General features: G+C 36.8%; 4 protein-coding genes and 1 long non-coding RNA gene across 7 annotated transcripts; 2 read left to right on the top strand and 3 right to left on the bottom strand.

The window, feature by feature from the left end:
• Positions 1-2392: 2392 nt before the first annotated feature.
• On the bottom strand, positions 2393-101715 carry LOC116634036. Its single transcript, XR_004299834.1, has 3 exons — positions 101628-101715; positions 99370-99458; positions 2393-2443 (listed from the first exon to the last, which is right to left on the bottom strand). It is a non-coding gene; the product is annotated as an uncharacterized LOC116634036 (long non-coding RNA).
• Positions 101716-101766: 51 nt separating this feature from the next.
• Positions 101767-112320, top strand: TTC14 (tetratricopeptide repeat domain 14). 3 transcript variants are annotated; one of them, XM_032407132.1, is made up of 12 exons: positions 101767-102079; positions 102535-102659; positions 102767-102966; positions 103894-103978; positions 104143-104272; positions 104551-104706; positions 105342-105413; positions 105823-105942; positions 106046-106168; positions 108795-108912; positions 109852-109961; positions 110776-112319. In XM_032407132.1, the coding sequence occupies exons 1-12, from the start codon at positions 101919-101921 to the stop codon at positions 111683-111685; spliced, it is 2310 nt and encodes a 769-aa protein (XP_032263023.1). In that variant the 5' UTR covers positions 101767-101918; the 3' UTR covers positions 111686-112319. The 3 variants fall into 3 exon arrangements, with proteins under 3 accessions (XP_032263023.1, XP_032263024.1, XP_032263026.1); XM_032407135.1 differs by having other exon boundaries at positions 101989-102079; positions 102371-102659; positions 110776-112320; XM_032407133.1 differs by lacking the exon at positions 104551-104706 and having other exon boundaries at positions 110776-112320.
• An 11-nt stretch (positions 112321-112331) lies between these two features.
• On the bottom strand, positions 112332-164344 carry CCDC39 (coiled-coil domain containing 39). Its single transcript, XM_032407131.1, has 21 exons — positions 164239-164344; positions 163885-164005; positions 157913-158032; positions 156158-156304; positions 154537-154695; positions 153689-153781; positions 153464-153592; positions 150058-150249; positions 147146-147249; positions 146476-146608; positions 142824-143018; positions 141716-141880; positions 131793-131930; positions 129180-129388; positions 126264-126387; positions 118994-119153; positions 118238-118344; positions 117386-117526; positions 117060-117239; positions 116839-116924; positions 112332-115463 (listed from the first exon to the last, which is right to left on the bottom strand). Exons 1-21 carry the CDS (start codon positions 164262-164264, stop codon positions 115307-115309), a joined length of 2886 nt encoding a protein of 961 aa, XP_032263022.1. The 5' UTR covers positions 164265-164344; the 3' UTR covers positions 112332-115306.
• Positions 123263-124897, bottom strand: LOC116633615 (E3 ubiquitin-protein ligase makorin-1-like). The gene is given in 3 exon segments (XM_032406217.1): positions 123263-124215; positions 124218-124596; positions 124862-124897. Coding segments are annotated over 3 exon segments (1368 nt in total).
• A 29759-nt stretch (positions 164345-194103) lies between the features above and the next one.
• LOC116633707 (pericentriolar material 1 protein-like) lies at positions 194104-205317 on the top strand. Its single transcript, XM_032406272.1, has 2 exons — positions 194104-194143; positions 204622-205317. Exons 1-2 carry the CDS (start codon positions 194104-194106, stop codon positions 205206-205208), a joined length of 627 nt encoding a protein of 208 aa, XP_032262163.1. The 3' UTR covers positions 205209-205317.
• Positions 205318-243971: the final 38654 nt, after the last annotated feature.

The raw sequence follows: 243971 nt of genomic DNA, 5'->3' as shown, positions 1-243971 counted from the left end.
ATTGAATGTGTAGATCGCTCTAGGTAGCATTGACATCTTCACAATATTTGTTCTTCCAATCCATGAGCATGGAACGTTTTTCCATTTCTTTGTGTCTTCCTCAATTTCTTTCATGAGTATTCTATAGTTTTCTGAGTACAGATCCTTTGCCTCTTTGGTTAGATTTATTCCTAGGTATCTTATGGTTTTGGGTGCAATTGTAAATGGGATCAACTCCTTGATTTCTCTTTCTTCTGTCTTGTTGTTGGTGTATAGGAATGCCACTGATTTCTGTGCCTTGATTTTATATCCTGCCACTTTACTGAATTCCTTATGAGTTCTAGCAGTTTTGGGGTGGAGTCTTTTGGGTTTTCCACATAAAGTATCATTTCATCTGCAAACAGTGAGAGTTTGACTTCTTTGCCAATTCGAATGCCTTTTATTTCTTTTTGTTGTCTGATTGCTGTGGCTAGGACTTCTAATACTATGTTGAATAGCACTGGTGATAGTGGACATCCCTGCTGTGTTCCTGACCTTAGGGGAAAAGGTCTCAGTTTTTCCCCATTGAGAATGATATTCGCTGTGGGTTTTTCATAGATGGCTTTCATGATATTGAGGTATGTACCCTCTATCCCTATACTCTGAAGAGTTTTGATCAAGAAAGGATGCTGTACTTTGTCAAATGCTTTTTCTGCATCTATTGAGAGGATCATATGGTTCTTGTTCTTTCTTTTATTAATGTATTGTATCACATTGATTGATTTACGGATGTTTAACCAAACTTGCAGCCCAGGGATAAATCCCACTTAGTCGTGGTGAATAATCCTTTTAATGTACTGTTGGATCCTATTGGCTAGTATTTTGGTGAGAATTTTTGCATCCGTGTTCATCAGGGATATTGGTCTGTAATTCTCCTTTTTGATGGGGTCTTTGTCTGGTTTTGGGATCAAGGTAATGGTGGCCTCATAAAACAAGTTTGGAAGTTTTCCTTCCATTTCTATTTTTCGAAACAGTTTCAGAAGAATAGGTATTAATTCTTCTTTAAATCGTCTTTAAATGGTTTTTAAATGGTCCGGGCTAAGTAATCTGCTCAGGTTTGCTTTAGGGAGTTTTTGTTCCCTACAAGCTTTCCGTACAGCTTTGGAGGATGAGAGTGAAAATGGCAGCCTCCCAATCTCCGCCCCAGAGGAGCTGAGAACTCGGGGGCCCCACTCCTCAGTGAGCCCCCAGAGAAAAGCAGTCAGTCACTCCCATCTCCCCAGTCTCCGGCCGCACTCCGCAATCACCCGGCCAGTGATCGAGCGTTTCTATCTCTGGCACACTGCCCCGTGTGGGGTCTCCAAACCCAGCAGATTCCTGCTATACGCTCCCGCGCCACTCCTCCCAGGGGAGGAAGGGGAATCTCCCCGGATCTCCCTCTTGTTGGGTCCCTGCTGGAGGAGCAGGGGCCCAACTGTGCCACGGATCATGGTTTATGGCAACCCCGAGCTGAGAGCCCGCTTCTCAGCTCCGTCTCTGAAGCTGGCTTCCCCGATCCGATACCTGGGAGCTCTGCCGCACTCAGGCACCCCCGGTCTTTCTGTGACCCCGAGGGTCCTGAGACCACACTGTCCCAGCGAGGGTTCCACCCCCAGCTTAGCCACTGGAGCGACGTCCCTCGGCGGAGCCAACTTCTAAAAGTTCTGATTTTACGCTCTGAGGCTCTATCACTTGCCAGAAGCAGCCGATGGAGGCCCCTTCCCCCGCCGTCTATCTTCCCGAATATCGCCTCAGATTCACTTCTCCGCACATCCTACCTTCCAGAAAGTGGTCGCTTTTCTGTTCAGAGAGTTCTTGCTATTCTTTTCTTTGATCTCCTGTTGAGTTTGTAGGTATTCGGAATGGTTTGATCCCTATCCAGCTGACTTCCTGGGACCAGGTCTCCTACTCCTCCGCCATCTTGCGCCTCCCCCTCCTTCTTCATTATTTATGTTCTGCATTGGTATGGAGATATTTAAGGTCACAAGTGTTTCTAATGACCCTCTTCCTTATTTTCTCCAGTGAAAATGAATCTTTTCTACTACTGATCAGTCAGTGTTAGACCTGTTATTCTATATTATTTGGATTTAAAATTTTTTTAATAAACATTATCTCTATCTCTAAACTCCTTTTAAATTTGACTGTCAGAAAATTCTGCAGGTTTCTTTCTAGGTTTTGCAAAATATATTCCAACTTTTCCCAGGTGCCCAATTAGTCTGGAAAGCCTATTTCTATCTCCTGATACTATATATTAAGTTAGGTATTCACTAGTAATATCTCCCTTTTTTTCACCATTTGAGTTTCAAGGATTCTAAAGTCATTTATCAAACATTCTATTTTTTTTTATTTCCCTTATCACCAAAAATGAATAATGGTCAGTAGTTTCAATGTCTTTCAGGTTTTCTGTCTTCTTAGTAAATCTTCATGCAGCTACAGGCGTATTCATCTTTAATAAAGAGTAAACAAACATCCACCATTAAAACCTTTTCCTAAGTCATCAGGGGCTTTCTTTTTTTTTCCCTCCTTTATCTTTTTTTTTCCTTTTTTTTTATTATGTTATGTTAATCACCATACATTACACCATTAGTTTTTGATGTAGTGTTCCATGATTCATTGTTCATCAGGGGCTTTCTTAAACATATTAACTCTTCTGAATTTCTAATGCTAATTTTTAAATATGAAAACAATTTTAGTGAGGCTTCCAGTCACAGAATTATGGAACCATAATTAGAAGCCTTTGTTCTTTCTGCTATACCACACTATCACAGAACTTAAATAACTTCAGGCCTCAAACTCTTAAAAATCTAGTTAGAGACCAAAAGTAATACACATGGAGTAAATAATGAAGAATAAAAGACTATAAATTATATTACACTAAGTTGTAAAAACCATTATAAACTAAATAAGGTCAGTGCAAAAACATGGATACAATAGTGTAGGACAAAGATTTGTACAGACAGAAGAGATTAGGAATGATGTCATTAAGAAGGTGGAATTTTAACTGTGACTTCAAGAATGGTCATCATTCAGTAGGCAATAGCTTAGAGGAAGGTTTTCCCGGAAAGTTAAGACATATACTAGAAATATTGATGACACATTCCTAAGAGGACACAGCCTAACAAGATCAGAGGGCATGTATTGTTACCAATGGTATTTTCTAAGTACAAATGACTCACAATATGGTGGACCTTGAGGGTCATACATTGGAATGAGCATGGCACAGCACAGTGTTTCCCTAACTGAAACTCTACAAGCATAGCCTCAGTAGTCTACAAGTTTTCCACACAAATTTTTAAATGTTATGTTTTTCACTTATTTGATTATCTAAGCAAAATTTATAGTTGGTGTAGATTTATCCATATGACCACCTCAATACCAAGTATTGAGAAGAGATTTCAGCACCCACATCTGTGTATGTATGTGATTATATTGGTGCAAATTACTTTAATTATTGAGGGTTCCTGAGAACAAAATAGAAGTTGACTCAATACATAAGTGATGTATTCACACCAAACAAGGTCTAAAAGGTTCATAGAGTAATGTATGAATAAAGGTTCTGAAGCAATTCAAATGGAAAAAAAATGATATCACACAGTGACACAGGCATAACAATACAAAAGAGCTATCTCTAAAATCAATACTATATTCACATGTTAAGCAGAGATTTGGTTTCAGCAAAACATATGTCTCATTAAATTTATGCTAATTGAAATTTTACTAAATTTTCAGTTTTGTTTATATTAAATTTATAAAATTTGTTTTTATTCTTATATAAGAACTATAAACATAAATGGATTATATATAGCTTTCTGTATATTTATTTTAATTTAATAAAAATAAGTGAAATCAGCACTGACTGGCCATCTAATGAAAAATGTTCTTGTCTTTAAAAACTAGTCTACTTCAGGAACTGGAAATGTATAGCTTGATTTGAGTGGTAGTTAACTGGATGAACATATATTAACAAATTCACTGAACTGAACACTTAATATCTGAATACTTTACTGTAGCTATATCACACACCTCAATGAAAAAGTGAAAAAAAAGCCCAAACAAACAAAAGTAGTCTGTATATTTCCTCTGTTTGAGGAAATATTGGTACAGCAGCAATAGACAGGTTTAGCTCCTACTTGCAATTCTATCACTTAGTAGCTAGGTAACCTTGGACAGACTTCTTAACCCGTATAAGCCCCATTTTGTCCAGCTGTAAAATGAGGATAAAATAGATTCTTGTAAAGTGTTGTAAGGGTTATAGGGAAATTTTGTAGATAAAATACCAAAACAGACGTAATAAATGGTGCTCATTAAATAATAGTGATAAAAGAAAAGAAGGAAGGGGGCATGGGAGGGAGAGAGAGGGAAAGAGAGAGAAGTAGGAAAGAAGAGGGGGGAAACAAGCAAGGTTTGGTTTAACATGATACATGCATGCATGCATATGCACACATACAACCACATGCACATGCATGATTCTGAAGGTTTTAAGCAAAGGAGGAAGGTGATGAAAGCAGTCCTTTAGAAACTGCAATGTGACAGTGTTATTGAGGAAGGGTTAGAGTAGAAACCGAAATACAGGAAATCTACTAAAAATTCATCATAACTTGCAACAACCAAATTGTATAAATCAGTAAATTACATGTCCTGCAGTAAGCTTTAAGAGAGCTTCAAAAACTATTTAGTCTATCTGGATTTTTCTCCAAAGTTAAAAAACAAAAACAAAAACATTTATTTAGTCCTATTTGCTATAGAACTAATAAAAAGCATCATGATTCTGTCTTTTCAGGAACATATGAGCTACATGGATAGATATGTCAAACAAATCATTAAGGTTTAAAAATTACATATTCATTTTAGATTCAAGTAAAGAAATAATGGCTTTGGATCTAAAAAACCCAGGATATCCATAGTCAGCCCTGTTCAGATGCCAGAAGAAGGGGAGGGCTGTTTCAAATAAGGTGGTCAGCGAAGGTCTCTATGAGAAGATTTCATCCAAGTAGTAGAAGAAGAAGCTAGCCAAATGGATGCTTGGAGGAAGAACATTCCTATAGAAAGGAGCGAGCCTGGTGTGTTCAAGGAAAAGCAAAGAGCAGAATGAGCTAAAGAAAAGGAATAGCAGAAAATGAGATCAGAAAAATTGTGAGAGATAAGAATTTTTAATTTGACTCTGAATGAGTTGAGAAACCATTGGAGAATTCTTAGCAAAGGAGTGACCTAATCTAACTTGAGTTCTTCAAAGGATTACTCTGGCTACTATTTTGAGACAAAACTGTAGGGGGCAGAAGACAGAGGGAGACAGACAGAGGGAGGGAGAACATTTGGTAAGGGGATTCATAAAAGTAGAAAGCTCACTGGCTTTCTTCTCTTCTCCCAGTAAAAGAGCCACTAAAGAACCACTCTTAAAGACTGAAAGAACCTTGGGGCGCCTGGGTGGCTCAGTCGTTAAGCGTCTGCCTTCAGCTCAAGTCATGATCCCAGGGTCCTGGGATCGAGCCCCACTTCGGGCTCCCTGCTCTGTGGGAAGCCTGCTTCTCCCTCTCCCACTCCCCCTGCTTGTATTCCCTCTCTCGCTGTCTCTCCCTCTGTCAAAAAATTAAAAAAAAAAAAAAAGACTGAAAGAAACTTAAGAAAGGGGAGACAAATATCTTACTTCTGGGGGAGGGGTTTGGCTGAACCATAAAACCCAGAGGACCATCTTGGTATGACCACCAAGGTTGGAACTCTGAGAAGGTTGATATGTGACCCCTAGTATGTGGGAATATTTGAGAACAGGAAGATGGATACTTCCCTCCCACATAAAAATATGAAGTGACTGGAGCTTCCAATGATGGCGGCAAAGAGAGAAGGAGGCAAGAGGGAACAGCCCACTTGTTTCCCATTGTTAAGGGAAAATACTGAATTCCTGTGAGCAAATGGGAAACCACAGAAGGTAACCAGGCTCAAGCTACCCTCGTAACCTAATTTAATGCCAGGAACAAAGAAACCCAGGATAAAGAGGGAGAGAGTATATCTCTAGGGGCAGAGGCTGAGGTTGGTTCATAAGAGCTCAGCCTGGGGGGCACCTGAGTGGCTCAGTCGTTAAGCGTCTGCCTTCGGCTCAGGTCATGATCTCAGCGTCCTGAGATCGAGCCCCGCATCGGGCTCCCTGCTCGGCAGAAGCCTGCTTCTCCCTCTCCCACTCCCCCTGCTTGTGTTCCCTCTCTCGCTGTGCCTCTCTCTCTCTGTCAAATAAATAAATAAAATCTTTAAAAAAAAAAAAAAAAAAAAGAGCTCAGCCTGGATACATGGTGCACAGTGCCTTCTTTATTGGGAGGCTTTTACAGCCAGGTTATGTACGATTTTTCACTTTTCCTATACTTTTCCTTCTCTCACCATCTACCCAAGAAAAAAACAAACAAAAGTAGAAAAGGGGGTAAAAAATAAAGAGATCTAATGAAAGAACAGGTTCTACCCCACCCTTCTTTATTTCATGAATGCTAACCCTTGCTATGCTCCATAAGCATACTGGAAAAAAATCATACCCAGAGGACTGCTTATCTTCAGAGCCAGCGCTACTCATTTCTCATTATAACCCAACTTGTAAGGACTCAAGGTAGTTTGCATAATATTTAGAGACACCATAGCCAATTATAGAAATGATTTTTTTTTCTAAATAGAACATAAAGAAGGTCATTCCTGTCTTCAATCTAAATGTTGCTGTCTTTGTTTGATCTTGACAGAAATTCATCTGCAACTGCTTGCATAAAGTATAACAATACTTTGTACCTGTGGGGAGCCAAAAAATGAGGCTTTAGAATTTCAGCTACTTAATACCCGTGCACAGAGAATCATATAAATAAATGACAGATAAATAAATGATATGTATATACATATATAGAATAAATGATAGAGGAGATCAATGATTATAGTGTATATTAATATACATGAATGAATATGGATACATTCATTCAACAAGTACATATTGAGTATTTACTATGTGGTGGGCACTAAGTATTAAGTATTATCTATAATCCAGTGGGAGAGGTAGATATTTTAAAAGTAAACACACAAATCATTATATAATTCTAAATTCAGATGAATACTATGAAGCCAAGGACAAGACACAGAGTAGTGACAGAGAACTCTTTACATTTGGGGGACAGGGGAAACTTCTCTGAGAAGTGACATTTAAGCTGATTACTGAAGGACAAAAAGGAACAGCAGATGAAAAGTTGGAGCAAAAGCCCTGCTATGGAAAAGAGCTTGGTGTTCATCAGAAATTTAAAGAGAGCCAGTACAACAGTATAAAATAAAGTTACATGGAAGGCCTAGCCTGTGCCTTATAGATGCTCAGGGCCTTTTAGATTTTCCAAAGCATTTGTTTGGATTTTATTCCACCTGTAATGAGAAAACTTTGATGGTTTTAAACTTTGAAGACCCATATTTTAAAAGATCACCTGGGCTGCAGGCTGTAAGAGAAAATGTACTGAAATAAAAGCCAAAATAGAGAACAGGGAGGAGATTATTGCAAAAGATTCAAGATACTGGAATCTTGGATTAGACAGTAGCAGTGAAGATGAGAAAAACTAAGCCCTTCCTTCCTTCTGATTCTACATGCTTGTGAGGGACAAGCTCATGACCGTTTCAACCACCACTTCTATGCTGATGACTCCTGAACCTTTCTCTCCAGATGTAATTTTTTCCCTAAAATCCCAACACTTCCTGCACCCTTCCTACATCCAATTGCTGAATGGACATTTCCTTTCAGATAGCACAAATCCAAATGGAATTCTTCATCTTTCCCTCAAAACTTGTTGCCTTTGTGACTTCTCATCATTCTACCCATCACTTGGAATCAAAACTTTGGCATCAACTCTGATGCCTCCCTTTCTACCCAACTCCCACATCCAGGACAGTGAAGCATTAACATTATGTGCTCTGGAGTCAGAATATTTAGGCCAATGGATTGGAACGGTGCCACTGATATTTACCTGGTATATGGTCGGCATTGCTTTGCTCTATATTACACATTATATCTCAGGAATTCTTTATAATTTCAACTTCTGCATGCCCTGCAATGTGCAGGAATCCTAACTGCTCTTGCCAGCAGTTTCAGGTACAATCTGTCCAAACTTAATAAACATAACAGCATGGAGTCAGAAAATGGATATCTGATCCCCCTCAGTTACGTTGAGAGGAAAAATATTGTTTTCTAATTTGACTACAGTTTTCTCGATGAATAATATGCAGACTACCACAGTCCTTACACTGCAAAAGAGGCATATATATAGTGGGCTCTAGTGGCCCTAGAGGAAGAGGAACCTATTTTATGGTTTTGGTTTCTCAAGAAAATAAAAAACCAACCTAGCTAGAGATAGAGCTGAAGTTTTAGAAAAGACCGACAGAATCTTGGTAGTTATATGAGAGTGAAAAATGGGGGCGCCTGGGTGGCACAATCGGTTAAGTGTCCAACTCTTGATTTTGGCTCAGGTCATGATCTCAGCGTCGTGGGATCAAGCTCCACATGTAGCCCTGCATAGGGCTCCATGCTCAGTGCGGAGTCTGCTTAAGATTCTCTCTCCTTCTTCTTATGCCCCTCCCTCCTTCTAAAATAAATAAATCTTTAAAAAAAGAGAAAGCGAAAAACAGTGATATCACCAAGGAAGAGCATGAATAAGAAGATCCAATGATTAAAGAGAGTACCTGCATATAGTGGGAAGGAGGAAGAAACAGAACCTATGAAGAATTGAGAAAAGCAGAGGTCAGACAGAATGTTAATGATCTTCCCTTTGCCCCTTTCAGATCTACTCTCTACCTGCTCTGTGATGAGGGCACATATTTGAATCTGCATGGATAACAACTTTAAGTTGTCTTGTCTTACTGCTTTCAGTTGGGTAAAGTCAATGGGATGTGCACTAGCAGAGATAAGAGATAAGAGAGTTTGGCTATTTATTCCCTTCTGCAAGGTTTCCGTGAGTAGACTGTGACTCTCAACTAAAGGTCATAGCTCTTGCTAGCAATAGGCCACTGTTGGTACCCCAGATTTCCATACTGTCCCTTGTATTTTCCCTAATCCTATCCCTACACCATTATAAATTTTCACCTTACTAAACTCTACTCAAATTATCCAATTTGCATGTTATATTTATTTCTTGCCAGGATCCTTATTGAGGAGAGGTAAAGAAACAGAATTAGAAGCCATGAGAGTAATTACTAAGAAAAAAAATAAAAAGGAAGATTACTGAGTTACAGGCTTAAAAAGCCAGCTGTTCTTCTGTTGAGTGTAGAATGTAATTCTCCAGTGGACACCCTCACCCCCATCCCGGCTTCTTTTCAGGAACTGATTAAACAGTGTGTATACCTAATTGAGCTGACTCCTAGGAAACAAGCAAATGCCTGATGACAGGTTTCATTTAACCTAGATCATCTCAGGAAAGAGCCCTGCTGATGTCTAAAGTAATTGGGGGATAAAGAGTGGAGTAAAAGAGTGGCAAAAAAAAACACCAAGGGAGCCAACCTTCTTTTATTGTTTTGAGAGACAGGAAATTTTCAAGCTCAGCAAGCTTCCCATTCTGCAGTGAACCTAATTAAAGTAAACAGAATTTTAAAATGGACCAAACCCAATTAGGCAATAGGAGCTAACATTTCTCTTCAATTATTATGTAAGGTCACATCTCATAGTTGTATGCTAGACACCTTCCCCTTTATTCAACTTGTCTTCTCATCTACCGCCCTTCCCAGAGTGCCCAAGAACAAAGACCTTAGACCCCAAAGATCCCATCAAATGGCCTGAGCCAACCCAACCTCCTTGCCTCATCCTTCTTGTCCTGTGCACAAACAGATGTTATACCAAATGAGCAACTCACAACACGGAGGTGGAGAACAGTGAAGGTGGCAGTTGAAGACAGAGACACACAAATAAAGTCATGCATTCTTTTAATGCTAATTTTGTAGCCAAAGCTGATACTCTTTTATAGCTTATAATTTATGATATGACCACCAAGACAACTCTACCATCTGAAAATTGAGAACTGCCACTATTTTCATAATGAAAGAAAGAGTCCCTGCCAATAATGTTATGTCTATCCTAAAGAAAGTTGGGGGCTTGAGGGTGGGGGGTAAAGAAGATTAGATTGTCTCATCCATGCAAATGAAATATGCTGTATTTATTATATAAATGCCATTAAAGGAAATATCTGGTAAAATTATAGTACAATTCAAACAGAGATATCATAATGCATGTCAGTCTAAAAGTAGGGTAGAAATTTTTAAGAAAAGAAGTTTTTAAAAATGTAATTGATATTATATTCACAGGACTTATTTGAATTGGAAGTCTATATATCATTTGTTAGATAATTAATATATAATTATAATTTATATACAATATTAACACACCTCTTTCAGAATTGGACAGATTTTATAATAAATATAACAACATAAAAGAATTGAATATAGGGACGCCTGGGTGACTCAGTCGGTTAAGCATCTGCCCTGGGCTCAGGTCATGATCTCAGAGTCCTGGGATCGAGTCCCGCATCGGGCTCCCTGCTCAGCAGGGAGCCTGCTTCTCCCTCTCCCTCTGCCTGCCACTCCCCCTGCTTGTGCTCTCTCTCTCTCTGACTAAATAAATAAATAAAATTTTTAAAAAAAGAATATAAAAGAAAACTAAATTTCATAAATGTATACAAAACTTTTTCTCTCTCAAATACCTCTTCTTTACGTCCATTGAGAAAATGTATCATGTACAAGTTACTTAAAGCAGAGTTATATTTGTCACTTAATAAAAATGGAAATAATTAAAAGGTGACCAGAAAAAAAGTTAACTACTTGGAAATTAAGATTCATGCTTCTAAATAACCTTATAATCAAAGAAGAAATTAAAAACTGAAAGTTTCTAGAAAGCATGGAAAGATGAATCCTTCATACCTGCAAGAGCAAAGAAAGCACTTTGCCTGGAATGTAAGGATGTGAAGACAAATGTGACAGTCCTTCTCCAAGGTGAGGCAATCATAGACTACAGTGGAATCCAGAAGAAAGAATTATGAATTCCAAATGATCAGAATACAAAAGAAAAAAAGTTGTATTTGAACAAATCAACTCTTGGGGAATGTGTTGGCTTTTGTTAGATGGGGAAAATAAAGGAAAGGGAACATTCCATGCTGCAGGAAGGCACAAAGTTACAGAGGCATGAATGTGAAATGGGTGAAACAGAAGTAAAACTGAACCTGTTAGAAGCTGAGCCTGTAATGGCAAGATTAAAAATTAAAATAAGGTGTGGATGGCCTTAGATGCTCAAGCTTTAATGTACAAAGCTCATGGAGATCTTATTAAAAAGAAGATTCTGATTTAGTAGGTTAAGGATAGGGCCTGAGATTCTGCATTTGTAATAAAGACCCAGGTCAAGAGTAATGCTGGTGTGGCTAATACTCTGAACAGCAAGGGGATAAAGGATGCAAGTGTGGGGATCATGGGCATTTCATAAATCGAACTTTGCTATAATTAACTCCACTTATAGATGACAAAACTAAAGCTTTGAGAGGTTAGATACCTTGGCTGAGATTACACAACTTGGAATTACAGGAGCAGAATTTAAACCAGCAGTCTAATGCTGGATCCCACATGCTTAGCCCCTCTCTTCCTGCTTCCCTAGAATCAACTGATGATCTTTGAGAGAGATGGACAAGACCCACATCAGTTGTAAACGAAGTAGTAAGGATTTAATTCCTGGTCCTCCAACTACAGAACCCACCCACTTAGACACTATCTATCCTAGCTTCCAGCACCGTGTCTCCAGGTTACTGCATGTTTAAACAATCAATAGAATAATCTGTCTCTAGCTTTGTCTCACTTTGTTAACCAAACCAGAAACAAATAATTCAGTCCTTAATAGCAACTGTATAACTAGGATACTCAATGATTCTTCCAAAATCCTTCCTTTCCTCAGAAGTTTTAGTTTAGGGAGTTCATTAATCCTCCCACCCCAAAAATTGGGTCAGCCAAGCTGTACCGCATCTTGTAAGAATTAGATCAGTCAATCCTGTCAACATTAACAAATCAATAGCTGTAGAATCTTAAATTTAAAAAGAAAAACCTTTGAATTTTCTTTAACCTTCAAAACATTGTAGACTATATGGTGCAATTACTGAAAATTCTCAATTGAAATGTGGCAAGTGGGAAAACTAAATGCATGGCCCCTGATTTGACAACTCTCCTCCCAGATTCATCATGATTGCTTATAACAAAATGAATTTTGGACGATAAATTCCCCCATCCTCAAAGCTTCAAAACCTTTTACCGTAAATCTTGACAACTTAACTTTGGTAGGTAAGGATGAGTAGACCACCGGCATTTTGGTTAATGCCAGAAATATTTCTGAATATCCTATAACCTATAAGAATTTTTATTTTTGATGTTGATGCAGTTGTGTGATAAGACACACCCAGCATTTCTTAACATATGTGTTCTCCCTTTCAAAATCTTAATTCTATAGTCGTTTTTTATTTACATGATTAATGAACCCTTTGGAAGCTCAAAAATCTCAGTAAGCAAAGGCCAGATCTGGAAAGATTCTGCAAATCTCATTCGTATCAGAATTAGGAAGATTGTTGCCCAATATCTCTCCCCAATTACCTTTTAATTATAGTTTAATACTATTAAATAACAAAAAAAATAAGAAAGTTTAAAGCATACAGCATTCTCAAACTCCTTCAGGAGACAGGGATATAGATGTACATGGGGCAGAGTAAGTATAAAAACTTAGGAAGTGGTGCTGCCTATGGTGAGCTACAGTGTATAGGACTAGCCTAAAAAAGCATTCAAGTTTAAGGTTTAAAAAACACTCTCCAGGGCACCTGGGTGGCTCATTTGGTTGAGACACTGCCTTTGGCTCAGGTCACGATCCTGGAGTCCCAGGATTGAGTCCCGCGTCAGGCTCCCTGCTCATTGGGGAATCTGCTTCTTCCTCTGACCCTCCCCCTTCTCATGCCCTCTCTCTCTCACTCTCTCTCTCTCAAATAAATAAATAAAATCTTAAAAAAAAATAAAAATAAAAACACTGTCCAGCGAAATGCATACATCTACAGGCTAAATTTGGCCCTAGGACCACTAGTTTGTGATGGCTAGTCATATTTCTAATAAGAATCCAGCATTGGTATTGGGGTGCCTGGGCGGCTCAGTCAATTAAGCATCTGCTTTCGGCTCAGGTCATGATCCCAGAGTCCTGGGATCGAGCCCCACATCAGGCTCCCTGCTCAGCGGGGAGCCTGCTTCCTCTCCCTCTGCCCGCCGCTCTGCCCACTTGTGATCTCTCTCTCTCTCAAAAATAAATAAATAAAATCTTAAATTAAAAAAAAAAAAAGAATCCAGCATTGGGTTTGATTTCTAATCAAGAATCCAGCATTATTGATTATTTAGTAATTAAAACTTTCTTCATTGCCAGTAACTGTTTTGTTACAGAGCTCACAGTTGAAAGTTAATGTTTCCCTTTCCATATGCTCTGCTACCCCAAGTCTAACTGTTCAAATAGCTGGATCGAGTACTAAAGATGCTAAAAGGGAATAGAGAACTTTTTCTCTCACTGCCTTCTGTGAGGACTTTCTATAAATTGTACAGACTAAAATGTGCTCTGCCTGACCTATAAAACCTCAGGATTTGAAGCCTGTAGTGGATTTGATAAAGATTGCTTGGAAGCAAAAAAAAAAGCCTATGAGACTATTATCACATGCATTACTCAGAGGAAGCTAAACATAAATGCTTCATGTTTTGGACCAATTGTAAAGAACTCATTTCTTTAAAAATGTGGACTACTACAAGTTTTGTTAGGAGGCTCTGCACAATAAATGTAGGTAAGATTCAGTATTGCAGGATTTTGGCAAACAAAGTAGAGGTAAGACATGTTTCCACAGACAACAACGTGGCTTCTCTTGATTTTATAATCTTATGATATTCGCCTTATGATTTTTAACTCCAGAATTAGTAGCGAAACCTAGATGACCTAGCCAATGTGTTTTATATTGGTGTCGATGAGAGTTAAAAGTTTTAATATTATTGATTGTGGTTATGACTATGACTAGGCTAAAATTTAAAATTAGTATGACATCATTATCAATCAAAGAAAAATGTTCTTGAAACAAAATTCATCATTGGGCAAGACTTTAAAAATCTGGCTGCAATGTTAAGATACTAGTATACGTTTTTCTGTAAGTTTATTAGTAATTTGTATTTGTTTTATAACATGTCTATTCATATCTTTGCAAGAATATCTTGGATTTTTTTAAAAGATTTTATTTATTCATTTGAGAGAGAGAGAGAGCACAAGTGGGGCGAGGGGGTGGAGGGGAGAGGCAGAGGGAGAGGGAGAAGCAGACTCCCCACTGAGCAGGGAGCCTGACACAGGGTTCCATCCCAGGACCTGGGGATCATGACCTAAGCCGATGGCAGACCTTTAACTATCTGAGCCACCCAGGCGCCCCAAGAGTCTCTTGATTTTAATCAATTAGTTTTAAAACAGTAATGGTAACACTGCTCATGACTTTTTTTTCTTTAAGTAAGCCAAACGGAAAGATATAACATTAAAAAGTAAGCCTCCTCTCCTTTCCCTAACCTCTCCTTCACTCCACAAATCTCTTTTCATAAATTTCCTAGGCAAACATGAAATATTATATATATGTACAATATAAGCAAATTTAAAACTTAAGTAAATGTAAACAAACATGAGTTCTTGTTCTTTATTATTTATCAATATACATTGAGAGCCTTTTTCCAAATGAGCACCCTAGAATTTATAGTAAACTATTAATGAACATTTACCTTGTTTCCATGTTTTTGCTATTACAATCTATGGCACATATGATTTGCTTTAGTACCAAGTCTCAAGTAGAGCAGGTGAAATTTCACAGATGTTACATTTATCTCTGTTCTGTTACCTGTGCATTATCAAATTATTCTAACAGCCACGCTATATTCTAAACCCTAATGGTAGGTGTGCCCAAGTTATATTATAATGAAGGAATACAAACATGACCATAAAAATAATATCACAGTAGATCAATGTACTTGTTAAATTTATTCTCTGAATATACTACTACACACCATTAGAAGAGGGTTTAGCATGTCTTGGTACAAAAAAATGTGTATAGATTTTACCAGTATGACAGGCATAGTTAAACTCCCACGAAAACTCTTGCCTATCTTTTAAACAAAAGGATTCAAAATCTTTTGTTAACAGGAATGAAAACAAATGTTTCAGCAATTAAAAGTAATTTGGTATTTGGCAGCTTTTTATTGTGTTTTTTGGGTGGTGGGCAGTGGGGAGAGGGAGAGAGAGAATCTTAAGCAGGCTCCATGCCCAGCACATAGCCGGATGCATGGTTCTATGCAGGGCTCGATCTCACCCTGAGATCATGACCTAAGCTGAAATCAAGAGTTGGATGCTTAACTAAGCCACCCAGGTGCCCCTGGTACTTGGCAGCTTTTTAAAGGACACAAATCTTCATTAGAATCATGATTTGATATATAATGGACAATGTTATTGTCTTTATAATTAAGTGATAATTGATTTTTAATAGTATTTTCTATATCAAAAAACACCACCAACCAAAAATTTCAACAAGATGCAATAATAGTTCTAATATTTTTCTTTGTCTATTTAGCCCTGTCAATATTCCAATGTAATAGCTCTCACTCTTTAGCAGTTTGTGAATAAATTATAATTCAATATTTTCATCATGTAATTAATTTTATATAATAACTATCCAGATACTCCATGAGACTTCATGGACTAAAAATAATTTATTGACATTTTTTAATTAAATCCAATTATTTTAAGTGAAAACATCATTGTGAAAAATGTACAAAAAGCACAAAGGAAATTTTCAAGAGACCTATTAGTAAGTATCATTACTAGTATAATCACTACTTTGAGTAAAGTCACCAAAAAGCAAAATTGAAAAATATTTGAAACTATCTACAAATTTGGGGGATATTTTTAAGATATTAAGTAATAAATGCAAGTTTTCCTAAAGTATGTTTTTTACTAATTTTTTGACACTTCCTGTCACCGTATAAATGTATTTATATGCATGGGGGGGGGGGCATATGGCAGAATGTTCTCTCCAAATCAAAACTAATAAAAAACAATTTCAGGAACAAGATGAAACAAAACAAAAGAGGAAGCACAACTCAGCATCACTCAAATGGCCAAAATAGAACTATAGAAAAATCAATAATTTTGCTAATGTCTAATCATGATGAAAATGGTTCTAAGTTTGCCTAATATTTTTAAGTTATTTATATTGACAGGAAATTGTCTATTTAATCATATTCTCATAATTAAATTTCAAAGTTTATGGAGAAAATTTTATCAGAAAGGATGCTATATGGTTATAAATGAAGGTAGTACCTATGAATAGCACAATGAACTATTTTGATAATACAAGGAAGAAGAGGCACATTACATTCTGCATTGAGGTTTTTGTTTTTGTTTTGGTGGTTGGGATGATTCAGTTTTTTGGTTTTTTTGTTTCGTTTTACTTCTTAGTAGAGGCACTGTACAGAAAGAAGGCTTCCTAGCTAGAATATAGTATTACTTCTCATTATGATACAACTGATTAACCACTTTAAGTAGGGAAAATCTTTTATTTCTAATAAATTTAAACCCTGTTCTGGTTGATGATGAATCTCAAACTTCAAAAAACTGTTACTCTAATTACTCATTGAATATATTTCCCTTTAGACAGATGCATATATAGTCTATTTTATTTATTAAAATAGTGGTCCTGTATCTTAGTTATATTATAGATCCATCAGTATCCTGGATATCCCCCAGAACCTTACCCTAACTTTCTCTTCTGCAAGTTGTAGGTCTAGGTCTTTTCAATCTAATCTACAGTATCAGTAAAGAGACCTTGAGTCCCCGTTCGCTTAGGACAATTCTGTTTTATACCAATTGCTGCATAATTGATAGGGCTTCCCTCCTTTTCACTTCAGAATAGTCCCAGTTTGGAAAATAAATTATATGGTCACTCAATGTAATAAAGAACCCAGGAACTTCAGGTATAGTCACTCTAATCTTTGCCATTGTCATGCTTTTTTTTCCTAATTAAGAAATGTATTAAGAACTATTTATGGCTTTTTAATGAACCCATATCAGTTTTTAGTTACTTAGCAGAAACCATCTATTTAACACTACTTAAATTTCATTCCTATTGATACAGATCTCAGATCTTTAATGTTTCCTCAATGCCTTTAAAAAAAAAAAATAGCCTTGCAAACAATAGCCTCTTGATAAGAATTAAAAAGAAAAAAAAAAAAACTTGCCTTTTGAATTTATACCTAAATAATGTGATACATTTTTTGACAAACTAGTGAAGTCTTTTCTTCAGTAGCATGTAGGAACATCAACAACCTCATCCATGTGTTTTTCACTTAACAAATATTGAGGGTTAATACGTGGCAGTTACTCTGCTGGGCACTTCTTTTGGGTTGGTGGTATGGAAGAATTGTTAAGAGAGAAGAAATTTAAAATGAAATGTAGAAACTTCCAGTTAAATGTAATATAAATTCCCTTAAAATGACATTAGAGGAGACCAAGTACACAAGGATTGTCAGCAAATTTCTGGAAGGGAAAGCCAACAGAGGAACAGTATCTCACAAAATAGCTACAGGTTGACATCTCAGTGCTGGCAGGTGTGGATAACAAGAAACAAGCCAATTCCTCCCCCAGAATCCAAGTATGGAGGCAAAAGGAAGGTATTAGACCACATGTTTCAGTAAAATGAGGATTCACATAAAGAAAGATGAAGAAATGGGAACACAGAAAACAAGAAACCTGAAACAAGAAAGCAACAAAGGAAAATTTCAGGATGACAGCTTGCACCAGGCCAAAGAATAGTCTTTCAGGTTGCTGCAGACCTTCAGGAGGGAGTTCGGCAGTGCTGAAGAGAAAAAGAACTGACAGACTGGAATTGTGTTTGAACATTTGAAAAACTTATTAATAGACTTAGAAGATCTGATGAAGCATTAAAAAAATAGTAAATGTCACATTGAAAATAATTGTTATTAAAATGACTATAGAGTTGTGGCCGAGGAACAACCAAAATAAATTAAAACTATTATAAAGCTAAAAAACAAAACAAAACAAAACCTTGGAAGGAAAGACCTTGAATTAAAAAATAATGCAAACTCAGGCACCTGGGTGGCTCAGATGGTTAAGTGTCTGCCTTGGGCTCAGGTCATGGTCCCGGGGTCCTGGGATTGAGTCCCACATCGGGCTCCCTGCTCCTTGGGGAGCCTGCTTCTCCCTCTGCCTCTCTCTCTCTGTCTATCTTTCATGAGTAAATAAATATAATCTTAGAAAAAATGTTTAAAAAAATAAAAAATAATGCAAACTCTAAAAAGAGTGTAAAAATATAAGTTGAACCCAATCATGTAATGAAGAAGATAAAACATGAAAAAGACTACTAAGGTACCAGGGAAGGAGTTGCAAAACTAAACCCTAGATGACAGCGTAGACTTCCAGGTCCCCATGTACTGTGACGATAAGAATGATTCCAGAGTGCCCATTTAAAATTTGGGTAAAGCCACACTGCAAGTTTACAGTCCTTAGGTCCAACCTAGAATGTCTGACTTCCAAGCAAACATATTGAAATATCAAGTTTTTTATTCTAGTAAAATGTGTTCCTTTTAACTTGGCTAAGTGACTTACAACTTCTAGGAACCTGCAGAATTAACTATAGAAGTCAGAGTATGACAAATCTTAGTATTCATATTTTTTGCATTTGCTCTAAGATAATGTTTGTTATTTAAAATGTTTATATTGGGCACCTGGGTGGCTCAGTCGTTAAGCGTCTGCCTTCGGCTCAGGTCATGATCCCAGGGTCCTGGGATCGAGTCCCACATCGGGCTCCCTGCTCGGCAGGAGGCCTGCTTCTCCCTCTCCCACTCCCCCTGCTTGTGTTCCTGCTCTCGCTATCTCTCTCTCTGTCAAATAAATAAAATCTTTAAAAAAAATAAAAAAACAAAATGTTTATATTATCTAAGAAAATCTGACATATTAGGCTGTGATTTAAGGTTTCAGGTGTAGGAGAATTTTGCAAGTTTGTAAAAAATATTGGAATGCTTAAGATAATGTTTCTAAGTTTAATTAAGTTTAAAAGAATTTGCTAAAGTTCTCAGGAAGTTTTGTTCACTTGGGCTATATATAAATCTGTCCTTTTGGATATTTGAAAGGCTAAAGCATTGAATATGTTAAACTTATTAATGAAATTTTAATGTTTAAGGCAATTTAAAAGTTTATTAATAGAACCAATTGTTTAGAGGAATTTAATCTGTCCCAACTGAATTGAATTTTAATCCAAAAACAATGAAAAGAAATGTTACTTTTATTTTTTAAAAATGTTTGACTTTAAATTATAATAGTAAAGTGTAAGTTGAACTTAAAGGCTTAATGAAAACCAGATTTTGTAATATTAATCAATCAAATATTGGTTTTAAACCACAAAACTGTAAGATATTTTTCCATGTCCTCCATAAATATGTGTATGCGTTTCATAATTATGATTTTTAAGAAAAATTGTCTTATTACTTTATCATTAGACTTCTTTGGCCTCAACTTCTTTGTCTTTGTGACTAATACTATCCCCTAATAGAATTATGGGGAAAAATTAGAGGTATTTATAGGAAAGGTTTTTCTATTCAAAACTAAAAAGGCTATACAAGTATAGATGTTAATCCTATTTTATAACTGTGGTATCTATATAATATGAGGATCCTACAGAGCACCAGCACATTTAGTAAGGGATTTTAAAAATGAGAACTGAAAAAAAATGTTAGGGATTACTATTATTTCTACCTGAAAAACAAAAAATAATGAAGTAGTAGTTTAAGGTGCATATCAGATGAAGGATTTGTATGCATAATGTATTGAAACAAGAGTTTTTCGTGTCAATTGATGTGCCTCTCCTCTCCTCCACTTCCCCGTATGTGACCCTGTCCCCATTCATTCAGAGACACACATTATCACAAGAATGATTTACAATTAGGAATTTCCACGGTTCAGGTTGTTACCTCCAAAAAGCGCACAAGAGCTAAAAGCCTTGAAAGTCAAGGTTTTGGGGCGCCTGGGTGGCTCAGTTGGTTAAACAACTGCCTTCGGCTCAGGTCATGATCCTGGAGTCCCGGGATCGAGTCCCGCATCGGGCTCCCTGCTCAGCAGGGAGTCTGCTTCTCCCTGTCCCGCTCCCCCGTCTTGTGCTCTCTCTCTCTCTCACTCTCTCTCAAATAAATAAATAAAAAATCTTAATAAAATAAAAAAAAAAAAAAGAAAGTCAAGGTTTTGTTTCAAGAGGTGGGCTCTTAGGAGAAAGAAAAGTGGTTTTTGAGCCCAAAAAGACTAAAAGCTTGGTGGTTTCAGCACATAGCATGCACACCATAAACCATATAATGTGGAATAATGAATGATAATATAGGAAGTCTAGTTTTCCTACACACGTGAAAAAATATTAAAAAAAAAAACAAAACCTTTGGACTAAAAAGAAAGGAAGCTGCAAAGAGAGAGAGGAAAAAAAAGAGAACCTGAACTCGGTTATGACACCTTCCGTACCCTAAGCTGAACTCAGAGTCCCTCCTGGAAGAAGGAAAGAGGAAGGGAAAGGACAAAACCCTTAACTGATGGTGTATTTGTTAAAAAAAAAAAAAAAGTGAGACAAAATTCCCAAGTGTCTATGTTGACCTCTCAATGAGTAGTTAAATTCTCTACCAACAGCAGGTATGGAGGTCCAAGAATTAAGTATAAAGAAATAAATTTCCATTTTTGTATATCCAACTTTGTAGCTATGAAATTTCTACCCACTACAATGGCACAACGATCTTACCCTCTATTTGCACTAAGACAGAACAAGAGGGAAAAAAATGTAAGCTAAATTTCTAATTATTTCACATTTTTAGTTATCTATGCTCCTCTAATATAAAAAGTCATGAGGGTGGGAGGATGGGTTAGCCTGGTGATGGGTATTAAAGAGGGTACGTACTGAATGGAGCACTGGGTGTTATATGCAAACAATGAATCATGGAACATTACATCAAAAACTAATGATGTAATGTATGGTGATTAACATAACATAATAAAAAAAAGTCATGAGTTGATTGTACTAAAAATTCCTTTGCTATTTTATTCTATGAAAAATATTCATATAGAGTCATAAGGTATCACAGATATTTCTAGGCAGAACTTCCCTAAGAATATGAAATATGTACTACTGGAGATAGGCAAAACAGTTTTAGATGGTACTTAAGCATACATTTTTTATCTTAATATATATTGAGAAAACATTACTTGTGCAACAAATTATTTCATGGACATTATTGCTTGAGACAAGACACAGATAAAGTATTTAAGTTTAGTGATTGAACTCAACCTAAAGAATAGTAAGGAAATAATAATGTACATAAACACTGCAAAAATAGAAAAAGTGCTGCACACAGACTGAAGTCTGTAAAACAGTGTACTAAGGTAATGGATTGATCATATGATTAAAAAAAAGAAGAAGAAGGCATGGTTCAGTGGAAGAGAACTAAACTAGAATTTAGGAAGCCTGGATTGTTGTGCTAGCTTCACAACTGTGTGGTTGCAACATCTTATACAGGTCAGTCTTTCTGGTTCTTACTTTATTCATCTATAAACGAAGGCAACTGAATTAGGTGACACTTACGCTTCTAATCCTAAGATTCTATTATTTGGATAACAGTCTTCAAAGCACATTTATAGGTATCAATTTTATTTCAATATTACTACATTAACAAGTATTTATTCAACATCTATGTGCCAAATAATGTTCTGGGTGCTTGGGATGCATCAGTGAACAAAACAGATGAAGGTTCTTGCTTTCTCAAAGGGCTTACATTTTAGGTCCCATCCTGTGAGGTAAATATTATTTCAATTTTTTAAAATTTAAATTCAATTAATTAATTAACATATAGTGTCTTATTAGTTTCAGAAGTAGAGTTTAGTGATTCATGAGTTGCAAATAACACCCAGTACTCATTACATTAAGTGCCCTCCTTAATACCCATCACCCAATTACCCCATCCCCCCACTCAATATTATTTCCATTTTACATGGGAAGAAGCTTAAGGTCAGATGTAGGCAACTACCCTAGACAAGTTAGTAGGAAACCGAGTTAGGATTCAGACTCCAGACTTCTGATTCATAGATTGTGCTCTTTCTATACTACACATGGTAAAGAACATAATTCAATAGGAAAACAACTTTGAGAAAAATAAAAGCTGCTAACTGAGATGGCTATTAGATAATGTTATCATATGCTCTAATCTGGGGGTCTTTGACGATGTTAATCGTTTTTTTTTTAAAGAAATGAAAACCCTGATGGTACTAGGAATAGGTCTTATGAAACAGATGGCTTAGCAGATGGTAGATTGCTCCTTTTCTTCTTGACACCTCCTGCTGAAAAAATGTGATATGCAGGATGGTTAGGTATGTTTGACTTCTTGGGTCTTAACTAGTAGATATTTCTGGAACAGACGCTGCTTCGTTATCCTGAGCTCAACAAATTCACAAGTACAATCTGTAGCATTTCCTTTTCTGCCACTCTTCTCATATTGTGTCCAGTTTTATCAACTCTAATTAAAATATTTTACATTAAAGTATGGTCTAAAATGAGTAAAGAGTTTCAGGATGAGTATTCAAAAGTTATTAGAAGTCCCCAGTTTCTCCCAATAAGATGTATAGCAATTGCTACCTTTGGGCATGTCAATATTGCATTAAATACACCTTCCAAGCAACAGAATTTATTAGGCAACAACAATGTGCAGGCCACTGGGATAGGTACTATGGGAGATATAGGGATGACGAGATGTGATCTTGGTCTTCAAGGATTTTGTGGCATAGGACAAATCACTATAATGCAAGGCAGACAGTGATAACTGCTATAAGGCTAGCTCAAAGAAAGAATTTGGGAATTCAGAGGAAGGAGAACTCACTTCCAGTTGGCTGGACTGGGATGAGCCATAGTACAGTTGAGTAAAAGCACTTGCTAAGGTCAGACTTTGTAGGGTGAGGAGGATTTCTGCAACTAGAAATAACAGGGAGGACTTTCCAAATAGCACATCCTTAAGTGTAGAGGTGGGAATGCTTACAGAGAAGTTATCAAGTTTGACTAAAGCCTATAAAATATATGAAGGAACTGGATTGTGATTGATTTGCCTAGCAAATCAAGGCAAGCTATCTGAGCTTAGATCAGATTGTAGTACAAAATTATTGAGGGATTTTGTGCAAGAAGATGGCATGATCCATGCTTTGTTTTAGCAAGATTAGTCCTCAGGAGGTAGGTTGGATGACAGAGAAAAGAAACAGAAGGCAGTGAGACCATTTAGGAGGTTCTTGTTATAGACCAAAGAAGAAATAATGAGGGTCTGAATTAGATCTGGCACTTGTTAGAGAAAGAAGAGGAAGAAGAATAGGAGAGATATTGAGAAGATATTCACTATTATTTCCCCCATTAAGAGGGGAAAAGTCTGTACCTTTTGTAACGATTTAAAACCAAGACTTGATCAAGGTTGCTAGGGACATTAAGTAACTAAATCACTAAGATAGGAGCCTTAGGGTTGATTAGACTTCTTTCCCCTAATTTTATAAATTGCTAGAGAATGTTTATATTTAATATATATATCCAAATGATTTAAAGGTCTGCTGAGCATTGAATTATTATGTAAGCACAACCTAAATGGTAAAAACCTAAAGCAGAATTCAAAATTAACTTTAAGATATTTCATATTATGTAATGTAAGGTGCCCTCTAATTCTTCACTGTGATTATTTATGAGCATGCAGTATCATAAAAAGCAGGCATTATTAAATATTAATAGATTTGCCTCTAACCAATCTTCTATCCAACAACATTAATACAAATATGTTAAAACTAAATTGAATTTCTTACAGTATGTGTCATCCAAGGGTTTTTTTAATTTTAAAGCAAATCTCTATCTTTTAGAACTAAACGTATCTGAGTTGTGCCTGAGTCTGCCACAACACCATGAAATGAATCCAGGCTAAGACAAAAAGAGAAGAGTAGTCTGCTATTGCCTAAAGCCTACAGAAAAGTTAAACCAGGCTCAAAGCTACTAAATCATGCTCCAGTCAATCCCAAATATTTTAATCTACCACAGAGAAGAGACCATTTTTTCAACCCTGAACTTCAACCACATGAAATAATGTTACATAATACTCTAGGTTCTAGCCAAACACAATTATTCACTCCTCTTGGGACACCCTCCTGAATTCCCCATAAATCCTTCTCACATCTTCACTGACAAGTAATCTTTCCTAACTCTAAGCCCCTATGGCCCTCTATCTGAGCTACGTTTTCAGGTTTGCCATTTTCTAAATTTTAAATATTATTTTAAGTATAGGTCATCTCCCCTATAAAACTGTTAAGTTTCCTGAGGGCAGAGTCAAAATCTTGTTTTCACAGCTTTATGGTATCTAGCACTGGACTCTTTCCACACAAATCACTCAAGGGAAGCTGGTGAAGAAATGCCTAGGCCTCCATTCTGCAACGAGCACTCCATTATTCAAGGAAGGGAGGGAGGGAGGGAAAGAGGGAAGGAGAGAGAGAGGAAGGAAGAAAGGAAGGAAGGAAGGAAGGAAGGAAGGAAGGAAGGAAGGAAGGAAGGAAGGAAGGAAGGAAGGAAGGAAGGAGGGGGAAGGGAGGGAAGGGAAGGGAAGGGAAGGGAAGGGAAAGAAAAAGGAAAAGAAGACAAAAAGAAGGTTCTTTAAAACTTACCAACCTTGTTATGGAAAATTGGATGACATCTCCTGGGTCTCAGTATCAATTACTATCACTCAGATCTATCTCAAGCTGGACCAACATTTCTCCAGTGGGATCAGGACTGTGGTTTTCATGTTATTCTTCCTTCCTTCCTCATCATTTTTACCCCTTCCCCTAGGCACCCATTACAGTTTTTAGAAGGATATACAATATAGTCTAAGTATTTTCTCTTTCACAAATTGAAGTTTTCTTTTTAGATGATCTTGTTTTGCCTTTTTTAGCTTGTCTTTTCCTGCCTTTATCACAATAATCTTTCCCTTATACAAAGATCTTTGCCCTCCTGGGAAGGAATCATTATGTTTTGAACTATAAATGGAAAATAATGTTATTATATCACATGGTGGAGCTACTGTTCAAATTGCTATTTCTTGGAAATTAAACATACACTGGGATTCCCTGTCTCTTCACAGTGGCTGTTGTGTTAATCCTGGAAAAGTGCTATGGGTTTCCATCTCACCCATTTTAAATCTGTTTGTATAACACTTTATATTTAGTGTCTTGAGCCTAGTGTAATTGCACTGAAATTGTCAGAAGGTGGGGTGATAGATGGACTGCCACCATTTAGTTTCCTATACACACTGATCCAAGGCCTTTAATTTACTTGCCAGTTCCTCTCTCACTCTTGCCTTTGGACACACTGGGGATTAATAACAAAGAGGAACATCCTAAGCCTTCTTTACATGATGAATTTAGTGTGCACAGATGACATGTTAAAACAACAATATATGCAGATGCTACAAAAAAAAAATTTAAGTCTGGCTGAAGCTGAGGGGTTACCCAATCCAGCATCTGATTTCCTTCACAGCTCATTATATCACTAAGAGAATATTCAGGGTATAGGAAATGTCCTTCAAAGCTTGACTTAGAGTACTTTCCATCTTTCAACTCAAAAGAGTTGACAAGGCATTATCCAGTTCCACTGGACCATTAGCTTAAAAATTGAAATTATCTGTAGTATTCATACATGACATTGCAATTTTTAATCATATTATTTGTTTTTGGAGTAGTTTGGGGGGGGGTGAGTTGTATATAAATTATTTATATATTTTGGATGTTAGTCCTTTTTCGGATATGTCATTTGCAAATATCTTCTCCCACTCGGTAGGTTGTCTTTTACCTTTGTTGGCTGTTTCCTTCACTGTGCAGAAGCTTTTTATTTTGATGTAGTCCCAACAGTTTATTTTTGCTTGTTTCCCTTGCTGCGGGAGACATATCTAGAAAGAATTTGCTATGGCCAATGTCACAGAAATTACTGCCAGTATTCTCTTCTATGATTTTTATGGTTCCACATTAGGTCTTTATTGTTCCACATTAGGTCTTTACTCCATTTTTAATTTATTTTTGTGTATAGTATGAGAAAGTGGTCCAGTTTCATTCTTTTGCATAGAGCTGTTCAGTTTTCACAACACCATTTGTTGAAGAGACTGTCTTTTCCCATTGCATATTTTTGCCTCCTTTATCAAAGAATAATTGACCATATAATCATGTGTTTATTTCTAGGCTCTCTGTTCTGTTCCACTGATCTATGTGTCTATCTATGCGATCTATATGTTCCATTGACTTTGTGTCAGTACCATACTGTTTTGATTACTACAGCTTTGTAGACTATCTTGATATCTAGAACTGAGATACCTCCAGATTTCCAAGATTGCCTTGGCTATTTGGGGTCTTTTGTGGTTTCATACAAATTCTAAGATTATTTGTTTTAATTCTGTGAAAAATGCTGTTGATATTTTGATAGGGATTGTATTAAATCTGTAGATTGCTTTAGATAGTATAGACATTTTAACAATATTTGTTCTTTCAAACCATGAGCAAGGAATGTCTTTCCATTTCTTTGTGTCCTCTTTAATTTCTTTTATTAATGTTTTATAGTTTTCATGCTGCAGGGTTTTCATCTCTTAGTTGTTTATTCCTAGGTATTTTATTGTTTTGGTGCAATGGTAATTAGGATTGCTTTCTTAATTTCTCTTTCTGCTGATTCATTATTAGCATATAGAAATGCACCAGATTTCTGTACACTGATTTTGTATCCTGTGACCTTATTGGATTCATTTATCAGCTCTAGTAGTTTTTTGGTGGAGTCTTTAGGGTTTTCTATATATAGTATCATATCATCTGCAAACACTTGAAAGTTTTACTTCTTCCTTACCAATTTGGATGCCTTTTCTTTCTTTTTGTTTGAATGCTGTGGCTAGGACTTCCAGTACTATGTTGAATAAAAGTGGCAAGAGCGGACATCCTTTTCTTTTTCCTGATCTTAATGGAAAAGCTCTCAGTTTTTCACCATTGAGTATGAAGTTCACTGTGAGTTCTTCATATAAGGCCTTTATTTTTCATATAAGAGATATGTTCCCTCTAGACCTACTTTGTTGAGGCTTTTATCATGAATGGATGTTGTACTTTATCAAATGCTTTTTCTGCATCTACTGAAATGATCATATGGTTTTTATCCTTTCTCTTGTTGCTGTGATATGTCACATTGATTGATTTGTGACTATTGAACCACCCTTGCATCCTAGGAATAAATACCACTTGAACATGGGGAATTATTTTTTTAATGTATTGTTGGATTCAGTTTACCAATATTTTGTTGAGGATTTTTGCACCTATGTTCATCAAAAGTATGTTCTCTCTCTCTTTTTTTTTTTTTTTTTGTAGTGTCTTTATCTAGTTTTGATATCAAAGTAATGCTGGCTCCACAGAATGAATTTGGAAGTTTTACTTCCTTTTCTATTTGGAGTAGTTTGAGAAGAATAGGTATTAACTCTTCTTTAAATATTTGGTAGAATTTGCCTTTGAAGCCATCTGGTCCTGGACTTTTGTTTGTTGGAAGTTCTTTGATTATTGATTCAATTTCTTTGCTGACTATCAGTCTGTTCAATTTTTTTATTTCTTCTGTTTCAGTTTTGGGAATTTATATGGTTCTTGGAATGTATTCACTTCATCTAGGTTGTTCAATTTGTTGGCATATAATTTTTCATAATATTCTCTTACAACCCTTGTTTCTGTGGTGTTGACTATTGCTCCGCCTACATTTCTGACTTTGAGTCCTTTCTCTCTCTTTTTAGAGAGAGAGAGAAAGAGATTGGGCAGCAGGGGAAGGGGCAGAAGGAGACGGAGAGAGAGAATCTTAAGTAGTCTCCATGCTTAGTGCAGAGCCCAGCACGAGGCTTGATCTCACAACCCTGAGATCATGACTTGAGGCAAAATTAAGAGTTGGATGATTAACCAACTAAGCCACCCAGGCACCCCAGAGTCCTCTCTCTCTTTTTTTGATGAGGTATGGCTAGAAGTTAATCATTTCTATTGATCTTTTCAAAGAACCAGCTCCTGGTTTCATTTTCTGTTCTATTAGGGTTGTTTTGTCTGTTTGTTGTTTAGTTTCTATTTTGTTTATTCTGCTCTAATCTTTATTATTTCCTTCCTTCTACTGGTTTTGGGTTTTGATTGTTCTTCTTTTTCTAGTTCCTTTAGGTATAAGGTTAGGCTGTTTATTTGAGATCTTCCTTGCTTCTTGAGGTAGGCCTGGATTGCTATATAATTATCCCTCTTAAAACAGCTTTTGCTCTATCCCAAAGATTTTTGAACCATTGTGTTTTCATTTTCATTGGTCTCCATGTATTTTTTTTATTTCCTCTTTGATTTCTTGGTTGACCCATTCATTGTTTAGTTGCATGTCATTTAACTTCTGGGTATTTGCATTCTTTCCAGATTTGTTCTTATAGTTGACTTCTAGTTCATAGCATTGTGGGTCAGAAAAGATGCATGGTATGACTTCGAATTTTCTTAATTTGTTGAGATTTATTTTGTGGCCTAATATGTGATCTAGTCTGGAGAATGTTCCATGTGCACTTGAAAATAATGTATATTCTGCTGTTTTAGAATGGAATGTTCTGAATGTATCTGTTAGCTCCACCCGGTCCTATGTATCATTCAAAGCCACTGTTGATTTTGTATCCCTCAATGTAAGTGGGTTGTTAAAGTCCCCTACTGTTATTGTAGTACTATCAATTACTTCCTTTATGTTTGTTATTAGCTGCTTTATGTATCTAAGTGCTCCCATGTTGAATGCATAAATATTTACAGTTATTATATCTTCTGGTTGGATTTTTCCCTTTATGACTATATGGTGTCCTTCTTTGTCTCTTGTTACAGTCTTTGTTTTAAAGTCTATTTTATCTGATATAACTATTGCTACCCTGGCTTTCTTTCCACTTCCATTTGCATGGTAAATGCTTTTCCATCCCTTCACTTTCAATCTGCATTTGTCTTTAGGTCTGAAATGAGTCTTTTGTAGGCAGCATACAGATGGGTCTTGTTTTTTTATCTATTCCATCACCCCATGTCTTTTCATTGGAGCGTTTAGTCCATTTACATGCAAAGTAATTATTTGTAGGTATGTACTTATTGCCATTTTGTTACTTGTTTTATGGTTGTTTTTGTAGCTCTGCTCTGTTCCTTTCTTCTCTTGGTCTCTTCTCTCATGATTTGCTGGCTTTCTTTAGTGACATATTTGGATTCCTTTCTCTTTATTTTTTGACATCTATTACTGGTTTTTGATTTATAGTTACCATTAGGTTTATATATAACATCTTATGCATAGAGCAGTCTATATTAAGTTGACGGTTGCTTAAATTTGAATCCATTCTTCACTCCCCCTGCCCATGTTTTAGGTATACGGTGTCATACCTTACATCCTTTTATTTTGTGAATCTCTTGACTGATTTTTATAGATATACTTAATTTTACTGCTTTTATGCTTCCTACTTCTCTTATTCCTGCTTATATTCTTTCCTTTCCACTCAGAGTCCCCTTTAACATTTCTTGTAGGGCTGGTTTAATGTTCATGAATTCCTTTAACTTTTGTTTGTCTGGGAAACTCTCTCTCTCTCTCTAATCTGAATGAAAGCCTTACTGGGTAGAGCATTCTTGGTTGTAGGTTTTTTTCTTTCAGTACTAAAAATATATCATGCCACTCTCTTTTGGCCTGCAAAGTTTCGGCTGAAAAATCAGCTGATAGCCTTATATAATTTCCCTTGTATGTAATTATTTTATTTTCTCTTGCTGCTTTTAAAATTCTCTCTTTAGGGGCTCCTGGGTGGCTCAGTCGGTTAAGCATCTGCTTTTGGCTCAGGTCATGATCTCAGGGTCCTAGGATTGAGCCCCACATGGGGCTCTCTGCTTGGCAGGGAGTCTGCTTTTCCCTCTCACTCTCCCTCTGTGCTCTCTATCTCTCTCAAAAACTAAATAAAAATCTAAAAAAATATATTAAAAAAAATCTCTCTTTATCACTGCTTTTTGACATTTTTATTACTATGTGTCTTGGTATGGACTTCCTTGGGTTGATTTTGTTGAGAGTTCTCTGTGCCTCCTGGATCTGGATTTGTTTCCTTCCCCATATTCAGGAAGTTTTCAGCTATTATTTCTTCAAATAAATTTTCTGCTCCCTTTTCTTGTTCTTCTCCTTCTGGAATCCCTATAATGCAAAAGCTATTACACTTGATGGTGTCAATGAGTTCCCTAAGACTATTCTCATTTTGTATAACTTTTTTCTCTCTCACCTGCTCAGCTTAATTACTTTCCATTAATCTATCCTCCAGGTTGTGGATTCATTCTTCTGCTTCATATAGTCTACTATTTATTCCATCTAGAGTATTTTTTATTTCATTTATTGTATTCTTCATCTCTGATTGGTTCTTTTTTATCTCATTGTTAAGGGTCTCACTGATATCCACTTTTTTCTCAAGTCCAGTGAATATGATAATTACTTTAAATTCTCTACCAGATTATCTCCATTTTCCTTAGGTCTCTTCTGTGATTTTGACCTGCTCTTTTGTTTGGGACATATTGCTCGGTCTCCTCATTTTGTCTAAATTTCTGTGTCTGTTTCTGTGTTTGGAAAGTCAGCTATGTCTCCTGCTCTTGAAAGTAGTGGTCTTATGAAGAAGAGGTCCTGTAGTGCCCTGCAGTGCAATGTCCCCTGTTCACTATAACCTGATGCTTCAGAGGTGCCTACTATGTGTGTTGCATGTGCCCTATTATTGTGGCTGAGCCACATTTGCTTTTAGTCCAGTTGTCTGAATGGCTCTCTTTGCTTGTTGTGGGCAGGGTTTGGTCCCTGTGTTGTTAGTGGTCCAGTCTGGGGTCACCCTGGGCTTGAGTTGAGTTAGACAAGGCATTTGCCAGAGAGAGTAGCACCAAACTGTCGGGTGTTTTCCCTGTGTTGTCCCCTGAGTTTTCACTGATGTGTGGGACCTGAAGTTATACCCAATGTCTGCCCCCAGCCCACTCCTGGGGCCATAGTTGGAACGATGTGTGTGGTTATTTTCCCCTCTCCCTGGGGAAGGAGTCACTTTGGAGTGGTGCTGGCCTATCAGGGTTGCTTACACACTGCCAGGCTTGTGGCACCACTTTGGATGGGCCCTGGCCAAGGGTGTACTGGAGGGGGCAGGTCCACAGGAGAACATGGGGGCAGGGTATGTGATGCCAGCAAGGTCTGGCACTGATCTGTTGTGGGAGGGGGCCTGCAACCACCTGGAAGAACTCCTGCCCAGTCCATAATAGAGGGTGTGTTTCTCCCGGAGTGGATCATGCTATTAGCATTCAAGGTGGAGAGTATTTGTACTATCCTGGTTCCTGCAAGTGTCCATGTATCTAGGCTTGGGGGCAGGGGAGGGAAATGGCACCTACCAGCTCCTTTGTTCCTGGAGAAGTCCCCAAAGATCCCTGCCCCTCCAGCACATGCTCTGAGATTAGTGATAAATCTTCCTGCATACCCCAGGAATTTTTCTTTTTACTTAAAACCTTAAGATGGTTTCACTTTCCTTTGTGGCTTAGGCCTTTTTCAGACTATGCTGAAAAGTACAGAAAGGCAGAATATGTGTAGTTATTAAGAACATGGCCTCTGGAACTAGACTACCTTGGTTTAAATTCTAGCCCTGCTATTTACTGGCTCTGGAGTGTTAAGCCACTGACTTATGTTTCCATGCCTCAGTTTGCCTTCTGTCAAATTAGGATAACAACCTACCTACTTGTAAGTTTGTTGTGAAGAGTTAATATATATAAGGTCCATATATAATGTATGTGAAGTCCTTAAAGAGTGCCTGACATGCAGTATGCTTCTTTGTTTCTAATAGAGCTAGCTTTTTCATGAGGCTACTTACTTAAATCTCACAGGTTATATGATTTTGTATCTTTCTGGCCACAACTCAATTTTTGGCCAGTTGTCAGAAAATTGAATTTCTTGTCACTGAGGAGGTGAAGAGGACTTAGAGCTTTGATAATTTCAGCCATTCCTATGTAACCCAGGTATCATCTGAATTCACACTGCCTTTAAGTTTAAATAAAATTAGAAGGACTATCCATTAGCCCAAGTGCTATGTGAAATCCAATGACTTCTGCTAATTCTCACTGACAGTTCCAAATCTCTGATTTTTATGCCTCAGTTTCTATAGCTTTTCTCTTCTTCCTACTCTATACCAAACCAAATGTGGGACTCAGCCTAATTTCCTTGATTACTCCTTCTCCAAACTACGTACTCAAGGTACGTTTCTGTAGCAGCCTTGAATGAAGGTTTGGACTCATAGTGGTGGGTACAATATATTATTGTATTCAGTGAACCATGTCTCCTAGAGTTGTATAGTAAGGGGGTTTACATAAAGCAACACAAACAATTTCAACTAGAATATTAGGCATATGTATTCTTGGGCATTATTAACCACCCCAAAGCTGGAATTTCCCACTTCCTTTAGAGCCTGAGGCTTTCTGCCATGTGGTTTGGCAGCTTCTCCTTCCAACATAGTCACCTTCATCTACTTTCTCCCTTGTTCTCTGTTTTTGCTCACCTACAGCCAGAAATCCCTATTTATTTCTTATTCATGCTTTCCCTGGAGGCATCACCTTTCCACCTGACAAAGCAGTTTATGAAGGTATTTTTCTAAATAAGGAAGTTCCCTTCCCAACAGAAATTCTGATGTCAGTTAATAAAATATTATTTTCTCTGTTATATTTACATAATATGTTTTTATCACCAAAATAATATGGATTCAAATATACTTAATTTAATCTATTTCACAAATATTTATTGAGCTCTGGTAGGGGTTTCGGGGAGACCCAAAGTTACTCAATCATGGATCCTGCCCTGGAGAGATGTAGCTATTTCTAGCCATAACAAATACACGGTCAAAGTGATAAAGGATGTAAGAGAAGTCCTGAGGAAGTGGTACGAGGGTTTAGATTTAGATGAATTCTACTTAAAAGGGCTCAGAGAAATATTTTCAAGAATTACTAATTCCATGTTCAACTTTAAAATGGTTGGTTATAAGTCAGTGAAACCAGAAAGACTATCTAGCAATACAAGAGAGAGTAAGGGTTATGTCTCTCTCAGGGACTATAAAAATTGTTACAATTTTCAGCTTTACACTCAGAGTAGTATCAGATAGTTTATAAAGAACTGAAGGTTCGCTGTCTATAAATTCCATGTAATTCCTATGCCATTCTAAGCATGTAACTAAGGCAAAATAATGATGACCATTTAGGCAAAATGTGTATATTAAGAAAAAAGACAAATATACATGCAAGGAAGTTGTTAACTTATAAAATGATAAAATTGTAAAATACAAAAATGTATGATTAAGTTTTATATTTGATTACATAATTTGATTTTTCATTATTTTGGCAGAAGAATGATCAAAATGAAATGATTCTGCTAAATTAAAAGGACACCAAGAGGGGGAAAACAACTCTCTCTATAATCAACTTTAAGTAGAGAACAAAATAATGGCCTGTGATTACAGGGAAGAAAAGATGGAGCCACGTGAAGCACGGCTAAAGCAAATTAGGTCATTAATCTTCTGACTAGTAAAACAAACAATATAGCTAAGTGAGTTATCTATCTAGCTTGGTATCACTAATGGTAACAGTTCTATATAGATGTCATAAAAGAAGACTGAAATACTGAATTCATTTTTCTCCTGTTATAGGTTATTGACTTTTAGGATCTCCATTTAGATGGAGAAGATTTCAGAGATACAAGGGATTTCTGAGGTAAATTTTTCACTAAGAACAGGTATCTCTGTTACTATAACAACTCTGATAATAAATTAGCATAAATTCTTTCAACATTAAATGTTTATTTAGTGCTGGATTTTAGGGAACCAGATGATCACCACCCTCCTAGAGCTCATTGTTTAGGAAAGGGGAACCTACTTTAAGACTATGCAGCCCCATTTCTTTTTTGAATGACTTTAAATATTGGAATTTTTTTTCTTTTATTGAACTAAAATCTGTCTCCTTAAAACCTTTATCCAAGTTATGCCTTCTGGAATCATGAAAAATAAATTGAATCTGTCTTAAACCTTATCCTACAGGCAGAAGAGGCCTTTGAAAAATTACTTCATCAAAGTCACTAAAAAAATGTTAATAGGACAAGGCCAAATATATGATCCTGCAGCCTACCGTTAGTAAATTCCTTCTTAGTTGACATCATTTTCCACATACTAATCAAATTTTTTACAGAAACATGTTCATTGGTGATTAAAAAAAAAAAACTGAAATATATAACAAAGAAAAGTTAAGAAAATGGCAATTTAATGCATTAAACAAATATCTGATTTTTTTTTTAAAGATTTTATTTATTTATTTATTTATTTGACAGAGAGAGACACAGCAAGAGAGAGAGGGAACACAAGCAGGGGGAGTAGAAGAGGGAGAAGCAGGCTCCCCACGGAGCAAGGAGCCCAATGTGGGACTCGATCCCAGGACCCTGGGATCATGACCTGAGCCGAAGGCAGTCGCTTAACCGACTGAGCCACCCAGGTGCCCCAAATATCTGATTTTTATTTAACTAATGTTTATATAAGAGTATGTAATAATATAGGGACTTTCACAGAATATTAAGTGGAAGAAAAACTTTGAGATACCAACTAGTAGCATACTGAACACATGAGTTTATCTTTAATTCCCTCACAAAATCCCACTACAATGCCAGTAATTTTTTATAGTCATAAAATCAAAAGGACAAAACATATGGAAAAGAAGATAGCCAACAAGAGGTGATTAAAATAAAATTTTGAATTTGAAAAGTAACCAACATAGCAGAACAAAAAAAATATGGCTGACAGAGCCAAAACATTAGCTGATTTATACCATACAATCCCAGAAAGATTCTATTACTGGAGATAGGACTAAAGTACAGGTAAGGCTAAAACACAAGAATTAACTGGACTCTATATATACATGTATACATACTTACTTTTATTTGCCTTTATTTAAAAAGAGGATACGATAAACCAAAAAAGAGAAAAGTAGAGAAATACCTTCAAAATTCTAAAGGAGAAATATTCCCTACCTAGACATCTATGCCTGGAAACTATCAATCAAGAGTAAAGGCAAAACAAGGACATTTTCAGACATGTAAGTCTCAAAAAGTATACTTTGATGAATTACTTCTCAGGAAGCCATGAAAGCATGTGTTCCACCAAAACAAGGGAATAAACCTACAAATAGGGAAATATGAAATCCAGAGAAAAGGGGAACCAAGTCAGGAGAAAGGTAAAGGTAATCCTTAGGATGACTGTGAAGGGAAGAAAAGCCCAGGAAGCCAGCTGAGCAGCGGGCTCAGAGAGTAACTTATCCACACTGGAGCGTAAGATCAGATGGCTCCAGAATTACCACCAAGATATGTCACCCAAATCTGTCACCAAGAAAACAATGAAACCGAGGGATTGGTTTATGCGTTTGAATGATTAATAAGCAATTTATTTAATGACAAGTACATTAAAAACAAAACAAAAACATTATTCACTAAAACAAAAAGTTTTAGAAGAAAGAAAATAAAACTATAGTATACTCAAGAGCTGGATTAGAAATGTTTATACAATCATCATAATGACATAGACACTAAATATTTATTTATTAAAAAACTATGTGGGGTGCCTGGATGGCACAGTCGGTTAAGTGTCCAGCTCTTGGTTTCAGCTCAGGTTGTGATCTCAGGGTCATAAGATTGAGCCCCGTGTCAGGTTCTGCCCTGAGCACAGAGTCTGCTTAAGACTCTCTCTCAAAAAAAAAAACCTCTCTCTCCCTTTGGGTGTTGAGTTTGAACAGACATTTTTCCAAAGAAGACATCAAATGGCCAAGAAACACATGAAAAAGTGCTCAACATTGCTCGGCATCAGGGAAATCCAAATCAAAACCTCAATGAGACCACCTCACACCAGTAAGAATGGCTAAAATTAACAAGTCAGGAAATGACAGATGTTGGCGAGGATGCGGAGAAAGGGGAACCCTCCTACACTGTTGGTGGGAATGCAAGCTGAGGCAGCCACTCTGGAAAACAGTATGGAAGTTCCTCAAAAAGTTGAAAATAGAGCTACTGTATGACCCAGCAATTGCACTATTGGGTATTTACCCCAAAGATACAAATGTAGGGATCCGAAGGGGTACGTGCACCCCAGTGTTTATAACAGCAACGTCCACAATAGCCAAACTATGGAAAGAGCCAAGATCCATCAACAGATGAATGGATAAAGAAGATGTGGTATATACATACAATGGAATATTATGCAGACATCAAAAAAACTGAAATCTTGCCATTTGCAACGACATGGATGGAACTAGAGGGTATTATGTTAAGTGAAATAAGTCAGAGAAAGACATGTATCATATGATCTCACTGATATGAGGAGTTCTTAATCTCAGGAAACAAACTGAGTGTTGCTGGAGTGGTGGGGGGGTGGGAGGGATGGGGTGGCTGGGTGATAGACATTGGGGAGGGTATGTGCTCTGGTGAGCGCTGTGAATTGTGTAAGACTGATGAATCAGACCTGTACCTCTGAAACAAATAATACATTCTATGTTAAAAAAAAAAAAGAGAGAGAGAGAGAGAAGATAGTAGGAAGGGAAAAAGGAAGTGGGGGAAATCGGAGGGGGAGACAAACCATGAGACTATGGACTCTGAGAAACAAACTGAGGGTTCTAGAGGGGAGAGAGGGTGGAGGGATGGGTTAGCCTGGTGATGGGTATTAAAGAGGGCAAGTATTGAATGGAGCACCAGGTATTATATGCAAACACTGAATCACAGAACACTACATCAAAAACTAATGATGTAGGGGCACCTGGGTGGCTCAGTCATTAAGCGTCTGCCTTCGGCTCAGGTCATGATCCCAGGGTCCTAGGATCAAGCTCCGCATCGGGCTCCCTGCTCCGCAGGAAGCCTGCTTCTCCCTTTCCCACTCCCCCTGCTTGTGTTCCCTCTCTCGCTGTCTCTCTCTCTGTCAAATAAATAAATAAAATCTTAAAAAAAAAAAAACAACTAATGATGTAATGTACGGTGATTAACATAACATAATAAAATAAAATTAAAAAAAAAAGATTCTCTCTCCCTCTGCCCCTCCCCTCTGAGCTCTCTCTCTCTAAAATAGATAAATAAATCTTGGAAAAAAAACTGTGGCATAATAACATGGTAGAAAACAAGGTGGATGTGGGTCTATGTATAAATGGAGGGTGGGATAAGGGGTAGTGTTGGAACAAGACAGCAAATTCTCATCTTGAGTAAGGAACAGGTGAGGCTAGGTAGGGAAAAACATGGAGAGGACTATGTGACTAGGCTCACACAGGGGGCTACATAACCAGGCTCACAGAAATCCCAGATGTGGAGAAATGTTATAGCAAGATATTAACCAGAGTGAAGGGAACATAACAAACCCACCTTGTTTGTTCTAAATATAGATAAGATATTTTCACAATATTTATAAATTCACCTTATTTATCTTAAATGTTATAGACAAGATATTTACCAAGTTCCCCGGTCAGTTTTCTATAAGAGACCAACCATAAAAACTCTCAGTGGCAACCCATTCTGGACCCCTCTCACTCTAGAGAGTTTTTTCTATTCTGTTCTCACCTTCACTTAATAAACGTTCACTTCACTTCACCCTTTTGTGTCTGCAAGATTCATTCTTTGTGAGACAAGAACCCTGCAACCCTGCGACAATCTCTCACAATAAAAAGTCAATAAATCTTAAAAGTCACATCATCACAGTAAAAGTCTGTTATTTATAAATAACATTTATAAATAATTTATAATTTATAATTATAATTTATAATACAATTTATAAATACAAATTTATAAATACAATAATTTATTATTGTATTGTAATTTATAAATACAAAAGTAAGTTCACTCCCCCAAAAAGAAACAGTTCAAAAGTAGTTGCTTCTAGGATTGAAAAGAATAGGTCAAGAGACTGTTAACTTCCATTATGAGCCTTGAAGAACTATTTGATAAAATGTTTTAAAACAAATGATATTTGTATGTTTTTTTGATTTAATAAAAATTAAATCTAAAAATGACCTCTAGGGGCACCTGGGTGGCTCACTTGGTTAAATTCTGCCTTAGGCTCAGGTCATAATCCCGGGGTCCTGGGATTGATTCCAGTGACAAAGCTCCCTGCTCAGCGGGGAGTCTGCTTCTCCCTCTCTCTCTCTCTCAAGTAAATAATCTTTAAAAGTAAAATAATTAATTAAATAAATGTGACCTCTAAATATAGTATGCAAAAGTACCAAAAGTAAGGGCAAGAAATATACACAAATGTCAATGAAGTTTATATGTAGATTATTTGTTTTGTTACACTTTTCTGGGTGATTCAAACTTTCTTTAATGAACATACACTACTAATACAATGAAAAAATTTAAATAAAAAGGAACAAAGTTGAGTGTAACTTGTTCTTTGAACACTGATGTTTCATAATATTTAACACATTATTTCTATGTACATAAAAATCTACTCTTCAGTTTCTCTTCCAGAATTCTTTTAGAAATTGCTGTTAAATTCATTATTCTATTCCTAAAAACGCAGTTCCCCTACCCATGTCTAACACACACACATATACATACCCTTTCCACAATTGAAACAGCTGCTATCTATCTCTGCATCCTGTCCATCCCCATTCTGCAGGGCCCTTCAAAATCACAAATTGGCCTGTGACCATAATCACAAGTTCTTTCATACCCTGAGATTCAGTTTAATTAAGACTAAATATTTGAATTTAAAACAACTTAGCACTTTCTTATTTATCTTTTCATAGTAGTCTGGAGTTTAGACTATATTTTCCACTCTGAAGAGTCCTTTTTATGGGAAGAGGTAAAAAATCAGTGCATACTTATGTATTTTTACTGTGATTATTTAAACTTCTGTGAGGTTTGAATTTTTTTCTTTAAATTCCGTATAGATTATTAGCAAAAGTCTGTTTATGAAAAGGGAAAATTTCATTTTAAAAAAGTTCATCTTATGTAAGGCCTTAAAATATCAAATACTTCTATACTGTCGTTCATATGTACTCCTTTATTCCTCCTCCCATCACCATTGTCTGAGCTCAGACTCTCATCAGCGTTCCTCTGGATTACTTCAAGTAACCTTAAAACTATTTCCTGGATGCTAAGATTTCCAAACTATTATCTGTGCTTGGAACCCTGCTTTGTGCTTTCCTGCTTTCTGTACCTTCCTTATGCTGCTCAAAGTGTCCTAATGCTTGAAATCCTCTTCCCTATTCCCATATCTGTGACTCAAAGTACTAGATTATTTCTCATGGTCCAGCTCAAATTCCAACTCCATGAACCATACCCAACTTTTGTTGCTTGGAATTAGTCTTGCTCTTTAGCTATTTTCCCTCTAAAAATTTTTTGTAGCTCTATTATTATTCCTATCTCAATCTATTTCAAATTACATATCATCTTTGAGTCAGCCAAAACATCTAGCATAGGACTTTATTCATAGCAGAGGCACAGTCAATGTTGGGTTAAATTTTAGCTCAAATGGACAAAGGTGGATCAAGTAAAAAATATCTGATAATACCAAAAATGAGACCTAGAAGAAGGCTGCTTACTTTGCAACCATTGTAACTCTAATCTTTTCATTAAAATTTCTTTATTTTGCGGGAAGAGGGTGCCTGGGTGGCTCAGTCAGTTAAGTGTCTGCCTTCAGCTCAGGTCATGATCTCAGGGTCCTGGGATTGAGCCCCGAGTGGGGCTCCCTGCTCAGTGGGTAGCCTAGTTCCTCTCCTTGCCGCTGCCCCCTGCTTGTGCTCGCTCTCTCTCAAATAAATAAAATCTTGAAAAAAAATTCTTTATTTTTCAATTTACTTATAGGTATTTGGCAATTGTTTAAATTTCAAGATCTACTTATTAGAGAGATGTTAGTTCACACGCACACATTTATCTTTTCTTTGGCTCATTTTTGCTTCATATGGGAAATCTATTTTTCTGTTATCTAGATGAAAGAAAATTAGTCTGTCCACTGAGGTGAATAATGCCTTAGATAAAGGACAAGTCAATGCGTGGATAGCTGTAAAATTCCACCGTTGCACTCCATTTCCTCATAGAGCATTGTAGGGAAATGAATGGAAATTAGCTCAAAGGGCTCCAACGCTTTATCATATTTTTGGCATTTAATAAAAACAGATAAAAAGGAGAGCAAGCCACATTTTGAACTTCAGGTTATTTTTTCACAACTGACCGGAACTCTGTCACCAAAAGTATCAATAAATAAAAAAGTTTAGAACCAAGCATATCAATAATGATCCCATAATTCAAATTTTTAAAGTTGGGTTTCCTACAGTAATCTCTTTGACATCAGCCTCAGCAACTACTTTCTAGATGTGTCTCTACAGGCAAGGAAAGAAAAGCAAAAATAGACTATTGGGACTACATCAAAAATAAAATTTGCATAATAAAGGACATAATCAACAAAACAAAAAGGCAAAGTACTGAATGGGAAAAGATATCTGGAAATGATATAGCTGACAAGAGGGTAATATCCAAAATACATAAAGAATTTATATAACTCAACATCAAAAAAAATGAATAATCCAATTTTAAAAATGAGCAGATGACCTGGATAGAAATTTTTCCAAAGAAGATATACAGATGGCCAACAGACACATGAAAAGATGCTCAACATAACTCATCATCAGGGAAATGCGAATCAAAACCACAATGAGAGATCATCTCACACTAGTCATAACGGCTAGTATCAAAAAAACAAGAAATACCAAGTGCTGGTGAGGATGTAGAGAAAAAGGAACCCTCCCTCACTGCTGGTGGGAATGTACAGTAAACACTACTGGGTGTTCACCCCCAAAAAATGAGAACACCAATTCAAAAAGATATATGCACCCCTATGTTTACTGCAGCATTATTTACAATAGCCAAGATACAGAAGCAACCTAAGTGTCAATCAACTGATGAATGGATAAAGAAAATGTGGTATATTTATACTATACGATGAAATATTATTTAGCTATAAAAAAGAACGAGAGCTTGCCATTTGCAACAACATGGATGGATTTAGATGGTATTATGCTAAGTGAAATAAGTCAGAAAAAGACAGGGGTACCTGGGTGGCTCAGTCAGTTAAGTGTCTGCCTTTGGCTCAGCTCATGATCCCAGTGTCCTGAGATTGAGTCCCGTGTTGGTCTCCCTGCTCAGTGGGGAGTCTGCTTCTCCCTCTCCCTCTGCTCCTCCCCCTGCTCATGCTCTCTCTCTCTCAAATAAATAAAATCTTTAAAAAAAAAAAAGTTCGAAAAAGACAAATACCTTATGATTTCACTTATACATGGAAACTAAAAAACAAAACAAATGAACAAACAAAAGCAAAAACAGACCCATAAATACAGAGAACAAACTGATGGTTGCCAGAGGGGTAGGGATGGAGGGATGGGCAATGCATGAAGGGGGGTGGGAGAGGTACAAGATTCCAGCTATGGAATGAGTAAGTCACAGGGATAAATGTACAGCATAACAGAATATAGTCAATAGTAATGTAATAGTGTTATATGGTGACAAATTGTAGCTATACTTGTGGTGAGCACAGCATAACATATAGAGTTGTCAAATCACTGTTGTTCACCTAAAACTAATGTAACATTGTATGCCAACTATACGTCAATTAAAAAAAAAAAAAAAATTAAAATTAAAAAAAATTAAGTTGATCTTCCTAAACCTCCAGTGTAAAGGCCCTGTTTTCACTTGATGAATTGCTATAAAGATGCAATATTTGTGTCACAGACTTTAGTCCACTAAAAATTTTACATATAGAGTTAACAAAATTTAAGAAGTTTCCTGTAAGAGTCTAATTCAACTTAGATGTAGGTAAATTGTATTCTTTCATTTCCTTATTTGTAGTATTTCTCCAAATGCTTGGGATAAAATAGGTGCAGAACATCCTCAGTTCATTAATACATTCTGTATCAGCCAGGGTTCTCTAAAGAAACAGATAAGATAATATAGATATAAATACAGATATATAGAGTAAGATTTATTTTAACCCCCATATGATTGTGGGAACTAGCAAGGCTGAAATCTGTAGGGCAGGGGGTCAGCTGGAGACTCAGACAAGAGTTAAAGTTACAGGGGAGCCTGGGTGGCTCATTCAGTTAGGCAGCTACCTTCGGCTTGGGTCGTGATCCCAGGGTCCTGGGATCAAGTCCCACATTGGGCTCCTTGCTCGGTGGGGAGCCTGCTTCTCCCTCTCCCTCTGCCTGCTGCTCCCCCTGCTTGTGCTCGGGTGCGCTCTCTCTCTCAAATAAATAAATAAAATCTTAAAAAAAAAAAAAAGAGTTAAAGTTACAGTGTTGAGTCTAAAATTTGTAGGGCAGGCCAGCAGACTAGAAATTCAAGCAGGATTTCTGTTATAGTCTTTAGGTACAATACCTTCTTCTCCAGAAAACTTCTAATTTTGCTCTTAAGACCTTTAGTTGATTGGATTAGGCCCATGGACATTATGGAAGGGAATCCACTTTATTGAAAATCAGCTGATTATAAATGTTAGTCACATTACTAAATACCTTCACAGCAACATCTAGACTAGTATTTGACCAAGCCACTGGGGACTTCAGCCTAGCGAAACTGGCACATTAAGTTAACCATCACACATTCGGTCATTAAATATTTACTGAGCATCTCCTAAGGGCCTAACACTACTCCAGACACAGACAGACCATACCCTCAAGGCCATTGCATTATCATATGGGAGACAAGCAAGCAAATCAACAATTATGTATCAGTGTGAAGTACTATGCTGAGGAGGCTAGATTAAGAGCATCAAATTCAGCCACAGTGATTTTGAGAACCATTAGAAGAAAAGTAATGATTGAACCAAATTTTGAAGGAAGAATAAGAGTTACTGAGCTAGTCAGGAGAAAGAGGAAAGACAAAGTCATATACAAAAGTGATCTGCATGAAAAAAAAGATGCAGATGCATTTGATTTGTCTAGAGCAAAGGATGCAGATGCCACTAAGGCAGAAAATTGAGCTGAGTAAGTGGTCAGATGCCACAACACAAAGGGCTTTATGTGCCAAGCTATGGCATCTGAACCATATCCTAAAGTCTATGAGAATTCATCCAAAAAGAGTTATACAATCAAATCAGCAGATCAGAAATATAACCTTGACTGAGATGGGGCTGGGGCCAGAGTTGGGAGAGTGAGGTGGAACTGAAAGCAGAAACCAGTTTGGAGAATGATAATACATAGCTGAGAAACTGTGAAGACCTGTAGCAGTGGAGTGAAAAGGAGTAAGGAGATTAAAAGATTTTAGGAGGTAGAATAAATAGGATTTAGTGAATGATTGATGAGGGCTGAGAGAGATGGAGACATGTGAGATAATTTCAGATTTTGGAGTTAGATAAATAGGAGTATGAGGGTGCCATATCATAAATCTTGGTTAAAGAGGTCAAGCATGATGAGAAAGGTAGAATAAGGTAAAAGGAAAAAATAAAGTGAAAAATACTCAAGCAACAACTATTACATCTTTCTGCATTAAGAGCAGATGGTGAAAATGATTTCATAGATTTCTTCCTAATCCTCTAAATTTCCTTATACATGGACAAACTATGCTTTGTGCAGAACAAAATAGGTTTCTTAAGTAACTCTTTAGGGTACATTTGGTACTTAAGAATTTACTTGCGGGTGCCTCGGTGGCTCAGTTGGTTAAGCATCTGCTTTCAGCTCAGCTCATGATCCCAGGGTCCTGGGATCAAGCCCCACATCAGGCTCTGTGCTCAGCATGGAGTCTGCTTCTCCCTCTCCCTCTGCCCCACCCCCATCCCGCTTATTCTCGCACACACTCTCTCTCTAATAAATAAAATCTTAAAAAAGAAAAAAAAAAGAATGTACTTGCCAAAGAAATTACTCCACTAAAATTATTTTTGCCTCCTTAGAAAAATGTACAAAACTAAAATTCTGAATGGATTAGGTGATAAATAGGACAACTGTTAGCTTCCTGCCCAGAAATTTCTGTCTGATAAACAACAACAACAACAACAAAAACACATAGTGAAATATATCACAAATATACAGAATCTTAAAGAAACAGATTGTTAGCTGTATTAAAAAAACATAAACAAGTGTCCACTTAGAATTGGAGCAGAAATAAGTTAATACTGTAGAGGTAAACACAGGTAGAAGTAAAACAAGCATTTCTCAAGGGAAGGATAAACATCTGGTCTTCCTGGCATGTGTATTCCTACTGCTGAGATGCATGAATAAAGCTATTAAATCTGATGCAATTAACAATTTAAATTCAAACTCCTTTTCCTTTCATTACAGATGCCTTACCAGGTCACATACTTAAAATTTGGCTTCTGAAGTAAATATCTATTTTTAGTCTGTCCCATACCCATCTCTTCTTCAGCATAGAACACTCCACATTCCTGAAATCCTTTCTCTTCTTCAGGGAACTGTTCCTTCTCTTTTCCCAGCAATATAACACAGCACCTGCCATGCTCTTAAAAACTCAGCCCTTAGTTACAGTAGAAAACAATGGAAAACTGAGCCAATGAATGTAGAAAAAGAGTCCTGATGACATCATTTGAGCCTTAAGGTCAAACTGTATTTGAAAGCCAGCCATACTTCCTAGACCTTTTAGTCATATTAAGTATTAAATTTTGTATTTTGCTTATGCCACTTTGAGTTTCATTTTTTGGAACTTGCAACCTAGAGTCCTTATACTATACACCATTATATTATCAATAGGGGATATACCCTATCTCTAAGCTACCCGTGAACTTGAAGCTCTATACATGATGAGTTTCTGGACTTATCAAAAATTAACTGAAACACCAAAACCACAATACCAATATAAGACTCCGGTTAATAAAGCAATCAAGTCTGACCTTCAAGTCCATAAAAATCTATAAATAGCCAACTGAAAAGAACACACTCTTCTCAAATTATGGTCTTTTTTTTTTTTAATTGCAAGGTGGAAGAAGTAGAGAAAATTTTTATCTATATCATTTTCCAAGTTAGAAAAAATGGAAGTGATTATTTTATCTTAATTCATATAATGATTACTGGAGTTTAGCTTCCATAGAAAATCAAGAACATTGCAGCTCCCTCCCCCAAGAGAGATTCCCCCCCACTTTTTTTAATTTAAGAAAATTACTCCAATGTCTCATTATTGCATTACTAAAGCATTCATAAATTCAAGTCAGAGACAGGGTAGATGATCTCCAAAAGTAGAATAAAATAAACTAAATAAAATTTAGCTTAATTATGAATTAAAATGTGCTTATGAAGGCACAGCTCAAAAACAAAATGAATTATGTATGAAATTGAGTTATGTTACTGCTTTGGTATCAAAGCCAAAATGTCTTACAGAGTCCACATGTAGGGAGTTGTTAGTAAATGCAGTAAGACAAGTTTGATTATTTTTGACAATGATTATATTTTAAAATTTATCATAATTTTTATGAAAAGTTTTATCCAATGGCAAATATTTGTTTTCCCCTTTCCTATTATATTTTGACAACTAAATCAATGACTATATAAATCTGATTATTTGAGATCACATATCATAATTTCAAATCAATATTCTATAAACCTTGGGTAACAGAAAGTCTTTATACCCCTACACAATCTTACTTACACATAATAAAAAATAATAATAAATAATGATGTCCTCCTCAAATATTACACCATGTACTACACAACTTCATTACAGTAGGTGCAGAAGGCATTTGGAGAGGAGTCTCCAGTAAAAATAATGTGTCTATATAATCTTCCTTAGTCAAGGTCAGGAGACATAGCATTTGAACTGTGTTATAACATATCATCAAGCAACAATAATGGGTAAATGTGTTCTAAACAGAGGGAACACAATGGCTCTCAATATGGAGAAGGGGGTATTCCCTTAGAGGACATTAGACAATGGCTGGAGACATTTTGTTTCTCAAATTGGCCTATAGTGGGTAGAGGACAGTGGTACTGCTAAACATCCTATAATGCAGAGGATGCCCCACAAAAAGGAATTTCCTGGGCCAAAATGTCAATAGTGTCAAAGCTGACAAACTCTGAGCTAGGGAAATGAGCAAAAGAAATGAATTAATGTGTTTTAAAAATAGTACATTAATTATCTATTAATTACCTATTAGTTATCTACAAACGACCACAAATTTAGCAGCTCAAGTAACACACATTTATTATCTCTATGGATTTCTGTGGGTCAGAAATTTGGGGACAGATTTTCTAAGTCCTCTGCTTCGGGTCTCTCAGGAGGCTGCAATCAAAATGTTGGCCAGAGTTGAGGTCTCATCTGAAGGCTTGACTGGGAAGGATTTGATGCCAAGCTAACATAATAACTGGAAGAATTCAGTTTCTTGCAGATTCTCAGATTGAGCTCCTCAGTTTCTGGCTGGCTGTAAGCCAAAGGCTGCACTCAGTTCCTTGCCATATGGGCCTCTCCATGGGGCAGCTCCCAATATGGCAGCTTGTTTCATCACAGCCAGCAAGGGAGACAGTCTGTTAGCAAGACTATCTCTAACACAATGATGAAAAAAATAGGTACTCAATAATTAGTTGTTGAATTAAGATGAAATAAACATCATATATTTGAGTGACTGATTAAGCATCTTATTTTTCTGAGAAATTACTAAATACTCTGAAGTCTCCATTGATATAGATATAGATGATATAGATATAGGTATAGGTACATGGCATAGAGATATGGCTGAAGGCTCTTGACAAAATAAACTACAGTTAATAAAATATTAAATATATAATCATCAATGAACTTTAGAAAAACACACATTAAAACCAAATCAAAAGGACAATGAGAAAAGAGATCCAATATCCATTCAAGGACTTCTGTGTACTAAGTAATTTTCAGACATTATTTTTAGCAAATGCTCATAAGACTTAAAGAACTCTTATAACTCAACAATAAGACAAATAACCCAATTTTTTAAATGAATAAAGGATTTAAATAAACTTTTCTCCACAGTAAATATACAAATAGTCAATAAACACATGAAAATATACTGAACATCATTAGTCATTAGAGAAATATAAATTAAGGCCACAATGTGATACCATTTTATACTCAGTAGCTATACTAATAAAAAAATAAAATGGAAAATAACAAGTTTTGACAAGTACTAGAGAAATTAGAACTCTCATACATTGCTGATGTGAAGGTAAAATTAGGACTCTCATATATTGTTGGTGCAGCCACTGGGGAAAACAGTTTGGTACTACCTCTAAAATTTAAATATTAAGTTACCATTTGAGCCAACAACTCCACTCCTAGACCTAAGAGTATTGAAAACATATGTTCACACCAAAACTTGTACACATATGTTCATAGCAACATTATTCATAATAGTTAAAAAGTGAAACAACCCACATGCCCATTGAGTGGTAAATAAATAAAATGTGACATAGCCATAAATGGAATATTATTCAGCAATTAAATAAAATGAAGCTCTGATATATGCTATAAGAATGAATCTTGAAATATTATGCTAAGTACAAGAAGCCATTTATATGAAATGACCAGAATAGGCAAATCTATGGAAAAGACAGATTAATGGTTGTCTAGTGTTGAGGGGTTGGAAAAAATGCGGAATAACAGCTGATGGGTACAGGGTTTCATTTTTTTTAAAGATGTATTTATTTATTTGAGAGAGAGCACGTGCACGCTCACAAGCAAGTGCATGGGGGGTGAGGCGGGTAGAGAGGGGGCGGGAGGGACAGAGGAAGAGGGAGAAACCCCAGCAGATGCCACACTGAGTGCAGAGCCCAACTCAATGCTGGGCTGGATTCTACCATCCTGAGATCGTGACGTGAGCCAAAACCAAGAGTCGTAAGCTCAACCCACCACATCACCCAGGCGCCCCTAGATACAGGGTTTCTTTCACCAGGGATAACAAAATGTTCTAAAAGTAGATTATTGTTATGATGGAATAACCCTGTAAATCTGCTTAAAAAAAAAAAAAAACCCTTGGTGAACTGTATGTAATGTTAAATGAAAATGAACTTTTGGGACTTCATCAAGATAAAAAGCTTCTGCACAGCAAAGGAAACAGTCAACAAAACAAAGAGGCAACCCACGGAATGGGAGAAGATATTTGCAAATGACACTACAGATAAAGGGCTGGTATCCAAGATCTATAAAGAACTTCTCAAACTCAACACCCAAAAAAACAAATAATCAAGTCAAAAAATGGGCAGAAGACATGAACAGACACTTCTCCAAAGAAGGCATACAAATGGCTAACAGACACATGAAAAAATGTTCAACATCATTAGCCATCAGGGAAATTCAAATCAAAACCACACTGAGATACCACCTTACACCAGTTAGAATGGCAAAAATTGACAAGGCAAGAAACAACAAATGTTGGAGAGGTTGTAGAGAAAGGGGAACCTTCTTACACTGTTAGTGGGAATGCAAGTTGGTACAGCCACCTTGGAAAACAGTATGGAGGTTCCTCAGAAAGTTAAAAATAGAGCTACCCTATGACCCAGTAATTGCACTACTGGGTATTTACCCCAAAGATACAGATGTAGTGAAAATAAGGGGCACGTGCACCCCAATGTTCATAGCAGCAATGTCCATAATAGCCAAACTGTGGAAGGAGCTGAGATGCCTTTCAACAGATGAATGGATAAAGAAGATGTGGTCCAATGGAATATTACCCAGCCATCAGAAAGGATGAATACCCACCATTTGCATCCACATGGATGAACTGGAGGGGGTTATGCTAAGTGAAATAAGTCAAGCAAAGAAAGATAATTATCATATGGTTTCACGTATATGCAGAACATAAGGAATAGCATGGAGGACATTAGGAGAAGGAAGGGAAAAATGAAGGGAGCGGATATCAGAGAGGGAGACAAACCATGAGAGACTATGGACTATGGGAAACAAACTGAGGGTTTCAGAGGTGGGGCAATGGGTTAGCCCGGTGATGGGTATTAAGGAGGGCACATATTGCATGGAGCACTGGGTGTTATATGCAAACAATGAATCATGGAACACTATATCAAAAATTAATGATGTACTGTATGGTGACTAACATAATAAAAATAAAATTATAACTCAATAAAGGTGATTTTTCAAAATAGATGCAAAGCCCCCAAAGTTTGGCTCCAAATCTCTTGCTACTACACCATTTTGTAATCCACACAGGATATTAAAGTATAGTTATATTAAAGAAAAAAATACCTCCTTAAGTAAATTCTATTCCTGAAAAATGCAAAAGGTAAATAGCTAAACAGAAAAGGATAAATTATCAACATAATTTTCTATAAGCATTTTTTCATTTAAATTTTTAAATTGTATCCTTAGAGGAAAAAGATCAAGTCTGGTGTTTATATATCCTTTATAGTTTTCACTTAATTATAAAAAGCTATAGTCTAGGGGCGCCTGGGTGGCTCAGTCGTTAAGCGTCTGCCTTCGGCTCAGGTCATGATCCCAGGGTCCTGGGATCGAGCCCCACATCGGGCTCTCTGCTCCGCGGGAAGCCTGCTTCTCTCTCTCCCACTCCCCCTGCTTGTGTTCCCTCTCTGACTGTGTCTCTCTCTGTCAAATAAATAAAATCTTTAAAAAAAAAAAAAAAAAAAAAGCTATAGTCTAATAAGCCCTAAGATGTTCATTTCTTTATGCTCCCTATTCTAGTCCATACTTTGAACTGTTCAGAACCAATATAAATTTTTCTTATTCATTAGACCAAAATGTAAGCATGACTTTTATATTAGCATTAACCCAAAGTTAAATCCCATGAAAATAAGCTTTTTGTGGAAAAAATCAATAGCAAATTAGTAATTAAATTATCATTAGTCAGACATAATCCTTAAAATCTAGATGATGATGATAAGGAAGGACAAAAAGTGATTTAGCCAAAAAGCATGAGTCTCAAAGGACTCACAAAATTTCTAGTCACCCTCAAACTGCTGTGCGGAAGCAGCCTTGAGCTCTGAGCCTTTTTCCTCTGGGCTAGCATCTGGTTGTTTCCCTCCAGAAAGACTGGAATCCATTTCCATCAGCCCCATCCTCAAAATAGGCTGAGATATTTAACTTCAATTTTTTCAACTTAAATCCTACCTCTCAAAAATAAGGTATGGCACAGCACCTTAATTACTACCCAAGTTTGTCGGTGTATATACTGGGCTGACATTGTCAACTCTCCTTGAGATCCCAGGGACAAACAGAATAAGCCCTTGACATCTACAAGGAATAGGTCTTGGTATCTTGGACAATCCCCAATTTGGAATAATATGCCAGAAAATTATTCTCCCTATAACTTGCATTAATGTATAATTTCATAAAATTTATTATAAGGACAGCAATAAGTAGAAAACATAAACGCCTCAAAGAAATAATTAATAATATCAGCTACCATTGATTAAACATTTTCTCTATGCGAGATACACTTTATCTGTATTAATTTTTTAATCCTTACAAATACTGAATGGTAGTCTAAGCTCACATACCAGATCAGTGTCCCTCTTCTCCATAGCAACCATTGACTGTGCAATTAAAATTTGTGTCTTGGAAAAACAACTATACATTATGATATTGACCTTTCAGGAGGCTCACAAATAACTGAAACCATGAATGAATACCAAAGTTTGATCATACTGATAACCTCCCTCATCTTATACCCCCACTTCCATCTCAAATGACACCAGTATTCCAATAGCTCATCATTTCTTTATGACTGGCCTTAGTTCTCTTTCAGTGTCATGAGGAAAGGAACGAAAAAAGTGATAATTCTCTAATTAGAGTGTCCTCTCTCTCTCTTATACACATACATACATATACGTATATACGTATATTTCAGAGGTATATTCAACAATAACCAGTGTCAAAATAAGAGATTAATATGCTATATTATTGGGGAAACTTGACCAATGGCCATTCAAGATAGCTCCCTCTTGAGGCAGAAATTCCTCTTTTATTTTACAATTTCACTTTTCTTCACTGGCCTTATAAATTAAAATGCTTTTGCCTCAAGGACAGTCGGAAGGATATTAAGTTTTTATTCATCATTATTTGGAACCCTTCTTTCCAAATGATCTTCATGTTGAGACCTTATTGATAGGGTATTGGAAGGAGCAGAACCCCAACCACCTGACCTCCCCGTTAAGGAAACTTCAGAGAACTATTAGAAATCATGGGTGGAGAGACACTAAATTGGGAGAGCAAAAGCCTGGATCAGAGACTGTACAAGTGCAGCCCCATGAGCCAAATCTGCTTTGTAAATGTGTTTTGTCTGACTCAGTTTTTGTTTTTCTTTGTTGTCAGCATTTTAAAATTGAAATATTTTACATAAAGTATCTGGACTCCCAGCTTTTATTTAAAAATCAGATGATCTGGGGGCACCTGGGTAGCTCAGTCGGTTAAGCATACAACTCAATTTTAGCTCATGAGATCGAGCTCCACGTCAGGCTCTGCACTGAGCATGGAACCTGCTTGGGATTCTCTCTCCCTCACTCTCTCTGCCCCTCCCTATCCCCACCCCTGTTCGAAGGTACTCTCTTAAAAAAAAAAAAATCAGATGATCTGGCTATACTGAGTCCCTGTTTTCACATGTAAATAATCAGCTAGATCTGTGTGTCAGTGACTCTTTCATGTAAGCTGCTTGCCACATTCCCTAACACCCTCTTTTATGTTATAATCCATAACCCTAAATTGTTTCTTACCTGGCCCTGGTAGCAGTTGACTTTGTGATCACCGACCAAACTTCTAATAAAATTATGCTACCAATAAGCTAACTGACTTTCAGCAAGTCATTAAATCTCTTTGGGATTCAATGTGTGCACTTGACACTGGGAAGGGGAGCTTAGGGCACATGACATCCTTATCTTTAAGAGTACTTCTAACTCTAATATGTATTCTAAAATTTAGAATACTCGCGATAGAAATGGACTTTCTGCTGTAACTTCTACTATCAGTGAAATCTTGTCTTGACTATCATTAAACTAAATTTAAAATAGTCAGTTGTATTAGTGTATTTAATCACAAGAAAATAATTCACTAATTTAGGAGCACTGAAAAGAAATATACTTCAATATTAAAGCCTTTAGAAGGACTTATCCCAAGAAGGGCTGATTTGGAAAATTGTGACTGAATGAGCAGCCTCTCTGAACACCTGGGCACTGCTGACTTCAATTAGATTACAGCTGGTATTGTTCATTGTCTATTTAAAGCCTAACAAAGAAAAGAGAAAGGGGTATAGTCATTCTCTTCAATTAAATCTTCCACATAACTGATTTAGAAAGTGATTTTACCCATGATTTACCCAAACTTTCTTTGCCATAATTACTCTACATTATCTAATTTGGATTTGTTTTCAATCTATTATTTCAAAAAATTAAGTCACTTAAACAGCACTAATTTTCTTGCTAGTACCCGCCACTTTAGATCACATTCTCAAAAGTGTATTTGCTGGATCAGACTACACCAAGTGTATACAAAACCACTATCTTCAGGGATCATCAAAAAACCAATGTAAGATTCTCTAGGAAATAAAATAATAAGCAAACTGATAAGCTGATAAGTGTATTAATTGCTCTATCCTCACTTGTCATTAGAGAAGGTCATTTTTATTTCTCCAAGTGAGAAGAGTTTAAGGCCTTGCCACTCAAAGTGTAGTTTGCAAATAAGCAGCATCGGCATGTCCTGGGAGCCTGCTGGAAAAGCAAAATCTCAGGCTCCACCCCAGACCTGCTGCATTAGAACCCACAGTTTAGCACAATCCTCAGATGACTGATGTGCAGATTAGTTTGGAAAGTACTGGTCTGGACACAGAGGAAGAGTACTCTTGTTAGAACGGGGAGCCCTGAGTTCTAATCCTGATACTGCCTCTTATTAGCCGCACTTAGTTTCACCTCAGTTTTGTCATCTGTAAAATAAGACCAAATATTAATTACCTGATTTTATCTACTTATTATATCTGACAACCATGACACACAGTAAGTCTACAATAAACACTTGCCAAGTCTAGCTACCAAAAAAAAAAAAAGTTAGAATCATATGGTAACCCCTATAAAAATTCTGACTCTACTTTGAAGTTAAAACTCAAATGTATTTTTACATTTTACATGATTAAGATATGGAATTATTTTCTTTGCTGATTCGTCTTAAAGCCTTAAATGAAGATTAAAAGAGAAATGGTTTCCTTCCTCTTCCCTCCCACTTCCCCACCAACTCATCCTTCCTCCAAATACAAATGAAGGGGAGAGGTCTAAAGAGAAAAAACTGATTGAGCACTGCAGTGATTTTTTAGGATGTCCAAATGGATGTAATTAAATTAAACTCCTTCAAAGCCCCACATCTAGCCACAAAGGATCATGCTTATAATAATAACTATTATTAAATAGTTAAATGATAAGATAGCAACACAAAGCAAACTTATCCACAGCACAGATGCAATGTTGGGGTATAAGTCTTGATCTGTTTGGAGAGAAGGCAGCAAGATAATGATAACAGAGGTTTGCTAAACTAAATGAGGAAAATCAAAACAGACAACAGTACTAAATGTAACCAAAACACCATAACGGATATCTCTGAGTGACATGTATAACATATGGGATATAGGGGATGAACAGTCCCAGGCAGCACCTGATGAGAACCCTTTGACTAACCTGGGACCCCAACTTTTGAACTATGGGCCAAACCTACAAACTGTAATATGCTATCATATTTGTAATACCAAAGAAATCGCTCTTCCAATTTTGGTTAATAATGGGTTTTCTATACAAATAATGATCTTAACTTAGATTTCAAAAATTTATTTTATAAAATTCATTTTAACTCAAATGACTCCCTAGTTACCATTTGCTTATGGAGCTTATACATGACCACTTGAATGTTTTTTCCCAATGCCACTAGAGTAATAGTCCCCACTTGCCAAATAGCAGCCTTTCCATCCTCTGGTATCTCTTGGATATTCCAAAGTGGTTGGGAATATCTCACATTGAATTTACACAGCTTCCTATTTCTACTGCCCTTATACTCTGGCTCTTAATGTTCCTCTTGGTTAATATAACTTCTCTTGTTATGCTTGGCAAGGAACCTGCATGGTGGTAATAACCTTTGACATCCTCTGAGGTGTCTATTTTCTCAACTTCTGGTGCCTGGACCACCATCCTGCCTGCCTCCACGTTCCTGGCATAAACATCACCTGCAGCCCTATTCGGGTCATCAGTACACTGATGTTAACCCACTCTTGACCTCCAGTCCTCACCTGGAGAGAAAGATTTTCACATTTTCATCTCTGCATATGAGGCAAAAGGAATCGACAGCAGAAATGCTTGGGCTTATAGTGATAAAGTGCTTTCAACTTTACCACCCAACCATCTCTTTTCCAGGGTCATAAGCATCTCACATACTAATTCCCCCTTCCCATTGTGACAGACATCTTCATTTGTTGTGAGATCCTTCAAAAATGTCACAAATGTCAGTAAGAGCCTCACCCTGGATCTCAGGCAAATCAAGAGATAAAGTTAGAAATAAGGGTAGGGCGGAGAGGAAAGCATTTCATGCCTCCACATACTCAGTACTGATCATGTTAGCCCCTACCAGCATGAGAGTTCTAACTGCTCCATAAATTTCCCAGCATTTGGTATGGTCAGAGTTTTTTATTTTTGTTATTGTTTTTTGTATAATCTTAACTGCTCTAAGGATATGCCATCCCAGTTATTATATTAATTCCTTGGACTTCCTTGACATAACTTACGCTATTCTACAAATTGGGGAAAAAGAATGACACATATAATTATGTGATATGTGACTGAACAACAAGGATAAAGGTATCTTTTTCATAAGTTATTTCTACCACAACGGCAAATACCTTAATATCTGTACTTATCAATAATTAAAAACTGGCTTAAGACATATACTACTTAAACAGTTCTTAAAGTATATTTTTAAGTTTAGTTTTCGTTAACCTTTTAAACTTCTCTTTTCCTAGAAAGAGTACAGAAAATAAATGACTGAAAACACAAGTGCCCAAATTACAACAGCAGATAATATAAGAACATAAAATCAGTCAAAATAAAAAGCTATTTATCACATATCAAATTGACAAAGGTTTTTGAAATATGTCTAGGGTTGGCAAGGGTGGGTAAGGTAAAATAGGCATTCTCATATATTACTCACGGAACAGACTTTTTAGAAACCCATTTGGCCATTTATGGTGAGAGCCTTGACACTGCTCATATCATTTGACTCAATAATACCATTCCTAGAAATGTTTAATTCTAAATAAATAATCAAAGATCAGGACAAATATTTATCTTCAAGGATTTCAGCATTGTTTATAAAGCTAGAAAATTGGAAATAACCTAATTAACCAAAAGTAGAAGAATGACTAAATCAATTATGTCTCATGCATGTGATATTATGCTGCCAATAAAAATCAAAGAATATTTACCACATAAATAAGTGCTACCCATATAACATTCAAAGAATGAGACATAGGGGCGCCTGGGTGGCTCAGTTGTTAAGCGTCTGCCTTCAGCTCAGGTCATGGTCCCAGGGTCCAGGGATCAAGCCCCACATCGGGCTCCCTGCTTAGCGGGGAGCCTGCTTCTCCCTCTCCTACTCCCCCTACTTGTGCTCGCTCTCTCTCTCGCTGTATCTCTCTCTGCCAAATAAATAAATAAAATTAAAAAAAAAAAAAAGAATGAGACATAAAGATTACCACAATTTTATACAGGAAAACAATGTACCTTAAAATGCAAAAGGAAAATACTGAAAGTTTAACAGTGGAACATGTCCTTGAAGAGTTTACACTTGAGTTGGTAGATATATTGAGTTGGTAGATGTGTTACTTATATCTACTTAGCAATATGCAAGTAATATACAATAAACAAGTAATATATCAAAGCACAGAGGCTTGACCAACTAATTATTATCAGTGTACAGGGAATATCCTTTTAACTGAATCTGGAACAATGAGTAGTTTCCCAGATGGAGAACTAGTAGAAAGGCATTCTTACAGGAAGAAATAATGTATGCAAAGCCACTGAGTTGTCTATCCCTGATATCTAGGTCAAGGGCCAAATGCTCAATTAATGTTTGTTGAATACACTAATGAATGAGTTAAAAAGAAACAATTTCATTCTCTCTGACTGTTCTTTGTCTCCTATATTTCAGATCACTAAAAGCTTACTATAACAACGTAAGGATATATTACCTATATCCAAATTAACTAATTTTATATCAGTTACATCTTAGAATGTTACTTCTGAAAATCATCTTGCAATTTCTTAATTTCATCAGTAATTGATCAGTAATTTATTGACTAGTTAATGTAAGGGGAATACCCCTCAGAAATTACTTAAGGGTGTTAACTCTTTACCTTATATCTTAAGGAACAGGTGACATTTAGACCAAGAGCCCTTTGTCTACTCACCAACTATAAATCAAAAGAAAGAATGTAATTGAGTTTGGACACTTTTTCTTAAAAAAAAAAAAACTACTACAAGGAAATATTTGATACAATTTAGGCTTCTTTTAAAAAGATTTGTTTGTTATTGTTTATTCTTCCTAAAATAATAAAGTGATATGTTGGCAATGTTGCCCGCAAAATTGATATTAAAATCCCTGTACAGTTACTTAATTCCTGAGTCATTACTTAACTTTTTCACATCCATAAAGACTGAAGTCCATCATCCTTTGTCAGCAATTAGGAGATGGAAGGTTTGGATGGAAACTTGGTAATGTTTTTCTAATCTAATGATAGTTGACAGAAAAAAATGTCTACTGAAAGGAAAAGCAGAGGGATACAATCTCAACCAAGACAAGATTCAATTCATAGATGGAACTTAAATTCAATGAGATATTTATTATTAAAATAATAGCAACTAAAAACCCTTTTCTAGCCATTTTACTTACTAAATACTCTATATTAAAACCAGCAAAATGTTACAGATAAGGCATAGGGCTCCCCACAAGGTGTGAAATCTAACAGAAGATCCCCACATAGAAATGTCTAGGTGACTCAGATGGTTAATTGTCTGGCTCTTGATTTCAGCTCAGGTCATGATCTCAGGATTGTGAGGTCAATCCCTAAGTCCATGCTCAATATGGAGTCTGCTTGGGATTCTCTCCCTCTGCCCCTCCCCCACCCTCTCTCTCAAATAAATAAATAAATAAAATCTTTAAAAAAAAAAAGAGGATGGCTGGGTGATGGATAGTGGGAAGGGTATGTGCTATGGTGAGCGCTGTGAATTGTGTAAGACTGATGAATCACAGACCTATACCCCTGAAATAAATAATACATAATATATTAATAAAAAAAAAAAAATATATATATATATATATCCCAAAATTGGTTAAGGCAAAAGAGGAATGGTTACATGACCTTTTACTATCATGCCAATAAGCCCACCTTAGGATCATCTAGGGATATGTAACTTTATTGCATAATTGATTAGCATTATAGATATTAATTATTATATAGATATCTATAATTATTATAGATATAGATATTAACTCTAAACTATGTTGACCAGGATATGGTTTTATTGCCCTTTACTATGTTAACCAGTTTTGTATCTAACTTAGCATTATCTCAGCATTCTTTTTTACCAGCTCATTATGATAAAAAAACCCAGGTTTATAATATTTTATTTCAAACCCACTTTGTCATCATGTTAAATAAAACTTTGACATGCTCACTTGTGAAAAAGAAAAGATCCCCACATATCACCAAAGAGCTACCTTCTGAACCTCAATAAGGGTGAATAGAAACAAAGAGCTCTGGCACCAAAGAGTACCTTTTAATTGTGAAATGTACTTTTAATTGTGAAATGTCAAACTTCTATCCAAAAGAGCAGAGTTGGTCACATCCACACCAAGGGAAAACCAAATGGATCACTCTTTGCTGTACAAATGGAGGTTTTGCAGTAGAGATGAATGTTGAAAAAACTGAGTGATCACATGCATATGGAGAGTTACTCATGCAGACTCATAAGACTCTTCACTGTTGAAATCAGCACCATATCAATAATGTAATCCATGATTTAGAGGGGGAAAAAACTGTCATATTAAATCAATGTGGTTCATTTAAGTTAGTTTTGTACTTTTGTTTGTATTCGATTTGCAGTTTTTTGTTTCATTGTTACATAAGTCTTGGACATTAAAAGGGTTTATACCTAGTTTTATGTTTGTACATATTTTAAGGGTATTTTTTTAACAATCTTTTTTTCCTTCAAAAGAGATATAGAGGGGCACCTGGTGGCTCAGTCAGTTAAGCATCTACCTTCGGCTCAGGTCATGATGCTGGAGTACCAGGATTGAGCCCCACGCTGGGCTCCCTGCTCAGCAGGAAGTCTGCTTCTCCCTCTCCCTCTGCCCCTCCTCCCACTTGTTTTCTCTCTCTCGCTCGCTCGCTCACTCTCTCTCTCAAATAAATGAATAAAATCTTTTAAAAAAAGAGAGAGAGAGATACACATCCTTTGATGGAATATAGGGTGTAGCTTTGCTAGGAACTGGCTTATCATTTGACTTCCTGTGCATATCCACCTATAGGGTAGAACTGTCACTCTGGCCAGAGTGTGCCAGTAGCTGTTTCCCATGGCAGTTATGATGGCTATTGCAAGTTGTGAAAGTAGTAGTCTACCCTATATATCAATCTCTATGAACCCGGTTGAAATAGTTCTACCCTGAGGCAGGAATCCAACTCAGATGAATTAGGTTGAACTATGTGAAACTGACAGTTTTGTAAGTCAAAAGTCAAATATCAGCGTTTTCTTATCATGCAACCTAATATATGCTCAAGCTTCTTTTCTTTCACGGACAGCCTGACCTAAAACAGTATGAATGCATCAAAATAGAGACCTCTTAACAGGCAACTAACCTTCTCTGATGCCATCCTGATATTCACCAGTGCCATTCATTCAAAGTAGAATTAAAAAATAAAGGCTTTGGGGTGCCTGGGTGGCTCAGTCGGTTAAGCATCTGTCTTCAGCTCAGGTCATGATCTCGAGGTCCTGGGATCGAGCCCCGCATTGAGCTCCACATAGGGTTCTGTGTTTAGCGGGGAGTTTCCTTCTCTCTCTGCCTCTGCTCATGCTCTCTCTGCCTCTGCTCATGCTCTCTCTCTCAAATAAATAAATAAAATCTTTTTAAAAAAACAAAAACAAAAGTAAAGGCTTTTTTGTCTCTTCCTCAGTGACACCTGTGGAGGTGGTAGCCATCTTCTATTCGGCATCATGGCCACCCTCAGACCTCTCATGAAGCCCAAGATCATTAAAAAGAGGACCAAGAAATTCATCTGGCACCAGTCAGACCAATATGTCAAAATTAAGCACAACTATGGAAACCCAGAGACACTAACAATAGGCTGCACAGAAGATTCAAGGGCCAGATCTTGATGCCCAACACTGGTTACAAGAGCAACAAGAAAACAAAGCACAAGCTGCCCAGTGGCTTCTGGAAGTTCCTAGTTTCTAGTCCACAACATCAAGGAGCTTAAAGTGCTCCTGATGTGCAACAAATCTTACCATGCAGAGATTGCTCACAATGTCTCCTCTAAGAACCACAAAACCTATGTGGAAGGAGCAGCCCAGCTGGCCATCAGAGTCACAAATCCCAATGCCAGGCTGCACAGTGAAGAAAATGAATAGACAGATAGCTTATATGCACAATGTATTTGTGTTAATAAAACTATAAAAAAGGCTTTTTTATATATAAAAATAATGAAAAAACAGCTATTAAATATACTTCAATATAAAAAAGAAAGAAATCCAGAAGAAATATAAAATTAGACAATAAAAATGGGACACTGGAGTTTTGAGAAGATGGTGAAGTAAGAGGATCCTGAGCTCACCTGGTTTCACAGACACACCAAGATTAACAGCTACATCTATGCAACTAACTCTGAAAACAACTGGATGACTGGCAGAACAGACCTGCCACAGTTACCCATAGAGAGAAGACCACATGGAAAAGGGTAGGAGGGGCAGAGACACAGTTGGTAATCAAACTACCACCCACCACCATGTGACCAACCACAAATGGAAGGGACATCACAAGCATGGAGAAGTGAAAGGATAAGGCACCCCTGACACTGGGGACCCCTACTGGGAAGACAATCCCCATAACACCTGGTTTGAAAACCAGTGGGACTTAACTCCTGGACAGCCAGAGGGCAATAGGAAACTGAGTCCCCATCCTTAAAGAGCCAGTATACTAAATAACTTGGCCCAGACACAGCACAGACCCAGCAGTTTGAAAAGTGCCCGGGGTATAGGTGAAGGAGATTTCTGAATAAACATAGAACATATGCAGAAGGGGAAGGGATCTGCAAGAGTTTCTCTGGGAACAAAAGTGCTCACAGGCACCATTTCTCTTCTCCTTCCCACCGCACTCCTCAACCTAAATGGCTGGAAACTTGTGGGAATGAGTGCTAATGCTCTCCATCTTCCTTGCTAGCACCTCATGCCCCATCCTGGCAGTCCCCTGAAGACCCACCCTCTCAAACTTACCTGCTTTGACAGGCATCTCTCTCCAAAGGGGCTCCTGCACTGCTACACCAAGCAGGCAGCCCCAGCCAGAACCAGTGCCCCCCAATGGTAAAAAACTGAAAGCTTTTTAAATCTAAGATCAGCAAAAGAGAAACAGATGTCCACTCTCACCACTTTAATTCAACATAGTACTGGAAGTCCTAGCTGCAATGATCAGAGAAGAGAAAAAAGCATCCAAACTGGTAAGAAAGAAATAAAACTATTTGCAGATGACATGATACTATATACAGAAAACCCAAATGATTCAGCCAGAAAATTTTAGAACTGATAAACGAATTCAGTAAAGTTGCAGAATACAAAATTAATACACAGAAATCTGTGGCATTTCTATACACTAATAATGAAGTAGCAGAAAGAAAAATTGAGAAAACAAACCCATTTACAATTGCCACCAAAAAGAATAAAATATCTAGGAATAAATTTTATCAAGGGAGTGAAAAACCTATACTCTGAAAACTATAAGACATTGATGAAAGAAACCAAAATGAAACAAACAAATGAAAAGATTACCATGCTCGTGGACTGGAAGAACAAATATCATTAAAATGACCATACACCTAAAGCAAGATTCAATGAAAACCCTATCAAAATACCAACAGCATTTTTCACAGAACTAGAACAAACAATCCTAAAATTTATATGGAACAAAAGACTCTGAATAGCCAAAGCAATCCTGAGAAAGAATAACAAAGCTGGAGGTATCACAATCCCAGATTTTAAGATGTACTACAAAGCTATACTAATCAAAACAGTATGGTACTGGCACAAAAAAATAGACACATAGCTCAACAGAACAGAATAGAGAGCCCAGAAATAAACCCACACTTATATGTCAATTAATCTACACAAGGGAGGCAAGAATATACAATGGGGAAAAGACAGTATCTTCAATAAATGGTGCTGGGAAAACTGGACAGCTACATGCAAAAGAATGAAACTGGACCACTTTTTTACACCATACACAAAAATAAACTGAAAATGGATTAAAGACTTAAATGTGAGACCTGAAACCATAAAACTCCAAAAAGAACATAGGCAATAATCCCCTTGACACTGGCCTTAGCAACATATTATAGATATGTCTCCTCAGGCAAGAGAAACAAAAGCAAAAATAAACTGTTGGGACTACACCAAAATAAAAAGTTGCACAGTGAAGGAACCCATCAACAAAGCCAAGAGGCAACCTGCTGAGTGGGAGAAGATATTTGAAAATGAAATATATGAACGAAGGGGTTAATATCCAAAATATATAAAAAAATTATACAACTCAACACACACAAAAATAATCTGATTAAAAAATGGGCAAATGACCTGAATAGATGTTTTTCTAAAAATGATATAAAGATGGAAAACAGACACAAGAAAAGATGCTCAGCATCACCAATCATTAGGGAAATGAAAGTCAAAACTACAATGAAGTATCACCTCATACCAGTCAGAATGGCTAGTATCAAAAAGATAAGAAATAACAACTGTTGGTAAAGATGTGGAGAAAAGAGAACACTTGTACACTTTTGGTAGGAATGTAAATTGGCACAGCCACTGTGGAAAACAGTACGGAGGTTCTTCAAAAAATTAAAAATAGAAATACCATATAATCAAGTAATTCTACTACTCCACTACTAGGTATTTCCCAAAGAAAATGAGAATACTAAAGAGAAAAGATATATGCACCCCTATGTTTACTGCAGCATTATTTACAATAGCCAAGATATGGAAGCAACACAAGTGTCCATCAATAGATGTGTGGATAAAGAAGATGTGGTGTGTGTGCATGTGTGCATATATATATATATACACATGCATACATAGACATACACAATAGAATATTAGCCATAAAAAAGAAAGAGATCTTGTCACTTGTGACAATATGGATTGACCTAGCAGGTATTATGCTAAGTGAAATAAGTCAAACGACAAAGACAAACATCATATGACTTCATTTACATGTGGAATCTAAAAAAAAAAAACAAACAAACTCTTTTTTCTTTCAAAGATTTATTTATTTTAAGAAAAAGAGTGTGTGCAAGCCTGGGGAGGGGCAGAGGGAGAGGGAGAGAAAGAATCTCAAGCAGACTCCCCGCTGAGTATGATGCCCAACATGGGCTTGATCTCATGACCCTGAGATCATGACCCAAGCCAAAACCAAGAGTTGGACACTCAACTGACTGAGCCACCCAGGCACCCCAAACAAACTCTTAAATACAGAGAACAAACTGGTGGTTGCCAGAGGGGAGGAGAGTGAAGGGGTGGGGTGAAGTAGATAAAGGTAATTCCAGTTTAAAATAAATAAGTCACAGAGATGAAAAGTACAGCATAGAGAATACAGTCAATAATATTTTATGTACGGTGACCGCCCCATTGTGGCGAGCACTGAGCAATGTACAGAATTGTCTAATCAATATACTATACATCTGAAACAAATACACCATTATGTTAGTTATACTTCAATAATTTTAAAGTAATAAATAAATAAAAGTGGGACACTATCTTGAGGAACTTCTTGGCCACTGATTAGGGAGCCCTCCTCTTTAGGTCAGAAATTAGTCAATCATTTTTTGTATAAAGCAGTGCAGGAAAATTTCAAAACTCCCAGAAACAGACATCAGTCAGAATGGTTTTTCAAAAAAATTTTTTATTTTCTATTCAAAACAATATGAAGAAGGTATTAAATATCACCCACAGTGTTTGCTCAGCCCTTTTTTGTGAGGCATCTTTCCTTTCATTGTTTCAAATTTCCCAACAGTGATGAATTCCTACCCCCATCTAACTGTAGGAGAAGAGGACAAACAAAGGTTTGTCCAGTTATCACTTCACTGGAGCTGAGGTGATCTGCTTCCCTGTTTCATATCAAACATGATTATTAGTGACAATACCCAAATGCAACTTTTCTGGTCTCATCTGGGACACTGAAATGCATATTCCACTTTCTCCCAACAAATATTTCAAAATAGCAAGCATGACAAAATCCTATGATATAGAGCAAGAGATGAAGAAATCTGAAGAACACCTCAAGTTCTTGTTACCTCTCCTGTTTAATGTTCATAACCTATCTCTTGGGAAGGAAATACCCCAAATCTTGTGTATAGTAGCTCCATATCCACTTGGTCCCCAAATAAAGAAAGGAGTATCCCCTTGACAAATGGCCAATAAAGCTGGTCTCAGAAACATGATATTCTGACTTCTCTGTCATGACACCAAAGGGCTGAGGTTAAGAAAGAGGATATATATTTACAGAAGAAAAAATGTGATATGTTAGATCTATGAAAAAGAGCTGAGTAAAATTATAAAAAATGATAAAATATTCCTGAAGTTCTGTGATAGTAAAGTTATTCACTTGTTCATTCATTCAACAAATGTTTACAAGAATCTATTATACATAAGATATCGTATTAATACAAATAATTAACATTTATTGAGCACTTAACTGTTCCAGGTACTACAGTAGATATTTTATGTACATTATCTCAAAATTGTTACAAATTAGGTATTATCATCCCAATTTTACAGAAGAAAAATTAAAAGTTAGAAAGGTTAAATAACTTGCTCAAGTTTGTAGGTGGCAGTGTTGGGATTTGAATTTATATCTATTTTGTTTTTAACATTAGAACCACTTAAAAACATTTGAAGATTGAAGGAATATAAATATTCAGTGTACCTAACAATGCACAAATCAATACTATGTTTAAGTAAATATGAATCATTTTTATTTTAGCCACCTAAATTTCATTTGGTGTCAAAAGCATAAATATTGAAGTACTTTTTCGTTGACAGTAATGTTTCCCAATCTCATCTGTAGCACTTGCCAACAGCCAACATTGACATGAATTTTACAGGGGTACCTGAAAAATTATCATTGTGTAGGCCAGTGTGGAAATTTCCCGCTGGTTCCCCTGTGGCAGTGGAGTTGCCCTTTAAATCTAAAAAGCCTGTAGTCTGCGGAATGCCCAAGACTGGGTTCTTCCCTATGTATTTGCCAAACAATAACCAGGAGTGGCAGCTACTCAGTTCTATTTTGACTTACATGGTAGTGGACTAGACCATGATTATTTCATAAAAACATGTGATTATTATTTTACATATACAATAAACTCTTACTGAGTATCTATTAATGCAATCTATATGACAGGGATTTGTGTTCATTTCTTTTAAAATAGTCCCATATAACCAAAGAAAATATAACCAATAATAATTTGCATATCTACTTTGAGCAAATATAGCATATTTAGGACCATTTCTATTACTCAATTTGCATACATGCTCTAAGGAAGACATGTTGAAAAGAATCTAACTACTTCCCAGTCCTCTAAATACCTCAGATCTTATCAGGAAGGATATGTGCCTTTTTCACTATTTTTATCCCAAGCCCCATGTATATGCCTTGCATAGCTATTTTATATTAAAATAGTAAGTTTGTTGAATAAATGAGCTCTATATCCTTTCAAATCCTCTGGCAGCATCCTTTGAAACAATAATAGTAGCCTGTGGGTCAGAGGCTCTGGCTCTAGTCCTGACAATATGCTGGACCACCATCTGACTTTTTAAACAAGCCATAGTAACAGACTGCTTCCATGAGAGTCAGTGGAACGAAATGGGTGGCTAGAGTATTAAGGAATGGTACCAGATGCTCCTTGGTTATAGCACTAATGGCTTTTAGCTCATTTCTGAAAGAATGAGCCTCGTAGATGAGGCCTTCCATCAGAGAGCACATGATGAACAAACAGCCTTTTGGAGGTGACTGTGGGAAATACTAGTGAGTGGCCCAAACCCTGCAGACCTAGAAACTATGGGGAAGATGATGAATTTGGACCCAGCTGTCAGAACAGGCTCCGGAGTTCTAGCAAGAATGGCATAGTCCAAGGACTAGATGGCCCACGTAGTGGGTCAACTCTAAGAGACAAAACTGACTCTGGGCGATGGAAGGAAATATAATCACCAGGTAACAGGTATCCTGGAAAGCCAAATAGGTGGGCCTGGTGGCATCTTCCAGAAGAAGTAACCAGTTTGGGCCCCCCCCTTACAGATAAAGCATGCTTAGAGAGAGTCTGACAGCAACACACTTCGTAGAAGTGGGCAAGCAAGTCAAGTCTGCAGGTGGGGTTTGGGAGAAGAACTGTAGAGGCAGTAACTATGAATGGCACATAAGGTCAGGGCAGGACACAGCAAGGCTGGGACTAACGTTGTCTGACAGTCACAAAATTTCCCAGGGAGAGCTCTTAAAATCATCCTACTACTCACTCCTTATATCAGTACTCAGAGTCTATGAAACTGACGACTGCTTTATGCAGGGAAAATCTATTTATTTAATTCTATTTTTAACTTTTCCGTCAACTGCTGAGCTATCTACAGCCAATATTTTTCAAATGGTTCTATGGATGACTCTTTTGACCGAGACTCAATGAAGACAATTAAAAATGGTTACAAGATCACTTAGATCTTCCATTATTAGTGGTCCAGTGATCAGCACAGATCCCAAGATCACTGGCTCCCCTCTTCTTACTGTACATGCAAAGAACTACAGTACAAGAAGGCTGAGTGAATTTTTTGACATAGGACAAATAGTTAGAGGTAGCATTTGGCGTAGAATCCGTATCATGAATATGAACATGCCTAGGTCAGTGCTTTTGTCACTGCACAATACTGGTTCTATTATAATGAACACATTTAGCTTTTCGATTTACTGTTTCCCGTCTTGCACAAGACTTCATGAAGTAATATTCTCATTAGAGTGTATTTCCCAAATAGTTTGCTTACTAAATCTCTCTTACTGAAGTAAATGTTGTATTTGTTGGACTTCTGAGTCTTGCCTTTCACTGCTTGAAACCAAACAAAACAAAAAGTACAGTGTCCAATGGGTTTATACTTCCCTGACCATATATGAATCAAAAACTGTCAAATACAATTTATGTATGGTAACCACTGTTAATAATCAATGACATTACAAAAATCTTTAAGTGGCTTTATTGATGAGATATTAAATCTTATAGGACAGGAGAAACAAAGAAATTCATATTAAAGTAAAGGGAGAGATCCAAAAATGCAGTGAAAATTACCTAAGTAGGCATCCCAGCTCTGCCACTAATTAATTCTGTGACTTCAGTGAACTCACTTATTGTCAGGTTAAAAATCAAATAATTCTTGATTTTTGCCTTTCACTCCAAAACCTATCAGCAAGTCCTCTTTGGTCTGCCATTAAAACAAAGCCAGAATCCAACCATTTCCTACTGCTCTGCTGCTTATCACTTGGTGCATCTTTATCCACATCCTCACCTAAAATACTGCAATTATCTCCTAATTGGCCTCCCTTGCTTTTACATTTACCCTTCTATAGTCTAAACTCCACATATGAGTAATCATTTTTAAAACATGAACAGATCACATCAGCCCCCTACTCAAAACCTTCCTATGGCTTCCCGTCATATTTAGAATGAAATCTAAACTTACTAAGGCCTAACTCTACATGATCTGGCCCCAACTACCTCTCCCATCTCTTCTTTGCCCACCCTCCCTAACTTATTTCACTAACTTTCTAGCTGTGTCTCAAATACGCAAACTCATTCCCACCTTAGACCCTGTTCACTGGTACTTCCCTTTGCCTGGAATGCTCTTCCCAGAGATATTTATATGGCTGGCACCTTCACGTCATTCAAATCCCTGACTAACTGTATCTTTCACAAAGAGCAATTCCTGACCACCCTATCTAAAACAACTCAACCCTTCATTTACCATCCCCTTACCCTGCTCTTCGTTTCTCCTCATAGCATTTGCCATTACCCAAAATCAAATTTATAATTTAACTGATTATAACCTTTTTGAGGGCAGAGACCTAGGGTGTCTTGTTAACTGATTTATCTTCAGTGCCTAGACAGCACCAGCTATATAGTAAGTGCTCAATAAATATTAAACAAAATGAACTATCTTCCAAGCTCCATCATTTTATGACACTGTGATACTCACAGGACCAGTGGAGTAGACTGACGTGTTGACTCTATCAGATTCTGAATAGACTGGTAACTTCACCACCCATCTATCTTTGGGCACATTGTTTGGACTGCTGCCCATAAAGGCACTTTTCTTTCCAAATGCAGGTAGATGCTCCTATATGCCTTCTATTGGTGCTGCTCTTGTCCTATATTCTCCTTTTCCCAATGATGGTCAGAGAAGGTTTTCACTGCTTTCTTTTTCTTTGAGATGGGCATACTCCCTCAGGGATTTGTTATACATTTTGCTATCTCAATAAAACTTCCTGAAGTCTTTGAATTTCTATGATGATGTCCTGCATTTTTTCCTACCAAAATATAACTGTTATATATTTGCTGGATGAGAGTTAACTCATTAGCATTAAATGCTAAAATATTTACTGCATTAAAATTCCATGCCATGTGAAGATGTAGAAATGAAAGCTGTATCCTGCTTCTTCTGCTCTTGACAATCTCTGGAAATTTTCTAGACTGTCCTGAGAATTCTTTTTTTTTTTTTTTTTTTTTATGTGACTTGCTCAACAGTCTTCTATGCTCCAAATATTGTTTATTCATCATTACAAATGATAAGTTTCTGGATAAGACTGATGTTTGTCAGCTCAGATGGAAACACTGGAATAATTAATAATATCGCTTATTTTTAAAACCTGTAGTTAGGTGGCATACGCATGTATTAAAAGGAAAAGCTGCCGCTTCCTGGAACCTGATTTCCTTATCATGAGAGATCAAATAGGTCAAAGATAGCTAATGCACAAAAGCTGAAAAAGAAGCCCTTGTTTCTAGTCATAGTTCAAGAAAGTGCCCTAGACGATCCCATTCACATATTCCAAAAGCTTTAATTCCTCACTTAAACATCTATGGAAGTAACAACTACCCAGTGATTTAAAAGACCATAGAACAGATACAGCCCATTTTCTTTTCATTAAATACCCCATTGCAAATTCTACAATTTCACTTCCATATGTTCAGGAAACAATAAAACTAAAAATGTCTAAACTGGCTGATTTCTCAGCTCAACCACAGAAGCTGAAACAAGTTAATTCTCAATATCCAAAATGGTATTAAGAGCAACAGTCTTCTATGTGCTAACTGGAACTGTGCATTTAATTCTCTAGAAAAAGATTTGAAGTTGTGCCCTCTGCAAACCTTCTACTGAGATTAGATCTACAAATTTTAAACTCTATTTGGACAATAAATTACAGTTCCTGCGACTCTGTCATTAAAATAAACAAACACAAAGTAAACTGTAATCACAATGAACCAAGGAATTAAGGTGAGCTACTTAGTAATTCATATAAAGGACAAGTTAGATTCCCTGCTGTCAGCTTCAAAGGTTATAGGTAATAAACTAAAAACTATAAGCAAATTGAGACAAAGAAAGAGAACATACTCTTAAAACTGACTTAGGTCATTTTATCACTTTATCATATCTCTCCCAGATGATAAAATAGAGACCTGAAATATTGATATCCTAACCAGACCTAACATTAAAAATATTTTACAACCAATATGATACCAGTATTGACCTAGTAAAATAGACTCGAACTTGCCAAAGAGGAAGTAGGACCCTTTTGGTCTTTGAGGACCCTTTTGTGGCAGGCATCAACCATTTAGCAGCTGATTTCGGGGAAGTCTGGTGGGTTCTGTGGGAGGGTCTAGGGCCAAAGCAGTGGGGATGAGGGTAGGGCCACTCAAAATGTTTGGAGTAGAAGCTCTTTACCAACGAGTAAAAAAAGTATATCAGTACTTTTAACACCTGGAAGACCCATCCAATGCATGCCAAATGAACATTACCCTTCACACTGTCATGAGCTTTGAGTGACTGAGGAAAGGAGAAAGGAAGGGAATGAAGGAGCAATGAACATAGCAGTCCCTCTAAAATATTTTTTTACTTTGCTATTTCTCCTCCCTTAGTGAGATCCTATTCATCCATCAGAATGCAAATGTCACTTATAAAGTCAAATTCCTCACTCCCAACACAAGTTCTCCACCCCCCTCATTCTCATTCTCCCCTCACTGTAATTTTATGTGTTTGATATTTGTTCAATGGGTATTTGTTCAATGTCTCCTTCTCTCTTTAGACTCTAGGTCCCAAGAGATCTTAAGTCTTGTACTTTGACTCACCATTTTCTAACAACCAGAAAAAAAGACTTGATGCACATTAAATATTTTTTGAATAAATAACTTAATGGCGATGTTTAAAATGCTACATACCATGTAAGGTAAAATGAAACAGCAATTATCCATAGTTGCCTCACAGTGAAGGAGAAAATCACGCATGTTAAAAAAATAATAATAACAATATCTAACATTTATTGAGTTCTTACTACAAAATATTCAGTGTGCTAAGTGTCTCAAATACTACCTTATTTAATTTTCACAAAACCCTATGAGGTAAGCACTATTTTCAGTGTCCCCATTTTGTAGATGAGGAAACTAAGGCTTAGAGGAATAAGTTGCTAAAATTCCAGAGACAGTAAGTGATAGAAAAAAGATCTGAAGCCAGGCCTGTCGAACACCAGAAGCTGAATTCAATCTCCACACATTCTGCTTCTTCATGTTTAATCCATTTCACATATGCCCCCGTCCTTTGGGGCGGATGAGCTGGCAGATATTTTGTGCTTCTATACAGGATTGGATTAAGTATGCACAAGAACCAAAGCAATATATTATAAGAGGAAAGATGACAAGAAAAAACTGCTGCAGGCATATTCTGGTATCTATTCACTGAGCAGATGGTGTACTTCTGAGAAATATCAGGATATATGAAAGAAAACAGTTAGGCAACTGATGTTTATGTGGGTGTAGGTTTCTGGCTACAGCAGATGCCTGTTGCTTCCTGACATCTGCCATATTCCACTCTAAGTACCAAAAAAACATACAGCTGACAAAGTTGCATAGATTGTAGCTCTGCATGTTGGTAAGTTGTACTTATTGGTCCTATAAGGCATCATCCAACCAAGAAGTCAGAAGCTAAAATTGATCTCTCACATACTGTGGCACATTAGAAAAAACATAGAGTCAAACAAGCCTGATTTTAACTCAATGCCAAAACAAACAAAGAAACAAAATAAGCAAAAAACAAATAATTAAAAACGGGCAGGGGACCTGAATAGATATTTTTCCAAAGAAGACATACAGATGGCCAACAGACACATGAAAAGATGCTCAACATCACTAATCATCAGGGAAATACAAATCTGCCTGTCAGAATGTCTAGAATCAAAAAGACAAGAAATAACAAGTGTTGGTGAGGACATGGAGAAAAAGGAACCTCTTGTACCGTTGGTGGAAATGTACATTGGAGCAGTCACTGTGCAAAACAGTATGTTCTTCAAAAAATTAAAAAATAAAAATATCACATGATCTAGCAACCCCCCTCCACTGGGTATTTACCCAAAGAAAATGACAACACCAATTTGAAAGGATATATGCACCCCTATGTTTATTGCAGCATTAATCACAATAGTCAAGATAAGTGTCCATTGATAGATGAATGGATAAAGAAGATGTAGTATAGATATACAATGGAATATTACTCAAACATAAAAAAGAACAAGATCTTGCCATTTGCAGCAACATAGATGGATCTTTTTTTTTTTTTTAAGATTTTATTTATTTGACAGAGAGAGAGATAGTGAGAGCAGGAGCACAAGCAGGGGGAATGGGAGAGGGAGAAGCAGGCTTCCCGCTGAGCAGGGAGCCTGACGCAGGGCTCAATCCCAGGACCCTGGGATCATGACCTGAGCCGAAGGCAGACGCTTAACGACTGAGTCACCCAGGTGCCCAACATAGATGGATCTAGAGGGTATTATGCTAAGTGAAATAAGTCAGACAGAGAAAGACAAATACCATATGATTCCACTTATATGTGGACTCTACAAAACAAATGAACAAACAAAAGCAGAAACAGACCCATAAACACGAAGAACAAACTGGTAGTTGGCAAAGGGGAGGGGATGGAGGGATGGGCAAAACTGGTGAAGGGGAGTAAGAGGTACAGGCTTCCAGTTATGAATAAGTCATGGGAATAAAAGGTACAGCATAAGGAATATGGTCAATGATATTGTAATAGTGTTGTATGATGACAGACGGTAGCTATACTTGTTTTGAGCGTAGCATAATTTACAGAGTTGTCCAATCGCTATATTGTACACCTGAAACTAATGTAACATTGTGTGTCAACTATATACTTCAATTTAAAAAAATGTTTAATTAGAAAAAAAAGCCTGAGTTTATAATCTTGGGCCTGACATTTACATTCTGTGTAATCTTGAACAATGTTTTTAACCTCACAGGGCTTAAGTTTCTTTTTCAGTAAAATGGTGCAGTATTGCCTAACCTGCTGGTTGCTATAGGATTCAAAGAGAAATAAAGTGCCTTACAAACAGTAGGCACTTAATAAATTCTAGCTAAATATCCCAACCAAACCAAAGTTTGGCATAGTTGATATGATGGTTACTTTAATGTGTCAATTTAGAAGGTGTTTTTGGATGAGATTAACATTTAAACGGGTACTGACCCATTTAAATAGAGTAAACAGATTACTTTATGAGGGTGGGTCTCATGTAATCTGTTGAAGGGCTAAGCAGAATAAAAAGAGCAACCACCTTGAGCAAGAGGGAATTCTCTAACACTGCCTTCAGACTTCATCTATACCACTGACTCTCCTGGGTTTCCAGCCTGCTAGCCCACGCTGCAAAAGCCAATTCCTTATTCTCTTTCTTTCTGTGTATGTGTATATATATACACACACACATTTATGTATATATACACACATCCTATTACATATACATCCTGTCCCCCCATTTATACATGTATGTGTATAAACACACACACACACCCCTATTAGTTCTATTTCTCTGGAGAATCCTGACTAAATGTTCTTCAATTGTCTGATAGAACAATAAATTTTAGATCTAAATAAATTTTAGATCTGGAGAGATGGAGGACAGGATTAGGCCCATAGATAAAGCAGGTCTTGAAACTGAAAGAGAAATACCAAGTCGGCCTAAAATATCCATTGGCCTAAAGATAATCTCAGTTTGGGGCAATCACTTAGAAAAAGGCTCAGAGAAAGTGGATAAAAAGTATGGGGAGTGGGGCTGCCAAGAGAGAAGCTAAAAAGTAAATTCCAGGAACAGGCTATGGGATAAATCTGATGATTGCTCCTTTTGTAGTATAAGAGTTTCAAATATCAATTTGTGTTTAATTAAGGGTCAAAGAAGAAAGGGGATGGCTGAAACAATGGCCCATGGGTGGTAAAACCAAAGGGTTAATCTAGGACAGGGCTCTCTAATTAGCAAAATTTGGAGGTTTCCTTACAGGTCAACTCTCAGAGAAAGTATAGGAGCTCAGAGAGATCCCCACCATGCAGGCTTACCTAGCCAGGGACCATAGGCCTGAGTATGTTTATGAGAAAGCAATAGGTCCCAAGTCTCCTAAATAAACAAAATCTGAGAGTAGGCTTCCTGATGTCTTGAGTAAAGTCCCAGAGAAAATCTCTAATAAAATTCAGATCACTGAGATGATGCCTCTGCCAAAATCTTTGCTTAGTTCAGAACCATACATTTTTGCTGAAACTGACTAATCCAACAATCCATGCAGTCAAATTTGTTTCATTCATGAATCAGCATATCAAATTTTTTTAAGTCACTCTTACTTTGGCCCAACACCAAAGTACTGGCCTTACTATATACATCAACCCATTATTAGGCAGTTGTAAACAAGAATGTATAGTCAAGGTTTCCAGAAAAACAGAACCAACTGTGTCTGTGTGTGGGGGGGGGGGGGGGGGGGGGGGGGTGTACGCATGCGCACAAGCGCAGAGACAAAGATGGTGGGAGGAACGGAGGGAGGACATGCTAATGTGATTATGGAGGCTGAGAAGTCCCATGATCTACCATCTGCAAGCTGGAGATCTGGGATAGCTAGAGGTTTAATTCAGTCTAAGACCAAAGGCCTAAGAACCAAGGGAGCCAGTGGTCTAAGTCTTAGTCCAAGGGCATAAAAGATCAATGTCCCAGCTCAAGTAATCAGCAGAATGGGTAAATTCTCCCTTCCTCTGCCTTTTTGTTGATTCAGGCACTCAATAGATTGGGGCATCTGGGTGGCTCAGCTGGTTGGCTAAGCATCTGATTCTTGATTTCAGCTCAGGTCATGACCTCAGGGTTGTGAGATTGAGTCCTGTGGCAGGCTCTGCACTGGGTGTAGATTTTCTCTCTCTCCCTTTCCGTCTGCCCCTGTCCCCCCCCTCCCCCCCCCCCCCCACACATGCACACACTCTCTCTCTCTCTCTAAAAAAAAAAATAGATTGGAGGATGCCATCCACACTGGGGAGGGCAAACTGATTCACTCAGTGAGCAACTCAAATGTTAATCTCATCCAGAAACATCCCCACAGACACACCCAGAAATAATGTTTAGTCAAATGCCCAGGCACCCCATGATCCAATCAGGTTGACACATAAAATAAACCATCACGAAGAGTTTGGGTCATTATTCTGGGGATCTTATTTCTAAGTCTTTTTGAGAAAAGTTGTAAAGTTGAGGACTGGTGATATTGCTAATTAATAGCGGGTCAAATTGTTACAGTCTAGGCCAGGGGCTGGCAAACTTCTTCTGTAAAGGGCCAGATGGTAACATTTTAGGCTTTGTACATCATAAGGTCTCAACTACTAAACTCTGCCTTTCTAGCACAAAAGCAGCCATGGACAATACATAAATGAAAGAGTGTGGCTGTGTCCCAATTAACTTTTATTATGGACTCTGGGCATTGAATATTATATAACTTTCACATATCACAAAAGATTATTTTTCTGTATATTTATTTTTCAACCATTCAGTAATATAAAAACCATCCTTAGCTCACAGGCCATACAAAAACAGGTTACAATTTGCCAACTCTCAGTCTAGGCTGATAGTTCTTAAACTGTGGCCTTTGGTACCTTGTGGGGTTCCTTCCTCCTAATGGTATCTGATTCAAAATTTTGAGTTCCTGGGCGCCTGAGTGGCTCAGTCAGTTGAGCATCTGCCTTGGCTTGGGTCATGGTCCCAGGGTCCTGGGATCGAGTCCCACATCGGGCTCCTTGCTCTGTGGGGAGCCTGCTTCTCCTTCTCCTCCCCACTTGTGCTCTCTCTCACTATCTCTGTCTCTCTCTCTCAAATGGATAAATAAAATCTAAAAAAAAATTTTTTTATATTTTTGAGTTCCTTCTTTGGTTGTTACGGACCAGAGAAATGACATGAAATGCCCTAAACATATTGCTATGCACATGTAAGACTACTTACTAGTAATCTACTAAATGATTAATTAGGCATTACTTAAATTTAATTATTAAAAACTAAAACTGATCCAATACTAGAATTTTTCCCACCTCTTAGCCTTTTTAGCTTTCACAAAAATTACATGTTATATCCTCCAAATTACCTCACAGACACTATACGCCATCATAACCATAACTTTTATTCCTTACCACTTACCATAATTGTAATTAATTTGTTTAAAATCTGTCATTCCCACTAGACTATAAGCTCTGTAAGATCAGTGGTCAAGTGTGTTTTTTTCACTGCTGTGTACCATAGCTTATCTGGAATACTGCAGGTGGCTGAGAATGAATTATGAATTGCTTCTTGTCATTAATTGCTTCAATTCTTGTTTTTTAATTATAAAGAACTTTTCACTTAGCTTCAGAATTATCAATCCAGGGGCGCCTGGGTGGCGCAGTTGGTTAAGCATCTGCCTCTGACTCAGGTCATGATCTTAGGGTCCTGGGATGGAGCCCCGTGTCAGGTTCCCTGCTCAGCGGGGAGTCTGCTCCTCCCTGTCCCTCTGCCTCTGCCTCTGCCCCTCCACGCCGCTCGTGCGTGTGCTCTCTCTCAGATACATAAATAAAATCTTTTAAAAAAATTATCAATCCAGTTTTTTGATGGTTGTTTACACTACTGTTTATGATGATTTCAGATATTTTAGGCTATAATTTTGCACTGACAGGTCTTTAAGACAGCATGAAATGTGGTTCTAATATGAGTCATTCACACTTCTATTATTAAAAGTTATATGAAATTCACTCCTGGGGTGAGGGGGTGGAGGATTGAGGGGGAGGTTAATGCTTTATTTTTACCTCCAAATTCTTCATTGGAAAGTGGTCAAGAGGTTTAAGATCCATTGTATTTGCAAGACATATGATCTGTGAATCCTAGAGACATTATCTTTTCATTGACAGCCTTTGGTTCAGGAGTCATGAACACTTAATTCATGCTTCTTCTCTACCATAAGACTAGACTTTCAGAACATCCTGCTAAGCCTCACCTCAGTTCCACTTGGGGTGATGCAACTTGTACTAGCTGTTTCTAAGGCAAGATAGGAGAAAGAAGGAATCCTCCCAGCTCAAGATAATGCTTCCAAGTCATTAGCTCTCTGTGTGTTTTGTTTTTACAAACATGCAGGTACAAAATGGAGCTCCAGGGATAATGGTGCAAACCTCCATGTCTCAAAAGCAGGCTAATGTGAGAATGAGCAAGACTTCCTTTAAAAATGTCAGGACCACTGATCTGTACTCAACAGCGTCAGATACAGTTTTGGTCTAATTAACCTCAGTATTTCTAGCACTTAATCAAGAAAGATCCAATTCCAGTGGCTCTTATTTTAAACTATTTCACTAAAGGCAACATTAAGGTAATTTAGGTAAAAACAAAATTTAAACAAAACAAGGAAATGGAATGTTAATTACTTTAGGGAAATGTGTAAACTCCCTCTTCATTGAATGCTCAATGGTTATTTGTTCTAATTGCTCTTTAGTGAGTATTTATTGTGCACATTCACAAGCTGCTCATTAGAATTGCTGATTTGATGATAAGAGGAAATCTGCAAAACTACCATTAAGTTCACCAGATAGAATCTTGTGATCCTTTATGTCCTTAACTCATTTGGCAACCTCTGCACAAAGTTTTCAAAGACTCTAAAGACACAGTTCTGCCAAACCTCACCCTGATACTCTGATACGTATTCAGAATTTAACCTGCAAGTTTTACAAAAATTGACCCAATTTGCAAAATTGAAAGAGGTGGCTAAATTGTTCCTGACACTGTAACAAGTCCTTGAAAAGAGATAATCTTGTCAAGCTGTGATGTCTAGTTATCTTAAAAACACTTAAGGAAAGGAAGCTGTTTTTATAAGTGTGGAAGTGTTTGTAAAGGAGAGAGCTGCTTGGATTTATCAGCACCACGCTCTAACCAACTGAGCTAACCGGCCAACCCGAGAGCTGCTTGGATTTAAACTGTCGCTCGCTCTTTCTTTTTTTTCTTTTGAGAAAGAATATTATAGTACTAACAAAAGAAAAACTATTGTTTTGCCTTCCATCTTTGGCCTAGCTGATACAAGTGAACATCTCTCAGAGGGGCCTTCCTCTTGTCACCATCTATCCAGATCCTACCTGTTCTTTGATTCCAGCTGAAGCCCTCCCCCATCCTACTTCTGCCTGAGTCAGCTTCCAAATGCATCAGCCCTTATCGATTCCCTTTCCCTCTAAAGCAGCATTGTCTCTGATGCTCATTATATCTCTTATTTCTTGGTTCTTTTGCCTTTATTTAACTGTTCCTCTTCTCCATAATCAAGAGGTCTAGAACAGTGCTTTATTTCCTTTCAAACCAGGAGAGGGGTGGTATGAGGAGCTACGCTTAGGGTACTACCGGGAATGGCCAGCAATCCCTGTACCAATGGATGGAAGATTACTCCAAACTTTGCCGTGAAAGAGAAAAGAACGCTCAGAGACGAAGACCCTTTGCTCTTCTTTGCTCCTGCTCTCCTTATCACTTTTTCTCAAGCACGATGATGTGTGACCAGGGGTCTTACAGAAACTGAGAGGATTTATGGGAAAGATAAGATATGCTAATCTGCATGGTCTACTAAACATAGCCTAAGGGACAATACACACATCTCTTAGATCACAGGGCGGCTATTTGGACTAAGAGAGCTTCCCGGAAGGTAACTCCCCACTGCATTCCAACAGGCAGAGTGGTCATGCAGGCCTCAGCATTCCAAAGGCCTATGCCCTTCTCCAAAACCCTCCCTTGCCTCCAGAGGCCTCTGTGTTACACTTTAGCAAGCCAGGTATTATGGCTGATTTCACGCTCTGCATTAACCCCAAAAGGGTACTGTGAGAACACCAACAGAGATGGGGGGAGTTAGGAAAGACTGCCCAGAGAAGATACCCCAAAGCAACATTCTGTCATTTGTAGGCCACTGCTTAACCCAATGATCCAGCAAAGGCTCTCCTTCTCTTCATTTGCTTTCTGCCTATCCTTACAACTTTCTTTTTGAAAGTACATCCACTTTATACTCAATATTCTTTTGGTTCTTCTTCATTGATAAGACTTCCTTGCTTTCTTCCTTGTAGTGGCAGAAAGCTGAGCTAGAAACAAGTCTGCTACAGGTTTAATGGGTACTCTGACGTATTTTTATTTTTCTCGCACACCTCTGTATTATGTATGCCGTGGTGCTACTGCATACGGATGGGTTCCAGGTCACTGGCTGGCAAACCTGTACTCCAGTTGTGGAGTGATATTTCACTTGCAGACTTCACCGTCCATTGAGCAAGTATGTTATTTGTGTCAGAACAGAAGATAAATAAATAACAATGCAGTAGACATTCCACCCAGGGGTTTTTGTGTTCCGTAAGCAAGTGTAATAGTATACCCACTTTACGAGTAGTGTTTGAGGATGGAGAAACTTTGCATATTTAAAAAGCATAGAAATGAACTTTCAGAAATGAACAATTTTATCTCACAAGGGAAACCCGGATTTTAAAAAGGCACTGCTCTTATATAGTCACAGTCAGAAGCAGCATTCTTTATTTGGAGGTAAAAAATTAAACATAGACATACAGGCAAAAAAGACACAATGAAAGCACAGTATAGACATTAAAAGAGTTGAAAAGAAGAGACATGAGCCTTATCACTCAAACCACATTGACTATGAAATATATTGCTGTCAGAATGTTCTGAAATGCTCTTTATAGGATACATATTGCAGGTGTGAAAAAGGCTGTGTGAACATTAAGGCTTTTGCATCACTGACAATATTTTTAACTATTTAATATTTTGTTACTTTGTGGGCGCCTGGGTGGCTCAGTTGGTTAAGTGTCTGCCTTCGGCTCAGGTTGTGGTCTCAGGGTTCTGGGTTCGAGTCCCATGTGGGGCTCCCTGCTCAGCAGGGAGTCTGCTTCTCCCTCTCCCACTGCCCCTTCCCCCTCTGCTTATGTGCTCGCTCTCTCTCAAATAAGTAAATAAATAAAGTCTTTTTAAAAATGTTTTTAATACTTTGGCGTTACTTTGGATTTTAAGTCCTCCTTCCTCCCTTCCTTTCTTTTCTTTTGGATAGAAAAGTAGTTCCTAGAGAGAAAAGAATACTTTATGCATTAATTGTTTTGAACCTTCTATAAGACATTTTTTGACCACAAAAAGACATTCCACAATTCTCAAAGATGTGAGACAGAAAACTGCAGGGAAGTAAAGCATAAAGATCTTTGGGTGGCTCTGGATACAAGTTACTTTGGTAATTCAAATAAAATTTGAATATATATATATAGAGAGAGAGAGACAGAGACAGAGAGGGGGAAGGAGAATATAATACAAAGTCATATCTGAGTTTGGGCAGGCTGGTCAAAGAGGAAAATGCCCTGTTCCTGTTCCTGCTGCTGACACGTGACACACTATGCTTTTCCTTCAAGTTCTGCAAAACACCTTATAAAGACATACTGTTCCCTTTGGTGCATCTCCCCATGAATGTTTTTGCTCTTTTGTTTTGTTATTTAAACTGGTGACATAATTCCGATATTGTCTGCCTTAAAGGACCAGTAACTACAGGGGTAGACTTGGCAAAGACATATTATAATTTAGATTTCCGTGTACCTAGTCTCATGTTTCTGTCCTGTGAACAGATTCCCATCTGATCACCTTTTCCTGCTTTTCTAAGGAGAGATACTCCTCATACTGATATCATTTATGTTTTTGTTTATTGGTTCTCAAACTTTAGTGTCCATAAATAAAACTCGGAGGAGCTAATTTGAAATGCAGGTTACACCAGTCCCAAAGATGCTAATTCAGTGGGCCTAGGATAAGAATTTTAGTAGGATCTCCAGTTATTGTGATGCAGAATGTTTCTAAGACCATACTGTGAACAGGGGCACCTGGGTGGCTTAGTCGTTAGGCATCTGCCTTCGGCTCGGGTCATGATCCCAGGGTGCTGGGATCGAGCCCCACGTCAGGCTCCCTGCTCAGTGGGAAGCCTGCTTCTCCCTCTCCCACTCCCCCTGCTTATGTTCCCTCTCTCGCTGTCTCTCTGTCAAATAAATAAATAAAAATCTTTAAAAAAAAAAGATCATACGGTGAACAAAACTGGCTTAGTGAATTTAAGAAAATGCATTCCCTTTCCTAAATTATGTGTGCATATTAATCCCTATTTTCTACTGTGGAATACAGTTTTTATGTCCCTATACATGGAATTTCAGATATCATAGGTGTGGGAAATATTTAGGAGCAGAGTAAATAAAAATCTACCTGGCAAATGAAGGTTATAGTGATTGAAAGGAAAGTTTTTAAATGGTGTTAAAATATGTATTTCTTCTAGAAAGCATTTTTTAACACCTTAAATAGAAAACAATCGGGGGTCAATCTTATCTGCCTCTGACTGTGACTATATAAGAACAATGCCTTTTTTTATCTTAGTTTCCTTTGTGAAATAAAATGATAGCTGTTAGCAACTAAAAAAAAAAAAATACTGTGAATAAATCACTTTGGAACAGTTATCTAGGAAATGGCCATCATCACTCTCCACTCCATCCCTTGGTGTTTCATACCCATGCCATATACCCAGGTACTCTGGGTTCAGAAAGCAACAGCTGTGTGAGCAACATCCACCTGTGTGGCACCAAAGAGAAAAAAATGGATATGAGGGACACTACAAAGGAAGAACTGATTATGAAGGATGAGCCTTCAGTTCTTCCTGACTTCAAGGATAGAAGAGGCTTAGGAGAGATTTAAAAGTCCTACTTAAATCAGAGGTTTCAAGCTGGGTGATAAAGAGAATCATGATGCCACCAACAGACATAGAAAACAGAGGAGCTGATTTTGAAAGCAAAATGATGTGTTTCAAGAGATAATGAAATTTTCAAACTGATGACAGGATGAGATGCCCAAATAGAAATGTCTAGCAGACAACCACAGATATGATACTGCTGCTAAAAAGAGGGGACAGCCCTAGAGATGGTGATTTGATTATTTTCATTTATGCAATGATTATGGCAATATAATGGATGAAACATCTGAAGGGAAAGAGTGAAGAAAGACAATCAGAACATATGGCTCTAGACCTTTAAGGTAAAAAGAAGAGAAGCCAATGAAAGGAACAGGAGAACAGTAATTAGAGAAACTGGATAAGAACTGTAGTAGTTCTGAGTAGAGGTCAAGGGATGAAGAGAATCCAAAAAAGGAGAATTTCAACTGCATGAAGAACAAGACCAAAGACCAATGAAAATGGAGACCAAGAAAAAAATTAGGTTTATAAATTTGGAAACTATTAATATTTTTCAGTAGAGCCAGATTTTAGGATAGTGAGGAAGTCAGAAAGAGTAGTGATACCAGCACTGGCCAATAGAAATATAATGTGGACATATATGTAATTTAAAATTTTCTGGTAGCTACATTAAAAACTAAAAAGATGAAATTAATTTTAATATTTTGTTTAACCCAAAATTTCAATTTGCAGTTAATAAAAAAATTATTGAGAATTTTACATTCTTTTTATCTTTTGTCATCTTCAAGATTTAATGTATATTTTACATCTGCAGCACATCTGAATTTGGTTGCTGTATTTCAAGTGTTTAAGAGCCACACATGAGGGCGCCTGGGTGGCTCAGTCGTTAAGCGTCTGCCTTCGGCTCAGGTCATGATCCTGGGGTCCCAGGATCGAGTCCCACATCGGGCTCCCTGCTTGGTGGGAAGCCTGCTTCTCCCTCTCCCACTCCCCCTGCTTGTGTTCCTGCTCTCGCTGTCTCTCTCTGTCAAATAAATAAAATCTTAAAAAAAAAAAAAAAAAAAAAAGAGCCACACATGAATAGTGGCTTCCTCACTGACCAACTCAGAGAACAGAAAGTAAATATGTCCCATGCAACATGGTAAAGACAGGAATGGGTCTTGGAAGCCAGTAACCAATGTTAGAAGTGGGGATAAAGTAGACTAAACGGATTATCTGAACCTTGGATGAGAAATGGGAGGACAGTGGCAGATATAGGCCTTAGAAATGACATTAGGGAGCAACGACCAGACCTCTGTTGGCAGTTCAATACACGACAAGGAGAATGATAAATGAGGATAAGGCCACTGTAAATGGGTTAAGGGGAAGGTAGTCCTATCAGAGAGAGTCATATTTGAGTTACGATGAAGGAAATATTTCATTACGAGTAACAGCAGTGTGGAAATAAATGAAGACCAACCAAATTAACTAGTAAAGGCTATTTATTTAGAGCTTGCTATAGCAAAGAAGTTAGCCACTATTACTTGCATTTTGGCAGACACTCAAACACAGGCAGGGGAGCAGGAAAGTTTTATAGTGGAAAAAAGGAAAGGCTTCACATATGCCTTGAACGGAGGCTGTTGGCATGGGGAAGCCATATGCTTTCTAACTACAATTGGGACATCCTATGTGATTTGTTAGGGGTACATATTTAGCTTTCTCTGGTTGGTCCTAAATTGGAAACAGTGAAAAATTAGGAAATTAGTTATTTGTTATTAATCAAGTCCTGGCCATTTGGGGCAGATTGTAACAGAGGTTATTTCTGGTTTCCTTGATTGTTACCAGAGACAGCAATCTGACTTCCTCTCTGATTTATAGAAAGCTGGCTTCCTGGGGTGCTTATTTTAGATAATGGGTTAGTTTCCTGCACAGGTTGCTGCAAATTATGGATCAGAACTCTATTCATATATATGGTCTGGCCATTGTCCATTTGTATATTCAGTTTCTCAGTAGCTTTGCTTCTATTATTCATTGGAACACTGTCCTTTCGAATTTCGTATAGCTCAGGAAGGTCATACGTTGGAAGTCAAAAGACCTGGGTCATAATCTCTATTCTTTCATTAATTAGTAATATTCCCAAACTCATCATAAAACTTCCCTGTACCTCAAATATCCTCATCCAAAAATGAAAAGAAATCAAAGTTTTCAGAAATTACAAAAGGAAGGCAGAAAGACAGAAAAAAAAAGATGTCAACCACAAAACAGAAAATTAGGAATGCTTTACCATAAGTTAAATGTAATTAAACAAGAAATTATAGATATAAAAAATTTTAAAACTCAGTGTAGAAATGAACAAGCAACAGAAATATGTGAAATAGTTAACTAAAGAATGGGAGAAATTTTCTAAAAAAGACAGACAGAGGGGTGCCTGGGTGGTGTGATCAGTTAAGGGTCCAACTCTTGATTTCAGCTTAGGTCATGATCTCATGCTCAGTGAGGAGTCTGCTTGAGATTCTCTCTTCCTCTCCTCGCCCCTCCCACTTGTGCTCTCTTTCTCAAATAAATAAATCTTTAAAAAAAAAAAAAGAAAAGAAAGACAAAATTACATCAAAAAGTAAGACAAAATTATAAGATATCCATGTACCAACATAGGCAATAGATGAAAATCAAAGGATATCATCTGAAACTCATGAGCTAAACAGAAGCCTAAGAAAGGAACAGTGGTAATAAGGGCATTATATTAAAAAAAAATTATTACAATTAGTGTAAAGGTAACCACAAGAACAAAGAATATAAACCTTCCTAAATACCAAAAACAATATAAAAAAGGACAAAGAAAACACGACAAATGTGGATGACAGAGTCCAAAACTACCAATGATATTAACAAATTCAAATGGACTTAACTAACATATTAAAAGAAAAACTTACTTCAACTTACAGAGCAAACCCCAACTCTATGCTGTATATAAGAGAAACCCCTCAAACAAAATAATCCAAAACTTTAAATATAAACAAATGGGCAAAAGTATGCCAAAAAAATGCAAACAAACAGAAAAGGAAGGAGTTGTGATCTTAATATCTCACCAGCTAGAACTCAGTACCTTAAGCATTAAAGAAGACAATAAAAGACAAGTCATTATGCAAAAGACCATGTATATATAACAGCTTTGAATATTCATGTACCAAATTTCACAGCAATCACTTTATAAAGCAAATACTATAAGGAATGCAAGGAGAAATAACCAGAAACAAACATTAATATACAAGGTTAATATACATTCTCAGTCCAAGACAGGTCAAGTGGACAAAAAATAAGTAAATAAATAAAGATACAGAAGCCCTGAACAACATAACCAATAAAGTAAATTATATGAATATATATCAGATTTTGTATCCCCCCCCAAAAAAATATATCTTCTTTTCAATATACCTCCTTTTTAAGAGCAGATAAGCTTTCATGAAGACAAACCATATATTATGGTCCAAAGAAAATCTCAATGAGCTTCATAAAGTAGAAATGATACAAAGATAATTCTCTGATATTAAAAGCATAGATATTATAACAAAATCAAAACATAAATAGGCCTTTCTATCCCAAGTTAACTATTAGACAACTTGAATCAAAGGAGAACTGAAATTTCAGAATTATTTATAAAAATAATGGAAATGAAGACACTACATATCAGACTCAAAGTTAAAGCAGTTAAAGCAAAGACCAGAGAGAAGAATCATAGCCTTATATGGTTATACCCACACAAAATGAAAGAATTAAAATAAATATCTACTTGAATTAATAGACATTCATTCCTTGCTCTTAAATAGTATTTATTTAATATCACAACAATGTCAATTCTTCAAGAGTAATATAAAATTTAACTCTAGAGCAGTTAAAAAGAAACAGAACAAAGAAAGAAGGAAATATATAAAATAACGGCAAAAAATGAGTTATAAACAAAAAAAACAGAATAAATACATAAAAATGCTGGTTTTTTGGAAAGAATCAACAAAATACAGAACCCACTAGCTAATTAATCAAGCAAAACAGAAGCACAAATATACAAAATAAGAAATAAGTAAATAACTGTAAAAAAAAGAAAATTTTTAAATATCATAAGACATTGTATGGCACAACTCTGTGCACATAAACTGTAAAACCTAGATGAAATATACATTCCAACAACCAACTCTCGTAGATATAGAATGTAAAACAAACTAATTTCCATGGGACAAATAGAAATAGTTTATCAAGACCCTAGCCTACAAAAAGCACAAGGCCAAAGTTTCACAAGGGAATCCTAAGCGAACTTCCAAAGATTAGATTATCCCAATGCTCCTATGTTCCAAAACAAAGAGTCGGGGGGGAATCTGCCTATTCTCCTAAATACCTCTTTAACCTGACCCTATGATCTATTCCACTACCATTGCCTGAGCACAGATTCTCATAATCTTTTGCCTGGACTCTCCATTCCTTCTCCCTCCAATTTTTCCTACAAGCTGATGCTGGGCTATTACTTTTTTGAAAAAGAAAATATGACCACATATTTTTTTAACTTTCTCAATCTAAATGTACTGCTAATTAAGTTACAGGTGTGAAAACTACAATTGGAAAAACTCTGCTATCATCTTAAACACATTCTAAGTCAGATTTTGTACATGTTGGGGCTTAGGGGACTTTTGATACATCCAGGAAGTTTCTTTGGGAGACATTATAGAATTGAAAAGATGGCTAAGGATGGAATTCTAGAAAACATATCAGAGGAAAATAAAGGAGGAAAAAAAGAGAATTTAGTGGGGGAAAGTTGAGGGTATGCGACAGATCTTCCCAATGATTTTGTGGGGCAAATAACTAACCATCTTTATTTTGAGACCCTTCTCTCAGAACTTTTAGCCGAGGTCACTCACCTAGCATGTGATGTAGGCAGGACTACAGCCCAGATTATAGATAACTATGCCGGCATTCCACATACACTGCCTCTTTCTTCATCTAACAGTCCTTAGTAATCCTGTCCTCTGAAATGCCATGGCTTCCAATACTGCCTCCTGTTGATAGCCCACTTCTCTTAGATTACATTATGTTCTCCTTAAGAGCAGGAACCATACTTTACTGTACTTTTTAATCAACAAAGTTACCTAGCACAGCGAAGCACTAATTTCTATTACAGAACATTTGTGTAACATTATTATTATAATATATATTTTCTTAAATCTAATTGATTTCTCTGAAGATTGGCACATATTTTTTATGCTATTTTGCTATTGAAAGAGATTGAGAGGAAGTGTGCTACACACATAACATGATACACATAGCAACCTTCTAGCTTACATATTTTTTTCTTAGGTCAAGGGCAATTTCAAATATTTTGTTGCATTATCACCATCAATAGATGATACGGTTAAAAAAATGGCAACCATATTCTTATTATTAGTTTGAATTGTTGTCCAAATGTGAAAATCATGCTTTAAGAGCCAAGAAAACCAGATGAGGTGAGAAAGTACCTTGATTAATTTAGTAAAGTGTTCTCAACTTGAAGCATAAATAATATTGTGCTTCATCTTGACTACTCAGTATACTCTATACCTTCAGGCTAATATTGAATAACCACCTATTGTTAATCTTTTATATATGTTTAGTATAGTTCATTTTTTAAAATACTGTATCACTAAAAAAGTTCATCAGTGCTCATCATTCAGATTAATTAAAGAGAAGGCTAACCATGGTAAAAATTTGAATGATGAATAGTGTTAAAGTAATCTTACTAAATATACAGCCTAATTGCACGATACCTAGTTGAGTTCTTCAGAAATTGCTTCAATGAATAAATTTGAAATTAGCATATTTGTAGTTGTGTCCTTCCAAGGTACATGGAAAGTTTTTTAACACATATCTCCAATTTTGTTAATACTGCCAATTTTCTTAGGAAAATTTTTTTTGTAGATGGCACAAGAGAAATTTTTTATGTAGATGGTACAAGAGAAATTTTTATAGATGTTACAAGAGAAATTTTGACCAACTAATCACAGGATGTAAATTCACTGAGCGTACATGAAGTTTTACTTGCATATAAATTGCTGGGACATTTAATTTGGTGTGCATTTCTAGGTTATTTCTTCATTTATTTATTCACAGAAATTCAAGTAGTCCTCTTTCTAGAACCTGGAGAGGTGAAAATGTACATTTGTGAGAGCACTGTGATGTTTACACACAGCTACCATGGATAAGGAAAAAGGATTGCACCATGGTTGCATTAAAAGGTAGTTTCTGGAAGTAAGACTGGAAAAGAATCCAAAATCTAAAAATAAGTCCTAGCTAATAATATAAATACCCACAACCATAAATTCTCTTCGCCAAAGACTTACTAAAATTCCATGTATTGAAAAAATTTGAACCCTTGATACTCAATTGAGCATTCACTATGAAGAAATAAATATTCAAATGACACATCTGATTATGTCTTTTAAAACTACTGCATTTTCCATTTATTTTGAAAGCCAAGATAAATATCCCTCAGGTCCTACCAGGAAGAGATAGCTCACTCAAACTGGATAATTGAGGAAAACTTAGTAGACTACAAAAGCATGGGAAGTGTTATGGGAAATCAATTAGGAATAATGCTTTACCACAGGGCTAGCAATTGTGAGGAGGTATTACTACCCTATATCTGATGGTGTGAAGGGAGAGAATGGCTGCTCAAACCTGGAAAGAGAGGGGCACTAGAGAGGATCCATAGCCTTTGTAAGAGGGACCTGACCAGCCGACTTATTATGATCTAACAGGGAGACCCTTAAAGAATAAATGCCCTGGACTTACACTGCAGGGAGATTTCCATTGGCTGAATGTAACCAGAAGCCAGAGGGCAAAAGAACTCTTTCGTGTAGTTCAGCTAGGTCAGCACCTTAGGGCACAGAGAACAAAAGAGTACATAGTGAATCTGAAGGGCAAATGGAAAATACCCAATGTAGTACTCTTTTGCTGCAGGTAACAGAAAAATCTAACTCAAGCCTGTCTAAGCAAAGAAGGTAATTTATTGACTTATGTATCTGAAAACTACAGGTGTAGCCCTATCTTCAGGCCCAGCTTCATCCAACATCTCAAAGATGCCACTGGGGCTCAGTATCTTCCCATCTCTCAGCTCTGCTCTCTTCCAGGTAGACCTTATTCAAAGTTTCCATGTGGTGGCAAGATATCTGACAGCAGTTTAAGATTGAAGTCCAGAAAAAATAGTAAAGGAATAATAATAAAGTAAAAAACTCGAAGTTCTTTCAGCAATTTAATCAGAGTTCCTGGGCTTGACTCTCAGGGGCCAAGTCACTGCCCATTCCTAAGCCAATCAAGTTTATTAGAGGAACAAAACATGATGACTGGCCTCTACTAAGTCATTTGTCTATCCTTAGACTCAATAAGACACCCAAAGCCCAAGGACAGAGAATGGAGGAAGAGTGGGTACTGCTACCAGAATTAAGAAAAATGGATGCTAGGAAGCTAAAAGACAACAAATAACCACTAAGGCCTATGTGGTAATCCAATTTGCTTCTCAGCTCTCAATTATCATGACGTTCAGGAATATATGAATCCATTAGTTTGGGCTGATAAAGTAGCATTAGAAAAATGTGGTAACAATTTCCACCTTTCTTCTAATTTCCACATATTATGCCAATGATGCCATGACACATTTATTTATATGCAGATAAATACGTGTTAGTACCTATATAAATATGCATATAAAGCTCCCCATCATGCCATAATTTGATTTGTTTTGCTACTGAACATTTATATTAACTTTCTATATCTATAAGCACAGTGCATATTCTCCTTAGGTTGCTAATTCCTGAAAAGAAGGAGCCATTTCTGTTTCAGTTGTTAGTTCGATTTTCTTCCCAAACTACTGGCATACAAGGATGAATTAATAAGTCAATTTGATGTTAACAATGATAAAATTACACTTTGGGGTATTTTTCTCTGAAGAAGTATCAGTTTTTTTCCCAACATAAATGGTTTTAAAACCCAAATTATCACACTGTCACAGAAATTTAAAGCTGGAAAGGCCCAGATTACTTAGGAACTGAGCATCAAAGTTCAAGTGACCTTGTGCTAGCCAGCATTTTAAAATAAATCTTGAAGAAATGAAAGTCTATATCCTGGAGAAATTGCAGTAGAATAAGGTAATGAGTAGAACTGTTATATTTTAACCAGAGACACTAAATAAACTTGCAGGCCATAGTGAATTTTATCATGCAAGTGGCAAGGGACTATTAAGGCTGAACCTAGATGTATATCCTCCTTACATCATTCTGTTTAGGGAAGAAAAGCTTTAGCCAGGTAGATACAGGAGTCAGTGCTCAGATCACACTGACAGAGTAAGTGGAGTTTTTTATGGCAGCTGTGTATTTGCTGATAAGACAAAGTGAAGAAAGCAAGTACTTAATCACCACATCTCTAAAATGATACAGAAGACTATTTTTACCTGTCTACTGTGCTTTTTTACCTTTCCTCTCAATAATGTACCTACATATTAGTTTTTAAATTGCTTACCTACACAAGGTTCATTAGCTTCTCATAGGCTAGTAGGCTGGCTTCATGTTTATTCCTCTATAGAATGAGCACATCTCTAAAATTATCCAGTAACGAATCTACAGCTAGATGCTCAGAAAAGCAATTGGGAAGCAGGAAATCATTTTCTTTTAGCCTGTTTAACAAGAAACAAACTGAGATGTATCAAAATGAAAACCTCAATACAGTAGTCCTCCCTCATCTGCAGGGATACATCCAAGACCCCCAGTGGATGCCTGTAACTGTAGATAATACTGAACACTATATGTACTATGTTTCTTCCTATACATATATAACTATGATTAAGTTTAATGTATAAATTAGGCACAGTAAGAGATTAACAACAATAACTGATAATAAAATAGAACTATTTAATAATACATTATAATAAAAGTTATGTTAATGTGATCTGTCTCTCTCAAAATATCTTATTGTACTGTACTTGTCCTTCTTGAGATGTTATGAGATTTAAAATGCCTACATGATGAGATGAATGATACAGATATCATGACTTAGCATTAGGCTACTATTGACCTTCTGACCATACATCAGGAGGAGGATCATCTGATTCCTGACTGCAGTTGATCATGGGTAACTGAAACTACAGAAAGTAAAACCATGGTGGGGGGGGGGGGCGCACGGGACTACTGTACTATTTAAGATTGCTTTCCCTTTGTCCTTTTTCTCCTCCCTGGTTGGTGTTGGGCTGGGGGACTTAAATAATGCCACTATGACATCCAAGTGGAAGGGTTGTCCACTTTGGATTTTAACTGGTCTCATTTTTGAAGCTGGTTTCCTTGGAGATCATGTTTCCCCACTATATTAACAATCTACTGAGATGTGACAACACCCTCTTTTGATCTCTCTCCATCTTTCTGAGGGGTCTTTCCACCCTGGCTGACTGGTAAACCTCCTGAAAGTCTGTTGAGTCCTTCATTCTCACCTTTCTCTTTTGTCGACACAGAGAACTACTCACTGTTTTTCATATACCTCTTAGACCTAGGGTTGTCAGCAGGCACTTGCTGTGCTATACCATTACTCTCCAGTTGCTATGGTGTGGTGAGCCTCAGCAAGCCTACCAGAGTCCCAAAGAGAAAGGGTAATTCACAGAGAATAAATCCATCAGAGGCAGAAGGGAAGAAGGAATTTACCACCTCTCTCTTTCTGTCCTTGCTCCAAAATTCATTCCGAGGCAGAAATGTACATAAAAAATGCTAAAGCTCTTTCCTTGCCTCTCCCTCCATTCCCACTCTAATTCTTTGTACATATTTATAATAACTGTTTCTACTGATGGATTTTTTTAACCTAGCTATGGGTCACATTTTCATGCTTTTTTGCATGTCTAGTAATTTTTGATGGATGCTGTACATAGTGAATGTTATTGTTGAGTGAGTTTTATGTGTTTCATTAAAGGGAGTTGAGTTTTATTCTGGCAGGCAATTAATTTACTTGGAAATTAACTTGGATCATGTTGAAGCTTCTTTTTCAACTTTGTTATGGTGGCTCTAAAATAGACTTTATGCCTAGTTTTAGCCCTCAGGACTAAAACTAAAAGTATAGCCTTTTTAGGATCTCTATTTAATTCTGAGTGTCAACAGGCCTGTCTACCCTAGTTGGTCAGAATTCAAACATCTCCTAATCCTGTGAAACTCGATGGTTGCCCAGCTTACAGCTTCCCTGTAGTTGTTCTCTGGCCCTGTGGGGTCTCACCCAAATACATACAGCTTAGCATTCAATCAAATACACAAAGGGACATCTATGGGAATTTCCAGAGTTCTTTCCCTGCTTAGCTCCCTCCTCTTTGGCCCTCTGCCCCATAAATTCCAACTGCTTAAGACTCCATAAACTCTGATATCTGTCTCTTCCACTCAGTGAGGCTGCCATGCTCTTTCTGGCTCCACCTCTCTCTACCAATGTCTAGTCTAGTAAATGCCTCCAGCCAGAAAACGAGGCAATTGTAGGACTTACCCCGCTTGATTCCCTTCTCTCAGACACTGTGGTCTTGCACTGACTGTTGTTATAGCCTGAAAACAGTTATTTCATATATTTTGTCCAGGGTTTTTTGTGGAGTTTTTTTCGTTGTTTATAATAAACAGGTTAGTCTGGCACCAGTCAATCAGTCATAGCTACAAGTGAAAGTCAAGGCTTTCGATTTTCTCCATTTGCAATATTACTGGCAATCCCTAAAATAATGGGTATCCTTCTATGTAGGTGTTCAACTGAGGAGAGGATCACCATTTAATCATTTGGACCAGAAAAAAATCATCAACTAATAATTCATAAATCATACTGTTATACTTTATCTCCAATTTCCATAGATTTAAAAACTATATTGTACAGTTAATATTGTTGCTATTATAATGACTATAATCCAGATATCTGATGTATAAAATAGGACTAGAAGACTCATTCACAAAACAAGACAAAAGAACTTACTAGAAGGGAGAAAGAAGATGAGAAGTAAAAGTGACTTCCTAGAGAACAAAGGAAAAGCAACTTCCTGGAGAACAAAGAAGGGACTAAGTTATCCTCCTTTCTAATAAAACTGAAGAATCTCAGACTTTAATAACATAGGAGCCTGCACTCAATGACAGATTAGGGCGCTGGTGTTTCCTTACTGCATGACTTGGGGAAAATAAAACATAATGCACTAGAAGATAGCAAATAGAGGCTCAAGTGAGGAAGATCTAAGAGGATTTTCCTGGTTCCTTCCAAGACTTGAGATATGATGTGGTAAGGCTAGCCCCAGAGAAGTGTCACATGCCCTAGGTGAACATGGGTCTAACATGAATCTTAGGAGAAACTGAAATGAACACTTACAATTGTTTTAGGAAAACTGAGAGAGGGTATTCAACCTAAATAGAAAAGCATGCCAAAAAGTCTCAGAGTTCTGAGAAGAAGTAAGGTATCAATGTTTGAAAAAGGCAAACAGGTAAATAGGTTTATAAATATAGAGATTGCCCAGAGAATTTCAGCAGCAATATGTTATCAATCCATTCAATATTTTTTGTGTAAAATATATTTTTGTTTAATCATTTTTAATACAATCATAAGAATACTTGCTCACAATTCTACTCTCTCTCTCCATGAACACTGGGAAAGGGGATTAAGCTAATTCAGAATATTCCATAAAATAAATTTGCAGTAAATGGTAAAAAATTTCACTGACTCAGTTCTTATGCCACTAATTCCAAGGGTCTTACAGAAACTCTTTTGTTATATAGTTCAGGAAATGAGTTATCCTTAATTTGGCCAGAAGTAAGAGCCAATGGCAAAGCATTTGGAAATATTTTAATTATACAGAGATAATCAATGCAATGGTATTTGTTACTGTGAAATTATACTATACTATTGTGAATTTTTTCTCCTCTAAATCTTCAAATTGTAACAAAGATACTAGTTCTTTTATACTGTGAAACTGGTAAAAGCTATAAAATAATCCACTTTTCTTCCATATCTAAGTCCACAGATACAGAATTAAGGATCAACAGCAATAGCCATTCATGCTACCTTTTTTCAATTAGGATGTTTCTATGACTTGTTCATCACTGAATTCCCAGCATCTAGAACTGCATGGAACAATAGATATTCAATAAACATTAGGTGAATGAACGAACTACCACTCTCATATTCATGCTAGACACCATGATACCAATGAAAATGAATACAATAAATTCTGGATCACCAGCTAATGAAAGGTCCAGGTATCATAGAAAAATAATAACAAAAACAAAACCAAGAAAACTTTCCTAACGTCATGGTGCTTGGTTTTGTTTATTATTATTGGGGAAAGGGTTAAAATGTAGCCACAGAAATGGGTTGAAATGATTAACAGCAAAACCCTGGGCTGCTACAGTTAGGAGTGATGTTTTATAGCCCAAAAAAGGAAGTCAACCAGAGTCAGTGACTCATGCAAAATGGTAGATAATTTTTTACTCAGTGCTAACACAGAAGTTATCTTGCAGAAATCACTGCAGTGGGTAAGAAATCTCCTTAAGTTCTAGACCTTAGAAATAGCAAAATAAAAGCACTGCAAGCTTAGAAATTCTGTTGATAAAGGCCCTTAACTGAAATTAATTTCAAACCAAAAGACACTGAAATGTTTATAATCCATATTACAATTCTGATATTAGTAAGAAGTGATGATTCAACTCAGAAAGACATTGGGTATGAACAAAAGTAGAACCTGGTGTATTGATCAATAGAGAATTTCTAAACATTCCCAGTTCTTCCAGCTATTCTTCATATAATATGGTCTCAGATGCTTCACCAACATAAGATTGTATTACTCCAAATAAACTTCACTGTCTTAAAATGAGGCATTGAAGTACAACACAATAGTGATGGTTTATTTTGTGTCAACTTGGCTGGACCATGGTGCCTGGACATGTGGTCAAACATTATTCTGGATGTTTCTGTGAGGGTATTTTAGGATAAGATTAACATTCAAATTGATGTATTTTGAGTAAAGCAGAATGCCCTCCATTATGTGGGTGGGCCTCATCCAATCAGGTGAAAGCCTGAACAGAATAATTGACTGACCTCTCTTGAGCAAAAGAGAATTCAGCCAGCAGATGGAGTTTGGCCAGCAGATAGCCTGCAGATTTGAACTGCAACAATGGCTCTTCTTTGGTCTCCCACCTGATAGCCTTCAGGCTTCAACTGCAGCATCCACCCTTCCTGGGTTTCCAGCCCGCCAACCCACCCTGCACATTTTGGACTTGCGAGCCTCCATAATCACATGAGCCAATTCCTTAAAATAAATCTCTTTCTATACATATACACACATGCTCCTGGTTCTGTTTCTCTGGAGAACGCTGACTAATACAACAAGGATGCAGATATTTGTCCTATATGCACAGAACACTTCGGAAAAACTATCTTTAGAGACATAGTGAAATTACTGATTAACAAAAGGTAAAAGACAAAAACCAAATACAAACTAGGAGAAGAAAAAAATAAAGAGACATATATGACACACTATGACATATCCTTTATCTGAGTGTGGTATCTACATATACATATTTGTACATTGTCATTGATTCAAACGTATTTATTTAGTACCTCATATATGCTGGCACTGAGCTAGTTATTGAGTACAGAGACATGAACAAGACAGATAAGGCCCTGCCTTCACGGATCTTAATGGGGAATACAGATAATAAGGAAATAAATTATGATAACTGTTATTATGGGAAAAAATGGAGTGCTGTGATAGAGAAGAGGCTATCTTTGAGCTGAGACCTGAAAATAGAAAATTTTAAAAAGTGAGGGAAGAGCATTTCAGAAAATACCAAGTACAGAAGCTCTAAAGCGGGCAGAAAAATTGGAGTATTTGGAAAATATCAGAAAATCTATGTGGTTGAAAGAAAAAAAAAAAAGAAAATCTATGTGAGTCCTAATGATTTATAGAGAGGGTTGAAAATAAGGTAGGATACACAGGCAGAGACCGTATCATAAAGGGCTTCATAGTGAATTTATTAGGGCAAAGAACAGAGCCCTCCTGAACTTGGAAATCAGATTAGCATAATACACAAGAATCCCCATCTGTAGAAGTGGCTACAAGCAAAGGAGAAAATGGTGCGTGGCTGGGAAGTTTGAGAAATACTCAGTTCCAGAGTGTTACAGTACAGACATACAGAAGAAGGCCTAGAATATGATTATAACTTAAGCTGAAACATAATCAATGATATTGAACTCCACCTGGAGAAGTAATCTGTTAACAAGTCTGAGATAGTCCTCAAAGGTATCTCTCCAGCCATCATTTAGTACATGCATGGTGGGGGTGCAGGTAGAGGGGATTAATAGGTTGAGTTCTCATTATATCTCTGTCACTGCTTCAACAAAGGTAGTTCTACAGTTATCTGTTTGTATACTGGGCTTCCATTTTAAGAAAGTTAAAAAAAATCACTGAAAACTGCTTCAGAACCAGCAGTTATATATATATATGTATATGTATATATATGTATATGTATATATATGGAGAATATATAACTGCTAATAAAGAAAGAGAAAGAGAGAGACGGAGGAAGGGAGAGTGTGGGGTGCCTACGTGAGCAGAGTATCTGATAGCCTTAATGGAAATACTCATATAGAGGAAATAAATGTATCAGATTACACAGTTTGATGGAATTAGTCATTAACATCACTCAACAGACTGCTTTTGCTCTGATTCCACGCTCACAAATAAACTGACTATAGTTGGTTTCTCATGGGAGAATATATTGGTATTCAGTATCAGTTTCTGGTCCACATAGCGTCTATATTTCACCATTAAAATATCATCAATATGGTTTCTAAATCAGTGTCTAGCTAGTTTGGTTAGTGTCTATCTGTTTGCTAAACCTGCATTGAATTTCTACTCTTGAAAAATAGGATGCTAAATGCATGGACCACATCATGGAACTATCACACTGAGACTACCCAAGACTAACCAGCCAAACTGTCTCTGTGACATCTATCTATCTATCTATCTATGAATCTATCTATTGATTTTTATTTTAATTCCCATGTAGCTAACAGGTATACAATATAGTGACTCAATATGGCTGGTCTTTTTTCTAACCGCAACCAACTGGAACTAGAGAAACTCATTCATTTACAGAGACCATCCATAGTAGGAACTCACACTTACCAGCAATGCAATGCAATAGGAAAAAAACTTCATACTGATTTCATAGAAAAAGATGTACAGTGGCTTAAAGAAAGACATGAAGTTTTAGCACTTGGATTGTTTTTATTATAAAACAGAGAATGTAAAGGGTTAAATCTTAAAGTTCATTGTGTCCAATCCCTTAGTTTTAAAGGTAGCAAAACTTGGCTTGGGAGATTAGATGATCTGCCCCCAAGGTGCAGCCCGGACTCCTGGCCTAAACTGTTTCCACTATGATAACTCCCTATCTCATGGTAATAGTTACCGACACTCTTAATCTTCTCAGAGCCATTGAACTTCATATTTTCATTCTATGCAATGATGAGTAAATTTTAAAATCATGTTTCCTAAGAAACAAGAGATATTTAGTCTCCTATAAAAGTTTTTCCCTTCTATTATAAGCAATATTTATTTAGTTAATTCCAACCTATACAGCAGCCAAAGAGATCCTTTTATAATGAAAGACTTAATGTGTCTTTTGGCTTAAAACCCTAAAGGAATGCCCACTCCACTAAGAGTAAAAGCCAAGGTCCTCCCATAGCCTATGAACCCTGCACTTTCCTGCTGTGTTCCTACCATACTGTCTTCCTTGCTATTCCTCAATACACCACATACCTTCCTGTCTTAGGACCTTTGTACTGGCTGTTCCCTCTACTTGGAACTCTTTTCTCCCAAATAAGTTAAATGACTAATTTTTCATCTCCTTCAAGTCTTTGCTCAAATGCCATCTTCTCAGTGAGACCTTCTCAGTGAGTCCTGATAACCATTCCATTTAAAACTAATACACCTATCCCTCTGCATTTCCAGTGCCCCTTTCCCAGATTTATTTCTTTTTCTATAGGATTTATCACCTTATAATATACTGCATCATTTACTTATTTATTATGTTTATTGCTCATTGTCTCCCTCTACCAGAATGTAATCTCTTGAAGGTAGGAATCTTGGTGTATTTTTTTAACTATTATATCCCTAAAATCTGAAACAGTGCCCAACCTTCAATAAATATTTGCTGAATTCATTCATTCATTCATTTATTCAATTAATTGTTTTTGGAAATCAGACCCTTTATATCTACCAAAAATCAAATGTTGTATCTAAACTGGGTAGGATCAAAGTTTAATCTCTACCCAGACATGCTTTATCTTCTAATGGATTCCATTAAGGAGATGACAATATACTACTAGAACAATAACACATTTCTAGTCTCTGAAATTCTCCTTTGCTGCTGCTATCAATAAAATAAAAAGAAGTTACTATTTAATAATTAAAAGGTGATCAATTACTCTTTTTCAAAGAAACATCCAAATTGCATTAAAAATGAGTATCAAGCCAACCCAGAATGTATTGACAAAGAACACTGTCTATTTAGCATCAAACTGCTTGGTTATAATCCTGACATGTTCCCTGCTGGCATAGTATTCTGAGAAACAGCCACAAAATGAGAATCTAAGAAATGTGTGTGTTTGTATCTTTATAAGCTGTCCTGACAAAGTACCTGAAGATAAGCACACTGACCTAATCCATGTATCATACACGTCTTTTTAACTGTTTTTTTTCCCCCAACAATCATGATGGATTTGTTCTGAAATATCCTCATCCTATTCCAAGTCTTTTTTGTAAACAAAGACAAACACGGAAAAAAATGGCTGGCTGAGAATAGCACTACAGATGGCCACAGTGTATGGTCCAGCATTACACGTCTCTAGGAGCGCCACATACATCATACATGGATTATGATGTAAATGCAACAACCCCAACACCCTCACCCCACCTTGGAGTTGTGCAGTGTTCACCCCTGGGTCTGTTCAGAGCTAACTGGCCTAAACCGTAACTAAAATTAGTGATGATCTTTCCTCTCAGAAAAATTCAAAATTACTGAGCTAATCGATCCTAGACCATGAGATATGAACTTACATTAAAATAATATCATCAAAACATTTACCAGTAACTAAAATATGGAGAAGGTGTTAGAGACACAACTATCTTAAAATGACTCTACACAGTAAATCGCAATTCCCCATCCCTGAGTCCTTGTTTAATTGGCAGTAGGTTTTCTGGTAAAGGATAGAAAACTTGATACCCACAATGATCTTACAGCACCCTCATGTGGATAAATATTTGACAATGTTTTTCTTAAAGAGATGTGTTAATCTGTGATATGAACAATAAGAAGAGAAGGTAGTATAATCCTTTCAAACAAAGACTACTGGGATGAGTGAACCCTTATCAGAAGAAGTCTGAATTATTTCTCTAATAATGAGGATGAATTTTTGGCTGATCTAGCCATACTTTCCATTTAGTATTCCTCCTTTTTCCCTGAGTTAAACCAGGGTGACTCCATATATAACTCTGAATAGAACAAAGCTACTACCTTCTATGGAACCAAAGCTGCCTCTTGCACTGTGTGCCTATGAATAAAACCAAGTGGCCCCATTATAGGGGAAAAAAAGGTTCAAGGCTATCTTTAGAAGTTCACATAATAATATGTTTTAAAATAAGTTCCATACAGGAATATTTACAAACTATATTCTTAAAGAGCATGGTTTCAGCTGACCCTCTAGATGGTATGGCATGGTAGAAAGAGTACTAGATACATAGATAATGTGGATTCTAAAGTTAGTTTTTGAACAAATTCTTAACCTTTCCATATCTCTTTTTTAATTTTTTAAATGGCAGAGTAGAAAGAGCAGAAAATACTAGTTGGTGGCTTCCCAGTATAGTCAAGATTCCTTTCGTTCCAAACCATAAATTTACTCAAGCTGGCTTAAGTAACAATAAAAAAAAAAAAAAGGATTTTTTTTAAGAAAAAAAATTGGGAAAAAAATTGCTGAAAAGTTAAAGGGAGGAATATTAACATATCCTTATGGTCTTACCTGGGTCTACTCACACTTCCCTGATACAAACATCTCATCCTTAACTCCAGGTGAGGATGAGTCTTTTTGAAATTGTTTACATCAGAATCAAGAACTAGAAAAAAACCTGTCTATAGATTTCGTATATAGTCACAGATTATCTGTGTAAGTCCTTCCCATGTGGCAATACACAAGTTTCTGAGATCCAGACAGACTTCATCTTTTGCATATCGTGTCACTAGCAGCTCTGCATGTTATTTTGGGGAAACTTGGGGGATCCAAGAAAAGCTACTTTGAGATATGCTGCTTTTGCCTTTGCTTTTTGTGGCTACCTTGCTCTGGCTAAGTTTTTGTGTTCTTTGCTAAACATTTAATGTGTGTGTGTGTGTGTGTGTGTGTGTATTCTCACACAGAGGAAACAGGGGTCTCTTCCCACCAATATATAGCCTACCTGAAATTATACACAGAACTAAAATATTCCTACTTACCTCAACTTCACACTTGCTGTCTCCAGAACGCATCTTTCTTTTTCACATTTCTACTTCTTTAATTATATTGCTCCCTCCTCCTGGAAGGCACATACTTGCCTCCTCCTCTCCTCTCTTACCCCCATCAACTCCCACTACCTCATCCCCCAGAAAAATAAGGGATCTAAGCAGACACCTAGTAGGTGTCCACGACAATAGTACTTACAATGTGCCCCATTTCTTCTTATGTCTGATCCTCTATTGGACTGTGCACCACTCAAGAATCAGTTGTTTTCATCTTTGTATCTCCAAGGCCTAGAGAGTATTTGTTAAAAGATGTTTATTGTGTTTATTTAAAAATGGAATTTGATATCACAATAAAAATAGGCCCAGGATCCAGACACCAAAGATCTGTCTTGAATGCCTTAACCGCTCTTCTTTCCCATAGTCACTTGATTATTCATACTGCTTAATCTGAAAATCTTATCAAAAAAGATTTTTAAAAGATTCTTTTAAAGGTCAAACCAGTAAACAAAAAAATTAGAGCAAGAAGTGAAAGAAAAGTGTTTTCTATGTCCACCTTGAGAAATCCTGAATATGGGACTAGTTTCTCCAAAATGAAATGCAAAACCAATCCCCCTCACTTCCTCTCCTCATTCCCTCCAATCCTGTCAACCATCCAGTACTCAGTCCCCTCCAAAGTCAAAGGATACTATCCCAGCAGAAAATTAATTCAAATCCATCTGTAACTGAAAAAGGCCTAACCATGCTGTGTGTGTGTTCTACTTCCATGCTGTGGAAGTAGAACTTGGAAAGTGAAGAATAAGGTTGCCTCTGGCACTTACCTACTGTGACTACCTCCATTTAAGGCCAGCACCAACCAAAGATAGGACCCAGACTGAGTTTTGATTATACCTTCCTGGAAGTTTTGTGGGGCTTTTTCCCCGTCATTACTATGTGTACAGCAAGTATTCGACAAATTCCACTCTTGAGGAACACTGCTTACCCTCTAAAAGCAGTTACTTTCTCCTGTTTCCATGGTCATACCACAGCAATTTTAGATATTCAAGACATGGGGTGGTTGGAGTTTACTCTGGTGTTAAAATTAGGAAAAATAATAGATCCCATAGTGATGAAGGCATGTTCTACTCAAGAATCGCTTCAACAAGTTGGCCTTCTCAGACTAAGTGCCACTGTCTGGCATCTGGTTCTCAGATACTGGGCTTCTCAGTCCCTCCAGAGATAATTAGATCTTTAATAACAGATCACCTCTAACTAAAATCACATGACTTACCGAATGTCTATATAGTTCATTTTGGTGGTTGGCTTTCAGTGACAGCACTCTCTTTCCTAATATCAGCCATTCTCTAGATCTGTAGCTTAACACAAATCAGTCTGTACCATTGAGTAAACTTTCCTTATGTGCTCATAGTGGCTTGAAATGTATTATCTTTTAAACTTGCATCCTTCTTTGTTGCATCTTCTCAAGTCTCAGTAAACTATTTGTCTGGATTTTTCAAAAACAGGGTAGAGGCATACACTGTATTCTGGACAGGGTCTTCTATCCAGGTGATGAGACAGCAAAAACACACAGCTGGAGAGGAGGCAGAATAACTGCTACCATTTATTTTTGTTCAAGAGGACTGTACTAAACCACACATATTTAAATGGCATGGATTTTAATATAGTGAAATAAAACAAAGTCATATTATCTCAAAATCAGAGGAAATTAGGCCTTCTGTATGATAAATATACTCTTTCCAGCAATTGTCTGTGAAGATCTATTAAGACCAAGGTTGGAACCCTAACTCTAAACTTTTACCAGGTGGGTGATATTGAGCAATTTATTGAGACTCTCGGGCCTGTTTCCTCAATCTCTAAAGTAAGAGTATAAAGAGTTAAAGCATTTAAGTTCTCAAGTCAATAACTAAGGGGGGAAAAAGGCCTAAATCACAATTACCTTTGTAAATCATTCGAATTACCCATACATACACTATATTGACTTTAATGTACACAACACTACACTGTAAATCTTATGGGCACTAAGTTTTTAGAAGCCACTTAAATAAGCTAAAGAAATAAAAAAGAAGGCATATATGCATATATCTAGACATTAAAGCCATTCTGGTTTTAAGCTAACTCTAAAAATCATTACAGTGAACGGAGTATGGATGGAGAACACAATTCCGGTGCTTAATGTTAGTATCCTTCCTTTCTTCTGGCCTTAGACTTCCAAGAAATCTCCCAGAGCAGTCATTTTTATGTGGTTATGTCTGAGACGTAGACAGTGACTTATCCAGCGAGTACTCTGAAGGAAGAACCTTTGTAACTCGTTTGGGGTTCTCGCCCTGGCACTGGCACTTACAAGCGCCTCAGTATATAGGTAGGTGAACTATTATTTGGCCTAGATTTGAGCACGGGCCATCTCAACGTAACAATAACATCACAGAAATTTTAAAATACAAACTTCTCACACATCACTACCTCGGAACGGTAAGCAGCCCTTAGCTCAGGAAATGCTTAGCCCAGCGCTTCCGGCTTCCGTAGTCTCGCTCCATTTCGCGAGACCGAGGCGGAGCTCCTCCGCGCAGCTCCTCCGCGCCGCCGCTTGGGGCGGTCCCGGAACACTTCCGGGAGACAACTGTGTGTCTGTGATGTGTGCTTCCGGCGGCTTTCAGGCCCGTTCCGCAGCCTCCGGGACCACCAGGATGAAGTAGTGGGTACGGAACGGGGGGCCAGCAGCCCACCTGTCGTTGGGTCCAGCAATCTCTAGCCATGGACCGGGACCTAATGCGGCAGTCACTGAACTACCATGGGCCGTCATTGCTCTCCCTGCTCCGGAGCGAACAGCAGGACAATCCGCACTTCCGGAGCCTGCTAGGGTCGGCGGCCGAGCCTGCCCGGGGCCCGCCGCCCCAGCAGCAGTTACAGGGCAGGTAATGGGACGGCGGTGCCGCTGCGAGACGGGGGAGGGGACGCAGGTCGGGGCCCCATTACCGCCGCCGGGTGGCTGAATCGGGAAGGAGCAGAGCCGCGGCAGCGAGCACGTGAGGATTGCGGCGCTGGTGGGAGGGCTGGTAGGAGGAGGGTCCGCGCTCCGGGTGTGAGCGAAAGCGGGGGATGTGGGCTGAACTTTTTCTTTGGTACTGCCTAGCCAAAATCCCTTAGGTTTCGTTATCTGGAGCTTCGGGAGTTACTTTTTAACTTTCCTCGCCCTCCACCTACAGGCTGGCGAATGAGGGAATCCCTGATTAAAACTTTTTCTCGGAGAATGTACGGCCGGGAGCTTAGGATGGACCCGATTGGGCGATGAAAACCATGAGCATAAGCTTGGACGTACTGAAAAGTTTTGCCCATAAACCAGTTTTCATAAATTTTGTTTCCTTTTAAGAAAAGAGAAGAGAGTTGACAACATTGAAATACAAAAATTCATTTCCAAAAAAGCAGATTTGCTTTTTGCACTTTCCTGGAAATCAGATGCACCTGCAACTTCTGAAGTCAATGAAGACAATGAAGGTGAGTTTTATTAAAATATTTTGATTGCGGTTTGGGGTATTTCACTGCACCTGAGATGAAGGAAAGTACAATGCTCTTGTTAGTAATTTTGCTAATTTTTTTTTTAGATGGTTATGCAATCATGCCACCTTTAGAACAGTTCATGGAGATACCTAGTATGGACCGGAGAGAGCTCTTTTTCCGAGATATTGAGCGTGGTGATATAGTGATTGGAAGAATTAGTTCCATTCGGGAATTTGGGTTTTTCATGGTGTTGATTTGTTTAGGCAGTGGCATCATAAGAGATATTTCTCACTTAGAAATCACAGTAAGTTACTTTTCAGTTATTTGATTGCTTCTATTTTTGGTAAGAGTCCTCTCAATGCAGGAATTATGTCTTTGCATCCAGTTGTGTTTGGGTGTACCCTGCTGACATAGTTTTGAGAAATAAATATTAATTGGAGAAAAAGTACGTCTTCTTTTTAAAAAATTACTAACGGTGATCTAGTTACTTAGTTTCCTCCTCTATTTCTCGTTTTTTGGGGGGTTTATTTGGTCCCTTTGGATTGCAGGGATAGAGTCCTTTAAATGCTCAGAGATACCAGTGGATTCGGTGAGATTGATTGGTATTCCAGGCTTATTTCTTCTAGCTGAACATGTTCTTACTTATTTAGTATTTGGAGTTAGATACCTGCGTGTGGATAATTTGGAAACAAATTTCTTATTTTTATATTTACAGTAGTTAAATGTAAATGATTTGTACACATTATAAGATACTTTGCCCAAGATGAATTGTCTTGAATTTGAAATAGTGTGTCAATTTAAAAGGTTTGATATTTGCTATCTGTCAAGGCAGATGATGGAGGAAGAAAAAGCAGGATAGATTGGATAACAGACAGAAACTTTGGAGAAACTTTGGAGAATTCGCATTTAGTTTTAATTGGAATTCTCATACTTTCTGGCTGTTTTTAACAAGCATAAAATATCCTCTTGTTTCATAACCCATACTTATATTTGATTCCTGAAACTAAATGCAAATAGTTTTTGAACTGAACAGAAAATTTGTTTTACTGTTTTTAGGCACAGGAGTTGCTTATAATTAAAATCCTTATTTAAATTTAGACTTTAGAGTGCTAGTTGTTTTTTTAACATTCTTGTCAACTGTTAGCTGATTATACTGAACAACTAGGATAAAAGATGATACTTCTTACCAAAGAACGGAATGTCTGACATTTTAAAATACTTCTCATTGCAGGCTCTTTGTCCGTTAAGAGATGTGCCTTCTCACAGTAATCACGGGGATCCTTTATCATATTACCAAACTGGTGACATTATTCGAGGTGATCAGTTTCATCATATTAATAAAAAAGTAACAGTTGTCAGATTTTTGTTCATATTAATTTTGAAAATCTGTCTAATGAGAGTAGTGTTTGGAAAGATTTATGTATTTTTATGTTAGTTTGCGTTTTCTTGTTAATCAGCTTAGTTTCCTTATTTTTTTAAGCTGGAATCAAAGATATTGACAGATACCATGAAAAGCTTGCAGTGTCTCTATATAGCTCATCTCTTCCACCACATCTATCTGGTATTAAATTAGGTGTAATTAGTTCTGAAGAGCTTCCTTTATACTACAGGTAATCTGTCTACATTACTTAAAGAAGTTAATTGCAAAACAGTTTCTTGATTTAAAAATAGCAAATTGTGTCTAACTTATGACAAAGTAGAAAATTCTCCTATTTCAAAGTACGCTCATTTTATTTTTATAACCCTTAAGTAAAAGAAACCAAAATAATATTACCACACCTTCATGTATAAAAATGAGTATTTCTTTAATAGAAATGGGACATGCTAATTAGGTTAGTCATTTTTTATATTTTTGTTGTGTGTGTTTTGTTGTTTTTTGTTTTTTAAGGAGAAGTGTTGAACTAAATAGCAATTCTTTGGAATCCTATGAAAATATCATGCAGAGTTCCTTGGGATTTGTTAATCCAGGAGTAGTTGAATTCCTTCTAGGAAAACTAGGAATAGATGAATCTAATCCACCATCTTTAATGAGAGGCCTACAAAGGTATAGTAAAATAGTTGTTATTAAGCGGTAAGGTAAATGGTGCTGAGCTCAAAAGCTATATAACTGAGACACAATTTGACTATTCTAAGCCTGGTGGCAGCAATATGCGAAAGAGTGAATGAACTAGGTGATCCCATTTCCTTCTGGAATGGAGTCTGTTGTGATTACGTGTGTTGAGAAAGATGCAGAAAGTTTATAAGAATTTTATGTTAAAAATACTGTTTAACAATAATAGTCATTTCTGAGAGCTTAAGAATATTATTTTGTAAGAGGGGGAAGCAAACTGTAAGGGCCTCTTAACAATTAAGAAAAACTGAGGGTTGATGGAGGGGAGGTTGGTGGGGGATGGGCTAAATGAGTGATGGGTATTAAGGAGGGCACTTGTTGTGTTGAGCACTGTGTATTATATGGAAGTTATGAAATCCCTCAATTCTACTCCTGAAACCAATATTCCACTATACGTTAACTAACTAGAATTCAAATAAAAATTCGAAAAAAAATACTCTTTTGTGGAAGGAATATAAATTTCTTGGCTAGGATTTAACTTTTTCAGTGTTGAATTTTTATCTGTCAGAATAAAATATTATTATCCAAAAAAAAAAGTATATAGTTTGATTTTTATTTTCTTTGAATAGCAAAAACTTCTCTGAAGATGATTTTGCTTCTGCATTAAGAAAGAAACAGTCTGCATCTTGGGCTTTAAAATGGTATGAAAACTTTGTGTCTTTCAGCAGTTGCATTATTTAGTCTAAAGGTTAGGATAAGGCAGGCATTTTTAAATCATTATTAAGACCAAATTTGTTTATAAATGAATTAAAATGATGCCTTTTTGACATTAGCTTTTTTATAGGTGTAAATGGTATTATGTTGTAAACTTAACAGATTTGTTTTAACCAACATTTTCCATGTTTTTCAAAAGGAATTAGTATATTGATATATCGATTTCATAAATATTTGTTATGAAATTATCCAAAGGCAGGATACTTCCTAGGTATATTGAGAGTATTGAAGACTAAATATTAAGCACATTAGATTTGTTTTAAAAATTTATCCATGTTAACATTATGTTTGGATATTCTGAGAAATATGTGTGATGCTTTGCAAATGTCTTTTTAGTGTGAAGATTGGAGTTGATTATTTTAAGGTTGGACGCCATGTAGATGCTATGAATGAATACAATAAGGCTTTGGAAATAGACAAACAAAATGTGGAAGCTTTGGTAGCTCGTGGAGCATTGTAAGTGAATCATGGCTTTTAAGGAATATTGATAAGGTAGATGTGTACAAGATTTATGAATAGCTCACAAGATAAATTCTTCTAATTTATTTCCTATCTCTAGATACGCAACAAAAGGAAGTCTGAACAAAGCAATAGAAGATTTTGAGCTTGCATTGGAAAACTGTCCAACTCATAGGAATGCAAGAAAATACCTCTGCCAGACACTTGTAGAAAGAGGAGGGCAGTAAGTATCAGATTTTGTTTAAAATTAAGTAGAGATCTAATGTTCAACCAACAACTATAAATAAAATCTTGAACTTAACATAAGGAAATAGCATCTTTAACTCACTTAATTCAAAACACCCTTAGTTTCAATTTTGAAAATGTTTTTTAAATATAGTCCTTTTTAAGTCTTTTTTTTTTTAGTTTTTTTTTTCTTTATTACTGAGGTTCTTTATGATTGGAGGTTGGAGGTATTTTAGTGTCTTAAGTTTATTGTTCTGAACATATATTAAGTATGTTTTCTTTTCCTGGACATACACAAGAAGTTTCTGCTTTAATAGGAATTTGATTTCTAATTCATTTCATCATATAATGCCAGAAATTTGAATTGAGAGTTGTACAGTTAATTGTGAATATTTTGCTGTTATGTTTGCTGTTTGCTCTGCTCTGTGCAATAAAATCCACAAATTCAGATTAAATGGAAGAGCAAATCATTAAGAACAAACCCTGCAACTTATATTACTGTCCTGATATGCTGGCATAATACCTGGCTTAGTTGTTGTATCATAAATATTTAATGACTAACAGGCTAGCCTAATTCATAAAATATTGTGAAAAAACATAATATTCCAATATAAATAATTTTAGTAACAGCCCGCTTTAATAATTAAAAAACAATTTATAACAATAGCATCCTTTTGCATCTAATTTTTTTAAATAGAATTATCATTTTTCTGTTTCATGAATTTGCCTAATTACTCTGATTTGTATGATCATTCCAGAATTCCAAATTAAGGAGTTTTGCAATATCTGTTTTTAACTCAAGAACTTCTGTTTAGGGGTGCCTAGGTGGCTCAGTCTTTAAGCGTCTGCCTTCGGCTCAGGTCATGATCCCAGGGTCCTGGGATGGAGCCGGGCTCCCTGCTCTGCGGGAAACCTGCTTCTTCTTCTCCCACTCCCCCTGCTTGTGTTCCCTCTCTCGCTGTGTCTCTGTCAAATAAATAAAATCTTTAAAAAAATGGGGCGCCTGGGTGGCTCAGTCGTTAAGCGTCTGCCTTCAGCTCAGGTCATGATCCCAGGGTCCTGGGATGGAGCCTGGCTTCGGGCTCCCTGCTCTGTGGGAAGCCTGCTTCTCCCTCTCGTACTCCCTCTGCTTGTGTTCCCTCTTTCGCTGTGTGTCTCTCTGTCAAATAAATAAAATCTTTTAAAAAAAAAAGAACTTCTGTTTAGACCCAAGTGACTGGAGCAACTTTTTACTTTCTCATTAGGTAAATAGTTAATAAAATATGGCTGTCTTATTACCCACAAATTGGTGTCTTCTAGCTGAGTGGATGGCAACATGATCTACATGTTTTCCAAGCCAGAAATGTTAATATTAATAGCCTTCAGCTGGTCCCCTTCTGCCCATATTCAGTCTGATACAAAAGTGATCCCATTGAAGCCACTGGGGTTTTGTGGGGTTGGGTTTTTTGGGGTTTTTTGGGGGGGGGGGTTAACTTTTTTTTTTTTTTTTTTTACTGTTTCGTACTTTCAAAAAACTGAAAATATTTTACAAATCCTTTTCTGCTCTGTATACAAACTTTCTAATTCTGATTTTTCATAGCATAGACATGAGTTTCATCTAATAATTCTTTGTACCAGCTAGTTGTGATATACATGTATGTGTTGGTATTTCCAACTTCCATCAGTGAATTTTCTGGGGAAATTTTTCTGCAGAAAGGAAAATTCTTCATAAACTACTAGGAAAAGCCAACCTATGTAATTCTGTGCTAAAGCTCAAGATTATAGTAAATTTATTTTTAAGAATTGTATTTGTTTGAGAGAGCACGCACTAACATGGGGGAGAGGCAGAGGGAGAGGGAGAAGCAGACTCCCCGCTGAGCAGGGAGCCCAACGTGAGACTCGATGTGGGACTCAATCCCAGGACCCCTGGGATCATGCCCTGAGCTGAAGGCAGATGCTTAACCGACTGAGCCACCCAGGTGCCCAAGATTATAATAAATTTAGAGAAAACCTTGGCTAATCATGTTTTCACGTATCGTACTAAAATCCCAATGCTGGACATCAATATGGCTTTAGTTACCAGTAATGAATTCCTACTTTTTTTTTAATTGAAATATAATTGACATATAACATTATATTAGATTCAGATGTACAACATAATGATTTGCCAGATGTATATATTGTAAAATAATTACCACATTTGGTTAACATCTATCATCACACATAGATACAATTTTTTTTTCTTGAGAGAACTTTTAAGATCTGTCTTAGCAATATTCAAATATGTAATATAGTATTACTGACTATAGTCACCATGCTGTACATTACATCCCCAGGACTTATTTATCTTTTAACGGGAAGATTGTAATTTTGACCTTCACCCATTTCGCCAGCGCCCTCCCAACCCCACACAACCACCAATCTGTTCTCTGTATCTATGAGTTTAGATTTTTTGTTTTGTTTTATGTGGTCTTTTTACCAAAGAAATAGTAGTAAAAAGCACATGATTTAGGTACTGCTCAATTTGAAAAATGTTACCAAACATGGTTTTTCTCTAATAAGTTCTCTCATATAAGCTTCTGACCTATATGCATATTTGAGAATTTTTGTTTTTATGAAAAGCTAAATCTCTGTTTCAAATTTAGGTTAGAAGAAGAAGAAAAGTTTTTAAATGCTGAAAGTTACTACAAGAAAGCTTTGGCTTTGGATGAGACTTTTAAAGATGCAGAGGATGCTTTGCAGAAGCTTCATAAATATATGCAGGTGATTCTTTATTTCCTCTTAGAAATTTAGTGATAGTTGAAATTGATGCCAAAACTTAACTTTCTTATAGGGAATACTATTCTAGATTACTTAGTCAAGGCATTATGAAAAGTGTCTTTTTAGATACAACTTTTCCAGATTGGGTTTGACATTACTTCATAGTGCCTTTTCTTTTTTGTTAGTACTCAAAAGTAAAAATAGTCCTATGAGAAAATTCCTACTGCCTACATGTGGTATGTGGTTTTGAGAACTGTCCTTACTAGTGAGCTTTCCTGATGGTTACAAATTCAGTGTTGTTGCTGTAATTGAGCTAATTATAAAAACCTCTTTGAGAAATAATTTTAAATTGCCTTTTCCTGTAATACTGATGATGATGTTTTCTCATGCATTTTCTTCTGAATTGGACCATTGCTGCTGTGTCTGTGACATCTGGTGCTGCTCATCCCCATCCTCAAACTGGAAAATGATTTCTTACGTAATCACGCGTCCAACTGGGTTGTGCTATTTTTTAAATGGTTTGTATTTGAACATGGTGATTCCTCCCCCAATTCACCTTAATGGAATTTATTTGAATTTTATTTATAAAATTTGTGTCCTGTCTAAATTTTTCAACTTTTTTAAAAATAATTTTTCATGTATTTTATTTTTTCCCTTTCTTGCACTCTGGGTCATGGGTACCAATGCAATGGCTTCCCCTTTTTTCATGGAATACCAACTGCAATATGGTCCTCAATGCTGTTCTGGCTATTCCAATGATTAATGCCAAACACTTGTATGATTAATTTTTTACATGTTAAAAATACTTAATGCTGGATATATGGTGATTTGTGTATACCCCATTTGGTTTCTGGTGGGTGGGGGGTGGTCTTTTGAAAACTGGGTTTTATATATTCTGCTGTTTTTAACGTGTGGTTTTTTCCGATATCTGGGTTCTAAAAGAAATCTTTGGAATTAAGAGAAAAACAAGCTGAAAAGGAAGAAAAGCAGAAAACAAAGAAAATAGAAACAAGTGCAGAAAAGTTGCGTAAGCTCTTAAAAGAGGAGAAAAGGTAAACTATAATATTCAGTATTTTTTAACTTAAAGCAACTACTGAGTTGAACCAAAGTGCCATATGGAGGTTAAAGTAAGTAAAAAAAAAAAAAAAAAAAAGTATTGAATCATAATCAGTGATACTTTGTAAGTATGTGTACCACACATTTTTCTGTAAAAGAAATTAAGTGGAATCTAAAGGTAGAGTTCTGCAAGAAAAAAGAAAAATCTTTATATAATAAATTGTTTTAATTATCTGTATTTTAGGGAGAAATGTTTTAGAACTAGAGCAGTGGTTCTCACCTGGGGGTGGCTTTGTCCCCCCAGGGACATTTTTGGTCATCGTAACTGGTGGGATGGTACTAACATCTAGTGGGTAGAGGTCAGGGGTGCTGCTAAACATCCTACAGTGATACCCCAACCCCCACTGTCACCCTTCCTAACCAACAAAGAATTATTCAGGTGAGAATGTCAATAGTGCTGAGGTAGAGAAACTATGTATTAGAGGTAGCCAGATACAAAACTTCATTTCTTTCCTTTATGTATTCAGATAGACTTAAATTTTTTAGACAGTATTGGAAATGTGACTGTGTCTTCAGAAATAATGGATTTGCTTTCAATGACAATTGTCTACACAGTGTTTTTTCCCCAAAAGTCATGCCTGGTAGTAAAATTGGATATTGTAGTAACTGATGTTATTATAGTAATTGCTCATCTAAAGCCACAGCTTTTATGAAACCTTTAAAGAGAACAAAGTAGGACTAGAATCTTTATGGATAATCAAGAAACATTTTTGTACTTAACATATTTGATGGGTTAACGATATTTTTTAGGCTAAAGAAGAAGAGAAGAAAATCAACTCCTTCCTCTTCAAGTGTTTCTTCTGCTGATGAATCTGATTCTTCATCATCATCCTCTTCCTCTTCCAGTCACAAAAGGCATAAGAAACATAAGAGGAACCGTTCAGAGTCTTCTCGAAGTTCCAAAAAGCATTTAGCTAAGGCCTCCTCAAGTCAGATAGATCAGAATAGGAAAGATGAGTACTTCCCAGTTCCAACCAATACTTCAGCATCTTTTCTTAACCAAAAACAAGAAGTGGAAAAACTACTGGAAAAGCAGGACAGGTTACCATATCAAAAGAAACAGGTAAAAGAGAAAGATAGATGCCCTCTCTCTTCATCTTCAGTTGAAATTCCGGATGATTTTGGAGGTAGGTCTGAAGATCCAAGAGATTTTTATACTCAGGCAAGTAGTAGCAAAACAGAAAAACCATATAAATCAGAAAAACATTTTTCCAGTAGAAGAGATTCCTCAGATTCCTCTTACAGGAATTCAGAGGACAAAGTGAAAACTTACAGTTATAGAAGATTTGAAAAAGATACTGAGGGAAGAAAAGAGCACTATAGAAGGTGGGAGCCAGGTTCCATGAGGCATTCCACTTCACCAGCAAGCTCAGACTACTCATGTAAGTCAGTTGAAAAATATAAAAAATACACTTATTCAGGATCACGTGATTTTAGTAGACATGAGCAAAGATATCCATTAAATAAAAATCAAGGAGAATATGAGATAGAGGATAATTATGAAGAGGATATTAAAACAGAGGTTCCAGAAGCAGATGGCCTGAATAGCAAAGAGCAGTCAGAAAGTGGAGTTAAAAAAAATTTACCTCAGAATTTACTCAATATATTTAATCAGATAGCTGCATTTGAGAAAGAAAAAGGAAATAAGCCAAAAAAATAATATGCCAGGGGATTCAGCACCGTTACACAAAAGGCTGTTAATGAAAGTTTTGGGTCTTCTAGTCCAGAAGAATCGCTACTCCTAAAGCTATTTTATTTGTAGAGATTGCAGAAAGCAGATCCTTTTTAGCTATTCTCAAAGTAGATTTGTTTCAGTTGTAGGTCTCCTCACAGCTTGATTTATTAGGCTTTTCATGTGTATGTTTCTGTATAGTATTTCTTACTGTGATGATTTAAACTTCACCTAAAGATAATTCTCAAAAGTATTGCTTCCTCATGGTATTATAGTGTATGAGAATTCCTTGGGTCCACCTTATCCTGCTGCTTGAGAGAAAATTAAATTTGTTCATTGAACACTTGGATTGTTTTCTTCAAAAATTATTTCATTGTCTTTCCTGTTAAATTCTGTCTTTTCCCTCAGCTTTTGAAAGAGATACACAGTATTTGATTGTTCCTTAAGTACCGTTTTATATTGATCTAAATATCACATTTTTTGTATAACTTCTAAGATTATATACAGATGATCTGTCTTGCCTAATTGACCTCTAAAGTTTGATTTAATTAAAAATGGTTTGTGTGCCAGCTTAACAAGTACCTTAGGAATAAAGCCATGAAAGTTGAAAATAGGGGCCCATTTTGCTTCTTTCTTTTTTTTTTTTTAAACCTTATTGTTAGCAGTATAGCCCTAAGAAATTTCTTAACCTTAAATATTGGCAAGACCCTTAGAGACTACATACCAGGCAAGAATAGGTCAGAATAAAAAGAATCCTTTTAGCAAAAACAGCAGTGGCAAGAGAAACACACTCTAAATCTGGTTTTCCCCTAAGGGAAAGAAAATTGGGAAACTGTCCCAGTATTGCATATGTCCAGTTGGGAAGGCACTGGGCATGTTTTAATTCGCCTAGAGCTGGCCTGCATTTCCTCTTAATACCTCTCTCCTGACACTTCCCTTAATGCCTCCTTTCTTAGGGTCTGAATAAATGACAAGGCCACCAAAGCCTGGTTTTACTCAATAAATTCCAGCAACTAGAGCTGAAGAAGTGACTTAGATCATAAAAATCCTTCCAAATTTGAAAACAGATTTGGAGATAGAGATGGTAGTCATGGTTGTTGATTTATAACGGTCTTTAGAATCTTTCCAATTTCAGATTCTAGACACTGTTAAGGGACAACAGGCCTTTAATGCTACATCTCTCTAAATCATTCTAACTGGGTATGTCCTGTTCGTGGCCTTCAGACTTTAGCATTGGGAGCCTAGTGAAAAAGCTAAAGTTTATTTTACAGTGAAACAGAGAAAGAAACTGGTCAAAAACCATGGCTAATAGCAGTAGAAAGGTCACTCAGGTCATTCATCTTTGTACCAAGAAACTCATCTTAAAAGAGTCCCTGGTTCTTTCTGTGTATTAATAGCTCCTGTATCATCCCTACGTAGTCCTACATAGTGGTTTTTGTAAAGAGTGAAAAGTATCTCGACATAGTCTTTGATCTTTAGGAATTGCCAGTACATCTTCAGTATTTTATGTACACCATTTACTAAAAAATCTCTGAGCATCACTATCAACCAGCACTATAATTTTCCAAGGTGTCTTTGTGGCTTAATGTTACATTCAGGTACAAGAAAATTAGGATAGTACCTTATATAGGCTTGCCTGAATTTATGAATTCCATCTTCCCCAGAGTTTCTTTCCTGGGACATATTAAACTTAAACAGAGTCTACAAGCCAGTTTCTAAGGATGTGTGCAGGAAACCCGTCACAGCAAAAGAATATTGGGGACTGGCTTACCAAGAATTGTTAGTAATTATCTTTAGCAGTTTTTTTCCTTATCATTATGTCTATACTTTGTACACACCCAGACTGTGTCTTGACTTCCATAAATAACTTTCTAACACAATAAGTGGATGTTTAAGATAGTTCTACAATTTGGAGATAATGGGTTTGTGATCCCTGTGTCACCATATAGCATTATTATACACGTAGTGTTGGAACTGTTTATTTAATAGAGTTAAATACAGATTTGTATCCTGGCCTAGAACCTAACCATTCCACAAATATTGTGCGAGCCTTTGGGTGGTGACTCAATAATAGGTAGAAGCTATTGTGCAGTTCCTAAGTCTCCTTTTATATATTTGATTATTTCAGTAAACTTGTGTAAGTAACTCTTATATTTATTTCAGTAAACTTGTGGTGTAAGTAACTCTTACTGTCTCAGTATTACAAATAAGGAAAAAAGCATAGAGAAGCAACTTTCCTAAGGACATAGAGCCAGTAAGACAATCCCTGCCTCTGTAGAACAATGTTTAATATTGAATTGCAAGTTCCAAGTAATTTACAAAGTAATGCAGGGAAGAGAATAAGACCTTCAGTGAACACACAAAGTGAGCATAAAATTAATCAGTTTTTAGATCTTCTAAATCTCATGCATTTAGAACCTTGTTTTACAAAAAAATTACTCACTGGACTTGGCTATACCATTTGCTGGCTATTTCTAAAAACAATAATAAAATATTTAAATAATCAGGAAAAACAGGTTTACTGCCACTACTACCTTTCAGAAGGAACTATAAATGACACTTCTAAACAATGACAACAGTTGTGACAAATTCAAGGTTTGAAGGAGAAATAAGTATATAGTTTCTAAGTATATAGCTAAGTATTTAAAAGCCAGTTTTATAACATAATCATACTCCACACTCTTACAAGAGTTGAAAATATTGGGCTCATGTTCTACAATAAGGTATTAAATGGAATAACATTCTAAATCTGGTGGTCTACTTCCACTGTGAATTTATGGGATTCCTATTGCAAATCAAATCACACCTAGCTCTTTTGTCTACTACATCAAGAAGGTCTTGGGGGAAGAAAAGTCTTGAAAGTACATTCTTATTCTTGAAAACAAAATGTTTAATGTGTTCGACTTCTTTCAAGATCAGAGTTGAGTAATTCCTAGAAAGTTCAGCTGCATTCTTATTGATATGCAGTGCTCTTTCCTATTAATTTTTTGGGGGGGGAGGGAATAAATGCTATTTTGTGGTTAAAAATTTTAGAATCATACCAAAAGAAGAAACTAATAGACTTCTCCCCCAGAAGTCCAAGAAACATGTTTCTTTGACTAAAGCAAACCTAATTTTAGGATTTTCTAGGGTAAATGAGAATTTTAGTATTATAAACTATTCAAAGGACAGTGAATCTTCGGAAATTTCCTGAATGTGTTAAATTAGAATTGAAGTAGTTTCATGGCTAGCGTGAAATACTGAAGCAAACTGTTTTCTAATTTAACAAACATCAAAATAACAGTGAAAAGCATCATTTTCTCTATACTTATAAAACATGTAGCCTTGTTAAAGAATCTGCTATTACTGATTTCCTTCTCTGTAAAGAAAACAGTATGGCAAAAGCTAAGAAAATTAAGCATTTCTTTGGCTTATCTGAACCTAAATTGCTTGACTTTTTAACTCAGTTTTCACATTTTCCACAGGGTAAACTTTCGTCTAGTTATGGCATATTTCTAACACGATTTCAGTGGGCCTCTCTCATATCACCACACAGCACCCAAAAGCATAGGGTGGAATTCACTATCTTAAAAGTAAGATTTTTGTTTTACACAAAAGAAATTAAAATGTTTATTTGCGGCCCTTTTTGTTTTTACCATTACTGGAGCTACTGGTCGCACTTGGTGGCCTAGAAATATTGCCAGTCCCTGAAGAGGAGGCTGGGAAGTTCAGCTCTAATACTTTAATTGAAGTCTGAGAGGCAGTACTTGTGGAACTTCTGGATGACCTACGAAAAGAAAAACAGCACTATTTTAAATTGAATTCAAAATCTTTATTAGTAAAGACCCCCTCGCTAATGGCAAAAGATACCATAATCCCACAAGGAATTAAAGAGATCAAAAAGTATATACTAGTAACACTACTAAATTTTAAAAGCATAACCATTCATGTCAAAAAATGCATTCAAAGAAAAATGGTAATGAACATAGAGTTTCAAACTAGTTCAACAAATATGTTTCTATATGAGAAAAATATTTTCAACTATAATCAATTTAGAAGGGGAATCATTAAACATTAAAAAGGTTTTGTTTTCATTAAACATAAAGTGCCATGGTAATTTGGGTGCTGGCAAGAGTGACTACAATAATAGGTTATGTAACCTAAGCTAAAGAAGAAAATGAGGCCTATTGACAGGATAAAGTGGTGGGGTCATTTGAAAAGCATAACTAGCTATACAATTCTGAAATGCTAAGACTTAAAATATGGAAATACGGCGATGTTGTATCAGGTGACTCCTTACCATGTTTATGTAGAAACAGTTTTCTACTTAAACACTATCTTTTAGGATGTCCCTTTTATTTTCTGAAAGCTCTCTGTGGACAAGTGAAAAATAAATGGCTATTGAACATAGGAGATTGGGAATTTTAAAATTAAGATCATTAATAATTTTTATTTTGTCAGCAAAGCACAAGACTGTTGATTAAACATCAATCTACCTGATAGAATTCCAGATAAAACTGAAGTGCAGAAGTAAAGAATAATTTCCTTTTTAGCAAAATAAAGCAGCAAAAACGAAATAAAATTCTGACTACTTAAAACTTCATAATGTGGTTTTAATCATAAATATCATATGTCTGTACATCTAAGTTGCCTTTTTATGGTTTAAAAAACTCTCCCCAGAGGCGCCTGGGTGGCTCAGTCAGTTAAGCAGCTGCCTTCCGCTCAGGTCATGATCCTGGAGTCCCGGGATTGAGCCCCGCATCGGGCTCCCTGCTCAGTGGGGAGTCTGCTTGTGCCTCTCCCTCTGCTCCTCACCCCGCTCATACTCCCTCTCTCTCTCTCTCAAATAAATAAAATCTTTAAAAAAAAAAAAAAAATCTCCCCATACTCAGGGTTAACCATGCAAGACATAACCTCCAAAATTTCACCCTGCTTTATCCTACTGAAAGCTGGAAGTCACAAAACACTCATGTCCTCGTAGAAACTGACATCAGACAGATCAGAGGGAAAGAGTCTTGCTCTGCTGGCTGTTACCTGCATACATGATACTAACATAGAAAGGTGGGTAAGGAGGATAAGGAGAGCACTGGCAGATCCAGTGGCTGTAGCGGTATTTGCATAGAATAGAGAGTTAATGAGATGATTTTTAACCTTCCACGTACCTTGTTGATAACAGTGAAGTCTGTGAAGCAGATCTAGAACTCTGGCGACTGCCTTTTGTACCAGCTGTAGGTAGTTCTAAACCATTCTGGAAGAATATTCAATAACGATCATTAGTACCACTGCATTTTAGAATATTTTGAATTAGACTTTATGATAAAGGCCATAAATTTATTTCATTAAGTGTTTAAAAAATATTTTAGCTAGAAGGTACTGTTATTACCTGTTGAAAGTATGTTTGAAGGATAATACGGATCTCAGCATTTTCTTCTGTGACATCAACTAGCATTTCATCAATGATCTTGTGGAAATGTTTCACTTCACGAAGTTTGATATCTTTTTCTTCTAGTGTTTCATCTTTTGTGTCTTTCAAAAGTCGGATTTCCTTGGTGAGTTTTGCACACTGTTGTTGGTCAATAGTAGTCAGTTATTATTTAAAACTATTTCCCAGAACTTAGTATTTTTTTATGGATGGAGGATTTGGAGTTACCATTTGGAATTCCAAAATATATAAATATGACAGGTCAGTTTTTAAAAAGACAGCAGTACCTGTTTAATTACTCTCTCTAATTTTGGCTTCTGCTCCTCAGTTTCTCTATTTAGTTGAGATGAATAAGCCTGCTTCTCTGATAATTTTTCTTTGACATTATTTGTTAAATGTTCTATAACTTCTAAAGTATTTTCCATGCTCTGCAGAAAATAAAGCGTTAACATACTGGTTAGAATCAAAAACTTAAAACTTGCCATTTTTTCAAGTATTTAATTCATTTATTTTTGTATACAACATACATTATATTGGTAGATAACAAGTATAATGGTTCCTGGATTAAGTTTTGTATATAATTCCACTGGAAAGTATTTTTATGGTACTTGGGGGAAAAATAAGTCAAACAGTGGCTATTAAAAGCATGCGATTTTCAAAGATTCAAAATTCATACCACTGGTTCCTTCAAACATTAGCAAAAAAAAAAAAAATCTAAATTTTTATATAGAGCTTGCTTACCAAGCACATTGTTTTCTCTTTCAGTGATGTGGTTTAGTAACTACTTTCTACTAGATTATTTTTATCTTTCAAATTTTAAGGAGCAAGGTGATCTTTAAAGAATTAAATGAAATAAAAGTTCATTAAATAAAAGTTAGTGGATAGATGTAATTAGCTGGCTATGATTCATCACCTAATTAACAAGTCATTATCAGCAGTCCATCCTGTGTTTAGTACTATGATTTTAACTAATTTATTTAATACTTTGGTCACTTTTTTTTTTCTCATTTTAATTAAATGAGACTTTTACTATCTACTTTAAAAAATTATCTTCTTTGTACAAGATAAGACAGTAGACATAATAATAAATGATAGTTAACTTTTACTAAGGGCTTATTGCTAAAGCCTGTAGAATTTACCTGGATATCTTCCTGTAGTTCCCTGATTTGTCTTTGTTTGTATCTGTATTTTTCATCAATAGCTCTTTTTTGTTCTTCTAGTTGGATTTTTTGTTCATACTCATCACCTAAAATTAGAGAATTCTTAGTTTAAATTTTTAACATGTTATGTAGAAAGCAAGCTTCAAGTCTTACATATATTAAACTTCTAACATTTTTTGTTACAGAAGGTTAAATTCCTTGTATCTGCTTGTTGAAAAACAGTATGAGCATGTAATGTGGTAGCCATTCTTGTTTTGTCAACATAGAGCAACCAATGTGCTGCTATTTTCTTCACATTTGAAATTAATTCCCAGAGAAGTGATATGCAATACTGCTAGAACTAATAATGGAAATAACAACTTAGTCCTTATTTTAAAGGGGGTGGGGAGATGATTTTCTGACTCAGTCAAACATGGTACATTTTTGTTTTCCATGTCTCACAATGTTCCTCTTTAAAAATAAGTAACTACAGGGGCGCCTGGGTGGCTCAGTCGGTTAAGCGTCTGCCTTCGGCTCAGGTCATGGTCCCAGGGTCCTGGGATCGAGCCCCGCATCGGGCTTCCTGCTCAGCGGGAAGCCTGCTTCTCCCTCTCCCACTCCCCCTGCTGGTGTTCCCTCTCTCGCTGTGTCTCTCTCTGTCAAATAAATAAATAAAATCTTTAAAAAAAAAAATAATAAGTAACTACAGCTTTAATTGCATATATTCATAAAAAAATTTTAATAACTCCTACATACTGGATGGAGTCACTTTTTTAAAAGATTGTTTGTAATTGTTGTTGCAACTTCTCAGCACTTGCAAGGTGTTTTCTAGAGCATAGATTTCTTTTTCAGCTTTGTTGATCTTAGCATCCAAACTGTCACCTTCCCTTTGAAGTTCTTCTTTTTCTTGAGCAGCCTATGAAATACAGAATAGAAGTGACTGCACATATGGTTAGCGCTGTGAATTATGTAAGACTGATGAATCGCAGACCTGTACCTCTGAAACAAATATTACATTATATGTTAAAAAAAAAAAAAAAAGATAGTAGGAAGGGAAAAATGAAGGGAGAAAATCGGAGGGGGAGACGAACCATGAGAGACTATAGACTCAGAAACAAACTGAGGGTTCTAGAGGGGAGGGGGGTCGGGGGATGGGTTAGCCTGGTGATCGGTATTAAAGAGGGCACATACTGCATGGAGCACTGGGTGTTATACGCAAACAATGAATCATGGAACACTACGTCAAAAACTAATGATGTAATGTATGGTGATTAACATAACATAATAAAAATTTTTTAAAAAACAAATTTAACTAATTAAAAAAAAAAAAGTGACTGCACAAAAGTATCAGGAGAAAATGTCTGTTTCCAGGGCAGGAAATAGTTTACTCACAACAATACCAATTTACCTTGGGGCCTACATGCAGCATTAAGCATTTATTTCTTGCACTTGATTTAGAATAGAAGACTAAAGCCCCAAGACCTTCAAAATATAGTACATAGGATACAAACTGATGGAAGTGTAGTAACTAACCAAAGCTTACATTAAAACTTTCCAATAAAAATTACCAGAAAGCTAAGCAGGTCTAAACTTTACTGGAAAGAGATAGGGTTAAATAGAAGGCGGCTTCAAACTAGATCTATTCCATAAGGAGAATACATGTTTCTGGCCTGAAAGAGACTTAGGAACACTTTCTCATTTTAAGTCTTAGGAATAAAGGAGGTAAGCAATGTAAACCTAGGAAAGTAAATGCATATTATTTCCAACCCAGTTATATTGTTATTAGAACTAGGATTTCAACGTTTTTGAACAGTTAAGTAATATTAAAATTAGAATACTCACTTGAGTAGCATATACTAAAATCAGAACAAATAGAAAAAACTAGTTTGGCGCCTGCACAAGAATAACATGCAAATTTGTGAAGCACTCTGTATTTTTAAAAGGAGAAACACTGCATGATTCCACTTAAATGAGATGCCTGTAATAGTCAAATTCACAGATGGAAGATAGCATGGTGGTTGCCCAGGGCTGAGGAGAGGGAAAAATGAGGACTCAGTGTTTAACAGGTAGAGAGTTTCAGTTTTGGAAGATGAAAAAGTTCTGGAGATGGATGTTGGTGTTGGTTGCACAACAGTGGGGATGTACTTAATACCACAGAACTGTACACTTAAAAATTGTTAAAATGGCCAATTTTATGTATATTTTGCCATGTTTAAAAAATTTTTTTTAATTAGAGAAAGATAAATGTGGCTGGAAAAAAATGCAGTCTATAAATTGCTGAAAACCAAAAAGTCTCAGTAGTAGGCATACTCAGTGACTTTTTCCAGCTTAACTCTGTCACTGGGCTAGGCTCTCTAGAGTTGTATCCAAAAAGTTCCAAAGAACTTCTCCAATTAAATGTTGACAGGGATAACATGAATACATATTTAAAAGTGCCAAAACCCATTTTTAATCAAAATCAAATAATTTAATTTGTTAATTTATTCAATCCCTAGGTGTGGCAGGTATTTAAACCAAAATGTGGCCATTTGAAGTTTTATTGGTAATTCTTTATCTCTTAACATTTTCACTGGTATTTATTATGCTTCAAAATATGTTAACACATATTTTTATAGTAAATAGTACATAATAAAAAAAATACAGTTAACAAAAAAAAAATTTCTTAGATAAATTATAATCTAATTCCAGTTTAGTTGAGTCTAGAATTGGCAACCTTTTCATTCAAAAAATACTATAGTGGAAGAGACCTAGAATGAATCAAAACAGCTAGATTTTAATTGTGGATTTCCTACGAATGAGGTAACATCAAATAATTCATTTTCCTTCTCCAAGTTCAGTTTATTTGTTAAACAAAGGGGCTGACTTTGTACATTTATATATATTTCTTGATCTAATTCCATATGTACCTTAAACTAAAAACTTTTATGACCCTATGGTTCTAAATCAGACATTATAGAATGTATACCTTTTATCCTAGATTAGAAAGCTTATATTAGAAACAAATTTTTATTTATACCTTTCTGTCAACATTTAAAGCATTTTCTAGTAATTTCATTTTCTAACAGTTTCACTAAATTGTGGTCAGAACTGGACTGTAACCTTATAAAGACCACGTAAGACACATTGAGTCTAGCTACAAATAAAAAGTTTCGTTTTTACACATCTGGCACATGTGAAGTGTTAAGAGTAAAACATTTAAATATGCTGCATAATGAAAAATGGAATAATGTGGCAAGCTGCGGACCCTAGAAAGGATGGAAAGTGAAGAGTGGCATTAGGAAATTGGGAAGGTAACTGATCGCCTTGATTCATCTTACATATCCCTTATGCTGACATTTATCCAGCAACTTCACTGTGAACAGAACACACACTCTTTTTCTCATAAAATTTGCCTGTTTTCCTGAGAAGTGGATACATCATCATCATCGTCATCATCATCATCACAGCAATAACAATAATGACAGCAATTTACTGAGGGCTGATTTTGTACATTTACTGAGGGCTCATTTTGTTCCAGACACTGTTTAAGGGTTTTATATACATTTCTTTTTTGGGGGGGGTATTGTTTTATTTGGGAAAAGTGCTTCTTACAAAAGGGCAGCTACAAAATACAGAGACCTCTTCAACAATTACTTGTTTTTTCTTAGAGTGAAAGAATGGGTGGGGTCCAAGGAATGAATCAAAGCAGTAGATGGACAAATGAGGAGCATCTCCAAGTTACTTTAGGAACTAGAGCAACAAAACTCAAAGCTAAAGTTTCCAATCTTCTTCTAACAACTTAACTTTAGCTCGTCTCGTGGATTACCACCCCTGCCCCCCTTTTAGTGGAAAAGCATGACTTACTCCTGCCAACCAATGACCCCACTACAAGAAACACCTTGAACTAAGTTCTGAATCACATCTGTCTACCTGCAAAGCTCAGGGATGGAATGAGGCAAATACCCACAAAAACAAACACAAAAACCTGACAACAAAACCTCAAACGAGGACAAACATTTGTCCAAAAGTGCCTGGGCTGGAGAGGCTGGGAGACCCTAAAACATTAAATACAACTGTGTATCTGAGCCCTGGTTTGTGTTAATGAATGGGACCAGCAGACAGGTGACCTCTCTGTGGCTAAGCCCATTTCTCTATGTATACAGACAGAGCTAGCACCGCTCAACCAACAGCTACCAATATCCTGCTTTGTCCTTTACAATCTATGTGCCATACGAGGCTGAAACCACTAAACCAAAGTTTTTCCACTAAGGCTAAGAACACAGCATCTATGCAGGGACGAGAAGCTTTTCACACACTCTCACACACACCAAGTCCATCAGCCTTCGGGAGTCCGCTTCCAGCTCGGCCGTTCACTTAGGCCACTGCATCTGTTGTACGTGTTCCTTCTCAACTTTCCTATCGTGCTAAACACAGTAAAAATCTCAACACATTCGCACCTGGTTCTGGTTACCCAGTAATATGACTTGTGTGCAATTCAACAAGAGACCAAAACCACAGAACAGGTGCACAGTGGGGGTTATGGGGTAGGGAACAGATTTAAAAACACAGATGTGCAGATTTCACCAGAAACCTCGGGTATCCACCTCGTAAGTCTGTGGCAGGCTACGTGCCACAGTGCAGATCCGTCACCCATCACCTCTATTCTTGTACCCCAAAGCAGGGCCAATGCTGTTCTTGAACCTGGGGTCCTCCGAGTAAGTGTGGAGAGTCCATCAACGCTACCCTAGAATGGTGTCAATCTGGTGGAAAACAGATGATGCAACAGACCTACGCTAACTGACAGTTAAATTCATGTTACAAAAAAACTAGCTTTAAGATTTATTTTTGTAACTTTTTTTTTTTTTTAAAAAACACACTCCTTGGGGAAAGGTGAGGGATTGAGACAGGCCCTGGGTAAGAAGGATCACGACAGCACCTGGAGTTGATAGGCCTGCCTAGGAGAGAAACTCGGGCACTGCCACTCCAGCACAGGGGACAGCTACTGTCTGAGGCTCAGCAGACCAGTTCACCCGCCACGTCAAGCTGCTATAGATGCAAGTCATAAAAATCTTCCAGCTTATCATGAAACAAGTCCCACTCATCTTCAAAGTCTGTCAGGTCATCGTCCCCACCTGCAGCCAAAAGCATAAGCAACATCTCGCCCAGCTCAAAGGTGACAACCTCCTCTTCTTCGTTGTCAAAGGGGTTGCTGTTCTCTCTTTCCTCAATGAGCTCCCAGAAGTGGTTCCTTCGTTGGGCCCGGTATCTGTTTGATGTTCCCACTTTCTGTCTCTGTGGCTCCTCTCTACGGCCATCAGGGTACACATGCTTGTAAAAACAGTTCCCTCCAAATGGGCAGCTCCCATGTCCTTCAGCAAAATACCTGCACGCCTTATTGCTCATTGCTTCCTTGTAATCCTGAATGAGTTTCTGCTTCTCTTCTTTCTCCTCCACCCAGTACTCACTTGGAACGACAAAGTTAGATGTGATCTGGCATTCTGGGCAGGACTTTATGATCTTGCTCTCAAATTGCTTAGCACTCCTCCACTTGCGAATACACTTGAGACAGTAAGTGTGGTTGCAGTTGGAGAGAATCCCAAAGCGGCGCTTACTGGGGTTGGCTTTTTCATAGACCACCTCCATGCAGATGCCACACACCACATCCTTACTGCGCTGGACAGCAAATGAGAGCTCCATGTCCTTCTCATGGGCCTCAATGCAAGATTTTATATGTTGCGATCTCTGGGCAGCATCCATCGGATGGAGGACCTGCAGCCCACACATGTCGCAGGAGTCTCCGTGGAGATACACACAGTTCTCCCCATACCGGCACTCTCCGACCATAACATAGGGGCAAAGCTGCTGCTTGGTTTCTGCTGCCGTTTGCTCTTTCTCCAATTCTTCCTTGGTCACTGAGCCCTGCGGGGATGCTTCAGTGCAGGAAGGGGCAGTATGGCCACAGTAGGGCTGCCCAGGAACAAACTCAATGGCATTCACCCGTCTTCTGAACCTGCTCCTACAGTTGCAAAGTTTGAGTTTCTTGACTCGGCTTCACCCGTATTCATTTCAACAACTGGTCCAACGCCTGACGGGAGACTTGAGGAAGCAGCAAGGGATGATTTTGCAGTTAGATCTGCAGCAGTCACTTCGTCCTGTTTCAAAGGCTTACTATGTTCATATCTGCAGCGGTCTCCGTAAATACAGTATCATCGCTGAAAATACTTGCACACTACACCATAAGGACTGTCAGAGAGGTCATGCGAGTAACGACAGTTATCTCCTTCTTTACAAACCCCGCGTATGAAATACCTCCAAGGTTTCCCTCCTGCTTTTGATGTTGTTTGTCGTGGTGGGGTTCGGAGCCGACGGCCAAGAAAATTCTTGAGATGTGTTCGGTGCCAAAAAAGGTGGTCTTATCAAAGCACTGGGACAAGGAAGGACTCGCAGGCAGAAAAGGTTGCTGCCACATATATTTCTTCATTTACTTCTCACAACAAAGTAATAATATCCTCATTTTGCAAGTGAGGAAACTAAGCCCCCAAAATGATTAAATAACTTATTCAAGGTCACCTACTTAGTCAGTGATAGAACCAAGATATGGACAAAGGCACTCTAACATCAGAGCTTTTAGGTAACATCACATACCTTGTTGAAAGAAAAATTTAACTGGAATTGTAACATCTACCTTCTTCCAACACTGAACAGCCTAGAGCCTACCCTTCACCCCTCAGGAACCTTTAAAACCTGAGAGGAGGAAAGTCTTGTTAGTATCAGGTCAAAGCCTGAGGTACCACAGACTGATGAAGTTACAAGAACAGTTTGAGAGCTGGGATTCATTTCTCATGTAGGTTAGGTGGAATTTCCTGAGGCGAAGTGGCAGGCATATCACACTCAGTGTATGTGTTAGGGGCATGCTCAAAGAAGGGCTACAGAAGGAAACTTGCAAGATTAAGTATAAGTCAAAGGAAAGGGAACATCTGTCCACAGGGTCATCCTCTAAAGGTGTGAATTAGATCTTCCCACTTCCTTCAGTGTATGATAGAGGAAAAATGAGTTAAAGTTAAAATTTCCACTCCTTTGTAGTGTCTTGAGTAAGTTCCCAGACCTCTGTGTAAAGGAAATCACATCTGTTCAGTTTCTACATGGCAAAAATGAGTATGGCAGTACTCAGGAAGGGAAATGCATCTAGTTCCTGATCACTTCTCCATTTCCCCTTATGGGTTACTCGGTAAAGATAACCATGAAATGGCAGACAAATCTCAAACGTTAGAACAGAGCAGATTCACCCGATCTGTCTCTCTCCCATCTAATATGAAGGCAAAGGAACAGGCCTCTTCCTCTCTGGATAGCCACCATACCAGAGCTGCACTGGTAAATTAGAGAATTAAGATTTCAAAGGTGGTGTAGCTCCAGGTGATGATCTAGGGTGTAGCCACATAAGTGGATGGCTATAGTGAAGTAAGGCCTTGAGACTGAGGTGTTGAACAGGTTATCACATGAATACTAAAGACATGCAAAGTGACAGCAGGTCTTAGGGTAAAACAGATTATGAATCTTGAATAAATGAAGGAAAATGACGTGACACAAATGATAGCAAAAAAAAAAAAAAGGTATCAAAGAACAGTCCAGACCTTTCTTTGACCTCATGGACCTGAGGTGTATAGCTTCAGGGGGTGCCTGGGTGGTTCAGTTGGTTAAGCCTCTGACTCTTGGTTTCAGCTCCCGTCATGACCTCAGAGCCCAGCGTCAGCTCCGTACTCAGTACAGTCTGCCTGAGGTTCTCTCCCTCTCCCTCTGCCCCTTCCCCCACTCGGGCAGTGTTGCACACGCCCACACTCTCTCAAATAAATAAATCTTTAAAAAATAATAATAGCTTCAGTACCTCCACCTAACAACTAGTGTTTCATGGCCCTGATCAAGTGCAGTAGGTACAAGAGCGCTATGAAATTTAAAGTTGCGGGGCAAAAAAAAAAAAAAATGCCATTTGGTTGTTAACAAAGAGCAAAGATACTTCACTTTATCACAACTATGAATCAATTAAGATTACCTTTATCACATAATAGGCCTGTGTTTTCTCCTCTTCTCCTTCAGGAGGCAGCATTACAACAGTAAGAATTTCATATCTATTCTTCAGCTTATCAATTTTACTTAGCCTCTCATGAAACTCAGCACTAATATGGAAAGAAAAAGAAAAACACTGAAAAACAAATGACATACATTTTTAAAGGACTATAGTGTTCTTATATGACATTTTTATTAATACTAAATTCAAACAGGTTAAATATATTCTCACTTTTCAATTTTCTAATTGGTGGGAAGCATCTCAGGTTTCACCCTATTTGAAAGCTAAGAAGTTAGGCTGCCATAGTTTCATGGAAGTTGGCAGAAGACACAAGATTCCTAGGTCAGAGAAAAAGGACTTTGTCATTCATGGTACACCAAGTAGCATGAGCCTCCTGCTTGCAGAGCTCTCAAAGTCCCATGCAAGTGAGGAGGAGCTCAAGTGGATATTACATACACCACAGGTTTACATCACAGCTAAGGAACCTCAAGCTTAGGTAATCCAAATATCTTATAATGGGAACTAAGCAAATACATCCAATCTTTACTCCAGCAAGAGGATACCACCTCTGGCTTCTGAGGCTATTCACTATCCAAACATCATTTAAAGGTAGTTTAATGCAAATTAAAACCACAATACCATATTACCTCACAGTCTTAGGGTAGTTACTAAAAAAGAAAGAAAGAAAGAAAAAGAAAGAAAGAAAGAAAGAAAGAAAGAAAGAAAGAAAGAAAGAAAGAAGAAAGAAAGAAAGAAAAAGAAAGAAAGAAAGGAAAAAAAAAATATATTGGCAGGGTGCCTCAGTCGCTTAGTCAGTTAAGCTGCTGGTTCTTGATTTCAGCTCAGATCATGATCTCAGGGTCCTGGGGGCTCTCAGTGGGGAGTCTGCCTGAGATTCTCTACCTCTTCCTCTGCCCCTCCCCACACTAGTGCACTCTCTTGATCTCTCTCTAAAATAAAAAAAATAAATAAATCTTTAAAAAAAAAGTACTGGCAGGGGCGCCTGGGTGGCTCACTCGGTTAAGCACCTGCCTTCGACTCGGGTGTTGATCTCAGGGTCCTGGGATCGAGCCCCGCATCGGGCTGCCTGCTCAGTGGGGAGTCTGCCTCTCCCTCTCACTCTGCTCCCCCCTGCTTGTGCTCACTCTCTCTATATCAAATAAATAAATAAAATCTTTTTAAAAAAAAGTACTGGCCCTCTCTCACTGTATCTATCTCTATCATATGAATAAAATCTTTTTTAAAAAAAGTACTGGCAATAATATGGAGAAATTGGAACCCTTGTGCACTATTGGTGGAACTGTAAAATGATGCAACCACTATGGAAAACAGTATGGCAGTTCGTCAAAAAATTACAAATAGAACTACCATATGATACAGCAATCCCACTTCCAGTTAGATAGCCAAAAAAATCAAAAGCAGGTACTTGAAGAAATCTCTGCACCCCAATGTTCAGAGCAGCATTTTATTCATAATAGCCAAGAGGTAAAGCAACCCAAACATCCATGGACAGATGAATGGATACATTAAATGTGGTATATACATGTAATGGAATATTATTCAGCCTTAAAAGGAAATTGCATCACATGCTACATAGATGAACCTGAGGACATTATGCTAAGTGGAATAAGCCAGTCACAAAAGACAAATACTGCATGATTCCGCTTACATGAAGTATCTAAAGCAGTCAAATTCATACAGACAGAAAGAATGGTAGTTACCAAGGGCTGGGAGAAGGAGGAAATGGAAGGTTATAAAGACTGAAAAGGGAGACACAAAACTGTTATTTGCAATTGATGTAAATGAAATACCTAGAAATTAGAATCTACAGATCAACTGTCAGAATTAATAAAAGTTTAAGCAAAGTTAATGGATTCTTAATATATAGAAATCAACTGTATTTCTACAATGCTAGTAACAAACCAAAAATGAAATGATTTAAAAGGAAATAACATTGACAGAAACATTTTTAAAAGTAGCAGGTAGGGCGCTGGGTGGCTCAGTTGGTTAGGTGACTGTCTTCGGCTCAGGTCATGATCCTGGAGTCCCGGGATCGAGTCCCGCATCGGGCTCCCTGCTCGGCAGGGAGTCTGCTTCTCCCTCTGACCCTCCTCCCTCTCATGCTCTCTGTCTCTCATTCTCTCTCTCTCAAATAAATAAATAAAATCTTTAAAAAAAAAAAAAAAAGTAGCAGGTAGGGGCACTTATGTGGCTCAGTCCGTTGAGCATCTGACTCTTGATTTTGGCTCAGGTCATGATCTCAGGGTCCTGGGATCGAGCTCCACATCAGGCTCCCTGCTCAGTGAGAAGCCTGCTTCTCCCTCTCCCACTCCCCCTGCTTGTGTTCCCTCTCTCGCTGTCTCTCTCTCTCTGTCAAATAAATAAATAAAATCTTTTAATAAATAAATAAATGCAGCCATGGCGAAGCATGTTATTGAACTCTCCCCACAAAACATACTCGAGGGCGCCTGGGTGGCTCAGTCATTAAGCGTCTGCCTTTGGCTCAGGTCATGGTCCCAGGGTGCTGGGATCGAGTCTCACATCGGGCTCCCTGCTCAGCAGGAAGCCTGCTTCTCCCTCTCCCACTCCCCACTGCTTGTGTCCCCTCTCTCACTGTGTCTCTCTCTGTCAAATAAATAAATAAAATCTTAAAAAAAAAAAAAACTCGAAAATCAATTCCAAGGGAATTAGTGATCTCATTGCAAAAGGGATAATCTAAAGAATTAGGAGTTAGCCAAAGGAAAGAAGGAGGAAAAACCATAGGTTTATGACTAAGATATGTCCAATATATTAAAAGCCTTTCAAATAAGTAAGAAAAAGATGATCATCCAGTCAGTTCTTCTGATATGACGCTTACATTTTCAAAAAATTTTAGCAGTATTTTAAAACTCGAATTACTACCTTATGTTCTGCCGTTCTTGCTCAACATATCTTATTTGTGATGCAAGCATTGTTTTGTGAACTTTAATTTCTTCAATTCGTTCTTCCATAGCTGTGTGTAATTGCTGTTTTCTTTTTTCCAGAGAAAGTACTTCTTCTGCCTTACTGTGAAGCATTTCTCTAGTACGTTTAACTTCAAGTTTTAAAAGATTGTCTTCTATCATCAAATCCTGTCAACATAACAAAATTGTCAGATACTGAAATAATTACTATTATACCCAATCCATAATATTTTCTTTTATTGCCACAGAAGTCAAACTTGAAAATATAACTTTTTCGGGCGCCTGGGTGGCTCAGTTGGTTAAGCGACTGCCTTCGGCTCAGGTCATGATCCTGGAGTCCCAGGATCGAGTCCCACATCAGGCTCCCTGCTCGGCAGGGAGTCTGCTTCTCCCTCTGACCCTCCCCCCTCTCATGTGCTCTCTCTCTCTCTCTCATTCTCTCTGTCTCAAATAAATAAATAAAATCTTTAAAAAAAAAAAAAAAAGAAAATATAACTTTTTCTAATTTGACCACTGACCAAGATAACTAGGATTAAATTTAGATTGCTCTGAGTGATGACTCTTGGTTTCTCTTCATTTTTTAAGAAAAGGATTTATTTCAAGTCTTATTATAATTCAATTTGAAATTTAAGTTTTACTAATAAAAAAAAAAAAAGGAAGAAGTTATTCCCAAAATTGAAACTTATAATCCAGGAAATATATATAGTCCTGTGGATGAAAATTTTTATATTCTAAACTAAATCTCACAAAACAACATGTAAATAAATTTTTATTCTAAACAATTCAGTCATGGATAGAGTACTGACACAAGAGTACACAAATAGATCAGTTTTCAGAATAGAAAGCCCAGAAACAAACACTCCAGAACATAAGGCTTTATTATTTCAAAACATAGCTTTTCAGGTGGAGAGAAGATTAGATCCCTACTTCTCAAATGTACCAAAAATAAATTCCAGATTAATGAAAAATTTAATGTAAGAGAGAAAACCAATGCAGTTACTGAAATAGTAAACATTTGTTTGATTTTTAGTATGACAAAGAAGTTTCTAAGTATAAAAATTATGCAGGGAAAAACAAATATTTGATGTTAAAAAAAGTTTTTAATGTCAAAAAACTGAATAAAAATTTAAAGATAAATGGAAAAAATATTGACAATATTTATGACAGAGTTAATAGTTTTACATATGAAGGTCTTTTGCAAAGCAATTCAAAAATACAAACCTTCTAATGGAAATATGAGCTAAGATAAAAATCTAGAAATCCAAAAAAGAAAGATTATGGAATATAACATACTAGAAAAAAATGTTTTAAACATTTTTTCGAGAGGGAGAGAGCATGCACAAGTGGCAGGAGGAGGGGACCACAGAGGGAGAGGGAGAGAAACCCAAGCAGGCTCTACGCACAGTGCGGAGCCCACACGGGGCTCAATCCACAACCCTAAGATCATGACCTGCGCAGAAAGCAAAAGTCAGACACTTAACCCACTGAGCCACCCAGGCACCCTTAAACATTTTTATTTAAACATAAATATTTTAAATTTTATGTTGAAACATGAAATGTTTTCACGTGTCACCAACTTAAAAAATATAGACTAAAACAATGAAATACAATGTTTGCCCATCAAATTCACAATTTTATAAATTATAATATCCAGCCTTACTGGTGGTGTGTAAAATAGAATGCTTACACACTGCTGGTGGGAGTATTAAATGCACCCTCTAGAAGAAGACAATTTGGCTTAAAAATAGTTTGGGGGCACCTGGATGGCTCAGTCAGTTGAGCGCCCGACTCTTGGTTTCAGCTCAGGTCATGATTTCAGGGTCATGAGAGCAAGTCCTTTGTGGAGCTCCCCGCTCAGCACGGAGTCTGCTTCAGAGTCTCCCTCTCTCCCTCTGCCACTCCCCCTGTTCATGCGTGCTCTCTCTCTCTCTCTAAAATAAAATAAAATATTTTAAAAAAAAGAAAATAGTTTCAAGATACTGAAAATATTCATTCTTTTTGGACCATAATTATACAATTATAAATTTTTCCTAACTCATTAAATAACTATACAGTGATATATATGCATGGTATATGGTAGTACTATTTTTTTTTTAAGTGGGCTCCACACCCAATGTGGGGCTCAAACTCATGACCTTGAGAACAAAAGTCGCATGCTCCACTGACTGAGCCAGCCAGACGCCCCTGATAGTACTATTTAGAATAACCAAACATTGGAAATAAACACAAAAGAAACACGAAAAACAGGAGATGGTTAAATAAATTATGGTAACTTGCATGCAATAAACTGTAGAAAGCCTTTAAAAATAATTTTTAAAGAATATTTAATGTTCAATATTTAATGCTTGCAAACATACATGGAAATAGAGACTATATTTAAATTTTTTTAAAAATAATATATATAAAGCCAATTTTCTTCAAAAGACTACAAGGAAATAATATAACTTTAACACCTTATCTTGTATACAGTGATTTATTTTCATCTTTATAAACTGGTATATTTTTAAAATTTTCTATAGTTAGCATTAAAACGTGGTTTTTAATATTTCATACACATATGATTTTACTGCACCTGTTTCAAAGCTTTGGTTTTATTAAGTTCTTTCTCTGATCTGTCACTGAAAAGGTTTAGTTCATTTATTTTGGTCATGAGGAACTGTTTTTCATCACAATTTTTACTGTTTGACTTCTTGATAAAATAAAGATCATTCTATAAAAAGGGAAAAGAGGTGAAATACATATTTTAAAATAACATTAAATACATAGTATTAAACATATCTTACATTAAATTATATGCTCCATTGAATATTTATAATAATTCGATTTTTAAATCTCATTCTTCGTGCTCTAATGTTTCTAATATAGTACATGGGGATATTCACATAGAAACATTTTCATTTTTATCACTTACTGATTTTTTGGATTTGGTTTAGGTTCAATAATTCTGGTAAATATTATGTACAGTTCGACCTGAATTATTGGGTGATTGTCATTTATGGGGAGAAATATGAGGAGGAAGCCAAGCATTGGTTCAGTACACAGCTCACCTTTTTAAGTTTATTATTTGATTCAACCCACGTCACAGAAGGCAAAAACCTTCACGGTCTAAAAAAGCATAGGGTTTTCGTTCATGGTACAAGGTCTAGAATCAGATGGCCATAATTATACATTAGTCATCTCGCCCTGGTGGGCAACCTACGCTTCCTTAGTTTCCTCATTTCTAAAATGGAGATGACAGTACCCACCTCTCTGAGCTGCTGTTACTGTCAAAGATGTTACTGTCAAAGAGTATGTACAACAGTGTTTGACACATAGAAGGGTCATGAATTCTTACTATTATTTAATTACATGTATAATCACATATTGCTAGAGAGAAAAATGCTAGAAAAGATCTAAGTCCATCAGATGCATAAATGTGTCACACATACCCAGATATCAGTTTCCTAGCTTTATAACAATCTACATCTCTCCACTCACCCAGACCTCGGAACAAGGTTTGTGCTCGTAGTCCCCTCTGGGTACCTAAAGCAAAAACTTTCTAGTTTCAAGACCTAGTTCTGTTCCTCTCTCCCCCTGTCTTTTATTCTCTCTTTCTCTCTGCCTCCCTCCTATGCCTCTCTCATTGCCTGTATTTTTCTTAGGTATCAAGACCTAAGATTATAGCAAGACAGTAAGAAGAGGAATTTTTTTTTTTGTATAAAGATGTGATTTCATAAAATTAACTTTTAGAATGAAAAAATTTTAACTTAAGGTGATTTTCAACCAGAAGGAATTAGTTTCTATTATGCAAAATAGGAAATGGAATGGCATGGGAGAGGTAATGCAGAATGACTTGACAATCTCATGGTACTATTGAGAAGAGCAGACCTTCATTAGAAGGTTTACTAGCTTTAATATCTTTGAAACTTCACTTGCATTTCTTTTAATTTATTTATCTCTCTGTTAAAACCAGAGTTGGGATAGGCAAAAGTACTAGTCAACTGTATAACGGACAGAGCCCCAGAGTAGTTAAAAGGCAGAACACTAGAACCATTTCCACACAGCAAAACAGACACAATTCACACCAGGGTCAAGAAACATGCTTGCATACAAATGTCACCCTCCTATCATTCTGTAGCATTAATATTCTCCTCATATTCTATGTAATTAAAACAAAATCATTTATTGAATACCTACTAAAAGCACTGTGTTAAGATACAAATTGTTTCTAATTCTCCCAAATGCCCTAAAATAATATCAAATATTTTCTTTCATTTAATAGATGAGTTAACTAAGGCTCAGTTAACTAGGGCTCAGAAATGTTAAAGTAGCAATACTGAGAGGGAGGAGCAAGATGGCAGAGGAGTACCCAGGAATTCAGCTGGATAGGGATCAAACCATTCTGAACACCTACAAACTCAACAGGAGATCTAAGAAAAGAAGAGCAGCAATTCTATGAACAGAAAAGCGACCACTTTGTGGAAGGTAGGACATGCGGAGAAGTGAATCCAAGGCGATATTTGGGAAGATAGACAGCCCAGGGAAGGAGCCTCCGTCAGCCACTACCGGCAAGTGATAGAGCAGCGGAGCACAAAATCAGAACTTTTAGAAGTTGGCTCTGCTGAGGGACGTCACTCCAGTGGCTAAGCAGGGCGTGGAACCCTCGCTGGGACAGTGTGGTCTCAGGACCCTCAGGGTCACAGAAAGACCGGGGATGCCTGAGTGTGGCAGAGCTCCCAGGTACCGGAGCGGGGAAGCCGGCTGCAGAGACGGAGCCGAGGCGTGGGCTCTCAGCTTGGGGTTGCCATAAACCATGATCCGTGGCACAGTCGGGCCACTGCTCCTCCAGCAGGGACCCAACAAGCAGCAGATCTGGGGAGACTCCCCTTCCTCCCCTGGGAGGAGCGGCAAGGGAGCACACCTCAGGGATCTGCTGGGTTTGGAGTCTCTAATGGGGTCGTGTGCCAGAGATGGAAACTCTCAGTCACAGGCCAGGTGAGCATGGAGTGCGGCCAGAGACCAGGGAGACAGGAGTGATTGGCTGCTTTTCTCTGGGGGTGCACTGAGGAGTGGGGCCCCGAGTTCTCCACAACTTCAGGACCAGAGACAGGGAGGCCACCATTTTCATTCTCATCCTCCAAAGCTGTACGGAAAGCTTTCAGGGAACAAAAGCTCCCAAGAGCAAACCAAGAAGATTACTTAGCCTGGCCCCTGGCAAGGGCGGGGCAATTCCACCTCGGGCAAAGACATTTGAGAACCATGGCAACAGGCCCCTCCCCCAGAAGATCAGCAAGAACATCCAGCCAAGACCAAGTTTACCAATCAATGAGAACAGCAAAACTCCAGCACTAGGGGAATACAGCACATAAAATTCGTGGCTTTTTTTCCCATTATTCTTTAGTCTTTCAAAGTTAATTTTTTAATTTTCTTTATTTTTTATTTTTCTATTTTTTTTAATTTTTCTTCTTTCCTTTTTCAACCAACATATTTTATCAATTGCTTTTTTAAAATCTTTTTTAATTTTCACTTTACAAATTCTATCCATTCATTGTATTTAACCTTATTTTTTGTGTATATATATATGTTTTTCTTTCTTTAAAATTTTGAGATACAGTTTCTTCTAACATACCAAAATATACCCTAAATCTAGTATATGGCTTTGTTCTAGTCTCCCATGTGATCACATTCTCTCCTTTTTTTTTTCTTTTTTTAAATTTTTCTTCTTTCTTTTTTCAACAAACTTATCAATTCCTTTTTTAAAATATTTTTAAATTTTCATCTTTACAGTCATATTCCATCCCTTTATCGTATTTACCCTTATTTTTGTATATATATAAGTTTTTATTTCTTTAAAATTTTGGGAGGCAGTTTCTCCTAACAGACCAAAATACACCCAAAATCTAGTGTGTGGCTCTGTTCTATTCACCAGCCTGATCAAAAAAAAATTTTTTTTTCCCTTTCTTTTCCCCCCAGTTTCAGATCTCTTCTGATTTGCTTAGTGTATATTTTTCTGGGGTCATTGTTACCCTTTTAGCATTTTGTTCTCTCATTCATCTATTCTTCTCTGGACAAAATGACAAAACGGAAAAACTCACCTCAAAAAAAAAAAAACAAAAAAAAAACAAGAGACAGTACCCACTGCCAGGGACCTAATCAACACAGACATTAGTAAGATGTCGGAACCAGAGTTCAAAATGACGATTATAAAGATACTAGCTGGGCTTGGAAAAAACATAGAAGATACTAGAGAATCCCTTTCTGGAGAAATATAAGAACTAAAATCTAACCAAGTCAAAATCAAAAAGGCTATTGGGCGCCTGGGTGGCTCAGTCGTTAAGCGTCTGCCTTCGGCTCAGGTCATGATCCCAGGGTCCTGGGATCGAGTCCCACATCGGGCTCCCTGTTCGGCGGGAAGCCTGCTTCTCCCTCTCCCACTCGCCCTGCTTGTGTTCCTGCTCTTGCTATCTCTCTGTCTGTCAAATAAATAAATAAAATCTTTAAAAAAGAAAAAAAAAAAATCAAAAAGGCTATTAATGAGGTGCAATCAAAAATGGAGGCTCTACCTGCTAGGATAAATGAGGCAGAAGAGAGAATCAGTGATATGGAAGACCAAATGATGGAGAATAAAGAAGCTGAGAAAATGAGAGATAAACAACTACTGGATCACGAGGGCAGAATTCGAGGATAAGTGATACCATAAAATGAAACAATATTAGAGTAATTGGGATGCCAGAAGAAGAAAGAGAGAGAGGGGCAGAAGGTATACTGGAGCAAATTATAGTGGAGAACTTCCCTAATTTGAGGAAGGAAACAGGCATCAAAATCTACGAGGCACAGAGAACCCCCCTCAAAATCAATAAAAATAGGTCAACACCCCGACATCTAATAGTAAAACTTACGAGTCTCAGAGACAAAGAGAAAATCCTAAAAGCAGCTCGGGACAAGAGGTCTGTAACCTACAACAGTAGAAACATTAGCTTGGCAGCAGGCCTATCCACAGAGACCTGGCAGGCCAGAAAGGACTGGCATGATATATTCAGAGCACTAAACGAGAAAAATATGCAGCCAAGAATACTATATCCAGCTAGGCTGTCATTGAAAATAGAAGGAGAGATAAAAAGCCTCCAGGACAAACAAAAACTAAAAGAATTTGCAAACACCAAACCAGTCCTACAAGAAATATTGAAAGGGGTCCTCTAAGCAAAGAGACAGCCTAAAAGTAACATAGACCAGAAAGGAACAGAGACAATATACAGTAATAGTCACCTTACAGGCAATACAATGGCACTGAATTCATATCTTTCAATAGTTACCCTGAATGTAAATGGGCTAAATGCCCCAATCAAAAGACACAGGGTATCAGATTGGATAAAAAAACAAGACCCATCGATATGCTATCTGCAAGAGACTCATTTTAGACTCAAAGACACCTCCAAATTTAAAGTGAGGGGGTGGAAAACCATTTACCATGCTAATGGACATCAAAAGAAAGCTGGGGTGGCAATCCTAATATCAGACAAATTAGATTTTAAACCAAAGACTATAATAAGAGATGAGGAAGGACACTATATCATATGTAAAGGGTCTACGCAACAAGAATCAATTAAAGATTTTAGTTATTTGACAGAGAGAGAGAGAGAGCGAGAGCAGGAACACCAGCCGGGGGAGTTGGAGAGGGAGAAGCAGGCTTCCCACCGAGCAGGGAACCCGATGCGGGACTCAATCCCAGGACCCTGGGATCATGACCTGAGCCGAAGGCAGACGCTTAACAACTGAGCCACCCAGGCACCTGAAGATCTAACAATTTTAAATATCTATGCCCCTAACATGGAAGCAGCAAATTATATAAGCCAATAACAAAATCAAAGAAATATCGACAATAATACAGTTATAGTAGGGACTTTAACACCCCCTTCACTGAAATGGACAGATCATCTAAGCAAAAGATCAACAAGGAAATAAAGGCTTTAAATGACACACTGGACCAGCGACCTCACAGATATACTCAGAACATTCCATTCCAAAGCAACAGAATACACATTCTTCTCTAGTGCATATGGAACATTCTCCAGAATAGATCACATCCTGGGTCACAAATCAGGTCAACCAGTACCAAAAGACTGGGATCATTCTCTGCATATTTTCAGACTACAATGCTTTGAAACTAGAACTCAGTCACAAGAGGAAAGTTGGAAAGAAATACATAGAGGCTAAAGAGCATCCTACTAAAGAATGAATGGGTCAACCAGGAAATTAAAGAAGAATTAAAAAAATTCATGGAAACAAATGAAAATGAAAACACAACTAACTGTTCAAAATCTTTGGGATACAGCAAAGGCGGTCCTAAGAGGAAAGTATATAGCAATACAAGCCTTTCTCAAGACACAAGAAAGGTCTCAAATACACAACCTAACCCTACACCTAAAGAAGCTGGAGGAAGAACAGCAAATAAAGCCTAAACCCGGCAGGAGAAGAGAAATAATAAAGATCAGAGCAGAAATCAATGAAATAGAAACCAAAAGAACAGTAGAACAGATCAATGAAACTAGGAGCTGGTTCTTTGAAAGAAATAAGATTGATAAACCCCTGGCCAGACTTATCAAAAAGAAAAGAGAAAGGACCCAAATGAATAAAATCATGAATGAAACAGGAGAGATGACAATCAACACCAAAGAAATACAAACAATTATAAGAACATATTATGAGCAACTATATGCCAACAAATTAGACAATCTGGATGAAATGGATGCATTCCTATAGACATATAAACTACCAAAACTGAAGAAGGAAGAAATAGAAAACCTGAACAGACCCATAACCAGTAAGGAAATTGAAGCAGTAATCAAAAATCTCCCAACAAACAAGAGCCTAGGACCAGATGGCTTCCTAGGGGAATTCTACCAAACATTTAAAGAACAATTAATACCTATTCTTCTGAAACTGTTTCGAAAAATAGAAATGGAAGGAAAACTTCCAAACTCGTTTTCTGTGGCCAGCATTACCTGGATCCCAAAACCAGACAAAGACCCCATCAAAAAGGAGAATTACAGATCAATATCCCTGATGAACATGGATGCAAAAATTCTCACCAAAATACTAGCCAATAGGATCCAACAGTACATTAAAAGGATTATTCATCACGACCAAGTGGGATTTATTCCTGGGCTGCAAGGTTGGTTCAACAACCGCAAATCAATCAATGTGATACAATACATTAATAAAAGAAAGAACAAGAACCATATGATCCTCTCAATAGATGCAGAAAAAGCATTTGACAAAGTACAGCATCCTTTCTTGATCAAAACTCTTCACAGTGTAGGGATACAGGGTACATACCTAAATATCATAAAAGCTATCTATGAAAACCCCACAGCGAATACCATTCTCAATGGGGAAAAACTGAGAGCTTTTCCCCTAAGGTCAGGAACACGGCAGGGATGTCCACTATCACCACTGCTATTCAACATAGTATTAGAAGTCCTAGCCACAGCAATCAGACAACAAAAAGAAATAAAAGGCATCCGAATCAGCAAAGAAGAAGTCAAACTCTCACTCTTTGCAGATGATAGGATACTTTATGTGGAAAACCCAACAGACTCCATCCCAAAACTGCTAGAACTCATACAGAATTCAGTAAAGTGGCAGGATATAAAATCAAGGCACAGAAGTCAGTGGCATTCCTATACACCAACAACAAGACAGAAGAAAGAGAAATTAAGGAGTCGATCCCATTTACAATTGCACCCAAAACCATAAGATACCTAGGAATAAATCTAACCAAAGAGGCAAAGGATCTGTACTCAGAAAACTATAGAATACTCATGAAAGAAATTGAGGAAGACACAAAGAAATGGAAAAACGTTCCATGCTCATGGATTGGAAGAACAAATAGTGTGAAAATGTCTATGCTACCTAGAGCAATCGACACATTTAATGCAATCCCTATCAAAATACCATCCACTTTTTTCAAAAAAATGGAACAAATAATCCTAAAATGTGTATGGAACCAGAAAAGACCCCAAATAGCCAGAGGAATGTTGAAAAAGAAAAGCAAAGCTGGTGGCATCACAATCCCGGACTTCAAGCTCTATTACAAAGCTGTCATTATCAAGACAGTATGGTACTGGCACAAAAACAGACACAGAGATCAATGGAACAGAATAGAGAGCCCAGAAATGGACCCTCAGCTCTATGGTCAATGAATCTTCAACAAAGCAGGAAAGAATGTCCAATGGAAAAAAGACAGTCTCTTCAACAAATGGTGTTGGGAAAATTGGACAGCCACATGCACAAGAATGAAACGGAACCATTTCCTTACACCACACACAAAAATAGACTCAAAATGGTTGAAAGACCTAAATGTGAGAAAGGAATCCATCAAAATCCTTGAGGAGAACACAGGCAGCAACCTCTTCGACCTCAGCCGCAGCAACTTCTTCCTAGAAACATCACCAAAGACAAGGGAAACAAGGGCAAAAATGAAATATTGGGACTTCATCAAGATAAAAAGCTTTTGCACAGTAAAGGAAACAGTCAACAACCAAAAGACAACAGACAGAATGGAAGAAGATATTTGCAAATGACATATCAGAAAAAGGGCTAGTATCCAAAATCTATAAAGAACTTATCAAACTCAACACCCAAAGAACAAATAATCCAAGAAATGGGCAGAAGACATGAACAGACATTTCTGCAAAGAAGACATCCAAATGGCCAACAGACACATGATAACGTGCTCAACGTCACTTGGCATCAGGGAAAAACAAATCAAAACCGTAAGATACCACCTCACACCAGTCAGAATGGCTAAAATTAACAAGTCAAGAAATGACAGATGTTGGCAAGGATGTGGAGAAAGGGGAACCCTCCTACACTGTTGGTGGGAATGCAAACTGGTGCAGCCACTCTGGAAAACAGTATGGAGGTTGCTCAAAAAGTTGAAAATAGAGCTACCATACGATCCAGCAATTGCACTACTGGGTATTTACCCCAAAGATATAAAGGTAGTGATCCAAAGGGGCACATGCACCCCAATGTTTATAGCAGCAATGTCCACAATAGCCAAACTATGGAAAGAGCCTAGATGTCCATCAACAGATGAATGGATAAAAAAGATGTGGTATATATATATACAATGGAATATTATGCAGCCATCGAAAAAATGAAATCTTGCCATTTGCAACAACATGGATGGAACTAGAAGGTATTATGCTAAGCGAAATAAGTCAATCAGAGAAAGACAATTATCATTATGACCTCACTGATACATGGACTTTGAGAAATAAGACAGAGGATCATAGGGCAATGGAGGGAAAAATGAAACAAGACAAAACCAGAGAGGGAAACAAACCATAAGAGACTCTTATTCTCAGGAAACAAACTGAGGGTTGCTGGAGTGGAGGGGGGTGGGAGGGATGGGGTGGTTGGTGATGGACACTGGGGAGGGTATGTGCTATGGTGAGCGCTGTGAATTGTATAAGACTGATGAATCATGGACCCGTACTCCCAAAACAAATAATACATTATATGTTAATAAAAAAAAAAAAAAAGTAGCAGTACTGATATAACCTTGATACTCAAAACCAGTTGTTTCTGATTCCAAAACATGTGTTCTTTTCCACAAATCTAAAGAAACAGTTTTTAAAAATTTCATCAGGCTACAAGCCACTCCAAACCAAAATGTTGTCATTGTAAATTTTTTTTTTAATTAATTTTAAAAAGAGCTCCTTTTCACCTTTGTCATCCTAAAGGAATTCAAGGCAATTCTTCTTATAACCACTAGAGGACACTCATCACAAGCCTTTCAAACTATAAATGACATCCTTTGGGGTTCTCATCCCATTCAGGTCTATGATCGCCTTCATTCTTACTCTCCAGTTAAACTTTAACACAGGATTTATATTTTATAGGTTCCCCTAACATAGGTATTATATGACCATAAACATTGAAATACTGGAAGATGAACATTTTCATCTTATTAACAAAATAGTCATTCAAAATATTATAGCCAAGTAAATATATGAATAACAACAACAGATGACCCATAAAGGTCATTTCAAAGATAAAGGGCAATCAAGTTATTCTGGCAAAAACATAATAGAAAAATGTAATTTATCAACGTTTTAAATCATGTACTATTTAAGAGTATTTTGAAGTCCTATGGTCCAGGGATCAAATCCTAGCTCTCCATGTACTAGCTGTGTAACCATGGACAATTTACTTAATCTGTGACACAAGTAATAATATCTCCCCCACAAGACACTGATAAAGATTAAATGAGATAAAATACTAAAGGCATGTAAATATACTTATCATATAGTAAATGCATAATCAATGGTAATGTTATATTCTCATAGTCGGTATAGAAACATGAACATCCGTTCATACATTTGTTATATATGCAGGTAGCTTGGCAATCATCCTATCCAAAGTAAAGTCTTAGGACCAAGTTGACTTAAAACAGAATGACTAATGACTAGGATATTTGAAGCATCAAAAGTATTTTGGCTAAGTTACATGAAGCTTCTTGATCTGTGTTTCCAAAAGGCCAAACGTAGATTTTTTCTCTTCCAATGTCTTTTTAAGTTCAACAATTTTTGTTTCAAGGGCTTGTTTTTCTTCTGAATTAATTTCTCCTTTTACCCGAGACATTCGGCGTTCCACTTGTTGAATGTAAAAATCCTGTTACATTTTTAAAAACAGATAGTAAGGAGAAACAAACAGTTAAAACCATTTCCATAAATGTAAAAACACAATAAACACTTTCTTAAAGTTTAGTCTTAAGTGTCATCATTTACTAAAGTCATTTTAATTCTTCAGTAATTTATAGTACAAAATCCTTTTTAACTCTAAGTAGAAAAACAGCAAACTATTCTTCAACAATCAAGGTACATGATAGTGACATAAAAGTAAGTAATCTTCTGAAAATATAAGAAATCAGCTAGGAGGGTATTTACCATACTACTAGGATGGAACCTTAGTAAATCCACTGGATTTACATGGACATGGATTTTTGAGGGCACATTTTCTAAGGGATACAAAAAAGTCACAAATTGTTAGCCATGAATGGCTCAAATATGATGAACTTCCAATGAATTATTTTTAAAATAATACTTTAACATCTGTAATTTTGAGAAACTATGACATTAGATGAGGAAATTAAGATGTAGAGAGGGATGATACTAAAGAATTAACATGAGACAGAATATATAAATGGAACAAATAAGGAAAAATGTCTAAAGTGCTTTTAAACTATTAGTCAGGGGTTGGGGTAAGGAAGCCTATGTTTGCATGACTAAGACTCAACATACGGTTTTTCCAGGTTTCAGATAGCCCACTCCTTGGTTTGTTTTACTCCAGGCCCAATTGCCCCAGGTTCCTTTAAAGCATGATTGTCCCTCACTGGAGTTGTCTATTCTCTGACCTGTTTATTTCAGATCAAGAAAAAAACAGGTTTTAAGGCTCCCTTACCCCACTGCTGACCAAACATGATATCCTATTTCAGTATCTGTCTATCCATCCAAGAGTGCTTTAAAAATCTTTGTTTTTTCAGGACGCTGTGGTATCTGGACCGTCACAACTATAACAAATCAATATGGAAGACATTCATAAGATTAACATCTACCTGACTGTACATAATTTCTTGCTGCTTCAAGGTTTCAAAATCCAGTTTATGTAACTGATGGTTGAGGTGCTTTAGAGAGGAACGAGTTCCTTCAATTTCTGATACAACAGCTTTTTCTTTCATTGTCTCAGTCTGTAATTCCTGAACTTTCTTAAATAGCACATCTTTCACTATGTTCAATTGAACTTCCACTTCCTGAGGATAAGAATAATAGTGATCAATGAAATTATAATACCTTGAAATGTTTTATTATATGAACATTATAATCTGGGGGGTCATAAATTAACCCCCCAACATTTCAGCCCTTGAGAATATAAGAATGCCCTTCCCACAATTTCAACAAATCTCCAACATCTTATAATCTACTCTATTCCAGTAACTTGATCTGTCATCTTAATTCTACACCATGTCATTCTACACCTTAGAACTTGGCTATTCCACTGGTTTCCTTAGATATAGCAGAGACGCACAACTTTTAAGTTCACAGAATTTGCTGAAGTTTTGAGGGTGTTATAGGAAAGAAATCACAGAGCTCAATCTCCCACCTTCTTTTGGGCACTATCCAGTGGTGAGCAGGTAAATGATTAACCACCAGCTTTCCAATGGATGGGAGGTTAGGGGGAAGAAGCTGATTTTCATTTTATAAATATTCCCATTATGGCCAATTTCAAGCTACTAACATGATTCTGCTAAACGCAAATTTCGAAAGAGATACGCAGTAGCAGACCATTACATAGCATTTCCACTATACAGATATAATAAATGTAAGTAATCTTAAGTAACTTTAAGAGCATAAATAGATAATAGTAAAATCTAATTTAGAAGTGATGAGTGCTTATTACTTTGTTTTAAATATTATGTATTTAATTGTAAGTCTATATAATTTAATTTTTTTTTTTTTAAAGATTTTATTTATTTGACAGAGAGAGACACAGCAAGAGAGGGAACACAAGCAGGGAGAGTGGGAGAGGGAGAAGCAGGCTTCCCGCAGAGCGGGGAGCCTGATGCGGGGCTCGATGCCAGGACCCCGGGATCATGACCTGAGCCGAAGGCAGACGCCTAACCATCTGAGCCACCCAGCCGCCCCTATATAATTTAATTTTTAATAGTAGCCATGTTTAGCAGCTGACTTGCAAAATTCCAGAAAATTTAACTATCAACTCTTACGAGCTGGTAAGGGCTGGCCCCAACACACTACTGGCACCTTCATTCACACATTTTCTCTAGTCGGCCTCCCTACATGTGCAGCCTTCTAGGAAACAGAAACCAGTCCCCCATTCCTACTGCTCATTTCTCAAGAGGCAGATCTGTCTTGACCTTAAGGCTCCATGACAAGTGTTCTAGGCTTCAAATAGATCTCCCATGCCAAGCAAGATCTGTTGAAAGTTATCATTTTAATTGTTGAAATAATTTCCCTCTGTGCTCTTATGCCCAGATAAGCATATTTCCTTTTGGCAACCAATGAACCTCAATATGAAAACAAAATCTATGATTGGCACATTTAAATTTTGACAAATTGAGAAATACAATCTTTAAAATGCCTTTTTTATATAATAGACAATTTTCATTAGTTTTAAGACCTTCTCAAAGATTGCCTGGCAGTTTTAAAGTCGGTGCTTGGTGGTGAATAACATAATACATCTCCAAAACATACAGGATTAGGATTTTTCCAAACAAAGAAAAACTAACAGCTACAAAAACCAAGATTATGAATAAACCACTGAGACAGCACAAGTAGCACACATGCTGCCAATCCCATTTTTTCTAATTAAGCTAATTTCTTAAAAAATGTCACCAGTTTTTAATGTCATCATCAAAAGGTCTATTTCATATGGATTTCAGTCTTTGCAGATTTCTAATAAGTTCGAATATTGTCCTATCTCAGTGCTACAGAAAATCAAGCTCTTAGGAGGAAAAAAAACCATTTTTTTTTAAATAATGTGATTTAGACTCCTATGCCACTCAAGTCAAGACTGCCGCACGACTTCATTATTCAGAGATTTTGAACATTCAACAGCACACTGAAAAAGCTTGATTTTATCCAAATATAAGTGAAACCATACTTGATATTTAGCAAATGAGGGATTTTGCTATGATCTTCAGCTGCCCCTCAGAAAGAGTAGAAGCCAGAAGTAGTGCCAATAGTGTCAGGTCACAGAAGTCACTTGGAAGTTTTCAAAGAGGAAATGATGAACCAGCCTTTCCCAGTTTCTCAAAAATTGGCCTAAATGCTACCAAGATGCCAAAGACATCCCAGTAGAGTTAGTAAAGTAGAACACTTAAGAGTCCATTTACTTATAAATGGTGCCAGACTGTCAGAGATAATAAATGATAAAGAAATACAGGGAAGGAATGTAGACCATTGGGGGGCATTGGATCACAAACAAAAAAACAAATGATAACCAACTGTAAGGGTAGAAATCAATTTTAAAACATGGGCATTTTTCAAGGTATGTCTGCAATATAAGAACATATATATGAATGACAAGCAGAGACACACCAGGCATTGGGAAGGCACGAGATCTCAAGTGGAGGGCTACCTTTGAAAGAAGACAGCCAAGGCAAATGCCAAAAGTGAAGCAAAAGGAGAAGTAGAAGCTTTAAGAGAGAAGGCCAGAAACATCTTCGGAAGCCACATACAAAAAGGGGGTCCAACAACTCAAAATTCTGATTACAAATGTGGTCACACCAGAAAGCAGAGCCTCTTAAAAGACCTCCTACTCCCTAATTACAAGAGTCTAATTCACTATTGCTAGATTCTCTGTGACTGTTTTTTTGTTGTTTTTTTTTTTTGTAGTTTCTAATTTTATTATATTATGTTAGTCACCATACAATACATCATTAGTTTTTGATGTAGTGATCCATGATCCATTGTTTTCGTATAACACCCAGTGCTCCATGCAGTACGTGCCCTCCTTAATACCCATCACCGGGCTAACCAATCCCCCCTCCCCCCTCCCCTCTAGAACCCTGTTTGTTTCTCAGGTCCCTAGTCTCTCATGGTTCATCTCTCCCTCCAATTCCCCCCACCATTTTTCCCTTCCTTCTCCTAATGTCCTCCATGTTATTCCTTATGTTCCACAAATAAGTGAAACCACATGATAATTGACTTTCTCTGCTTGACTTATTTCACTTAGCATAATCTCCTCCAGTCCCATCCATGTTGATGTAAAAGTTGGGTATTCATCTTTTCTGATGGCTGAGTAATATTCCATTGTATATATGGACCACATCTTCTTTATCCATTCATCTGTTGAAGGGCATCTCGGCTCTTTCCACAGTTTGGCTATTGTGGACATTGCTGCTATGAACATTGGGGTGCATATGGCCCTTCTTTTCACTACATCTGTGTCTTTGGGGTAAATACCCAGGAGTGCAATTGCTGGGTCATAGGGTAGCTCTATTTTTAAATTTTTGAGGCACCTCCACACTGTTTTCCAAAGTGGCTGTACCAACTTGCATTCCCACCAACAGTGTAAGAGGGTTCCCCTTTCTCCACAACCTCTCCAACATTTGTTGTTTCGTTCTCTGTCCATTTTGGCCATTCTAACTGGTGTAAGGTGGTATCTCAGTGTGGTTTTGATTTGGATTTCCCTGATGGCTAATGATGATGAACATCTGTGACTGTTTAAGAACTAAAACTAAACTTTACCTTTACACTTTTTTCCTCCTCCCTTAGCATATCTTCCAAATTGGTAGCTTTTTCTTCTACAGACATTGTTTTCTCAGTTATCTGCTTTAATTTTTTTCTTACAATCTGATTATGATTTTTAATTTTCTGTAACCTAGAGAGAATTTATGGGGAAAAATAGAAAACATGTCTAAAAAGTAATACAAACATGGAATAGCTTATCCTAAGATTTCTTCATATAACCTGAAGGTTTCTTTTGCCATAAACCTAAACCTTTTTATTACCTTTCTGGAAACCTTATATATTTATTGAATGTATATTTAATAAGTCATAAAAATATTGTTCCTAAGCCCTTACAAAGAAAAACCCAGGAAAAACTTTTTTTCAAGTTTAATAATTTAGTAGCCATCAGTTTACAATTATTTAACAAAAGCTTAAATATTTAATAATTTTTCTAGTGGTCAAAAACTAGGGAGCTTGGGTAGCTCAGTCAGTTAAGCATTCAACTCTTGATTTTAGCTCAGGGTGTGATCTGAGGGTCATGATATCGAGCCCTGCATCTTGTCCCTCTCCCTCTGCTCTTCCCTCTACTTGTTCTCTCTCTCTCTCTCAAATAAATAAATAAATAAAATCTTTAAAAAAACATAAGTAGTCAAAAACTATAAACATATTTAAATATTTTTTTTCTTACCTTGCTGCTTCTTCATGAATGTCCTTCTTTATTTTGGAAATATTTTTCCTTATAGCTTCTAAATCACTGGAACTTCTATTCACAGTGGCTTTTAAAGAATCCAGCTATTCATTAGTTAACAGACAAAAATTACATATTTACTCTACATCTTATAAATTAATTTCATTTTTGAGAAGTTCTATTCTGAACATGTTAGTTTTTAACCTACATCACACCCATAAATACAGTGGCCATGTTGCTGTAATCCATATAACCAGTTTTTCTTTTTGATCTGATATTACATTTTAAATGACTTATTTCATGATACTGGCAAATTATAGAGTCCTACATAGATGCATGAAAGGTACTTAGAGCAAAAGCTTCACAGTATTGGATTTGGCAATAATTTCTTGGATATGACAGGCAACAAAAGAAAAAAAGACAAATTGGACTTCATCAAAATTTAAAACTTCTGTGCATTAAAAGACAATATCAACACAGTTAAAAGGCACTCCATAAAATGGAGAAAATATTTGCAAATCATACACCTGATAAGAGATTATCTAGAATATATAGATAATTTCTAAAACTCACCACCAACAACAACAACAACAAAAAAAAACCCAAACTGATCCAAAAATGAGCAAAGGACTTGAATAGACATTTCTCCAAAGCAGATACACTAATAAAAAATGCTCAACAGCATCAATCATTATGGAAATGCAAATCAAAACTACAATGAAATACCACCTCACACCCTTCCATAAGGATGGCTACTACCAAAAAAAGAAAAGAACAAGTGTTGGCGAGAATGTGGAGAAACTGGAACTTTTGTGCACCATTGGTGGGAATATAAAATGGTACAGCCACTACAGAAAACAGTATGGTGGTCCCTCAAAAAATGAAAAACATAATTACCATAAGTACCATCCAGCAATTCTGAGATAACTGTACACCCATGTTCATAGCAGCATTATTCACAATAGCTAAAACATAGCAGCAACCCAAGTGTCCGCTGACAGATAAACGGAGAAGCAAAACGTGATATATACATACAATGGAATAGTATTCAGCCTTAAAAAGTAACAAAAATTTGACATCTGCTACAACACAGATAAACCTTGAGGACATTATGCTAAGTGAAATAAATGAAATAACCCAGTCACAAAACAATAAATACTGATTTCATGCATATGAAGTACTTAGTCTCATAGAGACAGAAAGTAGAATGGTAGTTGCTAGGAGCTGGGAGGAGGGGTGGAATGGGGAGTTATTGTTTAATTAGTATGCGGTTTCAGTTTTACAAGAAGAAAAGAGTTATGGAGATGGATGGTGGTGATGGTTGCATAACATTAGGAACATATTTAATACCACTGAACTGTATGCTTGAAAATGATTAAGATGGTGAAGTGTACGTTATGTGTACTTTATCTCAATTTTTAAAAATATTTTATTTATTTATTTGAGAGAGAGTGAAAGAGAGAGAACATGAGCAGGGGGAGGGGCAGAGGAAGAAGCAGATTCCCTGCTGAGCAAGGAGCCCGATTCGGGGCTCGATCCCAGGACTCTGGGATCACGATCTGAACTGAAGGCAGACGTTTAACTGACTGAGCTATCCAGGTGCCCCTATTTTACCTCAATTTTAAAATTTGGAGGAAAGAAATGAATGAAGTACTGATGCATACTACAACATGGATGAACCTTGAAAACATTATGTAAGTAAAAGAATCCAGACATGAAGTGCTCCATAGTATATTATTTCATTTATATGAAATATCCAAAATAGGCAAATCCACAGAGACAGAAAGTAGATTAGCAGTTGCCAGGGCTGAGTAGGAGGAAGGAAGCAAAGTGATTGCTAATGGGCAAGGGGTTTCTTTTTGAAAGACAAAGATAGTCTAAAAAATTAGATAGTGGTGATGGTTGCACATTCTATGAAATATTAAAAACCACTGAATTGTATACTTTAAAAGGGCAAATTATTATATGTAAATTATATCTCAATAAACAAATTATGAATGAATGAATGAATCCCTGCATTCTTTAATGCAATTGGTTTAAACTTAAAAATTTTTAAGAATGAACTGTTATCAGTGACATTTAATTTAGGCAAGAAATTTGCTTATTTTATTTTTTTAGGACTGTAAGTAATTATTCTTTTTGGACAGAAAAAAATCTTTCCTTCTTTATCAGAAATAAAAAGTATAACAACTTGTAGAATGAAATGCTCTACAATATTCCAATTTCCTGCCTAAACAGTAGTAACTTCAGATAATGTGGCCTCAAGGCACAAATTTCAAAAAGATCCCTTTATTGCTAACTAAAGGGATCACTAACACTCCCTATGGAACAATCTAGTTGGCCATGTGTGCCTGCAAAAGAAGAAAAGAACAAAGCAGAAGTTTTGTTCTCTGTTTCAAAGTATTTTACCACTACACTGTCTCACTACTAGACTGAAATATTATCCCTTCACAAGGGGAGAAACTGAACTTAAGCAAATAACTCCACCTAGAATTTGAGTCAAAACCACCATACACATGTAGCACTGAAAAGACACTTCAGGTAATCACTAATGTCGATATTCATCTTCACGTCTGCCCATGGGCCGGTTATAATCATGATTTCAGTCTAGACCTTCAGGAGCCTTTTGCCTCAGTCACTTACAAAACTCCATATGTGTTGGGCAAGTTGTGTGCTCCACGACTTCAGGGGAGACCTTCACACCACCTGTGGTATGCCTGGCACCTACCCCCCATCCCCGTTGCTTTCACCAAGCAGGGCTCAATAGCAGTACCCTAAAAGTTCCACAACATGAAGGGACATAAGAAAAAAGAACTAGAAGGCAATTAATTCCTTAATCAAAAGAGAGCTTTTATGCTTATTTTTTAGTAATTTGTCATAAACACACAAGCCAGTCTTTTTAGTTGACATACCTCATCTTTCAGCTGATTTCTGTTAGTTTCATGACGCTGATACTCCGTTCTACATTTTAAAAGTTTACGATCAGCAACAGAAATTTTTTTCTCATACTCTGTGTTATTCCCAATCTCACTTTCCAAAAACTTGATCTTTTCTTTAACCAAATTTTCTTTTTCTCTTATTTCCTGCTTTATCCTTGCTAATGCCTAAGGTTTAAAAATATGGTAAATATATGTTTAATGCAAAGAACAAAACAAAAAGGAATTTAGTTTTTATTTTTCTATATTCCGTATTTTTACAAAACTTCTTAAGACAATATTTTCTTTAAAAAAGTCTATTTTGGGGGCACCTGGGTGGCTCAGTCAGTTAAGCATCCAACTCTTGATCTCAGCTCAGGTCTTGATCTCAAGGTCATGAGTTCAAGCCCTGCACTGTGCTCCACACTGGGCGTGGAGCCTACTTCAAAAAAAAAAGAGAGAGAGAGAGAGTCTATTTTTATATGAATAAAAACAAAGTATTAATATGTTTCACATCAGTATCTATAAGCTCATTTTTTTTTGAAGATCTTGTTTTCTTTCATCTGGTACTTTGCTAAAGAGATGAGAAAAATGTCAAGCTTTTATAAACAAAAGGTGGTATCTAAAAAATATAACATTGTTGAATATTTTTACATAGAAAGTTGGATTTCAATTATTTTTTTCCAAATATTTCATAGGACCAGTTTTTTTTCATCTTTTGAGAATAATATTTTAGTTATTGGTTTCAATAGGAATGCTTTCACTCAGGCCTTTTGCTGGTCTTGGAGAATAAAAATAAATAGAATATACAAGGTAGTAACTGAGATGTGGACAAAGCACCATGGGAAAAAGAGATGATGAAGTCTACCCAAGAGGAATTACTAAAAGGCATTACTTAAGAGGCTTCTTTTAAGTTAGGCCTAAAAGACAAATGGAGATGCATAAATACTCTAATGTGGTTAAATCATAGGGAGGGCAGGGATGGAATGGGGATATATTAAGAAGGGGTGGGTACAAATGAAAGGAATGAGGCTGGAAAGGTAGAGGTTAGGGCCCAATTGTGAAAAAAATCAATTTTTTTAACTGCCATGTTAAAGAGGTTCAATTTTTAAGCAATGTGGAACAAAGAAGATTTTAGAGCTGAGGAATAAAAAGCTCGTATGTGGTTTTTATAAGTGATGTTGATAGCAACATGTTAGAGGAATTGGAGGAAAAAGATAATTTTACCCTAAGATGTAATTCCAAAATGGGGTCCCACCAAACAATCCCAGAAAATTGGGTTGGGGGAGGGTGTATGTTCTGAAATGAGTAAGTTTTAGAAATGCTGTATGTAATACTGTACATATTAGCATATTAAATGGATATATATTTGAAATGTACTACATTTTTTTAAAGATTTTATTTGAGAGAGAGAGAACATGAGCAGGGGAGTGGGGTAGGGCAGAGGGAGAAGGAGAAGTGGGGAGTGGGGTAGGGCAGTGGGGGAGTGGGGTAGGGCAGAGGGCAGAGGGAAAGGGAGAAGCAGGCTCCCCACTGAGCAGGGAGCCCGACTCTCGGGGCTCGATCCCAGGACCCTGAGATCATGACCTGAACCGAAGGCAGACGCTTAACCAACTGAGCCACCCAGGCACCCCTGAAATGCATTACATTTAAAAAGGCATTGTAAATTTATTTAATCCCATATGTTGTCTATAACAATTAACACTCTATAATGTAGCATTCTATATATACACTGTGTTCATTCAACCAAAGACAGGTCAAAACATCCTAAGTTTATGTATGTCAAATGATCATTCTAGAACTTCCTGCCTTATATTGATTTTCTATGACTTAAACAGATACTTTAATACCTACTTCAACATTCTCATCTACTCACAGTTAAGTTTTTTGTAGGTGATGCTGATAAGTACAGTAATTTTCTATACTGGAGTATCCCAGAATTTCTATACTGGAATAAAAGCATAATAGAAAAATATTTTTCCTTTTCTATATAATGTAAAAGTTTCTCTCAAGAAGCCAATTTCACGTTCATATGCTCAGACTCCTGCCAAGAAGACACTAAGAAGACAGGAAATGTTTTGGAGGAAAAGGAACAAAAGATCAAATCCTCTGGTGGTGTGAACTGGATCTCACTGGCTCACCAGCACTGACTGACACATCTCTTCTCAACTCTGTGTTGAATGGAGTCACGTTGGTATGGAAGTAGTTTCCCCACAGAAATCAGAAATGCTACAAATGGGAAGCCAGTTGTTAAACACTTAGAAGCATACCACTACATATGGAGCCACTTCTTAGCACCCACCCTATTCCCTTTCAATAAAGACAACCAGGAGATGTCCATAAGGAACCATAGTCAATATGACCAGAGAGCTACAAGTTGTATATTCTGCCAAATCAGCAGGCTGAGTCAATTTAGCTGTGGGGTTGTATAAGAATGCAATTGTGGATCTGCAATCTTGCATCTGTCACATTTGATCTACACAGAGGAAGAGTCAGGACTTGATGTCTGAAACCAAGATCAGCATTAAGAATTAAGAGGAACTCATAGTTAAGACTGGTTCTCCCTTGTCCCTCCAAGGAAGTCATAGGCCATTTTGTTGATAAAATGTTGGTTACTTATAGAAATTTAAAATAAAAGAATAATTTACATATAAGTCACATACAGCAAGTAAATCTCATACAGATATGAGAATTCCAAACTCCCAATGACCTAAGCTGCTTGCCTTTCCACGGAGTAGACACAGAATGGAAGTTAACATATCCTCAATTCCTTCTTCTTCCCAACTCTCCCTAATCTTCCCATTTTTACTCACCACCATTTTGCCCTTCAATGACTTTCTAAAAAACGTCTCCTAAATTACCTCTGAAAGTAGCAAAGATAACACTAGGTCCGTGTTTAATCGGTGTGGTACTCCTTCCCTTCCAAGCTTCTACCCTATTATGGGTGCCTCAGTTTCAAAAGTGAAACTTTATCACAGTCTAGGTTTCTTTCCTGACTCTCCCTTTTTGTTTCTTGGCCAACCATGAGACTCATTTCCCTGCACCAGTGATTACTTCAAATAGCACATAAATATTAAGTCCAAAGCACCTTGGGCAACCATGTGTAAGTCAGAGCATTGGTTTTACTGCACTAACATTATCTATTGACTTTCTCTTGTTCCACATTTCAGAGTGGCAGGATCTAGTCTTCAGCATTATAATACCATAAGTAAATAATCCTCAGAAAATCACATATCTAAATGGAAAGAGTCAGCTTTGAAAAACATTTACCAAAACTATTGAACCCTACTACAAAAGTGATTTTCAAATAACAATGTGAGTTACGTTTGAAATGAATGAGTTAAATACAAAATACAATGGTTCAACACAGTTGAACACTGCAAGGACCAAACAACTACTTTACCAAGGCACCGTTATCAATGTCTCGATCTCTCTTCTGCATCTGCTCTATTGTGTTCTCCCACTGTTTAATGAGTTCTTGTCTTTCATTATGAATCTTACGAAAATCTTGTGCTGCTTTATCCAATTCTAACTGTCAAATAGAGAGCAAATAACATTTTTGTGAATTTAAGTGCTTTTGCATACATCCCTTCGACAATCAAGAAATAAAAATCTTCACTAAACTAACCTGTGCACTTAGAGTCTCCGTAAGTTCGTTGTCAAGTACCTTTCTTCTCTGATTACATTCCAAAGTCAGTCTTTCTAATTGCAGGGTCAGTGCCTATGATGTAGTTGTATGTAAAAATATTCAAAATTATCATTTAACTTAAAAGCTATTAATATATCTCACATTAAGTACTATTATATTACAGATACACACTTATTTGCTATCTAAAACAATTACAAAACAATACATACATTATCCTTTAACCCCAAAGGGCTGCAATGAAAACTCAATTGTTTCTAAAAAGACTTTTAATACTTTTTAAAGTTAGAAAAAAAAATAAACAATAATTTGCCATTTAAAATTATTTAAAATAATGCATATGGTATTAAATCTATTAGAAAATAGCATGTTTCATAATACTAATGTATTAATACATTTATTACAAGTAGATTTTAAGTAATGGTTATAATAATACATTAAATAATAGCACTATAGTCTCAAATCAGCAAACACTGTATATTACATTCAAACTATTATTTAGACAAAAGAAGTTAAATTACTTACACCTAATTCTAATATAAAATTTTCTTCTCTGAAATGTTTTTTGAAAACTTTTCTCAGTCAGGATTCTTAACCTGGAGTCTGTGGATCCCTAAATGGTCAGAGGGTTTCAGCAAAATTTTATGAGTATTTGAGTATAGTCACTTTTCTAAAGAGAGGATCCTTGGCTTTATTAGACTGTCAAAGGAGTCTCTGATGCAAAAAAAGTTTAAGAACTACAGCTTTTAAATTACAAATCTAATACAAAAAAAAGGTTCACATACTACAGATTCAGAGAAAACCTAAGATTACAATTTATAATTTCTCACCCTAATTTTATTATCATCTTGTTGTGCATACTTCTGAAGAGTGAGGGCATCACTATCTTTATGAGCTGATTCTTCTAACCAGGCTTCCAATGCTTGCTGGTCCCAGTTCATTTGACATTTCAAACCATCCAATTTTTGAGTAGTTTTAAATATGTTATTCTAATTTCCAAAGAAAGGGGGCAGGGAGAGATTACAGAATATTATTTACTACACAAACTAAAATAAAACGTAGTATTACATACTACAGAACATATTAAAAAGGAAAGAAGAAATCCTGTCCCTTTCCCAACTTCCAGATATATATAATGCACCATATTTCGTTATATAACAACCATACTTGTATTTAATTCTTCAGTTGTAAAATAGAGGGGAAATGATTATACAAGGTTGAGAATAACAGTTGAGTCAAAGATTGCTTAAAAAGGCTTTAGGGAAAGTCTCCCCAGAGCAATCTCTAATGTTAGTCACTCCACCAAATCCATCCCATGTGGATATACAATCTTAGTAAAAATAATGTGCTTGATAAGCTAACTCAAGCCCAAGTCAAGTCCCCGTCAGCTCCATTTCCAATCAGATTCTTGCCTCTAAGAGGCTTCTTCTACAGAAATTTTGAAAGTAGTTTTAATTGAAATAAATATAGTTGTTAAGAAGATAAAAATATTTCTGTAAGTGAATAAGTCAGAGAAAGACAAATACCATATGATTTCACTCATACGTGGAATTTAAGAAACAAAACGGATGAACATAGGGGAAGGGAAGGAAAAAAAAAATAAGATGGACATTGAGAGGAAGGCAAACCATAAGAGACACTAAACTCTAGGAAACAAACTGAGGGTTGCTGGAGGAGAGGTGGGTAGGGGGAAGGGATAATTGGGTGATGGGCATTAAGGAGGGCACTTGATATAATAAGCCCTGGATGTTATATGCAACTGATAAATCACTAAATTCTACCTCTGAAACTAATAAAAAAATTTTTCTGTAAATGTATTCATTTAACAAATCTAGAGTCATAAAAGAAAACAGATCAAAATGCAAATAAATATAAATTAATATAATAAAATGTGTATGTACACATATGCATATACATGTGCATTTCTATATGTATATGCAAATGTAAAGAGAAGAATTGAATTTGGAATGAGCTCCCAAATCAAGCAACTAAAAACAAAGGAAAAGAGAAAAAGAGGTTATAGTAGTTTAATATTAGAGTTACAGGCTAAATTAATATGAAAGGTAAAAATTTTGAATGAAAAATGAAACTCAGTATTAAAAGTAAGTTTTTTAATGTGGCCCTTTAAAAATATATGAATAAATTAGCCTAGTATCATATGATACTTCTGAATAAATTATGACTAGTATCACATAATAGACAGCCAGTGTGGTACTCTGCACATGGTGGCTCAATGACTATTTGGTAAATGAATAGTGGGAAAATAAATATAACATTCTATCGTTGCATTCAAATGACAACTCTACATGCCTTTCATTGTCCAAAAAACAATGTAAGTAAATGTCAGGAAACTAATGAATGTCTTTCTCATACAGAAAAAAAATCACTGTTTGTTTGGTGAGGGAAGAAAGAACAATAGCACAAAATTTTAAGTAACATTTCAACACATACTTCCTTATCACTTTTCTTTTCCTGTATTGAAGCCATTTCATTTTCCAGTCGTTGGATTTCATCCTTCACTCGTCCCAGTTCTCTTTCAGCAATGATCCTAAAATGCTCTTCACTTTCAATCTCATGCTCCCTGGCTTTACAAAGAGACTACAGAATAATTTACGATAGAAAAATGTTTTAATTTTTAATATTATAAAATATTTGTAATAATCCATTAGCCCCCCAAAAAAGTTCCCACAAAATACTGAGATTAAGTACTATTAATTCCACTTCTCTGAAACCTAAACCATGTTAGACTTTATGATTCAGTGTACTTTGTGTTGTGTACTAGTTATAAGAAAGTCAGTTCATGGAATGACCTAGGAGAAAATATTGTTGTCAGCAATTTTCAGATATTATGTTAGTCTAGGGAAATTGAAGAAAACCAAAGTTAATAATGGTAAGACTTAAAAGAGATATAACTCATTACTTACCTAAAAAATAAGAAATAAAGTTTATTTAAAAATACTTGGGAAATGGGATGTTTCTATGAACTGATTATATATTCTAATTAAGAGATAATTTATAAATGACAATGTAAACACTGATGGTTATAAATATTTCCCAGAATATATTAACAAACCATCATGCCTTTGTGTTAAGTTTTACTTAATAAAATAGTATTTGTTGACTGTTGAGTTTGTAGTGCTTCAAAGTTATCACCATCAGTATTATTTTTAATTATTAGAGTGTATAGGAAGTTTATTGTCTTTTGTGTCTATTATCTGATTTAATTAAGGTTTAACTATAATGAAATATAACTACAGAGAGTGTCTGATTTTCAAATCCCCAACTCAGTGATTTAGTAACTTTAAGAAAAGATGTTCCAAACAGTTTATTAGTTAATCATATCAGGATTCTAAAATTTCAAGTATTGCTTTTAAAAGTTCATTAAATTTGTAGCTTCCTAATAAGATTTATACACAATAAAATGGCTACTTATCTGTATTAATTATAAATTGGCATTAAAAGCATGCTTTGTTCACTTTTAAGAATTACATATCTTTCAAAGAAAGGTAGAGGCATTTTTAAAAAAATAGTTTGAAATGGAAGTTAGTAAACTCTCCAGTGCTGATTTCCTGAGCTGATTTGCTGGGCATCATCAGGGAATGATGTTCTACACATGAACAGACTGCCCATAAAACAGAAGCTTACTTAACTAATCACTCTAAGTTTTAAGTTTATTATTTATAGTTATATTCTAAAATGGATTATACTTTCCCTGGTTATCTTAAATAATACCCTAAATATAATTTAACTTTTCCATCATCTCAGGATCCTAAAATACCATGGTGCCCTAAGGGCTACTGAAGTGTGTGAACTATGTGCTTCCACTCAAAAAGGCCCAGTGGATTGCACTGAAAAAGTGAAAAGGAGGTGGAAATTCTATCATGTGTTACATTAGGTCTATTTTGGCTTAAAATCATTGTTTGATCACTAAACCCTTCTCATATAATCTGATGCCTAATATTACATTAGACTGTATGAATGATTTCTTCTTTCAAATGAATTAGTTATTCCTGAACTCAGTGGCAGCAGTGAGTTCCTCAAAGCCTTTTTTTTCTACCTACTTTCAAGTCAAGGTTATGTTCACAATAGTTTAGCTGTGCTAAAGTTTCCTGTGTATCTCTAAAATAAAATCACAGATGTAAATGCAATGTGAAATGTTCCATGACTACACATGGCATAATCAATATTATGGTGGCATAATTGTACCTGTGTAAATGAAAATTCTTGCTTAACATTTTTGAAGTGAGAAGTCATAGCATTAATTCGATCTTCATAGTCACGTAGCTGATCTTGCAAGCTTGACCTTTCCTCCTGCAGCTTTGACAACTGTAAATAATATGTGCGGTAATTTAGAGATTACTGTAGGAAAATTAGCACTACATTAAGACAATAGAAATCTCTCAGATTTCTCAGAAATCTCTCAGGGACCACTGCTAAGATGCAATTTTCATACAGCAGTACTTTAAGGGAAAAAATGATATTTTATTCCATAATTAAACCACAAGATCTCTAGAGCAAACCAGAGCATAATAACAGATATAACAAAAACACAGAACATGAACCATAAATTTGATAAGTAGTGGGATATACTTATATATATACAGGTATAATAGCTCCTCCCCGAACTCCTATGCAAAACCAACAGATTTAGGGCAAGCTGGACAGAACAGAACAACTCTCATGTGCTTAGACCCTTATTGTTAATGTATTTTGTGTGTCAGTGAATTAGAACCCTGAGTAGAAACAAAACAATGCAAATGCATAACAAACAAACAAACAAAAACTTTAGGAAATTACAAGATAGATCCTCAGGACAATTAGAATGTATCACCCCTCAAAGCAATACAAAAACTCAACAAAACAAAAAAATATCCTTTCTTATAGTCTTGATCTGTGGTTCCCAAAGTTGGGGCTACAACCCAGGAGGTATACAACAAGATCCACAATATTTGAATTTTTAAATAAGGAAGAAAGAAAATAAATACTAATGTACTGTATGTTATATCCTATATTTTATTAAACATACTAAGTAACATTAAATATGTATTTTTTGCTTTTTATTTCATTTCAGTTTTACTTTCTTTTTTTTAAGATTTTATTTATTTATCTGACAGAGAGAGAGAGACAGGGAGAGAGGGAACACAAGCAGGGGGAGTGGGAGAGGGAGAAGCAGGCTTCCTACTGAGCAGGGAGCCGGATGTGGGGCTCAATCCCAGGACCCTGGGATCAGGACCCGAGCCGAAGGCAGACACTTAACAACTGAGCCACCCAAGCACCCCCAGTTTTACTTTTAATTCCCTCTTTTGTTTACTTTGTTGTTCTTTTTTATTTAAGATTTTTTATTTATTTATTTGAGAGAGAAAGAGAGAGAGCATGAGAGGGGGGAGGGTCAGAGGGAGAAGAAGATTCCCCGCCCAGCAGGGAGCCCGATGTGGGACTCGATCCCGGAACTCCAGGATCATGACCTGACCCGAAGGCAGTTGTTTAACCAACTGAGCCACCCAGGTGCCCCTGTTGTTCTTTTTTAAATTTATTAAGAGCAGTTCTTAATTTCCTTACTTTTTGTCACATGGATTACAATGGACTAAATGTTTGTGTCACCCTCAAATTCATATGTTGAGGCCCTTACCCACAATGTGATGGTATGTGGGGGGTGGGCCTTTGGGAGGTAAATAGGTTTAAATTAAGACCTGAAGGTAGGACCCTCATGATGGAATTAGTGTCCTTATAAAAACGAGAGACCAGAGCTTGCTTTCTCTCTGCCATATGATAACAAAGTGAGAAGGCAGCCATGTGCAAGCCAGGAAGAGGGCTCTCACTAGAACCCAACCACGCTTCCACCCTGATCTCAACTTCTAGCCTTTCAGAACCTTGAAAAATGAATGTCTGGTTTTTAAGTCACTCAGTCTATGGTATTCTGTTATAGCAACCCAAGCCAACTAAGGCATTGATTTAAAAATGAAGGCATTTAAGCCTGTAAGTTTTCTCTAAGTAAGATTTTTGCTATTTCCAATGAATATAGGTGTGAAGCACTCTCTTTTTATTGTTTTCTAAAAGCTGACTTTCCCTTTCAATTTCTCTATGATAGAAGCGCTATCCAGGAATATATATCTGAGAAATTGGCCTAAGTATTTAAGACGGATGTCTTAGTCAGCTCAGGCTGCCATAACAAAATGTCATAGACTGTGTGGCTTAAAGATCAGAAATTTATTTCTCACAGTTCTGGGGGCTGGGAAGTCCAGGACTGAGGTGCTAGCCAATTTGGTTCTTGTGAAATCTCTCTTCCTGACTTACAGACAGTGCCTTCTAGCTGCATACTCAAATGGTGGAGAGAGAGAGAGTTCTGGTCTCTCTTCCGCTTCATATAAAGATACTAATCGCATCATGGGAGCCACATTCTCATGACCTCATCTAAGCCTAATTACCTCCCAAAGGCCCCACTACCAAATTCCATCACATTGGAGATTAGGGCTTCAATATATGAATGGGGGAGGGAGATATCAGTCCATAACAATGGAGGATAATTTTTAAAATTATTTATTACAAATGCTATTGATTATGATTAAAGAATGTGGCCTATAAAATTCCTACCACTCATTTCTTTAATTGTCGTAAATATTCATAACCTACTTTTTATCATTTTAACCATTTTTCAGTATACATTAAGAGTGGCATTAAGTACATTCATGTGTTGTGCAACCACTGTCACCATCCACCTGAAAATTTTCATCTTCCCAAACTGAAACTCTGCCCATTAAACCCTAACTCTCCAGTCCCCTTCCCCCCAGCCCCTGGAAATTGCCATTCTACTTATATCTTTATGAATTTGACTACTCTAGGTATGTCATATAAGTGGAACCATACAGTGTTTTATGTCCACCTTATTTCACTTCATATAATGTGTTTAAGGTTTATCATTCACTTTTAGTGCATTAAGGATTTTGTTCTGATATAGTAAATGATCCACCTTTGTAAATATTTTACAGACATATTCTTTAAAGTGTTTATTTAAGGGATATATATACTCTCTCTGTTTTTATTTTTATTGTATTATTCATAACTCTATATCCTTATTTTTGTCTATTAGAATTGTCCAGTTCTGAGAAGGTCAATATTGAAGTATCCTACTACAACTGTATTTTTTTGTCAAAATCTACTTGTATTTATAATAGCTTTTCCTTTTATGTACTTAGTTATTGCATTGTTTGGTGCACACAGCTTTATGACTTTTATTTTCTTCATCAGTTATAACTTTTATGATTGCATAATGAACCCAGAGCAAAAGCATCTGCTTTTTTAATGAAAGCATAATGATTAACTCTCCACAAGCTGATAATTCCTTCCTCACAGAATTCCCAGACAATATTTTTTGCCTCTTTTAAATATAAAAGGTCATGCAAGGACCACCAGATACTTACTGAAAACTTACATCATGTGAGGGATATCAAGATAAACAAACAAACAAAAAGATCCCAGAGGAAACATAACTCAAGACACAAAAAAGAACTAAACACACACACACACACACACACACACACACACACACACACACACACACTCAGCCAGACTGTAATTGATATTGTACTCCTAAAATAAGACCATACGCTACAAAAAAGCAACAAGCAAATAACCTGAAAATAAAAATACGGTCGATAGAGCTGCAATGTAAAAATGACACAACACCCTAAAAGCTTCCAGAGATTAAAACTGTAACCTACAAAGAAATGGAAATCATTCTAATATGAGATTACTCACCAACATCACTACTGGAAGATAATACTTTGCAAATTCTGTGGAAAAAATATTTTTAACCTAGAATATTCTACCGAGCCAAAACTATCAAATGTGAGATTAAATAAAAAACATTTTCAATTCGGAGTTTTCCTCCTATACACCCTTCTCAGGGACACCCAAGAAAATATTTCATCAAAACAAGGAAATAACCCAAGAAAGAAGATATGTGATCTAGGAAATAGAGCATCAATGCAGTAAAGGAATAAAGGAAATTCTCAAGTTAACAGTTGGAAAATAGGCCTGTGGAAAAAAAATCCATATTAAAAAATACAGGACTCTAGAAGGAAGGAGTGGAGGGAGAAAGAAGGTATCTTGAAGATCTGATACTATGATTTAAAGAATATAAACTTAAAACAGGCAATGCAAGAAATCAATTGGCAACTAAGGATGCAATGAATCAAAAGCACAGTACTACGGACCCTTCTTGAAACAACTACTTAAGGATAGAACCCAACCAGCCAAAAGACGAATTAAAGTGAAAAATCCAAGAAAAGGTAAACTGAGTAAAAGTGGCTGCATTAAGGACCATTAAATCAGTTTAAATATAAAACTAAGACTAAACACTTGTAGTAAATTAAGGACACTGGACAGAATGAAAATAAAATAAACCTTGATAATATAAAAATAATAAAACCACTATTTTTTAATGGGGTAAAAGATGGTGGAAAGAAGTGTGAGAGTTAAATTTCTTTGTTTTAAAAATGAAAAATGAAAGATCAGGGAATCAACCCATACTGTCAACAAATGAAACAAAACATTTTTTTAAACAATAATTTAACCATTTCATTTTTTTCTTATAGTTTTTCCTAATGCTAAGAAAATTTTTTAGCAATCATTATCTGTTGTAATCAAGTAATATTTATTTGAAATTCAACAATCCCTCTCTTTGTCTCTTAAGTAAAATTAAATTATTTTTATTAAATAAAAATTGTTATGTTCAAAACAGCACATATAGTAGGATTCCATTCTTACAATACTTCTGTTTGTCTTTTCTATCTACATATCTGTAGATAATGATGTCTGGAATATTTAATGTCATGATAGTCACACCTCTATAGTCAACAGTAGGTATTTCGAGGAGGGAATACTCTTTTATTTTATACCCTTCTGTTCTGTTTGAATGGTTTAAACTTACCGGAGTTGCTTTTTTAATGCCACTGTTTATTCAGGTGAAGTGATTATGAACCCTCACTCTTCTTTCTATTACTCTGTAATATTTTTTAAATAGCTAATATAATTACTATGTATATAAAATTATATGAGACAAATATTATGGTAATAATACCAAAAACTAACATTTGAATGGAAGTTTAACCTATATTAATGTGCTTAGAGCTGTATAACAATCCTGTGAAATAATTATTTTATTTATTTCCAGTTTATAGAAGAAACAGGCTCACTGATGGTAATTAGGATCTGAACCCAGGGCTGGATACTTCTTAATATTATTATTCCTCAGTACTCAGTGCTAAATCTCTTATTTTCCCTAATGTTGCCCTTCATTAAAACAAACAAAAAACTGCAGCCATCTAATTTAGACATGAATAAATATGTCAGAGTATTTTGAAAAAAAATCTTCAAAAAACAGTGAAGGATTTTCATTTTCATTTTTCAGAGGAAAGAAAACCTTCTCTTCCATTCTATAAAGTAATGTAATCATCATCCGTTCTTCTTGGACCCTCTTCTCCACAACACACTGCCATGTGATAGAACTTTAGACTGACTGTTAAAGGTTTTTAAAAGTTTTCTGAGCCGGTTGCAATTTTATTTTTAACAACTATTATGCATTGGTTGCAAGCTGGTGTAAAATATTCCTTACAACGTAAAATATTTTATATCACTCTGTGACAACATTCTCACTTTGAAAAGCTGCAAACTGTACATTTTACATTCTTACTAGAACGTTCCTCTTGAAAACATTTCTTCGAGTCACTTTCAACTTTAAATGTCATAGGCAGAAACTCAAAAAGAAATGTCAACCAGAACGTGTTTTGTTTATAAACATCCGCTAACAACTGTTGCTACGAAAACCGCAGAAGTCCCTTTGCAAGCCGCGCTTAATTCTGAGGAAGGAAAAGTGGACCCGGGAATCAGCCTTTCCTCTCCTGCCCACGAGGATGGAAATGAGTACGTGGAGCAGAAGAGGACAGAGTAACGACTCAGGCTTTATGTCCTGAATATCAATTACCGTTTCAATTTATATTTTGTAATGCTTAGCCAAGTTCCGAAAAGGGCGGGCAGGTGAGGGAGGAAGAAGATGGTGCGGGTGAGAGTTAGAGAAGAGATGAAACTCGGGAAGGAAAGGGGAGGAATAAAAGGGTTGGGGTATTCTGCCAACCAGAAACTTCCTCCTCTTTACCCCGCCTTCTTCGCCCGATCCTTACCTGATCTTCCAGTATCTTGTTCTCCTCATTTGCCACCGGGATAGCAAACCCATCGTCCCAATGCAGCTCCGCCAAGAATTCGCTACTCATGATGGCAAACGGATAGGGGACCTCTGACAGGCTGTGGAGGAAAGATCCGCTTGCTCGTAGAGCCCGGCAGCAGCACGCGAGGCAATCCCCGGCACCCGCAAAGCTCCCCTGTAATTACCACCGCAGCCCTAGCAACCGTCCCGCGCCCTTAGTTACCAAACAGGAAGTGCTCAAGCCGCAAGGCAAAACTTCCGGTTGAGAACTCGGTCCCTAGATCACGAGCAGCTTTTCCTTTTTGAGTTCCCAGGGAAGCGAAGCACTTACTCGCTGGGGTTGCAAGGCGCCAGCATAACTTTCCCTCAAATTGCGGCTTGGGGTCGTCCCCCCGGAGCGCTCCTGGAGGGTGTAAAGTCGGTGGCGCCTGCGGTCTCCAGGCTACACGGGGTACGGGAATGGCATTGCACCACGCAACTGCCGGATCGCGCGCAGATGAGAGCTAAAGAAAACCGTAAAGCCGACTTTCAAGTGGTGTTTGTTGAGTTTCCTCCGTAGATGAAATCTCGTAGGCTGAAGTAGACTGGCATTTCCGAAGCACAGTTCATCCCTTAGAATCGCTGATGTGTGTTTCGATGTTTGTGTTAATCTCCTGGTCTTCTTCACAATGCTCATCTGCCCTTTGCAGCGCGTCCTAGCTAACCGCGGACGAGGACTGCGCAGAGATGGCAAACTTGGCGCTCAGAGTTTGGTGGTCTCTCCCTCGCCACTCCTACACCTTATTTTTCTCTTTACATTTTCATTTGTTAACATTCACAAATCTTATCTTTCCCACAGAAATCTGTATTTCTTCCTAATCTCGAAAAAGGAAACACTGAGCCCACATTATCATGAAGGCATTATTCGGCTGAAGAGGCGCCCCCTTTAGACTGGCAAGCACTTCACCAATTCAGTAATTTGAATTACCTACTTCGCACTGGTAGACATTAGAGTTTACAGCTTCTGTTCTATAGCATCTCAGAACTGGAAAGAATAAAACAATCAGCTAATCTAATCATTTCATTTTCCAGATTAAGAAAACTGAGGCTCCCTAAAGTGAAGCGATTAAAGTCGCAGCACTTGAACCAGGATACAGATCTCCTACTACAAACTATACTGTCTGTCATGAGAAATGTTCTTGGCTGAAATACCTCTACTACAGCATCATGAGCTTAAATTAATTTTGCTTATCCAATAAGCAACTGTCTGTAGCCTTTTTGCCCTTTTGAATTTTATTTTACCATTATTTTGTTACACTTTTTATTATAAAAAGTTTAAATATAAAAAAGAATAAAGGGGGGGTGAGATGTGGGAAAAAAGAATAGAGCAGGGTATGATGAATGCCCACATACTCATTATCTTGATTTAACATATTCTGCCACATTCACTTCATCTATATTTTTTGCTGAAGCCATTTAAAGAAAATCGCAGACCTCATGACATTTCATCCCCAACTATTTGAGCATGCATCACTAATGTTTAACAGTCAATACTTTCTAACATAAATACAGTATAATTATCACATCTATCAAAATTAACAATATCAAAATTCTTGAATATCATTTCATAACCATTTCAATTGTCCTGAAAATGTCTTTTTACCATTGGTTTGTTACTATACTTTTGAAATCTTATAGTTTTGTCTCCTTGTGCTTACATGGTTTTCCATATATTTAATCTTATGGACTGTTTCTCTAGTCTCAAAGAGTCTCAAAGACTATAATTAGCTTTTTGTATTCTTAAAAGCATTTATCTTTTATCTTCTATCACCATAGAAATATTTTATACATACTTTATAGATGTATTAAATGTAGCATGTGATATATATTATTTCACTGAATGACATTACTCAGATGCAATAAAATTTTATTATTCTTAGAAACAACTTTTATACATTTGACTATCTATAGTATATTCCATGCATCAAAGTGTAATGAACACATTCCTTCACTGAAATACTATATTTATCGATATATACAACTACCATCTTTAGAAAGAATTTTTATATATGTGCCTTTATGGAGTATATTAAATGCAGCACAGTGTGGCGAAACATCATTCACTGTAAATAACACTGTACTTATTCACATATACAACATTCTTAGAAATATCTTCTATCGGGGGTAGAATTAGCACAGCATTTTATCCCTCACTTCTGCAATGCCTAAATTCCCAAGGTGGTGGTGGAGAAAGACAGCTTGTAGGGGGGATTTCAACCTGTGTGGAATAATGGAAATTTATAGCTTAAATAACCTTATAAAAGATGATCTTTTATTTTATAATAGTTTAGTCATTCCTACTAATGAAAATGTTAGTATCCAGCACATATTGAGATGGCATATAGTTATTTATACTGGAGATTTGTTATGGCAATGCTGCTTCCTAAAATTATTAGTGTTGTTCTGTCCATATGTCTTAAACATTCTTTTCTAATTTCTCATCCCCATTACTAATGTGAATACTGAGGCAGCTGCCTCAGCCTGTGCCAATCTGCTGATCCACCCCTCTGTGTTAGCTGGAGCTGCCAAATCCATGACTGCAGCTGTCTTTGCTGTGTTCTCCTGCAGGCCCCAAGGACATCAGAAGTCTGGCAGACAAATCCATGCAAAGAGTCCCATTCCTCAAGTCTCATGGATTCTATTTCCTGAATTTCAGGAATTTTGTACAATGCTGAATTTTGTACAAAATGTCCGTACATTCTCCTAATTCTACATTTCTGCCTTAAAACGATATTCCTGCTTCTCCACCTCATCACCACAGCATTCCATATCATCCAGTTGCCACTTTTAGAATCCCACTATTATAACTCGACTTGAATTTACTCAGATCTAGACTTGGAAACAAAACCCGAAGTTTTACAAGCCTTGTTGCTGACCATGAAATTTAATCCCAAAACGCTAAGGTAGATGTTACTCTTTTAACTACTGCATTCCCAAGTAGATCAACTTCATCCAAATCAGATTTTTCAGGCTAAAATATGAAGAGGTTTATGGTTTTGCAAAAATAATGTGATATTTGTAAAAAAAAAAAAAAAGAAAGAAAGAAAGAAAAAGAAAAATACATATATGTATAAAGAAAAAGGAAAAGATATCTTTCACCTCCCACTAATCTCATTCCCAAGAGTTTGCCACTGTTTGGCATGTGTCCTACCAGTATTTTTTTAAGTAAAGCTATATATACATAGATATATTAATTTTTCCCATAGAAATAGAATCATATTATAAATATTCTTTTGCAGATTCATATTATCACTTAACAATAGTGGCCGGGGTGCCTGGGTGGCTCAGTCGTTAAGCGTCTGCCTTCGGCTCAGGTCACGATCCCAGGGTCCTGGGATCGGCCCCGCATCGGGCTCCCTGCTCCGTGGGAAGCCTGCTTCTCCCTCTCCCACTCCCCCTGCTTGTGTTCCCTCTCTGGCTGTCTTTCTCTCTAGCAAATAAATAAAAAATCTTTAAAAAAAAAAAAAACAATAGTGGCCATGTTTTCATATCAGTACATTAGCTCTTTGGTCTTTTAATGGCAGCTTAAACTTCAGTATTATCCATCAATTTTAACTTTTTAAACAATGCTACAATGAACATTTTTATAATACTGTATTTCATCAAGTCTGGGGTCTACTTATTCTCACATCTGAATATCTCTAAAGTTGGGATACATATTTCAATCAGTAGTGTTTTTGATTTGGTGAATAAGAGATAACCTTGCACACATATGTGTTTCCGCATGACCTATTCTCAGAAGTAAAATTAATGGAAAACATATATAAGCAATTTTATTTTGATAGATACTACTGAATTCTTTGAAAATGTCTTTATATACCAACAGAATATGGCAGTATCCTTGCATACTCTGCACATTATGAAGTAATATTTTATAACCTAAAGAGAAAAATATGGTATCTTGTTGTTTATTGCCAATTTTTAAATTATGAGACTGAGCATCACATTTCTTCTGCTAAGAATTTATCATATCCTAAGACAAGTACCATATGATTTCACTCATATGTGGAATTTAAGAAACAAATGAACAAAGAAAAAAAAGAGACAAACAAGAAAAGACTCTTAACAATAGAGAACAAACAGATGGTTACCAGGGGGGACATGGGTGGGAGATAGTTAAAACAGGTCAAGAGAATGAAGAGTACACTTATCATGATGAGCACTGAGTGATGTTCAAAATTGGTGAATCACTATACTGTACCCCTGAAACTAACATAACACTGTACATTAATTATATTGGAATTTTTAAAAATAAAAATAAATAAATAAAATGTATCATATCCTTTGCCCATCCATCTCCTTAGGTTGTCTCTTCTTTTTGAACTATAATAGTGCTTTCTATTTTATGGACAGTATTCTTTCTGCATGCTTGTGTGTGACATGTGTGTATGAACAGTATTTTTCTCCCAATCTGTTTTTTGGGGGTTTTAAAACTTTGTTTTTGGTATATTTTGCCATACCACCTCAGAAACTGCTCTTGTTGCCATTAGTATGCTTCATATTCCAATGGGAAGTTTAGCATCAACTCGCCAGATCTATGCGCTGCATTGAGCTCAGCTATTCCTTCCCTCTTTTTTTCTCATGGCTTTTTAGGACTATCAGTTTCCTGGTAACCTTCTCAGTCTCATTTGTTGCTTTATTTTGTCCTGTTTGGCTTCTTAATATTGGTATTCTTCAAGACCCAAAGCTTGCCTCTCTACTCTTCTCTTCTTACACTTGCTTCCTAGGTGATCATATCCATTTTCATGGCTTTAAGTACCATGGACTCCTTTAACGACTCCCATTAGTATTTCTGTATCCCAGATCTCTCTTCTACACTAAACATATGTCCAACCGCCTATCTGACAGTTCCACTGAGATGTGTCCTAGATGAGATGCCTCAAACCTAATACACAGGTGCAAGACAGAATTCTTGATTTCATCCCACACATATTTCAAACCTCTTTCTCAGTCTTTCCTAGCACAGTAGAACCAAAGCCATATATCCAGCTGTACAAAATCAAATCCTAGCTGTCATTACTGACTCCTTCCTCTTCCTCACCTTCCACCTCCAATACATCACTATGACATCTCACTTCTACCCTCAAGTCTATATTGATTCTACTTCTCTCCATCTTCACTGCCATCACTCCAATTCGGACTATCATCATTTCTCACTGCACTAATGCAGCTGCGTCCTCAACATATCCAGTCCTTTCTTCAATGTTCTTCTTCTATTCCAGCATCCAATCCAGCATACCACATTGCATTTTGTTGTAATGTCTCCTTAGTCTCCCCTGGTCTGTGACAAGTTCTCAGTTTTTTCTTGTTTTTCATGACCTGGACAGAACTGAGAAGTACTGGTCAGGTGTTTTGTAGAATGATATTTGGTTTATCTGATGGTTTTCTCATAATTAGGACAGAGTAATGGGTTTTAGGAAAGAAACCCATAGAGGTGAAGTGCACTTCTCATCACATCATATCAGTGAGTACATGTTCTCATGACATCACTGGTGATTTTAATCTTGATCATTTTGTTAAGGTAGCATTTGCCAGGTTTCTTTTTTTTTTAATTAAAATATAATTAGCATACAGTGTTATATTAGTTTCAGGTGTACAGTGTAATGATTCAACGATTCTGTATATTACTCAGTGCTCATCAAGATAAGCATACTCTTGGTCCCCTTTATCTATTTCACCCCACTTTATTTTTTTAAAGATTTTATTTATTTGACAGAGAGAAAGAGAGAGTGCGCACACACAAGCATGGGGAGTGGCAGGCAGACTGAGAGGGAGAAGCAGGCTTCCCGCCGAGCAGGGAGCCCGATGCGGGGCTCGATCCCAGGACCCTGGGATCATGACCTGAGCCGAAGGCAGACGCTTAACCAATTGACCCACCCAGGCGCCCCTATTTCACCCCATTTTAAAACTACTATTTTCCTTTCCAAACTCTGAGTGATTCAATATTCAGCCTGCCCTCAAGGAGGGAGATTACACCCTACCTCCTAAAAGGGGAGTACCTACATATATTATTTGAAATTTTTCCATAGGTAAGATTATCTCTTCTCCATTTATTTATTCAATTATTAATTAATAGCACTATGGACTAATATATACTTTATACTTTGGATTCCAAACTATGCTGTTTTGTTGCTCAATTTGTTCCAGATTGAGCCATTGGCCCCTGTCTCTTTGACACGCCTTCATCCTTTTGAGCACCTCTTTACTTTCTGGCATTGCAAAATGCCCCAGGATCATCTTGTTTTTTTTCCTTACCCAGCCTAAGAATTAGCCATTTCTCCAAGGAGCCCTGGTTCCTTTTGGTGGAGAATGGTATTTAGAAACCAAGATCTGGGCTCTGGGTATGTTTGTTGCTATGGGGTTGTCATTATTTCTGGGTCCTCTTAGCAGACAGAATTAGATAACATATGTATGTATATTAACCCAAGAATTCATACATATATATTATTGTCTTTGTATCTATCTACCTGTATAAGCTAAACATTGGTACCTACTGATGTCTCTGACTCCAATCTAGTACCACAGAGTTCATTCTAGCCTGCCCTTCTTATTTGAAACTTTCCTTCTGACAGTGAGAAACCTTACTCCCACTATTCATCATCCATTTACTTATTTCTTCAACTTCAATATACATTTAAACTAGTTCCATAATTATTAACATACTCTCAGTACAAGCCTTTTCAAGGACATATGTTTTTATTTTTCCTAGATAAATACCAAAGGATACAAATGCTAACCATAGGGTAAGGTGTATATGTTTAGTTTTATAAAAACATGCCTGACCTTTTTGGCTTAGTTAGAATTAAATCCAAACTCCTTAACCTGTCTACAAAGTCCTACGTGATCTGATCCCTGCTTGTTTTTTCCAACGTCATCTCTTGCCATCTTTCCTCTCATTCACTATGTTTCAGCTACCCTGGCTTTTTAAAATTGTTTTGTTAGAACCTCAAAAAACTAAGGTGTCTTCCAGACTTGAGGGCTTCATATATGTTGATCCTTCTCCCTGGAACATTTTCCTCCCATGACTATAGTTCTGTATATTCTTCGGTTCTATAGTATTCTTCAGGGTTCCATAGTCTTCAGTTTATATATAACCTCCTTATAGAGATCTTCCTTGCCCATTTAATCCAACATAGCTTTTTCCTGTTATTCTTTCTTAAAGCAAAATTTTCACATTTAGCAATTTCATTCAGACAACTCACTACAATTGGCACTTAATGTTTTTATTTGCTTGTTTACTTATTTTTGATCTTTGCCATTAGACTACAATATGCATGACAGTAGGAACCAGATGCATTTTGTTCACCCTATATTCAGAAACTGGAACAATACCTGTACCTGGTAGTGCTCAATAAAAATCTGCTGAAAGAATCAATATGAATAAAAAGAGGAGTTTTAAATGTTTGTAATTAAATCTATCAGTCTTCCTCGATAACTTTTGTTTTACACCACACTAGGGCGAGCCTTTTCCAGAAGACTATAAAAATGATATCCAAAAGCTTTTCTAGTATTCTTAGAATTATATATTAAGGGGCGCCTGGGTGGCTTAGTTGGCTGGGTATCTAACTCTTGATTTCAGCTCAGGTCGTGATCTTGCGGTCCTGGGATCGAGCCCTGTGTCGGGCTCTGCACTCAGGGTGGAGTCTGCCTGAGATTCTCTCTCTCCCTCTTCCTCTGCCTGTCCTCCTTACTCGCACTCTCTAGATGAATGAACGAGTGAATGAATGAATGAACAAATAAATAAGTAAAATCTTTTTTAAAAAGAATTATATATTAAAATTTAATGCACATAAAATTATGTTTGTGTATGAGAAGAAGTAGATTCATAGTTCTCTCTCAAAACAAATAATTTTCTCAGCACCATTTATTAAATAAATATCTTGCTTTTTGATTTGAAATGTGCCCTTAAATACTAAATTCTCATATATACAAAGATATGTTTCTGGATATGTGGTATTTCACTGATGTATTTATCTACCTCTATAAAAGTACCACAGTTTTGAGTAGCACAGCTTCTTAATATGGTAGGGCCAACCACAACAGCTATTACCACCATCACAACTATTCTTGTCTACCCTCAAACACTTCCTTGAAGTCAAGTTGTCAAGTTTTCCATCTCCCTCCAAAAAAAAGAGGAGGACTCAGAATCCTAGGAATTTCACTGAAGTCTCTCTAAATATACATAATAATTTCAAAAAACTGAAACTTTTTTTATTGTCTTCCTACCCAGAAAAATGGTAAATGTCTCCATTTTTTCAGATTTTCTTTTATGCAATTCATTCTTAAATCATTGCATATGATTCAGATTCAGAGCATTTATGTAAACTCAGAAGAAACTTCCAAGATTGCCTGGGGCTACAACATGCCCTTCAGCAATGTGCAATCCTTCTGTGCTGCTACTGCTTAGGTACTCACTCCCTCCTGAGGAAATCCATTTATTATGAAATAGTTAATGACCTGGATAATGACATAACAGTCTTATTGGAAAAATGTCAGAGGAGTCTCATACCTGTCCTGTTCCTCAATTTCCTTACCTATACAAAATATATTTTTAGTGGCGAATATACTGACCAGTATCTACAACATCTTGCAGACGTATACATTTCACAAGGGCTGAATCAGATATTTCACTGCTCTGTTGGATGCTGTTAATGAAAAAGATGGATTTAAGTCTTTACAAAGGAACATTTACATCACAGACCAATATTATGCAGTATTTTTGAAATCACTGTTCCTTTTTTTTTAATGTTTTTATCTTTGTTTCTGAAACACAGTAATCACTTAATACTTGCTAAATTAATGAATAGATTATTCCTAAAGATTTATTTCTCCTGGTAACAGGGGGCCACAACTATAGTTAAATAAAACATTTTCTACTACAGAGAAATAGTAGAGGAAAGACCTCTCTAATTACAGGCTTTCCAATATCCTTTTCTAGGAAATACATGTTCACAAAATGTATTTAGCCCATTGCAACCACTGCCTTGTAAAAAAATATTATATAATTGAGTTTGGTACTCAGAGGGGGCATGTGTGTGTGTGTGTGTGTGTGCGCGCGCGTGCAGGTATAAAAGTCAATTGCTGTAGGTGGGTAACTTTAAATCACTGCTAACAGTCGTCTGTGACTATTTCTCACCTGCAAGGACAAAGGGAAAAAGAAGGTCCTTTATATCAAAGTATTCTCATCTATCAGAAAAACAAACCTCAAAACCAAAGAATTGACTAAACCAATACTATAAGAAGCTCTGATATTCATGGGTTCATACTTTTGCTAGTGGAAATACATATTTTACAGATTTTATTCATTTACTCTAATCCAGTAGATGGTGCTACATGTCTGTATATGTAAAGTACCACAAATGCCCTCTTTTTTTTTTTTTTTTTTTAATCTTTTCTCTCTTTCATTTTTAGCCAGAACTCTCATCAAGGTTTACTATTATAATGAAGCTCATTATTCCTGACATCTGAGCCAAATCTCTGGGTGTAGCATTAAAGACGTACTTAAGAAATCCCCACCCCCCCAAATAACTGTGGACCAAATACCAACCTAACAATCTATTAACAGTTTTTTTTTTTTCTCAGCTCATTCTCACTCTAAAATGACAAAATCTTCAATGTCACACAGAATTCTGTCTCAGCGCATTAAAAACATCCAGATGCAAAATCAGAATCCCTCTTATTCTTCTAAATATTGCTAGTTGCTATTATTATGAAGCAGCCATAACAATGATAATAATTAACAATGAAAGCTTAAATTTAAGATTGTAATGGGTAGATCAACACATAAATCTACCATTTAAGAAGATAACATGGAAAAAAACTTAGGTATATAAATTTTTGTAAAGATAAAGTTTATTGTTAAATCAGCAATTAGGCTTAACCACACAAATTGTTTCTTTGTGAATCATCAAAAACTGAAAGCTTTATAAAAGTAGAGACTCTATTTAGGTATCAGCACAAATAATCCCATATCACCCAGCAACCTATGAACAGTTAATTTATGTTACTTATGTATTATAAACACAAGAACTAAACTGGGCATATAATTTGAATCAGAAGTTATGTATTTTTTGTCGCCTTTACTATGCAGATTGCAATGCTATTAGCTCACAAATCCAAAACGCTTTGAAATCATTGTATTATAAACCAAGAATAAGGGGACATCAACTACTAATTTAAAAATTAGAACATTTTCAGTACTGTATTAGTTTATTGTATTAAATTTTGATTTAGTTAACTGTGATGTGATTGCATAATGTCCTTTTACATTCTTTCAAGTTTTTTTTTACTCTTTTCATTGTATCCAAAGAAAAATGAGAGCTGCAGTCACTTATTTTAGAGTTCTATACATAATATAGGTATTAATAATCTGCTGACCAAAGGCTTAATAGAATGGTTTTATTCAGTGAATTAGATCACTTTAAGGACCAGATTCTAATACAAATACAGGAAAGTCAGATGTAACCTTTTAGATGACTATTTTGTCATTTATGCTTTCCTTCATTCATGTTTTCATTAACTCTTTGACCAGTCCTTGAACAAACTCATGGAGGCAAAATTGAATTGGTTATTCCTAGGGCTACACAACATGAAAAAGCCATGATCTTAATCCAGGAATGACTTCTTAATGAAAAAGACAGAAAAAAAAAAATAGTTCTAGATAAGGTAAGGTAATATAAATCAACTTACATACCTACTGAGAGCAAGGTCAGGGTGTGGTGCCACTAATCTCCTCTGTAACTAGCTTACCTGGAAACAGTAACATGGATCCAATGACTACATGAGCCACAAGGGACACAACTTCTCAAAGGAAGTGGCTTGTTTTTGTCTTTCTGAGGTATTATAATGAACATAAGTAGAGTTCTTCATTCATAAAAGACACATCGCATTTGTTAAAACACTGACCTAGCCTTCAAGTTACAAAATAGAAAAAGTGGTTATCTTTCCCTCAAAGAGTTTACCGTTAAGTACAGAAACCAACCATTAAGTAGAGAAGCTGCCTCCTAACTGGTAACTGCCTTCATAACTCATAATCTCTCTAAAACCATCTCCATACCTCAGCCAAAATGACTTTTCTAAACCTCAAATCTCAGTACATCATCCCTCCCAATAAGAACCTCTCCTTGGCTCTCGGTGACCTCCCTAGCATGGCTTATAAGGCCCTCATGAACTAAGTCCTGCTTCCTCCCTAGTCTCATCTCTCACTCTCCCTCACCTCACACTGGGAATTCTAGCTCAAATGAATCTGTTTACTTTTCCTCAAGGTCTCTCCCATTTCAAGCCTTGGCACATGTGTTTCTTCTGCTTGGGCACTCTTCCCAAATTTGTCCATCTAATGTCAAACTTCCCTGACCTATTCATGCTTCCCCAGCATCATGTTTTCACTATTGTGGCACTTAAACTTTTTACTTCTCCATGTCCCCTATTACACTATAAGCAATGTAAGTCAGAGAGTGTCTAGTTTATTTAACCCTGGCTTCCAAGCATTAGGTACACGGTATACATTCATTCATTCATTCATTCATTGTATAGTCTTTGAGCACCTAATGTGTGACATGCTCCCTATGGTAAGTGATAGGGACATGTATCAGTGAACAGAACAGAGAAGGAAGTTGCCTTCCAGAACTTCCATTAAATTAACTAAATCAGACCAAGTGCACACAGTTTGGCAAAGCTATCAGGACTCTTCGGGGAAAGCATGTCTGTCTCCAGGTGGTAGGCAGTTGGGAACAGATGAGTCACCCCATTGGAATAGGGCCTTACCTGTAACTTCAAAGATGTGGATACAAAGCTTCCTGGTGAAAAGTTGAGGAAAAAAGTTGTGGAAAATCTTGAACCTGGGAGGTGAAGAGAAGTGAGGAATTTACAAGTAGTTCGACACTGCTGAATGGGGAATGGAATGACTTTTGTAGCATAGCATTTGCCTACGAGAGGAACATGAGATGAGGCAGGGAAAGTTGAAAGGCACAAGGCCACAAAAATATTTTCTTGTGGATAATAGGGATACATCAAATAATTTTGATTGGGAGAGATAAATAGAAAAGAGATCAGTAATGAGGATCTGAAATAGGAAAAAAGACAAGAGGCAGGCAGTCAGACTTTGTGACTCTCTGGAGGCAGGACTAACCATGAAAATGTTCTTCTCATCCTGTGGGAAATGTCAGGGACCAGTGGGCTTGGGATGAGAAAAGCTAGTTCCAACATCCGCCAGCAGTACTGTGCCACAAATAGCCAAGTTTTCAAAACCTTCTTAAAATTATCCTGTCAAACTGTAAATGTGTTTTTGCCTAGCTTTCCAAGCCTTCTATACTCTCCCATGTGCTTGACAATCCCACTCTTTAAGTCATCAGAGTACATAGTAACACCTACAGGTACCTGCATGTTTGTGTACATCATCAGTGTTCTTACTCTCCAGGGTCCATGATGGACACAGAAAGACAGGGAGAGGAAGTATAGATCCTGTGTCTTATGCTGTCCCGGCAGTTAGTAAAAGAAATACTGGTGATGGATTGATAATGGGCTTCTTTGCGTTCAGTATTGTTCTTCAAAACAATACAAAGGTTCTTTCATTTCCTTCTTTGTTCTTTTCTAAACCTTTTTATATCTTTACAATGAGTAGGAGAAATACTTCTTTTTTTTTTTCAAAGAATTTATTTATTTGAGAGCGAGAGAGAGAGAGAGAGAGAGAGAAAGAGAATCAGCATGAGAGGGGAGAGGGTCAGAGGGAGAAGCAGGCTCCCCGCGGAGCAGGAAGCCCAATGCGGGGCTCGATCCCAGGACTCCATCCCAGGACTCCGGGATCATGACCTGAGCCGAAGGCAGTCGCCCAACCAACTGAGCCACCCAGGTGCCCCTAAACAAAAATACTCCCCCCAAAATCCTTGAGAGGTAAAGGGGAGTAGTAGAAACAGTAAACAAAAAAATATGCCCACCATATAACTCCTATATAGAAAAATGTAGGGTAAGATACAGGGAAATGTGTGTTTGTCATGATGCCGTACACACCATCCATGTGAGCACAGCATAAAAACAAGGCTAGTATGGGGCTGCAGCTTGCACCTCCCATGCTGCAATATGGAAAAAGCACCACTCCACTAGGCTAAGTAACTTGGCTTTTTTATAGTTAAGGCTTTAAGAGACACTGCAGAGAGGTGGCCTTCTTTATTCAATGAGCTATATAGCTCTCCACATAATGTATGAGGAAGTTTACTCAAAGCACTTTTTATCAGCTGTCAATTTGTTTCTTAGCCTGCATTTGGCCATATTTCAGGTAGCAAAGGAGAAAGCAGGGATTATTCCGTGGTTTTTGCCCTGGGAGAACTAATTGTTGCCTATTACTTTAGTGAATTGGGTGTGGAAGTAACTACTATTCTTCTGCTACATTCTATATTATTATTCACATACAATCTACTCAGTTCAGTCCAAAGTCGATGATGTCTGTGTATACATGTACCTAGATAGCTGGAAGTGGTTGTTTGAAACTGTCTGACAGATGTCATCAGTGTTGAGACAGCTGTGAAGGAACCCTCAGTCTTTCCTCTCGGAATCTGTTCAGTGTATTCGCCTGTACTCTACTGTGGATTAAGAATTTTATGCTATCCATTGTTTTTCCTCTCCACACACTGAATGCTGATTTCTTGTTATTCCCATGTCATTATCTTACTCCAAACTCCTTTGTGAATGAGTTTCTTAAGTTTCAGTGAGGATTTCTGAAAATACAAACTATTTTACCCTCTTTCTTTTAACTCTACCTCTCACTGAGGTTCATGTAAGGGTGGCTAGTAATGGTAGGAGAAAAAGGGAGAGAGAGAGAGATGCACACATTAACCAACAGTTTTCTTTTATGAACAAGAAAATTGGCCGTTTTCCTATTAGCATATGAGGAACCTAAGAATGTCCCTTGTTGTCAAGGCAACAGCTGTTCCTTGGGTAGCTGCAATAGAAAAGAAGCCAGAGCAATCTTTATAGGATCAAGTCTTTTTTATCATCAAATCATAGAAAGGAACCTTGACAGTCTACCCAGCCTATTCTCTTGCCTTTAGTTAATACCCACTAAAATAATTTAAAACCAATACAAAAAAAGTCCTATTTTATAATTCTGAAGAGATTACATAGCTTTCGTTGGTAATCACTTGCAATGTTTTATAATTCACACTACTAATAAATTTTTTTCAATCATTCTAACTTAAATCTCTCATGCTGCAGTTTGAAATCCACTTCCCGTAGTTCTATTCTAAGTGGAAATAAACAACTAACTGTACACTTTCCTCTCAAAGAGTCTTGCCTGTACTTGAAAGAATAACAAAATTGTCTGACTTAAATTCCTCAGAGTGAATAATGCTAGGTTCTTTTATCTTTCCAGCCATTTGTACTGTAGGTCTCCTCTGATGACGTCCTATACTCTGCAAGACGATCTCTAATTAGGCAACCCAGTCCACCTTGTTACTTATAGAAAGCTGACCAGTGTTGCCCAAAAAGAGCAGGCTACCACCACGTCCTCAGTTTATCTAATCAAGTCTCCCAGGTTAATTTAAGCTGTAGGATTATATTCATCATAAGTTTTTTTTTGCACAGACTGGCTAATACACCTTTTGTGCCCTGGTTTTCCTTGTAGAATCATGTCTTCTTGGTTCTTCCTCTCAGGATAAAGTTCACTCCCTCCTGCCCTCACTCTGGCAGGTTTAATGAGCATACTTTCTGCCCTCACTGTCCGTGTCACTAATTAATATATGCTGAGCATTAGCCACAGGAAAGCATCCTGAAAATCTGTCTTAAAAGATATGTATACTGGTCAGTCATGCACAAAAAAATGTATCACCTGGAGTCAGATATTTCCTTTTGCATTGGATTTCCTGTGTCATTTTGACCTATTACCTTAGTGCCTCAGCCGTGGATAATATACTTTCTGGTCCTAATTTTTCTCATCTTTATAAATGGAGAGACTACAAACATAGGTTTATGGATCTCTTTTTCTATGCTAGGCACTATACTAAGCGTCTTGTTTAGATCATCTCATCATAGCCTCACAACATTCCCGTGAAGTAGATATTTATTGTCATTCCCATTTTACAGAAAAGGAAAATGAAGCTTAGCATGGTCAAAGATATTCCAAGATATCATGGCTACTGGGTAATAAACCAGAATTTGAGATAAGGTAGACTGATCTCCCATGCTTTTAACAATTTTGCCTGGATTTATATCCAGGAAAATGGATATAAATCCTGCTATAAGGACTATACATTGGTAGAATCTTTCTGGAAGGTAATTTGGTATCAGAATCCTTAAAGAAAAATGTATATCCTTTGCTCCAGTATTTATTTTTTCATTTACCAAATATTTATGTAGTACTTACTATGTGCCAGGTACTGCTCTAAGCATTTTTCATATATTAAAAATGAACCTCGGGGCGCCTGGGTGGCTCAGTCGTTAAGCGTCTGCCTTCGGCTCAGGTCATGATCCCAGTGTCCTGGGATCGAGCCCCGCATCGGGCTCCCTGCTCAGCTGGGAGTCTGCTTCTCCCTCTCCCTCTCCCCCTGCTTGTGTTCCCTCTCTTGCTGTGTCTCTCTCTGTCAAATAAATAAATAAAAATTAAAAAAAAAAATGAACCTTTATGCCAGCATTATAAATTACTCTTATCTCTACTTTACAGAAAAGCAAATTGGGGCACTTAGAAATTAAGCAATTTTCCCAAAGTTTCACAATTTAAACGATGTAAAGCTAGGTTGTGGCTGCGGAATCATATATTAATATGTTGATAAGAAAAGACAGTAAATAAAACAATATTAGGGTAGATCTATTTTTATTTAAAAAAATAAAAATTTATATGTGGGGACAAAAAACAGACTAGAAGAATATAATAAGAACAACAAATGTAAACAGTGGCCTCTATGTTATGAATGGGTGATTTTTTTTTCTTGAATATATTTGTATTTTTCTTTCTTTTGTTCTGTTTTTACAATGAAAGTATGTTTATTTTTTAAATAGCAATTCTTAATTTAAGAGCAATTTAGGGGCGCCTGGGTGGCTCAGTGGGTTAAGCATCCAACTCTTAATTTCAGCTCAGGTCATGATCTCAGGGCTGTGAGAACAAGCCCTGCGTTGGGCTCCACTGGATGTGGAGCCTGCTTGAGATTCTCTCTCCCTCTCCCTCTGTCCCTCCTCCAGCCCCTCCCCTGCTTGCATGTGCATGCTCACTTGCTCTCTTTCACTCTCTCACTCTATAAATAAATAAATAAATAAATAAATAAATAAATGCAACATAAAGAGAATCTAATAGAATATCTCTGGGGTCTTTTTGACAGCAGGGTGGTGCTTACATTATGTAAGTTTACATGAACAACCATGCTTGGAACAAATTTTAACTGGAAATCTAGTCTCCCTAGTCCATCTTTTATTAGTATCAGGGCTAGCAAGCAAGGAGGGTGACTTGATTTGTTTTAATGAAGCTTTTATGTGATCTAGTGAACAACTCTTAATTTGTTAATTTGGAAAAGTTCACTCAACATGACAAGCCATTTAACTCCCCTTGCTACATTTCCCGGTTATGCCGAAGGTGTCTGTGATTCTAGGATAGAGTAATGGTTAAGAGCCAGGTTCCAGGGATCAGGCCTTTATAGGTTCCATCCCTAAACCCACCCCTTATTTTAGCTATGTGACCTTAAACTCTCCAGGCTTTATTTTCCTCATCCGTAAAAAGGGTATACTATATAGCGTTAAGAATATATGGCTTTTAGGAGAATTGAGATAATGTGTGTTAAACACCACTCTATCAGGTACATAGTAGTTATACAATAAATGGTAGCTGTTTTTATTATTACTGTTTAGTATTGTTTAGTGTTCATTAAAAAGTACACTTGAGGTTCTCTACTAAAAGTTACCATGTACTTTCTAAGTGGTATTCCCACCTGAAGAATTTAAATTTTTCTTTAGTAGGGAGACGAAAAAAAGCAGGGCATCATGTATGATCAGAAATATTTAAACTTATTAAACTGTCAATATTTTAAATGACCCCTGTGGTTTTCTAAGGCCAGTTTTAATAATCAATGTGATTATTAGAACTCTATTGGTTAATAATGAACCATTTTTATGAACTATTCAGAATCCACAGTCAGCCTATACTGATTATTTTGATTACACCACAGACGGTTTGCTTTTGCATATAGATACAGCCTTGAATCAAAATGTGGACCCTCGTGCACCCTAATCCTCATCTGACACCAAGGCTATATTGACTACTGCCAGTTTCCATGGGAAAGGAATATTAGGTTAAATTCTGTGTCTTACGGACAAGAAAAATATCAGTGAAATAGCTTTATCCTATAGCACACTAGGGCCATTTCCAAAAGAGACTTCTTCCATGTATCCATGTAGGGAGTAATGAATGAGTGCATACACATGTATATACACACACAGACACACACACACTTAAATCTCTTTTGAATAAAACAAATTAAGGGGGTGGCGTTCCCATCCTTCTAACACTGTTTTACCTAAATTCAAAAGAAACAGCTTTGGGAAAATTCTTGCTGTCTTTTGCCAATAGAGTTGTTATACCAAAATCTGAACTGGCTTTTCAACTGGATTTGGTCATGTGAGTCAAAGCAGAGCTTGTGTTGTTGTACGTCTCCCTGCCTTTCCCCACTCCCCACATTAGTTGAGCCTCACTGCTCTTCACCATAATCCTCCCAGCCCCACTCTCTACGTTGGTTGAGCCTCACTGCTCCAACAAGTAATGCACTTCTGACACAATGGGGGACAGCAGGGGCAGTGTGGGGAAAATCAGATAATGCAGACACAAGCTTGACAGACTTGCTTCGTTTCGAGTGCCACATTATGAACTGGCCGAGTGAAACATGAAGGTATTATCCTGTCTTATCTGGTGGTTGAAAGGGGTGCAGCCTCCTTAATGGTATGGTTTTTGGCTTGTTGCCAAAGGATTCTCACTTTAGCTGCTTCACATATTCACCCACAATGCTGTCTCCTCACCTCCGTTAGCTGTTTTGACTCAACCCTGCTCTGAGATGAGAGAAGAGAACCTGTCAGGACCAGGTAATGTCTCTGCCAAATGGGTTATATGAAGAGCAGGTCAATTCTGAAGCCAAGTTAGAAATGTCCACAACTGTAGAGTGAATTTAGGGACTCCGGGTTACCCTAAAGAGACCCTAGATTTCGTAGTGTTTCCCACTTTCATGCATCTCTACCGGATTGGCTTTAGTCTTCTCACAGGAAACCTGTCATTCTTGGATCACTATCTTCCTATTTCAGCGAGGAGAGTACACACACACACACACACACACACACACACACACAGAGTCTTCAGAGTCCACACGGAAAGGATCCAGTGTTGGTTTTTTCAACATGCTCCACAAGTGAGTCTAATGCCTAACCTAGTGTTTGAGAACCATTGCCCACAGCATTCCTATAGTTCCATCCAGAGACAAACTCAAGGGCTAACTTTTTATTTTTATTTTATTATTTTTTTAAAGATTTTATTTATTTGACAGAGAGCAAGAGAGCACAAGCAAGGGGAACAGTAGAAGGAGAGGGAGAAGCAGGCTCCCTGCCAAGCAGGGAGCCCGATGCGGGGCTCGATCCCAGGACCCTGAGATCATGACCTGAGCCAAAGGCAGATGCTTAACCATCTGAGCCACCCAGGCGCCCCACAAGGGCTAACTCTTCAAATGTATGAGTCACTCTAATAGAACAAAAACATTCTGAAGTTCAAAGTTCCCCTTACTGCTGACAATAATTAGAATAAAATGTATAACACTACTTTTGAAAAGATACCCAAAATGGATGCCTAGTTTTTATTGTCACAAGTAAATGGCTTAGTTTGCCAGACCAATAGCATAGCCTTTTTACATCATAATTAATTCTACAAAAACCACCACACAGACCATCATCCAGTTGTTGTGTGACCCTAAAGAAAATTACTTAGGGTATCTGAGGTTCAGTTTCATTATGGGCAAAATGTATTCTCTGCTTACCTCCTAAAAATTGTCTAAGGATTAAAGATAAGTAAAGAGCCCTCCCCAGCACCCAGTTAGTGTATTGCAGGCACCCAATCCAAACCAACATTTTTCCCTTCTCTATTTCTGTGCCTCCTTCACAAACACCTTTGCTTTCCACTGGACCAGAGACATTAATTTACCTATTCATTCATGATGCTAAACAGTCATTCTATTCAAGTAATGCATACCATCCTAGGAATTCAAAGGTGTTTTTAGGTAATATTTCATTAAACGACATAAAAGTCTGATGTTGAAGGAGGCAAAGATTCTCATCTTCATTTTACATGCACTTGAATTCTTTGAGGTTGTGTGCTTCCAAGAAAACAACCAATCTGTGACCAAGATGTAATTAAAACCCACGATTTCTAATTCCCAGGCTTTGACTCCAACCTCTGAAAATGCTTCAATTCAATGAAACTAATGGCACTTTGGTCTCTGGAATTAGATCCTGTTATCAATGACTTCCACATGGAAAGATCATTCCAAAATGTGTAATTAACCAAGAAAATGCAAATAAACCAATTTGTACCTGCTATTTAGAGGTAAGACATTGAAATGGCTTGAGTTCGTTATTTGAAAACTTAACCTTTTTCCGTTTCTAATGTAGCTCATGTTCTCCAGTTAAGATATTTTTTTAAAAATTAAATTTTTAGTGAAATATTTTAGATTATTTGTGATTCTACTACAGAGCTTGGAATGGAGAGAGAACTACATGTTATCAGTCACAATGGGAAGAAAACCCTTCTTTCAATGACCTTTGGCAATTCAATTTAATAAACATTTTTTTTAAATCTGCTATGTACCAGGCCATGTGCTAAGTGGGGTAGGAGTTAAGCTCTCAATCTAGCACAGTTGGAAACATGATAACACTTGGTCAATGTTACTGAATGAATGACCATAGTGGAATAGGTAAATACTTAACTATACCTTCTAAAAAACAGACAGTGGGGCGCCTGGGTGGCTCAGTCATTAAGTGTCTGCCTTCAGCTCAGGTCATGATCCCAGGGTCCTGGGATCCAGCCCCACATCGGGCTCCCTGCTCCGCGGGAAGCCTGCTTCTCCTTCTCCCACTCCCCCTGCTTGTGTTCCTTCTCTCGCTGTGTCTCTCTCTGTCAAATAAATAAATAAAATTTAAAAAAATAAATAAAAATAAAAATAAAAAAATAAAAAACAGACGGTAATTGTATAATAACACAGGTCTATATGGTATGGTTTACAGACTGCCCAGAGGAAGAAATTTTTAAGCAGGACCTAGAAAACTACTTCTTTCAAGTAATAGACACTCAATTCAAAGTAGTTTAAGGGAAAAAAATAAAGCAATTATGAATTGGCACTATTAAAATAAGGACTGGAACATCGGAACTACCTCTCTTTTACCTGATTTTCTTTACACTTTGCCTCATTGTCACCTTCTGCATGTGTGCTTTCTTTTTGTATCAGGAGACACAGCCACTGGCAGCTTTGGGCTAAAGGTCGTTCCAAATTAATGACTCACAAGGAAAGAGTATCTATCTTACCTACCTTCATTCTAAGAAGGACTCCAATTGGACCAGCTTCAGTTACTGGCTCATCCTTGGATCAATCACTGCAGCCACAAGCATGATTTGTCTGGCCTGGGTCATGTAGCCAAAACTGGGGCACTACTGTGTTTGGCATAGCTTTCAGAAGCACATCATTGCAATGGGAGAGAAGTAGATTCTTTTAGGAAGAGGAGTTCTGGGTAAACCAAAAGAATGAATTCCACTGCAGTCCAAGCTAACATGGAGAAAAGGTTCATTTTAAGCAGAACAGTTTCAGCAAAGGCCCAAGAGGGAAAGAGGAAGAGAAGAGGGAAAATTCAGTGTGTGCTAAGGAAATGGATGGTATTGTTGGTACACAGTGGGAAAGAATGGAAGGTTGGTTGGAGTCAGATAGTGTGCATATATGAAGCCCTATAAAGAAGCTGGTGCTATGTTCTCTAAGTAAGGTACAGGTTTTTAAGGTTTTGAGAGTCATATAATACACCCTACATTTTAGAAAAATAATTCATTTATATCATGGAGGATATACTTGATAGAAATGCTGGAGACAAGGAGATTGGGTAGGAGAGGTATGGTGGACATGTTTTTGCATGAAAGCATTCATTTCCTGGTGAGAACTTTCTCTCCACTTGTCTTTGTGGGACTGTCAATGACCATGTCCCACAGAGCCAAAAGGTTGGGTCAATGTTAATGCTCTATTTCCTGGGACACATGATTGGTTCATGGGTAAGCATGTGATTCAGGCAGAGCAAATTTGGGTTCTTTATTGAGGTTTAACCCATGGATACTTTCAGTCAATACAGTCTAAGGATATAGGCTGAGTGCTCCCAGCAGCCATCTGGCCATTACAGTAAGTCTGTGTAAAATAGATATCAATACATTACAAGAACACAGGTAAAAGGAAAAGAGACCTCTATTGATGTTGCGTCAGCCCTGGATTGACAGTGCCTTGAAATTCCCAGTTACATGTGTCAGTATTATTCTCCTTTTGTTTGTCTTTTAGTTGCATTTACTTCACTCAACAACCAAATACAAAAGATATCTGCCATTTACTAAACACCTATTACATACCAGGCATGGTGCTGGGTACTTTATAGGCATTATCATATTAAATCTTTACAATAACCTGAAAAGTAGATATTATGATTCCCCATTCTATAGAGGGAGAAAATCATGACTCAAATAAGTTCCATACTTATTTAGTTATTAAGAGTTGGAAATTGTATTCTAAAGATTTGTTCAATTCCAAAGCCTATATTCTTTCCACTTTACTATATATGTGCTACATTGCTTCTGTTCCATTAGAAAGCTATATTCTCAATGAAATAATAAAAGCCTGAACTAAGGCTTATAGCAGCCAGGATAGGAGGAAAAGACAGAAATCAAGAGATTTTTTAAGAAAGAGAAATAATAGTGCTTAGTGATCTTTTTTCAAAGAATTTTAAATGTTGAGGAAACATAAGAAATCTAAGATTATGAAATCAGGTTAATCTAAATATATATGGGAGGAAAACCTGGCTGGAAGAGAACAAATCATGTTTCATTTAAAGTGCACGTTGACTATCCAAACAAAGCCATCCAGTGAGTAACAATATAGTTCTGGTGATCCATAAGAAGATCACAATAAATATATAGGCTTGAGACTAATATATCTATACTAGTGTTTACAGCCTCTGAAGTGGATGAAACTGTTCACAGACAGCCCATAAAGTGAGAAATAAAAGATGGCAGAAGGTGAACCTGCTAGATGTGAAAACATCAGTATTTAAAGAGTGGGCCTTTGTTCATGCTCCCTCCCTCTGGAGTGCTCTTTTCCCTTTGTCTACCTTATGAATGTATATTCATCTGTAATGACACGACACAATCATAATATTGCTTCAAGGTTTTGTTGGATCTTCCATTCTTCGTCCTCTAATAGAACTGAATGCTTCAACCTTTGTGCCAAGCCCCTGGGACTTTGTACAATAATATTCTTATTGTAATTCTTATAATACTTTTATTCTGTAGCACTGAGGACAAGAGCCCAGACTACAGATTTAGAAAGACCTGAGTTGAATTTCTACTCTATGATTCACTAGTTGTGTGGCCTTTGGCAAATTATCTAACCTCTTTTGAGTCATGATTTTTTCCTATGTAAAAAAAAGGAAAACACCCTCCTTGCAAGGTTATTTTGAGAAAAAAGGAGATATGTGTAAAGCTTTTGGTACAGGGACTAGCACATGGAAAACACTAGACTAACAGTAGATATTATTTGTTTATAAATTTATTTCTACTTCCTAGACTTCTCCAGTGTCTCACTCATCTTTGTATCTCTGTATTCTGACAAAGTAGCTGGCACCTGACAGCCACTCAGGAAATGTGTGCTGAATTCATGCATGAGTAGGTAGAAGTCAAAGAAGTAAGAAGATAATCAGGAGAGAACAGGGACATGGAAAGTAGGGAGAAGAGCCTTTCAAAAAATATGGAGTGGTGAACAATGCCAAATGCTCTAGAAAACTATGGTATGACATTGGACAGATAGGAGTTGGATGATCTTTGTAGTAGTAGTTCTAGTGAAATGTTGAGTTTCAAAGGAGATTATAGTGATTGTTGTGTAAATGAGATGGGGGGATATGAAGTCCAGATGACTTTTGCAAGAAGTTGACTGATAAAGGGAAATAAATGTGGAGGTAGCTTGAAAGTGAAACAAGTAGAAGTAGAAGAACAGGTTTGTTTGTTTGTTTTTAATAATAGAAAAAAATTTTAAAATGTATATAACCAAAGGGGAGGTCATGATTGTGTTAGAAAAATATCCAAGGGGCGCCTAGGTGGCTCAGTCGTTAAGCGTCTGCCTCCGGCTCAGGTCATGATCCCAGGGTCCAGGGTCCTGGGATCGAGCCCCACATTGGGCACCCTGCTCCACGGGAAGCCTACTTCTCCCTCTCCCACTCCCCCTGCTTGTGTTCCCTCTCTCTCTCTCTGTGTCTCTCTCTGTCAAGTAAATAAATAAAATCTTTAAAAAAGGAAAAATATCCAAGACTTGGAAAAGGGCATAAGCAATTATTAAATGTCCTCCTAGGACTTTCCAGGATTTATTTGATTTTGTAGCCATGTAGGGTACCTCTGAATTGACTTTCTATTAACTAAACTATTTCACAACTCTGTAGAGGTAGAAGTTTACTTGTTAAAAAAAAATGAAGATAATGCAAATTATTCTTGTTAATAGCAATGCAAACAAATTTTATCCAGTAGAGATATAACTGACTTTTGCCCTGTAGAAAAGATAACCTCAAACATACCATTTTTTTGCCCTAAAGAATATTAACCAGTTTTCCATCTACTGGTATATTCATTTCTGCATTCCTAACTACTTGTACGTATTTCTGCTTTTTAAATTCTCCTTCAATATGATCATAATTATTTCAATGACAGTCCTTCTATTAATGAGCTGAATAAAATTTTTTTTAAGATTTTATTTATTGGGGTACCTGGGGGGCTCAGTCATTAAGTGTCTGCCTTCAGCTCAGGTCCTGATCTCAGGGTCCTGGGATCGAGCCCCACATTGGGCTCCCTGCTCAGCGGGAAGCCTGCTTCTCCCTCTCCCACTCTCCCTGCTTGTGTTCCCTCTCTTGCTGTGTGTGTCTCTCTCTCTGTCAAATAAATAAATAAAATCTTTTATTTTTTTGACAGAGACAGCATGAGCAGGGGCAGGGAGGGGCAGAGGGAGAGGAAGAGGGAGAAGCAGACTGAGCCACTCAGACACCCCTGAGCTGAATAAAATTTTTGCTATGTGTTCACTTTATTTGTATGAAAGTCATTTGTATGAGAGTATGAGCCTTGTATTTTTAACACTTTGAAAATTATAATTTAGCAGTGGAATGGTGCTGTTGAAGGAAGAGCAGAGAAGAGATAGCTATCTGCACAAGATTTTGGAAAAGGAATGAGTTAAGGAGTGGATCTCAATGAAACATCTCTGGGAAAGGGAGAGGAAGAAGAATAACTTTCTTTTTTTCCTTGATGGAAGGATGTAAGTCCAACGTTTGATCATGTATTATCCAATTTCTTCTCCACTGACTATATAACAAAATAAGCTCATTTCATACCAAATCGCTTTCGCAGTCCCCTCCTTTATGGGCTATGATAAATACTGTATGTTCAGTTGTTTGTGAGAGACACTAAGCACTCGTTAATCCTAAAAAAAACTTAAAAAAATAAATAAATAAAAATAAAATAGTAACTATTTCTGAGTGAGAAATGACAGATTAATTTCTTCTACTTTTGTAGATTATGTACTTTCCTAAATTAAAGTGCTTCCTTTATAGTTAAAAAGTTAGTAAGATACAAATATTTCTATTATTATGAGAAAAATTCTTTTCTTTTTTTTTAAAAAGATTTTATTTATTTTTTAGAGAGAGAGAGAGCATGAGCAGGGGAAGGGAGGGGCAGAGGCAGAGGGAGAAGCAGACTCCCCGCTGAGCAAGAAGCCCAACTCGGGACTTCATCCCAGAACCTGAGATGGGATCATGACCTGAGCCGAAGGCAGATGCTTAACCAACTGAGCCACCCAGGTGTCACAAAATTCTTTCCTTTTAACTTCAGCTTTTAGGGGGGAAAAAAAACACAAATATTTTTCTGCATCCCTGTGACTATCATTTCAGATCTCAGGAAAGGCACTTTTTCTCCTTTGCTGTCAGACAGTTAGAGAAAAAACCTAAACCAAATATAACTAAGTAAAGAGGCATATGAATGCCCCAACCACATGAGTCATCTAGAGTCTTCTCTCTTCTCAGTCTGCACTAGTCACCCATCACTAAGAAGTGCATATGTTGCCTCCTGATATTCTTCAAACTCTCCACTTCTTGTCAGCACCACCACTACTGTGTTCAGTTCTCCACCATCTTTGTCCTGAATGACTTTACAGCCCTTAACTTGTCTGTGTACTTTCAGCCTGGCCCCCTCCCCTTCAGTCCATACAACAAGCAGAGTGATCATCCTGAAGAACAAATCTGACAAAGTAAAATCCTTCAGAAGCTTCTTATACTCACTGTTCAGTGGATAAAGTTTCAAATCCTTAACACAGTTCATGAGACCTTCATCTTTTGGTATCTACTCACTTCTCTAGACATTTATCTTCTAATCTCTTTGTCATATTCTATGCCCCAGCACATGGAAACATAGCACCAGAACATGCCATGTCCTCACTGACCTCTTGGTCTTTGTACATTCTAGTTGCTAGAATGCCTTTTCTTTCTCCCTTTCCCACCGTGCCTAGCAACAGCTGACATCTGGTTTTTCTCCAGGTCTTAGCTGAGACCTTTATGCAGAAGGCTTTCCTTGACCTCTTGGTCTGTATAATATACCCTTTCATTTGCTTCCATGGCATACTATTATAAGCACTTATTGTATATTATGATAGCAGAAAGTATGCTATAAGATTTGATATGGAATATAGTATAACATATTTTATCATAACTACTTCTTTTTTTTCTTGATATATTTGTTTACTTGTTTAGATTTGTTGCTTAGTTCTTAAATTTGTTTTTTGGTTTTCCCTAACTAGACTGTAAGCTCCTCGAGAAGTGCTCTATCTTACTTACTTCTATAGTCTCAATGCCCAACATAGTGCCTGATACAGAATAAGGGCTCCATCCTATCATGGAATGACTAAATGGACAAAGGAATGAAAGCATCTCAAAGCCTAATAAAAATGGCCCTCAGGTTACCCACTAGACCCTGGGCTAACACAGGTGGAAAGCAGCCACCATTCCACTAACAGCATGGAGAGATGAGCACCTATTTACATATAAAACATACTGAATAACATGGAGAGCAGAGGTTTAAGAAATGAAATAAGTTAACGTTAACCAATTTTAAAAAACCAGTGTCTAGCTATCTTTAAAAATATCACTCATTGGGGCACCTGGGTGGCTCAGTTGGTTAAGCATCCAACTCTTGGTTTTGGCTCAGGTCATGATCTTGGGATTGAGCCCCATGGCAGGCTCTGCACTCAGCACGGAGCCTGCTTCAGATTCACTCTCCCCTCCTGCTCTCTCTCTCTGTCTCAAATAAATAAATAAAATCTTTAAAAAAAAAAAATCACTCTGTTTTTGGGGCACCTGGCTGGCTCAGTCAGTAGAGTATGTGACTCTTGATCTCAGGGTTGTGAGGTTAAGCCCCATATTGGACATAGAGATTACTTTAAAAAATATGCATATCACTCATTGTTTTTAATTAAACAGAGTATCTTTATCTTTACCAGAAATCAAAGTCATCCACTGTTTTTCCTATGATTTAAACTGGTTCATTGTCTTCTCATTGTAGAGGAGATGTAGTGTTCCATTGCTGCAATCCCCAAAAGGACATTCTACACAAGTGACCCTTGGTATGTACTGTGGAAAAAGGGGGTCCCAAATAATTTGGGCAAAAGGCTTTTATTATTTCCTGCTCTTAGAAAGGTCCAACACAGATGGCACACACTAACAGCTGAGAAAAATTTGTTAGTTTAACTTTTCAAAGCCTAAATTATCAAACCTGTTTGAGCTTAGAGCCCAAGTAAACCATTTTTAAAAATGCTGATATAGAGATAGAGGATTGGATTCAAGGTCAGGAGACCAAGGGTCAATCTTGTTTGTACCACTCCCTATAAGTCACTTCAGTTCCAGAGCCTGTTTCCTGATTTGTAAAATGAGGGCATTGCGCAAAATAATGTCCAAGATCCCTTTCAGACCTAAAATTCTATTTTAATTCGATCATGTCAAATAATTTGTTGATCTACATTCCATGAGATAAAGAAAAAATGTCAAAGATTATTTAATGTAATCACAGAGAACTGAATTTTATTGCACTTACATTCTGCTTTTTAATTTTACATCATCATCTAGATCTCTAGATGGACATTCAGATAACTAAAACCTATTTGATCCTCATTCATGAAAATAAAAAATAGTTAATCTGGCCATCTCTGCAATGGTCCTCTTAAATACATAGTGCCATTTCCTTCTTTTCCCTCCTGATAAGTAACTGAAATAAAACTAATGGATATACAAGTACAAAGATATCATAAGGTTGGGACCTCTGAGTCTGACAAACAAAAAGCCGATTCTGCGTCTGCAGCATGCTGTAGACACATCTGGCTTACTTTAGCTCACAATGGAGAAATACGAATTGTGCTAAAAAGCACTATTTGTGCAAATGCAAATAATATTCCATCTGCTCAGGATTTTTTTTTCTTATATAGCTTTTGTTCCAGTGTGGTAAAAGCCTGTTTCTTTACCCTGAAGTGCTCCTGCTGATGAAGAGTGAAGTACATGACAATGAACTAAAATCCATTATCAAACAAATACAGTGAGCTTTTCAGCAAGTCATCACAGGGAATGTTGCCTTTTTCTCTGGCATTAAGTTGAAAGTGATTTGTGTTCATGCAAATAAGACAAAGTGGTAGGGTTTTTAAAAATTTATGTGTGTGTGTGTGTGTGTGTGTATTCCATACACTGTAGTTTGCTCTGTAAATCTTTCTATCTCTCTCGGTGGGGGACGGCAGCAGAGAAGCATTTTGGCAGCCTTTAGATTTCCTTATGGTTTGAGTAGTGGTGAGTTCTCAACAGAAGAATTTGAGCTCTGCCTTATGCTGTCTTGAATAAACTTACTTGGGAATTGGGAGAACTGCTTTCCCAGCTCCTGAGAAGAGCCTAGGGCAAGCTGGAAGAAAACTTAACCCCTGTGCTACTGAAACCAAACACAGTAAGTTTCAAGAGATCCAGCTCTGGGATTTGTTGGTGGTGACAAAAGTAAATTATCCAAGTTCAATCTTGAACATCTCTGAGTGCTCCTCCATTCCTTTCGGTCACTGGGCCTTAATCTGAGGGATTTGTGACAATTATACTCTTCCTAAAATTAACAGGCTATTTTTCTATTTGCAGGAGGAATATAGATCCGAGTGACAGTTACATTACTACTACAACACAAGACGTTGATAAGCCAACTCCAGAGAGCAGTTGGATTCGGGAAAATGAATTCAGCTTTCTTTTCAGTCCACTTGGCCCTTAGCTTTGACCTTTGTTGCGCTTCCTTGTCCCCTTCTCCTAAGATCTATGATTTCTATTTCGACAAAACTGAAAAAAGCAAAAGAATTTGATCCTTTCTTCCTGAGATCAGAGAAGTAGGGCAGAAGAAGATTATAAGCTTGTATGAGCATGAAAACACACTTTTATTTTACACAAAAATTGAAGGCTTATTTTATAGCATTTCTGGCTGCTTTATTTATGCCTGATGATTTTATTCAGTATCAGTTGAGTTTTAAATAATCTAACTAATATTTTGGTCTTTGTGAAATTTGAAGAATATTCTTTTATGGAACAGAACATTTTTGGAGGTTTGTCTTTTTTATAATTTTTATAGTTTATAAACTTCATATTATGCACTGCTCTTTCAGGTTTAAGTTTTATAATACTATTTTCAATTAACATTGATTTGTGAGTTTGAATATTGATGTTAAGATTCAATGAAATAATAGATGTAAAAAGCACTGGAATTATTTGAGAAAAAGTTGCTACAGACATCTAAGATGTTAATGCTGTTAATGCATATAATTTATAATTCTGGGGGAAAAAATGATTGCCAGAAAATGAACAGTATTTCTTTTGTAGAGTACACCATAAACATCAACAGATGATTATTTTCTTATAGCTTACTTTCTAGAACATATATTAAACTACCTTTTACAGCACAAGTAAAACCTGAAATTAAGCACTTGAATGCACAATTGTGTTGTATCAACAGTTTTACAGTGAAGCTACCTGCAAATATTAACATTTATTCCACAGAGTTCAATTTAACAGCTAAAAATGTGATCTAAAATGAATTAGTAATTTAGAACCAAAAGCTACTAAACTACAATGGTTATCTTGCTGTAGTGTCTATAATTATATTTACAATCTTGTAGTGTATTTTAGAGCTACTGAGAATTGTAAAGAAATAAAATAATATCTGCCCTAATAAGGCCTCTTATATCAAAGGTGATTTCCTTTTATGTTAAGGCAAGATAACTTTTCACTCTTTTCAACTTCAAAGGAAAATGCATTATTCCAAATATGTTTTAAACTTTTAACATAAAATCCTTACCCATTAAACCATTAATATACGGTTGGTCAGGAAAATGTCTCATTCCACTCACAATAATGTCTCAGTTTAATTAGACCCTGAAAAGTAAGGGATTTAAATTCAATCCTGGCCAACATTAATTATAGAATTCTTAGTATTGTAGCATGCCCTTTACTAAGTTCCTAGGATATGTCCTATGCTAAATAAAAAGGAAAATTAACTTCTGGGGACAAAGGACTGACTTTTGTAAAATATTGTATGTATTGATATGTGCTACGTCATCCTAAAGTCCTTTCCCAAGACTCAAAGAAACAACAGAACTCTGAAGTCCAGGAAGTTTGAACTTTGAAGGACTAGAACTTATCATCATCATTTTCCACAAGGGGAGGGTGCCAAAGACCTGCTGTTTCTAACAGCTGTGAATCTGAACATTTTTTCAGCCTATTTAGTAAGGAGAGGACTCCCTTAGGACTCCCTTTATCTCTCTTCTATGGCTCCTCCTTAATCCTAGTTAAATGGAGAGTGGTTCCACGTACAGCGGCTATAGCCATGGCCAGGGAAGAAGGACTCCTGGGCCATTTCATCAAGTGTAGGAACAGAATCTAGCAGTGACTGAGAACAAAAATGCATAGGCACATGCCAGCTCCTCTCCAGGTCTGTTCTGAGATCTTTGCCTCTTCTCACTTCAGTAGGAGATGTTTTGCTTCTTTATCAATTAATCAGTGGGGTGGGGGGTGGTTGGGAAAATTTTATCTTTAAGTAATCTCTACACCACACCCCCAACATCAAGACTGGTAGGCTCCACTGATTGAACCAGCCAGGTGCCCCAATCAGGTTTTTATTAAGCATTCATTTTCATATCAGGAGTTCTGTGAACTGTCCCCTCAGACAGCATGCTGAAGGGCAAAAAGCATTGACTCAGCATTCTCATCCCAGTTCTATTAATTATAAGCCTTCTCTGTGACCTTGGTCAGTCCCTTAGGTGCAATTTTAATGTGGCTCAGTCTTCTCATCTGTAAAATAGTTAATAATACCTGCCCCATTTGCCTCTTGGCATTGTTCCGAGAACTTAAAAAAAATTAAGTTATGGAAAGAATGCTTTAAAAATTGTAAAATACAAAGCAGACAGAAAGTGGTAGTATTATTGGACTTCATTCTGTGTGATTAATAAATTGCTGTAATTTCTCAAAGAATAGGTGTTAAATAACTTCAAAATTGCAAAAAAAAATCTATTATGAAATGCACTTCAAATATCAAATGAATACTGTCAACTCTAGCTAGTTTTGGTAAGTAGTCAAATGATTTGAAAGTTATTGTGGGGCAAACAACAAATACATATTATTTTATTTACTAATTTCATTCATTTACTTCTTTATTTCAGCCAAAAATTTAGGCAATGACTTTGAATTTCCCGAAGTCAAAAAGAAACAATTCTTGGTCAATGAATACTTTGTAATTTGGTCTCAGGTTAAGGCAATAACAAAAATTAAGTAGGAGGTCACTAGTGTTCAGTACAGGATTCCTTCTTGGCATTCCTTAGGATGTTTATATGTTTTTCCAAATTTCCTATTCTGAGGGAAAAAAAATTTTAAGAAGGTGGAAAACAGGAAATAGGTCATAATTACCTTTTGGGAGTTAAGGCTTAATGATCAACAGATGCATCAAGTTTGAAGGAATCCACTACCACCAAGTCAAAAGCAGAAAACACTATGTGCTTAAGTAACAGTTTACCCATTCTGAAGCATGGGTCTGTAGCCTCCTCACCAATCCCAAAACCAAAAAATAAAAAGAATATTAAGTAACCAGAATGTATGTTATAACACCCAGGCAGTAAAATTTATAGTCTGTTCATAGGAGAGAACTTAGAACAGTAATCAAAACCAGTTTAGTCTTTAAGAGACATTTCTAACTTGTTTCGAGGCCAATAGTGATTTAAAGCAGCAAATCAGGAAGGGAGAGAAGGGCTGCAGAAGCAGACCTTAGTATATTAACAAGAAACAACAATATTAAAGGAAAAGAAAAGAGACACCATAAAAAGCGAAGCAAGAATTCAAAAAGGATGGCCATGTGGAATTACTTAAGGGTGTGGCAAATGGTCTCACACACGTCAGATGAGCCCTCTATAATAATCTACAGAACACTCTTGGAAATATTTGCTTATTTAGTGCACAAATGATTGAAATTCATACTAGAAATATTAAAATATAATAAAAGCGTTGATTTTTGAAATGTTTAGTCTGTAGGAAGCAATACACTTTGGCTATATAATGTAACTCACTTGCCAAGAACTCAGAGTACCCAGATGTAACTATGTTTTTACCTTATTTTAAAGCCAGCTCAATTTTACCACAAGTATATGATATTCTTGGCTCTCCATGGCTGTGGAAGGTGTACTAGAGTAGTCTGTCTGTTGCTTAGGATCTGTTTTCCAACTGTTTCAACATGTTATCTCATGATTGCTGCTTTTGAACAAAAAAATAGATTTGTAGAAAGGCTTTGTTAATTTTTCTTTAATAGCAGCTCACACTTGATATCTAACCGATGGATCCCTATGCAGGGTACTCGTAGACCAAGAGGACATAAGAGAAGCCACTGACCTATGGGAAGAAATAATGAGTTTTTATTTATCTTTATCTTAAAAAGGAATAAAATAAACCCTAGTGGTATCTAATATATACTTGACAATGACACCCTAAATTGGTCAACCTAACATAAAAGGTTTGTCAGTGTGGTGGGGGGAATTCGCGATTTTAGCAATGTAGACGGTCAACAGGGAAGCCCTAATTCTTCCACAAACTTTCGGCATGTTTTGGCCTGTTGCAGTTTATGTGTGAGGCTAAATATATATACAGATGTTACTTTACAATATCTGAAGTAGGTTGGGAGGGAGCAAGAAAAGCCTGGTATATTATAGATGTGTGCTGGTAGTTTCTTCAAAAACTACTTAAAAGAGTTGAATGTAAAGGAGAGTTGTGACATTTTTTTAAAAAACAACTGCTCATGATTTGTTGACCTTTTCTAAGATGGTAAGTGCTTGGCATTGGGGTGTTACCAGCAGATACTTTTATAAAATAAATTTAATAATGATGATGCTGTTAGTGAGGAAAACAAGTTTTCTGTAACATAAGTAAACAAAATAAATGATTTTAAATTAGTTATCTCATATTTATCTCTTTCTAGTTTCTTATTTTGTGAATTTTTATAATGTACATAATACACAATGCTATATGTATCTAATATACATTCTTTATCACATATATGTGTACAGTAATGCATCTAATAAATAAATATATCAAAGCAACATGCTCAAGCATTTTTTGCTGGTGGAGATGTGTGATCCACTAACTCGTGCATAATGACAGTAACATTTTCATATCTAATGACATCTTGGTGATGACAATCACATATTATTACTGGCAATAGTCTAAAGCACTATGGAATCCTGCTTTTATTTGCTTATCACACTAAACTTGGAAGAGGTAATATGTATCAATCAGGATGCTTACAGCTGCAACTAACAGTGACCTGTCAGAAGTAGTGTGGGCTTCAGACAAAGGGATATAAGGGCTTCAGGATCTACTTCACATTATTTTCTCAGCTTTTCCCTTCTCGTTGGGTCAGCTTTAGTCCTCAGACTGGCTTGCCTCATAATCTCAAGATGACTGCCAGTAGTAGACAGAAAAATGGAATTCCTTGTTCATGGTCAAGGGAAATGTAGGTGTGTGTCAGAGACAGACAAACAGAAACTAGCCTGCCCATCTGTTAAATTGCAGGAAACTTCTTTCCCAGAAACCCCGAGCAAGACTTTTCTAAAGTCTTTTTGGCCCAAATTAGCTTAGACAGGACCCTATCTAAACCAATCTGTGTTAACCATGATAAGACCACCATAACTGGCCACTAAAGAGTGGGACTAAAATGCCTAGTGAGGAGTCACCCACAGTGTTCACCAGGTACTATTCTCCCCATTTAGTAGATCCTTCCCACTTTACTACTCCAAGTGGAGTAAGCAGTTTAACCAAGGTTACCTAGCAAATTGACTTTGACTTGACTGAACTGATCATTCTTGTCCTCTTCATAATTACCATTTATTGTAATAATTATTTTATTATTGCCAAAATAGTGATAAAATAACTAAGATTTGTATTGTATAAAAGAACACAATATTAGCGGGGAAATATCTGCAGATAAATAGATCTAATAGATAACTGAGAAATAAGTCAGAAAGTATCATAAATCCATGAGATTTATCCAATATAAGAAATAGGAAAAAGTGCCCTACTTTATGGAAAAAATAAAACTAACACCCTACCTCTTCATAAAATACAAAAATTACTTTCACATGATTTGTATCAAACGTAAAAAATAAAATTATAAAAAGAGAATTAATTTTAAGCAATAATTTTTCCCCTCTCTGAAGTAAAATATTTGGAAGTAATATTTATAGAAGTATTAAAATGTATAATATTATAAATAAAGGATTTCTTTTTCACCATAAAAATGTAAAACTATATAAGGTTTAAAACATCATAATATTAAAAGGCCAAAAATAAATGCAAAATGATAAAGGATTTATATTTTAATATATAAGTAGTTCTTATAAGTCAATAAGAAAAAGATAAACACACCAATAGATAAATGATAAAAGGATAAGAAAAGATGATTCACCAAAGACAATTCAAATTCCAATAAAATTCCAATTAAAAGTTCAAATCCACTAGCAACAAATAAGTCTTATTTATGTTAAATAAATTTATACAAGAGCACTAAATTAGAAACAATCTAAGCATTCAAAAATAGCAAATGGTTTGATAAATTACTGTAAGATCATTCAATTGAATATGTTGCAGTCATTAAAAATTATGCTTATAAAAATATTTAAGTCATGAGGAACCACAAATGTTACTAAATTGAATGTGTATCAAATCTTAGGAAATAGGGCACCTGGGTGGCTCAGTCGTTAAGCGTCTGCCTTCAGCTCGGGTCATGATCCCAGGGTCCTGGGATCGAGCCCCACATCGGGCTCCCTGCTCCGCAAAGAAGCCTGCTTCTCCCTCTCCCACTCCCACTGCTTGTGTTCCCTCTCTCGCTGTTTCTCTGTCAAATAAATAAATAAAATCTTAAAAAAAAATCTTAGGAAATACAATATGATCTCAATTTTGTAAAAAGATATATAGATATACGTTCAGAAATAAGCTGAAAGACAATATATTCAAAGATCTTTGGAATATGGAAAGATTTTCATTTTTTAACTTATATTGTTCTATAATTCCCAAATATTCTACAATGAGCACCTAAGGATTTTCTTGAAGAATGTATTGAAATCCTTCATATTTTCAAAGTCCTGTCCTCTTTTAAGAAACAAGATCTCTGCTTCATTCATGGATGTACATATTGAGGAGCTATATATGGAGGTCATACCAATATACTATAAAAACATATATGAGATCTAAGAGTAGAACAACAACAAAAATATTTTTACATACCTACAAATGACCAAAGGAAAGTTATACATGGAAATCATACCTCTAATACTACAAAAAAAATGTATAAGATCTGAAGCACATTCTAAAAAGCCTTCCATACCTATAGCTGATTACATGAACTAAAGTAAGCCTAACGTTTATTGAGCACCTACATACTCAAAAGTAAATCATTTTCATATATAATCTTATTCAATCCTCCCAACAAACTATGAGTAAGGTATTATCCCATTTTTATAAATGAAGAAACTGAGGCTCAAGTAAGGTTATATACCTAGCCAGAATAGCATCACTAGGTAATGCTATAACGAAGTTTCAAATCTAGCTCTGTCAAATTCAGTAGTTCCTAGCTTTGTACAACCCCACTCATGCTGCCTTTCAATCAATTTATAGAGAAACAACTGATCAATTAAATGATGAATTAATTTAAAGCAAACAGTCTGACAGGAAAAGCAAGCTACAGTTTTTGAGAAGTAGCATGTGATTGGCTTATTTGCAAAACTTTATTTTGGCTTTTTGTCTGAATGATCCTGATAATTTAATTCATTTTCTATTTTCAATTTAGATTTATGTTTCTTCCTAGTCTACAACCCTTAGAATGGATAGGAAGCTGTGTTTGCACAATGCCAACCATGCTGACAACTTAAGCTTATCTAAAGGAATAGATGTTTCTCTTTTCATGCAGGTGCTAGATTTTATGCAGACGCCTAGGGAGTAATGACACTCTGATTGTCTTCCGTGGGATTTCTTGGCTCAAACCACCAGTGCCAGGATAAAAACAAGACAACTAAGAAGCTTCAGCTAGTTATGTATTTTATAAACAGAGAATTAACATATCATGGTTCAAGGAGTTGACTGATCTTAAACTCTGTATTCTGTCTTTTTGAGACAACTGACAAAACTCTATTAGTGAATTTCACTTTGCAAATTTCAGAATAGTTGTATTTTAAAGGCATCCTAAGACCACATAATTACACACTGAACTTTAGGATTAATGATGCTGGACATAGAAATAGTATTTTTGATCCAGTTTTCTCAAGAAACAAACACTTTATCATTAAACTTTATCAGGAGGAGAGAGGACTCTATTCGAACACTGCTGTGGACCAGACCTGAAAATGAAATTTTCTTCCAGTATCTTGCAATAGCAGATTTTCAAAATCATTTGTATGTCTTTTAGTTGTGTTGCTAGGTTTGTTTGTTTGGGATTCTTTTTGAACATCCATTTTGAACATTAGTATAAGCTCGTTGGTTATCTTTGAAAGATTTCTCCCAAAGAGGAAAAAAAATGGTTAGGTAAGATTAGAGGCACAGATGACAAAAAAAAGAGGTGTCTCCCTCCCCACTCTAACATACTTTTCTAAAACTGCTCCACTCTTACCTCACACATATACTGCAAATACATATTTTTAATTTTATTTTATATGTTTTAATAACTTCTATTACCAAGATACTCTTAAAAACTGCACCTAGGCACAAAGCTTATATCAAAACACTATGAAAAAGATCTTAACAGCAGAAACTGATGAGCATATTTTATTTTCCAGAATTAGGTTAAGACACTACTTGGGTAATGTAACCATCCTTCCTGACACAGGATGCAATTGTCTTAAAAACTGATCTCTTTATACTGAGATTTTATGAAATGGCTCGAAAGTGTTCTTTATCTTTTTCACTATGAACCGCAGCTGAAGTTGCTTTTCCAACAGGATTTTGATATCTCTTTTAACACCAAAGCATTCACTGCAAGGGTAGAGCCTCATCAATGCTTACTCAGCCTTCAAAGACATGGTCATCACCTGATACATTCTAAGAAATTTGTAACCATAATTGAACAAAGCAAAATAATTAACAGAAATTAGTGTAAGTGATTGGGAACTTTGGACTTCAAAATAAAAACTTTTCACCTGTCCTTAAAACCAAAACCAAAAGGTCAAGTATTCATTGACCAATAAAGACCCCCCATCAGCTAGAAAACACCTTTTGAAATCCAATTAACTCTTTCACACAGTCTTCATTTTCTGTTTTATCAGAAAGTTAAATTTGCCATTCTATACTCCAATAAAAGTTAAGTTGTTTTGATCTGATAATTGTAAGATGTACTGTATGTATCTTAATTTGTAAGTTTTTAATGCTAAAGCTCAAAGCTGTTCAGATATAACAGGAGTGCTGGAAATGAGGTACAAAATGCTGGAATTCAAATTAACCAATAAATATATTTTAATATATATCAGCAGGACTCTAGAGGATTCCATTAATGTTGAAAAATAGAAAGGATTTAGGTTAATTTGGTAAGAAGGCAGGTCAGAACGTTTACAACAGTGGTATAGAATTGTATAGAGATGCAAAATTTTTCAAGAGAGCAGAATTTTTTCAAAAACGCTGACTCTAGCTGTCACAGCCCTGCCTTGGCTAAATCCAGTAGAGAGATAGGAGGACTTTCTAATTTGCTTTCCCTCTATTTTAATAATAGCTGTGCATAAGTAATTTATGAAAGGCCAACCAGGCAGTGGGCAACAGAAAATTAAACTCATTTTATCTGAAAGCAGGTGGATTTCTATATATCATTAGCATGCATAGAATTCTCACAATGTTATTTCTCATACTGATGGAATGTAACCAAATAATATATGAGTTTTTTGCTTATGCACGAGTGAAATTTTTAGATAAAAGTGCCAGCCCCAATGGCAATTTTCTGCAAAACGAAAACTAATTCTGTGAAGCTTCTTATTACTGGAAAGACTCATTTGGCTTGCATTAGAGACTGACATAAGTGACTTTAGGATTTTACTAACAGATTAGATGAGATGTGCCACATACTGTAATATCATTAGAGAATGTAACAGCACTGGAACGCTTTGGGGCACTTATTAAGGGTACCGGCACAAGTAAATTGTTTTCCTTTATGACACAAGCTTTTAAATTTTTTCTCTGATTAGAATGCTTTATTTTTATGGATTTTTTTTGACATTTAAAACAACTTTTATTTTATACTCCCCAAAACTGCACACAAATTATGTTTTGCATGATTCAGCTCAGTGTTACTAAATGCATTATCTATGCCTTATTTCATGAATATCACCTAGGCAGAGGGTAGATATGTATTAAGAAAACAGCTTACACAATACTAAAATCAGAACTCTTCTAACAGAATATTATCCTAACTTACAGCAAAGACTAATCTTCATGGCTCTGAGGAATTTTTGCTATTAGTACCTTTCACTAACTCAATGTTTGTGTGGATTCTACTCTCAGCTTCTAACAAAATCTTAAAATTAGATCATTAAAAATGGTGATTATAATATGAATACTCCTATTGTTCTGTTTAACTTCCAACCTAAAATTCATTCAAGTATATGAAATATTATAGTTTTTTTATTCTGATGAATCTTCCCTTATCAAAAATTACATATCAAGCAAAATATTTCTTGCTAATGTAGGCAAAAATATAAGGTGAAGATGGAAATGTTTGTCACTTTATAAAAGAAGCTATGGGACAAGCGACGGGTATTTGGGGAATGATTTTATACTCAATATTTCTTCCTTTCTGAGTCATCTTTTCCCGATATAAGTTTTTACCTCTTCCTGGGTATAGAGAGGGTTGGTTTTTTTTTTTTCCTTTTTAAAAACCCTTTTACGCTTCATCGACAGAGAAGGAAATTAATGAGAAAATGTACACACAAAGTTACCTAGAGAACAGAGGCCACATGAATGCATTTGCAAATGAGCTACTGGGTGTCCCAAACTACAGAGTACCGAGGTTAAGAGCTGTGGAGTCACACACACAGTAGATTTGAGTCTCAGCTCTGCCACTTTACTACCCACCTGATTTTAGGCAAATGACTTTCATTCTCTGAGGTTTTATTTCCTCACCTATATAATGGGATCATGATAGCAGTGACCTTGAACGTTCTCCGTTGAGGAAGATCACATGCAACTGGATCACCCTGTGGTTCATGGTCTATCTGTACAGTGGAAGGGGAGGCACCTGGAAACAGAGGGTGGCCTGATGGGTTGAAAACTGTCAGACCAATTCTGGAAGGTCTTCCAGATTTCTACAAGAACTCAAGATTGTATTAGTTATGAAATAGAATGTGAAAATAATCAATGAGACAATCCTCCATGAAGTACCCAGAACCAGGGGCTCTTCAATCTAGGAATAAATGAAGCCAGTCATTGCTATGCTCAAAAGCCACCTTTTCTGAGAACTGGGCTGGGCAGAGTTATTCAGAGTCCTCTGTGTGTTTCTAATGCTATTTTTATTAGCACACTTACCACACTGCGTCGGTATTATTTACTTCAATATCTTTCTCACACCTTGAACTCTTTGAGGGCAGGGACTTTGCCTTTTCAACTTTTTAACTCCAGCTGCTAGTACGCTGCCTGATAAATAGAAGTCACTAAAATGAGTGCCTATGCGCATCCTGTGAACTTGTAAAAACATTTGAAACCTGAAAAAAAAAAATTTATTACAAAATACAAAAAACCTTAAAAGTAAATTAGCAAGTGCTAATTAAATTTCCATAAACTGGCACTATAGTGCATTCTTCATTGCCTATGAAATTTAATATTCATAAAACTTCATTACATTAAAAAAGGTATATTTTCTCATTGTAAAGATTTTTGAAAATATACGATTACCAAGAAATTATAGTCAATCTTAAGTTATACAAAACTAAAAAATTTTAGATGTAAAAGTATCATGATCCTTTTAAATTGTATTTACAGGAAAAAAATAAATATAGTTAATGTGGGATGTCTGTGCATTTTGATGTGCTATGATGTGGGGTAGGGCCTATAAAAGTGGGAGGTCTTTAACAGCCTGATAACAGTGGAAGAGTAGGCCAGAATTTAAACAGGCTGGCTGAAGCACGGTGAGACTAATCAAGAAAAGCTTCTTAGTGGAGGTTTCCCTGATCTTCAGTATAAAGGTGGGAGAGAGAGATGGTTTGGGAGAAGGGGAGTTATGCCTCACCAGAACTAATCTTATAAGTAAGCAAAGTAAGAGACTGGGAGTATTTTCCAAGGTGCTGGACAAGACCCTTTGACTCATCTGCACCCCCACCATCCCCAGAAAACTTTTCCAATACGTCCTTTGAGACTTCAAATTCTACCAATAAAGACAAAATTTATTATCTAAAACTTGTGTGGGCTTGTAAATGTAGATGTGCCTAAGAAACATAACACTTTAAACAATATAATTCATTTAGACCATGTTGAGTTTAAATCTTTTTTTTATTTATTTATTTGAGAGAGAGAATGAGAGAGAGAGAGAGAGAGAGCACATGAGAAGGGGGAGAGTCAGAGGGAGAAGCAGACTCCCTGCTGAGCAGGGAGCCCGATGTGGGACTCGATCCTGGGACTCCAGGATCATGACCTGAGCCGAAGGCAGTCGCTTAACCAACTGAGCCACCCGGGCGCCCCTAGACCATGTTGAGTTTAAAAGCTTCTTTCTTGGGGTTAGATTTGAAAGAAAAAAGGGCATAAAGGCACTAAGTGACCAAGCTGGGATATGATGGGAGAGGAGCGGAAAGCTTTCACCCAAGATAAACACAAACTGTACTGAACCATCTGCTGGAGAAGTAAGTGTGGGTTGTATTTGTTGTACTACAACATGACTTTGAAAAATCAGGAGAAAGCAAAAATGTCTCATCAGAACAAGAACCCACTACTAGTAAAGATGACCAAGATAGCACTCCTGTGAAACCCTGTTACCTCAATATCTTGGAAAACGAGCAACCTTTAAATAGCGCTGTCCAGAAGGACTCTCTCACTACCATTGATTCATCTAAACAGCCTAACCCTTTGCCTTTACCTTTAACTGAAATTGAAACCTTGGTGCCTACAGTCAAAGAAGTTAAATCTGCTCAGGAAACTCCTGAGAGCTCTCTGGCTGGAAGTCCTGATACTGAATCTCCGGTGTTAGTGAATGACTATGAAGCAGAATCTGGTAACATAAGTCAAAAATCTGATGAAGAAGACTTTGTGAAAGTTGAAGATTTACCACTTAAACTGACAATATATTCAGAGGCAGATCTAAGAAAGAAAATGGTAGAAGAACAACAGAAAAACCATTTATCTGGTGAAATACTATGTGAAATGCAGGTTGAAGAATTAGCTGGGAATTCTCAGACACTAAAGGAACCTGAAACAGTGGGAGCCCAAAGCGTATGAGATGTCTTCAGAGGCTCATCTAACTCACTTTACATAGTCAATGCATATATGAACATGGCACTAAATAAACATCTGTTTTGATCTGTATAAAAATGTAAATTAGTTTGACACTGCATTCTTGATAGGTGAAAACCCCTGAGGGCCCCTGAGTTGTGGAGCAACCTGATCAGACAAGAACAGAGAATCACCTGGACCTGAGAAAGGAACAAGGAACACATAAAACGAATAGCGGCAGCCATATGCTTCTTGAGCCACTGCAAGACAGAAAACACAGATTCATCCTATAAAGCTGTTCAAGACAGAACAGTTGATCTTTTAACATTATCTATAGCTAGTTCTTTTATAGATTTAATTCTTAGAGTTTATCCATATGTCCCAACGAATAGGTGGACTAAAATGGTCTCCAGGAGAAACCTATCAGTGTTTCATGGCCACTTGAATTAATGCACGTGTAATGTTTAAGGTTAGCAACAGCTGGGAAAACACCCTACTAAGGCAATACTTTTAAGTTATTTATTTATTTAAGTAATCTCTACACCCAATGTGGGGCTCAAACTCACAACCCCAAGATCAAGAGTTGCATGCTCTTCTGACTGAGCCAGCCAGGTGCCCCTAAAGCAATATATATATATATATTTAAAGATTTTATTTATTTATTTGACAGAGGGAGAGATAGCGAGAGGAGGAACACAAGCAGGGGGAGTGGGAGAGGGAGAAGCATGCTTCCCGCTGAGCAGGGAGCCCGATGTGGGACTTGATCCCAGGACTCTGGGATCATGATCTGAGCCGAAGGCAGACGCTTAACGACTGAGCCACCCAGGCACCCTAAAGCAATATATTTTTAAAAGAAACTTAATTAGGGGTTCCTGGGTAGCTCAGTCAGTTAAGTGTCCAACTCTTGATTTCGGCTCAAGTCATGACCTCAGGGTCATGAGATCGAGCCCTGTGTCGGGCTTGAGCTCTCTCCCCTCTCCCTCTCAAATAAATAAATAAAATCTTAAAAAAAAAAAGAAACTTAATTCAAGTCAACAAATAGAACTACAGTATAATGCCAAGAAATTGGCAGACAAAAAGTAATAATAAGAGTATTTGTGACTCTGTGGGTCTCAGAAAATTCAGTGAGGCATGGAAATACTCAGACCTCACTGTTGGGGTTGAGTAGACCCAGGAAGTCTTTGAGCTCATTATTATTTCTCATTAATACCTAAATTTATTTTTTTTACTCTAAAAATGGAAATATATGCAATAGTTGAGAGAAGAGTTGTTTTTATCCTGTGTTTTCCATGGGTAAAATGATTGGTACCCAAGGTATTATCAATGAGTTCCCCCATTCTTCCCACAACATTCTATTTCCTAATCTCTTTTCTCTGTTCTCACCATAAAATGCTAAATCTCATACCCTGTAATATTCAGACAATTTCAGTTCAATCAAACTGAGGGAAGCATAAAATTATTCTGCTACAGTTTATCTCTAATCTGAGGAGGAGTCTAATTATTGATCTTCAAAGGAACTTTAGGAATGTTATGAAAATGGGTTAACATTTATTTTAGGAGGACTCATCAAGATCTTATTTAAAACAAACAATTTCATCCTTTCAAAATCAGGGAATTTAAAAAAGGATATTTTTCTCAAAGTGTGAATGCCACAAGGGTTTCTCACATTGATTCATTGCTTATAGATAAAAACAACTTAAGCTGATTTTTGTTGTTTATAGAGTAAGTGTAAAATGTTCCACCAAAATAGGTAATGACATTTTTGTGTCCATAAATGTGCATGTAAGTCCAATTATGTGTTTGTTGTCATTTAAACATCACCACCATTATTGAAACAGAAGTGCCAGTACTAATTCTTGCTGTCACATTTTCCAAAAATGAAAATAAGGCTTTTAAGTAAAATGCTAAGGTTTTCAATATGAATTATTCATTCTTTGCATGGCCTTAGCAGAACACCCTCAGCAAAACAGCTAAACAAAAGCCTACCAGGGTTCTGGTTTCTAATCTGGTTAAGAAATACATTATAGGATTTTTTTTTTTTTTCTAAACTTCACAGTTAATGGAAAAGTTTTCCTTTCCTGAAACTCAGCAAAGAGTTCAGGAAAGCTTCTCTAACTGCCTATCTAATTGAAGTACCATGAGCAGACCTTGAAAACAGTGGCATTAGTCACACAGCTAAACAAACTACCTTTGATGGCACCAGTCAACCAATCAGAACCATTCCCCATATGATCTTTGTGGGAACAGCAATCCATTAATAATAACTGAAGCAATGATCTTTCATGCCACCTTTCTTTCATATAGGACCACTCCATGGTAATATCTTAGGGGAACTATTAGCTACTTCAGTGTCCTTCATAGAGGGCACTCTGCCTGTTCCAACATTTATTTCCACTGTAACATTTTTTTCTCTCTCTCACACAGAAGTGCCTTTTAGAAATTAAAATAATTCTCACTGTGGCTCTAGCAGGTAGATAGGGAGTGAAGAAAAGAAGAAATGGGTAAAAGAATAAATGAGTTGAGAAGAGAAATACCTTTTCTCCTACACCTAGCTCTGAATTTCAAAGTTATCAAAGAGAAGTAATGCACTCAATTATAATATCCAATAGTGGCTCATCTTCACCATGCTTTCCCATTAAGGAGAATAAATCTATTTGTTTCTAAATGGTTCAAACTAATTATAAATAAAATTTTGCAGAATTTTCTTACCCCTGATCTTAATACATATAAACTGGGAGAGTCAGATGATGAGAGGGTAATCAGGAGGGGCTCGGCTGTACCTGCAGCTACCTACCCTACCATGAACTCAACACTGGGGTCTGTGTATCACTGTTCTCAGGTCTGGTGCCTTCCACAGCATTGGTGCTCAACAAATGTTTTATGAATAAATTCTCTGCTATAAGGGGATAAATCAGGGATGAAATTAGCCACTGTATTGCTAGATATTCAATAGCCTGCACAGTAGCTGTCTTTGTCATTTTTTTATATTGGCATGAACATTACCACCACTTTATTTTAATACCATGTTTTAGGGGCGCCTGGGTGGCTTGGTCGTTGGGCATCTGCCTTCGGCTCAGGTCATGATCCCAGGGTCCTGGGATGGAGCCCCGCATTGGGCTCCCTGCTCAGCGGGGGGCCTTCTTCTCCCTCTCCCACTTCCCCTGCTTGTGTTTCCTCTCTCACTGTGTCGCTGTCAAATAAATAAAAAAAAATCTTAAAAAAAAAAAACAGACCATGTTTTACACTTACCAGCTTCTTTCTCTTACAGGAGCTTGTTACATTTTTCAAGAGTGTGGTTACATCAACTTACACAAACTTTCGGCCATGGAGGATAATCCCCATTAGCTAAACTGTGCAGAATAACTCATATAGTGTAATCTGTATCCCAGTCCTACTCCCCAAACCTGCTTGCTAATTGGTTGATAAAAAAACTTTCTCAAGCCTACAAAATACTTTAGCAGTTTCAAACTTTCTGCATCACTTTGCACATCTAACATGGTGAATAAATAACGAAAGGATCTTAGGGAAGTATTAGTGATTCGTATTTTTAATCATTAAATATGTCTACAACCAAAGTCTGAATTGACTGGTAGGTTTGTGTAATAGGATGAAACTTGGATAATGAGATCTCTCCCTTCCAAGAATATTATATTACTCTGTGACTTTTCTCACTTGGTCGGAACTAAGTATTATTCAGAGAAGGAGGGATGACCTAAAAGAATGCAGAGTAGAGAGGCATCTTATTTTCTGATTACTATAACAAGCTCTTAGAACTCATGGCTTTTTAAAAAACATTTTCATTATGGAAATTCTCAAACAAATACAAAAGCAGAAAGACTAATATAATGAACTCCCATGTATATACCACCTAGTTTTAACCATTATCAACTCAACGCCAATCCTGATTTATCTACACCCTTAGCCCACTCCACTTCTATCCTGAAGTTTTGGAAGTAAATTCCAGACATGTATCACTTCACCCACAAATATTTCAATATATATCTCCAAAAGATGGAGGCCTTTTTTTGTTGTTGTTCTCTCTATATATACCTGTCCATTTGTTGTACAAGATGTATTAGCTGGAAGAAACTCTTTTGTTTTTCCTGTTCAGACTTCTTTATTTCATTTGCATGGGTGTGATTTAAATCCCTCTATGAGAGCAAACTTTATATACTTCTGAGCATTGAGTGCTAAGCCAATTTATTTTATTTTACTTTTTTATTAACATATAGTATTTGTTTCAGGGGTACAGGTCTGTGATTCATCAGTCTTACACAATACACAGCGCTCACCACCAAAATAGCATAATCACACTTAAAAATTAAACAATAATTCTTTAGTATCATCAAATATCTAGCCACATTTCTCTGACAGCCTCTCAAATAAAACACACAACTTTTTACTTGCAAAATCTGAGCTTAAAGCGTTTCAAAACTCTAATCTGAAGGATTCAGAACACAAAGATTATCCATTAAAAAAAAAAATTGGAAGGAGACAAGGTGAGGGGATATACCATCTTACCCCAAAGGCTAAATAGAGGTCGTCTAGACTAGAGGAAGGTAAAGGAGAGAGGAGGATGGAAAAGAAAATAGTGCTAGATGTTTAAAATGAATTGGAGAATAAATCCTGCACCCAGCTCTCTGAACCACACCCCCGAAACCTTTAGTGAATGTGCTCCATGTAAAACTTCCAGGATTAGACTCCAATCTGAATTAAGTAGAAACTGAATTCCTGCCTCTCAGTGGAATGAGAGCTACAGTCAGATATTAATTTTACCTGTAGAAAAATAAAGTGCTTCTTGACATACCTGGGTATGTGGCCTATAAATTTATTCTCAATCCACCTGATGATTCGTTCTACACTGAGAACTGGGAGCATAGGTTTAATGGGCTCTACATGGCTAGCTAGCCTCTTGGAGGACACAAAAATAATATTCAATCACAGAGCTCTCCTGGAAAAGTTGTATTCTTACCTGAGCCCCCCAAATGAAAGTACTATAACCCTTGAAAATGGTTCTTTTGGGCCCTAGAAAAAAGAAAGTTTCTAAATTCTCATTCCTAGAATTATTTGGTTTCCTTGTTGCAAATTTCATACAATGCCAAAATAATAGACAGATACAGACAATAATACTAACAACCAGTAACAGCTATCTTGATAATAATAATAGCTATCTCTAAAACACTACAAAGCACTTTATGTAGGTTACCTCATTTAATTTTCATAAAAGCCCTTTGAAGTATCTGCTGTTATCCCCAATTTATAGATGAATGCACCAAAGTCACACGGCTAATGAGTGGAAGAACCAAGGGATTAAGTCAGTCAGGTGTGTCACTCATTGGAGCCTACAGGTCTAAACACTATTCTACCCTGAATCCCTCTCTTGGTAATTAAAAACAAACAAACAAACAAACAAACAAAAACAAAAAAACTTCTCAAGGATATGGTCTCCAGAAATGACATTTCCTTGAACTCTTAACTATTCATATTTTTATCTTGAATTCTCAGTTTAAACCTCAAAGTAAAGAATGAGAACAAAAGATGTTTAAAGAATAAATTCTTCAGAATCCTAACCCATATTGATGCATTATTACTGTTTTTTTTTAAACTACAATAAGCTTTGTATTTATTATCAAACTGCTTTTTTCAAGCTACAAGTATAGAATTTGACCTGGTATTCATGACCAGGGTTTCTGTAATTCCAAGTCAAAGTTATAAAAGAAAATTATGAGACAATGGTTGATAATATTGAAAAAAATTCATATTTACAGGAGATTTTTCAAGTGACTTACTATGATGTCTATTCATGGGAAGAAAGCATTTGAAAAGACAAGTATGTAAAGAAGTTATCCTACAGTGAACAGAACAAAGCCCATTAATGACAATGATGTGAACATTCAAGGAATTATTAAAAGAGCCTTTCACTTTGAGGGAAAATTAATTTACCCAGAATTTAGTGCAATTGTTGAAACAAGAAAATCAGGGAAGCAAGGCAGCAGACCTCATGGCCAAAGTTTTGCCTGGAGCAACAGCAGTTATGAAGGAGACAGTGTTCTATTTTTCTCTTTTACATTTTGTCAAAAAGTACTGCAAGCGTATACATTAGTGGCTCATAACATTCTCATTTCTTTAATAGCAGTTTTTTTCCCCCATCAGAACTTAATTAATAGGTCTATAGACATGTATCTCTGTTTTACCTGTGCATATTTTAAAATTCCTATTTCCTGAAAATTAAGGTAAAACAGCTTTACTTCATAAAATTCCAGTTTTTAAATATTTAAATACATAGAGCATTGCAAAAAAGATGTAGGAGTTTATCAGAGCCTCTTGCCTTGAGACAGAGAGACAGCTTCTCTCTCTGCCTTCACAGTGAGTACCATTTTTTTTCAGGAAAGTACTTCATACTTGTATGTAATTCTATGTAGGCACTTCTCTCCCCAAACTAACCAACAAACCAACAAGGAATAAGACTGGAAATCAGGGAGGATAAAAAGAGATATTAGACATGTCCCTGAACCTCACATTTCATATAGTGTCCTGGCTTAGGGAGAAATTCCTCTTTTCTCTGTTTGTCAATCTATAGTTAAATTGAAACCTCAGATCCCACTGCTTCAAGGAAGAGAGGACATAGCCAAAAAATTAGAGAAGAAAAACAAAATTGGCCAATTCTTGTTTTTTGGACTTTAGAGTGCTCAAACCCTATCAATTTAAATGGCAATTTAAGAAATTTTCAGGGATCATTCCTATATAAGAGGCAACTCTAGTAAATGAGTTGAGTTGTGTGTCTAATGTTCTTTTTAGACCATAAATTCAGGAAAAAAAGTGGTACTATGGACCATGGGTCACCAAGACTCAGGGAAAGTTTCACACTGATTACGTATGAGGTTTGAATTTCCCCTTTAGAGCATGAGTCAGTTTCAGATAAAAATAGATTAGTAATCTGATCCAAGAACTAGTCTAAGCAAAGAGCACAGATGATAAATTCAAGACTCAGCAGTGACCACATGGGTTTCCAAGAAAGCCCATCTGAGAGGGGATACATCAGGTGACCCACACAGCACATCAGGTTCCCCTATCTAGCATATTAAGTGCTGACTTTTTTCATAAATGTCACTGTGTCATGGATGGAAAATAGCTCTTAACTATAGGATGGATTTAGCATCATTGTTTTAAGAATTTGCCTCCAATCCTTTATGCCATAAAAGGACCATGTGCTCCTATCAAATATGTGTGTTCCCTGCTTCCAGATGAAAATCTGTCCTCTAGAAATTTATTATCCTTAGTTTTTCTAAGCCTTTGTATTTCAGGCAACTCTTATCCCCTCAAGAATTAGCTCAACCATAACTTTAAACCTGAAATCTTCCTGATACCTTCAATTCCTGAGCCTGCCCCTCATTCACTTTAAGTGGGATGTATAACTTAATTAACATTATCACACAATCATAATCAGAGATTTTCCTACATTTTTCTCTTACTAGATCGTTGTTCAAGAACATAAATAATAACTTGTTCATCTTTTGATTCTTAGCTCCAAGTCCAGTGCCTGACATATGTTAAATATCCAGTAAGAGTTTTGCTTTTTTTTTTTTGGTGGAAGAGAGGAGAAATGAACTTTCATTGTGAGTACCTAGGTGACCTCAATTAGGGAGATCAGAAGCTATAAAGGTAAAAATTAGAACAGAGAAAGCAAGTAGGGAACTTGTTTCCCCAGCCAAGCAGTACTACACTAAACTGTGACCAAGGCATTTTGACTTTCAAGCCTTCTTACTTAGGGCCTCCAGGACCCCTGGAACTCCCAGGATGTCCTTGGCTGCTGTGAGCTCTTCACTTGGATGTGCCCTCCCGGGCTAGATCCCACATCCCACACCTTTTTCTATTCCCTCTCCCCTAAACCACCATTCTAGTCTCTCTCTTACATTACTGCTCTCTGCTAGCAAAGCTAAAACTTCAGGGTATGGAAATACGTCATTGTTTCCCAGGTATGTTCTGTAGACCCAAATCCCCTGAGAGTTCTCATTAAAAGAGATTTTCCCATTAAATCTGAAAGGTGTTTATACAAAAAATATTGACTCAAATTTTGCATTAATATTTTAAAGGCTCAGAGAAGTCTTACACTAAAGAAACTTTGATTCCATTTAATCCCATATTTTCCAAAATTATTTGACCATGAAACCTGTTTTTATACCCCCTCTTAATGTCCCATGGGACTCCTGTTCCATAGAACACACCCAGGAAGCACGAGATAAGGATTAGCAGTTCCAAGTGACTTCTTTGCATCACAACAGGTGTTTTCTAAAGACAATGTTTTAAAACAAACAAAACAAACAAACAAACAAAAATAATAAAGACGATGTTTTAACCCAAAGGCCTGATTCTTTGGTAGGAATTTGGGGTGCTTACTTATGATGGAATACATAGTCTCTGTGGACCACATCAAGTTATGCCATGAGGGAGTAACTTTTTTATGTGTTTATTAAGTACCAAGCAATGTACAATATGTTGTCACCTGTCTTTTTCCAATTAATCTGAAAAACAATTCTATGAGAGAGTTATATGTTTACACACTTTAAAAATGAAGAAACTGGGGGAACCTGGGTGGCTCAGTAGGTTAAGTGGCTGACACTTGATTTCAGCTCAGGTCATGATCTCATGACCTTGATCTTGTGAGATCAAGTCCTGCATCAGGCTCCATGCTCAGTGGGGAGTCTGCTTGAGGATTCTCTCTCTCCCTCTCTCTGCCCCTACCCCTGCTCACATGCTGTCTCTCTCTCTAATAATAAATAAATCCTTAAAAAAATAAAAATAAAAATGAGGAAACTGAATTTAGAGGTTAAGTAGCTTGCCCAAGATCACACAATAAATGGGGAAGATGAGTCAAATCCAGTTCTTATGGTATTAAATCTCATGTTCTCTATCAATGTCTTCATGCTACCTGAATTTGTAGGTCAGTATTTCTCAAAGCTTGGTCCTAAAATGCTTGTCAAAAATTTAGATTCCTAGGACCTGTCCCAGATGCACTAAATCTGAGTTTGGGAGCTGGACCTGGAACAGGTGTTTTTAACAAGCTCCTCAGTTATGATACACACTCAAGTTTAAGAACCACAGTTCTAGGTAAATGTTACTTTTACCATGTTGCACTACTATCATCCAGCTAATTAATCAACCAACACATTCCATTATTGATCTTAACTCCCATCGTTCTATTCTCAAGGCCAGCAAAATCAAGTCTTCATCCTACATTGTCTTTGAATGTCACCAGACAACTTCCCCTGATTAAGGCAACGCAACCCTGAAGATGAAACAGATAACAAATGAACTTCTCACACGGAACGCATTGTTTTTGTTGATGTTATAGGTAAAACCCACCACTTTTACTGGTTATCTTGGTTGGCAAAAACTTGAGAGCAAAAGATACACAAGGAAAGGCAGTATTTGAAATAACCAAAGAAACTCAAGGCTTTTGACTTTCTTCAGCTAACAGTGATTTAAAAAAAAAATAGATTTTGTGTCTCTCTTACAACTGATGCCTCTTATATATTAGTATTTTCCTCTTTACTAATTCCCTAGACAAACCAGCTGATCTTCCTGTGAAATGATCTGCCATTAAGTGCAAAAAAGCCAAGTAATAGTCATCCTTCTCTTCCCCAGATCATGTGAAACATTTTCAACTATACAGTGAGGTGTTCTGGCCAAAAAATAAGAAAAAAATAACTAGAGTACAAGTTTGTGTGGAGGGGGGCGGGGGTAAGACAAAGAGAAAGAAAAGTTGAATAGGTCCTTTTCCTCCTTGTTTTTTGTTTCTCTGAAACCATTTCTACCTCTCGCCTTCCCAATTAACTGTTGTTATTATTATTATAGGCATTGCATAATATAACTGACGTTTCAGTGCTCTGTACATGCATTCAGGGGAAACCTGGACAAAATAAGTAACAGAATGAAGACTGGTTATTAGAATAAGCATCTAGTTGGCATGCAGACACAGACTGGTGGCTGCCTACCCTGATATTCATTCTACCTTCTTCCTTAGTAATAAAGCACCAGCACTTTCCTGCCCAGAATAAAGAATACAGTCCTGGCCTTCCTTGCAGCAAGGTGTAGCCATTTGATTAAGCAATGGCTTTAGAAATACAACTAGAAGAGCTGTATGGCAGCTTCTGGGAATCCCCTTTGCCTTCCATCTTTTATGTCCCTCCTTCCTCCCTTCCTCCCTTCCTCCCTTCCTTGGCTAGAAATGCAAACAGGACGACTGGAGCAGTTCTAGCTAGACGAGATAAACTCAGAATGGCAAAGCAGCAAGAACAAAAAAGCTGAGATCTTTGATGACCATGGAGTTACCACATCAGCCCTGGACTCATTACCTGCACATTATTTCCACTTGAAAGAAAAATAAACTTTCAATCCTGTTTAAGTCTCTATAAGCCTGGACTTGTCATCACATGCAATCAAACTTATGCTAACTGACACAGCCTCTATTAGCCCAGGGACTGCATACAGCATGACTCTAGACCTGAATTTGTTTGATGTGAGTAAATAAAAGAGATTCTGTAATGATATCTTTGTTTAAAAACAACAACAACAAAAAGTCCTAGTTATCTTAACAGAATATGCAACGCATAGCTACAAAGCTATGTGATTCCATGATTTTTCAATGGGATTACCTTGAGGGCCAGAAGGTGGTATAGGAGATTGCAGAAAAGGCTGTACACATTTATATGTGATGTAGACAACTTTTTCTTACACAAAATGCAATGTCTAAATTGACTCAATTTTAAGTTAAAAACTAGATCACTGCTATTCCTACAGTTCCTATATCTGACTTTTTGTCTTCCATTCTAAATATTTTCCTAATTGCGATACTTGATCAACACTGAACGTTTGGGAAACACAAAACGTTTTTCTTTTCATTTGTTTCTCCTTGCCCTTTCTTCTTTCGGGAGTACATGGCAAGGTGAGGGAAGTGCCAAAATCTAGAGGAAAGTTCTAAGGAACCCAAGGGAAAGGAAGGGGTGAGACCTCCACAATCCTTTCTGCACCTCAATTGTCATAAACCGGGTGGCGGTTTGAAGAGGAACAGTTTACATGTCCGCTTTTTCAGAGCAAGTCTCACACTGGCACCTTCCTCTGTTGTTTTTCCTAAACTTTTCCAGCTCTTTCTTCTTATGTAAATACATAAGTCCTGCACCCCATTTCATGCTTTATTATTCCCAAATAGCAAATGCATTAGGCCCTTTGATTCATCTGTGGAGAATGCATTTTGAAGCAAAGCTTAATACCCTGAAATGGTTAGTTCATGGGGTTTTAATTTTAGGAATATCAGAAAAGCATTAATTCATAGTCTTCAATTGGCACAAAAACTCAACGGATCTCCTCATGGAAAATCTCCCCCTCCCATCGTCCTTTGCTCAAAAGTATGCAGGAGACTTAATGCAAATCAAAGCCCTCATAAAACTTGTATGCAACCCACTGCCTTCCTGGAGAGTCTGTCTGGACCACAGTCTTGAAGAAATCTGCCTCCATAGGGGAAGCAAGTCCTTGAAGTCTTATGGTGGTCAACCAAAAGAAAACTCATACCATCTCTGGTCTTTCAAAAGGTTTTTATTAGAGACCTAGTTTTAGTCCCATGGCCAAAGGCAAGGCTTAAAGACGCCAATCTTATTTTAATTTTCTGTGCTCATCAAACTACCCTACTAACTGGCCTTTTTGTGAAAATAGTATTGTCAGGTCCATATCACAGGAATTTTAACTCAAAATAGATGATGACCCATAAAAACTACATAATGATAATGGTAATTTTGTGATTATTATTAACAAGTCATTTTTTTTTTCTCTAGCTGCACTGCATAATTTGTTTGTTTAGGCTGTGCTTACTTTTTTTTTACTGGGTATGATTGGTATATAACATAATTTTGAGTTATACAGCATTATAATTCTGCATTTGTATTCATTACAAAGTGCTCACCTCCAAAAGTCTAGTCCATCACCATATATTTGACCTCCATTGCCCATTTTGTCCACCCCCCAACCCCCTTCCCTTCTGGTAACCACCAAAATGTTCTTTGTGTCTATGAGTTTGCTTTTGTTTTCTTTTTGTTTTTTAGATTCCATATATGAGTGAAATCATACTGTTTTTGTCTTTCTCCTTCTGATTTATTTCACTTAATACCCTCAAGTTCCATTCATATTGTTACAAATGGCAAAACGCCATTCCTTTTTTAATGGTTCAGCAGTATTCCATTGGGGATATAAAGCACATCGTCTACATAAGCATTAAATTTTGAGCAAATAATCCTACCATAAAAGAAGTGGTTTTATAGTTAAAAAAAGAAAGTTGGAAAACAATTACTGCAAAAAAAAAAAAAAAGAAAGGAAGAAGAAGAACTGGGGCTCCTGGGTGGCGCAGTCATTTAAGTGTCTGCCTTTGGCTCAGGTCATGATCCCGGGGTCCTCCTCAGCAAGGAGCCTGCTTCTCCCTCTCCTGCTCCTGCTCCCCCTACTTGTGCTCTCTCTCTGTGTTTCTTTAAAATCTTTAAAGAAAAAATAAAGAAGAGAAGAAATGCTACTGCTTCTCTGAATTTTCTTAATGTAAAACTAAATGAAATTTCACCCGCAAAAATCCTCCTAATAAACAAAATGGGGGGTGGGAGGGTATGAGGAAAGCATTTTTAATAAAATGAAATAGTGTGTATCTTTATCTTTTCTTTTTAAATGGGCTCTAGATCAGTTTATTTTATCACTCAATATAACGCCCCACCTGGCTATCAACTGTAAGAACAGGGTTCTTTACATGCTACCTGGCCAAAGTCAGGATTGAGCTCTTTGGGGAGAGGACAGGTTGTTTTAGAACTCATCCTAACATTGGTCTAGGTAGGAGTAATTTAAAAATCTAGTTCATTGTCTTTGGCGTTTTGTGCTCTGACGTTGAGTCCCATTTCTAGTAACTAGACTTTTATCTTGACCAAGCATCTACCTTATACCCTTGAACTGAGTTCTGACTTCATGCTCTGGACTGTGTTCATACCTTGACACCTACTTGGTTCTCCCCAGTCACTCGTGGCTCTCGAGGCTTGTCCCTGAATTCCAGTCTGAAGATGGAGGTCTAAGGTCTAGCTACCTACTTCCACTTTTGCCTCAGACTTCTTCCTGAATCTTCATATAGTTCATAGTCTAGGATTCTCTGTTGCTCTTTGAGAACACCCCTCTCTTACTGTATCACCTAATGTTGCTATCTAACCAGATACCACCTACTGATGTCTCTATGCTCTCAGGATATTATCTTGTGTCCAGCTAGATTTCCTCCAAGTGCCTGCACACTCCAAAACAAATGCCCTGCTTGGCCAGACTCTAAGCTACCCACCAAACTCCAGTCCTAACACTGATTCCCTAAGATTATGTTTTTTCCCATGTCTGTCAACTTGCTAATTTTAGGTTTTTAGTTCTATGAAGAAAAAAATTTAAAAAAAAAATTACCTTTACTTAACTTCAGGATTCAAGCATCTGGTACAAAGACACAACAACAACAACAACAAAAACAAAAGCAGATACTCAGCATTTATTTTAAAATCCCAGAGTCGCAGGGGCACCTGGTTGAGCATCAGACTCTTGGTTTCAGCTCAGGTTATGATCTCAGGGTGGTGAGATGGAGCCCCGTGTCGGAGTCTGCTTGAGATTCTGATTCTCTCTCCCCCTCTCCCTCTTCCTCCCCTCAGCTTGCGCACTCTCTCTCTCAAATAAATAAATAAAATCTTTAAAAGATAATAATAATAATAAAACCCCAGAGTCCCAGAATCAAGGAGAGATTGTCTGTATGATCTCATAGCTCCCTACTCATTGCAGACATCCTTGATAGATGATCCTCAAACCTTTCCAGACAACCTGTCCCATTGTTAGGTATTTCTTCCCTATATTGAACTGAAATCTGTAGTTCCAGTGGAAGGGTACCTGGGTGGCTCAGTAGGTTAAGCATCTGGTCATGATCCCGGGGTCCTAGGATCGACCCCACTGCTTGTGCTCTTGCTCATGCTCTCTCTCTCTCTCTCTCAAGTGAATAAATAAATAAATAATTTTGTCTTTTTCTGTCCATTAACAAATGAGGGAAACAAAAAGCATGTAAAATTCCATAATCATTCATCATTCAATGAACATGGTAGCAGGCATTGCACTACAGTTGCAAAAGAGGAATCAGGGTAACAGCACAGCGAGCTGGAGACCAGAGGATTCTGTCAACCAAAAGGGAAGCTGAGATTCAAGAATGGGCAGGCTACTTGGGGTGAGATAGGAGACTGGGAGGAGACAGCAGTTGAATCAGATGAAGCAGGGAACAGGCATCTGCCTCTTTCATTGCCCTAGGGTCCCAGTTTTGACAGATATTTCTATATTAGAGGCCAGGCAATTCATAAAAAATTTATGTAGAGCTACTGGGCTCCTTAAATGCCAATTTCCATTGCAAATTAGGTGGGTTTTTTTTTTTTCATTTCACAAGTGAAAGTAGTAGTTTCTAAAATGTAGATAAAAACTGGCAATCTTGGGGCACCTAGGTGGCTCAGCTGATTAAGCAGCTGCCTTCAGCCTGGGTCATGATCTCAGCATCCAGGGATCGAGCCCCATGTGAGGCTCCCTGCTTCTCCCTCTCCCTCTGCAGCTGCCCTGCTTGTGCTCCCTCTTGTGCTCTATCAAATAACCAAACAAACAAATAATCTTTTTTAAAAAATTGGCAATCTTTGTGGAATAAAAATTATCCAAACTTCAATTTCTTCAGCTTCCAAGAAAAATAATCAGAAGTCAAGATAATAATAGTTAGATCCAGACTTTAGTCTTAGATTGTGTCTGATCTTGAAAAAGCCATTTCATCTCTCTGAGCCTGAATTTCTCCATGTGTAAAAAATTAGTTTAAATATGTCTTCCCACATCACAGAGTTGTGAAGATACAAAAATAAAGCCACCATTCATCAAACTCTGACACTGGACTAGACTGCAAGCTCTGCAATTGAGGTTCATTACCTCATAAATCCTCACAACAATCTTGTAAGATAAGAACCATTATCTCCATTTTCCAGATACAGAAACTGAGCCCTCCAAAGTTTCAGGAATTTTCCACCAGAACTTTAAAGATTTTATTTATTTATTTATTTATTCACTTGAGAGAGAGAGAGAGCATGAGCAAGAGCACAAGCAGTGGGGTCGATCCTAGGACCCCGGGATCATGACCAGATGCTTAACCTACTGAGCCACCGAGGTACCCTTCCACTGGAACTTTAATCCACACATAATCTGACTCAAAAGCTCTTTCCCTTGACTAGGTGCTAAACTCTGGGAAAGAGTTAGCAACTAGAGAACATACAAGGATATGTTAGTAAGAACTTTTGTCTTCGCTACAATATACTTTGTTTATATGGTTGGGTTTCTTATTACTATTACTTTCACTGCAAATTTTTAAAAAAGCAAGACTATCATAAAAAAATTTTTCAAACAATACAGAAGTATAATGAGTAAAACCTTCATACACTCACACTCCTCAACCTGCCAATTTCAGTCTCACTTCATCTCCCATATTAACAATTTCCAGAACTTTTCTATGTACTACACATACACATAACGATGAAATAGATAGGATTACACCACACATACTATTCTGAGATTTGCCTTTTTTCATTAATCAGTGGACCTCTTTGCTCTATGGCTATATCCCATTCTTATTAATAGATGTATAACATTTGACATGTGGCTATACCATATTTATTACCCTAATGTTGACAAACTCCTAGTGTGTCTCCAATTTTCTGTCATCATGAGAAATATTATCATGAACACCTTTATACATATATCTTTGAGCAAATTTACAAAATATTTCTATTGGATTATTTTTAGAAGTAGACTGTTGGGTCAGGTAGTTTATGTATTTTTAATTTTGATGGGTACTGTCTCAATTCACATTCTACCACAGTATGAGTGTGCTCTTTATATCCTCACCAACACTGAATATGAATAGGCTTTTAAATTTTTGCTAGTTTAATGGATAAAAACATAACTTGTTCTCATTTGCATTTCCCTAAATGCTAATGAGATTACACAACTGTGTTTGCCACTTAGTTGTATTTCATCTTCCAAGAATTAATTGCCTCTCCATATCCTTTGTTCAATTTTCCACTGGATTTTGTTGGATCTGTAGGAGAACTTTACATATTGTAGATATTACTCCTTTGAATATTGTATATATCACGGATATTTTCTTCTAGTCTATTGCTTGTCTTTTAGTAGTTTTTTAATGGGTCTTTCTTTAGCTATAGAAAATATTTTCATTTTTATGTAGTTAAACTTGTCACGTCTTTTTCATTTATGACTTGGCGGTTTTGCATTTTGCTTAGAAACTTCTTCCCTTAATGTTAAAAAAAAAAATTCTCCTATATTTTTTTCTAGGATTTTTATGGTGTTGTTATTTTGTTGGCATTGTTATGTGTTTATCTGTTTGTTATATCAAATTATTACTTCCTCTGGACTTTTTTGTCAACAGTAAGGGAATAATTGCATTTTTTTTTCAAATGGGCAACCAATCATCTCAAACACGGATTGAAAAGTTCACCTATTCCACAGATTTGAAATATGCTTTTATTATAACTACATCCCTATGCATATACCTATCTTATATTTATGTTCTGTCCCACTGAGTCCTTGGTCTATCCTTGAATCAAAACCCCTCTGCATATTAGCATATGTTGGCTAGCATACCCTCTTCTTTTGCTGCTGGTAAGGCAGGTCTCTAAACATAGTTCTCTTCCTAAGTCTTCTTTAATATTATAAGTAATGATGCCAAAGGGTCCATTTATACCTTACATGCCCATTTATTCTTGTAACTTTGCTAAATTCATGGGGAAAATAATGATACTTTCGATGAAAACATCATTAACACATATCATGCCAAGAAAAAGAAAGTCTCAGTTTGAAGCTATTAAAGCAGCAAATTCAACCACTACATCTTCATACCAAAGCCATTATGTCCCTGATTGAGTGTTCTGAGAATCCCAATCCCCTGAGAACCCCAATCTTTCCTTCTTTTCCCAATATTATGGTCAAGAGATAAATGTCTCTCAAATCTTGTTCCCTTGGAAAAGAAATTGATCAAAAATCCTAATTTTCATAACTGATAACACATTGACCATGTAATTTAGAGCATCCATTTTAACACACATTTTTAAATAATGATGATCTATAATAGATATATTTAGATTATTAGAGCCAGAGTAGTACAGAGATTTAAATTATGAGCTTTAGAATCAGTTCCCTGGATTCAAAATATGTTTTTTTTTTAATATTTTTTATTTATTTTTGAGAGAGCGAGAGAGCAAGAGCAAGAGAGCAAGGGAGCACAGAGGGAGAGGGAGAAGCAGACCTCCCGCTGAGCAGAGAGCCAACAGAGTGGGGCTCGATCCCATCCTGGGATCATGACCTGAGCCAAAGGCAGACGCTCAACCGACTGAGCCACCCAGGTGCCCCTCAAATTGTTGATCATGGTACTTTTCCTTCTCTGGAGATTTGATTTCCTCATCTATAAAATAAAGATTAAAATGCCTACCTTGTCAGTTGTTTGTAAGGATTAGAAATAATGTATGTAGAGCATTTAAATATTGCAGCACCTAGTAGGTATCTGATAAATTGTGATTGTTATCACTGTTATTCTGTTGTATCTCTTGCATGCACATAGCAGTTTCTCTTTTCAAAGTGCTTTTGTGGATCTTTTCTCTTCCTGTTCTTTTTATGCACGAAAAATGGGCCCAGGACCAGTGAGAGGCAGGGCTGCTGGCAGCCATTGACCGCCGTGGAAGGGAGCGAGGGGAGCCTGAGAAAGCACCATACGCTGTAGTATCTCAAGGACTCAGATTCTTCCCACAACCCCAATCAAGACCCGAGAGGCAAAGCTTCTTTGAGAGCATTTGAGTGTTAGAAATTTATGAGGTTTTTATAAGATGATCCATTTAAAATAGATCATATTTAATCCCATTTAGGATCTGGTTTAGATGAGCTTTTCTATATAACCATTGTAAGTGGGAAATACTGTCAAAATTCTAACTTCCACACATTTGCACAAAATCAGTGGGAAAATAAAGTTGAGTTTACATTTTGCATCATTTATTTGATCCTCATTTTAGGCCAATAAATTACATATTTAAAATCCTCAGTGTGTCTAACTTGCTTACCTGTTAAATTTGCCAAACGACTGTGCTATAACCTTTACTGGAGGTGCTATTTAGAAGTAAGCTTAACCAACTAGGTGATGGTTTCAGGTCAAGCAATGAACAGCAGTATTTTTTCAACACTGTAAAAAAAATTCACCTTCTATTGATTTGCTAAGAATGACTTGCCTAGATATTTTCTTCTCACCTCTAGAGCATTGAACAATATGGTTTGGTATATGTGCAATGTAACACAGAATAGCAAGGGCAAGAAAAAAACCTCAATTTGCCCACAAACGGGTCATTTTGGGACCAAGTCAGAGAGTATGTCTTTGTGGTAGGGAGGGGGGTGTTCAAAAAAAACATATTACAGACCTTATTATTGTTTATTTCAAAATAGAGTGTTAGTTTCTGGGACTCAGTGCCTAATATGGATCTTTTCAAAGCATAAGATTACATGAAAACTGACATCTGATGCAAAAGGCAGAGTAAATAACATATTTTAGAAGTTTACAATATAGTATCTGAAGTGGATTTGAATCTATAGATCATTCTCCTTGTGAATGGTAATGTAATAAAGATACAATTTTGGGCCAGTTCTTAAATGGACAAAGCAATAACCACATTTAAATGAAAAACAAGTTAACACTTTAAAAAATTAATAAAAGGGCCACTTGGTACATATATGACCATATATTTTTACATTTTGCATTTGCAAATAATGAAGCCTCACATGGATTGTAATAATTGTTACTGGTTTTTAATATTGGGCAAAGCACAAATACAAAATGTACTTGAAGCTCAGCTTTAAGTAGATTATGAACATTTAATATAGAATGTTATCATCATATTCAGAGCACCAAATTGCAGACTTCTGTCACCCACTTTCAAGCATGCTTCTGAAGATCATAGTTAATTCTGCTGATTTATGGTAATGCTACAGCATTATCGTCCACAGCATCAGAAACCACTAACAAGCTTAGTATAAGCTTGGGCTGAAATGGTTTGAGGTTTAAATTTCTGTAACGATTATAAAGTAGAAGGAATAAAATCCCACTTCAGCAAAAAAAAAAAAAAAAAAGAAAAAGAAAGTACCGCTTTTCCACTCACTGTCACAACCATCCCCTGCTCAGTAGCCTTCCCCAACTGCGTCAAGAAAAGTAACTTTTAATAACTGGCATTTCAAATTTTCCACATAGTCTTTTCTGAATGGTAATATTCCTAATTCAAATATATAATGTTTACAGCTTTTCCTTGCTGAAGAACACTACTCCAAAAGTGGTTACCCTACCCTACCATCTAAAATGGTTATAAATAAATAAATAAGTAAGTAGGTAGGTAGGTAGGTAGGTAGGTAGGTAGGTGGTTCTTTTTAAAACAAATTCCATTCTGGAGGCCCCTTTTTCGAACATTGATTTACATTGCATTTCATCTTCTAGAAAATAGAAATCAGAACATTTAATGGCCATTATCCTCTTCTGGCCAAATGATTGTATCCTGTGAATTTGTGGCCCTTAAGCAGATGAGAACATTTGTTGTCTTCTTTCCGGCTGCTGAAGTCAAAGGAAGCCCTGGCTTGAATCAGCACAGTAAAATAGGGGCCTGTCTACCCAGATTGTTACCCCCAAACTGAGTGCATCTTTGTCGCTGAACACAATTAACTGATGCTGATAGCAGCAAGAGATTTATAACGTCTTCGAGATGAAAAATACGATAACAACTATACCATCCCTGCCTCAAGACAATGGAGTTGCTCTCGTGGTCACAAACCAATTTCCAAGACAGTGAGCTAAAGGAAGAAGCCCATGTCACGTACTTGTGGCTCTATCCTCCTGCTTGGAATAAGACAGAAACAGATTCAACCAGAACAGTCTTTCTGTTTTCTATAAGAAAAGTAAATTCATACCACCATTCAGATCTTTAGCAAGTGACTTGCTATGAAAAAGCCAATCCTTGCCTTTTGTTTCTTGAGAAATAGCCACGGTTGAAAAATAGGATGGGGGCGGGGGGATGGAGCATATGTTCCACAAAGGTAGATGCCAATGGTCTGGGGTGGGGCAGGTTTGGGCACAGGTCTACAATGAAACCTTCCTGAAAGAATAAGAGATGGTCCAGTAGCATGTACCTCCCTAAACTCTAATATCAAAATCAACCAAAAAATAGTATGGCACTTAGAACACAAGGGAAACACATGGGTAAAGAAAACAGAATAATACTAGGTGTTAATTTATACTGCTCATCTCTGCTCCAAACACCAAATAAGAAGGAATATTTCATGACACCTGTTTTCCTTTGAGGGAGAAATCCGAGTATTCCTGAAGGCAAAAATCTTGTTCAGGAAGAAACCCTGAGATTGCTCAAATTTTTCCTTCCTCTAAGAGGGTGAATTTTTTATTTGGGTGGAGGAGGTGTGTCTTTGGCATCTATGCATAAAGCACTGAACTCTGGCTCTGTGGACTGGTGGTTGATGGGAGTGAAAGAGTAAAGGGGCTAAGTACAGTGAGGTTGGAGGGGAACTACGGAAGTAAGAAAGGAGATGGAAGGGTCTGTGAGGACCTGTATGATGATGGCTAGGGGACCCAGGGAATGGAGGCTTTGGGATTCCTCACCAGGACAGAGCAGAGGCAAGGTCAGTAGCGAATTTCCAGCATAAAGTGGGTGACGGGTCAAAACAAACAAACAAAAACCAAACCGAGGAAGGAAAGTAACTCATAATTTCACACCTTTCAGAGCCCAGAACGAAATGGGGAACCCACAGGTCTCCCTAAGATTTTGGATGGCTCATCTTCTGAAGTTCAAACCCTGACTCCTCGCTATGGCTTTCTTTTCAAGATGTCACTCTCCCGCCTCCATCCTCACTACCAAACAAACATAGAAATCTACTACTGTTCTCCCCATGCACTCCATTTTCTTCCAATCTGAGAGCCATTTGTGTGTATAATTGAAAATTAGCAGTGCAGCTGTTTGAAGAGAGTAATTTATCACAGCGCATTGTTCGTCCCTGACACTTTAGACCTGGCTCTAACAAGCCAGTGGTTGCTGGGGGTTGAGCTACAGAAAGTGATTCGGCTGTAATGCTGCGTTTCCCCTGCTTTGTTGCTAATTGTAGCCTCTTTTTCTCCATTGAATTGGGAGTTGAGTAAAAGAGCTTGTTTGCTCTGTGCGGTGAGGCTGCCAGGGCCGCTTGGGCTATTATCACAAGATACTCTTGATCTTTTGAAAAGCAGGAAATAGAATTTTTCTCCAACAGGGAAAGTAATTTGCGATGCGTCCATTAGTTCTTCATTAAAGCAAGATTAAATTGCACGGCAAATCACATCTGTGTTTGGATGATTAAAGGGTGGCATTTTAGAGGCCAAAACTAATTACTAGTCAAAATGAATGGGAGTGAAAAAAACAGTCATGTTTTTACATTAGATAGTGTGGCTTGTAATTAGATTCAAGCTAATTCCACTATTTCTTCTCTTTTAATGAGATGAGCCTGTCCTCATCTTTTTCTAGGCCATGCTAACAGCCCCAAATGTATAATTTTGATAATACTAAGAGTTTACTTTATTGAAATTTCTTTGCTACCTGCCACAAGTGACTGTTCTCTCCAGTGGTACTTCATTATATAGAAACACAAGCTACTCAGCAATACAGTTTACAACAAAAGTCATTCCTACAGGAAAAAAGGGTAATTTTAAATAAATATGTATACATGTATACATGTAAAAAAATGTATATGTTTAATGTTACTGAAATTAGCCATCTCCACAAATGTGTGCAAAACAAATCCTTCTCGGTTGGGTAACTAAAACAAGTTTCTTTAGCAATGAAGAGTAAGGAGTAAGGTTTGCATGCAGTAAAGTATTGAAGGGCTCCAAATTCAATGTGTGTTTGGGTGGGGATTTTTTTCTGCCTCACAATATAATTTTTCTCCCATCTCCCATATGTTTTTACGTTTTCCTATGATTAAGGCATGTTATGATGGACTCCCCCCCCCTTTGAGTTCAGTTTTTGTTTTTATTAAAAACAAACATTATAAATGAAAAGCACTGAATCAAGGAAAGGAAACATAGTCTAAGGCACTCTAAGCAACCATGGTATTTCTCAACATAGGTTAAATTTGCTCTCAGAAATCTGGTTCGATTTTTGATGGTAGGAAAAGGGTAATTTCTGAAATAACCACGGATCATGTTTAGATGAGTCAAGTAGTAATTGAAGGAAAACAGCAAGTAAACGGGCATTCACTCTGACCTAAGTGCTCTTGGATATTGCCTTACCAGAACCACCTTGAGAGGACCAGAATCCATTTAACTCTCTGGACTCAGTTTTTGAATACCCCAGCTTTAAGGCCCCTGTCAAGTAGGAGCCTATTGAACAGGACAACAAAAAGTTTTCCCTTTCTGGCAATTAATTCAGACTTTGACATCAGAATTTCCAAATCTCTCACAAATAAGGCATTATTTTAATAAAATTCTTCATAGCAAAGTCCCCATTGCATCTTCAGGCCAAAGATTAGACTTTCTTCCCCAGGATATTCCCAAACCTAGCACATTTTATGGCAATGGGATAAATGAATAATTGGCCAAAAGAAGAGAAAAAAGAACGAATAAATGAACAGAGAGAAAACAATCTTTGCAAATCTTTTCCTCAGTACTTTTTCAGTGAAATTTATGAAATATGACCTATTCTTCTTACGGTGATATAAACAAACCACACACAGCATTTTGAAACATGCGAACATGCAGCTTACATATGCTGCCAATGTAGAGACAAGAACAAGATTCCTGAGATCTAGGAATTATACTAGACATATGGATTTTTATATTAACCATTTTTTATCCATTTACTCCTTATTCATTCGTTCCATTTTTCAGCTGAACTTTATTAGGTTAATTGAATTCTTTATTCATACTATGGTTTTCATATAACCAACATTTTATACATGATGCTTCCTAAGACAATAATTCCTATACCAGTTCCTATTTTGCCCTAATCTTTTATATCTTGTCATAAAAATGTCACAGTGGCACAGACAAGCATCCAAAAGATTCTTCTGGTATAAAACAGGAGAAACACAATGCAAAAGACTTTTCTGGTATAAATCAGGAGATAAACAGGAAAAGTACAATGCAACAAATAGAGGCCATCACAATGGGGTGATTTGTATACTGGTTGTTCATGTATGTGGTGCTTTGACTGCAATGCAAGTGAATAGTTAGGAATGATTTCATTTGACACCAATTCAAGAAAATGGATAAAACCAAAGTTCATGATCCATAGTTCCACATGAACAAATGGGTACTCATTGGTGCTCTTGTTGACCACCTCAGGAGAAGGCTTAGAGTTTGAACAATCCTTCAACCAAATGTCACTAGAAAGAAGTCGGTACTCAGCAACCTTCACTGAGGACCTATGGGGAGCTCTTTTCCTGTTGCTTTGAGAACACGTTTCTTACCAAGGAATTTGAACTGAGGATATTTGCTGGTGATTAAAAAAAACAAAAAAGCAAGTACAACACATAACACATAATCTCTTTCTTAGGCTGAGACCCTTGAAAGCTGTAAAGGAACAATATCAGTTGTCATATTTATAGAGGGCTTCCTGTGTGCCAGGGACTGTTCTAGGTACTCAGATATAGCAATGCATAAAAAAACTTCTGCTCTCATGGAGCCTATAAGGCTCCAAATAACAAATAACAAATAACAACAATAACTTAAAAATTGTCTTAAGAATGAATAGGCCTTTAAAACACAATATACTAGAGGAACAAAATGGTGTTTTTTAAGTAAGACATATCCAGTTCATTGTGACTTCTTTCTGAAATCCAATTCAGGCACAAAAATAATCACAAAGTTGTGGCTTTGTTTCATTGCTACTGTTCACCTCAACTCACTTGGGCTAGAGGGACAAAGACTGAACGAACCATGAAGAGGGAAAAAGAGCAACTGTCCTCTCTCTGGGTAGCAAGTGGTTGGCGGTGGTCCAAACCATCCTCCTCCCGGCTGCCAGTAACTCTCCTTGGGAATTAAAGGCTAGCTGGGAAAGACAGAACTTTATTAAGGGTCAACCTGGAAATAGGCAGTAAATCAGAATTTAACTATATATATTTATTTTAAAAGACCTGGCAAATTACACTGCCAAATTACACTGCCAAACAATTTGGCAGAGGGCCGGAATGCCTATTTGCTCCATTCTACAGAACTAAAGTGCTCCTTGCCAGTCCCCCTCTGCAACTAACCCTGGAAGATACAGAATGGCTGCTAGGCAAACCCACCCTAAAGCACCTTGTCTTGTGCTTTTCCACACTACCTGCTTCCCAGAGGAGAAATATTTTGTTAGCACCCAAGTACCATTCAAGATCCTAAAGCCCATTTGGATATGATTATTTTCCAATCATTGGCTTAGTCAGAACCATGATCACTGCTTTGTGTATTCTCAGAAAATAAGAGGACATAAGCCTTAAATTGTGGCATAACTAACTTGTCTTAGAAATACCTTTTAATGTAGTTATTATAATGCCTGGCTGTGGGGGGCAGAATTCAATAAATGCTTTGACGAAAACTATGTATGTCTCTCAGCTTGAACTCTGGGTTGTGTGGCTAGACACAAAACCAACAGAATACAATAAAGATTTTCAAACTAAATACTTAAATTATTTCTTTTCTAAAAAAAAAAAGTCCTGGGGCACCTGGGTGGCTCAGCTGGTTAAGCAACTGGCTTCGGCTCAGATCATGATCCCAGGGTCCTGGGATCGAGCCCCACATCGGGCTCCTTGCTCAGCGGGAAGCCTGCTTCTCCCTCTCCCACTCCCCCTGCTTGTGTTCCCTCTCTAGCTGTGTCTCTGTCAAATAAATAAATAAAAATTCTTTAAAAAAAATAAAAATTTTTAAAAGTGTCTTCCATCTATTAATCTCCAAAGTGGAAGAAGTAAAAAAATGAATGACAAAGATAATAGCTAAGCAAGAAAGACCGTTTTCCTGCACAAACTCTAAGAGAAACTTAGTCACGGAAGAAACTATTGGCAAATCTGAGAAGAAAGATCTTAGTGAGGCTTTCCAAGGCCTACCTGCTGGGAGGCTGGGAGGACCGGGAGACGGAAAGAAGTTTAAATATGTGAAATTACTTTTTTTAAAGTAAAGGAAGCCAAAATGCTTCTGTAATTTTATGTCCAGCCACCCCAGCAGCAGTTATACTATCTTACACATGTATAACATGACACCACTTTTAGTAGAAAAAAAATTTACACATACAGCGAGGGTAAAATAGATATAGATTGTGTGTGTGTGTGTGTGTGTGTGTGTGTAACCCTATATGTAGGGTTAAGGATATATTTTATATTTTTATATATATATCAAGCTGTGTACACTGGTTTTTATAACAGTGGGTAGGAGGGCAAAGATGGAAGGCTTTCTAGTTTTGTTTTGTTTTTTATACTTTCTGCTTTGTATTAATAGCTTATGATATCTATGCTTTATTTTTTTTTCCCTTTAAGAGCAAAAGGGAAGGAGTTTGTCTCCAACTAAAGAAAACCTGTGCTCCCAGGCTTTGGTGAACAGTCAGCAGCCAGGTCATTTTCTGACGCTCTGGGGAAAGCGCTCAGAAAGCCAATTCTTCAACCCCAACACCCTCCCACTGTGAGAGTCTGGGAACAGACCTGGCCGGAGTGTGTGACAGGAACCCAACTGCTCACACTGAGCAGAAGAAGTGCCCGAGGGCACTGCAGAGCCGCTCAGAGGCTTTCCCACAGGATGCCAGAGGAAGTAACCTGACCCATCAAAACCTGTCCTGATCTTTTCTTGAAAAACAGCCTGGAGTTAGCAATATTCCTCCCCTCAAAATAACTTTTAAAATGCTTGCATAACAAAAAAAGGCAAGCACAGAATAAAACCTTAACTTAAGGGAGAAATCACATAAGTCTGGCTTAACCACTGTGCAAACTTGTTATAGAGCGAGAACCTCAATTTTATTTCTTATATATTTCAAACCCATTCAAAAGAGGGCCAGAAGGACAGGACACACACTATGGGCTCCACTCCCCACCGACACATACAATGAGAAAGAAACGGCGTGTCAGCATTGTTGTGCAAGCATGCAACAAGTGGGCTCTTCACGCCCTTGACCTCTTGATTTTCACAACTCTATGTTTAGCAGATGAGGACACTGAGTCAAGAGGAGTAAAGTTAACCTTTTCAAGTCACAGAGTTCAACTAGGTTTGAAACCCAAGTCTATCAAATACAAAATCCCACATACATTCTCATTGACCACAATCTCTCCAAAAAGAAGCTACTGCTTTATGTAATTAAAGCGATAATGGTGATGACAATGCAATTAAATGTAATTCTGGTAACTGTTTATAGCCAAACGAAGTAGCTTACACAATAGTTGAAGTATTTATCCCTTTTGCAGCAGAAATTCCAATACTCTGATGCAAGACTGTACGTGGAAACTGAAAAAAAAATTGTTCAGTAACTTACCAAGTGTGAAGAAGATACAGCAAATTATTTTTTAAAGTAATAAAACTATCTGTATTTCTGCCATTATAGAAATAAGCACTCTTTACATTTTGATTTCATTCTAGCCTTTAAAAAATGTTTTATTTACTCAAAACCAGGTTTGTACCATATTAACAGATTTTTGTCCTTGCTTTAAAATGTTTAAAAGTTAGCATAGTCAAAAATAATGAGAATTACCTAAATGTCCTTCAACAAATGATAGTACCAAGAGGAATCTAAGTAGCTATTTAAAATAATAAAATAGGGGAGCCTGGGTGTCTCAGTTAGTTAAGCGTCTGCCTTTGACTCAAGTCATGATCTCAGGGTCCTGGGATCGAGCACGGCGTTGGGCTCCCTGCTCAGCGGGGAGTCTGCTTCTCCCTCTCCCTCTGCCTGCTTGTGTTCCCTCTCTGTCTTTCTCTCTGTCTCTCTGTCAAATAAATAAATAAAATCTTTTTAAAAAATAATAATAAAATAGATCAATATGAACTGAATTGGAAAGCTGTCTAGAATGTATTGTGAAATGAAAAAAGCAAAATGCAGAAAATGGAATGTATGTTTCCATTAAAACCAAAAAGATATTACACATATGCGGCTATATGTATGCATGTATAAGTGTGTGTGTGTCTATATATATATATATATATATATATATATATATATCCTCCATATATGTTTGTGTGAGCACAGGGAAAAACTGAAACAGTGGTTGTCTCTGGGGTAGAAGTAGTAAAAGGAAAAGGGACCACTTTCACTATTTATTTTATATACTCATTATTTAAATCTTTAGAGTAAGTATGTGTGCTATGGATTTAATGTATGTGACACCCCACCCCCACCCCCCAAATACATGTGTTGAAGCTCTTGTCCCCACTGTGGCTGCATTCAAAGTAAGGAAGTAATTAAGATTAAATGAGGTCATGAGTGGGGCCCTGGCCCAGTGAAATTAGTGCCCTTATAATAAGAGACACCAAAGAGCTTGCTCTCTCTCTCCTCCCCTCCTACCATCTCATTCCTCAGGAGCAGTTATATGCTTGCTCATGTTAAGGATGGACCAAAGTTCAGGATCCTGAAGGATAGAGAATTAACCAAAGTTTGGCTAATGAGTATTTTGTTCTAAGTGATCAGTGGGGACAAGTAGTTTAGATGATCATTTATGAGGCAAAGAACAGGAATTTTGAGGGTCTATGTCTGGCTTTGTCATACTTAATCTTTTTTTAAGATTTATTTATTGAGAGAGAGCGCGAGTGTGAGCGCATGTGTGTGTGCACACGAGTGGGGGTTGGGACAGAGGGAGAGAGGTGAGAATCTCAACCAGACTCCCCACTGACCACAGAGCCTGTCCAATCCCTCAACCCTGAGCTGAAATCAAGATTCGGACACTTAACCAACTGAGCTACCCAGGCGCCCCTGAGTTTACTATATTTAAACAAGGGAGCCATCTGTGAGTCTTATTAAGTCATTTTCCAGGAGAGAAGAGAGATTTAACTTACTGTTTTCTAGGATCAGAAGGCTCAGGTAAAATTCAACATTGTCAAATTCTGTGAGTGAGGTTAAAAACAACTACCATTCCACTTCTTGAGAAGTTACTGGGTACCCTTAGTATTATGCTGGGCATATTCCATAAATATTTTCATAATTTTCATAACACTTGTTAATTTCCTAACAACCTGCTGAAGTAAGTGCTACTGTCCCAATTTTCACAAATAGGAACCAGGTTCCTGGAAGATAACATTCTCAAGGTCACAAGACTAGTAAGTAGATGCAGCAGGTTCTCAGACCCAGAGCTTTGTGACTCACTCAGTCCCCTACAACCCACTGCCTTCATGAAGTCACACAGAAAGGGTTTGTAACTGGAAAGTTGGCAGGTTCCTTGGTGATCTTTAAGGGGGCATGGATTTAAACAACCAAATTATCTGGGAGTTTATACTGAATGGAAAGTGACTTAGAGAAATGAAACTTTGTGTGGTGGAAAGAATACAGGTTTTCACATCAAATTGCCTCGTTCTAGGTCCTCACTGCTTCATTTCCTCAATAAGACATTTAGATGAGTCACTCACTTTCATTGAGTCTCAGTTTCTCTACCTTTGTAAAATAGAGATAAAAACAGTATCTGCCTCACAGGATCATTTCAGGGTTTCTCTCAGTTGATCGTGTATATTAAATGCTTTGTAAATTATAAAGCATCAATACAAAGTTAGTTAATTAATCTTCATTGTCCTTCCTTATCAGCCAAGCAAATCTAAGACGCTGCTATTAAGAAGATAGGACTCATCCAAGTTGGCTAGAACGTTCTATAGAGTTGTTGACATGTGAAGTTGATGTTGTTATTTACTTCTACAGACAAATATGTAGAACATTTCTAACAGGACAATGATCTAGGACTAATAATTTAAAACAGACAGGGTCATCTGGGATTATGGTGCTTCATATGCAGAAGATGTGTTAAACAATCAGATGAAAAGAAACAGGGAAACTCACAAAGCACTTGACTAGTAACACTGTGTATAAAAGCTAGGAGTGCTTTACTGAGATAGTGAAAAGATACACTTGCAGTCATAATATAGCAATGCACTCAATCCTCATTATACAGTGCTGCCTACAAACACTGTTAGAGTTTATTCTGTTTCCATTATAATAAAACCCCACTTTTGAGGATTTATAATTCAGCCAAAATAATTTGCTACAGGAGTGTTTCAAAAGACCTTTTTTATAACCCTTTGAATAAAACCCCAACATCAGAAATTCTAAACAATAAAGGCCCTGCCGCTTCTAAAGCAGTTGTTGTTGTATGAGTGTTAAAATTTTTGGTCACGTGGGCTTGATTTCTATTATATGAAGTTCTCCTAGATCACATCTTAGTTTAGTTAATAGGCACTAATAGGAAATGGATGGCTTCAGAACAGGTTGCTTTGGTATACTTTTTATTAAGAGAATGAACAGAAAAGGCATTTGAATATAAAGAAAAAAGTTAACATGGGATTGCTAGGAAGTCACTTAGTCCAGCCCTGATAATTCAGATTTATAAAATACAAAGATTTTATTTTGCCTAAACTATAATAAAAGCAATGTGCCTGGGAAGTTTACTAAATTTTTCAAGGTACTAAAGGGACAAGGGGCAATAATGTTAATAGAAAAATTGCTTAATTCTAGATTTCCAAACTTTGTTCCTAGGAACACCAGATGTTAATAATTGGCTTATCCTGAAACAAAACGAACTAAATAAAATAATAAAATAAATTCAGTGAGTTATAAAATTTGGAATATTCTACCAAAAAAAAAAAAAAATAAGCCCTCCTTGGAAAGTCACAGAGCATCTTTAGCATATTAAAAATTCTGAAAAATATATTTAAACCTGTTTAATATGTTTAACTTAGGATTGCCCACATTTATTTTTACCCTATTGCTCCCTTTCCACAATCAACCACTGTTAATCACAAAACAAATATTAGGAATCAGCGATTTAATCCACAGATCAGAGTTTCTCTTCACAGGGTGAGAGACCATCACACCAGAATCCCTTGTTAAAAATACAGATTTCAGGGTCCCAACCCCAACCTCCTGACTCAGACTCTGTAGAGTTGAGGCCCACATTCTGTATGCTCCTGCCTCCTAGCCCCACCCCTGGAATTAGTATGTACCCTAAAGCTTGACAGCCATGGAGATGGTATCCAATAGGATAACCCAAGGATATAAAATTGGCAGGTATTGTTCTTCTGGGGTAGAATAGACATATTTTTTTAGAGACTGAACTATCTTTTATTTGGAATCAGTCTCCTTATGGAGGACATGATTGGATGGGCAATGAAGTCACATTAGTGTAACTAAAAAGACACCTGTGTTAAATGACTTTACAATAACATAGAAAGCCCCTTATTGAAAATCTCCTATTATCAGTCATGGTATTTAAAGTTCCAGTATTAGAAACTCTATTGCTCTTAGATGTATAAATTGACAACAATTTCTTTTTCAAAAGCAATTTTACCTTAGATATCAAGACCCTAAAAAATGTGAATGCCCTTGACCTCAGGGATTCCACTTCTGGGAAGAAAATTTAAATTCAGAAACATAAATTTTACACAAAGATCTTCATTACAAAACTTATACTAGGGAAATACTGGAAACAACCAAACCCTCTGACAGTGTGCAAGTAGTGTCCAAAAATTAGAATTAGAAAAAGGAGGAAAAGAAGTAAAGTACCTTTTACTTTTAACTCTTAAACTGTTAGAATTTTTTATACACAATATGGATCATTTTGACAAATTTTTTTAAACTAAGGTTAAAAATATCCTTGAGACTATGAAAAAATAAACTAAAACTTAATGCTTTTTGTATATAAGAAATACACAGGTAATTTTAATTTTCTTCTTCAATCATGTATTTTCTAAATTTTCTCTTATATGGGACGCCTGGGTGGCTCAGTCAGTTAAGCATCTGCCTTTGGCTCAGGTCATGATCCCAGGGTCCTGGGATTGAGTCCCGCATCAGGCTCCTTGCTCAGCAGGGAGCCTGCTTCTCCCTCTCCCGCTCCCCCTGCTTGTGCTCGCTCTCTCTGAACGAAATAAATAAAATCTTAAAAAAATTTTTTCTTATAAATGTGGATTTTTTTTTTCTTTTGGAGAAAGAGAGCACAAACAGGGAGGGGCAGAAGGAGACGGAGAGAGAATCTTTAAGATTTATTTATTTATTTTAGAGAGAGTGTCAGAGAGAGAGGGAGCACAAGTAGGAGGGGCAGAGGGAGAGGGAGACAGAATCCCAAGGAGACTTCATGCTGAGCATGGAAGAAGGCTCCATTTCACAACCCTGAGATCACGACGGGAGCTGAAACTGAGAGTAGGCACCCCAAGGGGAGAGAATCTTAACTGACTATGCCATCCAGGCACCCCAAGGGTAGAGAATCTTAAGCAGACCCCACTCCTGAATGAGCCACCCAGGCGCCCCTGTAAATTCCTTTTATAATCAAAGTATAGGGGTGCCTGTGTGGCTCAGTTGGTTAAGCATCTGTCTTCAGCTCGGGTCATAATCCCAGGGTCCCAGGATCGAGCCCCACACAGGGCTCTCTGCTCAGCGGGGAGCCTGCTTCTCCCTCTCCCTCTGCCTGCCGCTCTGCCTACTTGTGCTCGCTCTCTCACTCTCTATCAAATAAATAAATAAAATCTAAAAAAAAAAAAAGTGTAAGTTTTATTTTAAAAAATTCAGGAAGCATTAACCAGAGAAGTATCCTTGTCCAGTGTATTGAACAATAATTTCCCCTATAAAAGAGCTACCACTTTTTTGGAATTTCTTCCAGAAAAATGGAAATGGAAAACTGAACCCAGTTATTAAAACTGAGGAGCTTGGGGCACCTGGGTGGCTCAGTGGGTTAAGTGTCTGCCTTTGGCTCAGGTCATGATCCCAGGGTCCTGGGGACCCTTGCTTCTTCCTCGGCCTCTGCCGCTCCTCCCTGCTTGTACTCTCTCTCTGTGTGTCAAATAAACAACTAAATAAAACCAATTGAGGAACTTGAAGGAGGGGCCAACAGATCTAAGACTTGAACCTGTGAGGCAGAAGCACTGGGCAGCAGATGCTGGTATCTCTGAGAAGCTGTGACAAGGCTGGTTCTAGAAAAACTGCAAACTAGAACCAACTATTCCTTCAGAAATCAACCGCTGCTGGAACCAACTGACAGGAACAGGAAGTAAAAGCTGAACAGGAAGTAAAAGCTGAACAGGAAGTAAAAGCTGAACAGGAAGTAAAAGCTGAACCTCTAACCTTCCTGTCTCCCTCTAGCACTCCCTATCAACAGAGCATAATAGGAAAGCAGCTGACAAAACAGAAATGTCATTGCAGGTTCCCAGGCCTAGCATCACAAAGAAAAGGGTGGTTTTGAAGCTGAATGGCAACAACTTAATAATCAGTACACACAACATACTGTATGAAACAAGCAACTTGCAAATGATCCAAAGACTAAACTGTGTCCACCTCTTCGAAGATTTTGGGAATCAATGATTGTCTCCCTCTCCCCGACCCCTACATTCTTTTCTTGTTTTGTTTTGTTTTTACACACAATGAAACAATTAGATACTTGTTTTTCAAAAAATATTTGATGTCTTGTCTTAACCACTTTTAAAAAAGTAAAAAAAAGGTGAAATTAATTTTAATAATATATATCATTTAACCCGGGGCGCCTGGGTGGCTCAGTTGGTTAAGCGACTGCCTTCGGCTCAGGTCATGATCCTGGAGTCCCAGAATCGAGTCCCGCATCGGGCTCCCTGCTCGGCAGGGAGTCTGCTTCTCCCTCTGACCCTCCTCCCTCTCATGCTCTGTCTCTCATTCTCTCTCTCAAATAAATAAATAAAATCTTTAAAAAAAAAAAAAAATATATATATATCATTTAACCCAATATGTCAAAAATACTAAAATTTTTTACATACTGTATAAAATTATTGAGATATTTTACTTTTTTCTTATATACATTGTCTTCGAAATAAAGTGTGTATTTTACAATTATACCACATCTCAATTCAGTCTAGCCATATTTCAAGTGCTCAATATCCACATGTAACTAGTGACGACCATATTGGACAGCACAGTTCTAGAGGATGAGCTTCTGCCAATCAAGAGATAACTGAGAAAACATCAGCCAAAATAGGTATGGTATATATGTAATACGATTGTAGATAATTATAAACAAAAAAAATGAGGACAAAAGAGGAATAATGTACAACTATTAGATATTGTGACAAAGTAGAAATAATGCAACTTAGAAATGGGAGAAAAAGAGAGAGAGAAAGAGAAAAGTTGATTGCTGTGCAGCAAGGTCCCTTAACCTCAGCACTGTTGACAATTTGGGTCAGATAATTCTTTGTTGTGAGCACTGTCCTGTGTTTTGTAGGATGCTTAACAGCCTTCCTAGCCTCTACCCACTAGATGCTAGTAGTATCCCTCAAGTTGTGACTACCAAAAATATAGCCATTGCCAAATGTCCCCTAGGGGCAAAATCACCTCAGTTGTGAACCACTGCTATGTGGATAATAGGTTAAAGGATACTATTAAAAACTAATAAATCAATAGAACTACCCTACAATCCAGCAATTACAGTACTAGACATTTACCCAAAGGATACAAAAATACTGATTCAAAGGGGAACACGTACCCTGATGTTTATAGCAGCATTATCAACAATAGCCAAACTATGGAAAGAGCCCAAATGTCCATCAGCTGTCCATCACAATGGAATATTACTCAGTGTTCAAAAAGAATGTAATCTTGCCATTTGCAACAACATGGATGGAGCTAGAGTGTATTATGCTAAGTGAAATAAGTCAGTCAGAGAAAGACAAATATCATATGATTCACTAACATGTGGAATTTAATAAACAAAATAAATGAATAAACAAACAAAAAGCAGAATCAGACCTATAAATACAGAGAACAAACTGATGGTTGTCAGAGGGAAGGGGGGTAGAGAGTATGGGATAAAGTGGGCAAAGGGGAGTGGGAGATACAGGCTTCCAGTTAGGGAATGAATAAGTCATGGGAATAAAAGGTACAGTATAGGAAATAATGTCAATGATACTCTAATAGCGTTGAATGGTGACAGGTGGTAGATACACTAGTAGTAAACATAGCATAACATATAAAGATGGTAAATCACTACACTGTACACCTGAAACTAATGCAAAATTGTGTGTCAACTATACTCAAATTAAAAAATAAAAATAAAAACAAATCAGATAGTGAAAGATTATGAGAAAATAGGGAAGTATGCTAGAAAAGATGTAAGTACAGCCACTAGAATAAAAATATGTATCTTCCTAACTACTGAAAATAAAAATAAAAAAGGCACAGAATACACATCTCATAGAGAGCAAAGCAAATACATAACACAAATAATTATAAATGTTATGTCAGAATTGAGACCAAATACCAGTCATATCAATAAATGTAAATGGACTAAACTCATCTATTTAAAAAAAAAGACTTTCTATTTGGCTCATAAGCAATACCCAGCTATATGCTGTATACAAAGGATACACCTAAGAAAAAATAATTCAGAATGACTAAAAATAAAAGTATGGATGAAGGTTTCCAGAAAATGGAAACAGTAAGAAAGCTGTGGTAACTTTCCTGATATCAGAACTCAAAACAAAGAACATTAAACATGACAAAGAAGATAACATTTACACTCTAAAAGCCAAAATTCACAAGAAAATATGTTATGAATTTCTGTGCACCAAATAATATAGCAATCCTCTTTATAAAAAAAGCTACAGAGATGAAAGGAGACAGAGATTGAAATATACTAATAGGAGACTAACGCACTATTATAAGGCAGATCAAGTACTGTCCTATAAGTAGGGATATAGTAGACCTGAATAACACTGTCAATAAGTTTGATCTTATAGCTACATATCGAATTTTGCACCCTGGTTAGAGAGAATACAACTTCTCAAATACTCATAGAACATTATGAAAATTAATCGTATCACAAAGAAAACATAAGCAAATTTCAGAAAGTAGAAATATTACAAGCAACATTCTCTGATCAAAACCCAATAAAATTAAAAATTACTAAAAAATAAAAAAGCAGAAAGAACCATCCACCTGGAATTTTAAAAAGAAACTTTTATTAAGCAATACCTCATTGAAAGAGGAAATACAATCAGAAATTACCAATAATGAGAATATAAATACTACATTGCAAAATCTATGGCATACATTTATAAGAATGATCAGAGGAAAATTTATAGCACTAAGCATTTCTATCAATAAACATAAAAGAAAGAAAAGAAGTGAATTACATTCCCAACTCACAAAATGATGGGGAAATAAACAACAAAGTAAGCCAAAAGAAATCACAAGCAAGAAAATAAGGAAGGTAAAAGCAAAAATTAAGAGGTAGAGGAAAGCACTAGAACTAATTAATATATCAAAATCCTGTCTTTTGGAGAAAAACTAACATAAGACAAATTGATGGTTATCTTGGTCAAGAAAAACAAAGGAGGAGCACCTGGGTAGTGCAGTTGGTTAAGCATCTGAGTCTTGGTTTCGGCTCAGGTCATGATCTCCGGGTCCTGAGATCCAGCCTCACGTTGGGCTCTCACTCAGTGTGGAGTCTGCTTGAGATTCTATCTCCCTCTCCCTCTGTCCCTCCTACTAGTGTTCTCTCTCTCTCAAATAAATAAATCTTTTTTTTTAAAAAAAAGGAAAATATCAATATATAAAATAAGAAATTATAAGGAGGAAATAAGCATTGTAACAGAGCGATTTTTTTTTACTAAGATGTTAATTTACAAACCTATATGGAAATAAATTTGAAAGCCTAGAAAAAATGGCTAATCTCTAGGGAAATACAGATAACCAAAACTGACCCCACTAGAGATAGAAAGCTTAAAAATAACAGTTTCTACAGAAGTAAAGAAAGTTATTAAAGAATTATCCCAGCAAAAGCACATGGCCAAGATAATTTCACAGGGAATTTCTACCAAAACGTCAAAGACCAAAATTTAATGTTCTATATATTGTGACAGAGCATTGAAAAGTAAGTAAGGCTACCTAATTCTATTCAGGAAGGAAGTAGTATACATCTAAAAGCAGTATAAAAAAATGAAAACTACAGATCAGTATCATTTGTATCAATATGAAAATTATAAGTGAAATGATAGCCACAGAATCCAAAACCACAGGAAGAAAATGACAAACTATAATCAAGTAGGATATATTCCAGAAACTCAAGGTGTATTCCATATCATGAAATTCATTAGGACAATAGACTATATTAACAGAGCTCAGAGGAAAATATATTTAGTTAGCTACCTAACAGCTGAAGAAAATCTTTTGACAAAATTCAACACTTATTCCTGATGAGAAAAGTTATTCCAGAGGATAAAATTGACATAGATCTTCTTACCTACCTAAAAAACATATATCTTAGCCCTAAAGCACCTTACTTAATGGGAAGACACATGAGGCACTTCCACTAAGATCAGGAATAGACAAGAATGCCAAATATCTCCATTACTAATCAACTTTGTACTAGAGGTATTAGCCAATGCAAATAGACAAGAGGAATCAACTGAAGGCATAAGAATGATTAAAGAACAATTAAAACTATCTCTATGACATGATAGTATACATAAAAACCCCTAGAAATTAAAAGATAAAACGGACTCAAACAATGAGAATAAAATACAAAATTAACATACAGTAATCGATAGTCTTCATATACACAAATAATCACCAGTTAGAGCACATAAGGGTAGAGAAAACTCCAGTAATAACATCAACAAAGAAAATTACTTGGGAATAAACTTAACAAGAAATGTGTAAAACCTATGTGAGAAAAACTTTAAATCAATTCTGAAAGACACAAAAGTAAACAAAAACAGGAGATGAAAAAGCATCTCCTGTTGTTGGATACTACAACAAAACATCATAAAGCTGTCAGTTCTCCCTAAGTGAGTTTATTAATTTGATGAAATCCCATTAAATATACCAATAAGCTTATTTATGAAGTTAGACAAGTTGACACAAAAGTTCATATGGATATTTTCAGTTTCATGTCCAACATGTAAAGCTTTAAAGTCCTCACACCCGCGTTTACAACAATAAAAAGCTGGACAAAATAATCAACAATTTTTTCTTAGAACCATCAGAGAATTAAAGTCACAGAACAAATTGCTACCCCAAACTCTAGAAAAACAAGAACATTCCAGAGAAACAAGACTTGAGTTCTGTTAACGTGGAACAGAAACCTCTGGAGCTATTAATTGGTAAGAACATTTAAATGGTACTTTAGACACATTGCAGGAGGCTAAGTATGAACTAGCATGAGTGGGAAAATCCTGGCGGACAGTAGTCTGGGTTGGGGGATGGTGCTGCAATTTTGTGGGCTTTACTTTTGGACCTTCACCAGGTTCTCACAAAAAAAGCCAAGAAAGATGTTCTCATGGCTCTGGCAGAGAGAGAGAAAGAGTAAGCACTGGGAAATATAAAAATACACCCTGAGCTTTCTCTATAACAAGGGCTTACTTCCCAGTGGAAAAGACTTTGCCAGAGCCATGTGGGATCTTTCCTGGTCTTCTCTGTGAGAACCTGGTAGGGTTCCTTGAAGTAAAACATTCCTCTGATTCCCATATCCTCTAGCCTTCCTGTCTCAATTAAAGGGGTTTAAAAAAAAATCAAAGGGTGTCAGGGCTTATATTAGGAATGTTGTACCTGGGGAAACAAAGTGGGGGGTGGCTGAGGAAGAAAGGAGGAAAACACATGTAAAGGTCACAGCCCCAAGAGAAAGGCCCACTAAAACACTAAGATTTAATTGGAATATTATAGAATACTCTGCCACACCTCACCACCAAAGTGTTCCCATATGATGAGTGCATTAAAGTTAAAACGGCAGCAAAACATAGACTCTGAGAGATATTTAGGAAAGCCCAAATTCAAGAAGGGAGACAAAAACAAGGGATATAGAACAATTTGAAGCCTCTGCCAAGTATAGCTACAACAAACATTAAACAGAGCCCAACTCCTAGCCAGGTTAACATAAATCCTCACCCCTAAAGGTCTACTTGCCTTGTTCCTTCTATCTGATATAACATGTTCAGCTTTCAAGGTATGCCAAAAGGCAAGAAAAAAATCAGTCTGGAGAGACAAAGCAAGCATAAGAACCAGACTCAGATATGACACAGATGTTGGAATTATCAGACAGGGAATTTAAAACACCTATGATTAGGGGCGCCTGGGTGGCTCAGTCAGTTAACCAACTGAGCTCCCCCCCGCCCCCTGCCTTCAGCTCAGGTCATAATCTCAGGGTCCTGGGATCCAGCCACACATCATTGTCGGGCTCTCTGCTCAGCAGGGAGTCTGCTTCTCCTTCTCCTTCTGCCTCTCCACCCCTACTTGTGTGTGTGTGCACTCTCTCTCTCTCAAATAAATAAAATCTTGGGGAAAAAAAAAAATAAAACACCTATGATTAACATGTTAAGGGCTCTAGGTAGACAATATGCAAGAACAGATGGGTAATTTAAGTAGAGAGAAGGAAACTTTAAGAATCCAAAGAAAATGTTAGAAATCAAAAGCACTGTTACAGAAATGAAGAATGTCTTAGATGGTCTCATCAGTAGACTGACACAAATGAGGAAACAAC

Source organism: Phoca vitulina, unplaced genomic scaffold, assembly GCF_004348235.1.
Source record: "Phoca vitulina isolate PV1807 unplaced genomic scaffold, GSC_HSeal_1.0 scaffold8, whole genome shotgun sequence".
Lineage (NCBI taxonomy): Eukaryota > Metazoa > Chordata > Mammalia > Carnivora > Phocidae > Phoca > Phoca vitulina.
This window is presented reverse-complemented; position numbering and strand designations above follow the sequence as displayed.

Bases quoted from the DNA above. Each gene is read 5' to 3' on its own strand.
- LOC116633707 (XM_032406272.1), top strand. From the start codon at position 194,104: ATGGCCAGGGAAGAAGGACTCCTGGGCCATTTCATCAAGT. The intron at 194,144-204,621 runs GTAGGAACAGAA...TGGAGAAGTAAG, and splicing joins CCTGGGCCATTTCATCAAGT to TGTGGGTTGTATTTGTTGTA.
- TTC14 (XM_032407132.1), top strand. From the start codon at position 101,919: ATGGACCGGGACCTAATGCGGCAGTCACTGAACTACCATGGGCCGTCA. The intron at 105,414-105,822 runs GTATGAAAACTT...ATGTCTTTTTAG, and splicing joins GCATCTTGGGCTTTAAAATG to TGTGAAGATTGGAGTTGATT. The intron at 108,913-109,851 runs GTGATTCTTTAT...GGGTTCTAAAAG, and splicing joins AGCTTCATAAATATATGCAG to AAATCTTTGGAATTAAGAGA.
- CCDC39 (XM_032407131.1), bottom strand. From the start codon at position 164,264: ATGCTGGCGCCTTGCAACCCCAGCGA. The intron at 158,033-163,884 runs GTAAGGATCGGG...TATTATTTACAG, and splicing joins ACAAGATACTGGAAGATCAG to TTGTCAAAGCTGCAGGAGGA. The intron at 118,345-118,993 runs GTATGTAGGAGT...CTCTAATTTTAG, and splicing joins TAAAAAAGTGACTCCATCCA to GTGATGAGTATGAACAAAAA.